This window comes from Equus asinus, unplaced genomic scaffold, assembly GCF_041296235.1.
Source record: "Equus asinus isolate D_3611 breed Donkey unplaced genomic scaffold, EquAss-T2T_v2 contig_193, whole genome shotgun sequence".
NCBI lineage: Eukaryota > Metazoa > Chordata > Mammalia > Perissodactyla > Equidae > Equus > Equus asinus.
In genome coordinates this window covers 254,689-539,646 of record NW_027224842.1, presented here as the reverse complement: position 1 = coordinate 539,646, position 284,958 = coordinate 254,689, and the positions used below count along the sequence as shown (strand labels likewise).

At 43.0% G+C, this 284,958-nt stretch overlaps 4 protein-coding genes, 1 long non-coding RNA gene and 1 pseudogene across 16 annotated transcripts; 2 read left to right on the top strand and 4 right to left on the bottom strand.

Moving 5' to 3' along the window:
* The first annotated feature begins 48,710 nt into the window (after nt 1-48,710).
* Nucleotides 48,711-55,790, top strand: LOC139043215 (uncharacterized). Of its 2 annotated transcripts, none has more exons than XR_011500271.1 (3): nt 48,711-48,941; nt 49,456-49,684; nt 49,984-55,790. It is a non-coding gene; the product is annotated as an uncharacterized lncRNA (long non-coding RNA). The 2 variants fall into 2 exon arrangements; XR_011500270.1 differs by having other exon boundaries at nt 48,713-48,941; nt 49,980-55,790.
* A 24,601-nt stretch (nt 55,791-80,391) lies between these two features.
* Nucleotides 80,392-82,146, top strand: LOC139043202 (ral guanine nucleotide dissociation stimulator-like). The gene is made up of 4 exons (XM_070503492.1): nt 80,392-80,714; nt 81,090-81,211; nt 81,417-81,508; nt 81,843-82,146. Exons 2-4 carry the CDS (start codon nt 81,102-81,104, stop codon nt 81,902-81,904), a joined length of 264 nt encoding a protein of 87 aa, XP_070359593.1. The 5' UTR covers nt 80,392-80,714; nt 81,090-81,101; the 3' UTR covers nt 81,905-82,146.
* A 15,026-nt stretch (nt 82,147-97,172) lies between these two features.
* Nucleotides 97,173-152,333, bottom strand: LOC123284050 (sodium/hydrogen exchanger 9B2). Of its 11 annotated transcripts, none has more exons than XR_011500259.1 (13): nt 151,589-151,713; nt 139,025-139,164; nt 138,176-138,356; nt 126,544-126,714; nt 121,553-121,695; nt 120,564-120,691; nt 118,692-118,867; nt 115,106-115,212; nt 112,881-113,030; nt 104,091-104,199; nt 103,388-103,511; nt 100,390-100,526; nt 97,173-97,503 (listed from the first exon to the last, which is right to left on the bottom strand). XR_011500259.1 is itself a non-coding variant. In XM_070503463.1 (13 exons), the coding sequence occupies exons 3-13, from the start codon at nt 139,112-139,114 to the stop codon at nt 97,282-97,284; spliced, it is 1,614 nt and encodes a 537-aa protein (XP_070359564.1). In that variant the 5' UTR covers nt 139,115-139,164; nt 149,199-149,353; nt 151,589-151,636; the 3' UTR covers nt 97,173-97,281. The 11 variants fall into 11 exon arrangements, 10 of the variants coding, with proteins under 10 accessions (XP_070359564.1, XP_070359566.1, XP_070359565.1 ...); XM_070503463.1 differs by lacking the exon at nt 103,388-103,511 and adding an exon at nt 149,199-149,353 and having other exon boundaries at nt 151,589-151,636; XM_070503465.1 differs by lacking the exons at nt 103,388-103,511; nt 151,589-151,713 and adding an exon at nt 152,215-152,333 and having other exon boundaries at nt 139,025-139,159.
* A 4,190-nt stretch (nt 152,334-156,523) lies between these two features.
* On the bottom strand, nt 156,524-182,555 carry LOC139043179 (dehydrogenase/reductase SDR family member 6-like; annotated as a pseudogene).
* Nucleotides 182,556-189,275: 6,720 nt separating this feature from the next.
* LOC139043178 (centromere-associated protein E-like) lies at nt 189,276-223,953 on the bottom strand. The gene is made up of 13 exons (XM_070503461.1): nt 223,491-223,953; nt 219,039-219,115; nt 214,508-214,615; nt 211,150-211,368; nt 209,033-209,230; nt 207,926-208,129; nt 205,839-206,057; nt 202,729-202,914; nt 196,151-196,263; nt 194,450-194,547; nt 192,651-192,834; nt 190,676-190,962; nt 189,276-189,631 (listed from the first exon to the last, which is right to left on the bottom strand). The coding sequence occupies exons 2-13, from the start codon at nt 219,039-219,041 to the stop codon at nt 189,537-189,539; spliced, it is 1,914 nt and encodes a 637-aa protein (XP_070359562.1). The 5' UTR covers nt 219,042-219,115; nt 223,491-223,953; the 3' UTR covers nt 189,276-189,536.
* Nucleotides 223,954-228,579: 4,626 nt separating this feature from the next.
* On the bottom strand, nt 228,580-284,099 carry LOC139043180 (serine/threonine-protein phosphatase 2A regulatory subunit B'' subunit beta-like). The gene is made up of 3 exons (XM_070503472.1): nt 283,460-284,099; nt 269,868-270,051; nt 228,580-229,426 (listed from the first exon to the last, which is right to left on the bottom strand). Exons 1-2 carry the CDS (start codon nt 283,805-283,807, stop codon nt 269,932-269,934), a joined length of 468 nt encoding a protein of 155 aa, XP_070359573.1. The 5' UTR covers nt 283,808-284,099; the 3' UTR covers nt 228,580-229,426; nt 269,868-269,931.
* Between the last annotated feature and the right edge of the window lie 859 nt (nt 284,100-284,958).

The window sequence follows — 284,958 nt, the reverse complement described above, 5'->3', positions numbered from 1 at the left end:
TGGGTGAGTTTATTCTGAGCTTAAATCTGAGGATTATAACCCAGGGCCTTTCTTCCCAAAGGAAGAAAGGGCACCAAAGAAGTGGGGTGCACAGAGTGGTTATATACCCCCAGAGAGGATGTTTCACATAGGATTGAAATGTCCCTTTTTCCGTAGTCGCGAGACTGCTCTGTCCGCACAGCGATTGATGGAAACAGCAGGTAGGTCTTCTGTCTCAGTGAACGCAGCAGGGTGGCAGTCTGTTGTCTCCAGCTGAGTGGTCACAGGTGAGCTGGGTGGTCAAAGGTGAGTGCAGCAATCAGTTCCTAGCCTAAGGAAAGATGCTTATCCCTAAGGAAATGCCAATGTGGGGGGAAGTTGCACCTTTATCTCGAGGGCCTTTGTTCTTGCCACAGGAAATGTCTAAGCAGATATGCAATGCGTGCTCAACAGCCACAGTCAGGCCCTTTTGGAAAAAACAAGGTCAGGCCGAATTAGGTTTATACCAAATGGCTTGCTCATATACTCCAATATATCCTATTGCTTGCCATTTTTATTTGTCAAACACAAGCTGGGAATGTAGTCTCGCTTTCTGGTTGGAAAGAGGAGAGTGGATTTTGGTGGACTGCCATCAGCCTCTGCAACACTCTGACTACCTTAGATTTTCTCTGTAACCTAGGTTGCTTTTCCCTTCCTCTCATACATCTGTATTCTATTTGACACTCATCCATACTCAATTTTAGCAAGTTTCTTTTTTTATGAAGATGTCATAGACTTATTGAAGCTGAAAGGAACCTTAGAAATATTCTCATACAATTTTCTCATTTTGTGGATGGGACAATGGTGAATTACAAGATAAATGATTTTCTAGTGTGGCATAGCTTATAAATGGTGGAGTTGGACTGACCCAAGCCAGTACAGTTTCCATCTGCCACTGAACTCCTGTGTAACCATGACTAAAAGGAAAGGGACACTATGTCTGTAATCATTGCAGATAATTGTTGCAAGATTAAAGACTTGTGCTTTTGAAATTAAACACTGTTTATCTATTAAACAAAAATTACTCCTGTTGAAGGGGATGGAATGATATAAATATACATTGCAATTAATTTTATATGAAATTCATAAAGTAAGTGAGCACAGGTAAGTATTTCAAATTCATGTATATTTGTAATACCAGGAGCTCTCTGACCCCTAAAATTTGCACCATAATCAAGAACTGCCAAACACTATGTGAGGCCATGCCTCCCTCTGGAAGGACCACGGTGCCCTCTGCAGCTTTAGCAGAAATGAATACAGTTTGGGGGAAAAAATAATGAGAACACCAACATGCAAGTATGTGCAATTAACATGCCTCAGAAATTCACTTTACCTTCTTGAATTGAATGAAGATATTTATGTAAAGATCATATTTTAAGCAAAGTATACTACAGCCTGTATAGCAGGTACCTATTTATATAAAAAGATATGCAATACAGAAAAAGATACATATAGGTCCATATCTACAGATTAATTTGAGGGTAACACTCTAGGAAATGGCACAGTTGCCTTTGGCGAGACAAACTGGCACTCAGGGATCAGATGTGGGAATATTTACTTTTCACTGTGCTTCTTCTTGTACTACTTAAATTTTTTATCATATGCATGTATTAATCTTTCAGGCAAGAAAAAAGTTAATCAACAAAAATTTTAATTACCACTTAGAGCAATAGCTTGCATCCAAATTTCAAGCCTCCCTCTCCAGAAGTTCCATAACTGAAGTTCTTTAATCTGTTCAAAACAAGACAACAGGCCCAAAATGGAGTCACTTATACTAAGCCCCACGTCATCAAACCAAGACTTAACTTAATTACAGGTTCAGCTTTCCCAGAGAAGGAATTTTACACCAGTCAACCAGGAATCACCCCACCAGCACTAGTTAGGTAATCTGCCTGATAGGCCCCTTCCATCCTCTAAAGGAAAGTGACTTTTCAATAACTAATTTGCTTGCCTAGTATAACTTCCTTGTCCCCACTCCCTTCAGCCTATAAAGTTTTTTCATCTTGTACAGCCCCTCGGGGCTCCTTTCTACGTGCTACATTGGATGCTGCCCAATTCAAATTGATTTTTGCTCAAATAAACTCTTAAAATTTTTAAGTATCCCTAAGTTTGTCTTTTAACAGTTCTGTACCTGTTGACAGTCCTGGTGTTAAATGAGGGAACTGAGGGAGACCCTGAAGGTGCCTGCCCCCGAGAAATGAGCAACCAGGTGGGTGTGTGTGGAGCCCCTTGAGCTCACTGCTTTCTCGCTGCCTCTGGAGGTGGTTGTTAAGTCCTTCTGGGATCCTAGCTCTGCAGCTCTTGCATTATGAGTTTTCAAACTTTATTTGAACATTTCTTTTTCCAGACTGGGTCTGGAAACTGACGGGAGTCAGATTGGGTCCGACTTACAAGCTGGGCGGTACAGGGGCGGGGGAGGGGGTGGCTGGCCCTGTTGTCCAGTGGTTGGGTTCACGCCTCCGCTTTGGCAGCCCAGGGTTTCTCGGTTCTGATCCTGGGCACGGCGGTGGCACTGCTGGTAGGGCCATGCTGAGGTGGCGTCCCACATGCCACAGCTGGAGGGACCTGCAGCTGAAGGTATACAAGTATGTACCGGGGGGCTTTGGGAAGAAAAAGGGAAAATAAAATCTAAAAAAAAAAAAACCTGGGCTGGGTCTGGGTCTGGACTGGACGTGACTTAAGCTGGACTGGGTCCAGTGTGAGGCCTTGAGTGGATAAAATTTTCTTTCAAGGATGGGCAAGTAAGTTAACCTTGCCAAAGACAGTCTTGAATTATAGTGGCCATGGTGGAGAACTTTTAACCTAGCTAAGATTATCCATTTAGAAGATGCCCTGGTGAAAAAGGGGTCTCAGCCAAACACAAAACACGAAGAGGGAAAATTATTTTTCCTCCTCTACTGTGTCTGGTACCAGGATGAGGCCTGCTGGGACACCCCACTCGCTCCAGAGCCTGCAGACAGGATCCAGGAAAACTGGTAGAAGCTGCCAAAGGGTGAGAATTCTTACCAAAGTCACCCTCCAGATCTCTATCTGTGGTGCCTGGTTGAGAGAGGAAGGTAAAATTTCACATTATTCCTTCTATTCCAAACTCAGATTGGCAGGACAAAACATTTGTAAGAATTAGATCTTGACTGAAAGTATGAATCTGCTTTCAGGTACCCATTGGTTGTTGATCCTTTCCCTCCTAGGGATAACTATTGCCTTATTGTTTGTCTCCTTTAGTGGCCAGAGAAATTGGCCTGGCAATCATCGGGTTGTGGACCCCTACAATAAGGCAAGACAGAAATGTAGGTTGCACTCCATCTGCAGCTAGATATGGCTGGATAGAAATATGGGTTGCACCCCATCTGCAGCTAGATATGGCTGGACAGAAATGTGGGTTGCACCCCATCTGCAGCTGGACATGGCTGGACAGAAATGTGGGTTGCACTCCACTTGCAGCTGGGATTCTACCCACTGTTGCCAGCTCTCAGGGGAATTATTTCTTTCTTGCTTTGATTATCTTGGAGAGTGGCTCTGGATCCTGAGAAGGTAGTATCTTTTTTTCCTCTTTGAGGACACCTCTTGTGTCCATGGAGTTGTTCAGTACTGCCAGGAATATTTACTATTTGCCCTGGCTGAAATCTGACAAGATATTCAAAAGGATTTTTTTAAGTATCTCTATGGTCAAAAGTTGGCCCAATAAGAAGCTGATATTTAGAGCCTGATAGAAAACAATTTTTTTAGGCCTTCTCCCCTAAGCTAGAATGAAACTATATACCCAGAGGGAAAGAAGAACATTCTGAAATCTTTGTGGAAGAATTTACTAAAATATTCCAAAGACACACAGCTCTAACTCTAGAACATAGGGATCTTTTGTTTTCCATCTTAGTTGATGATCTTCTCCCTGATATAAAGAAGCAAACTGAGGATAATGTGCTTGGTAGATGGGGTCCCTCCTTGATATTAATCTGGTTGCAATCCCATTCTCTGAGAAATTAAAAACAACCATACTTGTCTTACAAATTGAGTCTTTACAAGAACAGAAATGTGGATCTAGAAACAATTCAAAGCCCATCTCTCTTTTTTACCAATCCAAAACCTCCGATATTCATCTCAGAAGGCTTGCAGATATTCTAAAGGATCTGGGCTTCAGAAACAAAAGTCCTTCTAAGTGGAACTTGTATTCTTTCTCTGTGCCTTTTGAAATGTAAATATTCTACCTGGTCTTCTCTAGGAACCAAGGTCATTCATATCAGAAGAAAGAAAAAGAAAAGGCAATTTTGAAAACTAGGCTTATTGAAAATCTCTTCCACAAATAATAGTAAAAAGCTTTAGCCATCTGAGCAGTTAATTTACTCCCTCTGCCAGAAACACAACTTGGATGAAACTGATTTTTTTTATAAACTAGTGAGTCTTGCATTACCATACCTGTCTCTCAGCTAAAATTTTAAAATAAAAGCTAGGAGATCTTTGTTTGATCTGTTTGCGTGTTTATGTTTGTCTATGTATGTATGTTATAAATCTGTATTTTTTTCTACCTCCAGATGGTATTAATGAGGGTTTTAGGCTGGTTAATTTTAAAACTGAAGATGAGAAGCAGGCTCCCAGGAGCAGGAGAGGAGTTTGCTTGCCCTTTGTTGGGAAACATTTACATTTGTAAGGGAAACCTCCATCTGTAAAGATGCCTCCTCTCTGTGTCAGGAAGAAGGCAGGATGGCCTTATCTCTGGGAACTCTTAATGGGGAAGGCAAGGACTTAAGTTGGTTACTGTTTGGCAACCTCATGTAACTGATTTAGGGTGGTGGCTTCTGGCCTTTACTGAATCCGATTTGATTCTTATCTAAAAGTTGTGGGACCACCCAATGGCCAGACCCCACCTGCACTGATAACATTTTAACTTTTTCACATGTTCTTTCCTTTGTCTTGTAAAGAGATGGCTCACATACCTATGCCTTAAATTTAGCCTTACTCTCCACCCATGTTTGTAGCAGAAGTGGCAGCAGCAGCTCCTCTTGCCCATGGGTCCTGTCCCCACACAGCAGCTCTGACTGCCCATGGATCCTGTCCCCATGCTATTCCACACTATTCTCTAAATAAAAGAACACTACTGCCAGACCTTGAGAATCCAAGAAATCTTTCTTTCGACTCCTCGGCTCACCAACCCCGCATCGGTATTGCCAAAATTAATTTGTAAAGAGCTCTATTTAGTTGGCTTAAAGGCAAACAAGAGTTTATATAAATCAAGTGTACTCTCAAAAATATAGAAACTAACCCAAATGTTTTTCAATTTCATGTGATCTAGAATAATCTTCAGTAAATAAAAGCTAGTTTAAGTTTTTTGGTTTAATTAAAACAGGCATGTCTTGAGAGTTATCAGCATTAAATATAAAACTTTTATTCTACCTAGGTTTAGCAAAAGTCAAATAAGCTCATGTGCTCTCTGTTACAGAATTTGTCAGCAAGAAAGATAACTTAAGATGATGATTAGCTGTGTAATATCTTGTGAAGTTTTAATGACTAATCTAAGCATAATTTTTAGGAAGCAAATGAATTAAATAAATGTAATAAGATAAAAGTTTATAAGTGAACTTTTCAACAATAATTATTCTTTATAGTATATCTATTTAAAAATAGTGTCCAAAATCTTTTTTGGTAACTTGAAACCTTAAAGTTATACTGAAATATGTTAAATAATGGGTATTAATTGAACGTCTAGATCATTTCCAAATGAAATAAAATACTGAAACATTAATTACTGAACATAGGTTTATCCACTTTTGGCTTCCTTTTACAAAGTAACTAAAGATATTGTGGTCTATTAGCAAGGAATGTGTCACAATGTTTTGTGCCACATTGAAAAATTCATTGTGAGGAAGATAAACTTCCAGAAATTATGAAATGTGTTTACAAATTTGCCGACTCACAGAATGCTTGTGTAATAGTCCACAATTGCTTACTTCTAAGTTATCACTAGGAATAAAGGATTCTAAGGGCCAAGAATTCTAATAAATACATTTAATTAAAACTATTTAGAAATAACAAGAGTGGAAGAAAACAATGCATATGAAAAGTAGGTAAGGAAAGCAAAATGACTGATTGTTCCAGAACGAGAAAGAGGAAACAGCATAGGATAAAATCTGAATGGATATCAAAAGCTATAGGTTTGTAGAAAAAGGAATCTTGGGAAAGAAATTTTATGTGTTCGGCATGGATTTATTTAAGTTTTTTAACAATGAATTTTAATATCAAAAGTGCACTGGTGCAAAACTAGAATTTGGTTTCACTCTGTTAAGAGAACAAAGTTTTCTTAGACTATGGTCTGCCCTTGATAAGAGGTTGTGAAAGTTTTTGTTTTTTGGGTTTTTTTTGTTTGTTTGTTTTACCTTTTGGTTAAATCTAACTGGAAAGCTTGAAAGCAAAGATTTTGTGTCTTACCAAAATGATTTACTGTGCTTCACATTGTCTTTATTAGGTTTTTGATTACTTAAGAAAACCCAATCTTCTCAATATTAAAAAAGCTAAGTTTTGTTTACAACTATGTAACCTTCTGTATTAGACTTTAAATTTTTCTATTGTCACTTTGGTTAAATGGATAATGAAGTGTTATTTCATAATGGTTTGTGATCCCAAGTCAATGGTTCAAACTTTTAGATGTTTTGACAACTTCCCCAAATCAGACTCTAAGTGGAATCTTTTTGAATGCAACATAACTTTGAAATTTCTCAGATGGCCCCTGGAAAAATCTCAAAAGATTTGTCTTTCACTTTGTAAAAGAGAGATATTAAACTAATAGGCTTATTTGGTATGTTAAATTACAGCAGAAGAGGGGCTGGCCCCATGGCCGAGTGGTTAAGTTCGCGCACTCTGCTGCAGGCAGCCCAGTGTTTCGTTGGTTCGAATCCTGGGCGCGGACATGGCACTGCTCATCAGACCACGCTGAGGCAGTGTCCCACATGCCACAACTAGAAGAACCCACAACGAAGAATATACAACTATGTACCGGGGGGCTTTGGGGAGAAAAAGGAAATAATAAAATCTTTTAAAAAAAAAAATTACAGCAGAAGCATTGTCAAATAACAGATGATAAACACTCTTAGATTATATTCGTATGACACATGTTATTAATATGTGTTCTAGAAGCCATATGAAATTCCTAAAAATCTGATATGTCCTGGTATAATGTTATCAGTTGTAATTCCACTAATTGTCTTAAAATGTCGTAGGTCACAGACATAACAAAATTTCCTTGTCAATTCCATTATAATGAACTCTGATCAGATCTTTAACCATGGGGATTTTTAAGTCTTTTGTCATTTCCAAACAGATATTATTTTACTCTAATGCTTTTGCAAAAGGAAGATTCATGGAAAGGACCCTACCAAGTACTCTTGGACCATGACTCTGCTGCCAAATTACAAAGTGTCAAAACTTGGGTGCACATTTCACAACCGAAGAAAGCTCCACCTGACATCTGGTCCTGTGCAAATGCTGGAGACATCGAAATCAAACTAAGTAGGAAGAGCAGTGGCCAACATCGAGGTAGATGCTTCCTCCCAAGATGTCAGATCGAGAACGTCTCTTTCCAGTCCTCCTCCCCTCTCTGACCTTCCTTTTCCTAATTTTTACACCATGAATGTCTTTATTTTTGTTGTTGCGGTTGTTCACATTTTGTCTTGCTCTGGCCTGGAAAAATAATATCATTGTTCACACATCTCAGGCCACTGCAGAGGAGGGTACTCCCACCTCAACATGGCTGTTGGATTTGCCACAGTGGTGTTGACCCTGCCCTCACAAACTTCTCCCTGATTTCCAATGCCTCCATTTCTCGGGACAATCTGACTCCTTTCTCTATCATGCCAGACTCTCCAAACCTGGGGGTCCATTTCCCCGCTTCTGGTTAACAGCTCCAAACCCAGGGGACCTTGCTTCTAGGCTCTGTACAAAGAAAGGGACACAAGATAAAGGCAACCAGAATAAAACCACCCATGCAGTCTACAGTCCCTTAAGTTTTACTCACCTCCGTGGCTGTCAACTTTCCAGTCCTGAGCCACAGACAAAAATTGGAATTGCCAGGAGGCATCCATGATTTAAAAAGTTCACTTCCTTCAGCAGATCTCTACTCCCCTGGCTAGGAGTAATTGCAAATGAGGCTATGTTCAGGAAGCTCTCCTTAACTCTTGAAGATATTGCAATCCAGTCTAAATTAGATGATGCTTGATTCAAATCAATTTTTGCACAAATAAACTAAAAAATGTTAATGTGCCTCAGTTTATCTTTTAACAAATATCTTTGCCTTCCCTGACCACTCAATTTAAATTAAAGTATAGCTTCCTGAACTCTGTATTATCTCATTAGATACAGCATAGTATCTTCGCAATTTAGCTATGAAAAATTTGTCTATATTAGCCCACAGCTGATTAACCAAAACAAAACAAACGACACAGAAACAAACTCTTAGAAGCAGACAACAGATTAGTGATTATCAGAGGGGAAGGATGTGGGGGCAAAATGGGCAAAGGGGGTCAATTATATGGTGATGAATGGAAACTACACTTTTGGTGGTGAGCACGCTGTAGTATATACAGATGTGAAATTATTATGTTGTACACCTGAAACCTATACAATGTTATAAACCAATGTTATCGCAATAAAAAAGAATAAAAGTGGTGAGAGTGGGCATCCTTGTCTTGTTCCTTTTCTTAAAAGGATATCTTTCAGTTTTCACCATTGGGTATGATGTTAGCTGTGGGTTTGTCATATATGGTCTTTATTATGTTGAGGTACTTCCTTCTGTACCCATTTTATTCAGAATTTTTTTTTATCATAAATGGATGCTGAATCTTGTCAAATGTTTTCTCTGCATCTGTTGAGATGATCAAGGACTTTTATCCCTTAATTTATTAATGTGGTCTTTCATGTTGATTGATCTGCAGATTTTGAACCATCCCTGCATTCCTGGAATAAATCCCACTTGATTGAGCTGTATGATCCTTTTAATGTATTGTTGTATTCAGTTTGCTAATATTTTGGTAAGAATTTTTGCATGTATGTTCATCAGAGATACTGGCCTGTAATATTCTTTTTTGGTGGTGTCCCTGTCTGGTTTTGGTTTCAGGGTAATGTTGGCCTTTAAAATGAGTTAGGAAGCATTCCCTCCTCCTCAATTTTTTGGAAGAGTTTGAGAAGGATAAGCATTAAATCTTCCATGAATGTTTGGTAGAATTTATCAGTGAAGCCATCTGGTCCTGGACTTTTATTTTTTGTGAAGTTTTTCATTACCGTTTCAGTTTCCTTACTGGTGTTCTGTTTATTCAGATTTTCTATTTTTTTCATAGTTCAGTCACAGAAGGTTGTATGGTCTAAGAATTTATCCATTTCTTCTAGATTTTCTAATTTGTTGGTGTATAGCCGTTTGTAGTAGTCTCTTATGATCACTTCTATTTCTGTGGTATCAGTTACGGCTTCTCTTATTTCTGTTTTTATGTATTTGAGTCTTCTTTTCTTCTTAGTGAGTCTAGCTAAAAGTTTGTCAGTTTAGTTTATATTTTCAGAGAACCAACTCTTAATTTCACTGATTTTTTTAGTCTCTATTTCGTTTATTTCCCCTGTGATTGTTATTATTTCCTTCCTTCTGCTGATTTTGGACTTGACTTGTTCTTCTTTTTCTACTTCCTTTAGGTGTAAGGTTAGACTGTTTATTTGAGATTTTTCTTGTTTCTTGAGGTAGGTCCCTTTTTGCTGTAACCTACCCTCTTAGTACTGCTTTTGCTGCATCCCATAAATTTGGTATGTCTTATTTTCATTTTCACTTGTCTCTCTGTATTTTTTTATTTCTCCTTTGATTTCATCATTGACCTAATAGTTGTTCAGTAGGATGTTTGGTCTCCACATTTTTGTGATTTTTTTCAGTTTTCTTCTTGTAGTTGATTTCTAGTTTCATACTGTTGTGGTCAGAAAAACTGTGGCTTGGTATTATTTCAATCTTTTAAAATTTATTGAGACTTGTTTTGTCTCCCAACATATGTTTTATCCTTGAGAATTTTCCATGTGCACTTGAGAAGGATGCATATTCTGTTCCTTTTGGATGCAATGTTCTGTATATATTTATTAAGTCTATCTGGTCCAATGTGTCATTTAAGGCCAATGTTTCCTTGTTGACTCGCTACCTGGATGACCTATCCATTGATGCTAGTGGGGTATTAAAGAACCCTACTATTATATTGCTTTCAATTTCTCCCTTTAGTTCTGTCAATAGTTGTTTTATATATTTTGGTGCTCTCCCATTGAGTGCATAAATATTAATTAACGTTATATCTTCTTGAAGGAGTCTCCTTTATCACTATGTAATGTCCATCTTTGTCTCTTGTTACCTTTTTTAGCTTCAAGTCTATTTTGTCTGAAATAAGTATGGCTACACCTGCTTTCTTTTGGTTGCAATTTGCTTGGAGTATCTTCTTCCATTCCTTCATTTTGAGTTTATGCTTGTCTTTAGAGCTGAGATGGGTCTCCTGGAGGCAGCATATTGTTGGGTCTTGTTTTTTAATCCATCTAGCCACTCTTTGCCTTTTGATTGTGAATTCAATCTATTTACATTTAGGGTGATTATTGTTATATGAGGACTTACTACTGCTATTTTATCTTTTGTGTTCTGGTTGTTCTATATTTCCATTGTTTCTTTTCCCTTATGTTTCTGCTTGCCATTTTAGTTTGGTGGTTTTTTTGTGATGTGTTTCTCAGTTTCTCCTTTTGTTTGTATTTGTGTGTCTGCTCTAGATTTTTGTTTTGTGGTTACCATGAGGTTGTATACAATGTCTCAGAGATAAAATAGTCTTTTATCTGTTGATAACATCATATCTTGATTTGCCTATACAGGTTTTCCTCCTCCCCTTTTATGTTTTTGTTGTCTCAAATTATCTCTTTTTATGTTGTGAGTTCATTACCATATTGAAGTAGCTTTAGTTATTTTTAATGGTTTTTTCTCCTTTAACTTTTATGCTACAATTAAGTGTTTAACACCCTATTCTGTAATAGCTTTGAAATTACCTGGTTCTCTCTATTTATCACCTTACTCAAAGTTTTACCTTTGCCTTTTCATTTCTGGTAGTAAAGCTCCTTTCAACAGTTCTTGTAAGGCAGGTCTAGTGGTGGTGAACTCTTTCAGCTTTCATTTGTCTGGGAAAGTCTTTATTTCTTCTTTATACCTGAAGGATAATTTTTCTGGATAGAGTATTCTTAGCTGACAGTTTTTATCTTTCAATATTTTGAATATATTGTTCCACTCTTTCTTGGCCTGTAGAGTTTCTGCTGAGAAATCTGATAGCCTAATGGGGGTTCCTCTGTAGGTTACTGTCTTTTCCTTGGCTGTCTTTAAAATTCTTTCTTTGTCCCTGTCTTTTGATAGTTTTAATATAACATGTCTTGGAGACAGTCCTTTTGTGTTGAGATATTTAAGTGTTCTATTAGCTTCACATACTTATATATCCAGTTCTTTCCCTAGTTTTGGGAAGTTCTCAGCTATTACTTCTTTTTTTTTCCAAAGGTTTTACTTTTTTTCCTTTTTCTCTCCAAAGCCACGTGGTACATAGTTGTGTATTTCTAGTTGTAGGTCCTTCCAGCTGTGGCATGTGGGATGTCGCCCCAGCATGGCCCAATGAGTGGCATAATGTCCGTGCCCAGGATCCGAACCAGCGAAACCCCAGGTTGCTGAAGCAGAGTGCGTGAACACAACCACTCAGCCATGGGGCTGGCCCTTCAGCTATTATTTCTTTAAGTAGGCTTTCTGCTCCCTTCTCACTCTCTTCTCCTTCTGGGATACCCCTTATCCTTATGTTGCTTTTTCTAATAGAGTTGGATATTTCTCATAGAATTTCTTCACTTTTAAAAAATCTTAGTTCTCTCTCCTCTTCTACCTGCATCATTTCTAAGTTCTATTTTCAACGTCTCTAATTTTCCCTTCCACATGGTCTGCTCTATTTCCAGTGTTGTCTACTGTCTTTTTCATCTCATTTTTTGAGTTCTTCCACTCCAGAATTTCTGCTTGGTTCTTTTTTAGAATTTCAATCTCTTTGATGAAGTACTCCTTCTGTTTATTAATTTTATTTCTGAGTTCATTGAACTGTCTTTCTGAGTTTTCTTCTAGTTCATTGAGTTTCTTTATGACAGCTATTCAGAATTCTCTGTTGGTTAAATTACAATCTTCCATAACTTCAAGTTTGCTTTCTGGAGAATTGTCGTTTTCTTTTTGTAATAACATGTCACCATAATTTTTCATGGTGCTTGAGGAGTTTTTCCTCTGCTGGTGCATTTGTAATAGTGAGTATCTTGCTTATTCAGGTAATGCTTTGTTCACTTTGATTCTGAGCTGCTTCTGGTTGTATTTGAGAACTGGTACTTTCACCCTCCACTGCCTCTGTTAGCAGTGTCCTTGGTGCCCTTGTTGTGCTGCTTGTGCCTCCGATGTTGCTGGTGGCTTGCTGCTGCTGGTGTCTTAGCAGTAGCAGGCATCACCACCAAGGTCCCCAGGCTGGCGTGTCCCTCTGCTGCTTCCAGTGTTACCTGGTTTGTGGGTTCTCCCCTGCAATGGGGGCAGGGAGAGAATGAGGCAGGAGCTGGGGACATGGGCACTTCTGCCACATCTGAAGTTGTTGGGTCCAGAGGTGCTACTGCCACAGGTGAGGGGCCAGGGTTCAGGCACTGCTCTAGCTGGAAGGGACTGGAGTCACAGGCTCCACTGCCATTTCTACCTGGCTCTTTGCAGATTCATGTGCCACTGTGACTAGGGGGGCTGGAGTCACTCGTGCTGCCTCTACTGCTGTTCCTGGGTTTTCTAGGGGTGCTGGCACCACCACTACTGGGGGTTCTGGGTTTGCAGGCATCATCGCCACTTCAAGTGGGCTGGGGTCACAGGTGCCACCACCAAGGGTAGGTCTATTTTCTAACTCAGTCCTCCTCTCCAAAGGAAACTAGGTGTATTCTATGTATCTTTCCAGAAATTACATCAATACAAATTTATTGAGTGATTGAATAAGCAAAATTTTTAATTGAATGTTTACCATACCCCAAGAGTCTTTCTAAGTGCATGGAATAAGGAGTAAACAAAAACTATGTCTTTAACCTCATACAGGTGACACTCTAGTGGGGGGAGACAGATAATATATACACAAATAAATACATAGATATTATGTCTGAAAGTTATAATTTTTTAAAAGAAAAAGAAGAGTAAAAAAACAGAAGTGGCAGACAAGAGAGTTGCTATTTTGTACTGAGTTCTGAGAAGGTGACATCTGAGTGGATACCAGAATTAAATGGAAGAAAAAAATTATGGCTATCTCAGGTAAGGGCCTAACAGGCAGAGAATAGCCAGTGCAAATCCTTTAATTAAGAGGGAGCCTGTCGGGCCAGCCCTGATGGCCTAGTGGTTAAAGTTCAGCATGCTCCACTTCAGCAGCCTGGGTTCGGTTCCTAGGTGTGGAACCACACCAGTCATCTGTCAGTGGCCATGTTTGGCGGTGGCTCATATAAAAAAAGAGGAAGATTGGCAACAGATGTTAGTTCAGGGTGAATCTTCCTCAGCAAAAAGAGAAGGAGACTGACTAGTATTCAAGAAAGTGCCAAGAGACCTGATGTGGCTGGAGTGGAGAGAACAAAAGGGAGAGTGGAGGTAAGGCCAGGGGGTAACAAGGGGCAGGGTTATGGTGAGGCTCGGGCGACAGTGAGACTGTGGGTTTATTCTGAGAAAAATTGGGATGGGTGGTCCTGGGCATCTTGAGAGAGGATTAACATGACCTAACTTTCATTGTTAAAGGATCATTCAAACTGGTGTGGTGAGAATAGACTGGCAGTGGGGGTGGGCAAAGATGGAAACATGGAGGTGAGTTCAGAGAGAGATGATGCTGTTTGAGATCAGATGGATAGCAGAAGTTGTGATAACTGGTCATATTCTGGAATATTCTCAAGGTAGCCACAACAGAATTCTCAGGTGCTTTGAAGGTGAACTTGGAGAGAAAGAAGTTAAGCAACAGGACTCCATCGTTTGTGGCCTGGGTAACCAGAAGGTTGGACTTGCCATCAATTAAGATGTAGAGAACTGTGGATTGAGCAGGGGAAAACTGTGGATTTGAGGGGAAGATCATGAATTTAGTATCAGACATTTTTAGTTCGCAGTATCTATTAGGTATCCAAGAAGGGAGAAATTAAGACCTATTTGCTGATGTGACTGGTTTAATTGAACAGGGGAAATGATGATGCAAGAGAGAGAAGAGTATGCAGGAAGGGGTAGGATCCAGTGCACCGGTGGGGAGACTGTCAGAGTGGAAGACGGCTGTTCAACTTATTGCAAGCTAGAAGATGAGGGAAATGGGCACAGACAAGTGGGTGGGTAGACAGGCTGACAGGAGTCAGTGCAAAGTTTCTTCTGGCTGCTTCTACTTTCATAGTGAAATAGAAAGGAAAATCTTGTTGGAAGGAATTAGTGAATCCATTTTCACTCCCTTGCTTAAAATCTTCCATAGGCTTCCCTTCACCAATAGAATAACATACAAACATTTCATCATGGCCCACAAGGCCCCACAGGACCTGGCGCCATCTACCTCTCTCCACTGCCCAAAATGTTCCAGCTATGGGGGCCTTCTTCCTTCAGTGCCTCAGACACATGGCAAACTTACAAGCTTGGGTTCTTTGACTTACTTGTCCCTCTGTCTGGTAAGCCCTCTCTCCCACCTGCTAAGTTTGGCTAATTCTTATCATATAGGTCTCACCTCAAAGGTCCCCTCCCTCAGCCTTTCTTGAATACCCCATCTAAAGTGGCCTCTCTTCTCATCATGTTATTTTACTTACATGTTTATTCTGTATTGTCTGCTTCTTCCCACAAGAATGTGTTTCATAAGAAACTATCACCCTCACCCCACCTCCACCTTATCACTCTCTCTCTCCTCTGATCTGGCTTTTCCTCTTCTCACCACCACCTGATAGAGACAGAGATAGAGATAGGACTAGAGAGAGAGATTTGTGCACTATCCATCGCCCTCAGAGAATCATAGTTCTATGAGAGCAGGTGCTTTTCTATTCTATTGACCAGGTGCCTCCTGAGCCTAAAATCACATCTGGCACATAGTACGTGCCCATTAAATATTTCTTGATGAACATAATTGGAAAATTAAGTGAAAAAACATATGTAGAGCATATAACAGAGTGCCTGGCACATAGTAAATCTTCAGTAAACGTGAGTGGCTACAATGACAACATAGACAACCATGTCAACAACCATGAGCACAGTTGTGGAAGGCTGATCCTCCTCTGTGCTCTTGAACAGATTCCTTTCGGGTCATCAGAGACTTTCTTTCATTAACTGCACATCCCTTCCTCCTCTTCTCAGGCTGCTTCCTTTCAGCTAAGTATGTGCAAAGTTTTCCCACTATTTTTAAAAAACCAGTTAAAACACACTTTTTTTAACCTTATATTCTATTAGACATAGCCAAATATTTTCACAGTTTAGCAACTAAAATTGTAGTCCATACTAGCTCACAGTTTGCTAACCAAAACACTTCTTGAACAAGCAAACTCATTTATATTTATTGTTTTTTTCTATTAACTAGTTTCTTTAAGTTGAATGAAACTACTTAATATTTGCATAGTTAAAATATTAATCATTATAAAATAGTATACTCTAGTCCCTCCTTATCTGCAGGGGACACATTCCAATACCTCCAGTGGATGCCTGAAATCACGGATGGTACCAAACCCTAAATATACTATGATTTTTCCCATACATACATACCTATGATAAAGTTTAATTTACAAGTTAGGCACAGTAAGAAATTAACAACAATAATTAATAATAAAATAGAATAATGATAACAACATATTGTAATGAAAGTTACTATTGACCTTAGCAACCTCAGCATATGACTTTTTTTCTTATTAAGTAAAGAACTTTCACCTTTCCACTTAAAGGAAACAATTTATGGCTTCTCTTTGGCATTTCCAAATTGCCAGCATCATTACTCTTGCACTTTTTTGCTATTATTAAGCAAAATAAGGGTTACTTGAACACAAGCACTGCAATACTGACAGCTGATCTGATAACCAAGATTGCTAATGTGACTAGTGGGCAGGTGGTGGGTACAGTGTGGACCCGCTAGACAAAGGGATGGCTCATTTTCGGGGGGAGGGACAGAGCAGGATGGCGTGAGATTTCATCACAACACTCAGCATGGCATACAATTTAAGACTCATTAATTGTTTATTTCTGGAATTTTCCATTTAATATTTTCAGATCGTGAGAGACCTTAAGTAACTGAAATCACAGACAGCAAAACCACGGATAAGGGGAGACTGCTATACAATAAAAGATTGATCCATTATCGAACTCTCCAAAGTAACTAGGCATATTATGTGTATCTTTCCAGAAATCATGTACGCTTATCAAGACATATAAATGTCCTTTGAAAATATCAAATACGACCCTACCGTGCATACAATTCTGCACCTTGGGTTTCTTTCAGCTAATAAAACATCTGGGATGCTTTTCTAAAGTACACATAGGAGCTATATCACTCTTTTTACTGGCTACGTAGTGTTTCATTGCATTGATAAAATGTTGACAGATAAAAATGGCAAGCAATAGGATATATTGGAGTAAACGAGGAAGCCGTTTGGTATAAACCTAATTCGGCCTGACTTTGTTTTTTCCAAAAGGGCCTGACTGTGGCTGTTGAGCATGCATTGTATATCTGCTTGGAAGTCCCTTCACAGCTACATGGCTGCTGAGTTCAGCCAGTATATGATTTCGTGACAGGGGAGAGGCAGGCTTGGTGAAGGCCGTGAAGTGCAATGTGTGTAAAGGAGCGTACCAGGATGATCCTAAACAGCTACGGGTCAGAGCGTTTCTGCACACTGTGCTTTCCTTGAATGGATGTTATAGGTATTCACTCCCACCTCTGGTGAAATGTTTAAAAGCTCTCCTAGTAAAGTGTCCCTTCCAGCTCCTGGCAAGCTGAGCTCAGCAATAGTTTTCATTCATCACATGTCCTTGAGCCTGGGTGTAAACTGCTTGGCACTGAATTAAAAGTCACTTATCAAGAAAATCCTAAAGAGCCACAAGCAGGAGAGTTCCTTGACCATGTGACCTCATAGAATGAATATACAGATAATCTGTCTCAGCTGTAGTGAATGGTTTTAAACCTCTCCTTGGGAGTAGACTTTTCACAGCTACAGAAAGCTGAGTTCACCAGGAGCGTGCTTTCATGACAGAGGAGAGGGAGCCTGAGTGAAGCCCCTGTCCTTCCATGTGTGAGAAGGCACTTAACCAGGTGATCCAAAAAAGCTACAGGCCAGAGATTTTCTGAACAGTGTCCTTTCCTTGAATGGATATGATAGCTATTCTCTCCCAGCTGTAGTGAAACTTTTGGTAGCTCTCCTAGGAACATGTCAATCCCAGCTCCTGGCAAGCTGAGCTTCTCAACAGTTTTCCTTCACTACATACAAGTGACAGCCTGTGCGTAGACTGAACTGCAATGTGTTAGAAGTCACTTTTCAATAGATGTTAAGAAGCCACAAGCAGGAGATTTTCTCCACCATGTACCCTCATTGAATGAACAGACAGTTCATCTGTCCCAGGGGCAGTGAGTGCTTTTAAATCTCTCCTTGGAAGAAGTCCCCTCACAGCTACAGGCAACTGAGATCAGCAGGGAGATGCTTCCATGACATGGGAGAGCCTGAGTGAAAGCGGTGAACTGCACTGTGTGAGCCTTACCTAGGCGATCTGAAGCAGCTAGAAGCCATGGCGATTCTGCAGAGTGCACTTTCCTCTAATGGAGCTTATAGATATTCTCTCCCAGCTGTAGGGAAATGGTTAAAAACTCTCCTGGGAGCGCCAACCCCGCGGCCGAGTGGTTAAGTTCACGTGCTGTGCTACGGTGGCCCAGGGTTTTGTTGGTTCGGATCCTGGACGCAGACATGGCACTGCTAATCAGGCCACATTGAGGCGGCGTCCCATGTGCCACAACTAGAAGGACCCACAACTAAAACATACAGCTATTTACTGGGAGGATTTGGGGAGAAAAAGCAGAAGAAAAAGAAAAGATTGGCAACTGACAAATAAAAATGGCAAGCAATAGGATATATTGGAGTATATGAGCAAGCCATTTGGTATAAACCTAATTCGGCCTGACCTTGTTTTTTCCAAAAGGGCCTGACTGTGGCTGTTGAGCACGCATTGCATATCTGCTTAGACATTTCCTGTGGCAAGAACAAAGGCCCTTGAGATAAAGGTGCAACTTCCCCCCACATTGGCATTTCCTTAGGGATAAGCATCTTTCCTTAGGCTAGGAACTGATTGCTGCACTCACCTTGGACCACCCAGCTCACCTGTGACAACCCAGCTGCAGACAACAGACTGCCACCCTGCTGCGTTCACTGAGACAGCAGACCTACCTGCTGTTTCCATCAATCGCTGTGCGGACAGAGCAGTCTCACGACTACTGTAAAAGGGACATTTCAATCCTATGTGAAACATCCTCTCTGGGGGTATATAACCACTCTGGGCACCCCACTTCTTTGGTGCCCTTTCTTCCTTCGGGAAGAAAGGCCCCGGGCCATGGTCCTCAGATTTCAGCTCAGAATACACTGTGTCAAATTTTTACTTATAGATTGGTTATGGATTATTTTTGTCAACACAACAGCTGTTAGCTCAGGTGCCAATCTTTAAAAAGAAAAAACTCTCCTGGGAAATTTCACTTCCTGCTCCTGGCAGGCTGAGTTCAGCAATAGTCTTTCTTCCTCTCATAAAAATGAGAGCCTGTGTGTAAACTTGAACAGGAACTTATCAAAAGTCACTATGAGATCATCCTAAAGAACTATAAGCAGGAGTTTTTTCTCAGCACTGTACTGGATGTTACAGATAATGTGTCCCAGCTGTAGTGGCAATTTTAAAAGAAAATTTTAAATCTCTTCTAGAAACAAAACCTTTAACACCTACCAGGAATCAGAGTTCAGCAGGAACATTCTTCTCTTTTTTTTATTTTTTATTTATTTATTTATTTTATTGTGGTAACAGTGGTTTATAGCATCATACATATTTCAGGTGTACGTTGTTATATATTTTTATTTCTGTGTAGATTACATCATGTTCACCACCCAAAGAGTAATTACAATTCATCACCACACACATGTGTCTAATGACCCCACTTGCCTTTCTCCTTCCCCACTTTCCCTCTGGTAACCACCAATCCAATCTCTGTCTCTATGCTTTTGTCTGTCGTTTTTTAAAATCTTGTACTTATAAGTGAGATCACATGGTATTTGAATTTCTCCCTCTGATATTTCACTCAGCATAATGCCCTCAAGGTCCATCCATGTTGTCACAAATGGCCGGACTTCATCATTTCTTATGGCTGAGTAGTATTCCATTCTGTATATATACCACCTCTTCTTTATCCATTCGTCCCTTGATGGGCAACTAGGTTTCTTCCAAATCTTGTCTGTTGTGTATAATTCTGTGATGAACGTAGGGGTGTGTGTATCTTTATGCCTTTGTATTTTCAAGTTTTTGGATAAATATCCAGCAGTGGAATAGCTGGATCATATAGTAGATATAGTTTTAATTTTTTGAGGCATCTCCATACTGTTTTCCATAGTGGCTGCACCAGTTTGCACTCCCACCAGCAGTGTATGAGGGTCCCCTTCTCTCCATATCTTCTTCAACACTTGTTTCTTGTCTTGTTAATTATAGCCATTCTGACAGGAGTAAGGTGATATCTTGTAGTTTTGATTTGCATTTCCCTGATAGCTAATGATATTGAACATCTTTTCATGTGCCTGCTGCCCATCTGTATATTTTCTTTGGAGAAATGTCTGTTCAGATCTTTTGCCCAGTTTTTAATTGGGTTGATAGTTTTTTTGTTGTTCAGATGTACGAATTCTTTATATTTTTTGGATATTAACCCCTTATCAGATATATGGTTTGCAAATATCTTCTCCCAGTTGTTAGGTTGTCTTTTTGTTTGGTGATGGTCTTCTTTGCTTTGCAGAAGCTTTTTAGTTTGATGTGGTCCCATTTGTTCATTTTTTCTATTGTTTCCCTTGCCTGATCATGCATGATACTTGAAAATATGCTTCTAAGACCCATGTTGAAGAGCATACTGACTGCTTTTTTCCAGAATTTTAATATTTCCAGGTCTTATGTTCAAGTCTTTAGTCCATTTTGAGTTGATTTCTGTGTATGGTTTAAGATAGTGGTCTAGTTTCATTCTTTTGCATGTTTTCCCAACATCGTTTATTAGACTTTCCTTTCTCCATTGTAGGTTCTTGTCTCCCTTGTTGAAAATTAGCTGATATAATCCATAGATGTCTGGGTATATTTATGATCTCCTGATTCTGTTCCATTGATCTGTGTGTCTGTTTGTGCCAGTACCACGCTGTTTTGGTTACTAGAGCTTTGGAGTATACTTTGAAATCAGGGAGTGTGATATTTCCAGCTTCGTTCTTTTTTTTCTCAGGATTCCAATTGCTTTGGGGTCTTTTGTTGTTCCATATAACTTTTAGGATTCTTTGATCTATTTCTATGAAAAATGTTGCTGGAACTTTGATAGGGATTGTATTGAATCAGTAGATTGCTTTAGGAAGTATGGACATTTTAACTATATTAATTCTTCCAATTCAAGAGCATGGCATATCTTTCCGTTTCTTTGTGTCTTCTTCAACTTCTTTCAACAATGTTTTCTAGTTTTCAGTGTACAGATCATTCCCCTTTTTCTTAAATTTGTTCCTAGATATTTAATTCTTCTTGTCATAATTGTAAATGGGATTATATTCTTAATTTCTCTTTCTGCTACTTTATGGTTAGTGTATAGAATTGCAACCGATTTTTCTTTGTTGATTTTATATCCTGTAAATTATATTCATTTATTATTTCTGAAAGTTTTTTAGTGAGTGCTTTAGGGTTTTCTATATATAAAATCATGTCACCAACAAATAGTGACAGTTTTACTTCTTCCTTTCCAATGTGGATCCCTTTGATTTCTTTTTCTTGCCTGATTGCCTTAGGTAAGTCTTCCAATATGATGTTAAGTAAGAGGGTGAAAGTGGACATCCTTGTCTGGTTCCTGTTCTTAGAGGGATAGATTTCAGCTTTTCTCTATTGAGAATGATATTAGCTGTGGGCTGGTCATACATGGCCTTTATTATATTGAAGTAGTTTCCTTTTATACCCATTTTATTCAAAGTTTTTATCATAAATGGATGTTGTAACTTGTCAAATGCATTCTCTGCGTCTATTGAGATGATCACATGATTTTTATTCATTTTGTTAAGCGTGGTGTATCACATTGACTTGCACATGTTGAACCATCCCTGCATCCCTGGACTAAATCCCACTTGATCATGGTGTATGATCTTTTTAATGTATTGCTGTATTTGATTTGCTAGTATTTTGTTGAGGATTTTTGCATCGATGCTCATCAGTGATAGTGTCCTGTAATTTTCTTTTTTTGTGTTGTCCTTGTCTGGTTTTGGTATCAGGGTGATGTTGGCTTCTTAGAATGAGTTGAGAAGGTTCCCCTCCTCTTCAATTTTTGGAAGAGTTTGAGAAGGATAGGTATTAGTTCTTCTTTAAATGTTTGGTAGAATTCACCAGGAAAGCCATGGAGTCCTTGACCTTTATTTCCTGGGAGGTTTTTCTTTTCTTTTTTTTTTTTTTTGAGGCAGATCAGCCCTGAGCTAACTACTGCCAATTCTCCTCTTGTCGCTGAGGAAGACTGGCTCTGAGCTAACATCCATGCCCATCTTCCTCTACTTTATACATGGGACGCCTACCACAGCATGGCTTTTAGCTAAGTGGTGCCATGTCCGCACCTGGGATCTGAACTGGTGAGCCCTGGGCCGCTGAGAAGCGGAACGTGCACACTTAACCACTGCACCACCGGGCCGGCCCCATGGCAGGTTTTTGATTAATCTTTCAATCTCCTTACTAGTGATTTGTCTACTTAAATTCTCTGTTTCTTATCGATTCAGTTTTGGAGGGTTATATGATTCTAAGAATTTGTCCATTTCTTCTACTTTATCCGATTTATTGACATATAGGTTTTCATAGTATTCTCATAATCTTTTGTATTTCTCAGGTGTCCATTGAAATTTCTCCTCTAGATTTCTGATTTTATTTATTTGAGCCTTCTCTGTATTTTTCTTGGTGAGTCTAGCTAAGGTTTGTCAATTTTGTTTATCTTTTCAAAGAACCGGCTCCTGGTTTCATTGATATTTTTTAGTCTCCATTTCGTTTATTTCTGCTCTGATTTTTATTATTTCCTTCCTTCTACTGATTTAGGATATTTTTGTTCTTCTTTTCCAGATCCTTTAGGTGCACTGTTAGATTGCTTATTTTATATTTTTCTTGTTTGTTGAGTTTCACCTGTATTGCTATAAACTTCCCTTTTAGAACGAATTTTGCTGTATCCCACAGGTTTTTGCATGTTTTATTTTCATTTTCATTTGTCTCCACGTATTTTTTGATTTCTCCTTTGATTTCTTCATTGACTCAATCATTCATCAGTAGGATTTTGTTTAATCTCACCTATTTGTGACTTTTCTGGTTTTCTTCCTGTAGTTGATTTCTAGTTTCATACTGTTGTGGTTAGAAAAGATGCTTGGTATTATTTCAAGCTTCTTAAATTTACTGATATTTGTTCTGTGGCCCAGTATGTAATCAATCCTGGAGAATGCTCCATGTGGATGTGAAAAGAATGTGTAGTCTTCAGTTTTTGGATGGAATGTTCTGTTTATATCTACTAAGTCCATCTGGTTTAATGTGTGGTTTAAAGCCAGTGTTTCCTTATTGATCTTCTGTTTGGCTGATCTGTCCATTGGTGTAAGTGGAGTGTTAAAATCTCCTACTTTATTGTGTTACTGCCTATTTCTCCTTTTATGTCTGTTAATAATTGCTTTATATATTTAGGTGCTCCTATGTTGGGTGCATAGATATTTACAAGTGTTATATTTTCTTGTTGGATTGTTCCCTTTATCATTATGTAGTGTCCTTCCTTGTCTCTTGTTACAGTTTTTGTTTTAAAGTCTATTTTGTCTGATATAAGTATTGCTACCCCTGTTTTCTTTTCTTTGCCATTTTCATGGAATATCTTTTTCTATCCCTTCAGTTTCAGTTTGTGAATGTCTTTAGGTCTGAAGTGTGTCTCTGGTATGCGGCGTATATGTGGGTCTTACTTTTTTATCCAATTGTCCACCCTATGCCTTTTAATTGGAGCATTAGTCCACTGACACTTAAAATAGCTATTGATAGATATGTACTTACTGCCATTTTGTTACTTTTTTATGGGTGTTTTAGTGGTTCTTCTCTGTTCCTTTCTTCTTCTCTTACTCCCTTCCCTTGTGGTTCGATGACTTTCTTTAGTATTATGTTCGTTTCCCTTGTTTTAATTATGTGTGTATTTACTATAGTTTTCTGGTTTATGATTACCATGAGGTTCATACATAATAATCTATGTGTATAGAAATCTATATTGAGTTGATGGTCTGTTTAGTTTGACGTCTTTATAAAAGCTCTTCTCTTTTATTCCTCTCTGCCCACGTTTTATGTTTTTGATCATATCTAACCTCTCATTTTGTGTGCATGTATCCATTATCCTCCTATCATTGAAACAGGGAATTTTAGCACTTTTTTTCTTAGATTGGCATCTGAGCTAACAACTGTTGCCAATCTTCTTTTTCTTTTCTTCCCAAAGCCCGCCAGTACACAGCTGTATATTCTAGTTGTGAGTGCCTCTGGTTGTGCTATGTAGGCCACTGCCTCAGCGTGGCCTGATGCATGCTGCCATGTCTGCACCCAGGATTTGAACCAGCGAAACCCTGGGCCACTGAAGTGGAGCACAAGAACTTAACCACTCGGCCGCGGGGCAGCCCCAGCACCTTTTCTTTAGACCTTCATATTCTCTTCATAGGTGGTATCTTCTAACTTTATTTTTGCCATTATCAGTTATTTTATTGCCTCTTTTTTTCTTTTGATAATTTTCTAATTCCTATTGGTGGTCTTCTCTTTCCCACTTAAATAAGTCTCTTTATCATTTCTCCTGAAGCTGGTTTCTTGATGATAAACTCCTTTAATATTGCTTGTCTGGGAAACTATCTCTCCTTCCATTCTGAATGATAACCTTGACAGGTAGAGTATTCTTGGCTGTAGAGTTTTTCCTTTCAGCACTTTAAATAGATATATCATGCCACTCCCTTCCATCCTGTAAGGTTTCTGCTGAAAAGTCAGCTGATAACCTTATGGGGTTTCCTTTGTATGCCACTTGTTGCCTTCTTGTGGCTTTTAGGATTCTCTCTTTCTCTTCAGCTTTGGACATTTTAATTCTAATATGTCTTGGTGTGGGCCTCTTTGGGTGTATATTGTTTGTGGCTCTCTGTGCTCTTGTACTTGGGTGTCTGTTTCCTTCCTTAAGTTAGGAAAGTTTTCAGCTATTATTTCTTCAAATAGATTCTCTGCCCCTTTGTCTCTCTCTTCTCCTTCTGGGACACCTATAATATGAATGTCATCAGTGTTAGTGCACTTCATGTTGTCCCAGAGTTCCCTTAAACTGTTATCATTCTTTATAATCTTTTTTCTTTTATCTGATTAGCATGGGTGATTTCCTCTAGTCTTTCATCCAGCTTACTGATCTGTTTTTCTGTATCATCTACTCTGCTATTAAATCCTCTAGTGATTTTTCATTTCCAGTATTGTATTCTTCTTTTCTGATTTGTTATTTTTTATATTTTACAATTCTTTGTTGATATTCTCACTGTATTCATCTATTCTTCTCCCAAGATTAGTGAGCATCCTTATGACTTTTTACTTGAACTCTTTGTTAGATAGATTGTTTATTTCTTTTCCATTTAGTTCTTTTTCTGGGGTTTTGTCCTGTTTCCTTGCTTGGAATATACTCCTTTGCCTCCTCACTTTGTCTCTTTCTCTGTGTATTAGGTGGGTCCACTACGTGTCTTGATCTTGTAGAGGTGGCCTTATGTAGGAGGCATCTTTGGAGACCCAGCAGTGTGCTTCCCTCTTGTCACCAGTTCCGAATGTTCCAGGAGTGACCGCTGTGTGGGCTATGTGTGTCCTCCTGTTGTGTCAGGATTGCTCTTGCCGTAGGTGCCCAGGGAGTCTAGGTTGTGCCCCTGGCTGACTGGTTGTAGTGCTCTGCTGCGTGTGGCGGATATGGACACTTAAGTCTGTTTATTGGCTTTGGGGAGCCTCAGTAGAGTTGAACAAAAGGTCTAATAGCACATTTCTGTTGCAGGTTTTCCGTTAAGCGGGTGGGTCCAGAACAGAGCTGATCATGAGGCTCAGGGGCTTACAATTGCTGCAGGACTTTGGCTTGCAAAAATGTTGTCAGCTCTCTCAGGATTGCAGCTGTGTGGGGCTGGCACCAGGCATGGGGGTATCCAGTTGTTCCAGGCTTTGGAAGGATGGGCCAATCCCCTATGTGGCTGTTTGAGAAGCACAGGCCTTCTGCCTCTGATAAGCCCCATGGCCCACAGGTCCACATCCACCCTCAACACAGTCCTGGCCCTGTGGACACTTCCCAACTCCCTGGAACAGACCCAGTCATTCCACTTTAGAGCCACCCACACACTCCACCAGTGCCCCACACTCTCCACCCACTTCTCATGCATGCCCTTCCCCACAGAGGCAGGGCCACTTGCCTGCCTGCAGAGGATGCATTTACAGAGTCTATGCAGGCTTAAAAGTTGCTTGAGGGCTTGCTGTGGGTGAGGCCAGTCTCTAGGGTGGGCTGTCTGCCCTGCCTGAGCTGGATTTATTCTACACTCTAATGGGTGGGGCAGACTCTGAGCTAACAGGCCAGGGGAAGAACTCCAAGGGCATCTGCCAGCATCTGTGTCAGCACACCTGTACTAGGTCACGATAAAGGCTGCTGCCAATGTCTCAGTCCCTGAAGAGGTCTTACATCTCACTGAGATGCACCCAGAGCCTATCAGGTGAGTCTCTTTTTACCAAAGGACCTTGCACCTTTCTTTCTGGTAATTTTAGGTTGCTTTCCAAAACAGGGAAGTTTGTGTGTGGGCCTTTTGAGAGCTGGCTTTTTTCTGCTTTTGTCCAATAGCTTTCTAGGGATATTCCTCATTGTAGTTAATAGTCAGCAAAGCCAGGTATTATAACACTCATTTCAGTTGTACTGAGTCTGAAGGATGCTTATAGGGGCAGTGTTCCCCTGGTCAGGTACCCCACTCCTCTGGGGAAGACTGCACACCTTAGGGCTCCTCCCACCCAGTGTGAAGCTTTGCAGCTCACAAAGTTGGCTGTTTTCTCTCCAGACAGGAATTTCTGCCTCAGTCAGGAATGTCTCATGATGCGGGGCTTCCTTTTACCCAGTTTTCAGTTCTTTCTTAGGGGTAATTGCTTCAAACACAGTTGTAACTTCGTTGTGCTCATGGGAAGAGGTGAGTTCAGAGTCCACCTACAACACCATCTCGACACCACTCTCCTCAGGAACACTCTTTCAATAAATGTGAGAGAGAGCCTGAATGAAGGACTAAAACTGCAAAGATTGAAGAGGCAACTGTCAAGATGATTCTCAAGAGGGAGAAGCAAGAGTTTTCCCCACCACCGTACTCTACTCGATGGATGTTATAGATATTGCACAGCTAGAGTGAGAAGTCTTAAATCTCTTCTAGACACAAAACCTTTCACACTTACCAGGAAGCAGAGTTCAGGAGGAGCATTCTTCCAATACATGTGAGACAGAGCCTGAGTGAAGGGCCTGAACTGCAATGTGGGAAAAGACACTTGCTGATGATCCTAAAGAGCTAGAGTTGAGAGCTTTTCTGCACAGTGCACTTTCTTTCAATTGATATTATAGATATTCTCTTCAAATTGTAGAGAAATGTTTAAAAGCCCTTTTAGGAAAATATCAATATGACTCTGAGCAAGAAGAGCTCAGCAAGAATTTTCCTTCATCACACGTGAGAGCCTGTGTGTAGCCTGAATGGCAATGTATTAAAAGTCACTTATCAAGAAGATCCAAAAGATCTACAAGCAGGACCTTTTCCACACTGTATACCCTCTTTGAATGACGTTACAGATAACCTGTCCTGGCTGTAGTGAAGACTTTTCAATCTCCCCATGGAAGAAACCCTTTCACAATATGGGCAGCTGAGTTCAGCAGGAACATGTTTCATGCAATGGAAGAGAGAATCCGAGCGAAGGCTCAGGACTGCAGTGTGTGAGAAGGCACTTAGAAGGACGATCCTAACCAGCTACAAGCCAGAGATTTTCTGCACAGTGTACTTTCCTTGAATGGATGCTATAGATACTCTCTCACAGCTGTAATAAAATGTTAAAAAGCTCTCCTAGGAGAGGGTCACCTCCAGCTCCTGTCAAGGTGAGCTCAGCAATAGTTTTCCTTCATCACATGAGAGTGAGAGAATCTGTGTAGACTGAATGGCATGTATGAAAAGTCAATTATGAAGACCATACTAAAGAGCCACAAGCCAGAGATTTTCTACACAGTGTAACCTCATTGAATGAAAGTTACAGATAATCTGTCCCAGCTGAAGTGAAAGCTTTTAAATCTCTCCTTCAAAGCAGCCCCTTCACAGCTATGGGCATCTGAGTTCAGCAGGAAGATGCTTTCATGACCTGGGAGAGAGCCTGAGGGAAGGCGGTGAACTGCAATGTGTGCAAGAGCCCTTACTAGGACCATGCTAAACAGCTACAGACCAGAGATTTTCCGCACAGTGTACTTTCCTTGAATGGATTTTATAGATATTCTCTCCCAGCTGTAGTGAAAATTTAGGAGCTCTTCCAGGAAAATGTGACTACAAGCACCTGGCAAGCAGAGCTTAGCAATAGTTTCCCTTCATCACATGCGATCAGAGCCTGTGTGTAGACTGAACTGGAGCGTATTAAAAGTCACTTATCAAGAAGATACTAAAGAGGTAGAAGCAGGAGGTTTTCTGTGAACCCTCATTGAATATTTCTTACAGATAATCTGTCCCAGGTATAGTGAAAACTTATAAATCTCTTCCTGGAAGAAGTCCCTTCACAGCTATGGGCAACTGAGTTCAGTAATAAGGTGCTTTCATGACACAGGAGAGAGCCCGAGTGAAGGCGGTGAACTGCAAGCTGTGAAGAGGCACTTTCCAGGATGATCCTAAAGAGCTACAAGCCAGAGATTTTCTGCACAGTGTACTTTGCTTGAATGTGTGTTATAGATAATCTCTCCCAGCTGTAATAAAATCTTAAAGCTCTCCTGGGAAATGTCACATCCTGCTTCTGACAAGGTGGTTTCAGCAATAGTTTTCCTTCCTCACATGGGTATGAGAGCCTGTGACTAGACTGCTTGGCACTGAGTTAAAAGTCACTTATGAAGACAAAATGAAAGAGCCAAAAGTAGAACGTTTTCCAATGTGTGTGCTAGCACTGGGTGAATGTTACAGATGATCTGTCCCAGAGAAAGTGAAAGGTTTTCAGTCTCTCCTTGGAAGATGTCTCTTCACAGCTATGGGGAGCTGAGTACAGCAGGAACAGGCTTTCATGATGTCGTAGAGATCCTGAGTGAAGGCCATGAACTGCAATACGTGAGGCACTTACCTAGATGATCTGAAACAGCCAGAAGCCAGAGCTTTGCTGCACAATGTACTTTGCTTGAACGTGTTATAGTTATTTTCTCCCAGCTGTAGTGAAATGCTTAAGTGCTCTCCCGGGAAAATGTCACTTCCAGCTCCTTGCAAGCTGAGCTCAGCAATAGTTTTCCTTCATCACATGCGATCCGAGCCTGTGTGTAGACTGAATGGCTGTCTATTAAAAGTCACTTACAAAGATGATCTGGAAGAGCCACAACTTGAGAGGTCATGTTGGAGGTGTAGGGGGACTTTGAACTCTCCTCCTCCCACGAACAGAACCAAGATACAACTTGAACTGAAAAGTGGATAAAAAGAACCCCTGCTTCATGAGACTTTCCTGACTGAGCCAGAAGAGCCAGAATTTCCTGTCTGAGAGAAAAAAAGCCAACTTCCTGAGCTGCAGAGCTTCACAGCTAGCTAGGAGCAGTCCTAAGGTGTACAGCCTTCCCTGGAGGAGTGGGGGACCTGACGGGGATTGTTACCCCTAAAGCATCCTTTACATTTAGCATAACTGAAAATAGTGTCATAATATCTGATGTTGCTGGCTATTAACTACAACGGGGAATACCACTAGAAAAGTTACTGGACAGAAGAGGCAAAAAAGCCTGCTTTTAAAGGGCCCACACACAAACTTCCCTGTTTTGGGAAGCAACCTAAATTCAGAAAGAAAGGTGTAAAGTCCTTTGGTGAAAAGAGACTCACCTGATAGGCTCTGGGTGCATCTCTGTGAGACGTAAGACCTCTCCAGTGACGGGGACGTTGACAGTAGCCATTATTATGACCTAGTACAGGTGTGCTGACACAGATGTTCCAGATGCCAGTGGAGTTCTTCCCCTGGCCTGTTAGCCCAGAGTCTGCCCCACCCACTAGAGTGTAGAATAAATCCAGCTCAGGCAGGGCAGACAGCCCACCCTAGAGACTGGCCCCACCCAACCGCAAGCCCTAAAGGAACATTTTGGCCTGCATAGACTGTGTGCCTGGATCTTCTGCAGTCATGTGAGTTGGTCCACCTCTGCAGGGTAGGGTGGGCATGAGGAGTGGGTGAAGTGTGTGCGGCATTGGTTGAGTGTGTGTGGGCCTCTGCAGTGGGGAAACTGGATCTGCTCCAGGTGATCTGGATGTGTATATGTGCCAGCACTGTCTTGAAAGTGGGTGTGGACATGTGGGCTGTGGGACTTATCAAGATAGAAGACCTGTACTTCTCAAACAGCCACATAGCGGATTGGCACCGCCTTCCAAGGCCTGAAACAATTGGGTAGTCCTGTGCCTGGGGCCAGGCCCACTCAGCTGCAATCCTGACAGAGCTGACATCAGCGTTGCAAGCAAGAGGACTGCAGCAGTTTTAAACACCTGAGCCTCACAACTGGCCACACTGGGCATCTACCCACTTAACAGAAAACTGCAACAGGAGTGCGCTATTACATCTTGCATCCAACTGTGCTGGGGGCTCCTCAACCCTGGTAAACAGATTGAAGGGTCCATACCAGCCACATGCAGCTAAGCATTACAACCAGCTGGCCAGGGGGACAGGCTAGGCTCCCTGGGCACCTGCAGCAAAAGCAACTCTACCACCACAACAGAAATACACATGTAGCCTACAAGGTTCACACCTGGAACATTTGGAACTGGTGACAAGAGGGAAGCACACTGCTGGGCCTGAAAATGTGTCTCCTACATAAAGCCACTTCTCCAAGATCTTGAGACATAGCTGACCCACCTGATACTTAGCTATATATGCTAAGAAAGAGGCAAAATGAGGAAGCAAAGGAGTACATTCTGATCAAGGGAACAAGGCAAAACCCTAGAAAAAGTACTAAATGAAACAGAAATAAACAATCTACCTGACAAAGACTTTAAGCAAAAAGTCATAAGGATGCTCACTGATCTTGGGAGAAGAATGGATGAATACAGTGAGAATATCAACAAAGAATTGGAAAATATATAAAAAGAATGAATCAGAAATGAAGAATACAATACTGGAAGCAAAAAATTCAGTAGAGGAACTCAATAGTAGAGTAGGTGATACAGAAGAACGGATCAGCGAGCTGGACCAAAGAATAGAGGAAATCACCCAAGCTGAACAGATGACAGAAAAAAGAATAGAGGAAATCACCCAAGCTGAACAGATGACAGAAAAAAGAATAGAGGAAATCACCCAAGCTGAACAGATGACAGAAAAAAGAATAGAGGAAATCACCCAAGCTGAACAGATGACAGAAAGAACAATAGAGGAAATCACCCAAGCTGAACAGATGACAGAAAAAAAGAATTAAAAAGAACAAGAACGGTCTAAGGGACCTCTGGGACAACATCAAGTGCACTAACATCCATATTATAGGTGTCCCAGAAGGAGAAGAGAGAGACAAAGGGACAGAGAATCTATTTGAAGAAACGATAGCTGAATACTTTCCTAACCTAAGGAAGGAAACAGACATCCATGTATGGGAAGCACAGAGATCACCAAACAAGATAAACCCAAACAGGCCCACACGAAGACACATAATTAAAATGTCCAAAGTTAAAGAGACAGAGAGAATCCTAAAAGCCACAAGAGAAAGGCAACAAATGACATACAAAGGAAACTCCATAAGGTTATCAGCTGACTTTTCAGCAGAAAGCTTACAAGATAGAAAGGAACGGCATGATGTATTTTCTGCCCCCTCCCACTCACCATTTGATTGTTAAATTTGCTCTTTTCATCCTGGCTATGTAATGCCTAATACCCCTTTGTGACTTGTAGCTCTAATATAGTATTGAATTCTCTCATTTTAAAACTTGCTTCTCCCATCTCCTTTTATACAGAACAGAAACTGCTGTCCTGAAAGCATGAACTAAAGGGATTAGAATTATTCTGGAGGTCAGGTAAAATCTTCCCTGAAGACATGACCAGACAACACAGCTCTCCAGAGGAGATCACAGGGGATGTGATGGAGAGGGAGCAGAGGTGTGGGTGAGAGAGCAGGGTTGTCAAGGACCCTCCTTTATTTTGGGCACACACAACCAAAAGAACAAATGTCATTCACTCCAATGTGGAACAGTTCAGTTCCATGATGGAGAGAAATGAATAAGAGCTCCAGGGCCTGCTATGTGAGCTTACATTCTAGTTGAGGGAGGGAGACCATGACAAAGCAAGGGATCAATACACAAATAAGGATGGATCAGATAGCCGCTGTGCTGAGCTGTGAAGGGACAGCAATTGGTGACATGGTAACTTTAGACCTCTCTGAGGTGCCCTAACTGAAATCTTCATAGCAAGAATAATCAGTCAGGCCAAGATCAGGAAAAATGTCCCAAGGTAGAGAAAGAACTGAATCAATGGCACTAAGTCAGGATAGGGACATTGCGTGTGTATTAATCAGAGTTCTCTTGAGAAACAGAACCAGTAGGAAATATACATAGGAAGAGGATGTCAGAGATAGAGACTATAAGAAATTGGCTCACATATGTGTGACCAAGACAGGAGAAGACAGCCGGACAGAGAGAAGGACTTCCCGCTTGCTCAGCCTTGTTGTTCTGTTCTGATCTTCAATTGATTGGATGAGGCCCACTCACATTAGGGAGGGCAATCTACTCTTCTCAATACCAGTTCAGATGTTAATCTCATCCCAAAATATCCTCATAGTCACACCCAGAATAATGTTCACCCAAATGGGGCACCCTGTGGCCCAATCAAGTTGACGCATAAAGTTAACTGTTGCAACATGTTCCACAAGAGTGAATGAAGCTTATAAGGAATGGGGAAGATGCTACCAAATGAGGTCAGTGAGGAAGAAAAGAAAGATTCCCACCCCAATAGGCCTTGGAAGTGAGCACAAGTTTATAAGTGCTTTGAAATTCCACGGAGAGTTTTACACTAACATTTTCCATCTTTTTATCCCTGCGGCACAGTTGATAATATCTTCAAATCTGGCTTCCAGTTCACTAATTCTTTTGTATGTGCTTAGCCCACTAGCTGAGTTTATAATTTCAGTGATGTGTCAATTCTACAAGTTTCATTTGGTTCTTTTCAATTGTACCTTTTTGGTAATCTTTCATCTTGATGTCAATACAGTCTTTTGAAAATGAGACAGTAAATATATAGATTTTGTCATTTTCAATTTTCAATCTTGAGGATCTGCTTTGTTTTTCCTTTTGTTGTTCTCATCTTTTATTAACATATTGACTGGCTTTGGATTGTTTCCTTAAATGTTTTTTCAATAGAAAAAACTTGTTTTAAAGTACATTCCTGTGGAATAAATTTTATATGTTTTCTGTTAGACATCTTCAAATTTGGTACACGTAAACTAACATTTTTAGTCCACAAAGGTAGTGTTAATTCTAACCTAAAACTAGAGTGAGTTTGTTATATGGGAAGTGGGAGACAGTTGGGTTTTATTTTGTTCCTTTTGGTGAATAAAAATGGTAAAGGAAGAATTCCTTATCCTCCTTCTCTGGATCGAGATTTTTCTGGCTCATCGACTGGGTTCCTGACTTCATGCAAGAAAGGTCTGATCCTTTCTCCACATTGGTCTATTTCCTGCCTTGTGGACACAGCCTGTAAAATGCCTGCCTCTCACCCACAGAATAGGAGAAAATATTTGTAAATCACATATATGATAAGGAATTAATATCCAGAATATATAGAGAACTACTAAAACTCAACAGCAACAACAAAAGGTTAAAAATTGGCAGAAAACTTAAATAGGCTTTTCTCCAAAGAAGATATACAAATGGCCAATAAGCACATGAAAAGATGTTCAACAGTTACTAATCCTTAAGGGAATATAAATCAAAATCACAATGAGTTACTACTTCCTTAGGATGACTACTGTGCAAAAAACAGAAAACAAGTGTTGGCAAGGTTGTGGAGAAATTGGAACCCTTGCGCACTGCTGGTGGGTATACGAAAAGGTGCAGCTACTGTGGAAAACAATGTAGTGGTTCCTCAAAAAGTTAAACATAGAACTCTCATATGATCCGGCAACCCCACTTCTGGAGATCCATCCCATCTCTCTCTCTATCTATCTATCTACATATAAAGAATTGAAAGCAGGGACTCGAATAGAGTTTTGTACACCAATGTTCACAGCCCCATTATTCACAATAGCCAAAAGATTGAAACAACCCGTGTTCATTGATGGATGAATGGATAAATAAAATACTGTATATACTGTGAAACAGAATAAAGGAAACCTCATTTGAAATGATATTGGGAGGCCAGAAGGGGCAGCCCTCATGTGCTACCACTTGATATCAATTACAAGAAGAATCATCAGTTACAGACCCCAACAGGAAAAGATGTCCATTGCATTCCCAACAAGAAATTGACTACCCCAGCAACTCAGCCAATGAGTTGAGAAATCATCACTGTGAACTCTTGCTTTCCACCAATGGACTTTTGTTCAAATCAAACCCTCCCAAATCACTCCTCTTTCTCTATAAAATAGCATTCCTCTCCTTTGTGTGCTGGACTTGCCTATGGCTTTTGCTTGTCCTGAATTGTAATTCCTCTGCTATTCCTGAATAACCGCCTTTTTTATTTTCTTAAATCAACAGTACATAAAATGGAATATTATCCAGTCTTAAAAAGAAAGGAAATTCTGATACATGCTAAAACATGGATGAACCTTGAAGACATTATGTTAAGTGAAAGAAGCCAGACACAAAAGGACAAATACTGCTTGATTCCATTAATATGAGGTACCTAGAATAGTCAAATTCACAGAGACAGAAAGTAGAACAGTAGTTACCAGAGGCTGGGGGAGGAGGGAATGGAGAGTCAGTGTTTAATTGATACAGAGTTTCAGTTTGAGGGGTGAAAGTTCTAGAGATGGATGGTGGTGATGATTGCACAACAAGGTGAATGTATATAATGCCACTGAACTGTATACTTAAATATGGTGAATTTTATGTTATTTATATTTTACCACACACACAAAATGCCTGCCTCTCAGCTTCCATAGACCAGAATTGCTCCCAAGACCCAGAGTCAATTCTGAAATATATTTCTGGATTCACACTGTCTCCTAATTTCTGGCTTCTCTGGATTTTCTTTGCTTGTATCATCAGAGTAGTAAATTAATTTTTTTTCTGTATCATCACTTAGGAAAATACAATAGGAAATATCTCAGAAGAAATCTAGTCCCTCTTATTGCCAGAAACAAAAGTCCATTTGCATGAGTTTAAAAGGGTAGGTGAAATAGTTATACTGATGTTTTTAAACAATTGTGCCACCCGTTGAGGACAGTAGATGTACAAGAGTGGAAGCAGAGAGGTCAGAAGATGTCTTTGCAGTTTTTTAGGGAGATATGACAGTCCCTGGGACTAGCCTGGCAGTGTTGGCATTAGAGGGACGTGGTCATTTTGCAGATTTAGTAGGTGAGATATATTGAGTAGATGTGGTGGACGAGGGAGATAGAAGAACCATGGATACTATCTGTATTTTCATGGATTGTGGTACCATCTACTGAGATGAAAATTACCGGAGAGAAGTAAGTTGGGCATGGGAGGAATCTTGAGTTGTTTTTCTCAGATTACATTGGAAACACATATTTGACCTCCTTGGAGACGATGAAATGGTTAGTTGGATGGGTCTGCAGCTCCAAAGCTGGAGATGTGGATTTGGACATCATTAGCACATAGCTAATGCACACAGCCAACCGTCTGACTGGGTGAGGTGAGCTAGACCAAGTATGGAGACAGAGAAAGAAGGGGTCTAGGTCAGAGCCCTGAGTAACTCCAAAGCTTAGAGGAGCCAGAAAGTGCCACTAGTTTCTTTCCCAGATGCACTCCCAAGCACAAACACTGATCCTTCAGATCAGTTTTATAAGCACATGCATATCCTTAAAATTTTTTTGACTTTTGATTGCGTGATTAACATTTGTGTACAGAACTTACTCTGCAGCTTATTTTTTTTGACTCAATAGTATGTCTTGTAGATCTTAACACACATATTCTTGTACCAATACAATAATAATCTTAGAATATTTTTTCATAACTTGTATTGCAGGACCCTCTTATTTTTGTTCACTCCAAGAATTCTTTGTTCTCCTTGCTCTTTCACTCTTCCATATGTAGTTTAGTATTAGCTGGCGAAGAGTCAGGAAAAGTGCTTTTTTTGGGAATTGCATTCAACTAACATTAATTTAGAAACAATTCACACTCACAATAACATTCTCTTCCTAGTTACCTAGGAATAGTACTCATTTTATTTTGTACTATTTTATACACTTTTTTGTTGTTTCATAGTTTTTTCTCCCACAAATCTGACATGTTTCTCATTCAGCTTCTTCTTGGATCTTTTATATGATTGGTTCCTATTGATAGGGTTCAGGGCAGGCTGCTCCAAGATGTGCCACACCGGTATGTGGACTATTTCAAGCTGAATGTCCCTCTGTGCCAGGAAGAACCATTGCTGGTTGTCGTGTCCCATGTTGGAGGTAAAGTACCTAGTGGTTGGAAACTATTTAGGCCACATTTGAGTACCAAGGAAGGTTAGGAGGGGGAACTCTGAGGCATTTCTCATCTGAAGTCTATGTTTCTCCAAGGTCATAGGTATTGGAGTTCATCTCAAAGTGCTGAGATAACATCACCTTATTGGGCACGTAATTTTTACAGAGGTTTGACAGGCAAAGGGTACAGAACTTCACAACAGGTTTACAGAGCAAGATGAAGAGCAACACTATAAGCCTAGTTCTCAGGATAGTTCTAAACCAGAGCCCAAACAGGAAGGCAGTCAGCTGAACAGATCAAAGGACAATGGGCTAAGTGAAATTAATGGTAGCCAATGTGCTTTCTCTCTAATCTTATGTAATTGGGTTTCTACGTCCCCAGAGGCATTTATCCAAGTGAACAGGAGGTGTTCACCACAGCACAGACATCTTCTTGCTTAGCAAGTAGATAATCAAGGGCTATATGATTATCCAAAACTACCTCAGCCAATGAGTTAAGCAACCTTTGCTGAGCTGAAATTGCTTTGGCTGTGGAATCAGCCAGTTCTGCTAGTGTCAAGGAGAGATTTCTGGTCATTTTTTCTCTGGCACTCACTCTGATCCATGGGAAGAAAGCTCTGCCCACGGAGGCAAACCCAGAGTCATGTAGACCTCCTGGAAGTTCTCATTTAAAGGAACTATGGAGATTCAATGGGAGAGACCAATGAGAGCCCTCTGATTCATTATGCAGAGAGAACAGGACAGTGAATATGGCCAGGGCACACTGTCCTTGTATTCTCCAGCTGCTGTCAAAGCAACGAGTTGTCCAAGCATAAAGGCCTTTACTGAAACCTCCACAGATAACATAAATCAGGGAGTGTAAATAAGGTCCCAGCACAAATGATATCATCTACAGACTCATTCACCAACATAGAGGAATTAGCATTGTATAACCAAGGCTCAGATAGTATGTTGTTAGATACTGAAAGGTTGCCTAAATACATGGGCATGTTAAGATATATGCAAATGATTCAACTTACATTGATGGTCCCACAAAATTTTTCATACAAATATTCAAAACATCTTGTTTTCTCCTCCCAAGGATGGATTAAAGTAAAGCAAGGACAAGTTTAGGCGAGCATAGCATCCTGACTTGGCAAAATGGACCAGCAGAGCAATTTAGACAAACAGCAGCATCTGGAATCTCAGTGAAAATACTTATAGGGTGAACTAAGGGGTCATTACTGTCTTGAACAGACAGAGGTTTTTGATGGTAAACCCAAAAATCAGAGAAGTTTCCCTCTTTTGAAAGGGATTGGGAAACGTGAACAAGGGCATTGTCCTTCCAGGAAAGGGAAGGAGAAAATAAATAAGAAACAGCAGTGGGATGTGGGTATATACGAGTGGTCCGGTCATCTTGGGAAACCTGTCCGCCTCAGATGTCAGCTGCTTCTCTTCCTAGCCAATTTGATTCGGAGATCCCCAGGGTTTGTACAGGACCAGATGTCAGGTGGAGCCTTCTTCGGCTGTGAGATGTGCACCCAAGTCTCAAGTCCCTGAAGTTTGGCTGCCTTCTGGTGGTCAGGATGGCCTGGTATAGTCCCTTCTAAGAGTCTCAAGGGCAGTAAAATTGGGAACATCACTTTGGAGTGTTGTATCCAGACATTTAAGGAAACAGGAAGAATTTAGGATCCAATTTAGCTTACAGGTATAACAAAACCTTAAAGGCAATTAATAGGGCTAGCATTTAATATCTATACAGGTGAAAACAGAATTTTTTCCTCCACAATTAGCTTGGCTTTTATTAAAGGTAATCAAAGTAAAACTAATTTGTTTGTATTAAACTCCGCCTGATTATTTATATAAATGAAACAAGGATAGTGATTGACCATATAAGCTCTTTTTAAAGATTGCTTTTCTGGAACCTTGTAAGCAAGGTACTATGCTGATTTTTCAAGCAGTTTCTTAAAGCCATCAGTCAGGTCTGAGTCTATGTACATTTTTCTTAAATATAACCTTCTAGTCAAAGCTTTGGCTTGCGCAATGCAACCAATGTTTCTAATTGTGTTTTGTTACAAGGAGAACAGATCTTCACTGAGCCTGTGCAAATACATATATCATCACAAAAAGAATACTTAAAAGTCCCTAAATTCTGGAGGGATCAGGTAGAGAAAAAAAATGTTTCAACCTTGTTGCAAAGATACACTTTACCAAAATGTTGTAAGTTATAGATTGCTTAAAGTAGAGGAGAAAAAGGGGTCGTTTACATCTGGAAAACAAAACGTCAAAGCAATCAGTCTTCCACTCGAGTTCCAGAAATTTCCACCCAGTTCAGAGTTATGATTTTAAAGTTGTCAAAATCTGTGTTCCAGGGTACTTGTCAGTCTTTTTTCAAGAATCTCTTTGAAAATGGAACATATTTGTAGAAGCATCAGCGTAAAACAATAACTGACTGTGACTGACAAAAGACTTACAAAAAGGCAATGGGTAAATACAATTGACAAGGAAATTTGGGTATTTTTTGATGTACATTTTAGATAGTAACTAGAACTGCAGTTAATAACGTTATAATAGGACATATCAGATTTTTAGGAATTATATACAATTTCTACAACACATTAGTAACGTTCACCCATACAATAAACCTAAAAAGATTTATTATTGCTTATTTGGCCATGTTTCTCATGTAATTTGATATATCAAATAAGCCTAATTAGTGTAATATGTCTCTTTTTATAAGGAGAGGGAATAAATCTTTTGAGATGTCCGAGGTGCCACTCAGAAAATCCCAAAATTATATCCAGGTTGAAAAAAACTTCATTTAGAATTTGAATATTTTGGGAAGCTTGTCAAAATAGCAAAAGGTTTGGACGCTTGACCAAATAGGATCACACATCAGTATAAAATAATATTTAAGTATCTATTTGACCAAAGTAACAGAACAGGTTTCAAAGGCAAATAAAAAAGTCACGTGGTGATAAGCAAAACTCAACTTCAACCCTAAGAAGATTGAGTTTTCCTAAGAAAGTAGAGACCTAATTTTAAAAAGCACAAGAAATCATTTTGATAAAACATAAAATCTCTGTTTTGTAGGCATATTACTTAAAGGCAAAGAAGCTTTCCAAATCTGTTATCACGAGCAGACCAATAGCCCAAGAAAACCTTGTCCTTTCCATAGAAAAGAAGGCCAAGTTTTAATTTTGCATCACCTTATTTTAGTATTAAAGCTCATTTTAATAAATTCATTTTAATCTTACCCAGCCTGACCACACATTAAAATTCTTTTCACAAGATTCTTTTCCATAAACCTTCTACAGCTTTCTTTTTACATTTAGATTTTGTCCTATGATTCCCTCTTTCCCATTCCAAAATAACCAGCTTCTTTTTAAGACAAAATTACTTTCTTTTTGCTCAATAAAATGCATTTCCAATCCTTATACCTTCTTTTACCGAAAACACATGCTACTTCCCTTGCATACAGGGGTGTTTCCCTTTTTATTTCTTGTAGCTTTAGTTACATATATTAGAATTCTTAACCCTTAGAGTCCCCAATTCCTGGTAAAAATTAAGAAATAAGAAATTGTGAACTGTATTAGCATTTTGTGGCTTAGCAAACCTAAAATACCTTTTATAAATTTCTAGAAACATTGCCCTTTTTTCTGTGGAAAATTTCTCAGCATGGCATAGAACTTGTTCACTAATAGACTCAAATATCTTTAGTTTTCTGCCACAGGAAGCCAAAATGAGATAAACTTATCTTCGGTAATTAATGTTTTGGTATTTTGTTTAGTTTGGAAAATGATTTAGGGATTCGATGAGTAGCCATTATTTAGTTTAACTTAGTATAAACTTTGATCTCATTTACATTTATTTTAATTACTTGCTTTAGCAATCATGCTTGGAGTAGACATTAAACAGCCAACCATCATCTTGTTACTTTCTTGCTGACAAATTTTGTAGCAGACAGAGACAGCATGAGCCTACATGACTCGTGAACCCAGGCAGAGAGAAAAGTTGCACGTTTGCATTACACCCAACTAATGACTCTGAAGATATGCCTACTTTTTATTTACACCAACAACCTTCAGCCAGCTTTTATTTACTAAAGATTAATTCTAGATCACATAAACTTGAAAAGCATTTGAGTTAGTTTCTTTTATATTTCTGAGATTTAGGAATACTTAATTTATAAGTAGTTAATTTCAAGCCAATTAAATTGAGCTTTTTACAAGTCAATTCTAGTAACATCATTTGGAGGTAGAAAAATATCACATCTCTATAACATGCATACATAGACACATAGACAGACACAAAGAAAGATCTCATAGCTTTCATTTAAAGAACTTTAGACATGTCTCAAAAGAATAATCGGATCCAAGCTGTATTTCTGGCAGATGGACTAAGGTGAAGTTTAGCTGTTCAGAGACGGCTGAAGTCTCTTACTGAAGGTTTTTATTTGCATCATTTTAGAGCTACTTTTGGAGTCATTTTGTCTATCATCAAAAGTCTAGGGTAGTTGATATTTAAACTTTTCCTTCTAGTTTTTATTTGTTCCAGTTAACTTAGAAATAGCAATAAGGAGTTAAGCTTTTGAATCCTCAGAGGTCTGATTTTAAAGGGGCAGGTTTTTGCAGAGAGGAAGAGCGGAAGGTGGCATCTGGGGTGGAGCCTGAGACAAAGGAGTCTGGGAAGACAAGATGGTGCCTGAGACAGAGAAAGGGGGAAGGGAGCAGGAGGCTTAAGAAACCTTTTTGTTTTCCCTCAGCTTTTTAGTTGTTTTGGTGAATTTAGACAAGATGTCTAGTAGTGAGGCAATTTTAGAGCTTTGTGGGTATCCAGTGAAAATACACTTACCATTTGTTTTGCTTCATTTTAGAGCCATGGTCTTCCAATATGATTTTAAGAAAAGCTAGTTTGGGGAGATTGAAAGTTCTCCATGATGGCCATTGCAATTCTGAACTGCTTTTGGTCAGTTCATCCCACTTAGTTAAAAGTGCACATATAGAGGCCCACAGTTCTTAAACATAACCCGGCTGGCATCCCTGAAGGAGGATTTCCCTCAGAACATTTAGATGACTGGGATCCCATTTCCGAAATGTCCTCTGAAAACCCAAGAAAGTCTCTGGAGTCCTAGCCCTGAGCCCTGAAGGAATCTAAAGACAAAAGAGTTGCTGTATTCCCAACCCTGATTCCAAAAGGAACCTGAAAACCAAAGAAACCTCCAGGAAGTCAGCCAGCTTTGAGCAGTCCCACGAGTCCTTCTAGGAGGTGAAGTATCAAACCTGACTGTGATCTGGAGGACCCCACCCTTGGGCCCACAACACTGATGTTCATGCCAAATCCTAGACATGAATGATGCCAGCAGCTCTGTTCATCACTGCTCCAAGCTGGAAACCACACAATGTCCTTCAAAGAGCAAATGGCTAAACATAGGGTTGGGGGTTAGTTGAACAGTGGGTGGAAGTGGAGAGAGGTGTTGGGAGACACATACCAGAGGAGGACTGGGCAGGACCGGGCAATGGATTGTGTGTGATTTGGGGAGATACAGGATGAGGACACACTTCTGGAGTTTGGAAAGAGTGAGGTCACCAGGTGAACAGGGATACAGTCCACTCAGCGGGGAAGCCTGGGGCACGGCCCAGATGACGCTGAACAAACTTTTAGTGTCAGATCATTCTTGGAATGTAATGTTCAGGCAACATCCAAGCCAGAAGATCAACCAGGCAGTTGTATGTCTGATTCTGGGTGGAGATAAATCTGGGGTGCATAAGCACTAAGGTGGTAATGAATGCCTTCAGAATGGATTGGATCACCCAGAGGTTATTTAAAACAATGAAAGCATAGAGATAAAAGATTACGGCCCTGAGTTGAGCATGGGAGCACTTCAATTATTAAAACCCAGGCAGATGAGGCTCTGCTGGCAAACATTCCTGCGGAGGAGCATCCAGAGAGGTAGAAAGAGAAGGAGAAGATTCTGGCATCAGGAGCAGAAACCAGAGTGTCCTCAGAAACAAGGAGGAGCCCATCCCCACTTCTTTGCCCCTGTCCACCCCAGAGCCAGGCAGGTGCTGGTATCCCAGCCCCTCAGTCTCGCTGCTCCACCCTGACCTGGGGCCAACCAGGGTGGGTGGGACCCCAAGCCTCTAGGTCATTGGCCTCTTCCATATACCAGAGCCCCTGGAGATTCAGTGGGCTGTCCCAACCCTCCAAGACCTGGGGCTGGCAGTCCTGATCTCTGGGCCAGTGCAGTCCTGCTCTGCAGGAGACTCAGGCTGCTTTCCCAAGGGAAGGATATTCCTGTCACATGGCAGGGATAAGCCAAGGGGGCAGCATCCCTTTGCACCTGGACCCCATCTTACAAACTTTGAGTGCCCTCCACTCTGGAGAAACAAGATGACTGATGCTTCAGGCCCCACTGGCCTACTGATATCCACTGCTCTCATGGGAGGCATGAGCTCTCATTAGGTCCAGGGTTACCCAGCAGGCAGGGGAAAGACACACACAACACATACACTCACACACTCCCCAAGGGCCAGTTGGTCCTCCTGCTGGGGCCCAGCAGCGGTGGTAGTAAAAAAAATTTCAGGAGACCATCGCTGCCACTTCTTGGTCCCCTAAGCTGTCACCCCCAGCTGATTCAAGTTTGTTTGTTTGTTTGTTTGATGTTACCACAAATTGAGAGCTTGGAGCTTCCTAATCTGCCATTGCATTTTATTCTTTCTACTCCACTCCTTCTCCAGAGCACACAATCATAATTAAGAAAACAATATTATGCATATATTGCATTTGGCTTTCAAACTTGAACCAAGGTTAGTAAGAGAGGGAAATTGAGTTGTCTTTGTTAAGAGAATTTTATCTTTTTTTGGTACTATCAAAATGTTCAAGTATAGTCTATAAAAACCTTAATATGTTCAAAATTGAGAAACATACATAAGTGGTTCCTCATTGCTGTCTCTGGTCCTATCCTCTCCCCCCACCTCCAGGCTGCAACTATTTACTGGGGGGCTTTGGGGAGAAAAGAAAAAGAAAAAAAAAGAAGATTGGCAACAGATGTTAGCTCAGGTGCCAATCTTAAAAAAAAATATTGATTTAGTTGGTACTTTACAGATTACAAATGCTGTTATATATGTAAACTGTGAAATGAAGAGTTGGTCTTCTCACCACATCCTCACATGGTCTTTCCTCTGTACACTATAGCTTATAAAAACTTTAATATGTTCAAAATTGAGGGACATAAATAAGTGGTTCCTCATCGCTCTCTCTCGTCCTATCCTCTTCCCCCACCTCCAGGCTGCACAGCCTCCACTCCAGCTCTTGTGACACTGGACTCACCTGCTGAAACACCTACCTCCCCACTGGTCTAGGAGCTTCTGCCCTCACTCATCTCTATTGCCTGTGTTCACACATATGTAAGGCCACTGCAGCTACTAACATGGTAAGTGAGGGAATTATTTCTCCACTGAGCCACTGGATGAGAAGAAAATCTTTCCCATCTCTTCTGTGAAGACACAGCCTCAATGGAGACTAGAGCAAGTGAGTGTGAATGCTGGGAAGATTATTTCCACACCCATCCCTCACCTGCTGCACGCCTAACAGGGTGGTGAACATAATGGACACCAATATTTCCCAGGGTGTTTAGAGGATCCAGGCCCGAAGGAGAAACCCGACCACTTGGCAAAAGAGGGATCAATCCAGGAATGAGAGCAAGTCCCTTCTCACCTGTTGTGTCATTGTCAGGAGCTCAGCTGCCACCCGTCCTCCTCTGTGTCTCATCCAGGAACAGTTTGAAAACTAAGCAGATCAAGCTGATGAAAAAGAAGGAAGTCATGAGAATCCAGTCTTTAAAACAAAAGAGAGACCACATAGGTAGGGAGTATCGCTGGATACACCAGGCACGAACCCCTGAACATTCACCTGGGAGTGGCCCCCACCCAGCCCAACCCACAGGAATGCCCTGTGAGTGAAGACCAGCAGGGAGACCCTCTCCCCTCCCAGGGTCAAAAGTAAGAAGGCTTTGGTGACTTCGCACATAGGAAGATAGCAATATCCCCATTTTACAGATAACAAAATGAGCATCGGGGATGTTATGGGCTGGACTGTGTCCCCCTAACTCACATGTTGAAGTGCCAAGCCCCACTGTGTCTGTATTTAGAGACAGAGTCTTTAAAGAGCTAATGAACATTAAATGAGGTCCTCTGGGTGGGGCCCTAACCATAAGACTGGTGTCCTTGTAATAAGAGGAAGACACACAGAGGAAAGACCATGTGAGGACGTGGTGAGAAGGCAGCTGTCTGCAAGCCAAGGAGAGAGGTCTCTGGAGAAACCAACCCTGCTGACATCTTGATCAACTTTCAGCCTCCAGAATTGCGAGAAAATACATTTCTGTTATTTAAGCCCAGTTTGTAGTATTTGGTTAAGGCAGCCCTTGCCAAATAATAATAGTTTTAGACTTTAATTAGACCTCCTGTTCATAGTTGTTATTTAATTTTTAATTCCTAGGATTAAAACCATATCCTAGGAAACCCTCACAATTGTCACATGGGGATTCTTGTCTCCACAGCAGCACACCACTCTGGAATTTATGGGTTAATAATTCTTGGTTAGGTGCACTCGATTGCTTCTCCAACACCACCCCAGCCCTTTAGAGCCCCCACCCTCCCTGCTGTGCCCTGCCACCACTCTCTGGATGCACCTGCCTTCAGTCCCCTTGGCTCCTCCACATGTGGGATTCAGATAACATCAGAAATTCAGCCCTAGCTCTGCTTAACATGGCCTCGGACATGTGGCCAGGCTCCTGTGGTATCTCTTTTTTTTTTTTTTTTAGGAAGATTAGCCCTGAGCTAACATCTGCTGCCAATCCTCCTCTTTTTGCTGAGGAAGACTGGCCCTGAGCTAACATCCATGACCACCTTCATCTAGTTAATATGTGGGACACCTCCCACAGCATGGCTAGCCAAGCAGTGCCCTGTCCGCACCCGGGATCCAAACCAGCAAACCCTGGGCTGTCAAAGCAGAATGTGCGAACTTAACCTCTGCGCCACCGGGCCGGCCCCTGTAGTATCTTTTTAGTGGTGAGTGGAACGATCTAAGGACTCATGTCAGTGACTCTCATTACACAAGTCAGGCACTAACCCCTCTCACCCAGGGAAGAAGCAGGAGTGCACACATCACAAGTCTAGTCGTGTCCCACAGTCCCCACAGGGTGGACAGGCGGAGCAAACAGAGAGTGCAGGAGTTTAATTTGGGGGAATTGAGTTGACTCCTGCAGATATCTTAGTGAAATGCTAGCTAGAGTTCCGTCTTAGTCATTAGCATTGGCAGAAACATTCTTCACCTCACAATTTACGTATATACATATATATTTGTAAACTGTAAAGTACCACCTAAATCAATATTTTTTTAAAAGATTGGCACTGGAGCTAACATCTGTTGCCAATCTTCTTCTTCTCCCCAAAGCCCCCCAGTATGTAGTTGTATGTTCTAGTGGTGGGTGCCTTTGCTTGTGCTATGTGGGACGCCACCTCAGCATGGCTTGATGAGCAGTGCCATCTCCGTGTCCAGGATCCAAACCGGTGAAATCCTGGGTCACTGAAGTGGAGCACACAAACTTAACCACCTGGCCACGGGGCTGGCCCTAAATCAATATTAATCATTAACTACTGCAAGGTCAAATACTGATAATGTGTCAGGAACAAGGATGGCTTAAAACACTTTGACCCTGGAGGTCCCAAAAAGAGAAAACATTTCTCGTAGCTTTAATTGAAACCCTGCGATGGGGATTTACATGTATTTGCTTCTTTAACCTCTACCATAACCCTGCTAGTTATAGACAAGTTATTCATTTTATAAGTGACATGAGCTAGGTTCAGAAAGCTTGATTAAAATGACAAAATCATGAGGCTAGAAAATGACAGAGCCAGAACTTGAACTTAGCTCTGCCTGTCTCTGAATCTCAAATTCCTAAACCCGGTGGTCTTGAGGGGTGGCCCCCAGACTCTAGCTTTACCTGGATATGTCACCTCTCAGATCAGTGATCAGAGACACCTCTTCTTATCACAGTGCTTCCCAGTGCAGCCTATTTACACAGTCTTCCATGCCCAGGTTCTCCCACCGCAGGGGTCCTCAAGGGTGCTCAACCAACTTCCCCAAATCAGCCGCAACTTTCCTCTGCTTTACATGTCAGTTTCACCACGCAAAAAAGTCTCAGGCCCCTCTGACCTTTCAGCATGGCTGATGACCAAGCCTCAAGCCCACAGGATAATACTATCTCCCCATCCCACAGCTGCATCTGTCATAGCCCCCACTGGGTTTTATAACTGACATTTATCACTTGACCCAGGTGGCTGGGACAGCTGGCCTCCTTTGGACAAAGCAGGCAAGCTGCAGGGTGCTCCTCTCCTACTGCCCCGCATGTATGCACTCACGGAGAGGGCCAGGGGAGGGCCAGTATCAGCTCACAGTCACAGATTTCTCACAAGGTTAGTGCCTTAGGGAACAGGAGAGCATGGCTTTCCTGACTCCAGAGTTGAGGGCAGTACCTGCTGATGGAAGGGCATGCCTGATGAGTTCCCTGTCTGTTCCCTAGGGTGTCTGCCTTGTGTGGTCACACTCCTTTGGCAAGCTGTTCTCGGCCTTGTGACTTGACGAAGTCTTTCCCTCTCTGGGTGTCAAAAGATTCATTTGTGATGAGAGGCAGTGTCTGTCAGAAGAACAAATGAGGCCTGGAATGAACCATCAGGCAGAGGGACAGCTTGACTGACTCTGCGGTCTGTTGCAGGCAAAGAGGGTGAGAAAACCACCACTGCCAAACAATGCAAATGGGCCCTTGGAAAAGTAGAAGGGGATGTGAGGCACAGCTGAGGGAAATGGGGACCACTGCCTTCACTGGCAAATGATCACTGGAAGAGTGTGCCCCACACCATCAGAGCCCTGCTGACCCGATACTCAGCCATCGTGAGGGTCACTGCGAGGCCACAGGCACCAGTCACAAGGCGTGTGTAGTTGGAGTGATGGGCTTAAATAAAGGCAAGAGGGCTCCTAAAGGGGTGAGAGTCAGCAGGAACTTTGGGAAAGGTCAGGGACTTGGGGATGGTGTGAGTGGTCCATGACACTCTCCTCAGATTCCCAAGATGCCAGGTGTCTGGATTACAGCCACCTCCACACCCCACCAAAGCAGCCACTGCCACCCCCCCCACCCTTTCTCTCACCACTGCCAATAATATCTCAGCATAGGCCCAATAGAGCGGTGAAAGCTGGGTCCCCAGGTCACATCTGTGGCCTCTGAACCAGACCTGGTTTCATGGGGAAGGGGGGCATGAGGCAGGATGAAATCCACTGAGGCATGGGTGGTGAGGATCCCTGAGTCCCATTCCAGTGTATGGTCATGGCAACTGACAATCTCTGGACCACAAGACAGTCCTTCCAAGACCAGGCCAGAGGCAGCCCGTTCCCTGGTCCCAAAACCTGGGGTACCCAGCTCCTCCCAGGGCAACACAGGAAATGATGGAAGGCCTGTCTCACCACTCACATCCTTCTCCCCACCACTGCCGAGACAATCAACCTCCCTCAGGAGGAAGGACATGGTCGGCAAGGACCCGGATGAAGCTGGTGCTACCTCCCATGTCAGGCACATGACATGCACAGGAGCTTCCTCCCAAAACAGGGGCAATGACACCTTCCAGAAAACCTTCAGGATTCAGGGCCCTTTCCTCTGTCCTTGCCCCACTGACAGAGTCTTGGCCCAAATGAGTGGGACAGTCAGCCTCCTTTGGGTATATCAGGCAAGCCCTAGGGTGGTCTCCCTCCGCCCCTCCTCGGTAGACTCAGGGAGTGGGCCAGGAGAGGGCTTCTCTCAGCCCTTCTTGTCAGGTATCTCCCAAGGGGAGCACCCTAGGCAGCAGCAATGCAGGCTTTCCTCAGTCCAGAGTGGAGGGTGGGAACCGCTGATAGGAGAGCATGCCTGTGGGTTTCCCCTTCGTTCCCTGGGTGGCATGCCTGTGCTGCCACACTCCTTTGGCAAGCCTTTCTCAGCCTTCTGACTTGACACAGCCTTTCCAACTCCTGGGGAAGAAAGGTTCATTCGTGATGAGAGGCTGTGTTTTTTCCAGCAATAAGTGAGGATGGGGATGAACCAGCTGGCACAGGGAGAGTCTTGCTGCCCTTCTGGGTCAGATGTGAGCAAACAGGGCTGGAAAATCTCTTCCAAGGAGGCAGCAGTGACCTGAGCGGAACGGGGGAAGGGGATGTGAAACACAGCTGAAGGAAAGCAGGCAAGCCAGAGTGCGCCTCCCCCTGTGCCCTGTGGCTGTGCACTCAGGGAAAGAGCCAGGAGAAGGTATCTCTCCACCCTTATTCTAGGATTTCTGGCAAGGGTAGTGCCCCAGGCAGCAGGACATCAGGCTTGTCTGACTCCTGGAGCTGAGGGTGAGTCCTGCTGAGGGAAGAGCTTGCATGGAGGGCTCCTGGTTTGCTCCCTAGGTGGCCTGTCTGCCTTGCCACACTACTGAGCAAGGCATTCTGGGACTTCTGAATAGACAGGGCCTTTCCTCCTCCTGGAGTCAAAGGGTTCATTTGTGATGTGGGGCTGTGATTTTTCTACCAGTCACTGAGGCCTGGAATGAGCCAGCTGGCAGAGAGACAGCCTGGGTGTCCTCCCCTAGTCGTTGTTGGAAAACAGGGTCAGAAGGCCTCCCCCGTGAGAAGGCCAGCAGCCACCTGAGCCGAAGGTCAGAAGGGGAGGTGAGAAACAGGAGAAGGAAAGGTGGACCCTAGTTCACCTTTGAACATTTCTACCCCAGGAGGAGGGAAGACTGTGCCTAGTCTGTCAGAAGGCCTGGAGCTCCTTGCAAAGAAGAGCGGCACAGCAGACTGGCCACCTACGTAACGGATGGGGCATCCCCCCAGGTAAGTGCTTGCACTGGGAGGACCCACCCACATGCCACTCTGGGGCAGAGGGAGAGGAGAACCCTATAACTTGCCGACTTTCCCAAAGAGGGCCAGCCAACGCAGCCCCTCGAGCCAAGACGGTGTCCATGGGACTGCTAGGAAGGAAAGAGCCCTGGGTCCAGAAAGTTTTCGGTGAAGGGTCATCAGCTCTATCAGAGGTAGAAGCTGCTGGAATTCTGGTGTGCCCGACCTGGGAGCTGCTGCCCGCCGCACCCGGGTCCTTAGTGCCCTGCCTGGGCTCCCCAGGGAGGATGCCAGACTTAGTCTTGGCCTTGGCCTGAGGGATGCCTGCGGTGATGGGGGCGTTCCACAGTTGCCTGGGCTTCCCTGGGAGAGTCAGAGATCCCTGGGTGGTGGCCTTATGGAACGGGCCACCTCTGGCCAAGTCTAGGGGAGGGAGCCGCCTCAGGGTCGAGATGGGTGGTGGCCAGCATCATCCTCACCAGGAGCAGCCCTCGGGGATCTTTCGCAGGGATTGTGTCACGCCCCGCCTTCCCCGTCGGATGCTATCCTCCTGCACCCAGATCCAGGTTGGAGGCCACGGATGACGCCTGGAAACTGCCTTTCAGCACCCTGTCTGGCCTTCCCTGCGCCTTGTAGGGCAGCGGTGGGAGAAAAACCTGTAGGGACGGCTGGACGTTGGCTTCGTGGGCTGCCACGTGGGCATCCAGAATCTTGGGGACCTGAGGAGAGGAGGGCAGGTGCACCCATGGCCTCTCTACCTCCCCGACCTGACCTAGGGTTCTGACTGACTCTCACGACTGTGGGAGCCCTGCTCCCTGGCCTGAGGACCATTCCTCCCACTGTGCATGCACGGGTGGGAGGGAGGGGTGGGGGGAGGAATCCGGCCTCTGGCCTCACTGGGAGCCCCGCACTGGGTGGGGGGGATCTGGCGGGGTGGGGGCGCCCTCTGGCGGAGGCCCCGTGCAGCTGCCAGGGAGCTGGGGTTCCCACTTCCTTCAGGGCTTCTCATGACCCTTTCCCCTCTCTGCTCAGGTAGCTGCTTTCCTCCTTGGAAGAGGTTTTCTGGCCCTGTTTGCTCCCAACTGACCCAGAAGGGCAGCAAGACTCCCTGTGCCAGCTGGTTCATCCCCATCCTCACTTATTGCTGGAAAAAACACAGCCTCTCATCACAAATGAACCTTTCTTCCCCAGGAGTTGGGAAAGCTGTGTCAAGTCAGAAGGCTGAGAAAGGCTTGCCAAAGGAGTGTGGCAGCACAGGCATGCCACCCAGGGAACGAAGGGGAAACCCACAGGCATGCTCTCCTATCAGCGGTTCCCATCCTCCACTCTGGACTGAGGAAAGCCCGCATTCCTTCCGCCTAGGGTGCTCCCCTTGGGAGATACCTGACAAGAAGGGCTGAGAGAAGCCCTCTCCTGGCCCACTCCCTGAGTCCACCGAGGAGGGGCGGAGGGAGACCACCCTAGGGCTTGCCTGATATACCCAAAGGAGGCTGACTGTCCCACTCATTTGGGCCAAGACTCTGTCAGTGGGGCAAGGACAGAGAAAAGGGCCCTGAGTCCTGAAGGTTTTCTGGGAGGTGTCACTGGCCCTGCTGGGGGAGGAAGCCCCTGGGTGTGTCATGTGCCCGACATGGGAGGTAGTGCCTGCTTCATCTGGGTCCTTGCTAGCCATGCCCTGCGTCCCAAGGGAGGTTGATGGTCTCGGCAGTGGTGGGGAGAGGGATCTTCGTACCTCACAGAGACCTCCCCTAATCTAAGAGATGCCCTCTGAACTCAGAGAGACCTCTCCTGACCTCACAGAGCCCTCGCCTGACCTCAGAGACACCCCATCTGACCTCACCTGGATCTCCCCTGACCTCACAAAGAAACCCTCTCACCTCACAGAGACCTACCAAGACCTCACAGAGACCCCTTTCTGTCCTCAAAGGGCCCTCCTATGACCTCAAAGAGACCTACTCTGATGTCACATCCTCCGCTGAACTCATAGAGACCCCCTCTGACCTCACAGAGACATCCCCCTGACCTCACAGAGATGTCCAACATCACAGACACCCCATCTGATCTCATAGAGATGTCAAGTGACCTCAGAGACCACCTCTGACTACAGTGACCCCTTCTCTGACCTCAAAGAGAACCCTGGTGATGACACAGAAACATCCCCTGACATCATAGATTCCTCCCCTGAACTCAAAGACCTCCCTGACCCCAGAGACATCCCTGATCTCATAGGGACCTCCTGTGACCACACAGAGAACTCCTCTGAAATCACAAAGACTTCCTCTGACATCAAAGAGACGTTAGCTGACCTCAGAGACCTACTGTGACCTCACAGGGACCTCCCCTGACTTCACAGAGACCCCATTTGGCCTCACAGAGACCTCCTCTGTTCTCAAAGAGATGCCATCTGACCTCACAAACTCATCCTCTGGTTTCATAAAGACACACCCTGACCTCAAAGAGACCCCACAGAGACTTCCTCTGACATCACAGGGACCACCTTTGACATCACAAAGTCCTTCCTGACCTCACAGTGACCCCCTCTAACCAAACAGAGACCCCCCTGACCTCACAGAGACCTCCTTGATCTCACAGAGGTCTGCTCTGACCACACAGAGACCTCCCCTGACCTCACAGAGAGCCCTCTGACTTCACTGAGGCCTCCTCTGACCTTGCAGATAGCCCCTCTGACCATACACATACCTCCCTTGCCCTGATGATGACCCGCTCTGACACACGGAGACATCCCCTGATCTCACAGAGACCTCCATGACCTTGCTGAGACCCCATCTCACATCAAGAGACCTCCCTAACCTCACAGAGACCAACTGTGCCCTCACAAAGACCTCCCGTGACCTCACTGAGAAACCCTTTGACCTCACAGAGACCTCCCCACACCTCATAGAGACTCCCTCAGATGACACAGAGACCTCACATCACCTCACAGTGATGTCCTCTGGGCTAGCAGAGACCTCCTGCGAACTCAGATAGACCACTTTGACCTCAGAGAGAACTCCCCTGACCTAAAAGAGAACTCCCTGACCTAAAAGACCTCCCCTGACTGCACAGATACCTCCCCTGAGCTCACAGAGACCTCCCTGACCTCAGAGACCTCAGTGGCATCAGAGACCTCCACTGAACTCAGAGACATCAAGTGAGCACAAAGAGACCTCTCTGATCTCAAAGACACCTCCCTGACATCAAAGAGACCTGTGTGAGGTCACAGAGACATCCAGTGATGTCACAGAGACCACTCTGACCTCACAGAGACCTCATGTGACCTCACAGAGACCTCCAGTGACCTCAAAGAGACCATCTTTATCCTCAAAGAGACCTCTCCAACCTCACAGAGACATTCTCTGAACACACAGAGACCTCCCTGCCCTCTGAGACATTCTCTGATCTCACAGAAACCTCCCCTGACCTGGAATAGACCTCCCCTGTCTCACAGAGACCTTGCCTGACATCACAGATACCTCCCTGTCTTTGAGGACCGCTCCTGACCTCAGAAAGACACCCTCTGATCTCACAGAGACCTTCCCTGACCTATCGAGACCCACTTTTATCTCATAGAGACCTCCCCTGATGTCACATAGACATCCCCTGAACTCACAGAGGCCTGCCTGAACTCACAGAGATCTCCTTGATCTCAGAGACCTCCCATGACCTCACAGATACCCACTCTGACCTCACAGAGAGCTGATCTTGCCACACAGAACTTGGTCTGACTTCACAGAGACCTCCCCTGACATCACAACATGCTCTCTGACCTCACTGTGACAAGATCTAATCTCACAGAGACCTCTGATCTCACAGAGACCTCCTTGAAATCACAGAGGTCTCTCCTGACCTCACAGAGACCTCTCTGCCATCTGAGAAACACCCAGATCTCACAGAAATCTCCCCAGACATCAGATAGGCCTCCCTTCTCTCACAGAGACCTCGCCTACCATCAGAGACACATCTCTGTCCTCACAGACCTACCCTGACCTGAGAGACAGCCCCTCTGACCTCACAGAGATATCCCTTACTTCACAGAGACATCCTTGACTTCACAGAGACCTCTCCTACCTCACAGAGACTTTACTTGACTTCATAGACACACCATCTGGCCACAAAGAGACCTCCCCCTAACTCACAGAAAGCCCCTCTGACCTCATTGAGACCTCCCCTGGCCTCACAGATACACACTCTGATGTCACAGAGACCTCCCAAGACCTCACCGAGAACTCCCATGACCCCACAGAAACCACCTCTGACCCCACAGAGTACTCCCTGACCTCACAGAAGCCACAGCTGACATCAAGAGACCTCTCTGACCTCAGAGAGACAACCCTGACCTCAGAGAGACAACCCTGACCTCAGAGAGACATCCCCTTACATCACAGAGACCTACCCTGATCTCACAGAAACCTCCCCTTATATCATAGATATCTCCTCTGACCTCACAGAGAATTCCTCTGACAACACACAGACCTCTGCTGACCTCGGAGACCTCACATCCCCTCGCAGAAGCCTCCTTTGAACTCAGAGAACTCCCTTGATTTCAGAGATCTCCCTGACCTGACAGAGACCTCCCATGAAGACACAGAGAACTGTGGGGGACTGGAATTGGCCATCCCAAGATACGTCTCTTTAGCATGAGGATTATTTTGGGCTGGTTAATTTTAAAAACTGCAGACATGGGGGCTGGCCCGATGGCCAAGTGGTGAGTTTGCGCGCTCCTCTTCAGTGGCCCAGGGTTTTGCTAGTTTGAGTCCTGGGTGTGAACATGGCACCGCTCATCAAGCCATGCTGAGGCAGCATCCCACATGCCACAACTGGAAGGACCAACAACTAAGAATACACAGCTGTGTAGAGGGGCGCTTTGGGGAGAAAAAGGAAAAATAAAAAAAAATTTAAAAATCTTTCAAAAAACTGCAGACATGAGAGAAACTCTGAAAAGTAGAATTTACTTACCCTCTGTTAAGAGATATTTACATTTGTAAAGGAAATCTCCATCTGTAAAGATATCTCCCTTTCTGTACCAGGAAGAAGGGGGATGACCTTATCTCTAGAAACTCTTATCAATGCAGAAGGCAAGGACTTATATCTGTATATAACCTTACTCTTGTGTACTGTGCTTTTCTGATAATCTCCCATAACTGACTCCCTCCACCCCCAACATCCTCCTTTGTCTTTAGCTGAAGATGGTATTTAAGGTGATGGCTTCAGCCATTTTGGGGAGTTACTCAGTTTTTCTAGGTCTCTCCCATGTATACATGTTATAAAGCTTTAATTTTCTCCTGCTATTCTGTCTCATGTGAATTTAATTCATTGTACAGCCAGAAGGACCCAGAGTGGATGGAGGAAATGTCTTCCTCCCCTGCAGAACTCTGACCTCACAGAGATGACCCTGAACTCAGAGACCTGCATGGCCACCCAGAGACCTCCCCTGACATGAAAGACCACCCATGATCAAACAGAGACAACATCTGTCCTCACAGAGACTCCCTCTGACCTCACAGAGGCCTCCCCTGACCTAACAGAGAACTTCCCTGGCCACATGGCTCTCCCATGTGATCAGAGGCAACCCCTCTGACCTCACAGAGACCAAATCTGACCTCATAGAGACCTGCCCTGACCTCACAGAGACACCCACTTACCTCACAGAGACCCACCCCTGAACTCATGGGGAGTGCCCCTGACCTCACAGATACCTCCCCTGACCTCACATATACCCCCTCTGACCTCACAGAGTCCTCCCTTGAATTCACAGTGACCCTGTCAGAACTGACAGGGACCTGCCCTTATCACTGACTAGTTGTCCTGAGGAACTCAAGAGTGGGTTTACAAGAATTTAACTTTTTCCAAATTTTTTCCTTTTGTTATGTTAAGAAGATGCCATCACCAACCTCCTGGTGCCAGACCAGACCTTCCCACAAGAGCTACATGTATGACCTTTGCCTTATTTTTAATGCTAAGTTCTCTCCAGGAGGAGCGTAGGCCTTTTTACCATCACCTGCAGTGTGTGTGGAAGCATGCTTTCTATCTGAGTCTGTGCAAGAGGATACTCACCTCTCCCTTTTGAATATTCATTCCCCATCTGAAATAAATGTCCCTCCTTCCCTTTGTCTGGGGACACCATGACTCTGGAAATGATTCCTCATGGTCTCCTATTTGCTGCAAATATAGCTTACTTTGTGAGACAACTACTTCTGGTAGAGAGTCTGATGTAACTCACCAGGATGGAACGCGTTTTGCTTTCAGTAACAAATTGGCACCCAATATCGGGTTTGCCTCTTTGTGGTGCTCATGTTGCCAGCTTGATGTCTCCGCCCCCTCGGGAGACCCAGCAGCAGCTGCACTGAGCGCGTTGCTCTGTGGATCTTTCAATGGAGGTGAGTGGCGCCAACCGCACAGCATGGCTATAAGATTTATTTCTTTAAGTTGCCTCATAAAGTCTTCCTGTTAATGTCTGGCTTCAGGGTTTGAGTCCCATCTGGGGGTAGCCTGGCTCAGGGGAGTGAGAGTCCCCTCTGAATGGAAGGATTGCATGACCCAGCTACTCAGGATGGGACGATGCTTGGCTCTGGTGAAACAGGAGCAATCCCTGTTGACTAGTCTAGGGTTCCGGATCCCTCTGGAGAATGAATCTCCTCTGGAATGATGAGGTGGGGCTTTTAGGCTCCCACCCGAAGTCACTGAGTCTGTCTTTGTGTTATGTCTGTGATCGGAGAGGGGTCCCCTTAGATGCAGTCAAGCCCCCTCTGGAGTTGGTGAGTCTGTTTTTTTGTCATTGGTTTTTGTTGAGGATGCTCGACATCAATCTTGTTTGTCCACAGTCTGGCTTTTCTGGACTCCTAGGTCTCTTTCCTTGCCCTCCCTATCACTGACCCCTGGGTGAAACCCAGTATTCACCCAGTATTATTTTCCCTTTTCCGGCACTTGGTTCTGGCATGTCCGGCAGGTAGTTTCTGCGAATCAGGCACCTGGTTCTGGCGTATCCAACAGGTGGTTCTGGCGTGTCTGGCAGGTGGTTCCAGCATGCCTTGCAGGTGGTCCAGTCGTGTCTGGACCCTGGTTTTGGCATGTGCGACACATGTTTCTGGAGTATCCGTCCGGTGATTCCAGTGCATCCAGCAGGTGGTTCTCGCAAATCTGGCAGGTGGTTCTGGCGTGTCCAGCAGTTGGTTCTGGCGTGTCGGGCACCTGGTTCCAGTGTGTCTGGCAGGTGGTTCCGGACCATCCGGCAGCAGGTTGTACTGTGTCCCCTACCTGATTCCCACGTGTGTGGGGGGTGGTTCCGGTGTGTCTTAATGGTGGTTCCAGTGTGTCCGGTGGGTGATTCCAGCATGAGTCCTGGGTGGTTCTGGTGTATAAGGAGCTTGGTTCTGTCATATCCAGCAGGGAATCTTGGCTTGTCCGGCAGGTGGTTCCAGAGAGTCAAGCAGTTGGTTCCAGACTGTCGGGCAGGTGGTTCAGGTGTGTCCAGCAGGTAGTTCAGGCCTGTCTGGAAGGTGGTTCCGGCGTGTCTGACACCTGGTTCTGGCATATCTGACAGGTGGTTCCGCCGTACCCGGCGTGTGGTTCCGAAGTGTCTGTCAAGTGGTTCAGGCATATCCGGCAGGTGGTTCAATCTTGCCTGACACGTGGTTCAGTTTTGTCTGGCAGGTTGTTCTGGCATATCCGGTGGGTGCTACTGGCTTATCATTCAGATGGTTCCGGCGTGTCAGGCAGGGGGTTCCTGTGTGTCTGGCATGAGCTTCTGGGATGTCTGGAAGGTGGTTCTGACCTGTCCATTGGGTGCTTCCGGTGAGTCTGGCAGTTGGTTCCCGCATGTCTGGCGGGTGATTCCAGCATGTCTGGCAGGTAGCTACGGCATGTCTGGGACCTGATTTCATCGAGTCTAGTTGGTGGTTTCAGCATCTCCAGGTGATGGTTCTGGCATGTCCGGCATGTTGTTCTGAAGTTGGTTCTGGCGTATCCAGGACCCGGTTCCAGCATATCCACCAGGTGATTTCGGCGTGTCTCGCACATTGCTCCAACGTGGCAGGCGAGTGGTTCTAGCTTGTCCGGCTGGTCGTTCTGGCGTGTCCACCAGAGGGTTCCAGCGTGTCCTGAAGGTGGTTAAGGAGTGTCAGGCAGGTGGTTCATTCTCGTCCAGCAGGTGGTTCAGGCTTCTCCAACAGGTGTTTCAGTCATGTCCAGCACCTGGTTCAGGTGTGAGACACCTGTTTATGGTGTATCAGGCATGTGGCTCCATAGTGTCTGGCAGGTCTTCAGTCATGTCCGGCACCAGGTTTCGGCGTGTGCCACAACTGTTTCTGGCATATCCAGCAGGTGCTTCCAACGTGTCCGGCAGGTGGTTCACAAAAGTCTGGCAGGTGGTTCGGGCATGTCCAGCAGGTGGTACTGGCGTGTTGGACATCTGGTTTTAGTGTGCCTGGCATGGTGCTTCAGAATGTCAGACTACCCGCCGGACATGCTGGAACCACATTCTGGCCATGCCTGAACCACCTGCTGGACACCCTGAACCACCTGCCAGATACGCGTGAACCACTTGATGGAAACTCCAGAACCACATGCTGGGCACGCCGGAACCACTTGTCAAGTACACCAGAATCAGGTGCCGGACAAGCTGCAACCACCTGCTTGACTTGCCGGAACCACTGCTGGACATGCCAAAATCACCTGCCAGAAACGCTGGAAACAGGCAGCTTATATGCTGGAAAAACCCGCCAGACATGCATGAACCACCGGCCGGACACACTGGAACCACCACTCAGACACACCGGAACCACCTGCCAGACATGCCAGAACCAACTGCCGGACATGCCGGAAGCACCCACCAGACACGCCGGAACCACCTTCTGAACGTACCAGAACCACATGCCAGTCACACAGGAAACACCTGCCAGACACACCGGAACCATCTGAGGGAAGTGGCGGAGTCACCCACTGGACATGACAGAGCCACCTTCTGGACATGCCGGAACCACCTGCCAGACACTTCGGAACCACCTGTTGGATATGCCGCAACCAGGTACCAGATACTCTGAAACCACCTGCCGTATACGCCAGAGTCAGGTGCCAGACATGCCACAAACACCTGCCACGGAGGCCGGAACCACCAGCGTAACACGTCGGAACAACCTGCTGGACACGCCAAAATCACCTGCCGGATACACCAGAACCAGGTCCTGGGTACGCCAGAAGCAATTTCTGGAAAAGGCCAGAACAACCTGCTGGACACACCGGAATCACCCCTGGACATGCGGGAACCAATGGCCAGACATGCTGGAACCAACACCTGGACACTCTGAAAGTACCAACTGCACACGACGGAATCAGGTCCTGGACACATGGTAGCCACCTGACGGACACGCTGGAACCACATTCAGAGCATACCGGAACCACATGCCAGACATGCAGGAACCACCTGCCAGAAACCATGGAACCCACTGTCAGATACGCCGGAACCAGGCACCCAGTACGCTGAAGCCACCTGCCGAATATGCCAGAACCATGTGCCAGCCACGCTGGAACCATGTGATGGATACACCAGAAACAGGTACAGCAGAGGCCAGAACCAGGTGCCTGAAATGCCAGAACCACCTGCTTGACACACCTGAACCACCTGTCAGTCTTGTGAGAACCACTTGCCGGATACACCAGATGCAGGTGTCGCACATGCCAAAAACCAGGTTCCAGACACATCTGAACCACCTGCCAGTCTTGTGAGTACCACCTGCCAGATACACCAGACACAGGTGTCACACATGCCAAAACCAGGTGCTGACATGACGGAACCACCTGCAAAACATGCCAGAACCAGGTGCTGGACATGCTGGAACCACCTGCCGGACACGTCGAAATCCCCTGCCGGATACACCGGAACCACATGTCACATGTGCTGGAATCGCCTACCAGACATGCCGGGGCCACCTGTTGGATACGCCGGAACCAGGTGCCTGATTCACTGAAACTACCTGCCGGACGCGCCAGAATCAGCTGTCGGACACGCATGGAAAACACACAGGATATGTCGAAATCACCTGCATGATATCCCATAACAATGTGCCAGAAAATAAAGTACCTAGGATGTGTGAAATCCTATTGAGGCATATTCATATAATGCATTTATTATCATCTTTCTCGCTTTTTCTGTTTTATTGTTATTATCATTTTTTTTTGAGGAAGATTAGCCCTGACTAACATCTACCACCAATCCTCCTCTTTTTGCTGAGGAAGACTGGCCCTGAGCTAACATCCATGCCCATCTTCCTCTACTTTATATGTGGGACTCCTGCCACAAAATGGCTTGATGAGTGGTGCATAGGTCTGCACCCAGGATCTGAACCGGCAAACTCCAGGCTACTGAAGGAGAACATGCAAACCTAACCACTGTGCCACCAGGCTGGCCCCAAGCTTTCTGTTTTTTTAAAGCAATTTCAATTCTTGCATTTGTTTCACCAGCAGTGGTATCATCATCTTGGACAGTTTCCTCCAGAGTCACAGTATCTAAAATTTGGAGCATTTCTGTTGCTTGTTTGGATAAGTGATGTCAGAATGTCTAGTAAATCTTCCCTAGGAGAACTGTCTAAAAGACATCTCAATTTAGCAACTGCAGGGACATGTATATTCAACATTTCAATCAATAGTAGTTCATTTTTGTAGAACTCTTCTGATAATTCTCCTAGTTTCTCTTTAGTTTTACAGGTGTTGAAAAATTCCTCAAGGCAGCCCACCAGTTCCGCTTTAACGACAGGATATGACTTCTCTTTTAAATCTGTACCATCTGCAAACAGCACAGGTGTGTGGTCAACAAAAGTGGGTGGGAATTGGGCTGGGTATTGCCCACAATCTGAACCATCAGTGCAGCTGCCCCAATCCTGTGCAGTGGAGGCAGATCCTGAGTATTGCTGGCCATGTAGGTCATGCTGGGGATGAGACTTAGGATGGTGCTCTGCAGCCCTCGAGCAGGCAGCTCCACACCAGCTGCCAGTTGCAAGTCCAGTCCACACTGGGTGCACATGGGGGAGCTTGGAAGCAGGCAGCCATCTGGGTGAGCAGCAGCAGGAAGTGGCTGAAGAAAAATTATGGGAAGAGGAGGGGAAAAAATGTATAATAAATAAAGCTTGCCTTGTTATGCAGATAAATCTCTCAGTTAAAAAAATTCTCTAGGGGTTGGCCTGGTGGTTCACTGGTTAAGTGCGCACGTTCTGCTTCGGTGGCCTGGGGTTCGCCGGTTCTGATCCCAGGTGCAGACATGGCACTACTTGGCACGCCAGGCTGTGGCAGGTGTCCCACACATAAAGCAGAGGAAGATGGGCGTGGATGCTAGCTCAGGGCCAGTCTTCCTCAGCAAAAAGAGGAGGATTGGCAGCAGTTAGCTCAGGGCTAATCTTCCTAAAAAAAAAAAAAATTCTGTAGGGGCTGGCCTGGTGGCACACGGGTTAAATTCACACATTCTGCTTTGATGGCCTGGGGTTCACCAGTTCAGATCCCAGGTGTGGACCTACACAACACTTATTGAGCCATGCTGTGGCAGGCATCCCACGTATAAAGTAGAGGAGGATGGGCACGGATGTTAGCTCAGGGCCAATCTTTTTAAGCAAAAGAGGAGGGTTGGTGGGGAATGTTAGCTCAGGGCTAATCTTCCTCAAAAAAAAATTCTCTAAGAGTCATTCTCTTTCTGGTGCAGATGCTTTTACTAACGGAAATTTCCTTTAGAAACATAAATTTCCTTTCCAAAGAGGAAGTCTATCCTTCATTTAAAGCAGTCAAGGTGGAGATCAAGAGTTTTTCTTGCATCTGCTGGCTCTCGATTGCTTTTGGCTCCAAATAATTTGTATGTCAAAGTACCATACTTTGGGCATCTTCAGCATTCCTTCAAGAAGAAACAACTTGTTCTTGGAAGTCTCTGTCTCCTCCCCAACCCAGATGCACTCAAGCTGTTAGGGGCCAACAGCAAACAGGGTTCTGCCTCAAGAAGCTTTGGGGAAGCCTCTTCACCCTCAAAGGCCTGAGACACATGAGAGGGATAGATCACTGCAGGTTCTTCAGCCATTGAAAATAATATAAACAGTTCCATTCTCATAAATTTAACAACTTGAAAACAAGGAACAACTTACCAAAAATTTCAAACTAACAAAACTCAACCAAGATGATAGTATTTTCCTCAATCGGGCGCTGCTAGCCAAGCTTTTTGCCACAAAACTCAAGACTTGGATTCATGCGACACACCTGAAGAAAGCACAAACTCTGGGGGGAACTGCACATCATTTGGTGACTTAAAAATAAAGATTTCTCCAAATGGAAGCAGACAGTATCTGATGCGAAGATTTCCAAGGTGTCTGGACCAGGTCTGTTGGAAGTTTGTCTGCCAAACCTTTGAGGATGACATGACACTTCAGATCATCTCCAATGCCTATGATCTTGATAACATGCAAACTTCAGGTAAAAAGTGCCAGAGAGTTCTCCCTCCTCTCCCTCCGTGTTCCTCAAATGTGGCCACAATAGGTTTCCAATCTGTGTGTTTTTCCTCCAACCTGGGACATGACTCCCAGAGAAGCTCCTTCCTGGCCTCGAGGGACGAGAGGCTACTGAAAGTGGAAAAATCTGACTGCAGATCAACAGTGCTTTCAAAGAAAGATGGCAATCAAAATGGGGACATGTGAAAGTTAATAAATGGAAACGTAGTTGAAATAGTGTTGGAAGGCTAATAGAGGGAGTTCTCATGCCCTATGTCAAAGGCGCAGTGCAACAGGAAGAATAAAGACTTTCTCTTCCTGACCAGTCAGAAACTAACCCAAGGAGAGACTGTCACAACTCTGCCGATGAAAAGCCACTGCCCTCAAGACTGTGTCCAATAGCCCCCACAGTTTTCCCCACTCTGAGATAAAAGAGCTTCTCCTCTCTTCCTTGCTGGGTGCTCCTGCATGGCTTGCCATGGTTGCACACTCCAAATGGCTATTCTTTGCTAATCCCAGATAAACCAATTTTTGCCAGAGAAATAACTGGCTGTCTATTTGTTTAAGGGCAAGACTTGTTAATAGGAAAGAGATGTAGAGAAAACATTTGATACAATCCAACTCCTGTTTGTCATAAAATTTTCTAGCAAGTTTGAAATAGATGGAAACTACTTTAACTTGTTGAAGGTCATCTACAGAAAATGCACAGTTGACTTCATGCTTAACAGGGAAAGACTAAATGATTCTCCCCACAATAAGGAACACGGAAAGGAATACCACTTTCACTACTCTTATTCAACAAAATACTGAAGCTTCTGGCAATAACAGAAGTAAAGGAAATAAAAGCCATAGAGTTTAGAAAGGAAAAAATGTAACCATTCCTAGTTTCATTGTTGTCTGTGTAAAAAAACTCTGGGAATCTACAAAAAAAAAAAAATCAGAACTACTACATGAGTACAAAAAGTTCACCAAGTACAAAGTACAAGATCAACACACAAAAGACAATTTTATTTCTACAACTAATGAGGAACCTGCAGATGATAAACTTGAAAATGCTGTATTATTTAGAACCACTCCGAAGAACATGAAATATTCAGGCATAAATTCAAGAACATGTGTACAGGATCTGATGCTGAAAATTATAAAATACTGATTACAGTGATTAAAGAAGATGCAAATAAATTGAGAGCCTTACTATTGTCAAAGACAAATGCAGCAGAAATTAGTTAAAGTGGTGAAAGCAGATTTTATTCAGTAACAGCTGACAGAAGCTGAGCTGCGCTCAGATTTGTACGGAGGTGAATCTAGAATTTTAAAGACGGAATGAAGGAGCAGGGTTCAGGGGCTCAGTAGAGTCAAAGAAGTAAAAAAGTACAAAGGTTGGTCAGTGTAACTGTGATTAGACCCACTGTGTTCGTTACTTTGCAGTTATCAAAGTTAGGATTCTATCCTCACTCAGAAGTTGAGAGAAAGAGGCTCTATCTGTCTTAATGATTGTATTTCAAAGGAGTGGCTCTTAGGTCCTTTAGAGAATTGTGAGAGATACATATCTACAGTTGTAAGCCCTCTTTAGTAAATACTCTAAGAAGGGGGATCAGAGGCCTATAATTGGGTGTTGACTAAAATAAATAGCAAATTTTTCTGTCAGCTTTGAGCTCTCAGGAAGGCATTTTAATGGTTGGCTGGAGTCATTCCGGTTACACAGACTTATGCAGCTAGAAGCCACGCCAGAGTTTGGTTGAGTCTCCTCCTGGTGTGGGGGTTTGGAAGGAGTTGTTATGTGCTGAGAATTCTGCAGTCCTCACCATGTTACTGGATAGAATAATGAGGACAGGTCTCAATTATCCCCAAATTGATCTATAGGTCTAATATTATTCTAATAAAAATTCCACCACAGTTTGTAGACAGAGACACCTTTTTCTAAAATTTATATAGAAAGGCACATAGCTGAGAGTAGCTAAAACAATCATGACAGGAAGAATAATGCGGCAGTAAACACTTTAACAATATTTAGTATTGCCTTGTACATACTGTAATCACAGCATCATCATTTTCATTGTAGGACAGCTACATAAATCAATGGAACAGAGTAGAGAATCCAGAAATGGACCACAGAGTTATACCCTAGTGATCTCTGACACCAAGAGTGAACCTTAATGTAAATTATGGACTTTGAGTGATAATGATGTGCCTATGTATGTTCATCAATTGTGAAAAGTATACTACTCTGATGAGGGGTATTGACAACAGAAAGGTTATGCATATGTGGGGGCAGGGACTATATGAGAACACTGTGTATTTCATTAAATTTTGCTGTAAACGTAAAACTGCTCTAAAAAATAACATCCATTGATTTTTTAATAGGCAATGCAAGAATACCTTGTAGTGATTAAACTGGTCATTATTTTAGCTGTGATGGATACAGAAACTTGCACATCTGATAAAATTGTACAGAACTAAATACACAGGAACAAATTAGTACAAGTAAAACTGGAGAAATCTGAATAAGATAGTGGATTGCATCAATGCCAACAAGCTGGCTGTGGTATCGTCCTATAGTTTTGCAGAATGTTATCATTGTAAGGAACTCGGTAAAGTGTACACTGGAACTTTTGGAGTTATTCCTTACAGCAGTGTAGAATCTACAATGATCACACTATAAATTTCAATTAAAAATAGTTGGCAAATGGAAAGTCAGTCTATGTTTTAAGTTAGGAAGTTTCATTAAATGGTCAGTCCCATTACTTTATAAATTGAATACAATGCCAATAAAAATTTTAACGAGCTTTTCTGTTGAGTTAGATAAATGATCCTACATGGAAAAAATAAACGCATAAGCTAAGCTAGGAAAATATGGACCAGGAAGAACTCTGAGGGAGGAGCTGGTCTATCACACGTTAAAAATATTGCAGAGACTGTAATGCGACAGGAGAGGATTGTCGCATGCACAAGAAGAGGAGAGAAGGGAAAGGGAGGGGAGAGGGTGGCAGAGGTCAGGGGAGTGGGGGAGGGGTGGCCTGATTGGAATTTGTTGACACGGGGAAGCTGGAGCTCACTAAGTAGAAGGCAGGCATCCTATGTGATGGTTTAGGGAGCACATGTGGCTTTCTCTGGCGGTCCTGTGTTGAAAGCAGAACGAGAGTTTTGGAAACTGGCAGTTACTGACCAAGTGCTGACTGTTCTGTGCTGAATGCTGCAGGGGCTGTGATTTGGCTTCTTGGGATGTTTGCTTCCCACGTTGGGGGGTCAGAGTTATACTGTCATATATGATCTGTCCTTTGTCCATTTGTATATTCAGTCTCAAAAAAACAGTTGGTGCACAAATTCATCAGTTAGCTCGTCATTAAAAAATAGTCTCTTGGAAAGTTAAACCTTCGAAAGTTAAAAAGATGAAAATGGTAAAAAGATGAAAGATGCCAAATAAGTTTTATAGATAAATATGAAGAAATTGAATAAGAATCTCAAAATAAAATGTCCAGCAGTTAAGTGTATTTACTTGAGAATATATCATGCAAACTATGTTTCAGTAGAGTGTCATTTTTATTATCAGCATAGGAGAAAAGATGAGTTATGGAAGGGATTCTGCTCATGCTCAGTTATTTCCTTTACTTAACATTAAATCTTGAATAAAGTATAATGTCAAGCTGACTCATTTACTCCTTCATTTTAAAAGCTGAAGACTATTTCCTTGGTTTTTAAATAATGAGGTGTAAAGGAGGGGGTGAGGTGTTGAAAATAACTTCCACTGAGATTGACAGTAGCAATTGCTCTTGATTTTTTTGAGAGTCGTGGGGTCACCCATCAAAGCAGGAATGCTATTTATGTTCAGAAATTAAGAATCTGAATTTTATTAGAAATTTTGACTTTTATGCACCCTCAAAAAGTAAACTTAGGAATTTATTTGAATTTTTAGCTCTGTTGAGGTATGAGTAATAGACAAAAAATGCACACGTTTTCTATATGTGTATTGATTAGTTTGGACATATGCATACACCTGTCATATCATCCCCACAACCAAGTGCTGAACACATCCATGACCTCCAAAACTTTCCTTGTGATTTTTGTGTGTTTTTTTAAGCTTAGGAATTTCATGGATTTTAACCTAATGCTCAGATAAAAGAGGGAGAAGATGAGGTGTACGTTGTTTCATTGTGGTACCTTAAGACATAGACTTTCAACATACACATGACTTCTGAAAAGCAACATTTATTACTTTCACAATGAAATATTTTCTCCTATTTCCTTCAAATATATGGCCTTCTTATTCTACCCCCCACCCACTTCCTTTTTGAGTAGGGACTCAGGAGAAATTTCCAATGGTACTAACAAACAGGGTCCAAGGGGTGGCTGCCCCTCAGCCCTGCAGGCTTTTCCCTTGTGAGAAGCGACCACTTTGCACATGTGTGAGCCAGTGTGGAACAGGACAGAGTATGTCTGCAGACTGGTTCAGCCTGCTGAGCCCCTTTGCTGCTTCTAACCTATGGCCACGAAAAAGGCTAAATGGAGGGAAATTAAACTTTGATGTGTTGATGATTGAAAAGGAAAGTGCCTTGCTCTCTAAGGGATAAAGTCATTTGGAGGAAAATCAAATAACTATCATAGTTATTTTTTCCTATCTTATTTTTCCGCTGAAGCCACTAGATATTTCAATCTTTCTGACTTCCTAACAGAATCCAGTAGTACTTTCCTTTTCTAAGGCCAATGAACTGTTATGTAAGGGGCTTCTCTTGCTTTTTCCAAACCCTCCTGGGATTCTATTTATCTACTGTTCGTTTTTCACCCCCTGCTTTTCAGATTGCTTTGTTCACTGTCCTTGTCAAATAAATGTGGCTCATTAAAATAAGCAGCATTAATATGTATCTCTTTCACTGCATTTTATCTAATAAATATGCTGAAGATTTTCTGTATTCTGCATGTGAATCCTTTGTTGAATATTGGAACTGGGACAATCTCTTCGCATCCTGTGACTTGCAAATTCCCTCTTGTAATGTGTCTTATGATGAACCGAAAGCCTAAATTTTAGTGAATCCCAGTTTACCGATATTTCTTGTATGGAGAGTGTGTGTGTGTCTTCTTTGAGAATTTTTTTCTACCCTGTGGTCCCGAGGATGTTTTCTTATGTTGTCTTCTAGAAGTTTCATTATTTTACCTTTCCCCTTTAGGTCAAAGTGTCCAGGAATTGAGTTTTGTGTGTTGTGAGGGTAGGGCTCAAGGTTTCCTTTACATCCATATGCCCGTCTCTACGAGTAATAACAGGCAGCATTGGGACAGGTGGACACAAGCCTGGGAGTTAGGGGTCCTGTATTCTCAGCCTTACCCTCCCTTTAAAGCACCCTCTGAACGTGGGCAGGTGACTTTCCCAGTTCTCCCTCCTCTCAGACTCCTTCCTTCCTCTCTTCCTCCTATCCTTCATTCCTCCCTCCCTCGCTCCCTCCATTCTTTCCTTCCTTCCTTCCATCTATCCACCCGAGCATCTGTCCAGGTATCAATCTGTCCAACTGTCCTCCTGCCTGTTCGCCGGTTTGTCCTTCTTCTCTCCTTCCATCCTCTTTCCTCCCATGTCTCAACTTCTCTTCCTTGTCTTTGTTCTTCCTGCTTTCCCTGTGACCCTCCATTTGTCCGCTCTTCCTCTGTCCATCCAGGTATCCCCTCTATCTGTGCCTCTACCTGTCTCTTTGTTGCGTCTCTCTCTTCTTCAAGCACACTGTCTCTCTTGGGTTCATCTCACTCACAGGCTCGAACATCCCGCTACTCACACAATCCCTCCTTCTGTCACTCACATTTATGGCTCACCTGTGAATGGTTGTCCTGGGACAGCCACTGTTGGAGTGCAGATGAGCCTGTGGGGCTTCACCCACTGTGTGGGGTCTCTGTGTCTCCCAGACGACAGCCCTTTCCACAGCTCCTGAGCCGGGCAGCACGTTCCTGCCTACTTCCTCATTGCTTGAGCAACCAGAAGCCACCACAGGCCTAGGGGGGCCCCTCTTCCTTCCCCAGAGGAGCTCTCCAGCCCCACAACTCCACTGCCCAATTATTACTGGGCAGCTGGGAAGCCGAGGTGTGCAATTCTGCTTTGAGGGCAAGCATGCTGATCACAAGGATTATAGCAATATTTCAATCTGATGCAGCCCTCAGAGAGCCCCTGGTCTTGTGAAAGTAACAGAAAATTCTAATACAAGGTGGGATGTTTTGAGGAGAAGCACCTGGCATCCTTTGGGTTGGAAGAGCTCTCTGGAGGGAGTTTTGCCCAATTGGGGTCTTTAAGAAGGAGTAGGAGTTATATAGGGAAATAAGGTGTGGAGCGTGTTCCTGGCAGAGGAAATTGCATGAGCAATGGCCCTGTAGGCAAAAACAGCATAGTGTACGGGAGAAGTGACAGGAATTTTGTTTGCCTGAAGCACAAAGCCTAACTCAGAGTGAATGGATCAATAAGGCTGAAGAGTCAGCAGGAGCCAGATGTGCAAGGGCTTTGAGTGCCAGGTCAAGAAGTTTGAACTTAACCCTGAAGGCCTTAGGGAGCCACGGGTGATGCTAGAGCAGGAGTGTTCTAGTGAGATCTTCATTTCAGAAAAATGCTTCTAATGTTCAAGGCAGAGAACATCCTTTAGACAATGCATCCAGTGAGCATGTTAGGGTGTTGGTTCCGGTGAGAAAAGATAAGACCTACCTGGGACGTGAATGAACAGAAGGAATGCATTGAGGAGCAATCTGTAGGTGCAGTTGGTGTTACCGGCAGGGGAGGGAGGAGGAGCTGAGAGATATGCTGGCTTCAACTTGGATGAGCGCAGCATTGGGTGGTGGTTCCACTGGGAGCAAAGGCAACAGATGATACTGAGTTCAGGCTTCTGATCTGGTCTCAGCCCAGCTCTCAGTGATGGCCATCTCTCTCCCTCTCTTCTTGCAGCCAAGGGGCACGACCTGAAGGCCCTCACACTCAACTCCACCATCTCCAACATCCAGTATTTGACAGACATGAGCAAGAGCTCAGCCACATTGAACTCCACTGAGAGAGTCCTGCAGCACCTGATGAGACCCTGGTGCCAGCAGCTCCCGGCAGGATGAGTCCCAGCCAGCCGCACCCCACCTGCTGTCTCTCCTGCTCGTCCTTCTCCTGCCTCCTCCCCTGCTTGGATCCTTATTCAAGAAGAGCAGCCTGGGCCCCTTGTCTTGGGCTGTAGACTGATCTCCCTCAGGGAAGTCCCTTTTCTGAGCATTTGAGAGTCATGAACACTTTCGGTGACCACCCCAGTTTTCACTCTTCCCACTGACTGCCAATTTGCTCCTCCCTCCCTCTGGCCCCCATTATCAGAGGATTTGGGACATCTCTCTAGAGTCCCCACATTCCTCTCTCCCCGGGCCTGCGGAGGAAGGGGCAGCCTCCAGCATGGAAGCTGTCTGCACCTACCACCCTGACCCCATGGCTCATGATGGAGAGTGTGACAGAGACCCCATGTGACAGAGAGCAGCATTCCTGGGTGCGGAACCAGCTGATCCACCCTGTCACCCCGAGGGGCCTCTACTCCCTGCTCAGGGACAGCCTTTTTGTCGGTGGTGAGTGTTCGTGCTGAGCTGGATTGACAGTGATCGTTACTTATGCCTGTTCTGCTTTATTTCATCTCTAACACGTCAGCCCAGGTTCTGAGTGGGGGACACAGAAACCGCATATGTAAAAAGTTTCAACTTACAAACGGAGACTATGTAAATGGATTTGTTGATCCCAATAAAAAAAAAATGTGAACTATCTCACTATTAATTTTTATATAGATTGCCTGGACAAATGGTAATATCTTGGTTATAATGGGTTTAAATATCCCATTAAAAATTAGTTTCACTTGTTTATTTTTACTTTTTTAAATGTCAGTATTTAAAAAAAGTTTAAATTTCATTAGATAGAGTGTGAAATTCTACTGTTGGACAGCACTGTTCAAGACGTGAAAATAAAGCCCAGAGAAAGTGGTTAGGGACAACTTTTCCAAGGAAAGGAGTCAATCTGACCCACGTGGCAAGATGCAGACAACAGTCTCATACACACATACATACACACACACACACTTAGAAAGCAAGACCAACATCATCATAGAGTTGAACCACTACTTCTCAAGTGGCAAGAGCTTGCAGTCCTACATTGCTCTAAGTGGACGAACCTCAGGAAAGGAGCCAGGAGTCAAGAAAATTTACCAACCAGGAAGATCTAAAACCAGAGAGTAAAGGTCAGGATCTTTGGTGAAGTTCCCAGCAGTGGATTCTGTTAGAGACTCAATACATTAGCGAGAACTTTGCAAGAAGCGTTGTTACAGAACTCACCTATCCTTTCCTATGTAAAAGTACACAAGTTTCGTAAAGAATACTAGCTCCTGCCAATCAACGAAAAGATGGTAGAACACGAATATCGCCCTTGTAAATCACTCCTGGATTAGTGAGCCAGTCAGGGAACAGATGACAGTGCATTGCGCTGGACCTCATTAGGCTGATTCTGACTTCATGACCATCCTGTGGATTGTCTCATGCCAGGAACTCTAAAACATGCTGTCCCCACCACTCTTTTGCCACCAAGGTCCACCAACCAGACCTTGCTGACAAATGCCCTGGCTGGGCCCCTTCTGACCACACCTGGAGGACTCTCCACAAATCCTACTCCGTCACGGCGCTCTTCCACCTGCCACTGGCCAGGGAGGCATTTCCTCCAAGGCTGACACTCTGTGTGCCCAGCTCTGGGAATGACACGTCTCCCTCAAGTGAAGAAAAGGATCTGAGTTCAGAGCCTGTGGGCTGCAGCCATTAGGACAAGGCCTGGGGTTTGCTGTCAGACAGAAGAGAACCTGTGGTGGGTGTGGGTCCCAGGGTTCAAGAAGCCCCCGTGATTCCTGGATAGAATCCCAGAAGACGATGCAGGACGGAGGAGGGATGCTTGGGTGTGATTGTGCTTGGGAATGTCCATAGGGAGGCGGATTTGCCATTGGTAATGCCTTCAACAGGGTTGTTCATTCATCGATTCATCCTGTCTCAGGGAGTGCTGTCTACATCCTTCCAGCCCCTAGTCTCCCGTCTGGAGCAAACAGACAGCGTCAGAAGAACATTTACATTTCATTTGTAATGTATGCGTACAGGGCATGCAATGTGCTGGATGTTGCAAGTGTTTTGAAACATTAACTCCTTTAGCAGTCTCCATATCCTCACAAATTAGGTACGCTTATCCTTCTTGCCAACAACAGATGAAGAAACTGAGGCACCAATGAGGTAAGTACTTTGCCCTCTACCAATATCTAGGAAGTGATTGAGGTGGAATTTGAACATAAGTTGTGGCTCCATATTCTCTGCTCTTAACCATGTTCTTTGCTCCCTATGACTTCACACCATGAAGACGTTGGCTCAGTGTATCCATTTTCTTGTTACACCCGGTAGCCCCACTCTTTGATCTCTGTCTGAAAAAGATGCTATTCGCATCAAAACTGTTGCACATACACAACCAAAATGACTTCTCCCCATATCCCATGTCCTGGAAAATACATAGAGAACATTTCAAAACATTTCTTGCCCAGGCTGGGAGTGCTTCTGGGAAATCCCACTGTTCCTGTAAGAAGCCAAGGGCAGGCTGGGAGCTGTGTCTTAGCGGAAAGGTGAGATCAGGAGATACTATGGGGTTACAAAATGGATGGGGGACCTCAGCAGGAATTGACTTCAGGATCTGGTGGTGTTTCAAGCTGGGTGCTAATTTTCTGGCTTTGGGTGTAGGGGCTGGTGCCGCATTCCAGGGAGAGGCCAGTCTCCCTGTGTTCTTGGGGAAACCAGACCCTTGAAAGCAAGGGAATGAGAATTTCCTTTCACGATGGACTTGGGAGGGGAAACATTCAGCCCAGAAGAGACAGTCATGATCCTGAGGAAACCAGAAGAAGCTGCCTCCTCGTCCGCCAAGCAGAAAGCCCTCCTTCATGGACTCACTTTATCCAGATGAGACCAAGAAGGAGGACATCATGAGATGCCCTTGCAGGTGGGAGACCTGTGACAGTGGAGCCTGTGCCTGGGAGGCTCTGAAAGGCATCATAGGGGTGACATTTGCTGTCAGCAGGGTGCCAGATGAGAGGCACGCCTGCTTGTGTCTGGGAACAGTTTGTCAAGGAGAAGGCACCGCTGGCGCAGAGGCTCACAGGAAGAAGTGGGTCTGACCAGACAATGTCCGAAAGAGGGCAGTGTAGCTGGAAGGAGCCTGAGAAGAGAGAGGAGGGTAGATGGGGACAGGCAGGGCCAGAGGGCAGGAACTGGCAGACTGTGCTTTTCCCGTCGCTCTCTGATGACACTGCTCTAAGACATTGCACCTAGAAAATACAAATCCTTAACATCTCACAAATTCTGTGTGCCAGGAATGGGGCACAGCTTAGCTGGGTGCCTCCGCCTCAAGGTCTCTGTGAAGCAGGGGCTGCGGCTATATTGCGGCTCGACTTGTGGAGGGTTTGCTCCCAAGTTCACTCACATGCATGCTGACGGGGTTTGTTTGGACTGAAAGTCTGAGTTCCTGCCTGTCTGTTGGCCAATCATTCCCTCCGTTCTCTCCTATGGAACATCTTCATAGGACAACTGAAAACATGCACACTTGCTCCCCCAGTTCCAGAGATATAAGATGCAGAGAGAGAGAGAGATGGAAACAGAAGGAGGGAAAGACGGAGGGGACTAAAGCCAATGAGTAAGAAGGAAGGGCCAGGCTTTTTGTTCTTAACCCTGGGTTGCAGGCCATCCCATCACCTTGGCTGCATTCTATTCAGAAGGCAGCTCCTGACCACTTGTGGTTCCACAAGGACGTGCACAGCAGAAGACAGTGAGCACCAGGAGCCATAGTGGAGGCTGCCCACTACATAGGCCGACACGAGGCACTTGGGTCTGATTCTAAGTCAAACAGGAGACCTTGCAAGGTTTCATGCCAGTGAATGGAAGTATCTGAATTTCCCCTAATTTCCACCTCTTAAAGGTGCAGACCTGGAAATGAGGCCCAGAGGGGCAGTGACTTTCTCAAGGTCACAGAGCTGGAACCCAGTCCTGTTTTGAGGGGTACTCCACACTACATCCCACCCCTTCTTGTCATTCTTTCATCTCTAAGTGTGTGCATCAGACACATGCAAACCAGACCACAGGTGTTGTTGCTATTGTCTCTTCCACACCTGAGGACGTCCCGAGGGAGATATTTCTGGCCTCGTCCCCATTGTGCAGGTTGGGTGATTGAGGAGGCCCTGGGAGGCCCATTGGCATTTCCAGGACACAGAGCTTGTAGGAAAAAAGAGGTCGGAACTCAGCTGCATGTCCTCAAGCTGGAACCCTGGTTCCATCTCAAGGTCCTGTGTTGGGATCTGTGCTTGCTATTTGTGTACAGTTCTGGAGGTGACATGGGCAAGGAGGGTGAGCAGCCAAGATCCCAGAGAGGTTTTCGGTGGGTGTGATTGAAGAAGGCGCCCAGGTAAGGGAAACTTGAGGAAGTGACCTCACTTCCTTGGAGACAGACCCCAACAGAACTTAGCACACAGGTCTCCAGGCACCCACATTCTAGACATAGCATCCTATTGAGCCCACTTGAGTGGCGACACTGAAGACAAGAGGATGTTCTCCTGCTGTCTCCCGAGTTGTGGAGGCTCTGGCTTCAGGAAAGCCAAGAAAAAGAGCCTTTTCAGTCACTATAGACACTGGCTTGGCCCTCACCTGCACCGCCTCTGTCCAACTGGCAGGAGGAGCACTCAGGTAACACAGGGAAAGCCAACCGGGTTAGGCCACAACTGGATGCCACCCGCACAACAATTTGAGCCTCCTTGTGTGTCGGAGGGGAGTGAGAGATGGACGGCGGTGCTGAGCGGGGACCCACCCTGGGCAGGAGCCATTTGCTCGGTGTTGGAAGCCTGGCAGTGTGTCGTGTCCCCAGCCTAGGTGGTGGCTAGCAGGATGGGAGAGTGGGTGCTGGGAACCAAGCTCCTCTACCCATAGGTTAGTCCCGAGCCATCCAGGTGTCATCTCATTCCCTCCCTGGCTGGAGGTCTATGCAGATGCTGCTCGGTACCTGATCTGTGCTGGGGTTTCCTCCTGTGGCCAAGTCGAGGCATGCCCCTCAGACCTCCCGGCCCGGCTCTGGGGCACTGTCTTTGCAGAGCTGCACGCAGGAGGTGGTGGAAGAGCTGACGGATGGCTTCGGGTACTCCATCTCCCTGGACAGGGACCAGCTGCACCGCGCCACCATCAATAACCAGGGCTGCTCTGAGGTGAGAGTGGGCACAGAGGGTTCTTCCCACCCAGGCCCCTGAGATGACCAGGGCCGGCCCAGAATCCAACCTCAAACTGCCGTTCTCCTGGGACCCTAACAGGGCTGTCCCCCATGAGTGTCCCACAGTCCCATTCCCAAAGGAATCTGGACTTCCGCTCCTCCCCACCAGCTGCATAGGAGGGTAGGAGGGCACTCTTTGCATTTTCCTAGGAAGATTAAACGTTGATGTCGTTGTCACTTCCCAATAGGCCCTGAGTATCTTTGAATTTTGCCTTTTTTGGAAAATGAAACCTCGATAACAAGGGTCTCCAAACTCCCTTTAATGTAAAAGAAATAACCATCAGCGTGTTTGAAAGTCAAAGGGATTCTCAGAACGTGTCACTGCCCTGTACACTGTTTCCAGACCTGGGAGGGGTGAGGTGGCCACATAACATTTCCCTCCAGGTCAGGGTCTGATGAAGCCTCAGGCAGTTACAGGGGATGTCCCTCAGCCCTCACTTTGGGCGGTTCTCAGTTCTGAGCCACAGGACCTAGAGAAGCCACTTGGCATGCCTAAGCCTCTGTTCTCCTCTCTAGAGAGGGGTGTCTGTTGAGGATTCACTGGGCTGGTGCCCTGCACAGACGGAGGTCTGTTGTCCCTCAGCGAGCAAATGGCCTTGAGGGAGATCAATGTGGAATCCTTCGCAGGACCAAAGTCAGATTGTGCTTTGAGAGCCCAGAACTTTGCTGAGTTGGGACCCCTGTCTCTCCTGTCGCACACGTCTGGGAGGGGCTAGGAGTTCCTGGGTCAGCTGCAGACCCTGATAACGCTGGTGGTTGGCAGTGGTGACCCTGACTCTGTGTCCCTCCTCGTCCCACCCAGAGTGAAGATGAGTCCACTCTGTCTGTCACTGAGGCCTGCAGGATGCGTGCCCTCCGGGCAGGCATGATGCAGAGGCTCTCAGAGACTGTGCTGCCAGCCTTCCCCAGCAGAGTCCTCCGCAGTGTCATCACCTCCCTCTGCAGCTACTCAGGCTCCAGCACAGCCCACCAGGTGCTGGACCAGCTGTTTCCCAGGTGACTGCCCGCCTCCTCCTCAGCACAGTGGTGACTCTGCCCACTGCCAGCTGTGTGTCTTGCCTTGGGAATGTCACCGCATCTCTCTGAGCCTGAGTTGGCTCCTCTGAAAGGTGGGGTGGCAGAGGATGAACTTGCTAGGCTTCTCCCAGGGATGAATGGGATCAGCCCTCCAGGTGCTGCCCTGGTGCCCGGCTCTGCAGAGAGGGTGGTGGGCCATGCTGTGGTTGCTGGTGGTGATTATTTCTCTGTCCCCCACGGAAAGTAGTCTTCCTCTCCCTTCACTGGCTTGTGGCTTTTTGAGTTTGGAAAAGCACCTGGAGAGCACCCTGTCAAGGAGTTTGAGATGCCATCCAGCTGGTCCTGGTGCTTGTCTTTGGTGTAGCCACTTAGGGATCTCTAGGGCCACAGAGGGGCCACAGGCCCACTCAGACACCTGGGGTGGTTCTGGTTGGAGGTCATTCAACAATGTCTATGAAGGACCTACTCTGAGCAGGACTTCTGGACACACTAAGTGTCACTCAGTGACTGAAGCAGACAGCCTCCCTGGCCCTCCCCTCTAATCTGAGAGTCAGACAGTCACACTTGACATCATTCACAGGTCCCATCTACCCTCCATCCCGGGCGATGCCCTCATCCCCTTTGGGACACATGGAGGCAGCTTGGCCCATTGCGTGCGGGATGCTGGAGGACAGGACCACCTCCCAAAGTGAGTGGTCTTTGGGTCGAGAAGGAGGGCCTCCTGTCTCTAGCAAACAGGGTGTGGGGAGAGGATGGAGGCTGTGGCCAGGTCAGGCCTGGGAGAACCCTGCATCTCACCCATCTTTTGATCCCCATGGGAGGGCTGAGTTCTGGTGGCTTCCACTCTGGCATGACTGGACTCAAAGAGAGCTGTGCATGGGTCCCAGGCCCCTTGAGAATTGGAAGGGAGGCTGGGCTGCGTTGTCCCCAAGAGACCCACTCCCAGCAGAGTCCCAGCCCCTCCTGCCTCCCTTTCTCCACATCCACACCTTGTGAGCACCACCGCCAGGTCCATAGTAGGAGGTGTGTGAGCAAGCTGCTCCCAAATCTGCTGGAGTCTTCATTCCAGTGGCCCACATTCATGCAGGGCTTGGGTGGGCTCTGTCCAGACCCTTGGGGAGGAGAGTATCGGTGGGAACAAGAGACTCTCACAGACTCTGTGTTCAGCCTGCTGGATGAGCAGGCCTGCCACAGCCAGGACAGCCAGCCAGGGTTCAGGGCTGGGATGGGGCCCTCCTCTGGAGGGGGAGGGTCTGGCAAAGGGGCGCAGATGCTAACAAGAGTGCCTTGGGAGGACGGTGTTTAAGGAAAGGCCAGGCCACTGACTCTCTGGCCCATCTGCCTCCACGCAGTGCTATCTATTTCCTGCTGGGAACTTGGCTGGGCCAAGGGCAGGATTGCAGGGAGCCCCTGCGGTTTCCCTCTTGGACCCTGCAGCTGGCCACTCTGCACGTCAGCTTTGGTGGCTCCCACGTGGAGGGCCATGCCTACCTTCTGCCAGGCCACCTGGAGCATCTCAAGGCCATTGAGGCCGAACGGAAAGGTGAGGGGACTGGAGTCTGGGAAGACTGTCTGTGTTGAGGTTCATGGGCTAGCGTTCCCTTAGAGGCAGTAGAGCCCTTCCTATCTTTGGAAAGGCACAGAAACTGTCAGGTGTGTGGGTGCAACTTTCTCTTTATCCTGCTCCAGAGCCAGCTCCAAAGCTCCTGCCACTTCCAGAGCCAGAGCCAGTGCCAGCCCCCGGGCTGGAGCCAGCTGCACCTCCAGTCTCACCACGTGTGGTAGAGCTGGAGCCAGCAGCCCCTGAGTCGGCCACTCCAGGACCAGAGCAAGGGCCACCATTAGAGGCAGCCCCAGAGCCCAGCTGCCCCCGGGCCGTGACCACCGAGGACCAGCTGCGGGAGGAGAAGCTGAACATCTTGGACTTCCCTCCCCAGCTGGTGGCAGAGCAGCTGACGAGGATGGCTGCGGTGAGCAGAGGAGCTCACGGGGCGGGTGGCCCCTGCCTTCCCGGTGCCATGAGCCGCCCCACACCTGCCATTCCCTGCTCGGGATTCCGATGATCTGGGTCCAAATCCCTGCTCCCTCCCTTATCAACACTGTGACCTGGGCAGCTTTCTTTCTCCCCAAGCCTTCGCTGTCCCCTAGAGAACAGGGGACAGTAGAGATGGACACTCAGAGCACCTGCTGTACAGGGTGGCTGTGCCGGTGAATGAGGTGGGAGAGAGTGGAAGGTGGGCAGAGTCTGGCCCTTTGGTGGGGGATGGGCACTCACTGAAGTGCTGCCAGGTCCTTGGGTGGATCCCCCATCTGTGCAGGTGGCCCGGACAGCCTCAGCACTTAGCAGGAAGGTGATGTGTATTGACTCCAGTGGAGACAGTCAAACAAAGCCGGGGGTTGTCCCTGCCTCAGGGGGAATGTGCATGGGAATGGGGAGTGGGACTCGAGGGGCACTGGGATGGGTGGATGATGGCCCTTCTGGTGGGCATGTGTGGGCTGCCTTCTGGAGCTTGGAGGAAGTGAGACGGGGCTGGGAGCAAATGTCCCCTCCCTTCCCCACAGTACTGTGTCCGGGGTCATCCTGGACTGGGTGCATTCAGTGGACACAGACAAAACCCAGGGACTCCCACAAGCCTCAGGCCACATGCTCTGCTTCCTGAGCTCCAGTTCTGATCTCACCCTGCTGGGCCTATGGGGGACTGTGGACGCCAAGCTGGGGTGCGGCAGGACCGGGTGACACTCCGAATCTTCTGCAGGAGCTGTTCAAGACGTTGGTGCCCGCCCACTGCCTCGGCTCCATCTGGTCCAAGTGCGACAACAGGGAACGAGAGTACCTGGCACCCACTGTCCGTGACAGTGTGATGCACGACAACACCGTGGCCAATTGCATCCTCGTCACCTGCCTTGGGGACCCCAGCATGACAGCGCGGGACAGGGCCAGGGTGGTTGAGCTGTGGATCAGGGTGGCTGAGGTAAGCCTTGGCACGCTCTGTCTGGATGCGTGGGAATTGCCTCTTGTTTCTCAGCTCTCAGGATTGAAGTCTGGGGTCTTAGTCCCTGGACTGTCCCTTGACCCTCATGCCAGGGCCACGTTGACCTTGACTTGAGGTCCCAGTGGGGACAAGCTCACTTCCTCCCTTGTGTTGAGGTACAAATCCTTGTGCCTGGCAGTGTTACTCATCGGGTGGCAGGTGTGCCCTCCCTGGCTTCCCTGGGCATGTGTCTCCTCCAGGACAGGGGAAGTCCGTGAGGGGACAGAAACCAGAGGCAGCAGAGCTTCAGCTCCCCCTCACGGCTCCAACTCTTCGCTTCCCCAGGAGTGTCGAGGCCTCGGGAACTTCTGTTCCCTCCACACAATCCTTTCTGCCCCGCAGAGCCCTGCCATTGCCCATCTCCAAGACACCTGGGGACAAGTTTCCAGGTGGGTAGTGGGTGGTCTGCTCTCCAGCCAAGCACCATGAGGGTGAGGTGGCCCAGGCAGCCTGATTTGGGCCGGCATGTCCCCCAAAGTCAGCTGAGACCACCTGGGAGACAGCGAACGCCGGGCACAGGGACTGACCTGGGTGCTGGGTCTCTGAGTCTCTCAGCGCCCTTAAGCCAGCAGTTCCGTCCCAGGGATTCATTTCCTTCCAGACCAGATCATGGCTTGAGCCCAGGTGGAGATTCTCAGGTGTTTCCTTTGCAGCAACAGAAGCCTCTATGCAGCTGAAACCAACACTGTTCCAAAGAGATCTGTTTGGGACATCTGGGAATGGAGGCCCCAAGGGACAAGAGGAGAGGCCCCTCCGCAGTCCCATGGGGACCTTAGAGCTCAGAACACCCCAGTGAAATCCCTCATCCAGGCCCCAGGCAGTTTGGATCTGCTGGGTTCTCAAACAAATGGGATTTGCCTTCAAGCATCCCACAGTTTTTCTTGCTTGCTTGCTTTCTTTCTTTCCCCACCCCGCAGGGAGAGTTCTCGAACCTGGAAGAAGTGGGTCAGGAGAGAGAAACGCGTGAGCAGGGAGCTGCTAGTGCAGGTAACCTGGAGGCTGGAGATCTGGAAGGAGGCCAGAAGGAGAGGGGAGGGGAGCATCCTGAGGGGATCCTAGGAGGTGAGGCTATGGCAAGGCTTGGCCCAGGCTGGGGGTCAGAGAGCCCTGTGAGGGTGGGGCAGGCCGGGGCCACTCGGCCAGGTCCCCCAAGACACCCTGCCCTCCCCCTCCCTGTCTGTTCAGCTGGGGTCTGGACGCACCCCTGGAGTCCAGAGGTCGGGGCCTTGGTCAGATTTGGAGCCAGGGCTGGGGTGAAGGCAGCGGGGACAGGGCCTGTAGCTGGCACGGGGAGCAGCCTCTCCCAGTGGGTCCTTGAGCCAGTCACAGCCCCTCTGGGGGCCTCCATCTCCTCCTCTGGGAAGTGGAGGGAACTGATCAGTGGTGCAGGCCCCCCAGCGAGGTGCTACCATCCAAGGGAGGACAGGAACGCAAGGAGATTTGTGCCGGCTCCTCCTCGAGAGGTGAGGGGAGAGCAGTGATGACACGCAGATGACTCTGAGTCCTCAGGAGACTCCTGGAAGCAGGTGACGTTCTCCTCACACTTTTCAGCTGAGGAAAGAGGGCCAGGGAGGCCTGGGCAGGCCCAAGGTCACACAGGGCTGAGTCCTGGAGCTGGGACTGGTCTAGAATCAGAGCACCCTGGAGGTGGGAGCAGCAGAGGCAGCAGGGGACTGGAGCCGATGGCCAGGGTCTGAGATCAGGGGCCTTGGGGGACATGCGGAGGGGAGTATGGGCGCACTGACCCTGTCCTCGGCCCCGACAGGAGGCGACCTCCGTGTTAAAGACTGCAGAGAGGGCCCGCCAGGGAGCCCAGGAGAGGCAGCGGCAGCAGGTGAGGGTGACTGTGGGGGAGGGGCCTAGGAGTCAGAGGAGAGGGGGCTCCCCCTCCCAGCTGGAGACCTCCCTCAGGAGAGGGGCCTTCCTCCTCAGGCGAATCTGCTGTGGCTGCCAAGCATGACGGGCCTGCAGTGGCAGTGAGCAGGAGGAGGCCTGGAAGGGCTGGCAGCAGGGCAGATTTGGGGTGGGGAAGGGCAGGGGCCACTGCCCCTGGGAGGGGCCAACAGCCAGCCCTGGGACTTGACTGATGGAGTTTGGTGTTCCTGGCGGGGAGCGGGGGAGGGAATTGTGTGTGTTGGGGTGTCCCGAGGATCCTAGGCTGCTCTGTGTGGGAGCGTGGGGTGGGCAGGAGGCTGGGCTGAGGGGTTTCAGGGGAAGGTTCATGGGGGCACCTGAGAGCGGGAGCTCATCGCCATGCCCATCCCGATGGCGGCACAGGGTGTCGTCCCCTCCCTGGTGACGTTCTTCCATTCCCTGGAGCTGCTGGACGCTACGATGGAGGATTATGTGGAGGTGAGTGAGCCCGGAGGTGGGTCCGGGGGCTCAGGCTCCTGAGGGTGGGGAGGAGAGAGTCCTGTCCTGAGCCCTGAGCTCTCTGCGTTTGGCAAAGGTCCTCTCAGCAGGGCCTCCAGCCTCGTGTGGGAGTTGGGGTGTCAGGCCCATCTCCCCAGTGGGTGATGCAGGCTCTGCATAAGCCACCGTCCAGGTTCCCTGGGCTGATGAGGCTCAGAGCTGCCTGACTGTGTGGCCGCAGGAGGTGGTGTCTGAGCTGGACTCAGCGTCTCCCTCTGGCCCTGCCAGTGAGGGAAGAGAAGTCGGGCCCCTCCCAGTCAGGAAGCACATCAGACGCTGAGCTGTCCCTTCCTGCCTGAGGCCTGAGTCTCCCCACGTGTCATCAGAGAGGGTTGGGTCACAAGGTCTGTTGCCTCAGTTGCTCTGCGCCCCCTGCTCTGGAGCCCAGAGACTGGCCCAGGTCCAAGTCCGGGCTCTGGATGGGCCTGCCCACTGGCAGTAGTGCAACATTGCAAGAGGTGTGGACGGGGCCTAGTGCTGGCCCCAGGGGGCTGTTTCTGATGGACTGCGGCTGTCTGCTTTCCAGGGCAATGTGCTCAACTGTCGGAAATGGAATGAGGTAAGCGGCTGCGGCCTCCCGGTGGGGAGGGTGGGGGTTGGAAATCAGAGACCCCCCCCCGCAGTGGGCAGGACCCCCTCTGGCCCAATCCCCAGGGTGGAACATTTATTTGCCCACTTCGATATACAGAGCTAGGGATCCTATGGCATTGGCGGGTGGGGGAAGGGCTGGCATCAAAGACTCCTTCCTGGAGGAGGAGCTATTTTGGGCCAAGTGTGAGAGCAGGCAAGCCCTGACTGGAATCGCAGGGAGGGAGGGCTCCCAAGTGGGCAAAGGCCCCAGACTGGCCCCTTGCCCCCTTCCTCACCCCCTCCACGAGCCCTGCAGTGTCCCCCACTCAGGCCCTGTGGGCATCCTGTGCTTGCTCTGTCCTAGCAATTCAAACTGATGGACGAGATCGAGCTGCTCCAGGAGGCTGCAAATCTGTACACCGTGCAGCCCGACGAGCACTTTGGGGCCTGGTTCCAGGCCGTGGAGCCCCTGAGCAAGGAGGAGAGGTGAGTCGGGTCAGGAGTTGGGGGAAGGCAGGGCAGCCTCTCTCTGCTGACCAGCTCCAGAGCCCATGGCCGTTGCTCCATGGTCAGCCCCTGATCTGACTGCATGGCGACCCCTGGGGCCCTTCGACCCCAGCTGCTGGCAGGCTCCAGGACGCACATGTGATGTGTGGCTCCTGAGAGCTCCCAGCTCCGCTCTGTCCCGTAGCTACAGCCTGTCCTGCCAGCTGGAGCCCCGATACCACTGGGTCAGAAAGATTCGACTCTTCTTCAAAGGCAAGAAGAACCGCTCAGGCCAGAGTGAGTGTCCAGACCGGCAGTGGATGAAACCATGGGCTCAGGAAACATTCAGGCTGAGCGTGGGCCTGGGGAGGCAGACAGCTGGCCCTGGGTTCCAGCTCCACTGCTGAGCAGTCCCGTCCTGGGCGATTGCACTCACGTTTCTGGGACTGGTTTCCTCCTCTGTGAAGTGGGTGACGCTAAATATCAGCCCCTGTGTCAGGGACAGATGGGGTGCTGTTGGCTGACTGAGCACTGAGCACAGGGCTGGAGCACAGAGCGCAGTGGGGGCCGGGATGCGGTGTGCACTGTGGTTCCAGGGCAGGCCGCTCAGGAAATGCCTCTCTTTCTCCAGACACCAGACCCCCAACCAAGGGCCCAGTGGTGGTGGTCGATGACCCTCCTGAGACCAGCTGAGCTACAGCGGGGACACAGCGTTGATACTCAGGGTGCACAGGGCCACCTCCCCTGATTCTGATGAGGAGAACTTTGTGATCCGTTTCTTGGGGTCCCCTGTTGGCCACGAGGGAAGGCACCAACCCCTCTTCCCCCTCCCCCCTTTTGCCCAGCACCTATTTCCCTATTTGGCGGGGCCATATTTTGTTGTCAATGGTAAATGCTCCGTTTGAGTATTATATTAAATTGTTGCTTCCTTCTAATCCTGGGAGTGGAGGTGTGAGTCTTTCGCTCGCAGCGCTCATGGAAACCAGATCCAGAAACTCACATTCCTCCTCGAATTTAGAAATCTCCCAGAGTGAGCGGCTCAGTTTATGTGGAGAAGGGAGAAGTGCCAGTCCCCTCCCTGGCTACTGAAGGACGTGCCCAAGTGCCCCTCCCGCCGAGGACAGGATCATTGCAGTGTGGTTCACCCTGTCCAGGAGCAGAGAGGGCCCCTCCGACCTCTTGGGACTAAGCGGTTGGAGGCGTTTTCTCAGGCAGAGCCACAACCACTAAGCTGGGCGTGTCTGTCAAACTAGCACGTGCCTGTCCCTAGCACACGTCCTGCCCAGGACAGTGGCTGCCTTTCGACACTCTGCCGGAAGAGGGAACATTTTCCCGGTTTCTCTTGCACATAGATTAGGACCTTGTTTTCTGATTCAGTCTCCGCAATGGCTTCAGCTCTAAGTGGGGAAAATACCGTCAAAAGCTCAAAACGTGCACATAGAGAGGACGAGGCCAGAGGAAGGTCCTGTGGACATGGACCATGGGCAGGCAGGACTCTTCCTTCTCGGGCCCACTAGGGGCTCCCTGTTCACCTCTGACCTAGACTGGATCCCCCTGGGCTTCTGGTCCCTGACTCCGAATACCATTTCCTGCTTGTTGCCTATCCAAGGGGAAAGCTGTGGGATGCAGCTTTTAGGGCCTCAGCCAGGTCTCCCTCCAGAAACCTAGTGCTCCCAACAATCTGTTCCAGAAAATATAACCAGAGACAACACTTTCCAACTCATCTTATGAGCCCAGCAGTACCCTAAAAGCAAAACTAGAGTTTAAAAGTAGGGAAAACTTGAGAACAGCAAGTCTCAGAAATGAGCAATTACTGTCTTCTACAAATATTAGAAAACTGAAGCCAACAATGTAAAACAATCATACACCAGGACAAAGAGGAAATTTATTCAGGTATGCAAGGTTGTATCAGCATTCCAAAATCAAATCAATGTGCATCAATTCTGTGTTTGTGAGGCTGTATTCCTTTGAAGTCTTTGGAACTGTTGCTGTCTTTCAGACAAGTCTGAGTTTACATCAAAGGTCATCAACTAAAAACAACTACAGTATAAATCTTTTAACAAATGAATTTGAGAGTCATACCCACAAACAGAATATTCTTTATAAAGAGCATTCAAACTAGATCTATTTTTTCTTTTTTAAGATAATGACTAGCTGGCATTATTGTTCAATCAGAAAAATACAACTCTGGGCAAAACTACTATTCCAATTCAAATAGACTTTGCTACTGTTAAAATTCCTATAGTATTTGGTGTTTGTTCTCAATAATCAGATATTATCTTGAATTTATATTCTTTTCAAGTGCCTAGATCTTGTTTCCACAATAAAATGGCATTCCACGGTTCAGAGTATGCTTTATATTATTCTCTTTCCCTTAGCACCAAACACATTGGTTTTTCTCACCTATAGAACAGTTGCCAACAACTTACCCAGAATCTGTTTTCCACAACATGGCACAAACTATCTTGTCAGCTTTCTCTTGAGTTCTCTGGACCCTGCATTTCAGTCAATTAAACTGTTACATGTTCTCCCACGCATTATTTGTTTTCTTTTATTTGCTCGGAATACCTTCCCACCGCATCTCTTCTTTGTAAATGATATCTGTCTATCGCTTGAGGGTCACTCCAAGGAAAGCTTCCTGCAGGTGTACCACCAAACTGGCAGTCGTCTTCCCCTTTGGAATTCTTACATCATTTTGTCACTTGCTCTGTCTTCCTTCTCCCTCTGCTTGTCCCTTCTTGGTCTTCTTTACAGGCTTCTTTTCCTCTGTCCATTCCTCAATGCGCACTGAAATGTTAGACTTCCTCGGCATTCTGCCCTATGCCCTCTTCTCTTCTTGCTCTCCATACATTTCTTAAGCAATGTATTTCACTCCTGTGGCTCTAATGGTGACCAGTATGCTAATGAGCCTGGCCTAGAGAAGCTCTCTTGAGATTCTGACTAGCATATTTAACTATTCATTGGATATCTCTACCTGATTGTCTTTACAAGTATCTTAAGCTCAACATACGCACAACTGAATTCAAGACCTTTCCCCACCAAACCTATTCCTTCTTCAGAGAATTTCCTGTCTTAGAGATTGGAGCCACCATCTACCTAGTTGCTCAAACTAGAAACCGAGGAGTCATTCCTTCTATGCACTACCCCTCCTTGCTGACATCCACTGAGTTACTCGATCATGTTAAATCAGGCTCCTAAATATTTAAAAACTTTGTCCATCTCTCTCCATATAAATTGCCATTATTTCAGTCCAGGCCATAAGCACCTTTCCCCCAAAACACCATAAGGGCCTCCAGTCTTGGTCCTCCCCAGTGTAATTTCCACAATCCAGAGTAATCTTCTAAAATGTAGGGCAATTATGAGAACTTCCTGCTTAATATTCATCAATGGCTTCCCATAGAAGAAAAATGTCCAAATTCCTTAAACATAGCTTACAGAGCCCTCTGTAATAAGGGCTAACCTTGTCCCTGCCTATCTCTTCATTCTTCACTTAACATTCTAAACTTCAGGCATATGAAATTTCAGTTCTTCAAACTTGCCATGCATCACATCTCTGAGACTTTACATTCTGTATGCTGCCTTCTAACCCCACACCCCTGCTTTTTGCTCAGCAAACTCTATGTCAGTGTAAGAAGTCCTTCTTGTGGAAGCTCTCTTCACTTTGCATTCTTTTTTTTTTTTTCTTTTGGGGGGTGAGGAAGATTGGCCCTGAGCCAATATCTGTTGCCAATCTTCCTCTTTTTGCTTGAAGAAGATTGCCACTGAGCTAACATCTGTGCCAGTCTTCCTGTATTTTGTATCTGGGATGCTGCCACACCATGGTTTGATGAGCAGTGTATAGGTCCATGCCTGGGATCCGAACTTGTGAACCCCAGGCCACCAAAGGGGAGTGTGCAAACTTAAGCATTATGCCACCTGGCCGGCCCCCAGGATGCATCCTTATCATAGCATCTACCCCTTCTCACAGCATCCACCTTACTACTGTAATTGCTTGTTTAACTATTATCATTCTTTTATTTGACAAATATTCACTGAGAGTCCGCTATGTCACTGGTACTGCATTCTCCTCTGCATATAGAATTTAGTCAATTCAGGGTATTGTGTAAGCACATAAGGTATGTGGGAGACGGTCCAAGAAATGTCTCTTAATGACTTGCATTTCCATCTATTTCCCTACCAGTTTAAATTTCATAATCATTTCCGAGTTCTTTGAATTACCTAACACAGTGGATGGTAGATAAATATCTAATCTCATTAACTGTTGGATTTTAAACATATACAAACAATTTTTGCATTGTAAGAGGACTGCACCCAGCCATTACTTTCTACCTAGCAGAGTTTTTCTTTGATATCACTTTGGATATAATGGAGTGTAAACACTTAGGCAAATTTCTGCAGTGAAAAACGTGAGCCTCAGTATCAGAACAGTGTAATAATGCTGCCGCTTACTAGGCTGTGTCCATGGCCAAGAGCCTTAACCCCTCTGAGCCTCAGTTTCCTCATCTGAAAAAGTTAGTTACAAAGTCAAATGAGATATGAGAAAATAAAAGCATAGCACAAAATGTAAAGGGCTATCCAAATGCCATTATTACGATTGTTATTAGAGTGAACACAGATCAGGCCTCCCTGTCACTGGTCATCCCAGCTCTACAGGCAACGAGATTTCCAAATCTCATCCTTCACCTTCCCTTTATCATTTAAGAGGTAGGCTTCTGTACTTTAATAAACACATATTGATGGAAATGGTTAAAAAAAAAACACCCCACAACACCAGGAAAACCAAGCCAAAAAATTTAACAAGTAAATATTAAAGGGACAAGAGAGACAGAAGCACCAGCCTATGAAGTCTAGAATTTGGATATATGGACCAAAAAAAATCAGGCCACAATTACTTTTTTATTTTTATATTAACTAGAAGGGTAAGTGGCACAAAAGAGTAATGATCTGAATCACTTCTCAGTAAAATGGTAACCCACTGAGCTGCAAAGTCAGGAGATTGGGTTCAAGAACTAGTTTAGCTACGAACCTAACCACTAATCCCCAGGCAGTCTACCCACCCCACACTCTGGTCTTTCAGCTCCTGATCTCCTTGGCTCCTATCATCTTTTTTTCCACCCTATCTCAGCCACACACTCAGAAGGCCACAAATATCAAATGGCCACTCCATCGAGCCCAGCGATGCTACCATGCTCCTCTAGTATTACTATATACTGAATGTTTGTGTCTTCTCAAAATCCTTAGGCTGAAATCCTAACCCCCAACGTGATGGTGTTAGAAGGTGGGGCCTTTGGGAGGTGATCATGTGATGAGGGCAGAGCCCTCACGAATGGGATTAAGGCTCTTATTAAAAGAGACCCTGAGAGCTCCCTTGCCCCTTTTGGCCATCCATGGACCAGGAATTGGGCCCTCAGCAGACAGCAGATAGGCTGGCACCTTGATCTTGGACTTCCTAGCCTTTAGAACTGTGAGAAATAAATTTCTGTTGTTTAGGGGCCAGCCCCAGGGTTGAGTGGTTCGGTTCGTGTGCTCCACTTCAGTGGCCTGGGGTTTGCCAGTTTGGATCCTGGGTGTGGACCTATGATCAGGCCGTGCTGTGGCAGCATCCCACATAGAAGAACTAGAATGACCTATGACTAGCATATACAACTATGTCCTGGGGCTGTGGGGAGGAAAAAAGATAAAAGGAGGAAGACTGGCAACAGATGTTAGCTCAGGACCAATCTTCCTCACCAAAAAAGTATACTTAGAGAAAAAAAAATTCTTAAATTTCTGTTGTTTTATAAGCCTATGGTATTTTTATAACAGCGTCCCAGACTAAGACAAGTATGATTGCCTTCTGTCCTCCCAATGATTATTTTCTACTTTCCCTTTGCCCCTTAAACTGCCTACCCAAACATCCCTAGTCTCCTCTTACTGATCATGCTCATAATTCATTGAGAAAAAGTGAATCAATATCAGGCAGAAACTCTCTCACCTTCTAATCACTGAATCTACCCATCCACCTGCATCTCTACTTATACTCATTACCTTTCTTCCTATTACTGTAAATTTTATGTTCATATTTCTAAGCCAATACTTCATACAAGTTCTTTGGATCCTATTCCTTCTTGTTTCCTCAAAGACTTTACTCCTCTAATATACACATTCTCTGTTATACTATAATTTTTCCCCCTCTCTACTGGATCGTTCCCATCAGCCTTTTTATCCCCATCTTTAAGACCCTAATTTGACCCCACATATTCCTCTGTTACCTCCGTTTCTCAACTCTTCATAGTAAAGTATCTTGAGAAGTCTGTGCTATGTCCATTTCTTCACGTCACGTTTCGTCTTCATTGTGCTTGTCAGAGCACATCACCATATGTTGCCAAAATCCAATGGTCAGATCTCTTTATTTACGTGACTCTTCAGCATGTTTCAATACCATTGGCCATGCTTTGTTGTCTTGGCTTTTAAGTCATCATACTCTTCAGGTTTTCTTCACCAGATACTCCTTCTCCATCTCCTTTGGTTGCTTCTTTTCCTCGGCGTTACCTCTGATCATTGGAATACTCTACAAACACACTTTCTCTAGGTAGTTTTTCCTACATGCTGATGACTCTCAACTTTTATCTTTCGTCCCTTACACAGAACTCGACTCCCAAATTACTTTAGATTTCTAATAAGCACATCAAACTTAAGGTGAGCAAAACAAGAATATACCCCCCCACACACACACACACTATTTCTTCCCTAGTCTTTTCCATTTGGTAAAGGGCACAACCATCCACTCAAGCTCAAGATGAAAATCAGGAGCTCCCCTTATTTTTCTCACCTCTATATTTAAAACATCATCAAGTCTGTAGGCTCTGCCTCCAAATCTATCTCACAGTCATCTACTTCCTACCACTTTAGCCCAAGCTACTGTCCTTCCTTCCCTCCTGGATTACTGCAAGTGTCTTCTGCTACTAATCTGCTCCCCATCCCTATGACCCATTCACCACATGACAGGTGGAACAAACCTTTTCATAAAGTAATCAGATTACTCCCTTCCGAAACACTCTGTACTAGTTTCTCATCACACTTTACATACATTCCAAATGTATACCATGGGTATATTGCCATGGCTGATTCAGAGCACTACCTGATTTCGCCCCTCCCTATCTCTTCATGCTTATCCTGTACCGCTGTCTCTACATTCCAGCTACAGCGGTCTTTATGATGTTCCTTGAAAGAGTCAAGCTCTTTCATACCTTACGGCTTTTGCAATTGAAGTTCCCTTTACCTGAAATCCTCTGGCCCCAAATGTTTCTGTGGCTGGCTTTTTTTAAAGATTTTTTAATTTTTTCCTTTTTCTCCCCAAAGCCCCCCGGTACATAGTTGTGTATTCTTCGTTGTGGGTTCTTCTAGTTGTGGCATGTGGGACGCTGCCTCAGCGTGGTCTGATGAGCAGTGCCATGTCCACGCCCAGGATTCGAACTAACGAAACACTGGGCCGCCTGCTGCGGAGTGCGCGAACTTAACCACTCGGCCACGGGGCCAGCCCCTGTGGCTGGCTTTTTTATATCACTGAGGCCAGCACAAATGTCAGCTCCTCAGAGAGGCCTTCCCTAACCAATCAATCTAAAGTAACCCCTCCCCTAGTCTTTCTCACTTCACACGGTTTTACTTCTTCACTGCACTCACCATTATCAACACTTCCTTGTTCATATATTACCTGTTTATTTTCTATCTTTGTTCACCAGAATTTAACCTCCATGAGAACAGGAATCTTACCAGTCTTCCTTACCGTTGTATTCACAACGCTTGGCAAAGCAGTAGATTCCTTAAAAAGATGTGACATATGCCCATCTCTGAGCAAGTCACTCAACTTCTCTGACTCATATTTGTGGGGCTACTATTGCTAGACTTAGCTCTGGGTGTCGGGATTACAAAGGTGAATAAGGCATGGCTCCTTGAGAATCTTATCCATTTATCTCTTCAACAAATATATACTGAATGCATATTTTACTATGTTCCAGGTCCTGTTCAATGTCATTATGTAGTTCCCTCTTCAGTAAAATGGAGTTTTGTTAACTAACTCTATCTCACAGAGTGTATAAACAGGATGAGTATGAAAATTATGCACAAAAAGAGGACTGCTATCAAAATGTTACCTTATATATTACTATCCCTGCACCTGCCTCTTTCTTTTTGTCTGGTAATGGGCAGGAGCTTATGACAAGAGAGAATCAACTGACAGAAACACAAGTATAAATTCTGGTACTCATAGAAAGTAACAAATATGAATAGCATTTCATAGGTTTTCATAATGTGCCAAACGACTAAGACGTTTGGCGCATTAATGTTTTAGATGTGATAGTAATCTGTTAATTTTCTGCATTTGTATTGCACAAATAACAGTTCTATTTACCTCCCTGCGAAAAACCAGGGAGTAGGGTGTGGCCTCCCTCAGTGCCACCGGGCCAATCGCCCTCTCCATCACTGCGTCTGATCTGTCACAGACTACAGGGCACACTTGGAGGGCGTCAGGGGCCTGGCGTGGGCCTGCAGAGCTCTTGGGCGGCCTCCTAAATGATGCGCCTGACACACGGTGCATGTGCAACAGCTGTCCCATCCTCTAAACGCACTGAGCTACAGCGCGGTCCACTGTGAGAAAGCCAACACCGGGAGCGGGGCAGGGTGAAGGAGCACGGAGGAGCGCTCTCCCTGCATCAGCAGCCAATCCTGGGCCACGTCTCCAGTCACAGGCGCGCGTGAAGGCTCCTGTGCAGGTATTCACTATTTGTACAACAGGCTGCGCTGAATAAAATGGATTGTGCGGTCTGGACTGACAGACCCGCTTTTTTCTTACTTGTGAGTACCTGTAAGACGAGAGAGAGGAGGCAGCGAACAGGAGCAGCGATGCGAGGGACGCGAGGGCGTGAAGGACCGAGTCGGGGGAGAGGAGGGGTCCGCGGCTGTGCCCCGCGTCATGGGGAGAAGACGGGCGCTCCCTCGAATGGAGGGGGAGCGGCGTTCCCGCGGCCGCCGGAAGGGACCAGCGCGGGGGACGAGGCGCTGGTGCCCCGGGGCCTGGAAAGGGGCAGTGTCGAGAAAAATGGACCCTACCTACAATTCCTTTAGCATCCCCCGCCGCCCCAGGAGCGGCCCTGGCACCCAGCAACCGCCGCGGAGACCGCGCGCCGCTCTGGCAGAAGCAGCCAGGAGCGGACCTCTGCGAGGGTCACGGGGCCAGGCTGAAGGCCGCGGGCGCGGCGGGGGCGGCGGGGCGGGGCGGGGCGGGTGGCGGCGGCGGGGCGGGGGCGGGGCCTGAGCGGGCGGGCCGGCCGGCGGGGCAGGGGGCAGGGGTCGGGGGTCGGGGGTCGGGGGCGGGGCCTGAGGGTGCAGGCCGGTGGGGGCGGGGCGGGGCTGGCGGCGGCGGCGCCTTCCAGTGGCTTGGCGGCCGCCTCGGCTTGCGGAGGCGTGGGTTCCAGGATCACCTGGGACCGCCTGATGTGTTTTCAGTCTTTTCTGACTATTGACCTACTGGGTTATACAAGTCCAGGGACAGAGTTGACGTCACAGAGCCCGTTAGCCAAAAAACAGCGCCAGGGGCTGCACGTGCCAGAAGTAATTTATCAAAACTCAGATCGTATTTCCCCTTAAATCAGCTTAAGTATAGTGCAATCGTAAAAGGGCATAGTCTGTGGGGTCATGACCGTCAGGGTTCAAAGTTCAGCGCTGCCACTTTTTAGCTATGGGACCACCGGCAATTACATGATCTCTTTGAGCTTCGGTTTTCTCACTGTAAAGGATGTGGTGGTGAGAATAAATGAATTGATACCTGGCAAGTGTCTGGAATAGGGCTTGGTACAAAGTAAACACAATATCCTGTTATCAGTATAGAACCTTTGGCTTTTCCCCCCTCACAAAATAACCTTCATAGGAAACAAATGAAAGCAGAACTGCTCTGGTTGAAGGTGGGCCCAGAAGCCTTGATTTCTCAATCCCAAAGGTTGTCTATAAGGTTCCTCTAATGGAATCTCCAAGCTTCCTAAAATATAGACAAAAACAACTATTATGGGAGAATATCCAAACTTCTTAGAAGGACAAACTGCTCTTTTGTATCTAATTTTTCTTGTGATAATCCGAACTTTTCCTCCTGCAGACAGTACTCCTTTTTGCCTCTGTGTTTTTTCTAGTTTGTCTATCGGCAGTGTTCTCTTTCTCCTTTTCCTATTTATCACTTAAGGTCTGATTCAGATTACAACTCTTTCTTGGGTGACAATGAGAAATTCTCTTTTCATTGTAACCCCCTCCCACCTTCAGCATGGTGTAGACATCTCAGCAAAGATGGAAAGTTATTTTCCTCCTTGTTTTAGAAGAGTAGACAAAGTCTTTTGTGCTTATAGGGTTAAACGCTTTGTTCTCATGGTAGGGAAAGGGAAAGCAGGTAGATCCCCAAGGATACTGGGAGGAAGGACCTTTGAGAGAAGTCCGATGACCTCCAGGGCACGGCTCTGTGCCTCAGATGCAGTGGACTGCTGGAGGTGAAGTGCTTCCGGGTCCATCTAAAGAAGTGAAGGGCACATCAACAAATGGCGTTTTGGAATTCTCACCAGGTCAGAGGGCTCAGGCCAGATTTGAGTTAGTCAACTAACACTTGTGATGTTACTTGCTCCCAAAATGGCATGAAGCAATTCCCACCTGCTACGGAGAACTACAGAAATTATTCATATAGAAATACGTTCAGAAATGTTTAAAAAATAATGTCCTTCATTTATTTAAGGACAATGTGATGAACATCTAATAATGGATTAAACAACATCTAAAGAAACATCTGATATTTTTTCTCGTAAAAAATTAACAGCAACTTAAAAATAATTAAATTGTTTATATTAGCATCAATGCCACTGAAAGCAAAAAACTTCTGAGGAACAAGGAGAACCTTATTCATGACAGCAGTTTTCAATAAATTTAATATGATGAAAATAGTTTTTTTTTTTAAAGATTGGCACCTGAGCTAACAACTGTTGCCGATCTTTTTTTTTTTTTTTCCCCTGCTTTATCTCCCCAAATCCCCCCTGGTACATAGGTGTATATCTTAGTTGCAGGTCCTTCTAGTTGTGGAGTTTGAGACGCCGCCTCAATGTGGCCTGACGAGCAGTGCCATGTCTGCGCCCAGGATCCAAACCAGCGAAACCCTGGGCCACCGCAGCAGAGCACGCAAACTTAACCACTCAGCCACGGGGCCGGCCCCAAAAATAGTTTTTAAAATATCTTCTATATAAATGGTTCTGTACTTCTGAAAGCACTTCAATAAAAATAGAAATTTGGCTAATGATATATTTGGTATGAATTAAGTGCCAATCTTCTCTTCCAGTCTTACCTCTCACTAATTCTATCAACCTTAAGTGTCAATCATTTACTATATCCTAAGCTTTACTGTTTTTAAACTTTGCTAATATACTGGCCCTCCACCTACTTAATCCTTTCTTCACCTTACTCCCTAATATTAACCCACCAATGCAAACCATAGCCACCCTTGAAGGTCCAATTCAAGTGTCATCTCCTTTAAGAAGTTCCCCTCACTCAGACTCTGAATCCTTCCTTTGGATTACAGCTATTTGTACATATTTTATTTTCTTGTAAGGTTCTTGGAGGCAAGTATCATGTCTCATTCATATTTGTATTCCCCACAGGGTCAATCTCCCAACTAGAATACAAGTTCCACCAAACAGAGCCCTTGACTATCATGTTCATCACTGTATTCCCCAGCAACCATAATGCCTGGCACATAGTAGGCATGTTATGAGAATATTTCGAGTGAGTGAATGAATGGATTTTAAAACATAAGCTCCATGAAGGCAGGGATTTGTCTGTTTTATTCATTGCAAAGTGAATATTTGAATATTACCAGGTGAATAAATGATTTTTTTGGAAAGCTTAGCATTCATTATAGACAACAAAAATTCTTCAATCTATATATCTTCACGGAACTCAAATATAAAGTATTTATGTTACCTTTCACCCAACTAATTCAGTGGATGATATATCTTTCTGAAAATAAGACACCTCCCAAAACTGTAAGAGCAAAATTTAAAAGAATCATAAAATGGGTGTTTACATTAAGAGTAGTTTCAGTTTTCTTCTTTGCACTTTTCTGTGTTCTAAATTTTCTGCAATGGAAATATATTATTTTGTAATCAGAAAAAATAATATTATTTTTAAAGAATGTAATGGATGAGATCATTTGCAAATCTATGGCTGAGGAAATTTTGAGGACACTCAAATCTCATCAGGGTTATTTGGAGTTAATACTTAAAGAGCTGAAACTTAGTCTGCTTAAAAAAAAAAAGAGCTTCTCAGAGGGAAGATGGATGACACCAGCCCTAGGAGAAAAGGGCACTGAAGAACAAGAATTTATTCTGTTTATCTAGCACCATCCTTGGAACTCTGACACCCCTGCTGTGGACTGAATTGTGTCGCAGCAAATTCTAACCTCCAGTGTGATGGTATTTAGAGGTAGGGCCTTTGGGAGGTGACTAGGTTTAGACGAGTCTTGAGGGTGGGGCTCTCATGATGGGATTAGTGTCTTATAAGAAGAGACCAGAGAGGCTGCACACTCTGCCCCAAACCCCTCTATTTCCCCACCATGTGAGGACACAGGGAGAGGAGGCTATCGGCAAGCCAGGAAGAGAGCCCTCATCAGAGCTTAATCGTGCTGGCACCCTCCTGTTGGACTTCAAGTGTCTAGAACTGTGAGAAAGTCAACGTCTGCTGTTTAAGCCCCTCCGTCTATGGTGTTTTGCTGTAGTAGCCCGCGCTGACTGAGACAGATGAAGCAGTCTAAGATCTGAACTCTTAAGTGGCAAGGAGTTTTCTGATACTGGAAGAGGATCTCCTGATTTGGTCAACAAACATTTATTAAATGCCTACTGTGTTCCATGCCCTGTGCAAAGTGCTGAGGATTCAAAGATGACCAAGGCAAGGCTCCCACCCCTAAGGGGCTGATTTAATAGGAGACAAACCTGTAAAAAAAAAAAAAAAAACTGAAAAAAGGTTCTAAGTCCTCTGACAGAAGTGTGTGTAGGGTACATACAGCCTTCTTTCAGGCACCCAGAGGTTAAAGTAACCCTTTCTATCTGTGGTTGGGGTGGAGTAAATTAGCTTGGTGGGAGTCAACACTCTGTATCAAGTTAACTCTGAGTTCACCAACCAAGTCAAGAGCTGTGACTTAGGATGTGGTGATGAACCTGAGACTTCACACGGTGAGCCCTGCAGAGGCCAGTACTGGACAGAGTCACAGAGATTTAGACAGTGGCCATCCACCGAGGAGAGGGAGGAAAGAGCTTGCTGCCTGCTGTGCAAAATGGAACACGCTATCGGCAGGGGCTTAGTGGGCTCTTCAACTATTTCTTCACACTGAAGTTCCATTTCTGATACTTCTTTGGGGACTTGGATATTTATAATAACATTCTCATTTACTTATACTAACTGTACTTTGTATAAGTTAGTAAGTATTCAAAGCCTGGTACTTAAACTACTGGTGAAGGTGGGAACGAGCGCTAACTGCTGCGCCCTTCGGTCTCACGTGCCCTTTGCTGTCCAGGTCCTCATCGTCCCCCATGTCCCAGCCGAGGCCACCCCCTGGATTAGCTGGGGGCTCCTGCTGCGAGCTCCCTAGCACTCCTGTACTTCTTGCCTCACAGCACTTATCACACCATTCTTCAATCTCTTGTTTAATTGTCTCTCTCTTCTATCAGACTGTCAGATCCTTAAGGACACGAACAATATTAGTCTTAATAATGTGCCTGGGTCACCAAAGCCCTTTAGTAAGTATTTGTTGAATGGATCTAGTTTCAGAGTCTGTGAAAGTGGAGGACCAGATGAGCATTCGGTTTATGGTACCACCAAGGGGCACCTAACCAACGAAGTGCAGTTTGAAACATCTGTCTGAACTTCGGCATGAATTAACCCAGTCCAAACTGACAGCACAAACACTAAGGGAATATATTACCATGGAGTAACCAGTGTCAGGCTGACATAAAAATTAAGCCTGTTAAGGCTTCATATTGTGTTAGCTTAATAAGAATTAAGCTAGTTTTGGACAGGGGTGAAAGTCATGGTGGCAGTGGCTGGAATGGTAGTCTAATGACGAGAGGAGTGGACAGGCTATATGCAGATCAGCTTGGTGGGATCAGAAGATTCTAATTCATTCATTTAATACGTATTTAATATCTCCTTCAAGATTAGCTTCAACTTCAAGTTCTAGATTAAAGAGTTTAGATGGGAAGTGATAAGTAATAAACGCTTCAGGTATACAGCATGATAAAAGGTGTAAACTGTATTTAAACATGATTATTCTAGCAACTAGGCAGGAGTTGACCTAGACTAAAGAGAAACTTACAGGTGATACACAAAAGCCAAGATGGTCTGTTGAATAAGTGGGATAAAATACGACCTATGCAGATAAGCCTTTCTTCTAATATCATCTCTGTTGTCATGTCACAACGTCTGAAATTCCTGCCACAGAAGTCAGTTTTTTGGTCAAAGGTACTATCTTTAGAAAGCCCTTGTTAACATGCAAGAACATGCTACTAAGTGATGGTAACACCCAATACAATGGTACCTCTGACTCCCAAATCTGATCTTTCCATCTTCATAGGAATGTGAATGTTTATTGACAGACACTTCTCAGCTTCCTCATAGCTGGGTGTGGTTATCACCAATAGAAGGTAAGAGAAGAGATGTGTCTAACTTCCTCACAACTTTCTTAAAAATAAATTGCTTGCCTTGGACTTTCTTTTTTCCTTCTTCCTGAAGGCTAGAAAGGAGACATGGGAGAGATCTACTTCCAACCTGTGTCCTAAGCTAGGGCGTGGCGGAACATCAAGACAGAAGGACACAAATCGGGGCTGGCCTGGTGACGCAGCGGTTAAGTTCGCACATTCCACTTTGGCGGCCCCAGGGTTCGCTGGTTCGGATCCTGGGTGCGGACATGGCACCACTTGGCAAGCCATGCTGTGGCAGGCGTCCCACATATAAAGTAGAGGAAGATGGGCACAGATGTTAGCTCAGGGCCAGCCTTCCTCAGCAAAAAGAGTAGGATTGGCAGCAGATGTTAGCTAATCTTCCTCCGAAAAAAAAAAGGACACAAATCTCAGTAGACCTCATGAGCAGAGTAACCCTGTCAGCATCGACCAGGCAGCCAGTTTCATGAGAGGTAAATAAATTTCCATTTTCTTTTAAGTACTGTATTTCTTGTTTCTTCATTATAGCAGCTTAACTTACCCTGATTAATATGATATTCTTGAGAGTGGCATAGATTTGAAAATTGGCTCTCTGTCACCTAGAGAACAGGAAGAGCCTGAAGACGTGGGTCACAAGAAACAACTAAGAAAGGGCTAGACCAGGGCACGTCTTAGCGGGAGGCAAACTCAGAGGGGCCACTGAAGTGGGGGACTCTGTGGAGCCAGGCAGGAAGTTGAATGAGGGCTTTTGTCATCCAAATAGGTGCAAGAGGAAGAGCCAATGAAGATACTTTGTGTACATAAAAATTTTGGTGGGGCCAATCAGTTACAATACTTCACAGAAAGGTAGTAAGAGGGGCAGAAATGGAGAAGAGGCAGATTAACAGGGAAAGCGAGGGGAGAAACTGATGAGAGATTACAATGTATTTAAAAAGAAAAGAGGATCCAAAAACAACTCAAGGCATGAGAGGCTAGGTGGCCACGCATCATAAAACTGTGGCGGCAACAGTCACTCAGAGCGAGCTGTTGGCCAGCAGAACGCCACACCGAACTCGGTCTTTCCCCTGTTAATCTGATATCGTGGTAGTACATTAAAGAGTATTTCTCCCCACACAGATTAAGATAATGATGGAGTGTTTGAAGCAAAAAGAAGAAGATAGAGAAATCAGGCTAGAAATGTAGAACATTACCACCTACATGGAAAGGGTAATGGCTGAAAATGCTGTTTAAAGAAATAACCACACTTTAAGTTCTGTTACATTTTAAGCTTAAATATTATATATTTCAATATCTATCTTGATAAAAGCAGCCTCTGGTACAGCTTTCTAATCATATATTTAGCATTCTCTCTTTTCACCTCTAAACTTCTTCAGAGGGCTCTCCTCGAACTTCTCCATCATTATTTTGATGTGCAGCTTTCTGGAGAAGCCTGGGGCCCAGCAAACCAATGAGGAGACTTCCAATTGGGGCTGTGATGAGGATGGACAAAAATGCCACTGTCAACACATCCATTCCATATTCTTCTAATTGTTTCTCTCCATGTGACCTTGCTGTGTCCAAGGCCACGGATCCTATTGCAGCCTGTAAAAGTTTAATGGTAAAGTTGGACACAGGCATATAAGACAGGCACATAGAAAAAAGGTGAATTATTTTATCATTTGCAAAAACAAACTGCTTGTTCTTTTGTTCAACTAAGAAAGTTCTTTCTTTCAAAGTGTACTGCAATTGGTTTTGGTATTCTGAAAATTCTCCTGCCCTGGCATGGGGAAGGGATGGTGATTCATATGTACTTAGTTGCAGAAGGCAGGGTTACAAAAATATCAGGCAAATATATTTCAAAACACAAGGTAAATACAGCCTCATGATATAATTGACTATAAGACGATTCTGTATACTAAATTCCTTATGAGTAAAGAAAGTCACTGGTCATCTCACTCTTTTATCTTCAGGAATCTGGAATTAAAAAAGAACAAGATGAAAAAGTGCAGTGAGCCCTGTGGCCGAGTGGTTAAGTTTGCATATTCCACTTCAGCGGCTGAGAGTTTTGCTAGTTTGGGGGTGGACATGGTACCGCTCATCAGGCCATGCTGAGGCGGCGTCCCACATAGCGCAACCAGAGGCACTCACAACTAGAATGCACAACTGTGTACTGAGGGGCTTTGGGGAGAAGAAGAAGAAGAAAAAAGAAGATTGGCAGCAGATGTTAGCTCAGATACCAATCTTTTAAAAAAAGTGTAGTGATACTTACTGGAAGATGGCAAAGTTTTAAATGAAAAAACATAAGAATATGTATTGCTATAGAGCTAAACTAATTGTTAAACATAAAGAAACCTGAAAGTGGTAGGCACTGTCAAAACTTGAAGGTAATCTTATTAGGTATTTGGTGAACTCTTTGCCTTAGGTCTTGGTGAAATGTTTTATTTAAAATTTCTCTACTGGGAAGTATTATGAAAACCTTCATTTTCTTTTAGAGGCAAAATGCCATATTAGTGCACTTGGGAAAATAATATATTAATCAATCTGGTTATTCCCTTATTCCACAAAACACAACAATGTTGTCCTCTAGGACAATGAATCAGAAGAGAGAATGCTGGTGTGGATGAGACACAATGGCAGAGACTACTAATTGCCCACAAATATCTGAATGCCCCTTTTCCCTTCTAAACTAGAACTCCTGAGTGTTAGCTGGTCACATTGCTGTCCAAACCAAGACTTTTTTTCATCCTTCTTTGCAACTAGATGAAGCTATATATCTAAGTTCTGGCCACTGAGAGGTGAGCAGAAGTGATAAATGCTACTTTTGGATTGTTCCCTGAAGAGAAATGGACACTTGCACATCATTCTTTTTCCCCTTCCCCCTGATGAGAAATGGTGAACTGATGGAAGGCACATGCTGAGGACAGTGTCACCCTGCCAGCTCTGGAGTGTCCATGCTGGACTGCTGGTGGGAGAGAAGGAAAAATCTATCTCACTTAGTCCCTGTATGTGAGGGCTCTTTGTTATTTCAGGTTCCTTGTACCATAACTAATTCAACATTTCAAGAATTCTTGGCAAGAACTGCACTCATTACAATGTATATTTCTCTTTCAGTTCTCCGTTGTGTGTGTATGTTTTGAGGTTTGTAGGTATGCTGATTTAAAATATATTGTGATTTAAAATATATTTCTTACAGCAGGTCATGGACCAAAAAGTTTGAAGAACACTAATATGGAAAAAAACATACAAGAAAGTCTTGTTTCTTAGGCAGTGGCAAAAGAAGAAAAAAGAAAATTCCATACAATACTTGCTTCACAGTACATACATTATTCACCACATCCAAGATAATTTCTCCTTATTATAAATTTGCTTTGACAGCAGGAAAGTGCTGTCTTTCAAATTTTAACCTTTAGAAACAAATCTTTCAAACCAAAGCTACTAGAGTAATTATTTTGATAGTTACCTAATAAAGTTACCAGAAGTAGTGTAGAAGCTGGAGACACTGAGGGAGAAACTATTCCACTTATTGTACCATATAAACCTCACAGTATTCTTAGCCATTATGTCCCAGACATCTTTCAAAGTCTGATGAAAAAAAAACTTCTCTGGGATAATGCCCAAACCTATAGCCACACCAAATCTGGCATATAGTTACAGAGCATACACAACCCTCAAAGTTTCCTAAATTAAAAATATCTGATTTTCATCTCATGAAATAGAAATTTACATATTTAAATAATTGCAAAATAATCAAGGATGCAACAGTTAAATCTTGTTTGCTATAATTAGTCTGAAAATATACAATACAATCAGGGCTATTTGCAACAAATGATAATCTATACAGTTCTAATTTAATTAGCAATTATAGGTATTCTACCAAATGCATGGTCAATAATTTCAAGCACCTGTTAGTGCCTTGTTAGAGTGCACAAATTTTGGGTCATGTGATTGAGACAACTGACAGGAAGTACAGCTAGTTTGAAAAATTTAATATTAACTAATAATCTAGGAAATCAATAAAGCATTTTCTGAGTTGTTTCTCAATAAATCTTTCTCCATTATATATAAAGACCGAGGTTGAGCATAACTGATCATCAATCATATTGACAGTGAAGTATTTCCAAACACTAACATGGGCCGCGCTATTTCTGTTTCACTCTCTTCTTAGAAGACATCAAAACGAAAAATCTCTAGGTGATTCAGAAAGCTCTGACTGATGAAAATTCAAACTCTTCCCTCCCTCTACTACTGCTTTCTAGTAACATAGGGATTTATTGGATTTTCAGTTGTACCCTGGAGATCTAAAGAAATTTAAATGAGCCATCATATTAAAGGAATCAGCATACCAAAAATAAAACTTTTAGAGTAGATTAGTAAAAATTCTTTTCATAAATCAAACTTTAGTTACTTTTGTTCACCAAATTTGGACAAGCCCTCTTATTCAAAATTTTAAGGGATCATATTGAAATAGGAGTTAAGATCCATCATTACCTGGACTGTGGCCTTTGGAAGCCATGCAAATGAAATAAATATCTTTTCCTTTATGTTAAAACCAGCAAAACACACCATCAGAAATGTAGTCAAAATTCGTATCAGTACTGCAATACCCAGGGTGGCAACACAAAGGCCTGTAAGAAATACTCAATTTTTAGACATAACGAAATACTGGGGAAGAAATGGAATCTCCTGATTATTGATTCAAAATTCTATCAACAGAAATAATCTAAAAACATTAAAAAATTAAAAAGACAAAAATGATTAGGCATAATTTGTCAAAACATCAATATTAAGGATCAATCAGACCATTTGTTTAAAAGAAGGTATTTGCCCTAAATTAAAGCCAGAAATTAACTAAATATATTTGAATTTCCACAAAGGAGATTTGAATGTTATTTATCTTATGCTTTATAGCAAGAACCACACTTTTTCCCATGTGTTTATTTAACAAGAATTTATTAAACTATAACTACGCATAACAGAATTTGGACTAGGTTCTGATACCCAAACACGCATAACGTACAGACTTTGCCTCCATGAACTCCAAAGTCAGAGGAAGACAGAAACATAAAGAACCAAAAGGTGAGTGCAGTGTAAATATACCGGTAAGAGGGCGCAGAAGAGAAAAAACTTAATATTTTCATCAAAGTGGTTGAGAATTCTTTACAGACGATAAGACCAGAGGTGATATTCAAAATATTTATCAGCAAGTATGGAGGCAATCAGGCAGTCAGAAGAGAGCTGGCTGGGCACTGACCAGTCAGAATAGACACTGGCTTCTACACCTGTTTCCCCATACTGGTGTGTGCACTGACTGCCCATCACCCTGGCTGATGTGTACAGCTACTTCGTTCAGTCCTTCAGAATCCTTTGCTGATAAAGGTAAGTTCATTCTGATTTGCAAAATAAGAGATTGTGACTAGGGCAAGGCAAGCTACCGGACCTGAGAAAGGCAAAGCTAAGGTGAGTACTAGGTAATAGGGTGGTTTTTGAAAAAGTAACATTTGTTGAGTTCTTGCTCTGTGCTAGGTTCTGTATTAAGCTTTAAATGCATCTCTTTACTTAATCTTTACAACCTGTGGAGTAATTATTCTCACTTTACAGTTGAAAAAAAATGAAGATCAGAAAGGATAAATAACTTTCTCAAGTTCAAGAGGCTGGTAAAACACCAGACAGACATTGCTTGATGCTCTATTGTGAATCTGCAACATGGTTTCTTTATGAAAAGGTTCTGTGGCTCTTTATTGGAGGGTATTTTTCCCAGCGTGGTAGATTTTCAAAAGTATTTGTTGCCTTAAGTACAAGATACAAAAGGGACGATCCCATTCCCAGGAGGGAGCAGTCTGGGGAGGATGATGAGGAAGCCTTGGACACACTGAGCCTCAAGTTTTGTGGGATTTACAAGTGGTGATGTCCAAGCAGCAACTGGCTATGTTGAATTCGAGATAAAGATTTTGCAATTACATAGTTTATAATTGAAGCCACTGAGTGTAGCTGAGCTCAGAGAAATGATACCCAGCGTGAAGTGTAGAAATCTTTTGAAAGAACTTGGAGGAAGAGCAGCACTTAAGCCATATATAGTGTAAAGGAAGACTCAGAGGGCACTGGAAAATGTAAAAATTCAACGTAAAAAGTGTTGTAAAGAGGTCAATAGCGTCCAATGCTGCTGAGAGATCAAGTCAAGTCAAGACTAACACGTATTTCGTGTATCCAGCAATACGACCGTGGTGAGGGCGGGGCTGGTTGTGGAATGGGGCAGAAGCTGGGCTGAAATGTTCTGAGGGAGGGCATGAGAGTTGAAATGGAAAAGGGGGACACAGTTACCTCTTTAGAAAAGTTTGAAAAGAGGAAGAGAGAGAGAGAGTGGTAGGTGAGGGGGGAAGTGAAATGAAGAAGGGATATATATATATATGTATATATATTTATTCAAATTTTGACTGTGGTAAAATACACGTAAAATTTACCATCTTAACAATTTTTAAGTGTACAGTTCAGCAGCATTAAGTTAAACACTCACATTTTTGTGCAACCAATCTCCAGAACATTTTCATCTTGCAAAGCTGAAACTCTACACCCATTAAACAGCAAGTCCCCATTTCCCCGCCTAAACCCTGGCAGCCACCGCTCTCCTTTCTGTCCTTATGAATTTGACTCCTCTGGATGCCTCACAGGAGTGGGATCATGCGGGATTTGTCTTTCTGTAACTGGCTTATCTTACCCAGTGTAATGTCCTCAGGTTCATCTATGTTGTCACATGCGTCAGAATAGAAAGATACTATTTTAAGATAGGAGAGATTAAAATCTGTTTCAATTCTGCAGAAGAGAAAGCTGTGACAAGGATATCTGAAGATGTGTCAGAAAAAGGGGAGACTCTGTGTGAGATCTAGAAGGAGGTGGCAGGGATGGGATCCCTAGTATGGACGGAATAATACTGTGATGCAAGAAAAGAAGGAAATAATGAGTACAGGTCTTTCTTGATGTACGATGGGGTTACATCCTGATAAACCAATCATAAGTTGAAAGTCAACTTTAAGTCAAAATATTGTAAGTCAAAAATACACTTTGGGCTGGCCTGGTGGCATAGTGGTTAAGTTCGCACCTGCCGCTTCAGCAGCCCAGGGTTCCCAGGCTTGGATCCCAGGTGTGGACCTAGCACCGCTCTCAAGTCATGCCGTGGCGGTATCCCACATACAAATTAGAAGAAGACTGGCACAGGTGTTAGCTCAGCGACAATCTTCCTCAAGCAAAAAGAGGAAGATTGGCAACAGATGTTAGCTCAGGGCCAATCTTCCTCACCAAAAGAAAGAAAGAAAGAAAGAAAAAGAAAAAAATGCATTTAATACACCTAACCTACCAAATATCATACCTTAGCCTAGCCTACCTTAAATGTACTAGGAACACTTACATTAGCCTACAGTTAGGCAATCATCCAATACAAAGCCTATTTGATAATAAAATGTTCACTATCTTATGTAATTTCTTGAATACTTACTGAAACTGAGAAACAGAAAGGGTAGAAGTGTATGGGTCGTTTGCCCTCATGATCCTGTGGTGACTAGAGCTGCAGCTCACTGGCGGCTGCCCAGCATCTCGAGAAAGGATCATATGGCATATCGCTAGCCGGGGAAAAGATCAAAATTCAAAATTCGAAGTATGGTTTCTAATGACTGCATATCACTTTCATACCATGGTAAAGTCAAAAAATCCTAAGTCAAACCATCGTCAGTCGGGGACCATCTGTATACGTGTACAAATTAATTTTTGAGTATGGTACTAAAAGTCAACAGTTTTAATATGATGGCTTTTGAATGTATGAATGAATAAAAGAATGAATGAACAAACATTTCTATCCCATGGATACATATTATAGAACTGCCTAATTATCTTTAAAATTCTGGCCCTTGATCAGGACAAGCCTAGATGAACATTCTTATCGTTGGAAAAAAATTTTAAGGCCTGCATTTTCTTGATAGTAGTTAAGAGCGACACTTTTCTTTACAAGCAACAATATTTAAGGCATAAAATTTACTGTCTTAGATTGACAAACATTCTTTTCTAACCAACTGCTTAAAAGATCAGTATTAACTTTTTATATAATTGTGACAATGGGAACCACCAAATATAAACCTACTACAGATACTACAACTGAATATAAAAAGTTGATTTTAGCAAAAACACTACTTTGAAATTCTCACCCACAGTTTCTGGTCTGAGAGATGCAATAGATACCTCTGCTCCAATCAGTCCAAAGAGAAGGGGCTGGAAGATATCCCAGGCCACTGCAATAATCTTTTCAACCTCTGCCTAAAAGAAACACACATACACATACAGGGATTTTTATTATGTGAAGTTAGAAGATCTAAGAATTTTACTAATTTGAAATCTGAGTCAATTTGACCTGAGATAGGCTTTATCTATGTGGCATCTATAAATAAGAAGGTAGCTAGAATACAGCAAAAAATTGCATAAAGATACTTCTAACAGTTAAGGTATTACATAAGGTGCGTTGGTGTTGGTTTGCAAAAGGATGTTAACTATAAAGAATCTCATCAAGTCATCTCAGGAGGACTTCGACTTCTGAATACATGATGTGTGTGTCCATAATACTTAGTATTACTTTATAGTTAATTTTCACTCAACAATATGATTAAAAGATCTTGTAATATTTATACATATATCTAGAAATGCACCTTATTGCTGCATAATAATGTATGATATGGAAGTACCATAGTTTATTCAACCATTTCTTTATTAATAGACCTTTAAGTTGTTTCCAATTTTATTTTATTATAAAAGAATACTGTTTATGACTATCTCAAATCATGCACAAAAATAAAATTCCGGTATAGTGAAGTGCTGTGCCAGTTATTAACTTACTGCCCCTAGGCTCCAAATCCTCCTTTCAATTGTTGCTCTGCAGAAGATGGAGCCAGGGGCTGGCCCAGTGGCCGAGTAGTTAAGTTCGCGCGCTCTGCTTTGGCGGCCGCGGGTTTCGCCAGTTCGAATTCTGGATGTGGACGTGGCGCTGCTCAACAAGCCATGCTGGGGTGGCATCCCGCATGCCACAACTGGAAGGACCCACAACTAAAAACACACAACTATGTACCGGGGGGCTTGGGAAAAATAAAATCTCAAAAAAAAAAAAAAGAAGATGGAGCTGGACCCTTTTAAGTCTTTCCCCTTTGCTAGCTGGACCATATTAAATTTTGCCACTAGAGGGCGCCCAAGAGCTACTCCAAGAGGAAGGCGCTCGTCTGGTTCGGTGGCTCCTCCTAGCAGGATGCTTCCGCACCGGGTCCTGCAGCCCGGGTGGCTTCTCCAGAGCCAGGCTCCTAGGGTGTATGGCGGCCAGCAGCACTCAGCGGTCAGCAGCTGCCCCCAGCCTCCTCCTCGGGTGATTTCATAGCCAACTGCCCTGGGCAACATACCACCCCATACACCTTTAGAGGGTAGATTTCCAGCAACTTCTGCAGGCAGGGTACCATGGTGACTTCTCTGCCATCCAGTGAACCAAGGCTCTAACAAGGCTTGGATTCTCAGCCCTGGGTGCCGAAGTAGGTGGGGTGGGGTGGGGAGGTGGAAGCGGATGCTGCATCTCAGCCCTAGGGGTTTATAGCTGCTATTCCTATATTCTTTAGGGGCCTCTTTACATCTTACAAGACAATCCCTAGTATGGTTAATAATAAGCTTTCCCTATTCCAGTTACTATATGGTTTCTCATTCCTTCTAAGACCCTAATTGATATAAGTACTAACTTTATGACACACAATACAAAAACCCTTGGAAAAGATTGACATAATTGACTAGAATAAAACGAAAATATTTTGTGGCAAAAGAAACCATAAAAAAGGATAGGTGACAAACCAGGGGAAAATATCTGTACCATGTGTAACAGAATAAGGAGCAATATCCAATCAATAAGAAAAAGACATAGAACCTAATCGAAAAATGGGCAAGGCATACACACAAGTAATTTGTACCAGAAGAAACACAAGGGCCAAAAAACATGAGATACTAAAACTCAGTAATCAGAGAAACACAAATTAAAATGATATACCATATATTTTTTTTGGGGGGGAGCCATCATATTGGAAAAAAACACTAAAAAGTTTTAATAATGTCTAGTATTTATAAGACTGTAAGGAAACTCAGCAATTGGTAGGAGAGCAAATTGATAATGCTTTTTTTGTAGGGCAATTTAGCAGTGCCCTTAACAGTGTCTAAGAATTTACATTTAACAGATTTTTTCAATCAACTAATAAGAATCTATGTTTTTGAACGACATTTTAACATTTTTTTACCATTTTTACACATCTAAGGATCTATACTTTCATTTACGTACTCAGCAGTTTGACAAAGGAGGATTACCTCGTTTCCCTATTTTCTTAATTTTTGTTATTTCTGGTATGTTTATTAAGGTGAAGATTCTATTTCCTCTTAGTTTATAAATGTTTAAAGACACCGTATATGAGGGGTTGGTTGATTTATTTATATAGTTCTATTCCTATATCATTATAAAGTTATGTTTTCACATCGTAAGGAATCAGATCATGACTGAGGTTCAAATTCTGCCACACACCAACTGCAAGCCACTCGCCTCTCAGCACCTAATTTTCCTCATTTGTAAAATGAGAGGTTTACATTAGATAACGTCCAAGATCCTTTATCACTTAATGACAGTGAATCGTCTGCCAAACTAAGGTCCAGATGCCACCCTTCTACATATCTTTAAATTTTACTTTTTAATTTAGTTTTTAGAGTATATCATAGCTAAAGTTCAGACTTTAGCTGATATCCATAGTTGTAAAGAACAAAAATCAACTCTATTAATTTTAGGTTACTTAGCCTTCTGTTGCCATGACTAATGGCTTAACAGAAGTCCTCGAAAGTATTTCATGTACTGAGAACTCCAATGAAGGCAGAGGCATATTGAGTTTTCTCTATCAAATTGTTTTTATTTCTAAACTTGGACAAAGGCCACAATTTGGTTTTTTTTTTTTTTCTCGCTGAGGAAGATTCGCCCTGAGCCAACATCAGTTGCCAGTCTTCCTCTATTTTGTATGTGAGCTGCTGTCACAGCATGGCCACTGATAGACAAGTGGTGTACATCTGTGCCTGGGAACTGAACCCAGACCACCAAAGCGGAGCATGCTGAACTTAATCACTAGACCACCAGGGCTGGCCCCACGATTTGGTTTTTGATTGTAATACTGTAGACTAATTTAATATCAGACATGGCCCTATATATTGTAAAACTTAAAGATGAGAGAGGAGCCACAATGTACCTTCTTGTGGGTTTTTTTGTAACTTCAAAACTAAAATGAATCTGTTTATAAAGAAAATAGAGGGGCTGGCCCCGTGGTGTGGTAGTTAAGTTTGGCACACTCCACTTTGGTGGCCCAGGTTTGCAGGTTCAGATCCCAGGCGTGGACCTACACCATTCATCAGCCATGCTGTGGTGGTGACCCACATACAAAGTAGAGGAAGACTGGTGCAGATGTTAGCTCAGTGACAATCTTCCCCAAGCAAAAATAAAAAGAAGAAGATTGGCAATGGATATTAGCTCAGGGTGAATCTTCCTCAGGAAAAAAAAAAGAAAGAAAAAGGAGTCATCAAATAGGCTAAGTACAAAAGAAGACATGAGTTCAGAGGAATGAAGACTGTGGTGTCCACTGAAAGTTAAGGCCACTTTACCTATCTGTATGCACCATTAGTAAGAATCTTCAACAATGGAAATCACTTTCCTTTATGGACAAAAAGAGAAAGTTAAGAGAAACAGAAGTTTCATCATGAGTTAAATATCTACTTAAGCTGACACTTCTCTTCTTAGAGAGAAGATTTCAAGATTCAGAAGATTGAAAATATATCAAGAAAAACATCCTGTAGCTGTTAAAGTCATCAGAAGAAGCACTGCATTTGAAAACAGATGAAAAATATAGATGAAAAAGGCCTTAAAAAAGTGAGTGCATTTGAATACAATAATGGCAAGATTATAAGGAAAACCAAGCAGGAAAGTATGAGATAATGTCAGAAAACTACAGGCGCAAACAAAATTTTATAAAATATTGTAGCTTGTCAAAGCATAATTCAACAACAATATAGCTACAGCACTGAGTTTACAAGTGTTTTATTTCCATTTTCCCACATAATAGCCACAATAATTCTTTAGTGATTATTATTATTTTTTTCAGTGTACAGTTGAGGAAACTGAGTATTAGAGAAGGTAAGTGACTTGCTTGGGATTACACATCTAGACAGTAGAATCTCTGGGACTGGAATCCCAATTTCCATAGATTAAATTTTATGCTCTTTTTATTACATTGTGCTGCTCAGAGATAGTCATAAAAATTATTAGTGTGTTCTGACTAAGCACTTTGCCTTATATAGATTATTTCACTTAATCCTCCACTCTATGAAGTTGTTGCTATTATCATTCCCCACTTGAGAGATATGGAAATCGAAGACTGAGAAGTCAGATACTTTGTACATGGGCATACAGCTACTCAGGTGTAGGGCTGAGCTTAATCCAGGAAGTCTGAGTGCTCAGACCCTATGCTACACCATGGAACAAGGAGGAAAAGCAGTCCAAAACCTGGACTCATTGATTTGGTGCCTCCAGAAGTAGGGACTTGCCTGAGTACTAAATTAGAAAAGATATGGAGAGTGTCTGCCATATAAGTGATTCAATGAAGGTTTTTTTACCCTGTCTTTAGGAAATCATTTTCATATACTCAAACAGTGTGTTTTCATCCTGGCTCTGCCACTTATTAGCTTGGTGACCTTAGGCACTCTATCTACTATCTCTAGGCCTTGGTATCCTCATTTGTAAAATGGGTCTCATATCTACCTCTCAAGGTTATTGCAAAGAATAAATGAGATAACATAGGTAAGATTTCACTAGGAAAGGAATCTTTAAGAAAAAATAAACTGAGGAAAGGTCATAATAAGAGATTGATAGATCGGACCACGTGAAACTATAAGATATTTGTGTGTTAAAAATGAACAATAAAAAAAGGCACAAAGGGCTAATATCATATATATAATCAGTACATTCAACTTTAGGAGATAATGGACAAAAAACCTATCAAAGAAAAAGAAAAAATACAAATAGCTAAATATATGAAAAAGCATTCAATTTTATTGTTAAGCAAGGAGGCATAAAACAAAAAAAGATACCACTTTTGACTATCAGTAAGGATAAAAATTAAAAACAATAATATTCTAAGGCAGTGTTTCACAAAGTGTGGTCCCCAGGGAAGCAGCATCAGCATCACCTGGTAACTGATCAGAAGTACACATTCTCAGGCCCCACCGTAGTCTAACTAAATCAGAAATTCGGGGTGGGGTCCACAAGTCCAATTTAACAAGACTTCCAGGTGGTGCTAAAGTTGGATAAACATTATTCTAAGCTGATGACGATGTAATGATATAGGTACCTCACATATTACTGGTGGAAAAGTAAATGGATACAACTCTAGAAAGCAACCAGTTTGGTAATACGTGTCAAAAACCTAAAAATGTTCATGTTATTTGACCCAAAAAATTTAGCATTAAGAATCTGCCCTAAGGAAACGATATTGGATTTCAGCATAATTTAAAATAGCAGAGACTGGTTTTAAAAAGCTTATGGTGCATCCACGTGTGTGTGTGTGTGTGTGTGTGTGTGTGTGTAAAGAGACATACATAGGAGATTAACCAGAGGTAAATATGAAAAAAAAAGCTGTCAGTTCTCTCTCCGGGTTTTGGGATTACATTGATCTTCTATGTAATCAGCCAGGCTGCTGGCAATTCAGGCAAAGTTATGGCAAATGCAGAAAAACAGATGATTTGTTTGGTTTATAACGGTCTTTTCTACATGACTCACATCCTCGTTTTCTGAAGAATCGTGTAACTGGAACTGGCCGGGCCCCCTCCCTTGTCTTCTGCGCGAGTGGCTCACGTCCACTTGCGGTGGGCACCCGTCTTCCCCTCGACGTCTGTTGCTAAAACTACTCTTTTATGTTCTATTCCAAATGATATGGTTCCTTTTCACTGTTTATTTTTTATCCTATCATTTATTAATTTACAAACAATCTGAAATTGCAAAGTTTGGAAGTATAATGTTTTTAATACACTTGCTATATGTTATTCGAATAGATGTCGAAACATAAAAACGTGCCCTGCACAATGATGGTATATTCTGGTCACTTTGGAGTCGATAAACCTGAGTTAAATCCCAGTGCCACTTTCTAATTTTGTGACCTTGGACATGTTATTTAAGTCCTTCTGACTTACAGTCTCTATAAAATGTAAATGGTAATATTTTTTCAAAGGTTTTTTGATGAGAATAAATGAGAATATCCCCTCACTGGCTAGCACAGGGCCATACGGAGTGGCAATAAAAATTGATTAATTCTCTTCCCTCTTTTCACCCATGACAGTATAATATAATGAGTTGGTTGTAATTTTTGAAGACTTTTAAACAAGTGACAACAGAAAGCATTTACCTATAAAATTCAATTTGAAGAAACTTACTACAAGCATATTTGAGAATTTTCCTGTTGAATAAATGAAAGGAAATAAACCAAAATAGTTTACAGAGCTGTTGGCTTTAGGTGGAGAAATTACAAATCATTTTTTCTTTCCTTTTATCTGACTTTTAAAAAATTTTTCAAAGTTCTACAATAAGCATATACCGCTTTCATACTCAGAAATCAAATAAACTTTATTCTAAACAATATTCTCTTTGGTAATTTATTTTTTTAAATGCTAAAAAAGGTTACCATTCAAAAGTGAAGGGACAGTTTGTAAAATGCTAATGTCAGGCAAGCTCCCAGATGCTCGACAAGGGTCACAGTGCACACACAGTGGCATGCCTTCACGGAGTGAAGACTGCGAGCTCTGTCCCGGACAAGGGGGCCAGAGTGCTCCGAGAGCAGTGCGCTGGTCAGCAGCCCAGGCAGGATGGAAGGCACTCAGCAGTGAGCGCTCAGCGAGGAGCCAGGGAGCTGAGATCAGACCCGAGACTGAACAGCAATGTGTGATCACCTGCCTCGGCCTGCAAGGAAAGTGAAGCCACGGAAAAGCAAATTTTGACAAGAGCAAATGTTTACAAGAGATGAGGGATGATAAGAGGACCCAATTTATACTGGGAAGTTTATGTTTTAGCTTTCCTCTTGTCAGATGTTAAGTTACGTGAAATCACAAAGGAGAATTTAATAATACGGGTGCTGCTAAGGAAAAAAAAGTAGACCTGAAATAAGCCTTACAGCCAAGCCTCCCCAGGAGGACGCAGCAGCCCTGGGCCCATGCAGTGCCTGCAGCAGGGCTCTGCAGAGCCTTGCTCCTTGCCTGCAAAGCCCAATCCACTGCGGCCTGCTTTCCTGGGGCCTCAGTCCCTTATCTACACAAGGCTCCAGGCAGCCCCACCAATCCACCCTCCTCTACAGCAAAGGGATGCCCAACTGCACATGTCTTGCCTCCCGAGAGTGAAAGCCTCCAACGGAGTGCCATGTGCCCACAGTGAAGCCCTGCCTCTACAGACCTCTGCAGAGACCGCTCACCTGCAGGGCACTGCACACCCAACCTCAGGACTGATAATCAACATATATTTTTCATGTAGTATTATTTTAAGCTGAATTATTTTCAACAGTTGTCTTTGGTTTTCCCAAATGATATATGTGTATTTAGTTTAGGTCACCCACATCTAATTTCTTCATGAAGCAGAATAGTATATGATCCTCTCAAGTTCAAATCCATAAAAATGTACCTTGAAATTAAATAAATGGCAACCAGCTAATTTCCATAATACACATAAAGGAAATGAATAATTTTAATGATCTTGAAAGTCAGTAAGAAAAACAGACAATCATAAAAAATGGGCACAGGCTTTTGAATAAACTGGCTAGTAAATATATGACAAGATGATTAGCTCCACTTGTAAAGAAATACAAATCAGATCAATAATGAGAAACATTTTTCACCTCTCAGATTAGCAAAATATCTAAAGATTGAAAGTACACAGATCAGAAAAACAGATCCTTTCACAAACTGTTGGTGGGAATATAAATTGGTACTGCTGTTTAAGAGGGCAACTCAAGGGGCTGGCTGCATGGCTGAGTGGTTAAGTTCGTGCACTCTGCTTTGGCGGCCTGGGTTCACCAGTTTGGATCCTGGGCACAGACCTACTACACACCGCTTGTCAGGCCATGTTGTGGCGGCGTCCCACATAGAAGAACTAGAATGACCTACAACTAGGATATCCAACTACGTACTGGGGCTTTGGGGAGGAAAAAAAGAGGAAGATTGGCAATAGCTGTTAGCTCAGGGCCAATCTTCCTCACCAAAAAATTTTTAAAAAGCATACGTTAAAAAAAGGGCAAATTGATACTATCAAAAGTATCAATGTGCATACTCTTTCATAGAGAAATCCTATTTCTAGAAATTAATCCTATAGATACACTCAAAGATATGCTATATTTTGTTGATTTTAAGAAACACACTTTTTCATTTCTGAAATTAGGAAGTGATGTCATAGTTTAATTGGCAGCATTCTTTTTCTCTCTTGGTGGCATGTAAAATAATGGTGCTTCTTAGACTTGATAGTGTCTTAGTGGTATATGCAAGGATATTTTATTGATGCACTTTTTGTCTTGGCAGAAAATTAGAAACAATTTAAATGTCTGTTAAATTAAATTTAGGCAGGAAACTGGTTAAATAAAGTACAGTACAGCTATACAATGCAATACTCTGCAACCCTTACAAAGAATAAGGGAGGCATCATGGAAATATGACCATGATACATTTTAAGTAAAAACATCAAGTTATAGATTGGTATGTAACAGGAAAAAAGGAAGTGTATGTGTGCATTTGGGCATACGTTTGTATATGTACAGAAAATAGCTCTTATGATTAATTTTATTAACTTGATATTATGAAAGTATCTGGAAAAAAACTAATCTAATCAGAAAGTAGTCATGAGAAGAAGAACTTAAAATGAAATTCACCTTTTCACTGCTCCATCCCATGCCTGCAAGGAAAGCCATGAGCAACGTACACAGTCCTCCTGACCCAGGGAAACCAAGATACACACTGCTGAACACCGACAGCACAGACAGCCCCAAAACAAGGCACGCCCGCTTCCATACAAGTTTGTCCTTGAGGAGAAAAAACGTGGGTTAGCTCAATTATTTCATAGAACTGATTTTTAATTATTGATTTTTCCATATTCAGGACTTAGTAGAAAATAAAAATGTCTGTATCTGTGCACATAAATGCATGACATAACATTTACTTTCTTTTCCTTAACAAAAGTAGAGTTAGCATGTGTACAAACGCAGCTTCCCCGTTCAGGAACCTCAGTGAGCCTCCTCTGAAGTCATTGACGCAGAAGTCCGCAGGGCTGAACGGAGCAGCAGAAAAGAGTGTGTGGGCTTTGGAAGTGGACAAATTAGGGTTAAAATGCAAGCTCTTTCCCACCATTGGCTATGCAGTGGCCATATTACTTAGCCTCTCCAAGCTTTGTTTCCTCCTCCTTGAAAGCAGTTACATCATGGGGTTTTTGTGAAGCTTAAAGATATGATATCTCTATTATTTTTAGGTTCTCTATTTACTCTTTAATGTGATGCTCTCCAGTTCTTCTTTCTAAATCTTTGAATACCAAGAAACTCTAGGTGGCTGTAGACTGAGAGGAGTCTGTGGTGTTGATTTTTAAAATCTAAGCAATGTGCTCCTCTCTTTCGTTACTTGTCCCTGTTCAGCCTTTAAACTTCTTGATTGCTTTAGAAGGCAGCAGGTCCTTAGAAGGGTTCGACTGGAAGCGCACAGGCCCTGGCAGTGGATGAACTGAGTTCATACCCAGCTCTACGGCGTTCTAGCTACGTGACCTTGTTTAAGTCATCTCTCCCTGAGCCTCAGCAGTGAAATGGTCATATTAAAGGTATTCTCTTCATGGGTTATTGTGTGGATTACACTAGATCAGCGCTTCCCAACAGAACGATCAGTGATGCTGGAAATTTCTATGTCTGTACTGTCTCTGGAAATGTCCTGTGTCTGCTGGAGCTGCATGTAGATAGTCGCTGCCCTGATGAGCACAGCGGGACTTTACTCAACTCACCTGTCATTTTATACACAGTAAGCAACAAAATGTAAGCCATCATTTTTCTTTGTACTTTGTTGCATAATTAGAAAATCCTTGAATTTTCTTTTATGCATTCATAAAATCTTTTACAGACTATTTTACTTGGAGTTTTTTTGCAGCACAATAAAAATTCAAATCAACATACATTCTGATAATGCAAACATTAATTTTCTTAATTAAAGTTTTACTTCAGTTAAGATTTGAATTCCATTCAAAATGCTCTGAAATCTCAAAATAACACCAATTCTTTTAGAAAAGAAAAGATTTTTATATGTTTACCTATCAGAAGAGACTAAAGAGGGTAAAGGAAAACAAACAAGCCTTTGTTTCTCATTAAGAATCACTATGTACAGTAAAGAACTTCAATCTACTCGGTGAGAAAGAGACTATATTTTAATGAAATGTTAAGGTCTATCTATTTGATAGTATTAGAATCTAAGGTATTTTGACACTAAAACCGTGGGCCCAAAGAACCATTTTATATCTTGATTTAGTTGAGTATTATGAATAATAATAAAAATAAAAAATAAATTAATTAAAAAAATAAGACTTGCGGGGCTGGCTGGGTGGCGCAGTGGTTAAGCTCGCACGTTCCACTTCGGCGGCCCATGGTTGGCCAGTTCGGATCCCAGGTGCAACCTATGCACTGCTTGTCCAGCCATGCTGTGGCAGGCGTCCCACATATAAAGTAGAGGAAGATGGGTACGGATGTTAGCTCAGGGCCAGTGTTCCTCAGCAAAAAGAGGAGGATTGGCAGCAGATGTTAGCTCAGGGCTAATCTTTCCTCAAAAAAATGAAAATAAAAATAAGACTTGCATATCCTATTAGTTTGGAATTCATGTTATTTGTTTTACAGTGCAAGCTGAAGTGTACAGAATATAAATAGGAGAAGAAAATCCCAGGACTGCATTAACATCTTCAAGGTTTAGCTGTCTTCCTAAGCCTCACAGACAGCACTGACAGAGCAGCAAGCAGTTTTAAAATGGGGGTCATTTGCTAAATCACGTCCTTCACATGGCTCTGAGGGAGTGTTCCAGAATGTTTTCCCGTGACATTTTAGAGCACGACTTTCCCACAGATGGTTTCCTTTACCTGGTCACTGCTTGGGAAGTACTGAATAAAAAATCCAAGAAGAGCCCCAGCTGCCACACCAATTACTACCTCCAAAATGCCTCTGAGGACATTAAAAACCGTGGAACCTTAGACACACATAAAAAAAAATCTTCAGTCAGAACTCTAAATCCATAAATACAAAGACTTTACTTCAATCATCACACAAAGCATCTGATTACACAGAAGGAAAAGTTTACAGATATTTCCTGCTCTCCACAGTCTTAAATATATGTGACTTAAAGTGTCTAATAAAATGGGCCTATCTTATAAGAAAGGTATGCATTATTAGAGATAAACTTCAAAATAGGCATAAACTATGATTTGTGCACTTTTTTGTACATTTACTTCAAAAAACTTTACCTAAAGGGCCTAAGAAAATATGAAAGATAAAATTCATGATTCAGAGCTAATTGGTATGATATGCATAGGCTGGGTGAGTAGACTGATCTAGTTTTCAAACAGCCATTTAATAGCCTGATTTTTTTTTGTGTGAGGAAGGTTGACCCTGACCTAACATCCGTTGCCAATCTTCCTCTTTTTACTTGAGGAAGATTGTCGCCGAGCTAACATCTGTGCCAGTCTTCCTCTATTTTATGTGGGACACCGCCACAGCATGGCTTGAAGAGCAGCGCTATGTCCGTGCCTGGGATCTGAACCCACGAATCCTGGGCCACTAAGGCAGAGCACACGAACTTAAACCATTACCCCACAGGGCTGGCCCTACGAGCCTGATTTTAAAATAACAAATGTACACTGATTTTAGTAGGTTTGATATGTATAGAATACAGGAACTTAATTTGAGAATTAAAATCAAGAATCTTTTCTTACTATGATGAGTGTAAAGGACTCATTCCTTCTTGAATGTTTATTCTAAAAGCAAACTGAAAACAAATTATTTTTGAAATTGCTCTTAGAAGAATCTTTATTTCTTACTCAGCTTCTTTGAAATAATAGAGAGGTAAGTAGAACCAATATTTTCCCCCATATCATACAGAACTTAGGAAACTTTAATTAAAAAAACTTTGTGAACACATTGTGCAGAAAATTATATTAAAGTTGCTCAAAGGGGCCGGCCCAGTGGTGCAATGGTTAAGTTCACACATTACGCTTTGGCGGCTAGGGTTTGGCAGTTTGGATCCCGGGTGCAGACATGGCACCACTTGGCAAGCCATGCTGTGGTAGGCGTCCCACATATAAAGTAGAGGAAGATGGGCAAGGATGTTAGCTCAGGGCCAGCCTTCCTCAGCAAAAAAGGGGATTGGCAGCAGATGTTAGCTCAGGGCTAATCTTCCTCAAAAAAAAAAAAAAAAGTTGTTCAACACATAAAGCCCTTCTTCACACACTATTCTAAGAAAAAATGTACTAACTAGTTATTGTGGGTTTTTGTCATTGTGGTTTAGAGTACACAATATGTCACCCCAAATATGCCACTGGGGCATAAGGATTATTCTGAGATGAAGGCAATTGAGAAGAAGCAGATATAAGAAAAGCTCTCTGCCCTCTCACTATTTGCCCAAAAGCAGGACATACATTCATAAAGGTGTCCCCTCTCCTTTTTACCAGGAAGGACAGAAGTTAATCACTGAGACAACTTGGGACACTTATGGGCCCTTATCAGCCCCAAGACAGCACCAGAGGAATTCACATCACAAACTTTGCTAAAACAAGCCCTTATCTACCGTTAGGTCCCCATATGTTTCTTTTCCCACAATTTGCTGCCTCTAGAAGCTCAAAGCTCCTTTATCTTGTGCTTCTCCACATAATTATTGTTCTTTGCTAAAATGCTGAACAAGCCCAAATTCTGACCGCTCCTTTGACTTACTCATCTTTGAGGTCTTGTGTAAGCACAATGCACACGTTAATAAACTGTTTTTCTCTTGTTAGTCTGTCTCTTGTCAGTCTGATTACAGGGCCCCAGTCAACGAACCTGGTGTGGGAAACGGTTTTTCCTCCCCTACAGTTTCAATTATCTCTTGTATTTAAAAAAATGATTACCTCTGTAGTAGTTTTATTTAGCTAGGACAGCTCTCTATTAGGTAATAGTGTGACTGTCAAAAACATTTATCTGTGATAATAGTATACGTTGCAAGATATTACAGTAAATAATTTACTATAAATGTGTAGAAAGTAACTAACCACTTTCAGTCTCCCGTATAGTAAGATTGTTTAAAAGAAAAAAAGACTTCTTGGGCCCCACCTCTGAAAATTCTGATGCAGTAAGTCTGGCCGGGCCTGGGATCCACATTTTAAAGAGGCTCCAGGTAGCTCCTATCCAGATGGTCTAAGGACTGCATTTAGTAGGGCAGGGCAGAGGGTACAGAGTATTGTCAAGTAGGAAGGTTCTTCAGGCTAGCCCCACCCCCACCCCCACCCCTCAGATTATGAAAACCCCAGCAGCCGCTCCCCACGGCCCTCCCTACCCTGCTCCTGTGTGATTTTAATGCAAACTCTGTTGCTCTAAAGCTGTGGTTTCCATTCCCAAAGATTATGATTTAAGTGGCCTAAGGTAGGGCCCACATATGAGTATTTTTAAAAAGTTCCCAGGTAATTATAGTGTGCAGCTGAGGCTGAGAACTATTGTTTTAAAGGTGTATACCAGGAAGCAAGGAGAATGTACGATTGGACAGGTACAGTAGAGTTAAAATAGAGACAAGGGTGTAGATTCGACCTAATTGGTAATAGAGAATCCTTGCTGGTGCTTGAACAAGAAAGTAAGACTATCAAAACAATGCTTTGAGAAGATTAATTCACCAGTGATACACGGTGGGGACTAGACATAAGGCAACTTCAGGGTGTGGGAAGAGGTGAAGTACTAGGTAATTGGCATACGTCAAATATAGTCATAAAATGGGAGGATAACCATGGGGCAGAGAGACTGAGAACACAAGACTTTCTAAGGTGTGTTCCCACTAAATAATCTGAAGCTAAACTTAGCCCACAATTACATTTTGTCAATAATATGAAATTGCAAATCTTATCTTCCAGTCTTGGAAACAGATTAAAAAGTGAACTTAAATGTGTGCTGTCCCAAAGGATAATAAAGGTGTTGAATAACAGTAGGGAAAAAATGCCTTAAGTTCCTGTTTTATTACTACCTAAAACAAAATATGTCTGTATCAGACAGTTATTAAGTATTAATAAGATACACATTAAAATAATTATTTCCCCTAAAATGTTAAAGACGAGAGAACAGAAACTGTCCCTCCCACTTGGACTACTTTGTCCTTTGTGCTCACTGAAACACCTGCTCACCCTCTGTGCGCAGTCTCGAAGGCTGACCCTCCCGGGTGGCTGCATGCAGAAGCTGTTCTCCTTCTTTCGACTTTGCTCTTTTGAAGCCCCCTCACGCACCTACCACAGTACTTGAGCATTTTATATTTAGAGGGTAAAGGGAGTAAAGACAAGAAGCCACTGGTTTCTCCTTAGGTATAGAACTAACTCTTGGAGTTGCTTTTTCTGTTTTAATTTGCCTTAATCAATTATCAAGGAAATATGCCACACTCACAACATCATATCTATGTCGCTAGAGCATAAGAGAACAGCACACATGAACTGATCAGTTTACCTGTGGAAAAGGCCATGCCCAAGCACGTGTTGAAGCCAGTGGTGGCCAGAATGTCATCAAAGCTGCCAGCAGCCATGAGTAAGGTCGGGACACCTTTTTCAACACCATAGCCCCCTTCCTGCAAAAGGAGCATTGAAGGCACCACCACAGCTGGAGACACAGCACCTAAGACAAAACTAAGCAGGCAGCACTTTAAATATTTATGATAGCATCTTCTTCATTATTACTATTATTAGTGAAATTATAATAACCTCCACTCTTTCAGAGGTTACACTTTAGACAATTACAGTCTTTCAAAGGCAGTGAAGTCCCAAACAGAAACACACGCACAGCTACAAGTTCTACAGAACACTTCTTCTGAGCGTGGCCATGGACAACCTGCGTTGGGACTACGCAGCCTGTCTGAAATCTGTGTTTACGGCTGGTCTGGGAGACCTAATGGGGTGAGGCCCCAGGAATCTGCCTTCTATCTAAACAAAACATCCACGGCATGAGGTTTGAAAAACACGGCCATGGACTTTTTGGATTGGAATCCAGTGATGCGAGGCCTTCTATCAGGACCTGGCATGTAAAAATCAGACAACAGATTAGAAGAGGAAGGCCATAGTGACAGTAACAGTGACACTGATAACGGCAGCAGTAGGATAGCAGAAAGCATTTATGAAGCTCACTATGTACCTAACACCATTTTAAGCACTTCACATATATTAACTAATTTAATCCTCACAACCACCCTATGAGGTAGCTACAATCATTATCTTTGTTTTGCAAATGAGGAAATGGAGGCACAAAGAGATTAGGTAATTTGCCGAAGATCACATACTGGAAAGTCAGAGCCGAGATTTGAATCTAGGCAGTATAGCTCGAGAGTGTTAACCATGAGAAGTAAGTAGTTCTTACTTCTTGCCTACTTATCAGCACCAAATTATTATTATTTTCTTTAAAGATTGGCACCTGTGCTAACATCTGTTGCCAATCTTTTCTTTTTTCTCCCCAAAACCCCCCAGTACATAGTTGTAGACTGTAGTTGTGAGTGCCTCAGGCTGTGCTATATGGGACGCCAATGCCACCTCAACATGAGCCGTGGGGCTGGCCCCAACACCAAATTCTTACCAAGTACTTTCATATTTATTTACTTCTTATGGCTCTTAAATCTTAGAAGTAGGAACCGGGGGCTGTCCCAGTGGCATAGTGGTTAAGTTCATGTGCTCTGCTTCGGCGGCCCAGAGTTTGCTGGTTCAGATCCTGGTGTGGACCTATATACTGCTCATCAAGCCATGCTGTGGTGGCATCCCACATAGAAGAACTAGAAGGATTTACAACTAGGATATACAACTATATACTGGGCCTTTGGGGAGAAAAAAAAAGAAAAGAGGAAGCTTGGGAACAGATGTTAGCTCAGGGCCAATCTTCCTCACCAAAAAAAAAAGAAGAAGAAGAAGAAGAAGAAGAAAGAACTAACAGCAGGAGGAAAATACAGCAGAACAGATAATCATAAGAGCCTGGTGAAAGGAGGAGGAGGCCTGTGCTAGGTGTGGATCACCGTTGAGCATTCGTTATCCTTTGTATGGACTTTGAGGAGAGATCTGGCATCTCTCACTGGCATGGAATCAGGCATAATAAAAGTCTATTACTTCCTCAATAGTTTAAATTATTATAAAACTGTCAAAGTTAGCACCTACAAAGACATACACTATATTTTGAAGTTATAATGTTTATATGCTGGTATATTAATAGTCATAATATTATGCTGGAATATCTGTATTGTATTTTCTGATGTCCTTACGAAAATATTATGCATTCACTTATATAGCGTCAGAGAAAGTCCTAAATGTCCGTGTGTATTTTCATACGACAAAGAAAAATCATTACCCCAGTATAAATCCCCATTGCCACGGCAAACCCATTAGGAAGTGGGCAAGAAGAGCAGATGAGCATGCCTCCACAAGACAGGGACCCATGGCTAATCTTACACAGACACCCTTCAGCTTCCTCAGGGCCTGAAATATAAAAATAGACATACGAAATAACCCTCTAAAGACACACAGAGAGAATGACATTAAATGCTTTTTCTTCAGTGTTCAGACTGTCTGGATCATCCATCATGAATTTTCCAGGTAATGAGTTTTATTTAACAAACATTTCAGTGTTCTAAGTGTTTTAGAGTTGGCTTATTAGTCCTCATAGCAACCTATGACACAGGGGATAATATTATCATCATTGTTTAGATTTTCTCATCCAAAAAGGCACAAGTTAAAGCTGTTCTCCAAGATCATGAAATTAGTGAGTGGTGGAGCTTGGTTTGAGCTCGGCCAGGCTGCTTTCAGAGTCTGTGCTCATAACCTCCACACTAGCTGATCTAACCGTCTCGGTGTTGGCCATATGTATAATTTGTGGCCCCAGAATGAACCGGATGTAAAGGCAATCCTCAAGAACATTCATTCCTGCTTTCAAAAGCAAACACGAAAAAAGCACACTTTGAGACTCATTCTGTATGCTAGGCAGTTTTCTGAGCCAGCATAGTTAGTCCTAAACACTCGTATAGGGCTTTCCACACCAAAAATATGATGTCTTCTCTCTCACAACCCTTATTTATAACTACGGCCTGTATCTCTGTCAGAGAAAAGGGGAGCCTTTATTCTTGGTGCTGTCCCTAGATAGACAGTAACTCCACCTTTCTCCAAGAGAGAGTATGGGAACATCTTTTGGGGACAGTCCTGTATGAAATAAATTTCATTCTGTCGTTCTGAATGCTGTGCAAAGTGTCCACATCCATTTCCTAAAGCTCAGTCATTCTAAATACTTGCAATATTGGAAGAACAAAATTCCAAGTCAATAATTAGAAATTTATACTTCAATACCTGTGGATCAAGCCCAAGGCCAGCACGAACCAATATGACAGATAGTGCTATGCTTCTCAAAGCGGAAGACCACTTCTGCTTGATCTGTACGTTATCATTGATGACAGGGATATTTCTGATGAGAAACCCAGCAAGCAGCATGCCTGGGATGGAGAAATCAAACAAATCTTTAGTTTTCAAATACAGAAAATATTTTCAGTACTTTAGATGTAGAAGAGACTATCCCAGGATTATAATCCCAGGAACCACTTCTTTTATGCTTAGTCCTTAGATGAAATTATGTCAAACTTTTAATGAAAAAAAAAATTACAGGAGCTAAGAAAAGGCTTTAATATGCAGATAAAAATGAAAGATTAGAATAATTAATAATTCATTAATAATTGAACCTGAAAGAGAGAAACAGGATGTAGTATTTGGGTAGAAAGTATGATCAAATTCTGAATATAAAATGTTTTAATACAAGGCCCAATTCAGTCATCTCTTTGTATGCAAACAGCAGAAAGATTCTAAAATTATTTACCATGCCAGATTACTTGAAATATCAATACCTATATGGGCTCTATTTTACCTATTTTCAAACCAGATAATTTAATAAAAAACATATAACCTGCTTTGCAAAGGCTTAGAAGTGAGTTATCATGAAATAGACATTGTTCTGTCATGTCAGCTGGTGACTCTTCTTTCCTTCAGCCATTCAACATTTATCAAATGCCTTCGGTACTTTCGACACTATAGTAGGTATTAGAGATATTGCAATGAACAAAGGCTCAGTACTATCCCTCAACAAGCTTTCAGTCTATGGGGGCAACCTCAATTTTATGGAAGCATGAGGAGGCCTTATACAAGCTGAGACAAGGAAGGGTGAGTCAGCAGGGGCCAAAGAAGGGGAAGGGGAATGAAGAAGGGGCTGGAGAAGTTGAGAAGTTTCTGGGAGAAATAACAGTTTCTTCCAAGGTATGAAGGGAAAGTGTGACACATTCTGGGAACTGCAAGTAGTTGAGTGTGCCTGAGGAAGCCGGGTAGTTTGTCAGAGAATCCTGCCCTCCCTGATACCACATGCCCAGATAGGGGAAGGATTTCTCCTCAGAGACTGCAAGCCGTCCACACTCCGTTCTTCTCCAGCAGGACTCTTTTCTTACCACGTCCTTATATGGACCACACTTCAAAGGACTAAATAAATTTACTAACTTTGGGTTGTTTTATATGTAAGCTTATGAGAATAGAGATGAATTACAAGTATAGCTTTTTGTGACTTGTTCCAGACACCATTAGGCAAGGAAGCATCTCTTCCAGGCATTTCTCATTGCTGCCATTTAATCTAGAAGAAGTTATGAATTCTGCAGTCATGATCTTTCTAGAATTTTTGAAAGTAAGAACCAGCCTACAATAGCTGTTTTTAAAAGAATAATAATATATTTGCTCATGATAAAATTAAACCATGACAGACAATGTAAAGTGACCAGTACATGTCCTACCCCAAGTGCAACTTTCCAGCTTCATTCCCCAAAGGTTTCCACTGTCCAGAGTTTTCTGTGCCCTTCCAGAAAGTTTCTCTACCTATTAAAGCATGCTTCTCTGTGTGTGTGTACGTGTGCTCTTTTGCACTGGACACAAATGAGAGCATGTTTAAATACCATTGTATAATCTGTTTCTTTTCCACTTAACAATATATCGTGGACATATTCCCAATGATGCACATATATATTTGCCTTGTTTTTTTTAATAGTTGGAATAGTTTCTCGTTGTGTGGAAGTACCATAATTTTTGGACTAAGTAAGGGACTTGAAGGAACTTTCCAGACTTTTCATTACAAACAGTGCTGAAATGAGCACAGTATTTATTAACTGCATGCCAGACCCTTACTCTACCCTGGTAATGCAGAGGCGAGCTACACCAACATGGGCCTTGTCCACATAGAGCTTACATATTTGTAGGTTTGTGCAAGTATATCCATAGGATAATTCTTAGCAGTGGAAATGTTAGGCTCCAGGGTACAGTGTATATCATTTTTATAGATATTAATGAATTACCAGCCAAAAATGCTGCACTAACCTTACATTTCATTAATTTGTCAACAGTTCTTTACTGAAACTTAAAATGTGAATCTAAACCAGCCCTAAATTGATTATAGCATACAACTACCTGAAATCAAAAGGAATAATAGTCTAATAAGAACTCACAAATATGTAGGAGTTTCTTTTGGAGTTTTGGAGGGGATGAAGGAGCATTTTTCATTTCTGAGATGAATGTACAAACAATTTCCCTGAGACAGTTCTGTTTGCCGATGGCCTCCGTTGATGTGGCCACCTGACTGTGATTAGGAAGGCGCCCCCTCTGGCCTCTGAGCCCCTGGGGGGGGCCTTTCCCTTGGGTGTGGAGAAAAGAATACCTTCTTTGATAAGGAGTATTCTTCTTTCCTCCTTAATTTCTATTACGGAAATTTTTTAAAACATGCAAAAATTATCAATACATGGCCAATCTTATTTCATCTACTCTCAAGTTATTTTGAAGCAAATCATTATTGAAAAAAATTTCCAGCAACCCAGACCATCAGCAAAGGAAACAGTGTCCTAGGAAAGTTGTTTTCACATTCATTTTTGGAATAAAAAATGCTCCTTCATCCTCCATCTCTGGCAATTATTTCAATGAATTTTTAAAAATATGGAATAGGAGATCACCACACATGTCTGTCTTAACAAGTCTTCTTTATGGATTCAGATAATGTTTCAGTTTTAGATACTGGCCCTAATACGCTAAGAGCCAGTAAACTTCTGTCACAAGCGTACCACTATAGAAAGGGATGGTAAGACACATTACGTACGTGACTTTTAAGAATGATTTCAGTGACCTCAGGAGATTTCATGTAATCACAAAGCCCAAGGATTTATCATTTTGCAACATGTGTATTTTGCTTGTTGTAATAACAGGCATGGAGTGGAAAAGAGAAGGATGAGGTGTAAAGGGCCTTTTCATGGCGTCTAGAACAGTAGTCCTCAACTTAGGTTGCATATTAGAATCACCTGGGGAGCTTTTAAAAATTCTGATACCCAGGGCTACTCCATTCAATTAGTTCAGAATCTCTGGGGTGGGTCCCAGGCATCAGCTTTTTAAAAAATTTCCCAGATGATTCCTACGTGCAGCCAGGTTTGAAAACTTATGATTTTTCTGTGGAAAGTGTGGTCTTTGAGCTTATTAGAAAGGCAGAATCTCAGGCCTCACCCCAGACCTACTGAATTAGAGTCTGCATTTTAACAAGATCCAAGGTCATTCTCTGGATAATAAAGTGTGAGAAGCTCTGACTTAGATGCAGGGGTTAGTAAACATTTTCTGTAAAGGGCCATACAAGAAACACTGCAGGCTTTGTGGGCCACATGGTGTCTGTTATAAGTTCTCAGCCCTGCCACTGTAGTATAAAAGCAGCCACAGACAATATGTAAATGAATGAGCATGAGTGTGTTCCAATAAGATCTTATTTACAAGAAGAGATGGTTTGCCAACCCTTTATCATAGCACACAGGCATATTTAGAAACAGCCCCCCTTTTGTTTTTTGGTGAGGAAGATTTGCCTTGAGCTAACATCTGTGCCAAGCTTCCCCTATTTTGTATGTGGGACGCCACCACAGCATAGCTGACAAGGGTGTAGTCCACAGCCAGGACCGGAACCCACGAACCTGGGCCACTGAAGCAGAGTGCACGGAACTCAACCACTACACCACCGGGCTGGCCTAGAAACAACCCATTGTCATAATAATTCAATTAAAAACTTTAACAAAAAGCACCCATGATAAACAATATGAATTAAGTGAAATAACTTGAATTTTACCTAAATTGAAAAATATATTGAGAAACAGTGTAGAGTAAGATGTAAATAATTCTACTTCTTTTTACATTTAGTTTCAATTGCTCACCACAAATTCACAAGAAAATAATTTTGGTCTATGTTAACCAATCCTGAGGTCCTCACTAATAGAAAAAAATTTTTACTTAGGAAATGTGTGTGTGTGGGGGGGGTCTGGCCCTGTGGCTGAGTGGTTAAGTTCATGCACTCTGCTTTGGCAGCCCAGGGTCTCACTGGTTCGCATCCTGTGCACTGACCTAGCACCGCTCATCAGGCCATGCTGAGGTGGTGTCCCACATAGAGGAACTGGAAGAACCGACAACTGGAATATACAACTATGTACTGGGGGGCCTTGAGGAGAAGAAGAAATAAAAAAAAAAAGAAGATTGGCAACAGATGTTAGCCGAGGGCCAATCTTTTGAAATAAAAAAAGGAGATGTGTGCAAATATGCATGTGTAAAAGGTACATGGTTTTTAAATAAAACTTAATGATTTATAAATCTGTGAGAAAGGGACACAAAATGTCTTTTGTGGTATACTGAAAGTAGTACACTGAAATTTTGTAATATGGAATTTTTAAAAGAAACATTAAAGATATAATACCTAGTTTTAAGACTAATTTTTACGTGTCGTATCTGCACAGTTCTCATGGCCTCTGGAAGAATAGTTTTGTAATACATGTTGGAACTTCACTCGTTTGTCAATGATGTGAGTGACTGACAACATATTAAGCCCTGGGCTGCAGCATTTGCTGATTTCTGTATTACAGATACTTCTACCAGGGCTGATGTTAACCTACCAACCTGACGTCATTGAACGTGGAGCTGGGAACAGATGGGCAGTGACACACCGTGATATAGTATTTCCATAATCTCAAGAGGAGAGATAAGAGGAAAATGTAGTAAAATAATTAAGAAGTGATTGGTTTTGAGTATTGCTCTTGTGTTTAATGCAAGTTATTTAATTGTAAGTATATATAATTTAATTTTCAAATTGCTGTTTACCAACTGGCTCATAAAACTCATCACAATTTAACAATCAGCTTTAAGGGCCAGCACAGCAAATACAGAAATAGTTTATTCCTTTATTTCCCAAACTACTATTTTAAAAATATGATTTACTCTGAAGGACACAGGAAGTGTTTGGTACTTACCAAGAAGAGGAGGCAGTGGAGGCAACGTAGGTAACTTAATGAGCCCCAAAAGTTTCCCTCCAAAGATGGCACAATAGAACAGGATTATAATTCCAAATAGGTTTCCTCCAGGAAGACATTCACTGCCAGTAATTGACCACACTACAGCCCACAGAAGAACAAGGATGGTAACTGAAATAAACCAGGAAAACTTCTATCAATAAGTTGTCATATGTCGGTTTTGATATAATCTAAAAGTTTTTAAAAATAAATACTGAATACACATACAAATATTTACAACCATGTGTAAGTTTTGAAGAACACCAGTGATATGAACAACTGGGTAATTACCAACCATCTGAAGAAATAGGATACTACCAGTGCCTTGAAGGCACCTCTGTGTTCCTCTTAATCCCATCCCCCATCGCCTTCCACACTGCTACAACTACTACCTTGAACTTTTTTCTTTTTACCATTCCCTTATTATTCTTTTTAATTTTACTATAAATATATCAGTAGTTAATAAAAAGAGAAACAATCACTATCTTTAACCTCTTCACAGGAGCATGAGAATACTTGAACAACCACACTCCCCTATTTTAGCTCTGCCTTGAATTAAACATTAGCATTGTTTCTCTTCTATGTTGACGTTTGTTTAGAATTACTCAGATACTTACCTTTTTGGGGGGGCCATCATTCATTGTGGCACCTCAAACCTTTCCTCTGGGACAATCATCTGGTTACCTGAAGTATTTGCTTTAGTAGAGGCATTTCTGTTAGAATGCAAAATATGTTTCCCTGTTTCAAAAACCTTGTGTTCTACAAAATCAGACACTGAAAACAAAAAGACTTATGGGAAAAACAGAGTTGGAGCAGACGACCCAAAACTCAAAACTCAAAACTTGTGACCAAAGCACTAAAAAACAGTAACAATTCTAATACAGTATCAGCACAGTTAAATCTCTACTGACATCGCATCTAAAGTCAGTCTCTTCTTTGCAGACTTAAACCCTGGAACCACACTTCCTTTTTCCCGAGATGTAGAATCTTGAGGGCATTTGCTTTAAATAGAGAGCAGCTCCATCAAAATCTTATGCAGATTGTAGCTTATTCATCAAACAAAGGTTTGTTTGTTTTTAACTGAGGGAAAAGTGTTGGCAGCTTCTTCACCTGTACTGTCAGCTTCTTCATCCACGTGTGGTTTCATTAGATAGCTTAACATTGTGGGAAGTTTAAAAAGTCTTTGAAGCCCCTAAACCAGCAACTAACTGCCCAAAAAGAACGCACTTTCACAGAGATTTCAGCTTTTTAAAAGGTCCTCAAGTTGATAAGGCTTTATCTTTAATTGTAAGAAAACATCTATCTGATTTTTGTTTTCAATTCACTTTGTATTCACTTGCTATTGCTTGATGATGAAAAATACTAAGGTGACAGGAAAAATTATGTACAAAAATGCAAATTCCATCTGGCACTCACACAATTCCCTATTTACCATCGCATAAGAGCTAATTGATGGTACAGAAACTCTCTGTAGCAAAGCATGTTATGTTTCTCATAAGGCTCTGTTGGTAGTAAAGTCTTAGTTTTGTCTGAAATTATCTTCATTTTCATTCTTAAGACAGAGTTTTTCTGCATATACAATTCTAGGTTGAGAGTTACTTTCTCTCAGGTCCTTGAAAATATTACTCTTTGGCTTTCTGGCTTTCATTGCTGCTTTTACGTCTAATTTCTGCTTTTTTAGGGAATTCTTTTTCTTTGGCTGTTTTTAAGATTTTTTCCTTTTCTTTGGTTTTCTGCAATTTCAGTTTGATGTATTTAGGTATGACTTCCTTTCGGTTTGCTTGGGATTTAAGTTTTTCACTAATTCTGGAAAATTCTCAGTCTTCATTTCTTCAAATATTTCCTCTTCTCCATTCTCTATTCTCTTTTTCTGGAACTAAGATCAGACAGTCATACTCTTCTCCATGTTGCTATCCCTCATTTTCACATTTTCCATCTTTGTGTGAACTGCATTCTAGATAATCTCTTCAGATCTCTTACTAGTTCACCAATTCTCTTGTCACTTAACCCACTGCTTCATCTATCCACTGAGTTTTACATTTCAATTACTGTACTATATCTTTCATTTCTAGAAATTCGACTTGGTCGTTAGCAAAATGTTTGTTTATTTTTTAAAAATAGTTCCTTGTTTTGTACTTATATTTGCTATCTCCTCTTTAATTTCTTTACAGATACCAAAAATATTTTCTATTTTCTGATAATGCAAATTTTTGAAATCTCTGTTTCCTTGTGCATGTTGTGATCTTTTAAAATTTGTTGTGACAGTGACCTCTTCCTTGGAACTTTACCTTTGGGGATTGTTGGAGCCTTAGGTTGAATGTGAGTTTTCCTGGATCGGATCTGCATTTGCTTCTACCATGTGCTTAGAAGCTTCCAATCTGGGATCACTTTTAGATATATTTTCAGCTTGTGTTTTTTATGTGAATTTGGAGCACAGATCAGCATGGAGTTACACATTTTTAGTGGGACGCTCCTCTCCCCCAGCCAGCACCATAGTTGAGATAGGTGTGGGTGCAGGCCCCATCTGCAGCTGCCACGCTGGGCTCCAGCTTTGTGTGGGTGAGGGAGGATGAATGCTCCTGAGACTTCTGCCCACCTGGACCAGCTCCAGCGCAGCCCCCTATGCTCTCAGGGCCTCAGAATGACTCTCAAGCTCACAGGTGTTTTGCAGAAGCCTCCAGGGTGAAGGCCAGCTTGAGTGCATATTTATCTCCTCTGCTCAGTTTGGTTTTGGTGTCCAATGACTTCCTGTTTTCTTCACAGAAAAAAGGTACATTTAAAAAGACTTAAAATACTGTTTTCATCTTGGCATAAGTGAGAGAATTGTTCACTGAATCTTGTCTACCATACTGCTAGAGACTGAATCTAATGCCCCAGTTTTTACATCCTCACAGAATTCTTCCTGATTTTCTAGGCTTATGATGATGTTACAATGAAATAAATAACTTAAGGCCTTCAGTATTTTCCAGTTGGCTATAGGGGCTGAAATTTCTATACAGTATTGAAGGTATAATGGGAAAGTAGGAATTACCAGCTACTAAATTTTACTGTATCACAGCATGAACCTGATTTTATACTAAATTCAGCAAGGTAGTTTTCTACTTCAAGACCACTTTTAAAAAAAATCTCTAATTTTCCTTTCCTCTCCCATACTCAAAATTCAGTTCTAAATACACAGTAAATATATGTGTATAAGGTTTCTCTAAATCATCTTTAATTTAGTTAATAATTTACTTCTCATTTATGATTTTGGAAAATCATTTTTTCACATGTAAGATTGACTTCTTAAGACAAATACTTATGTATTCTGAATGGGCACAGGAAGGAGTATAGGAGAAAGCCCTCTTGTGAGCCTCAGGAACAGAAGTACAGAAAACAAGGGAAGAGGTGCTCACACACGTGAGTCCACTTCTCAGGCAGCTGATGGACAACGATTACAGAACTCAAAACAGTGAGTCTCCAGACCACATCGTTCATTTACACCTTTCCTATGTCAATCTGTATCAGTTTTCCTGTAAATGTTTTAACTAGAAATGTGCCATAATTTGAAGGGTAAAAGTTTAAAAAAATAATAAAAAGGACAGAAAAGGTATTAAATTATCTGTTGCCTTATGAACTAGTGTACATTTTGGAACCTGGTTTTCTCCATGTGTTTTAAATAAAGTTTGAGATTTTTTTCTCATGCTAGTTTAGAAAATTAACTAATTTCAGTAAAAACATATCCAGAGTCTAAAGTATAACATACCATTGTTCCAGTTGAGAATGGTAAAATGTCTTTCATTTTCATTTCGTGAGCTTCAGAGCGTACATACACACACAGGTACATTCACACACTTCTTTTTTGAACAAAAAACAGCATTACTGAATCTGAACATCCATTTATTAATCAAATTGATATCAGCTTAATGTTTGGCTGCCTCCAAAGACCAAATCCATTCCTAAAAGACAAATATACCCCAACTCTAACAATATCCAAAATTGTGCTGAGATAAATTCTCAAGGAAAAATCTTCCAAATATTTTTTTTTTTTAAATTGAGATTCATAATAGTTTGCATCATTGTGAAATTTCAGTTGTACATTATTTCTTGTCTGTCACCACATAAGTGCTTCCCTTCATCTCGTGCCCACCCTCCAGCCCCCTTCCCCTGGTAACCACTGAACTATTTTCTTTGTCCATGTGTTTGTTTATGTTCTGCATATAAGTGAAATCATATGGTGTTTGTCTTTCTTAGTCTGGCTTATTTCGCTTAGCAAATAATACCCTGCAGGTCCATCCATGTTGTTGCAAATGGGAAGATTTTGTCTTTTTATGGCTTAGTAGTATTCCATTGTATATATGTACCACATCTTCTTTATCCAGTCATTGGTCGTTGGGCACTTGGATTGTTTCCATGTTTGGCTATTGTGCATAGCGCTGCAATGAACACAGGGGTGCATATGTTACTTTGGATTGTTGATTTCAAGTTGTTTGGGTAGATACCCAGTAGTGGCATAGCTGGGTCACATGGTAGTTCTATTTTTAGTTTTTTGAGGAATCTCCATACTGTCTTGCATAGTGGCTGCACCAGTTTGCATTCCCGCCAGCAGTGGATGAGGGTTCCCTTTTCTCTACATCCTGTCCAACATTTGTTGTTTTTGGTCTTGGCAATTACAGCCATTCTGACTGGTGTAAGGAGATATCTCATTGTAGTTTTGATTTGTATTTCCCTAACAATTAGTGATGTTGAGCGTCTTTTCACGTGCCTGTTGGCCATCTGTATATCTACCTTTGAAAATGTCTGTTCATATCCTCTGCCCACTTTTTGATCGGGTTGTTTTTTTTTTTTGTTGAGGTGTGTGAGTTCTTTATGTACTTTGGATATCAACCCCTTGTTTGATAAATGATTTGCAAATATTTTCTCCTAGTTGGTGGGTTGTCTTTTCATTTTGTTGATGGTTTCCTTTGCTTTGTAGAAGCTTTTTAGTCTGATGTAGTCCCATTTGTTACCTTTTTCTTTTGTTCCCCTTACCCGAGTAGACACGGTATTCAAAAAGATGTGGCTAAGACCAAAGTCAAAGAGTGTACTGCCTGTTTTCTCTTGTAGGGGTTTTACGGTTTCAGTTCTTACATTCAAATCTTTAATCCATTTGGAGTTAATTTTTGTGTGTGGTGAAAGATAATGGTCTACTTTCATTCTCTTGCATGTAGCTGTCCAGTTTTCCCAACGCCATTTATTGAAGAGACTTTCCTTTCTCCATTCTTTGCTCCTTTGTCAAAGATTAACTGTCCATAGATGTGTGGTTTTATTTCTGGGCTTTCAATTTTGATCCATTGATCTGTTTGTTTTGGTGCCACTACCACGCTGTTTTGATTACTGTAGCTTTGTAGTATGTTTTAAAGTCAGGGTTGTGATACCTCCAGCTTTGTTCTTTTTTCTCAGGATTGCTTTGGCTATTTGGGGTCTTTTGTTGTTTCATATAAATTTTTGAATTCTTTGTTCTATTTTTGTGAAGAATGTCATTGGGATTCTGATTGGGATTGCACTGAATCTGTAGATTGCTTTAGGTAGTATGGACATTTTGACTATGTTTCTTCTTCCAACCCATGTGCATGGAAAATCTTTCCATTTCTTTACATCTTCCTCAATTTCTTTCAGTAATGACTTATAGTTTTCAGTGTACACATCTTTCACCTACTTGGTTAAGTTTATTTCTAGGTATTTTATTCTTTTTCTTGCAGCTGTAAATGGGATTGTATTCTTGATTTCTTTTCCTGCTAGTTCATTGTTAGCGTATAGGAATGCAACTGATTTTTTAAAATTGATTTTGTACCCTGCAACTTTGCTGTAGTTGTTGATTATTTCTAGGAGTTTTCTGGTGGATTCTTTAGGGTTTTCTATATATAGAATCACATCATCTACAAATAGTGAAAGTTTCACTTCTTCCTTTCCAATTTGGATTCCTTTTCTTTTTCTTGCCTAACTGCTCTGGCCAAAACCTCCAGTAATATGTGGAATAAGAGTGGTGAGAGTGGGCACCATTGTCTCGTTCCTGTTCTCAGAGGAATGTCTTTCAGTTTTTCCCCATTGAGTATGATGTTGGCTGTGGGTTTGTCATATATGGCCTTTATTATGTTGAGGTAATTTCCTTTAATACCCATTTTATTGAGAGTTTTTATCATAAATGGATGTTGGCTCTTGTGAAATGCTTTCTCTGCATCTATTGAGATGATCATGTGATTTTTATTCCTCATTTTGTTAATGTGGTGTATCACACTGATTGATTCATGGATGTTGAAGCATCCCTGCATCCCTGGAATGAATCCCACTTGATCATGGTGTATGATTCTTTTAATGTATTGCTGTATTCAGTTTGCCAATATTTTGTTGAGGATTTTTGCATCTAAGTTCATCAGTGATATTGGCATGTAGTTTTCCTTCTTCGTGTTGTCTTTGTCTGGTTTTGGTATCAGGGTAATGTTGGCCTCACAGAATGTGTTAGGAAATGTTCCCTCTTCTTCAATTTTTCAGAATAGTTTGAGGAGAATAGGTACTAAATCTTCTTTGAATGTTTGGTACAATTCTCCAGAGAAGCCATCTGGTCTTGGACTTTTGTTTTTTGGGAAGTTTATGATTACTCTTTCAAGCTCTGTACTTGTGATTGGTCTGTTCAGATTCTGTTTCTTATTGATTCAGTTTTGGGAGGTTATATGAGTATAGGAATCCATCCATTTCTTCTAGGTTATCAAATTTGTGGGCATACAGTTTTTCACAATAGTCTCTTATAATCCTTTGTATTTCTTCCGTATCTGTTGTAATTTCTCTTTCATTTCTAATTTTATTTATTTGAGCCTTCTCTCTTTTTTTCTTGTTGAGTCTGGCTAAGGTTCTGTCAATTTTGTTTATCTGCTCAAAGAACCAGCTGTTAGATTCATCAATCCTTTTTACTGCTTTTTTAGTCTATATTTCATTTATTTCTGCTTTGATGTTTATTATTTCCCTCCTTCTGCCGACTTTGGGCTTTATCTGTTCTTCTTTTTCTAGCTCTGTTAGCTGTATGTTAAGATTACTTATTTGAGATTTTTCTTGCTTGTTGAAGTGGGCCTGTGTTGCTATGAATTTCCCTCTCATGACTGCTTTTGCTGCATCCCATAAGAATTGGTATGTTGTATTTTCATTTTCATTTGTCTCCAGTTAATTTTTAATTTCCTCTTTGATTTCTTCAATGATCCAATGGTTGTTCAATAGCATGTCCACATATTTCCGACTTTCCCAGTTTTGTTCTTGTGGTTGATTTCTAGCTTCCTAGCATTGTGGTCAGAAAAGATGGTTGGGATGATTTCAATCTTCTTGAATTTATTGAGGCTGGCCTTGTTATCCAACATATGGTCTATCTTTGAGAATGTTCCATGGGCACTTGAGAAGAACGTATATTCTGCTGTTTTTGGATGGAATGCTCTATATATGTCCATTAACTCCATCTGGTCAAGTGTTTCATTTAAATCTGCAATTTCCTTGTTGAATTTCTGTCTGGATGATCTGTCCCTTGAAGTAAGTGTGGTGCTGCGGTCCCCTACTGTGATTGTGTTGCTCTTAATTTCTCCCTGTAGGTCTGTTAATAATCGCTTTATGTACTTTGGTGACCCTGTGCTAGGTGCATATATATTAATAAGTGTTATGTCCTCTCGATGGAATTTCCCTTTTATCGTTAAATACTGCCCCTCCTTGTCTCTCATTGTCTTTTTTAACTTGAACTCTGCCTTGTCTGATAAAAAGTATGGCAACCCCTGCTTTCTTTTGTTGGCCATTAGCTTGAAGTATTGTCTTCCATCCCTTCACTCTAAGCCTATGTTTGTCTTTGTAGCTGAGGTGCGTTTCCTGGAGGCAGCATATTGTTGGGTCTTGTTTTTTAATCCATCCAGCTACTCTATGTCTTTTGATTGGAGAGTTCAGTCTATTTACATTTAGAGAGATTATTGTTATATGAGGGCTTAATGCTGCCATTTTATCTCGTTTTCTAGTTGTTCTATGTTTCCACTGTTTCTCTTCCTTTGCATTTCTGACTGCCATTTCATTTTGTTGGTTTTCCAAGAGGGATTTCTCAGTTCTCTCTCTTTGTGAATTGTGGTTTTGCTCTGATTTTTTTGTTTAGTGGTTACCGTGAGGATTGTATCAAAGATATTGGAGATGAGACAGTCCATTTTCTCATAGCCTCTTATCGCCATTAACCTAAGCAAGTTCCTTCCATTTCCTCTCCCCTTCTGGGTAATTGCTGTTACACAATGCTCTGTTTTTAATTTCCTGAGTTTGTGGCTAAGTTGAAGTGTTTATCATTGCTTCTGATGCTTTCTTTCCCTTTCTCTTTTAAGTTGTAATTGAGTCTTTACCTTCCTATTCTGGTAGAGAGCTGCAGGTTTCTGATCATGTCTGTCTATTTACCTTCTTGCTCAGAGCTTTGTAGACCTTCACCTTTTTGTTGCCAGTGTGAGGGCATCTTTAATTATTTCTTGTAGGGGAGGTCTGGTGGCAGTGAACTCCCTCAGCTTTTGTTCATCCAGGAAAGCTTTCACTTCTCTATTGTATCTGAGGGAAAGTTTTGCTGGATAGAGTATTCTTGGCTGAAAGTTTTTGTCTTTCAGTATTTTGAATATATTATTCCATTCTCTCCTAGCCTGTGAGGTTTCTGCTGAGAAATCTGCTGAAAGCCTGATGGGGCTTCCTCTGTAGGTTATCTTCTTGTACCTTGCTGCTCCTAATATTCTTTGTTTATCCCAAACTTTTGCCGTTTTTACTATTATATGCCTTGGAGAGGGTCTTTTCACATTGATAAAGTTGCGCATACGATTAACTTCGTTTATCTGTAAATCTGAAACCATCCCCATGTTTGGGAAGTTCTCAGCAATTATTTCTTTGAATAAGCTCTCTGCTTCTTTCTCCCTCCCTTCTCCCTCTGGGATACCTATAATCCTTATGTTGCTTTTCCTAATTGAGTCAGATATTTCTTGAAGAATTCCTTCATTTTGAAAAAATCTTAGTTCTGTCTCCTCCTCCACCTGTAGAATTTTTACATTTTTATCCTCAAGAAGACTAATTCTTTCCTCCATAAGATCAATTCTATTTCTTAATGATTCTAGATTATTATTTGTGTTTTTCATATCCAGAATTTCTGCTTGATTTTTTTTATAGTTTTAATCTCTTTGGTGAAGAGATCCATTTTGTTGCTGGGCTCCTTGAACTGTCTTTCTGTGTTTTCTTGTAAATCGTTGAGTTTCCTTATGATGGCTATTTTGAATTCTCGGTCATTTAGCTTGTATATTTCTGTATCTTCCATGTTGGTTTCTGGAGAATTGTCATTTTCCTCCTGGTCTGAATTGTTGCTGCAGTTTCTCATGGTGTTTGATGAACTAATTTTTTGTTGTGGCATTTGTGGTATTCTTAGGATGCAGATTCCCCCTGTTACCGCTAGCAGGGAGCAGGTGTAGTGTTTCTGGCCGTACCCCATCTGCTGGAAGCTGTGGGGGTATTATGGGTGCTTGCCCCAGCCTGGGATGCATTCAGGCACTTGTGTGGACTGTCCTTGTCAGGCGGGGCTTCCTCACTAGGCTAGGGCCACTCTTTGGTGCCTCAGGGGCACTCTGAGCTCCCCCTCTCCACCGGAAAGTGATCACCAGTGGGCTCAAAGCTACCTCACCTATTCCCACAGCTGCCTGGGACATGTTCCCTCTTTGGGAGCACTCATGTGTGCCTGGAAGTGTTTGTCCCAGCACAAAAATCTGCTGAGGTCCCTTATGATCCACAGTCCGTGGTGCTACTGAGCTTGGTGGGCAGGGCTTCCAGGCAGAGACCTGAGCTATGGCTGCTCCTTGACAGCCCTGGGGCATGGTGGGCTCCCCCTCCCCGCCAGGAAAGTAAGTGCATGTGGGTTCAAAGCTGCCACACCTATTCCCACAGTTGCCTGGACTGGTTACCTCTTTGGGAGCACAGCTGCACTGTGAGCATTCATGCACACCTGCGAAGTATTTGCCCCAGCTTGTAAATCTGCTGAGGTCCCTGTTTACGATCTGCAGTCCGTGGGGCTGCTGAGCTTGGTGGTCAGGGCTTCCCTGCTGGGACCTGGGCTATGGCTGCTCCTTTACCGCACAGGGGTGTGGTGGGCTCCCTCTCTCCACTGGGAGATCAACCACGAGTGCAGGCTAAGGGTTACCGCCGCCTCCTCTTATGGTTGCCCTGCTGCGTGTTCCCACTTTCCAGGTGCTTGCACCAGGTTGGAGTGTTCGTGTTGCATGCACAGGGTTAGTGGGGAGAACAGGGTGTGCTCACCTGTCTCCATCACTTCCTGGGGGGCCAGTCCACCCACCCTCAGATTTATAGCTGCGTGTGTCTCTCAGGCATCCTGTTGTGCTGTGTGGGTTTCCTCTGTTGGTCAGTAAGTGTCCATTTAGTTATAACTCAAAAGGGAGAGCGAGGAAGGGACTAGTTCACTCAGCCATATTGCTGACGTCACTCCTACCAAATGTTTTAAGTAATAGCAGCTCTATGGGAATAAATTGAATTGCAAACGAGGATTCTTCCTTATAAAATGATGTGACATTTGGAAGTGTAGCTGTGTTGGCTTAAACCTTAGTTGCATTACTTAACAGTAATAACAACCAACATTTATGTAATGCTTTTCTGTTTACAACTGATTTCTCAATCACTTTTCTCATTGGAGGTCTAACATAATCCTGTGAGATTACTCTGACGCAGAAGAGGAAAAGGTCCTTGATCTCTGCTCTTTTCCTCTTTCTGACAGCTGGAATGGTGGTGACCACAGTGCTCTTGGAAGCCCTCCATGTTGAAGATGGTGGAGCTTTTCAGCCTGGGCCCCTAGTGACTGTGTGGAGTAAAGACACATACCATTGTGAATTGTTCACCCAGTAATTTTTTTTTTTCTTTTAAGAAGGGAAGCCCACCCGTTTCTACTCTCCCCTTTTTTTCTTTAAGATTTTATTTTTCCTTTTTCTCCCCAAAGCCTCCTGGTACATAGTTGTGTATTTTTAGTTGTAGGTCCTTCTAATTGTGGCATGTGGGACGCCGCTCAGTGTGGCTTGATGAGTGGTGCCATGTCTGCGCCCAGGATCTGAACTGGTGAAACCCTGGGCCACCAAAGTGGGGCTTGCCAACTTAACCTCTCGGCCATGGGGCCGACCCCTCTTTTTTTTTTAAATATGGTTTTAAGGTATCCTTTTTTTGGTGAGAAAGATTGGCCCTGAGCTACCATCTGTTGCCAATCTTCCTCTTTTTTCTTGTTTTTTTCCTCCTCAAAGCCCCAGTACGTAGTTGTATATCCTAGTTGAAGATCTTTCTAGTTCTGCTATGTGGGACGCTGCCTCAGCATGGCTGGATGAGGGGTGCTATGTCTACACCCACGATCCGAATGGTGAAACCCTGGGCTGCTGAAAGGGAGCATGTGAACTTAACCAGTACACCACCTGGCTGACCCCACCTAGTAGTTTTTATGTGTGAGAGAAATAAACTTCTTTTTGTCCTTTAAACCATATTATTTGAAATCTTTCATTATATGACAACTTCATCTTTTACCATCTTTCTGAATTCACCCGTACCATTTACATACCATTTGTTATCACTCTATCCAGTAAACCACGTGGAGGGCAAGCAAATGTTTGTCTCAGTCTTTGCAAATGAGTTGATTCAGTTGGTGTTTCCTGCAGCCTTTTTTCACTGCTACTCAATAGGCTACTTCCTTCTGTTGGTTCATTTCCCTCTGAACCTTTGAGGTTCATAACTGTCTCCTCCTGTGTTTAAAGCAATTAAAAAAATACTTAAAACTGTATATTTGCTGTCCATTTTTATACTCACTGAGCCACCACATCACGAATAAAATTTCCATTTTTAGAATTAAGGGTAACAGTTCATAGGGGAAATATACAGCTTCATTTCTAGCTAATCAGCTACTGCTTGGAACAAGAACTCTCTTAGGGGTGTTTACCACTGAGTCACTGTTGTAGCATTATAAATGCCTGAGTCACATACAATGTCATTACATTTGCAATACTGTTTAAAAATTAGCCTATTTAAGATATGATTCAAAGCAATAGTTGGTAAATATATCAAAGTGGTTCAGAAAAAAAAATAACTATCTGTGATGAAAAACAATTCACATTCATTCATCTACTTAAATTTAAGCAATAAAAACAGAGAGGGAAGAAACCAGAAGCATTCTAGGGTTTAGGCTGCAAACACAAAGCATTTCACAGGCTATTTCTGCAGTTTTATGTAGGGCTAGCTGCTAAAATGACTGGGAAAATTGGTAGTCACACCTACTGTACAAGCTTGGGGATTAAGAATGGGAGAATTGTTAACTGAGTGACAGAGAACGAAGAGGACACATTGCTATCATAGATTTGGAAGTCCCTTCCTTAAGGAAATGGTTGAGATGGTCTACACTTGATCACAGATTTACCTGGGTTTCTTGATCCGTAGAGGCTATGTTATTCATCTCTGTGGATGGTGCCAAATCTTCATGTTCAATTGTCTTATCTTCATTCTCCATGATTGATAATTAAGAGTAAGATGATAGAGGGAAAAGGAACAAGATCTGTTCTGAAGGAGAAACAATATAGATATAGAATAGCAATTTGGGATTTAAAAAAATGAATCAGACAGCAATTTGAGCCATTTAAAGGAATGAATTGTACTTATTTTTCCCCTTAGAACTCTGAATGGCTAAGATATTTTAGATTATTCTTAACTTTCAATTGCTAATCTTTTCTTTGATTACAATATATTATCCTATTGCTTATCTACCTTTTTATCTCTCTTAAAAAAGCCCTTGTTGACCATCATATGTTCATGATTTCTCTCCCATCCTGTTTTTTGAGTTATACTTTACACATTCCAGGCAATATTACTGTTAAATTGTCCTCTGTAATGGGCCAACTTGATGAAGCAGGAAAGCTCCAGGTAATTTTCCAATGTTGATAGAGGAAATGAGTCACCAAAGAGAAATCTATGGACTCCATCATTTTCAGAGAAACCAGAGTCACTAATTCCTGCCCGGCTCTTATTTCTGAATTAAAGTAAAAAAATACAACATTGATTGAGTAGCCACAATGTCTTAGACACTATAAGTGCTATGGTAGTCTCCTGCTGGTTATTATGGGTAACTCAAAGATTGCCAAAACACATTCTTTGTTTTCCATAGGCTTATGGTATGCCAGGAAACATAAACTTATACCAAGTAACTAAAAACTTGTAGGGCAGACCTACAAGGTTGGCTTCGTAAACACCCACTTCAACCTTTTCTCCCCTGGCTGCCCAGGCTATAGAGGCTGAAAAGCCACATAATCCAATTCTTAGCCATGTTTGCAGCTAGAGGTAGCCATGTGTCCCAGCTCTATGTAATGAGACATAAGTGGGAGTCCCTGGGAAGGGCTTTCATTCCCAAATAATAAGGGAAGGACTTTTGAGAATCATACTGTTTACTTTTCACCTCTAACATTTCCCTTTCTCCTTCCTTGGATGTAGATACACTACCTGGGGGACAGCAGCCCTCTTTCCACCAAGAGAATAAAAAGCCTTATACCAAAGAGAGTACAGAAGTGGAGTGGGTTCCCTGATGACATCCTTGAGTTGCTGCATCAGTCTTGGGCTGCCAAGCTTTGAGGTAATGGTTTAAACCACTATTAGTCAAGTTTTCTTTTTACTAGTAACCAAAGTTATTCCTAATGCAACATGTATGATGAATATTATAGTAGAGGTACAAACTACAAACCTAGGTAGGACCAAAGGAAAAATTATGTAAGATAAGGGAAAATCTAATTCAACACATATTTAAGTGCCTAATATGTGCCAGGCACTATGCTAGGCCATAAAGACAAAGATTAATTAGACAGGACTCCTGCCTCAAGGAATCATTTTCTGTTTAACAAAGTGCCAAGATGTTTGAATTTAAAATTTCAAAGAAAATTATATCCTTTCCACCACGACCACCATCACCACCACCATTTTTCTTCCTTACAAAACACAGTGTTAGCCAGAAAGGCATCTCAAAGAACCTTCAGCTTGATTTTTATTATGTATAATAAACATATGCATATATGATGACATATTATATATATGTATATATAATTTTTTGAATTAAAAAACTTATTCCAAAATTTAGACTCATAATGAGAAAGAACAGCATTTTGACAGGAAAATGTTGGGCTCAGAAAACCCTTGTCTTAAGGGCATAGAAGCATGAAAGCCAGTGGGGTGTGAGGGAAACTTTGCTGCTCCCACTTTGCATGTAGGAGGAGGCTGAGAGTAACGGGGGAGGAGGGTAGAGATTTGGAATATCACGTCCAAAACCATGGGGCTTGGCCTTTACCCTCTGTAGAGAATGACCCTTCATCTCAGAGTAAGTGACCAGGTCTGCTGGCTCTGGAGTTGGACAAACCTGGGTCTGAAGTTCAGCTCCATCATATACCAAATCGCTTAGCCTCTTTCTAACTAATTCCTTATCTACAAAATGGAGACAAGAGTAGTTCCAACCATGCACACGATAAGCATCCAACAGTGTTGGTTATAAGCCACTCATATTCCTTCTCTCTAATTATCATAAATCTCTAAGAATCCTTCTGCTTTTCCTATTAACCTTGAAGAATTTATTACTTAAGCCCATTGATTTTCTTTGACCATATTTTTTACTTCTTTCTGTCAAGGCCAGCTTCTTGATTAGGTGGATGTAACACTCACCACTGTCATTTCTTCACCTTTTTCTTTAGTAGAATTACATAGAAACTCTTGGGCAGCGCCACTAGAACTACCTCCACCAAATTCTCAAAATCAGCCAATTATGCTACTTACGAAGAGTATTTTTAAACAGCCAACAAGTACAACTGATTATTTCTAGTAGAGATAAACTATTGACTAAAATGAAGCCTTTGAGAATTTATTTTATTAATGTTATTCTGGTCCTTTTTAACATAAATGATCAAAACTTGGTGTGTTGCACAGTATATGATATTTGTGGAAATACATAGTTTTGTGTTTCAAAAAAATTTCCCTATTCTCCCCTAAACTCCACCATGAATGCTAAACTACTTATCTGCAATCAGAGCAGTATTACAAAGAGGAAAGGTAAAATAAAATGCCAGTCTTTTAGTAAGTCCAGTAAAGCAACTTACAGCTGCTCAGCTTTGTTTATTCTCTGCTGTTTTCATTTCCAAAAGAACACGTAAGCTATCGTCAGAAACCCACTTAAATTTAGAAAAATCACAAAAATGTAACTTTTACTTAAAGCAACCGTGTTCATGGCATTTACTGTTCATAGTCATTGGATCTTAAAATTACAATAGTATATCACCTATTAAGAAAGCAGTTTTGGCAAAGAAATCAGAAAATATGCAGAAATGACTTTTTTTTAAAGACTGGCACCTGAGCTACCAACTGTTGCCAATCTTTTTTTTTTTGTCTGCTTTTTAACTCCCCAGATTCCCCCCAGTATACAGTTGTATATTTTAGTTGTGGGTCCTTCTAGTTGCAGCATGTGGGACGCTGCCTCAGCATGGCCTGATGAGCGGTGCCATGTCTGCACCCAGGATCTGAACCAGCGAAACCCTGGGCCGCCGAAGCAGAGCGTGTGAACTTAACCACTCGGCCACAGGGCTGGCCCCCAGAAATGACTTTTGAAGGGCCAAAAGAAATGTGATGAAATCCATTAAAAAGTAGAAAGTTTATACCCCTTACTCAGAGAGAGGCTCTCCAGTCCTCATTCAGAGCCCATTAACTCTTATTTTGAAAACAACTCTAATGACTCTGCTCATCTGGTTTCCAAACCCTCAGAAGATAAGACGTTATAAATTAAAACAAACGAATGAAGAGATTGTAAAGAAGCAAACTGACAACAGCACGAGTGACAGCTGACAATGAAAGAGATGGAAAAGAGCAATCTAGGTGTACAAAACGTGGGGATAAATGTCTTTTCCACAGGAGTATTTACAGTTTTGTCCTGCCAAGTGTCTCTTCCCCTCCTTTTTTGGCAACAGCACACTAATTTTCTCTTGTGGAATCCACAGCTCCCCTAGTCTCCATCCATGGTTCATGTGAGGCTCACGTCATCCTCACCTCCCCAACCCCCTACTGCACCAATGTTCCAGAGAGGGGGACAGGCCTAGACAATGAGGAGCTCCTTCCCTGGTCACACTGACTGTTCTAGGCATGAGCAAGTGACTCATACCTGGCTAATGAGAGTCAGCTTTATGGTGTTTCCTGGAATCACTGGGAAAGAGCTTGCTTTCTTTTAGAGTTGCTAAGCCCAGACTTGCTGTTGACAATCTTTGTGACATATAAGAAAAGCCTTCCAAAGAATGATCATAGAGCAAAGCAGATTCTGAATATGCAAAGAGAGAGAGAGAGAGAGAGCTCCAGATTAATACTCATATTGTTGGTACACCTAGAAGCAGCTCCTTTCAGTTAGATGAGCCAATTAATTCCTCACCAGTTCGAGCTGGGTTCCTGTCACTTGCCACCAAATGCATCCTTCATAAGAACCTTCATACCTGAACTGCCCTGAAAGATCCCCAGTATTATAAGAGATGTTTAGAAAGGTGATTCTACATCTCCAAGAAAAAGAAAAGAAAAGAAAAGAAAATGATGTGGAGATATTTTCTGTTATTAAAGGCATTAAAATATATAATACAATTTAGAGATTTTCTTTAAAGAGAATGTTAAAATAAGCAAAAATCTGGTATTCAATAAAATAGGTGTCAGTTATCCAAAAAATAAATTTAAGTGAAATGCTCTTTTTTTAAACAATGTTGGTTAAATAAAATACTCTAGTTAATGGACCTTAATTATTTTTTCATTGTGTTCACGGAAGACTTTTGAAGTCCTCAGTCCCAGGGAAGTTTTAAGAGCTGTTAAGCATCTGAGATGCTGAGTATCTGGGATGGAAAAATGAAAAAGTGGGGAAATTCAGAGAAACTAGGTGGTTTCCAAGAAATTAAGAATCACAGGGTAATGGTATAAAAAAAGTTGGAAAGGTCTTTAGAAATATCCTAGTCTAATCTCTTTAACATTCAAATGAGAAAACTACTGCCTAGAGAAGCTAAGTAACTTTTTCAACTAATAGCCAATGTCAGCCAAGCCTCACAGTAAAACCGTGTAAAAACTTGTGAAATGAGTTGGTTCTTTAATCTGTATCATTGACTTCATGCATCTCTACCAAATCACTACATTATATTTTTACATTTTTGCTATAATATTTTATTTAAAATCCCACTCATATATACTCATAGTTAATTCTAAGTTTGAAAACACATTCCACAAGAAGTTTGAAAACATCTTCTACAAGCAAATACAAATATTTTTATTTTCTACCTTGTATTATGTTCAGCTTTACTCTTTCCCATTGTTAGAAATGTTAATAGAGTTTATTATGAATAAAAAATTGTACTAACCTAAATGGTTGTACAACATTGGTGACAAAATGAATGGAACAAGAACTTTTGTCCTATTCTCATGACAAATATTATTTACATATTCTCAATTAATAGTTAACTGGCTGACACCTTGCCACTTAACCATGTCTTAAGATTCTAAGAATTAAGGAGGTTTTCTTTTAAAAAAATCCAGTTAAGCTGAGAGGCTTTGAGAGATTTTTGTTTATCAGAAAATTACACTGAGAACTCGGAAGATATTTTAGATAAAAGCGCCTATACACAGAAACAAGTTTTTTTCTGCTTCTCCATCAAGGTAGTGCCTTATTCAGACTGATATCACAACCTGTACACTATATTAGGAAAAAAAACCTATCCTGTGTCAAATGGTGAAATTTTATAGATTTCATAAATTCAGTAAATAACATGAATTTAATCAAATTCTGTGACTCAAATACAGATTTCAATAGAAGAAGGAGGTTTGACCTGAGCCCAGGGACGTGGCTGCTAAGACCATCTGCCTGTCCACTTGCATGTAGGTCAGTAGGTCAGGTGTCACCTGCATACACACGCCAACGGCTGCTGACTCTCTAGCATTCTTAGTATACAGAATTTCCTACAGGACTGACCCAAACACTTAGAAACAATCTTGGCTCAATTTGAGCTTTGCTTTCCAGTATTATGGATATATGCCACCAAAATCATAGAGCTGTGGACCTGAACAGTTTCCTTAGTCTTTCCTCCAAACCTGAGAGAAAACTGCACATCAAGAAGATGAGCAGTTCTGTATATGAGTATGGATGTAAATAGAGAAAAAAGGTCTGTTAATAGTAGTTGCCTTTGGGGTGGAAAATGGAATTGAAGAGGTTGAAATTTCATTTTCATTCTCTATATTTCTGTACTGTTAGGATTTTTACAAGAAGACTTTCTTACGCAATTTAAAATACATTGAAAAAATTTATGCAATTCTTAAAGCTTTAGAGAAAAGGAATACAGCTTTCCTTGGTAACACTATTTTTCAGAGATAGAATCTCGTCATTTGACTTTAGGTAACTTAATCCCACCCGCTACAATTTAAGGTCATTTTTGTTTTTGTGGTTAAGAAAATGGAGAACTGCCTAGAATCTTCTACAGCAGTTTTCAAATATTTCTTAAGCCAAAAATCTTTCACCAAATGAAACCTTTTCCTGAAACCCAACAAATGGGACAGAGAAAAGGTGGAGCTGAAGGAGCCTATCACTTGCCCTGCTCCTTCTGGCAAGTGAAGCACAATTAAAACCCTTTTGTAAACACGCTTTCACATAGAGGAGATGTTTGTTAAATCAGCCTTCTCTTTTTCAGGTTATCTTATTAATCTAAATGTTTAAAGGTGCTTTCTGCGGGCTGGCCTGGTGGCACAGTGGTTAAGTTCACACGTTCCACTTCGGTGGCCTAAAGTTCCCCAGTTTGGATCCCAGGTGCGGACCGACATGCCACTTGTCAAGCCATGCTGTGGCAGGCGTCCCACATATAAAGTAGAGGAAGATGGGCATGGATGTTAGCTCAGGGCCAGCCTTCCTCAGCAAAAAGAGGAGGACTGGAGGCAGATGTTAGCTCAGGGCTGATCTTCCTTAAAAAAAAAAAAGTGCTTTCAGTAATATTTCAGAGGAAATAAAAGAACTATGATTTGCAAATGTCCAAAGGCTTACTGCTATCGACTGAATTACTGCTAAAAGATCATTACATGGATAAAGGCTGATTATTCCTGTTGTTTGTTGTCTGTGATATGGACTGTCCAACATTTACTGGGATGTTCTTATTGAGAATTTACATATATTGCTGGAGTACAATATGTGCTGTATTCGTACATTTGAAGGAGCATCTCCAGGACTGTTCATGAAGCCTTCTATAATGATTGCAATGATAAACATCACCTACCTTCGGGGTTTATCCATTCACGTGTTGAAAGGGGGGGTTCTCAGTCTCACGCAGTACTTCTATATAGAACATACAGAAACCTTCCAGTTCCTGGGTCCTGCTAACCAACTCTGATCTAAGGCTCATTTTCCAAAAGGAGCACTGCCCAGCCGTGACGAATTCAGATCAAGTGAAGAGTAGGGCTTAAAATGTCCTTGATAAATAAGTACTGAAACGACTGAGAATGTTTCCCTGAACAAGAACGACCTCATCTGAAAGTGTTAGCGTGCCAACCACATGGGACCAAGTTATCAGAGAAAAACAACTGCTCTGCTGTTTGGTTAACTGATACAGACACGTAAAGTAAAACACTGTATAATGAGATATGAATGAAAGGAAATTATCCCTAGGTAAGAAAGGACCCAGTACTTGCTTTTCTCCTTTGTAATCTCTCTCCTCACCTAGGAAAAAAGCATTTAATTGAAAGTTTAAAATATTATTTCTAGGCCTACTACAATCAGAATCTCCAGAGACTGAACCCCCCAAGTGTGGCAGACAGGACTTACTAACTACCTAAAACCACTGCTCAGGCATGCCGGTGGGGCCCTCCTCCACCCCAAGGGGTAAATCACGACTGGGCTAAATCAATCTCTCTAACACCATTCCTCTCTGCCGGCTGGTGGTTCAGAGCTGAGCGTAATTCACTCTGTCCAATGAAGTTTGTGAGCAAGGCTATTGGAGGCCACTGGGTAAGACTCCTAATAAAAAGACAGGGAAGCAAGAGAACCCTCTCCTCTTTGTGCCTTTAAATTGTGTGTGTGTGTGTGTGTGTGTGTGGAAATGGAGCTGTGGAGGGGCACTATGTTTCTTGGAACTCTAGCAGCCATCATTCACCCATGAAGAAAAAGGCAAGATTGGCTCATAGAAAGTGACCTAGAGCCTGATATCACTGGGGACCGAACAAACCCTGGACGCGCTTACCTTCAGACATCTTGTTGTGTGGGAAAAATTAAACCTGTATTTTTGAAAGTAATTTTGGCCAAATATCCTGTTACTTGCAGCCAAAAGCACCCTAACCAATCCAACAGGTGATTCTGACGCAGAGCCAGCTCTGAGAAGTTCTGATGAGGAGCAGTGATGAGGGACCTTTGGCTCACACATATCTATCTCCCTAGCTTCTTGACATGGTGCAAAATCTTCAGAGGACACACAACCAGAACACTGCCTTTGTATTGATATATCTCAACAAATAAACCGAAAATAACAATTTTAGTAGCTAAAGACCAATACCAAGGTTTTTAGGACCACCCTTTTAGTCAATAGAGATCATATACATTGTAAAGTTGTATATTTTCCCTCCCCATCCCTGAAGTTCATTTGTAATATTTGAATATCGAATTAAAAAAAATTGGGCTTATAAACATGTGATTGTTTTCTAAATTTCTACCCATGAAACAAACAAAACAGTAACACAACACCACTACCATCCCTGCCTGCACTTCCTTTTTGCTCTCTCTACTTGGTAAAATTCTATCAGTCATTCAACATTTAACTTACAAGTCACCTTCTCAATTAGTATTTCCTAACTCCACATAGACTAGCTCTGTCCCTCTTTCTTCTCTCTGAGGACTCACTCACTTATTTGACAAACATCTATTAAGCTCTTGCTATGTTCTAGTCCTTGTGCTGGGGATTCAAAAGTAAACAGTCTGACATAGTTCCTCTACTCAGAGGTTAAAACCTAATCAGAGAATGACAGATCATTCCTTAAGCAACCATAATAGAATGTAGTAAGTTTCAATTTGGGGCACATAAGACAGCAACCCCATCACTTCAAAATCAGTGACGTTCATCAGACTTTCACTGGATAAGATACCAAGATGACAGAGATGCAGTCTCTATTCTTTAAGGGAGGCACAGAGACTGATATGTGTTCATCAAACCAGTTTCCCCTGCTGCCTGCGCACACAGGTATTTGACATTTCCTAGCCTCTCTTGCAAGTCAGTGTGGCATGTTACTGAGCTCTGGCCACAGGACGTGGGCATGAACAATGTCTGCTACTTCTACTCTTCACTTGTAAGAAACCTCTCATGCAGTCTTCCACATACCCTCTCTTTTCCTGTCCATTGCCTGGAAACTAAGGACTCGACGGTCTTAGGGGATGGCACAGCCATAATATAAAAAGAGTGTGGGTTCCTGAATCACTGAGTAGAAGGCCACTAGCTGAACACCTGATTGAACTTTCCATGAGGGAGAAATAAGCTGCCTCTGTGTTGTTACTGAGATTTTGAGTTTATCTGTTATAGCAGCTAGTGTTACCTCAAGGTAATTTAATTGTGATGTGAGAAGTACAGTCACATAGTTAAACGGAGAAAGGAGGTATTGCCTACTTGGCTGGGGTCAAGCCTTGAAAGAGGACCCACTCTTGTGAAGAAAATAAAGACCAGTACAGGCAGAGAAACCACAGGATTAAAGGATGAGAGGTGAAAGAGAATGTGTCTGTAGGGAACTCTGTGTATATCTGCATCAACTACACCATAAACGGCAAGATGCGGAGTGGTTAGAGGACAATGGGATTAATCCTTACTGTAAATCCTGTGTCACTGCCTCCTAGTTGGGCCATTTGGGGCAAGTTACTTAACCAGTACAGATAAGTTTCTTCATCAGTAAAATGGTGAAAATGCCTATGTCACAGAAAATCTTAAAAAAGTACTAAGTACATCATGCAGTCCCAAAATAGTCCCCTCAATGCTTTCTCCTCCTTTTATAGGATTTTCCCTGAGAAGAAAGCATACATGTGCTGAAGGGACACTGGTAAATTCAAACCTTTCAGTCCTTCATGTAAACCACAGAAAAATAAAGGAATGGATTTCGAAAAAGGCAAAGAGCTTTTATGATATCAACAAGATATCTTTAATAACTTTATAAAGCTGTTAAAAACTCTTTAGAACTTATCATAATTGTGCTTTCTTTAACATGCAGGATACATGACTCTAAAAACACTGAGAACACCACCGCCTCACACAAGTGCATATACAGGCAGCTCCATTCCCCACATACTGTGTTCCTAGGCTTTGTGTGCAAAAGATGTAAACCCTTTCCCCTAGAGGAAACATCTGTTCTATCATTGGGGTCTGTGAGCAGCCTATCAATTATCAATAGGACTAGGAAACAGTTGGGCATGAACCAGATACTCAACAATTTCTTGTTACAGAATACATTCTGTAAATGTTTTAAATGAAGAAGGCGTTTACATTATATTTGTACAGCAAGAGATGTCAGAGATAATCTAGTCTATGCGTAACAAACTCAAATACCTTCAGGGATAAACTCAATGTGGGGTCTGCAGCACCCGGTGAGGGCACAGCCCAGCTGAAGGCATCAGATCACTGCAGGCCCCTGGGCCTCATCTCATGTCTTCACTTCCCATCAAAAGAAACTGAAGAGATTAGGTTTAGATGACTCTTGGAGGCTACAGAGCAAACATATTAATGAGTCAGCGCAGAAAATAGAAACCACTCCAGGTATTTTAAGCAGAAAGAGATTCTACAGGGAATTGAGTGAACTGTTGAAAGGGCTAGAGAGCAGGGTCTACGCTGGGCCTCCAGGAAGGACTTCTAGAACACTAGTAACTGAACCACTGGGGAATGTACTATTTTTGCCTCAATCAGGAGACCCCACAGGGACTACAGCGTTCAAGAACAACACTGTAGCTGAGACCCAGAGAGGCTGGGATCTGGAAGCTGCCTGGACAGAGAACACAGAAGATGTTTCCCACCTCCCTCAACCACCTCCGGACAGCCAGAGAGCTGGTGCTTCAACACGACAACGCTGACCTGGCTGTCCCTGCTGCTGTAAGGCCCTCCCAACACCCACAGTTCTGGAGACTGGACACTCGCATCTCCTGCACCGTCCTTGTCAACAGAAATTCGCCAAAAATAGCAGGGAGATGCCTCTGCCTCATCCCTGCCTTCGAAATCTCAGGCAAGTCATCTACTTGCCAGACGCTAATTTTACATCCAGAACTCTACCTGCGAGGGAGTCTAGGAAATACTTTAGCTTTCCAGTTTCGCCTGTACAAAGAGGCATACAAGAAGCAAGCAGGAATGGATGTGAGGGCCAAACTTCCACATCCAGGATAGCAACTTTTGGTGTAGGCCCCAGGGCTCAGACCTACATCATCGACCTTTTCCCACTTATTCTACAATGCCTTCTAGGGAAATCCTAAAAAAAGGAAAAAATTAAAAAATAAAAATACAGGCAAAATATGCTGGAAAATATATTATGCGATTCAGTCACTTTGCTCACATCATTAGCATACCATGAATCCACTACCTAATTTTTTGTTAGGTATATTCTGATCCATTGGATTTTGAGTTACTGAATGGCAGAAACTTTATTTAATTCATATTTGTATCTCCTGTCCCCATGCCTGCGTGGCCCAGAGAAGACACACGGGTACTTGCTGAATTGAAACGTTACATTCTTGACTTGGAGAGAAACAGTAAACTAGAATTTCACGAGAGCACTTTGTAGCAGCAATAACTTCAGGCGGAGGCCCCATTAGAGAGATGGAGTGGGGTTGAAAAGGGCTTTTAGTCTTTCAGTGGAAACAGAGGTTGACTTGTCTCAGTAGGGTATCTGCCTCTCTCTATCCACTCATGTTATCCATTTCTTGACCGGAGGCTAAAGGAAATGTGGCTTCCTGCTGTTAATCTTCTAGGGCAACAAGTACACCAGCTTCTAGGGTGAGATAACAGGCTGCTGCCTGGGAAGTACAGTCACTTGACATGTTGATAGTTCTGAGAAATGCGTTCTCGGGCAATTTTGTTGTGCAAGCATCAGAGTGTACTGAAGCGGAACAAAATGTGTGACCCCAAAATGTGTTCTTTCAACATGAACATTATTTTAGGATTATTTGTAAGAAAAAAAAGACTCAGAGGTTTTTCTTGTTACCTTCACTTTAAGCGCCTAAAAGTGATACAAAAACCTGTCTCAGGAAGCGAGCTATGTCACCTTGGTGTGACAAGAACGAGGCAGTAGAGCGGGAGGAGCCTAGAAAAGCCTGTTTGCTGGGCTCCCCTCTGTCTTCTGTTTCTGCGTGGCCAAACACTTGTTTTCCAAATGTTTGCTCCTTTTCTCCTACCTGTGAACTGCCTTCCTACCCTCTGAAGCCCCTGGCTCTCCCCACCCCCAACATCTTTTGTCTTCAGCTGAGGATGGCATTTAAGGCGAGGGCCTCGGCCATTTTGGCAAGTTACTTGTTTTCCTGGGTTTCTCTCGTGTACACACGCTATTAGGCTTTCCTTCTCCCGTTAGAGTCTCTCGTGGCGATCTGATCATAGAGCGGCCAGAAGAGCCAGAAGGCAGAGGAGCATCTCTCCGCGCCCCGCAGCGCTCACGCAGCCCCGGCGGCAGAGCCCGCACCGCCGGCTGCAGGGCCGCTGACGCCCCCGTGGGAGGCCCGGGCAGCACGGCCGCCCCCAACTCGACAGTGGTGCCGGCTCCAGCGGCGGCGTCTGGGCGCAGCGGCACCTCGGCCCACAGGAGCCACACCCTCCGGTTGTTTTAAGAACTAAAATAAACGAGAGAAACCCACGGCAGCAACAACTAACAAGTGAGCGCGCACACAGCCACGCACCCCAGGGCCGCGCCCGCCTCCGCGCCCCCGGCCCGCAAGCCCTGAGGCCCCGCCGGTTCCGCTTACCCTGGTGTCTCGGGGGCCCAGCTCGCGGCCCGCGGGGGGCCCGGCTGCGCCGCGGCTCAGGGACGGGCGGGCCCGCGGGGGACCCGGCTGCGCCGCGGCCCAGGGACGGCCGGGCGGGCGCCCGCACGCATCGCCCCAGGCGGCGCCCCGCCCTCTCGGCGCGGGAGACCCGGGCGGGCCCGCGGCCTCCACGGGTCCAGGGCTCGGCGGCGCGGCGCTGGCGGCCTTAGGCGCTGTGCGGGCGGGGAGCCGGCGGGAAGGGTCGGGCGAGGCCGCGCGGGGAGGGCGGGCCGGCAGCCCGCGGCGGGGAGCCCGGTTCCCGGGCCGGGCCGTCGCGCGCTCCGGGCGCACCGCGGCGCGTCTTCTCCGAGGCGCCGCGAGAACAGGACCCTTGCAGCGAGCGGCGTGGCGGGCGGCTCGTCCCCTCGGCCGCGTGTTGGCTCGAGCCTCCCGCTGGCCCGCGTGGATGCTGCGGTGCCGGCGGCAGCCCGCGTCCCTCCCCTCCCCTCCCCTCCCTTCCGCTTCGGGTCTGCCTTCCCTGATCGACCCCGCCACCCGAGTGTGAGCCTGGGCGCGCGCCCCTTCCGGGGCATTTCCATGTCCTTCAGAAATAAAGAATTTCTTGCCTGTTTTTTACTCCTTTAAGCAACTGCCAGTTTTAATCACCGCTGTTCAGGCGAGACAGACAGTGTCCAGGACCATCCCCAGCAGACAGGAGCCGCTCCTCCTCGTCTCTCAGGTGCTCCTTTGTGGACAGGATGGAGGAACCCAAGTCCCGTCCCATGACCTGGCTCAGGCCGTCTACAATGGTTATTTTCCTACACTGACTCTTCCTCCCTAAAGCTTGAAAGGCTTCTGGTGACATCCAGCTTCCTCTTACCACAGGAGTGAAATGTATTTTTCCTTTTCTTTCAGTCATATGCTCCTCATTGATCCATCAACCTGATTAATTAACCTTACTTTAGAGAACATGAACTTTTGGGCTCCAGTTTACTTTTATTGTTGACACTGTTTTATAGTTCACAGTTAGCTCTGAGAGAACTGACCCTGAGGGTCATGAGTTAATGTTAGAATCCACTGCAATTATTATAACAAAATGTTATCCTTTCATTGTCCATTAAAAATTTCCTTGTTAATATTAATTAACATTCTAAGAGAAAAGACTGCTCATTTATTATCTATATGTGCATCATACCATTTGGTCTTTTGAGGTAGCTACAAATAAAAAACAAACACAAAACGCTAAAACTAAAAGAACAAGAAAAAACTTCCTAGTACTCTCTCATACATGAATTTACTTGAACTTTTTCTTGGAACTTTTATTTTCTTTAGTTTTGTTTCCTGTTATATGATTCATTTATATTTATTTATCCAGAGACTATTTCTAAGTTTTATATCCTCCTGTCTGTTATCCTGGAATTTGGTGAAGAAATCTATACTTAATCTAAAAAATATCCCTCAAACTGATGATACTGCTGATGCAGATCAAGGCTGCCCGCTGGAGAGAAGCCCAAGGCGTCCTGGCCTACATACCGATCTACATCATCCTCCGGGAAGCACAGGACATCCTGACCTCATTGATCTGATTCTTACCCAAAGTTCTAGGACCACCCAATAACCAGACGCCACCTGCAAAGACACCATTTTAACATTTTTTTCATGATCTTTCCTTTGTCTTGTAAAGAAATAACTCACATACCTATGCCTTATAAATTTAGCCCTACCCTCAACCCATTGCAGCCCTTCACCGCCCCTGGGTCCTGTCCCCATGCTGCAGCTCTTCACCGCCCCTGGGTCCTGTCCCCATGCCTGCAGCTCTTCACTGTCCATGGGTCCTGTCCCCATGCTACTCCATGCTATTCTCTTAATAAAAGAGCACTTCTGCCAGACCTCGAGAGTCCAAGAAATCTTTCTTTTGACTCCTCGGCTCGCCAAGCCTGCATCACTGCGTTAGTTAACTATTATGTTTCTTAGGCTCATGTCAAATGTCATTGTTTATTTTAATAAAGATCTTTTAGTTAGACTAAGAAAATAGTACTTAATTCCAAGTGCTAACATCCATTAAGTATAAACACCTGATGATTATTTTTATTTTATATAACAGACCAACATATAGTTCTGAATAGTCTATAGTTCTTTTAACATAAGTTAGTGAAGCCAAACTCCTTCCTACCTTTGCTGTTCATTTATAACGGTGTAAAAATTTTAAATTAGTATCCACATACAGACCAATGCAGACCTGAACAAAAACATCTGAATATTGGGAAATAGAAATGAATACACTTTTCTTTTAAAAAACTTACTTTTTTCCTTCATATTTTAATTTTATATGCTTACAAATTGAGGCTTATTTTAAAAACTATTCTTTTGCAGTGATGTTATTAAGCTACAATGATTTCAAAAGAGATTAATATATTTAAAGAATCAAATTCTTGTGAACAATGACATCCTTAAAAAGGGCTTGTTTTCATTAATATTCCATTAATAGGAAAGAGATGATGAGTGAGTTTTCTTCATAGCCGGGTTTACAGTGTATAGGAAGGGCCTGCCTTCCCAGCAAGGAGATCCTGAATCACAAGCTCCAGCCTCCATCAATGATGACAGGATTACCTGTGATGTAGGCAGACTGTAGTGATAAACACAAGGAGACCCAATAATTAGCCAGGTTTAACACAGGTTGTGTTTCTTCAATTTTTGTATGACTGAGATAACTAAACAATTTACTCTCCTGGTAACAGGAAACTTCACTTAACAAACAGAATTTAGGAAAATTAGAATTAAGTTTCGGGTGATTTAAAACTTCTGAGTGTTCTTGTGATCCAGAGCTAAGTGGCCTCTAGCTGGTGTTTGAGCATGTATCACATTCTACGCAGGGGCTATTAGGTATTTGGTCTCAGAATCAGAAAATTAAGCAGTTTGGTGATATATACCCATTCTCCAAATTAGGATAAAGTCGAGGCTAAAATAGTACACTTTAATTTTGAGACTCAGAACTATTCTAAACTAGCTGAGTTTTATGCCACTAATAAACTTTTGAACATAATCAAGTGTGTCAGTCATAAAGTGGTGGTGTCAATTTACAAATAGAATTGTTTTAAAAGATGGTGTATATTTAGTTGGTCAACATACACAGGTAATTCCACGAACTGGAGCATGCTAAATGTGTTTTTAAAATTTATGTGAATACTAATAATTATCTATTGAACTACAAAAAAATATTCTATACTAACTTCAGACATCTAAATCTGTGTAAAACTAAAGGAGTTAAAAATATTACTGTTTTTTCCCCACAGAATTTTTCATTTTCTAAAGAATTCAAGGTGAAGTGATCCTTGTGGTAGAGGTTTAACAGTCTTTTAACTTAAACATGGATAATAAAGACTCAAATTTGTGTTCTTAGTTTTAGACTCATCTAAAGCCTGAGACAATGGAAGAGGCAAGAAGGAAAGACATCATAATAGAAGAACAGAAATTTTTTTTTTTAAGGAAGAGTAGCCCTATGCTAAGATCTACTGCCAATCGTCCTCTTTTTTTTTTTTTTTTTTGCTGAGGAAGACTGGCCCTGAGCTAACATCCATGCCCATCTTCTTCTACTTTATATGTGGGATGCCTGCCATAGCATGGCTTGACAAGCGGTGCATAGGTCCACACCTGGGATCCAAACCAGTGAACCCCTAGCCACCAAAGTGCAGACTGCAAACTTAACTGCTGCGCCACCAGACTGGCCCCAAGTTCAATATATGAAAACGGATCATATAAAGCAGATAAATCAGTTTATCAAGAAACAACCCCAATTCCCTCAAGTTTTTTTAAAAAGGCAAGTTCTCTGTTTTATATATGGACTCCTCTGGTCTCCTCTAAAAGGCCAATGGTCCTTTTGTTGCACATTTCAAGCCAGAACATTTCTAAATATTTGGTAACTTAAGTTCTGGCTAAACAAGGACAATTTAGCTTATCAGCAGTACCTCAAAATCAAGTGAGCTCTTCTGAAGATATAGATTCAGAGAAATCACAAAAGCCAATGTATGCTCCATTAATCAAATGCCTAGCAATTTCCCCAGCTATTAACAGCTGTTGTAATAGTTCTGACAAGTAGTAACTGCTCTGTCACTAAAACATTTCAACCCTTCTATCTGCCACATTCATCAACCACCTCATGTGCACCAAATCACTGTAAAGAGGAGCTAAGTGGCCAGTGACACACCTCTCTCCTGCCTGCTCCCTTTTCCTTCTTTCTGCTCACACGTTAGTTTCCAGGGCATGTAACATTTCAAGACATAACATAGGGGGATATTCTTGTGCTCTATTCCTTATAAATGTAGTTTCTGCCTTCACAGTTGTAAGCCATTTAAAAATATACAATAGCCATTAAGGAAGAAACTGGGGGGCTGGCCCGGTGGCGCAGTGGTTAAGTTCGCACATTCCGCTTCTCAGCGGCCCGGGATTCGCTGGTTTGAATCCTGGGTGTGGACATGGTACCGCTTGGCATGCCATGCTGTGGCAGGTGTCCCACATATATAAAGTAGAGGAAGATGGGCACGGATGTTAGCTCAGGGCCAGGCTTCCTCAGCAAAAAACAGAAGGACTGGCAGTAGTTAGCTCAGGGCTAATCTTCCTCAAAAAAAAAAAAGGAAGAAACTGGTTACTAAATAGATGCAAAGTGGAAAGAGACAGAATTAGGAATTTCCATATATGATGACAAACAGTAAAAATTCATAGGAAAAGAGTCAGTGGGATTCTTCTAAATAAGTTTCCAGTAAAACTAAGAACACCAGATGCCAATTCTGTGTCTCCTGGACACAATTATATCTGGTTAACTCTCTCCCCATTTCACCTGAAGCTCTCATGATTTTGGAGGTTCGTTTGATTTACACTTAATCAAGGCTTCCCCAACTGTAATTTTTGAAAGTAACTGTTTCTCATAAAATTGAGTGATTTAATTTTTTTCCATCCTCCATTTTATTTGCTACAAGATTTGGTGACATATAAACTTGAATGAGGAAGAGTTAGTGGCTCAGATCAAAGTGGTCTTTCTTTGAGCAAATTAAATCAGAACTTATCCCTACCTCGTAAATGCAGCAACTTAACGATCATATGCTGTAACTCTGTAAAATGACATTACTTGATGAGCAAAAATAGCGGGCCAATGTGATTGAGAATAATGACCTCCCTGGGAAGAATAGCGCTTACTTCATCAGAAGCCAGGTACACGCAGAGCAGGGCTATTTCTTCTGCGGTTGCAAATCTTCCCGTCCTCTGTCTCTTCAGGAAGTCGCTCCGTGCCTGTGACCAGACACCACACCAGACATCAGTGGTGTGAGCTAAAGTATGAACTCACTGGCAGCTCCTTCAGGAGGCAAACCAAGAGAGATCTACAGAGGCCACTGGCCTGCTGCCTCGATTATTCACGCATGATACATGAGAGTATCATTAATATTATTAACTGTGGGCCACGCAGGACTATGGTGACTCCTACGCTGCTCAAACTATTTGTGTTATACTAAAACCTACAGACACTGTGACAGATCAGGAAGTTAATCTTAAAGTAGAGGGTTTTTAAATTTTTCTGAAAATGTGGTGAAATATACATAATATAAAATTTATCATCTTAACCATTTTTAAGTGTACAGTTCAGTAGCATGAAGTGCATTCACACTGTTGTGCAACCAATCTCCAGAAGTCTCTTCATCTTGCAAAGCTGAAACTCTATGCCTACTAAACACTAACTCCCCAGGCCCCTCCCCCAGGCCCGGCTACTACCCTTCTACTTTCTGTCTCTATGCATTTGTCTACTCTGCGTAAGGAAGAGGGCATTTTTTTTAACTAAAAGATTTAAACACATTTAAAATAGGAGACATACCTCTTCAGGGTTTGGTCTGGCTTGTATTCTTTCTTGCAGAGATGGGGTATCAACGGTTCCTAAATCAAAGGGTGACATTCAGCTTGGTTACTTACTTAGACTGAAAAAGAAATTGGCAACTCGACTTTAAACTTCCTTTCCGTAGGATACAGGTACCAGAGAAATCCTGTCCATAACTTGGAACAGCAATTTCACCTCTTCTGCCTGCCCTTTTATTTCATAGGCTTATAACTTCTTTAACAGCATTTCCATGATTTTTAAAAGCACAGACTACAATTCACTATGACACTAGGCAGGGACTCTGAGTGAAACACCAGCATTTTAGTCGCATTACACTGACATGATACTTTATGGACTGTATGCAGTTTTACAGGTATTATCTCAGTAATCCTCACAACAACCCTGAGGGCTAGGTAATATCACACAATTCTTTACCAGTACAAGGACCCACATTGTCTCAATGATCTCAAAACCATTCTTTGCTGTCACGTTCACTCTGAATCCTCAGGGACAGCTCCATGCTTGTCACAGTCCTTGGTTCTAAATTTTCCTCATTATCTTGCCAGTTTTCATTGGCTTCAAATTCCTATTTTAACATTGTTTCATGTTTTTCATTGAAAAATATAATTTACAATATTTTACTTAAAAAAAGAAAAATAAGAATGACACTAAAATTTTTACAACCCCACTTAGTTCACCTTCCTACAGAGCAAGTTCCCCAGACTTTTTTTGTTAACGTATGTAACCTGTAAATTCTCAGGAAGCCTCTTTCTGACTGACAGTACTCCAGGAGGCCACACGGTCTTCCTACGGTCACGGAAAATGATCTGCAGTCATCCTTCAGGTCCATCTTTAGAGCGGGCTCCTCACAGCACTGCAGATTTGAGGTCTGCTCAGAAATAATTCCTTAAATTTATGACCATTTGCCATTTCTCTGGAGAGGCTGGGAAGCTTCAAAATTTGCACTTTCTGACACTTTTCTGTCTAAGAACCCTTTCTTTAGCTTCTTTCTCCTCTCACATTTTACTCGGAGGGGCGGCACTCTCCCCACTCTGGGATGAAATTGCCTTCGCTACATTGCCTGGTTCATTAGAAACATTTTATACCTTCCATGTCACTGCAGCCAATAGTGCTGATAAAATTTCTGAAACCACATAACAAAGACCCCCTTGTATCCAGTTTCAGACAACATTTTTTTTTTTTAAAGATTTTATTTTTTTCCTTATTCCTCCCCAAAGCCCCCCGGTACATAGTTGTATATTCTTCGTTGTGGGTCCTTCTAGTTGTGGTATGTGGGACGCTGCCTCAGCGTGGTCTGATGAGCAGTGCCATGTCCGTGCCCAGGATTCGAACCAACGAAACACTGGGCCGCCTGCAGCGGAGCTCGCGAACTTAACCACTCGGCCACGGGGCCAGCCCCTCAGACAACATTTTGCTTACTTCTCTCATCAACAGCCTCCTTAAAGTCCAAAATTTCACCAGCAGTGTGCTCAAGATGCCTTGAGCTTCTCTAACACTCTCCTCAAAATCCTTACAGCTTCTACAGCTTCCTCCCACTGAGGAAAATGAGCGTCACATCTTACATGTGGCCAGTATGAATGGCCATTAAATGAGAGCTGTGGATCAAGCCTATGCCTTCTGCTTCATTCCACTGTCACCTGACTCTGCTGTGTCCATGGCACAGGCTGACACACCATGCTACTGTCTACCCAAGTCGTGCTGACCAGCTGTGACTCTACAGCCATCAGCACCATCCCACACACACTCATTCCCCATCATGTTTCCTTCTGGGACTGGCTCAGTGAGTCACAGCTAGTTCCTTGTCCCAGAGAATTTGATAACATATTTTCCAATCTTCTGAAAAGGCTAGCTGCTAAAACAATCACATTTTCCAAATCATTTTGCCATTTATTCCACCGGGTAAATGGTACCAAGAACAGCTAGGCTCAGGTATCACCAGTTTGTATGTTAAAACCAAGTGAAACTGTCTCTTCTGTATCCTCCTGTTTCTTAGTGTTACCGATGTTTACCTTTTTAGTCCAAGAAAAATTATACACAACACCTCCATAAGGGGAATGCTGTAGCTTGAAAGTGACAAGAAATTTTCACATATTGAGGTATATGGGGTAGCTATTTTGGTTTAAAACTGATTTGGCTTGAACTAAAGACACCTGACTTATAGCCTATCAAACATCTGCCTTAACCATTAAAGAGGGCATTATGCATTATCTCAAAGTAAAAGAAGGCACTCTTTGAAGATAAGGATGCACACTTCCCCTCCTGTGCCCACCAGTATCAGAACTCTTTAAAGATAAGTTCCCCTTCCTGACATCAGGGTCATGTTGACCTGCTTGCTAATTTGCAACTGAGTATCTCTCTGAAACTTTGATGAATATGTATCCTGGGTGTGTTTTATGGATGTTCTGTGTTCTAAAAAGGTATAAAACTGTACTGAAAACCATGCCTCTCTGGAACGCTTTCTTCCTTTGTAGAGACTGCCTGATTCAAGTAAAACGCACCTTATCTTTCTTATCTATAAAATGGTTATTGGTTATTCTGTGTCAACAAAAGGTATATAGTCGTCTTCCCTCTTTAATAAATCAGTGGTTTTCAACCTGAGGGGAGACCAGGCTGGATTACATCAGAATCTCCTGTGGGGCTGTCCAGCCTATTCCCCGTCAACTCCCCCCCAGATCCTAGCATACCCTCCAGGTCGTGAAAGGTCCCACAGGGAACTGCAATGCTTCCCCTCCTCAATCCCCACACCAGCTGTGAACTACTGAGAAAAACCTGGATCCTGGATGTTCATTTCATTTCTTTCCAGAGAGGAAGTTAGTAATTCTTCTTAGGTAGCCTATATTCATTTTGGTCAGTGGAACCAGGTGAAAGGGCATATCTAATTAATAGACACACCTACAGATATTAAGAAAATGAGAAGTCATTCCTAAGAAATAGGTTATTGAATGCTTTAGTTTGGACACATTGAATGTCCTTGCTACTAATAAGTTCTGCTTTTCTCCTTTCTTTTATGAGCGGTCAGCACATTTGGGTGAAGAGCCAAACAGTAAATATTCTTGGTGTTAAGAACCATTTGTTTTCAACTCTGCTGTTGTAGGATGAAAGCAGTCATTGCCAATACAAGAAGCAAACTGGGTGTGGATGTGTTCCAATAAAACTATATTTACAAAATAGGCGGTGGGCTGGATTTGGCCTGCAGGCCATAGTTTGCTGACTCACTTTGTATAGCATCAAGGAAGGTATTAATCCCTCCTTTTTATCCCTGGGCCAACCCAGGTGATTTCCACGGCAGAGCCCCTGTGTTCTGGGAGGCTCCTCTTACTTTCTTCCGCTGTCCTGTGAGCATGGGCTACTTTTCATCTTCCCCCCGACACAGTCATCCCTGGTCTGCTTCCAAAACAGTAAGCCCTGGTGACTCATGTCTCTTAACCCAGTGGTTTAGAATTGCCGCCACGTGCATGAGCAGCATGTAAACTGTTTGCCTCAGTGGCTTATTCCTGATGACTTAGGATCTCTCTCCCAACTGACTGTTAGACTGTTACCTTAACAGGATGGGACTCTTTCCCTTTTGAACTTGTCCCAATGACAGGCCACAGTAACAGGTAGTAAACAAGCTTATGGAGATCTCTCTCACAGTGGCAAGTGGGATGTCACAAAGGACAATTTCATAGCCCTGTGGAGCCTAACTCACCTGGACACACACAGTTGCACCTGATCCCCTGCTGGATGAAGTCTGCAGCCACGGACTTTGTGAGGCCAATCACGGCTGCCTTGGTTGTGCTGTAGACACATCTGTTCACAACTCCTGAGGATGAAGAGAAGGTTCGACAAGTGAAGGAATGAAAAACACAGTCTCCTCTAGAAAGGGAACACAAATTAGTGTCCCCAGTAACCAGTGTCATGCTTCCTCTCACCCCACTGTTTTTTAAAAATTGATATCAGGTTTTCTCCCTTAATAGGGTGAGTTTCTGAATTTAGGAAAATAGTATCATTATCGGCACAACTCAACTGAGACTCAGGTGTTGAGATGCTGCACTTAAATGACAAGTGGTTTTAGTTTTTCATCATCAGCTGGGAGAAACCTTAGGCAGATTCCAAAAGAAAATTTGGAGTGACATCGGCATCATGGTGGAGTGAGCTGTTCCCTTTGTCTCTCCCTCTTCGAACTACAACTAAATGGTCATTCATTGATCAGCAGAAGATACCCACACAGCACCTCAGGATGCCTGAGAGACCTGCGCAGCTATACATTTGAAGGGGGATGGACTACCCCTGGAGAGGTGGTGGAGATAGGTGAGTACTCTTCTGGTCCCCCAGCAGACCTGTACACGCATGCAGCTGCTCTCCCAGCTGGAGGCCCATAGTACTGCTGCAGCCCCAAGGGTGGGAGCATGCCTCGGCGTGACCACAGGAACAGGTGATGGCAGCCCTGAGCCCCCACACGATCGCTTTCTCGTCTGGTGGGAGAGCCCAGAGCCACTGCAGTCCCAGGGAATGGCTAGGCTCAGACCCAGTGGGGAGGCCCTGCCCACAAAGCACTAATGGCTGGTGTGACCTAGGAGCAGATGGCAGTGGAGCTGTGCACCCAGGCAAACAAATTCCCAGCTGCCTTGAATGCCCATAGTACCACTGCAGCCCCAAGGGGTGGACTGCAACTCAGTGGGACTGTGGGAGCAGGCAGCAGCCCTGAGCTCCTGCATAATCGCTTTCTTGTCTGGTGGGAGAGCCCACAGGGCCTCTGCAGTCCCAACAAGTGGCCCAGGCTCGGACAAGCAGGGCTGACAGGGATCACGGTGGGCTCAGATTACACAGGTGCTGCCCCCTCTCCAGTGGTGGCAGGTGGAATGTATGACCAGATACTATCAGTATGCAAATGCACAAATCCACCCCATTGAATGGTATGAAGTATATTAATACTCCTGACCAGAAGGAAAAAGACAAATACTCAGAAAGCAATCCTGAAGGCACAGAAGTCTACAATCTAAATGACAGAGAATTCAAAATGGCCATCATAAAAAACTCAATAAGTTATGAGAACTCAGAAAGACCGTTCAATGAAATCAGGAACAAAATTAATGAACGGAGAGAATTCTTCACAAAAGAGATTGAAACTATAAAGAAAAAAACGATCAGAAATGTTGGAGATGAAAACACAATAAATGAGATAAAGAAAAATTTGGAGACCTTGAATGACAGAGCTGATATTACGGAGGATAAAATTAGCAATTTAGTGAACAGAAATACAGGTATTCCAGAGGGAGAAGAGAAGGAGAATGGAGCACAAAACTTGTTCAAAGAAATAATAGCTGAAAACTTCCCAACCCTGGGGAAAGAGCTGGAATTAGAAGTAAAAGAAGCTAAGAGAACTCCTAATTGCATCAATGTAAAAAGACTTTCTCCAAGGCATGGATTAGTAAAACTGGCAAAACTTAATGGCACGGAAAAAATACTAAGGACAGTAAAGCAGAAGAAAATCACCTACAAAGGAAACCCCACCAGGCTTTAATTGGATTTCTCAGCAGAAACCTTACAGGCTAGGAGAGACTGGAATGATATATTAAAAATTCTGAAAGACAAAAACTCTAAGCCAAGAATACTCTATCCAGCAAACATATCCTTCAGATATCATGGAGAAATAAAATCTTTCCCAGATAAACAAAAGCTCAGGGAGTTCATTGCCACAAGGCCCCCTACAAGATTTGATCAAGAAGGCCTTCATACCTGAAAAGAAGAAGAAAGGGTTTACACAGCCTTCAGCAAGGAGATAAACAGGCAGACAAAATCAGAAAACTGCAACTCTTTATCAGAACAGATTAGCATAACATTAAAGATGAAGGGAAGGAAAATATCAAGAATAAATATAGTCTCATCATTTTAACCACAAACTCACAACACAAAATGGAACAAGTTGTGACAACAATAATGCAGAAGGCGAAGGGGAAAGGGATGGAAACTGCTTAGTCAAAAGAGATAAGAGTCTATCAGAAATGGACTATCTCATCTATGAGATCTTGTACACAAAGTGCAGGTTAACCACTAAAAAAATCACAACTGAGACACAAATGATAAATAAGCAGAAAACTGAGAAAACCATCATAGAGAGCCACCAAACTGAATCATCCGTCTGAAATACACGGGATAAGAAAAAGGGAAATACAGAACAACTGGGAAACAAGTGATAAAATGGCAGCATTAAGCCCTCATATATCAGTAATCACTCTAAATGCAAATGGATTAAATTCCCCAATCAAAAGACATAGAATAGCTGGATGAATTAGAAAACAAGACCCAACAATATGCTGCCTCCAGGAAACACGTCTCAGTTCTAAAGACAAACAAGCTTAGAGTAAAAGGATGGAAGACAATACTCCAAACCAATGGCAAACAAAAGAAAGCAGGTGTTGCCATATTTACAGCAGACAAAGTAGACTTCAAGATAAAAAAGACAATGAGATGGGGCCAGCCTGGTAATGTAGTGGTTAAGTTCACGTGCTCTGATTTGGAGGCCTAGGGTTCATGGGTTCAGATCTTGGGCGTGGACCTACACATTGCCCATCAAGCCATGATGTGGTGGCATCCCATATACAAAAGAGGAAGACTGGCATGGACATTAGCTCAGGGCCAATCTTCCTCACCCAAAAAAAAAAAAAAGGCAATGGGAGACAAAGAAGGGCAGTATATAACAACAAAAGGGACACTCCACCAAAAGGATTTAACACATATGTGTATGTAACCCAGGAGCACCAAAGTACATAAAGCACCTATTAACTGACCTAAAAGGAGACATTAACAGCAACACAGTAATAGCAGGTGATGTTAACACCCCACTTTCATCAATGGATAGACCATCCAGAGAGAAGCTCAACAAGGAAATAGTGGAACTAAATGAATTACAGACCAGACAGACTTAATAGATATATATAGAACACTCCACCCAAAAGCCAGCAGAATACACATTCTTCTCAGGTGCACGTGGAACATTCTCAAAGAAGGACCACATGTTGGGAAATAAGGCAAGCCTCAATAAATTTAAGAAGATCGAAATCATATCAAGCATCTTTTCCAACCATAATACTATAAAACTAGAAATCAACTACAAGAAAAAAGCTGGGAAAGAGATAAACATGCAGAGACTAAACAACAACCTACTGAGCAACCAATGGATCATTGAAGAAATTAAAGGAGAAATCAAAAAACAACTGGAGACAAATAAAAATGAAAATACACGATACCAACTCACATGGAATGCAGCAAAAGTGGTCCTGAGAGGGAAATTCATGGCAGTATAGGCCCACCTTAACCAATAAGAAAAATCTCAAATAAGCAATCAAATTACGCCTAACAGAATTAGAAAAAGAAGAACAAAAAAGGCCCAAAGTCAGCAAAAGGAGGGAAATAATAAAAATTAGAGCAGAAATAAATGAATTGAAACCAAAAAAACAGTAGACAGGATCAATGAAACTAAGACCTAGTTCTTTGAGAAGAAAAACAAAATTGACAAACCCTTGGCCAGACTCACTAATTTAAAAAAAAGAGAGAAGGCTCAAATAAAATTAGAAGTGAAAGAGGAGAAATTACAATGGATACCACAGAAATACAAAGAATTATAAGAGAATACTATGAAAAACCATATGCCAACAAATTGGACAATCTGGAAGAAATGGATAAATTCTTAGACTCATACAACCTCCCAAACTGAACCAAGAAGAAACAGAGAATCTGAATATACCAATCACAAGTAAAGAGATTGAAACAGTAATCAAAAGTCTTCCAAAAAATAAAAGTCCAGGACCAGATGGCTTCTCTGGAGAATTCTACCAAACACTCAAAGAAGATTTAATACCTATCCTTCTCAAACTATTCCAAAAAATTGAAGATGATGAAATACTTCCTAACACATTTTATGAGGCCAATATCACCCTGATCCCAAAGCCAGACAAAGACAACACAAAGAAGGAAAATTACAGGCCAATATTGCTGATGAACATAGACGAAGAATCCTCAACAAAACATTGGTAAACCAAATACAGCATCACATTAAAAGGATAATACAACATGATCAAGTGGGATTTATTCCAGGGATGCAGGGATGGTTCAACACCTGCAAATCAATCAATATGATGCACATTAACAAAATGAGGAATAAAAACCACATGATCATCTCAAGAGATGCAGAGAAAGCATTTAACTAGAGCCAACATCCATTTATGATAAAAACTCTCAATAAAATGGGTAGTGAAGGAAAGTACCTCAACATAATAAAGGCCATATATGACAAACCCACAGCCAACATCATACTCAATGGGGAAAAACTGAAAGACATTCCTCTGAGAACAGGAACGAGACAATGGTGCCCACTCTCACCACTCTTATTCCACGTAGTCCTGGAGGTTTTGGCCAGAGCAATTAGGCAAGAGAAAGAAAGAAAAGGAATCCAAATTGGCAAGGAAGAAGTCAAACTCTTGCTGTTTTCAGATGATATGATTTTATATATATAAAACCCTAAAGAATCCATAGGAAAACTATTAGAAACAAGCAACAACTACAGCAAAGTTGCAGGGTACAAAGTCAGCTTACAAAAGTCAGTTGCATTTCTATACTCTAATAACAAACTAACAGAAAGAGAACTTAAGAATACAATCCCATATACAATCCCAACAAAAAGAATAAAATATCTAGGAATAAATTTAACCAAGGAGGTGAAAGACTTACACAATGAAAACTTTAAGACGTTAAATGAAAGAAATTGATGATGACATAAAGAAATGGAAAGATATTCCAGGCTCATGGACTGGAAGAATAAACATAGTTAAAACTTGCATACTACCTAAAGCAACCTACAGATTCAATGCAATCCCAATCAGAATCCCAATGATGTGGAAATAGAACAAAGAATCCTAAAATTTACATGGGGCAACAAAAGGCCCCGAATAGCCAAAACAATCTTGAGAAAAAAGAATGAAGCTGGACACATCACAATCCCTGACTTCAAAATATACTACAAAGCTGTAGTAATCAAAACAACATGGTACTGGTACAAGAACAAGCACACAGATCAATGGAACAGCACTGAAAGCCCAGAAATAAACCCACACATCTACGGACAGTTAATCTTCGACAAAGGAGGCAAGAACATACAATGGAGAACGGAAAGTCTCTTCAATAAATGGTGCTGGGAAAACTGGACAGAAATATGCAAAAGAATGAAGTTAGACCATTATCTTTTGCCACACACAAAAATTAACTCAAAACAGATTAAAGACTTGAAGCTAAGATGTGAAACCATAAAACTCCCAGAAGAAAATATAAGCAGTACACTCTTGGATATCAGTCTTAGCAGTATCTTTTCGAATACCATTTTTACTTGGACAAGGGAAACAAAAGAAAAAAATAAACAAATGGGACTTCATTGGACTAAAGAGCTTCTGCAAGGCAAAGGAAACCAGGAACAAAACAAAAAGACAACCCACCAACTGAGAGAAAATATTTGCAAATCATAAATCCAACAAGGTGTTAATTTCCAAAATAGACAAAGAACTCATACATCTCAACAACAAACAAGCTGATCCAAAAATGGGCAGAGGACACGAACAGACATTTTTCCAAAGAAGATATATAGATGGCCAACAGGCACATGAAAAGATGTTCAACATCACTAATTATTAGGGAAATGCAAATCAAAAATACAATGAGATATCACCTTTTACCTGTTAAAATGGCTATAATTACCAAGAGAAAAACCAAAAAATGTTGCAGAGGATGTGGAGAAAAGGGAAGCCTCATCCACTGCTGGTGGGAATGCAAACTGGTGTAGCCACCATGGAAAACAGTATGGAGATTCCTCAGAAAGTTAAAAATAGAAATAACCATACCACCCACCTATTCCACTACTGAGTATTTATCCAAAGATCATGAAAACATGAATGTGTAAAGATATATGCACCCCTATGTTCACTGCAGCATTATTCACAATAGCCAAGATGTGGAAGCAACCCAAGAGTCCACCGACTGATGAATGGATAAAGATGTGGTATATATACAACGGAATACTACTCAGCCATAAAAAAGACAAAATTGTCCCATTCACCACAACATGGATGGACCTGGAGGGTAATATGCTAAGCAAAATAGGCCAGATAGAGAAAGACAAACACCATATGATTTCACTCATATGTGGAAGAAAAACTAACACATGGACAAAGAAAACAGTTTAGTGGTTACCAGGGGGAAGGGGGTTAGGTTGTGGGCACAAGGGGTGAAGAGGCACCATTTATAAGGTGCACAGAGTTCATTGACCTCCCCACCTTCCAAGGATACTGGGCCTGGGCCCTACACAAAGGAATGTGTCTGGGCTCAGGGCCACTTCGGCCCTGACTCTAAGGCACAAGTTACAAAGAATGAGTCCTGTGTCATGTTCCTTGTCTGGGCTGGCCACCCTGACGGGCACCTGACAGGACTTTAGAAACATCCTATCCATGGGAACGAAAAAGATAGAAGCACCCCATCTGTGGGAACAAGAAGAAATAACTCAAAATATCCAAATGTCTAAAACCCTGAGTCAGAACCCAGAGAAACCTTAGGGTAAAAGGGAGTCACAGGCATAGAACAATTGGGAGTCTCACTGAGGAAAGGACACCTTGCCTCAGACCCGGACAATCGGCACTCCCACCCGCCGTACAAACTATTGGGACTTCCCCAGCTGATTGTGGTGTGGATGTTGTAAGTACCGATTTGTTGTTCTCCCTTATGCCCACTCCTTGTTCTGTTTCCCTTTATCCAAAACCTTTGATTGCTGAAACAACCAAATAGCCTTGGCGGTGCCTGTCATTCCTTGCCCTTTGCGGCTGCGGGCAACATATGGTGACTGAAAAATAATAATGCACAACTGAAACTTCACAGTGTTATAAACTATTATGACCTCAATAAAATAAAAAAGATAAAAAAAGAAAACTGGCGCAGTGGTTAAGTTTGCACGTTCTGCTTTGGCAGCCTGGGGTTCGCCGGTTTGGATCCCGGGTGCGGACACAGCACCGCTTATCAAGCCATGCTGTGGCAGGTGTCCCACATATAAAATAGAGGAAGATGGACATGGATGTTAGCTCAGGGCCAGCTTTCCTCAGCAAAAAGAGGAGGATTGGCGGCAGATGTTAGCTGAGGGCTAATCTTCCTCAAAAAAAAAAAAAAGAAAGAAAAGAAAAGAAAATTAGGGTAAAGCAAAGCAAAACAAAAGACCAAGAAGCTTAGGCATTTCTTTGCATTTCTCTCTCATGCAGGCTTAATGTATGTATCCTCGCAAAGAGAAGGAATGTTCTCTCAGCAGTGGCTATTTCTTTTTTTGTTTTTTTTTTGTAACAGAGCTTTGTATGAAGTGCTGTGACAATACGGGAAGTAACTCTGCCTGTGGGCTTGGGGGGGTGCTTCACAAAGACAGTTGATCTGGGCCCTAAACGAGAAGTCAAGTTGAAGGGCCAGGATTGCAGTGCAAGATGGAGATAAGGGCACAGTCTGGCACACATGGATTTTCAAGTTTAAAATGAAATAGCTGGGGCCAGCCTGGTGGCTCAGTGGTTAAGTGCGCGTGTTCCGCTTTAGTGGAACTATCACATGGTGGAAGACGTGTGTTTGCCTGAGCCTCTCCCCACTCCCCGTTTTGGACTGTGAACTCTCTGGGGGCAGGGGCACACAGTAGGTGTTCAATACATTTTTGATTAATCAAATGAATAAATGTTTCCTTCTCCCACTTTGATCTCCACTGCCATATCCATTAGAAGAACTAAACGGGAGAGCACAAAAAACAAACTTTCATTTAATGTCACTGGATCACATGTAAGGTGAAAGGACTGGTAGACAAGGAACTTAATACTAATTTTAAAAGAGCAGTTTTGAAGTTATGGGTAAGTTTTATCATATCTGCTATGCTTGTTTCCAAAACCCTTAGCTTGTGAAGATTATGAGTATGTTCATCACAACCCCCAGAGGAAAACAGACTTACCTTTGATGCTGGAAGCCACAGAGGACATGTTGATAATATTGCCAGATTTGTGAGCATCTGCCAAAATAAAACAAATAATAAAAAAAAAAAATGCCACTCTGCAGGCTAAAAATACTACCTCTTTAAAAGATCTGCATTTACTCTGGGTTTGCAGAACCATCTTATTAGCTGTTAACATGAAGTACTATTAAGCAGTCTTAACAACCTCCTCATCACTGCTGGGAACTGATGGCAGAGTACACTCTCACTGGCAAGAACATCTCCCGGGGGACTACCACCTTCCCTGTCACAAGAGTATCAGCAAGACCGAGGATGAACTCTAAGCCAGTGCAAATGAATGTTCATATTTACTGTGTTCCTGATGTTAGAAAACTCTTACTCCAGTGAACACATTATTTGATGAATACCTACAGTGGCTGGGTATTGTGTAGGTCCAGGAGATTCAAAGATAAGTGACACAGTCCCTGCCTATGGAGAGCTGCCAGTCTGACTGGGTGGCTGACATAATCAGCATCCAGAGACAGCATGGGCCTTCACAGAGAACAGGTGGTGGGTGGTAGGAAGGGGCCAATCCACTGTTGGACACTCAGAGGAGGGCTCCTAGGAGGAAATATGTGGGTCGATTTTTGAAAACTAGAGTATTAGTGTAACCGTGGGCCCTCCAGGACCAGTTCAACTGACCCCGTCTTACCAACAGAGTAATAAGAGTGGGTTTTCAGGAACTGAGAGTCCCCCCTTGTCCAGTTCAGGCCAGGTAAGACCACCATTCCATCAAGTGGACCTGCGCAAATGCCTGTTAAGTAATCTTTTTGACATCAAAGGGCTGAAAACTCCACCCTCAGATCATGCCAACATCACCATTCTGTGAATATGCGTCCTATGAAGAGCCATGGAGCTGACTGCACTTGCACAGATCATCACTCACCTCATTTCTCACCTCCAAGTATCCGTCTCCACCCTTCAGACCACCCTGCCCTTCATCCCATAAATTTTGCCCCAAGTCCTTGATCAGGGAGACAGATCTGAGAGAATACGCCTCCTGTCTCTTTGCAGATCAAGCTAGCAATAAAGCTTTTTTCTTTCCCCAAATCTGATGCTGTAATTAATTGTTTTTTTTCTACGTGCATTGGGTAGGAGAACCCCATTTTTGTGGAGTAACAGTCAGAAAAACAAAAGAGAAGCGTGTTTTAAGGAATGAGAACCATAGGTATAAAGGTTCTATTATGGAACTGGGGGGAAGGGATGGGTCTGGCTGGAAGGCAGGCCCTGGGAGGAAAGAGGCCTTAGAGGCCAACAGGGACTAAATTTAGGAATTTGGGATTTCCCCTGAAGATAAGGCAGGCCTTAGTGCAGAGGAGGAGCGGTATGTCTAGATCCGGGGATTACAGGTTCCTCTGGCAGCCTATGCTGGAGACGACTGGAAGCTGCAGTAGTGGTTCGGGAAAGGAGTGGTAAAAGCAGACACAGCAGGCAGAGCTCAGTCCATGGCCACATGCACTGATGGCAGCCTCCTGTCAAGGGCAGTGTTTCCTAAAAATACGTCCTGCAGGATTTCCCCACTCAATTGTGAACTTTGAGAGAGGAGGGTCTGGGGCTGTGTTGTCCTCCTAGACAAGGGGCACAGTAGGCGGTCAATACGTTTTGATGAATTAAGATCTCCTGAGGTGCTAGTTTAAAGTGCAGATTACTGGGCCCTGCCCCAGACCTAAAAGAATATATAATGAAACAGGCTGCTATGACTTAAAAAATGTTTTGTTTTCAATGAACTTACACTTTATTAATTATAACATATACGTATGTTTTCAAGATAATATTATGTACATGCAAGGGCATGGGTACTCATAAACGTTTTGGAGGAAGAAGCAAGAGGTTGAGAGAATGGGCCTAATGGGCACTAACTTTTCATGGAAGTCAGAGGCTGGGAGGATGACTATAGAGAACAAGGGGAGATGGTGGCCACGAGAGAGTGGGGAAGAGTTCAAATAACTGCCAGGAGGAAAAGGGAGAATATCAACTAGAGAACAGAGGAAGGAAAACCAGGATATACTCTATCATGAAAATCAAGTGAAGTTTCTAAAAGAGCAGAGTCTTGAGAGGCAGTGTAAAGGGTCTAGAGAAAAAAGTCACTTCCGTTGGGGTGAGTTTCTCCAGTAGCTTTCAGACAGAGGCAGGAATGGAGACGGTGAATGATCGAATGGATCAGGGATGAGGCTGCCAAGATTATACATCTCTTTATGGTCATCTTCCTACTTTCCGTTTTGATACTTAGCTACCAATCATACTAAAAGCAGAGAGTCTGAAACCAGCCTATGGCATGGTGCTGGAGACAGCGAAGGACACCGGGAGAGGCTGAGGTGACCCACCAAGTCAAGGAAGATGGAGGGGAGAATATATTTAACTCAACTTGTGTGTCTATAAAATAAAGAGAATCATAATGAAATGGGGTCCTCATAAAAAACACTAGGAAAATTAGTAGAGTAGAATGGTGTTGAAAACTAAGCCTTAAAATTATTCTTTCTTATCCATTTTAGCAAATAACCCATTTTACTTTATTGTTCCAGTTTTATTGAAATATAATTAACATACATAATCCATTTTTAATACATACAGCCCAACTTAATATATAAAAATGGGCTATTAAGTGAGTTCAGTCTCCAATCTTCTGAAATGCAATAATCTCTCAGGCAAACTAGAATTTCACGCCTAGAGATGCTACTGCTGCCCCAACACTGGTACCATACATTCGGCTGGGCCTGTCTGCTGATTCTCCAGCCCAAAGTCCTTGCCTCCCTCCATGCTGCCTTCCTACCCCCAGCTCAGAACCTGCTGTCCCGTGTGATGCTCCCTCTGCCTGCCAAGCAGCAGCCCTCTGTGGCCCATAAAGTGGAGTGTCTGTACATAGTAAGGCCACATAGGACTGATCTTCCAGAAGCTCAGGCAGGGCTACAAAGGTCTCTAAAGATCTCCTCTAGCTGTATCTAGTCAGTCCCACTCTGACTCAGCTCTTCTGTCCCCATCAACCAGAACTCAGCTCCTAAACTTGGCAGACCTTGGCTCCTTGGGTCTTCAGTGATTCCATGCCTGACCCCAACCTGGACTGATAACCTAGATTCACTTACTCATTCAACCAACATTTGCTAAGCACTTCCGTGTGCTAGGGACTCTTCTACAATACAGCAAAGGAGGAAAAATCCCCAAACATCCAAGCCCTCCCCAGATCCTTGCCGTAATGGATCTTCTTTTCTAGTGGACCTTGGATTCTGCACTGACCTCTTACAGAATCTTCAATTTGTCCTCTGCCTTTTGACCGATCTTTCAGTCTTGGAATGTCTATCCATGAACAGAAATTTCCTACAAGTGTTCCTATATTTTGACCACCTGACCTTGCAGATCTGCTTGGACTCCAAATCCTGGCTTCCTCTGGAAAGTTCTAACTGGGTATATGTGTGTCATGGTTAACGAACACAAGAGGATCCTAGACAATTACTGCTGGAAGGGATTGTGTAATCTATCACCCTCATTTTAAACAGAAGAAACATGGGGCTGGCCCTGCGGTTGAGTGGTTAAGTTTGCGTACTCCGCTTCGGTGGCCCAGGCTTTTGCTGGTTTGAATCCTGGGTGTGGACATGGCACTGCTCATCAAGTCACACTGAGGTGGCATCCCACATGCCACAACTAGAAGGACCCACAACTAAAAGTACACAACTATGTACCAGGGGGCTTTGAGGAGAAAAAGTAAAAATAAAATCTTAGGAAAAAAAAAGTAAATAAATAAATAGAAGAAACAGATGCTGAGAGAGCCTAAGTACCATCTCCTAGGGCACCTGGCGAATTAGGGGCAGAGCTCAGGCTGTGCCGAAGGTTTTTTGACACCAGAGTCTGACCTTGGGGTCAGGTTGGTTAGGGTCACCTTAACAAGTGGCACTGACTCCTTTTGATTCCCCATCCCACTGGTTAATATTTTGGGGGATTTTTTTCTTTTCGTTTTTTACAAACGAGTGTCATTGTTTCATATGGATTATTGTTAAGGTGCTTTAAATCACAGGCAAACTCACTAATTTGCAAGTTATTGTTCGATATTTTAAAAGTTAACACTTACAAGTGTAAATTTCAGCTCCACTGTGCCTCACACCTACGTTCCTCACTGATACTCGTGAAGCACTGCAGACACGAACAAGCTCATTTTACAAATGAGTCTCACACGTCTCACCAGCTGTGACGGACGCTCTCCCCTTTTACCACAGCCTCTGCTTCTCCCCAAATCCTGTGTTAAGGACCAGCCTTCAAAAAATGCATCCAAGTTCCAAATAACAGATTTTCATCACCTCCAGATAGGTAAAAAAGGCAATTTATATTTTTAAAAAATTTGCTAGTTCAACAATCTGTGGGCCCACCCAAAGATCCCTTCTAGGCACTAAACAAATAGATTAAAAACAAATTCCTTTGTTACTAAGTCAATTTCTCTAACTTTCCTTTTAGCATTCATCTGCATCCTTCTTGACGTTAGGTTGAATGTTCAGAGCAAAGTATCAGTCCTGCTGCGCCATTAAAAAGCTCTTCTCCTGTCCCGCACAGGGCAGCATTCAGTACTCCAGTCATCTCATCCAGCAGGGATGGATGGAAAGAATGGCTCTTCTGCATTTCACTAGGATTTAATTTACAACCTTGAACTGAGCTGGTTCTGTACACAGTCAACCCGTCCATTGTCTGAGCCCGTGCTGTCTGCTACTGCTGGCTTACAAGCTCATTTGAAGTCAACATTTTTCATATTTACACCTGTCTCCCCTAGAGCACCTGGTGTGGTGCTTTGTATCAAAAGGTACTTAAAGCTTATTTGTATAACAAAATGAAAAACATTGATGAGCTGTGTGAAGGCTGGAGAATTCAAGGGTGGCAGACTCAGGAGGAATACTCTCTCTTCAGCACATGCTGTCTCTCACCTCTCTGGAACTTCAGTGGCTCAGCTAAAGACAGGAGAGTAAGGAGGGTACTCAAGGTACAGAAAAGCAGTGGGGTACATCCATCCTGAGAGCGTGTGCCTAATCTTAGCTCTAACCACTTGCTAGTTATGTGATTTGGGCAAGTTACTTAACCTCCTAGTTTCTTTCTCTGTACAGTGAATGGGACAAAGTAGTACCTACCTCATCGGATTGTTCTGGTCCCACAGGCCTCCTGCTGTCCCTCTCCCTGGAAGCTTCTCCCCAAACACCTGAATGGTTAGCTCCGTTGCTCCATTCAGCCTCTATGAAAATCTCACCTTATCAGTGAGGCCCTCTGGGACCTCTCTAATAACTGAGCTTTTTTTCTCTTCATAGTACTTATAACTACCTCACATGTTATATGTTTATTTGATTACATATTATCCTGTCTCACCTCTCCAAAATGGAAGTTCCCTGACAGAAGGGACTTTGTTTAGTTCTCTGATTTGTCTTCTGCACCTAGAATGGAGCCTGGCATGTAGAAAGTGCTTAATAAATATTCTTTGAATGGATGAACTGGAAGGTCAGACGAATTAATTTATACTAAATGCCTTGGTATTTATGTTCACTACATGTTAGTCATTACGTTAACTACCATTACTCTTCAGCACATGTGAGGATTCTTTCTGGATGCCCAGGATGGAGACCTGGAGACTAACGTGGTGGTCATCCTGGTGGTGGTCACCTTACTTTAGGAAGAAAGGCCTTGATCATCAGGTACATGCTGCGGACGTTAAGATTCATTGAGAAGTCCCAGTCTTTCTCCTCACAGTCCAGGATGGTTCCATGATGAACAAAACTGGAAGAGTAATTAAACAATGGGGAAAAATTATCATTAAAAACGATTTCTATTCCACTTCCTTTTCATTTTTATTTTCATTTATTGACTTAGACCATTGTCCCTTCCCTAACCAAGACTTTTAACAATTCAAACATAGTATCACTTGGTACATTAGGTAAGTAAGTGTCTCAACAACTTAAGGTAAAAAATTCATTATTTGAAAACAAGATCCTTCTTTTAAAAGAAGGCGGCAAGTGTCTGGAGCCCCCAAACATAAGAAGCTCTATACCAAATGCACAGGAAATATCAACGCCATTACAAACAACCGAGGACACTTGCCCCAGTGGACTCTGATTTCAAGAGCAGCAGTGCCCTCAGGTGGCAAGAACTTATCATTCTCAAGGGAAATCAAAGTTGCAGGGAAAACAAGTATCTCACCATCTCAGGGCAGCAAAGTAATATCGCTACTGTACAGTTCTGACATACTGAGTAAACAAAGCAGAACAAAAGAAAACCCTCAAAATAGCCTTTGCTATTTTCCAAGTCACATTTCCTCAAGGAAGCTTTATAACAATGGGGTCCTAATTGATTTCACTGTCCCCTGGACCAAAATTATGTAATTACTTATAAAATATTGTCAGTTGTGATTCCCATGTACCACTGTACTTCCAGTTCAATCAAATGACAGCAAGAACCACATGCTATATTTCTATATCCCTTACTTTGCTGAAAATTTAATAGATGCTCAAAAAATAATTTTGCTAGTTGATTTTTTCATGGTTCTGAATATATTCTTCTATGAAAGATGAGCAGATTATTTATAAAATAGATAATCATAAATTGTTGCTTTAATTTCCATACATTGTAACACATGATAAACTATGAATAGACAGACTTTTTTCATACTGAAACATGATTAGGAAGAATCATAAAAATACATAAGAAGGCTCTAGGATTTTTCTATCAATGCCACAGTATAAACGTTAACACCACACAAGAAAAGTGGAACATCAGACTCTATCTACTTAGTCCTGCGTAAGCCTCAACTGTCCTCATCTCTACTGTCATGCCTGAAAAGGGAGAGTGAGCACAAGCACTAGCTGCTCCACATGGGGCTGCTCCAGCTCCAGTCTCTCATCCTTCAAGCATGGTTCAGCAAGTTTGGTACTACTCTATCAAGTTCAATTAAGCCATTCTCTTTGTGCTGTATATAAAGCAACAGAGTGAAACTTCTTTTGCTGGGATTAATTGTCCTAATAAGAAATGCTGCGCTTGGGAGGTAGAAAGAACTTGCCAGAATGTTGTGCCAACAAATGGGGAACATTCGCATTTCAATAAACTGAGTACTCAGTTTTTGGCAGATATACTTTGCCTTAAAGACACTCCTGGAAAACAGTTTTTGATTTTATTTTATAAGTCTTAGTGGAACATCAGTGACAAGTCCACTGGTGTGAGCCTGTCCCCAGCCTTAGGTAGATCAACAGCGTTGGATTGGTAGCAGTTGTCTTGAGTATCCTTAAGTGCCTTTAGGCCCCAAGCACATGTCAACTTCTATGGCTGTTTTACTTGCTGAATCTTACTTGTAACAAAAATTCTGTCCAAAATCCAGCTTTATTTTCTAAGGAATATATTAGGGTTCACAAAGAATAATTTGGCCATATTATCAAATTTCTTTTAATAAAAGACATAGAAAACTTTCTGTGAGGAGAATGAAATTAAAAAGTTATGAATTACCCAGCAACATTAAAGAGAATGTCAACTCTCTCAATTTCATTGGCAAACTCATCAATTTGGCTTTTTTTTTGTGACATCCAGGACTCGAGTCTGAATACCTGAAACATAAAACAAGGGAAATTATTTACTTATACCCATAAAAAATGTTTAGTCTTGTAGATGTAGCTGCTTTGAAGTACAAAGATTACAGTATCTGTCCATTTTGCCTTCATAGGATTGTTGACCATTGGTAGGGTCTTAAGAATCTTAAGAATCTCATTAATAAAAATCTTAAAATCCTCCCCATCCTGAACTCCCAATAACACACCTCTCTTTCCCTCCCTTTCTCTTCACTCTCTAAATTGAATACTAAAGGCCTTTTCTGAGAAAAGACTTTACAGTGAAGTATGATCTATATTAGATGCTTCTCAGTGAGCCAGCAGTAATAACAGAGCGCAGGCTTGCTCTTTCCCCAGAGGTGAGTCACTGCCCCAGGAACACTGAATCCTATCTGAGTGAGGGGTAGGGAAGGGCAGGGCAGTGAGACAGGAGACTGCTTCCATTTGTGCACTTTACCTTCATGTCAATTCCATTATTTATTGGAAACAACTTTGTCAGTCAAGGGTATAATCACTTATTTCTGCACTAAATTGCAAGGAGAAGAAATGAGGGGCCAGGAGAAGGGATGAAACACTTGAAAGCTAGACATGAGAGATCCAGCATTGGATCTCAGAGACACACTGTAATAGTTACTAAAAAACCCCAAACATTCTCTAATAAAAGAAAGTCACTATTTTAATGTTTTTAAAAAAAATATGGTTTATTATTCTTTTATAGATATAGAAAGAAAAGATTATAAACATAGAAAAGGAGAGAAAGGGGAGAAAGTTTTGGGAGGACTTTCTTCCCTTAGTACTTTTTCAGTACAACAGCGTTTTTCTGACTTGGAGTTAAAATTCCCTATTATTAAAATTAAATAATTTTCCAATAATAAATAAACAATCCAATAATTAAAATAGCATAGTCTAATTCCGTTCATGAATTCAATGTGCTAATTTGCATTTGATTATATAACCTGTTCTATTTTGCTGGAAGAATTAACTTTCAAATGAGCTGTCTGTTCTGATTTCTTTCAGAGGAACTCTAGTTGAAGTCCTTTGATGCTGGAGTTGAGTTCAGTGTGGTGCAGTAAGGGGTGATACACAGCGAAATAATTTGCATAATCTCTTAGGGTTTCTGATCATATGTGACTTTAGGGCTGAGCTGTCTCCAATATGGTAGCCACCAGGCACATGTGGCTACTAAGCACTTGAAATGCAGCTAGTCAGAACTGAAATGCGCTGTAAGTGTACAACACACGTGAATTTAAAAGATTTAGTATGAAAAAAGAATGTAAAATATTCCATAAATTTTTTTATATTGAGTATGTTAAAATGGTATTTTAGATATATTTAGTTAAATAAAATACATTACTAAAATTAATTTTCATCTGTTTCTTTTTACTTTTTAAATGTAGCCACAGGAAATTTAAATCACACACGTGGTTCACATCATTTTCCTACTGGACAGCACTGTGCTGAGTAGGGCACAGAAGTGAAAGTTGTCATTAAAAGTTAACGCAACAACTGTTAAATTTCACATACAACTTTGTAATTAGGTACTGAATCCTTCAACATGCTGGATAAAAAAAATTTTAAGTATACAACTTTTATATATTTAAGTATACAGATTTTTGTCTGTAGGTTCACAGAATATAGATTTGATATCAAAGAATCAGGCTCTAAGAAGAAGGCCGGTGGAGCTGACCAGCCAAGTAATTTTCTTTCAGCAGACGAGTACTGTTTTTTATAATACCTTATGGACTCTGAATCCCAAGTTCAAGCTGCTGAGTTGCTTACCCGGGTACTTTTCCAGTTCTTGAAGTTTGGACTCATTGATATCTGTGGCTATGACTTGGGCACCTTCTCTTGCAAAAGCCTGGAAGACAACACACAAATGAATCCTTTGTTTACTTGGTTAAGCTGCTCTCATGAATAGAAAATCCTTTAGCCTTTTCTCCCTTTATCTTATTTTCATTGTTTTCCTTATTCATGGGTGGAATTTCAAACTATCTAGTCTCGCTTCGCCCTTCCCTTTGTTATTTTTATCATTAATTAGTACAACATGACATACATTGTGCTTGTCATCTGACTTTGTCCCTTTTAGTAACATCAAATACAATAGTGTTTTTAAAAAACTAGGATTCTGTTATTAACACCTCTCAAAATACTACTATTCTGTGATTTGACAGCCTTTATTCCATTTCTGAGCAGGTGACTAAACCCAAAATAATGAGAAAAATGGGTTATTTCAACACTTTTCCTCCTAAGAGTATACTAGTGTATTTACAAATATCAAACTAATCCTACCGTTACAGTTAAGCTGCATTATTAGCTCAAGTGAGGACTATAATGTGCAAGAAGCTGCTATAAATTACAAGGTAAAGGTAACCTGATAGTCTTAGAACTCTGGAGTCCTATGTCTGAACTGAGGTGATTTCAGAGGGCTATGTACTCCTTTAGGCCCGCTGTAACAAATTTATTACAGTGCAGAGAAACTGAGGCAAAGAAATAAGTTCTCAGCGTCAAAAGTTATGAGACGTCACATAATAAATATGTGAGGTAAGCCTTGCTTCATCTGCCTGGGATCAAGAGTAGCAACTTTTATTTTTGTAACTTAAGACAACAGAAGCACAAAAGCCAATAAAAAAAAGAAGTAGAGCAGAATTAAACAGCCATGGGATCTGTCCACGTGATTCAACACCTCCAAAGGCAGGAAGCAAACAGAGATAGTAACTTACTATGGCAGTGGCCCGGCCGATCCCCTGAGCAGCAGCTGTCAGGACGATGACCTTCCCATCAAGTCGACCCATAACGGAACCTGCGGTTTAATCTACAGACACGTGTATTTAATGGCATGCACTGTAGACATGGTCCTATGCAGTAACATCTAGAATGAATGGTTCAATGTACTCCTTTAAGAACCTGAAGATGGCACCTCAGCACAAATATTCCCACCATGAGAATTCTCCAAGAGCGCCCACTCTAGATACCTAGCTTTGTACATCAAAACCATTTGGCACAGCCCACTCAACTGATACTCAGTAAGAGACAGACATTGGACTTGACCCACCTTTCGGTTTTTTGAGAACCCAATGCTGATCCAGAAGGGGTGGAGTCCTCCCCTCCCCATCCTGCCCGCTGTGCCCGCACGCACTGCTATGCCACTGGGCATGTCCTTCCTGCTTTCTGTCCTGTAAACTTCCGTTGGGTTTGCACCATCAATCATTTCTAGTTTGTTTATTTATATTCTTATTTTTGCAGGGGAAGATTCGCCCTAAGCTAACATTGAACCAGGAGGCTGAAGTGGAGTGCACCAAACTTTAACCACTAAGCCATCAGGGCTGGCTCTCATCTGTGGTTTTTCCTTGTCCCTTGGAAAGATTTCACCATCGGCCTCAGAAAGTCACTGAACAAAAGAACCGGAAAATCAAATCATGTCCAATACCCCCATTTTACAGATGAGGAAACTGATGTGGCCTGGTCCAGGTGAGAGAGACAGACGAAACGCAGGCCTCCCCATAACGCTGCCGATCCTCTTCTCAAGCTTAAGCCGGCGGGAGTTAACGCTTTAACAGCCACAGTCAGTCACTTCTGACAGGCAGGACTGAGACACTGTGACCTGGGGAAAGGTGGCGTGCATCAGGTCTGATCAGTGCCGACTGCAGGGCGCGCGGAACGGCTAGTGCTGAGGTCGGGGTGGCGAGGAGTCAAACGATGATCAAATGAGGTGGTCTTCAAGGAGCCAGGCTCTCTCCCCCATCCTGCTGTTCTCAACGTGTGCCTCTGACCTCGCGCCAAGTCACAACATGGCTGCTATGTCCCAAGGCACCATATCCGCATCCGCGTCAAAAAACACCAAGGGAAGGAGCAAAAGCCAAAGGTCTTTCTACCCAAGAAGGAAGGCCTGCTCAGAACCCCGGCCCACGTTTCACCCGCCAGCCCTAGCAGCCGCGGGGGCCGGCGTGTGGGGGCGCCGTCTTCCCCCCTCAGGATGGGAAAGGCAGGGAAGCGAGCTGGGAGGGCGTTGAGCGAACGCACTCAAGCAGCACGCGCGCACACACACCGCGCCCGAGAAGGCGCAGGCGGCTTCTCCAGCCTGGGCCCCGAAGCCCTTTCCTCCCGAGCCCCACTCCGTCCTCCTCAGCCACGCGCGGCTCCGCCCGCCGGGGGCGCTCACGCGGGCAGGCGTCAGGCAAGCGGGGGCGGGAGGGCCGGGGGCGGGGGGGGGGCGTCAGGAAGGCGTGGGCGGACGCGCCGGGGGGGGGTGTCAGGCAGGCGGGGGCGGGCGCGCTGGGGGAGGCGGGGCGCGGGGCGAAGGCCCGAGGTGCGGCCGGGTCCCGCGCGCTCCTTCCCGCGTCCCAGCCGGCGTCGCACCCGGGCCTCCCACCGGCCATCCCAGCGGGCCTCGTGTCGCCCGGACGCCTGCCGTCCAGCCCTCGGCCGCCCGGGGCCCGCGGCGTCCACGCGCGGACAGGCGGCGGGCGTTCCAGGGGGTGCCCCGCCGTCCCCGCCCCTGCCCGGGCGCTCGCTCCCTCTGCTCCCAGCGCTGCCCCGAGCTGCCGGCGCCCGACTCCGGGACCAGCTCGCCGCTGCCCGAGGCGCTCCGACCGCGGCCGCCCTCGCCAGCCACCAAGAAGCCCAGCCACTCTGAGGCAACGAAATTTTCACTGGTTTTCCCCCTTCTTACACGAGAGGTTCATACTCACTTTAAACTTGGGGAGAGTTGAGATATTTTCAGTATGTACTTTAGGAATGAGAGACTCCAGGAACCTTTACCCACCCCCAGTCCTGAGCGTGCGGATCAAACGCTGTGACTTGAGACCGTGCGCCCCGCGGCTCTGGGCGCCGGGCTCCGGGCGGCCTCCCCGCCTTTCTGGGCCCGGAGTTTGGAGCCGAAGGTTTACTGTTAGGTCAACTGCACTGCCACGCTAAAACAGAGTTTTTGGGAAAATGAGTTGCAAACATAGACTGAAATGGTAAAATCCAATATGAAAAGCAAACTTGATGGCTTTCTTACTGTAAACACTGGAATCAAAGTGTTAATTTTTCATTATCAGAGACAGAGCATTTTCAGGAATTCTGTCTTCGTGAGCCCGGAAGAAAAATGTTCACTTAAAACACTGAAAAATCCTCTCTTCTTTGGTTATTTTGAAAAACTTAAGATACCAGACTTCCAAATGCATCCTTATCCTGATCTAACTGCTAAGATTTCCTGAAATAAGTAACGTGCAGAGCAAAGCAACATCTAAAAATTAAACATCTCCTTTTCCCAGTCCATTTAAAGTTTCATTGAAAAAATACCAGGAAATCTTACTTTAGAGTAGCAGCAGGTGGATGGCGTCCTCCAGGTCACTGCGCGAGCGGCAAACGGAGACCGACCTTCGTGCAGACAAGTCAGGCGCTTAATGATGAATGCTGGGATGTGTAGTTCAGGTTTCTTCCGAGTTTGCTGGTTCTGTTTCCTTGAGTTTTTAAGGATTCGCACATTGGTATACTCAATGTGTGTACGTGCTGCCGTCTAGTGGAGCTCAGGTCGAACTGCTAACTCCGAGTAAATGGTGAAAAGCGGAAAAAGCCCCCGCAGCATGCTCAGGACTGGAAACCACTCCCTTGGCTTTGACCCCTCTCAGTCCCTGTCGTTTGTGTCTACTACGTGCCGTTCTGCGGTGTTCAAGATGGAATGAGGCAGAAGTCGCATGTGGAAGACGGCAGAGCCGCGAAACAGAAGGAGCCCAGGTCACTGAAGATACTAGAGCCTTCTCTCCTGGCCCTTGACATGATTGCTGAGAGGGCAGCACACGTTCTCTCGCGTTGAAGGTATGGTTGTGGTTCTCTTGTGACGCGCCGTCTCTTCTAACACTAATACACGCTTAGTGGCGGAATGCAGGCGTCCTGACTGCACTGGCGGTGGCGTCAGGGAGCAGGTTGAGCCTCAGTGGGAGTGTGGAGGCTTCAAGGAAAGAACATGCTGGGTAAGAGCAAAAAGCCAAGTCTGGCTGAAGAGAACAGATACACAAGAAGGAAAAGAAAGGACTGGGTCACGTGAGCCCTCTACACTAGGCTTCGTAACTCCAACTTTCTCAGGCAGGTAACTGAGCAGAGTGAGTGTGTAGGTTGTTTGTGCACGTGCTGTTTAAGTGGCTTCACTCAGCACCCACCCAACTCACTTTCACCTGCCTCCTACACTGTAAGGGTGATAAATAAATGACAAGCAGTAGGCTATATTGGAGGATATGAGGAAGCCATTTGGTTTGAAACTAATTTGACCTGACCTTGTTTTTCCAGAAAGGTCTGTTGAGCATGCATTGTACATCTGCTTTAAACGCTTACAATGTCCCAAAGATAAGAACAATGCCCTTAAAGATAAGGAGGTAGCTTCCCCCCACATCGGCATTTCCTTTAATATGCATCTCTCCCTAAACTAAGGATTAATTATGGACCTGCTGTGCTCACTGTGTGACCACCCACCTTGTGACCACTGACCTCTGACCTGCTGGGCCAGCAAAGCATCTCGCGATAATTGTAAAAGGGATATTCCTGCCATATATGATGGATGCTCTTTGTTCCAAGACTGTGTATAACCACTCGGTACACCCCACTTCTTTGGTGCCCTTCCTTCCTTGGGGGAGGAAGGCCCCAGGCTAGTCCTCAGACCTGACTCATAATAAATTCACCCCAATTTTGATTTGTAGATTGATGTGGATTATTTGTGTCAAGGGGCTGAAAACAAAACTCTCAAATTGCCAGCTTCCTTTGCTGCTAGGGTTGGCCAATGAAATGTGGGCTGGAGTTTCTGAGGAGGCCTTTCTTCTTGGATAGAAAGGCCTTTGGCTTTTGCTCCTTCCTTTTTTTGGGGGGGGGCGGTCCTGGAACGTGGATATGATGCCTTGGGACCTAGCAGCCATTTTGTGACTTGGTCTGAGGTCAGAGGCACACACTAAGGACAATAGGGAAGAAAAGGAACCTAGTTCCTTGAAGACAGGCTTAAGACAAAATCCCTAAACTAACTCCTCTGGACTTCTTATGTGAGAAAAATAAACTTTAGTCACTTTTCAGGTTTTTCGTTCTTGGAGCTAAGTGTATCCGTAACAGTCACAGTGGTTAAGAACAGACTGTGGAGTCAGAAAGATGCAGGTAAGTCCCACATCTTTCCCTCACCAGCTAAGTGAATAAGTTACACAGCTGACCAAACCTGTTTCACGTCTGTAAAATGAAGGTAGGCATAGCACCTACCTCAGGGATGTTGTGAGGAGGAAGGACTTGGCATGTACAATATTTGTTACATTTGTACTTAAAAATGTGAATGATTATTAGAAATCCAATTATAATGGATGGTAAAAATTACCCTTAAAGATTTTTTAAAACCCTGCCCTAGTTTCTGCTTGTGTTCACATAAGGTCTTTGGTAAAACTGTCTCTCATTGCCCCACTGTAGCTTCTAACACTGGGTCTAATGACTGTAATCACACGCAGCTGTGCTCCTTGTGTTCCTAACAACATCTTTCCTTTCTTTTTTTTTATGCTTTTTTTTTGGTGAGGAAGACTGGCCCTGAGTTAACATGTTACCAATCTTCCTCTTTTTTTTTTTCTCCCCAAAGCTCCAGTACATAGGTGTATAGCTTAGTTGTAGGTCATTCTAGCTCTTCTATGTGAGACACTGCTACAGCATGGCTTGATGAGCGGTGGTAGGTCCACGCTCAGGATCTGAACCAGTGAACCCCACGCCACCAAAGCAGAACATGCGAACTTAACCACTTGGCCATGGGGCCAGCGCCAATACCTTTCCTTTGACTTTTGAGGATTTTGGAATAGACTTTTTATGAATATGAGAGTTCCCTAATCAAGGCCAACTCAGGTACCTCTTTCTCGATGCAGCTGTCTTCAGCCTCCCTTTATTCACAGATCTTCAACAATTATGCTTACTCTACGGCCGCCTAAGTCACATGGTATTGCAGATATTTGCTTACCCCTCTGTATAGTCAGTGGACTAAATTTGTTTAAGGTTAGGGACCATATCTTTTTCACCCTTACATTGTGATCAGCTCATATTAAAAGTATGAGTTATTTGTTTTCCAGCTACAACATGAGTCCCACAAAGGCAGTGCCTTTCGGTGCCTAGACCAGTGATCAGCACACAGTAGAAGGTAGTTAAATATTTGAGTATGAATGGCAGGCTCTCAATAAGTTTCCTGAACATGATTCTGCTAGGCTCTCAAGAAAATGTTTCCTATGAACAATACTGTATTTTGTCTTCTCTGGTCCTGACTTGACTTTTCAGATTTTAGTGTTGTCTGACCATCTTATTGCTTTTTAACATTCTCGCAAGTTTCCATTGCTAACTTTCATCATTGTTCCTTCACAATCTTTCATCATGACACTGAAACTCAGGTCATAAGAGTTAAGCAACATTCTGAGGGAGACATCAGCAAGACGGAGGAATACAAAGTCCCGGCTCTTTTTCCCTGACAGAGACACTGTCGTAACAGCAATACATGGACCAAAGTATCTTTGTGAGAACTTCAGAAGCCAGGTAAGAAGTTGCAGTCCCCTGGGTAAGGGCAAAGCTAACAACTTCCACCCTGAAACTAGGCAGAAGAGCCCTTTCATTTTCCCTGCGACCACCTCTCCCCCAAGCCAGCACAGCTCACCCCTGCTTACAGCTCCTCCATCGTGAGGAGCAGGGGAAAGAAAAGAGAGGAAAATTCAGTCACAGTTCCGTCTTTTTGGAGAGCTGCCTGAAGGACTGGTTTCTGTCTCACTTGACCCGAACTGCTGATGGAACTGGCATGGTCTGGCACCAGACAGAGCCTAGCGTGGCTCAGCACCATCAGGAGTAGGTGCCCAACTCGAAGCTTCATCCTCGGGAGGGAGGGAGGGAGGAGAGCAGAGCGTGTGTCTTATGTGCCAGCGTTTTGGAGGGCTGCCATTGGGACTGGTTTCTATCTCACCTGATTTGGGGTGCTGATGGGAGCTGACGTAATTTGGATGCCTGGGGGCCAATGAGAACAAAGGAGAGTGGGGTGGCTTCCTGCTGCAGCACCAAAGAAGCTGCAGTACTACAGACAGATATTAGAGGGAGCAAGAGATTATGAGCTCCTGAAAAAGAAACTGGCAAACCTCTCTAATTGGCAAATCACATACACAAGCCTAGAGAGTCACACCTGCCCAAAAGCTTTCAGAGGGCCCACAGTCTATAACTGGGCTGACTGATGAAGGTCTTCCCCTGTATGAAGCAGCCCACAAAGACTGGAAGAGGTGGCTATTTTTCAAATGCATAAAAGTCAGCAAAAAAATCAAAAGGCACACAAAGAAACAGAGAAACATGATGCAATCAAAGAAACAAACTAAATCTCCAGAAACCCACTCCAAAGAAATGGTGACCTATGAGCAAATACCTGACAAACACTTGAAAATAATAGTTTTAAGGAAGCTCAATGATCTACAAGAGAACACCAATAGACAGCTAAATGAAATCAGGAAAATGATGCACAAACAAAATGAGAATATTAAAGAGATGGAAACTATAAAAAAGGACCAAACAGAAATTCTGGAGCTGAAGAATACAAATAACTAAAATGAAAAATTCACAGAGGGGTTCAATAGCAGACTTGATCAAGCAGAAGAATCAATAAGTTGAAACCAGGTCATATGAAATTACTCAGAGAAGAAAAAAGAAAAAAGAATAAAGAAAAGTGAAGAGAGCCTAAGGTACTTATGGGACATCAGCAAGTGGACCAATATATGCATCATGGAACTTCCAGAAGGAAAGAGAAAGGGACAAAAGATTTATTTGAGGAAATAATGGCCAAAAACTTCCCAAATCTGAGGAATGAAAGATATCCAAATTCAAGAGTTAAGCAACATTCTACTAGACTGGATATCTGAAGACTGATCTTATATATATATATAATTTCTATTGAGTTCATAAGAGTTGACATCATTGTGAAATTTCAGTTGTACATTGTTTCTTGTCTGTCACCACGTAAGTGTTCTCCTTCACCCCCTATGCCCACCCCTCACCCCCCTTCCCCTGGTAACCACTGAACTGTTTTCTTTGTCCATGTGTTTGTTTATATTGCACATGTGAGTGAAATCATCTGGTGTTTGTCTTTTTCAGTCTTACTTCCCTTAGCATAATTCCCTCCAGGTCCTTCCATGTTGTTGCAAATGGGATGGATCCGTCTTCTTTTAATGGCTGAGTAGTATTCCATTGTATATATACCACATCATCTTTATCCAATCATTGGTCAATGGGCACTTGGGTTGCTTCCAGGTCTTGGCTATTGTGGATAGTGCTGCTATCAACACAGGGGTGCATATGTTCTTTGGATTATTGATTGCAAGTTGTTTAGGTAGATACCCAGTAATGGAATAACTGGATATGGTATTTCTATTTTTAGTTTTCTGAGGAACCTCCATCTTGTTTTCCATAGTGGCTATACCAGTTTGCAGTCCCACCAGCAGTGTATGAGGGTTCCCTTTTCTCCACACCCTCTCCAACTTTTGTTATTTTTAGTCTTAGTGATTATAGCCATTTAAACAGGTGTAAGGTGGTATCTTAGTGTAGTTTTGATTTGCATTTCCCTGATGATTAGTGATGTTGAACATCTTTTCATGTGTTTCTTGGCCATCTGTATATCTTCTTTGGAAAAATGTTCATATCCCCTGCTCATTTTTTGATTGTGCTGTCTTTTTGTTGTTCAGTTGTGTGAATTCCTTATATATTATGGAGATTAACTCCTTGTCAGATATATGATTTGCAAATATTTTCTCCCACTTGGTGGGCTGTCTTTTTGTTTTGATCCTAGTTTCTTTTGCCTTGCAGAAGCTCTTTAGTCTGATGAAGTCCCACTTATTTTTTTCTTCTGTTTCCCTTGTCTGAGAAGACCTGGTATTCAAAAAGATCCTTTTAAGTTTGATGTCAGTGAGTCTACTACCTATATTTTCTTCTAGGAGTTTTATGGTTTCAGGACTTATCTTCAAGTCTTTGATCCATTTTATTTTTGTGTATGGCATGAGATAATGGTCTACTTTCATTCTTTTGCATGTGGCTGTCCAGTTTTCCCAACACCATTTGTTGAAAATACTTTCCTTTCTCCATTGTATGTTCCCAGCTCCTTTGTCAAAGATTAGCTGTCCATAGATGTGTGGTTTTCCTTCTGGGCTTTCAGTTCTGTTCCACTGATCTGTGTGTCTGTTTTTGTACCAGTACCATGTCATTTTGATCACTATGGCTTTGTAGTACACTTTGAAGTCAGGGATGGTGGTACCTCCAGCTTTGTTCTTTTTTCTCAGGATTGCTTTAGCAATTTGGCGTCTTTGGTTGCCCCATATGAATTTTAGGATTCTCTGTTCTGTTTCCATGAAGAATGTCATTGGGATTCTGATTGGGATTGCATTACATCTGTAGATTGCTTTGGGTAGTATGGACATTTTAACCGTGTTTATTCTTCCAATCCATGTGCGTGGAATCTCTTTCCATCTCTTTATGTCATCATCTATTTTTAAGACTGATTATATTTTTAATGGCCTTAAAGTCGTTTTATTACCCAGGTGAACATACCTACTACTTTGCAATACTCTTATTCAGTGGAGGAGTGAACATCGTAGAGAATCAACCTGCAGCTCTGTAATCATGTCTGGTTTGGGTGCAGAGGAGAAACCAAACTCCCAAGGGACAGGCCTGAGGGACAGCGTTATAGGAAGGCACAGTTTCACTTCACCCTAGTGAACCTGTGACAGTGTGTTAAGGTAAGGGAAATAACCAATTCATAGACTTTAACAGTGATGGCTATGATACAATTAATAATCTCTCCCTTTGAATAAGTCTTCTTACCAAAGAGCCAAGAATGCCTTGAAATCACTAACTCTGTTCTAAACCTTATGCAACTTGCTGTTTTATATGGTTTTTCAAAGTCATATGATATAAAAGTACTATCAGATACTCTCTAAAACCACAGTTCTTAACCTCTTATAGAGTAACAGACCTCTCAGAGAGTATGTTATAAGAAAGTAGGGACCCTAGTATCCTAGAAAACTGAATCCACACACAAAAGATAAAATTTCAGAGGTTTTACAGATTGTGTGAAGCCCATCCATAGATGCTTTATGTGTTGCGGGGAGCCCAGGTTTAGGAATTTTGTTAATTAAATGATGCTTTAATTTATGTATTATCTAAGTCACATGTGGATTACGAGATTAATGAAAATGTATACATTTTATGTATACACGGAAAGACTGGAAATTTCCTTCAATAACTTTATTCTTCACAAAATATATAAATAAATAAAACAATTCAACTTCTAAAGTATTACCACATTCAGGAAGAAGGCAGTCTATCACCATTCTAAATGACTGGAATGCCTCAATTTCTAATGGCAAAGTGCAAACTGAATTGAAATTAAGTTGGACTGTGACATCATTGCCAGGGATAGAAAAATAAAGTAACAAATACAGTCATTTCTAAATAAGGAACACTAGGCCCCTAGAAAAGTGACAGCAGAGTTTACTGAGTCTTGCACTCGGGCACAGCTTGTCCTGAGGAGGCGTGCCAAGGGCCTGGCTGAGGATCCACACTCTCTGCTCCAGCAGTTTGTTCTTCTGAGAAAAAAATGGAAAGCAAAAGTCATCTTATTAAAAAACACGTTTGGTTGCAACACAACATACAGCTTATATACAGTTTACCTTACAGCTGAGGTAATGTTTTCAAATTGATAACCCATTATGTTCTCCTGCTGTTCTTTAACATCTTTCAACGGCTTCCTCTAGCATGCTCCCAGGATGAAGTAAAAATTCCTCTCCACAACCCACAAAGTCCTGCGCATCTGGCTCTTCTCTCTCTGGCTTCACCGACTTCACCCAGAGGAACCTGTGTGCACTGCGCTCTGGCCACACGTGGTTTTCCAACCCTTCCCCTGGTTACGGTCTCTCCCAGCTGGGCCGACCCTGTTCCCTCTGCCTGAATCGCCTTCCCCTCCCCTCTTTCTTAAGCTAACTCACCTTAACCTGTTAGATCTCAGTCCCCTTCTTCAAGGAAGACTTCCTTATGTTCCTAAAACAACCTATTAAAAACTCATAGGCTTTTGAACTCTAGAACTGTACCTTTTTTGACTACTTGATCACCGTCTATACCCACTAGACTGTGAACTCCAGGAAGGCAGGGGCCATATCTGGTTTGGTTATCAATGTACCATCAGGGTGCAATATGTGACACATAGGTGGAGACCAAAAATTTCTGTTCATTGAATGAATATGTAAATGATATAAGTCTATGATCTGGCTTGTGTAAAATGAATATAATGCTACTGGAAATACTGGCCCATTGAATTGATAAGAAGGTCTTTTGCAGTAAAAGTAGTTATGTTTGTAGGATGGTGTCTCTCTGTGTCCTCGAGAGCTGCTTGTCTATCTGAGGGAAAAGTTGAAGGTTCAGGAGGCAGAATAAGACTTCCCTCGGGGTAAAAAGTGATTTCACTTCAGTGCTGTGCTTTGGAGAAACTTCTCACAGAGACAGCAAATGACATCTCTGCAGTGCAGCTTCTCCATGACATCTTCTCTTGTCTAAACTTGCCCTTTGGGGCCACAGGTGACAAATGAGTTCCAACCGTTATCCCCGATCCCCAAGTAACCAGTATATTTACCCACCTGGGCGGAGGCCTAGACTTGAGTTATCAAAATAGCGAACTGGGTGAGGTGCTGGGAAAGACTTTGATCGGCCATCAAAAAACCAAGATTTCGGTGAGTCCTTTGGCACAGGATCTTGTAAATTCCGTTCCTTGCATTGAGAAGGCGTATGCTGTCTCTCTTGAGAAGCTGGTCCGGTCGCTTTAGGAGACTTTGGAGAATTCTCACAAGTCACTTCTTTGTGAGCTTCTCTTTTAAGAGTTCTCTCCTTCCACATTTTGACCTCATTGGAAAGATGATGATTATTGCTTAAATGTGGGGAAAAATAAAAGAGACTGTAAGACTGCTCAATTCCAGAAATATATTCATATTTACATAAAATTTTTTTTCTTAATTGTGGTAAAATATATGTGACATATAATTTACCATTTTATCATATTTACATTTTAATTTCAACCTAATGCTTCCTAAGTTTGGATTATTTCCACAGTTCAGAAAATGAAATGAGGTCAATATAAATTGAAAAATTGTACTAAATCTCCGTGATCACAGAATCTTGAAAAGTATGATATTAGGTTTCAAATGAATCAGTGATGTCGTCCAGCATGGTTTATCTACTGATACTCTGTGGCAATAATTTGATAAGTTAGTCTTCTGGATGGATGAATCTTTAATGTACCTTTGTTATTTTAAAAGATATATTACACTGTGCTTTTCTGGATTACTTATAGTGTTGCTTCCCACAGGAAATGCTGCCTGCATTTATTCACTCCTTCAGAGAAGCCTGGGAAGCAATCCTAGGCCCTGCTCTCCTTTCTTTGATCAGTCAGCCAAGTGTGTTGATACAACCTCACACTTTTGGGTTCCCCCCCATTCTGCTCTAGCAGCTAGAGACGCCGTATGAGCTCATTAGGCCCCAGCTTAAAATCCTCCAGTGGTGGTAATCCTCCCGTTACATTTAGGAGACCACCCCAGCTGCCTCAGAATGACCTGCAATGTGTAATCTGGACCAGTGGCCTCTGGCATCGCATCTTGCACTTACTCTGCCTCATTCTGTATGCTCTGGCCACACTGCATGTCTTTCTGTTCCACTTTCCTCTTTGACTCAAAGCCTGTGCACATGCTGTTCCCTCAGCCTAGAAGGCTTAGCCATCTCTACTGTCATCAAGCCTAACTGCTACTCATTTTCAGATCTACTCTTACATATTAGTTTCTTGATCACCGCCCCTCCCCACATCTAGATAAGGTCTGATCCCTCTGTTGGACCCTTTCATAATGTCCTGTTTGCTTTTTTTGTTGTTTAATAGCCTCACACAGAACAGTAGCTATTTGCATATTTATTTAATGCCTATTTTTCTTCTATTGCATCATTAGTAAAGATTAGCACAAGATTCTAATCTTTGGTAGAAGCCAATTAATTAAATTTTTTACAACTGTTTATAAAGGTTAATGGGCTACAATAATGGACCTCAGGGATTCTCCTTTGAGTAAAGCCTCACTGACTTGGGCATATTTGTGGCATATTTAAGCTCCCCTCAAAGATCTTGGTTTACTTTTTGGTTCTTGGCTTAGTTAAAAACAGGCTTAGCTAAAATCAGTTGATGGGCCAGCCCTGTGGCCTAGTGGTTAAGTTCCGGGCACTCCACTTTGGCAGCCTGGGTTTGGTTCTCGAGTGTGGACCCACATCACTCTGTTAGTGGCCATGCTGTGCTGGCAGCCCACATACTAAAAATAGAGGAAGATTGGCATGTTAGCTCAGGGCGAATCTTCCTCAGGAAAAAAAAAAGGTCAGTTGATGGATAGCAAACCTCTGGAATGGTGCTACCATATTCTCATTCCTTTTAAAAAAGACACATTACATGAGCTCTAAAAATTACTTCCCCTATATGTGTGAGGGGTTGCCCACTGCAAAAAATATATATGCATGTGTAGGCATCATCCTCTCCCACACGTACCACCATAAGCATAATTCCTGTATCAGGTAAGCAGATCTTACCTTAACAGTTCATTCCATTGCTTTGTTAACTGTTCATTTTGCTGCTTTAACTTAGAAATTTCCTTTTCTAGCCGTATATATTCACTTTTCAAAATAAGAGCTCTTGTGCTTTGTACAATGCCGCTGCCACCCCCACAGGTTAAGGGTTTCCTTGAAGGCTGAGAATCAGTATGTTCTGATATCACTGTGGGAGGCAAACACACAGGCAGGTGATAATTTTAATTATCTCCAAAGTTCACAATAAAGGAAACATTAGTAAGTTCAATAAATCACTATAAAAAACAAAACATCTCAGCACCATCTCCCTGAACGTCATCCTTGACTTCCTCCTCTTCCCTCACCTCCTATGCCAATTCCATCATGGATTCTAAGTATCTGCGGAACCCCTGCTTCTCTCCACCCACTACCTCCACCACCACCACCTGCTCGGATCACTCACGGTGACGGCAGCAGTCGGAGCTGCCCTTCACTGTCTACTCTCGACGCCAGTGGGGTCCCCTGGAGGGCTGCTTCCACCACACAGCGTGTGTGGGGTCCACCCCAAGGCAGTCAATGTGCTCCCAATACTCAACACGTATTTGTTAACTAAATAAACCTTAGACTGCTATTAAAGAATATACTATTCAGTATTTTACACCATATGTGTACAAGTAATGTAAAGAACTGTTTTGTAAATTTTAGGTAAAATTGCATAAAAGTGTGAGGTGCTTAGAAAGTGGAATGATCCACTGGGTCACTGACTGTTTACAAGGGAGGGGCAAGATGAGTGTGGGGAAGACACTCAATGTCCATTTCCTTTTGAATTATTCTGAATTCAGGTATAACACGTACCTGAAAGTCACAAATTAGAAGGAATCATCCTGACCCTTCTCTAACAACAAAAGTTCTATTTTTACCCCTTGAAGTTTTCCAGGTAGGAGCTGCAATTATCCTGCAATGGACACTAGGGCAGTTCAAACTAAACAAGCACCAGACAATGCGTGGACAATAATACACACAAACATCATCTTGCATTTGCCTGACATTTAGAATTTTCAGTGTGCTTTCACACACAACTTTTAGCCTGATCCTTACAAGTCTATATCCAATCTAGAAGGTCAGGCGTTCTCCTCATGATTTCACAGGCTGCTAAGTGAGGGCAGTCAGCTTAGAGAACTGTTCGTGACGTTATTTCGATGCTGGACCCACTACACAAAGCTGCCCCAAGTACTGTTCAGCATTCTCTCTTTTCAAATGAAACATAAGAGACAGAAATATGGGAAAAGATACAGTTTGAGGAATGTATATGCAGAAATTTGATGATTAGATTTGAAAACTGTATCTAAGATAAGTTTCAAAGAGTTTGCCAGTAAGCATCAAGTCTGTATTTTCAGTACCAACAACAAGTAGGATAATATTTACTGTATACTGACTATGTTTTTACAGTGCACATGGTTAAAATCTATTAAGATATGCTTGTGTTTTATTGGGAAGGGTACGTCTACCTTGACAGGTAAGTCATTCTTGTATACTACTGAAGGTATCTTCACTGATATGTAAAGATCTGATAGCGCACAGGTTACATTCATAGTTTTTAAGAATCTATAATGGATAAATAGTTGAGATTACAGGAAACTTAAGGAGGTATCACAGGATAAATATGATCTCAATGAATTCATTTTAAAAATAGTTCTTTATAAATTAGTGATTAACAGGTTTATTCTTGACTGTCATATATATAGTAGCAGTCTTCAAAATGTGTAAGTATACTGAGAAGTAAGATGGAAAAAGATCTGGAAATATCAGCATTTTCTACTTACTTGAAGTATCTTGGGCCTGCTGATTTCGTCTAAGATTTTCTCTCAATAGCCTTATAACTTCTTTTTGATGTTCTACAGTGGCTTTTGTACAAGTAATTCTATTAAGAATAACAACAGAAATATGTAAAAGGCCAGCAACTAATTTTTAATGGAAGAATAAACAGAACTGCTGTCAAGAATTTTCTGATAAGATACATCACATTGATATGATATGCATAAGCAGCAGTAGGTAAGCCCTCACGATACCCCCTGGTATCATGCACTTTATAGCCATAAATAACACCATCAAATTGGAAGTGTTCTGTTTGGCTGCAGGGGCAATTTTTTTTTAACATTGAGAAACCAATTCTTTTAAAATTTCTGAAAGCCCAATAGGTATCATTAACTGGATATTGAGCAAAATTACATTCAGGGGCACCATAAAACAAATAATTGGGTTGTTATCATGAGGTCCTAGAAACCTCTTGAAGGTACAACAATTACCAAAGCGTAAAACCAAAAGCACCTTCCTGTATACACTGTAAGGAAAGCACACTCGACTGCAGCTCTGATCTGAGGTGACACAGTCAGAGGTCACAGTCTGCTCATTGCACCCAGGAGAAAAAGACATTCTGTTAATTATTTGCTTGAGTGTTAATTGGCAATGCTAAATTATGAGACTTTCTGCCTTTCTTAGAGACTGAAAGTATCTGCTGATTCTATTCTATATAAAATTGCTTTGCATTTATTTAAAAAAATTTTTTTCTTTTGAGGAAGATTAGCCCTGAGCTAACATCTGCCACCAATCCTCTTTTTGCTGAGGAGGACTGGCCCTGAGCTAACATCGGTGCCCATCTTCCTCTACTTTATATGTGGGATGCCTACCACAGCATGGCTTGACAGGTGATGTGTAGGTCCACACCTAGGATGGTGAACCCTGGGCCACCGAAGTGGAATGTGCAAACTTAACCACCGTGCCGCTGGGCTGGCCACTAAAATTGCCTTTTTAATGATGCTCCACTAAAACCAACAGTCCTATCAATAGAAGGCTGGTTAGAATGCATGAAGATTCAGAGTGCGACTTTTTGGGCAAAATTAGATATCATCATTAAACATTTATTAAACATTTACAGGAAGAATAAAAAGTGTGAGGAGTCAGAGGTGACATATTAATAAGTGGCAACATTATATTTCTAATTCAGTTTCCTTGACTCTCTGTTTAATGTTCTTTTCATTATGCTATACCACAAAGAACTTTAGGCATGCTATTGTATATGGTACTATACATAAATAAATCAATAAAAAGGGAATATGCTCTTGGGCACTAAGTACTACAATTTAAAAGGAAATAAAACCTTACACAAAAATACAATAGGAAGAACAAATGAAATTAAGAGAACCAACAGAAACCTTAGACAAACTGCTAAAAACACACACACGTTCTTAATATTCACTTTCAAACAAAAAAGGCCATTTTTAAGCTGTTCCTATATGATTGAACAAGAAGTATCCAAAGACATAGTATGTCAGTAATTGATCAGAATTGTGCTTGTTTTCAAAACCTTTGCATACATAATGAGAATTTAATAACTTTAAAATCTGTAGATGTTTGTATTTATTTTATAAAAAGCAATAACAATATCTTAATATATTTTAAATTTATACAGTTTAGAAAGGAAATTTAAGCTACTAAAGTCATATTCAATTAAGACAAAGACATACTCCTTTTCAAACTCCTTGGCATTTCTCATCTTCTCTAGGTCTATTTTCACCAGCTTTGTTTTGAGCTCTTCAATTTCTTCTTTATAGGGCTTAGCTCCTAAAGCAACTTTGTCCTAAAGGTTTTAGAGAAAAGAGAAATAAAGTAATTTTAGAGCAGTTTCAAAGACTTGTTAACTACCTAATATAGTAGGAACATTTTAAAACAGCAAACTCCAAACATATGAAAAGGAGGAAAGGCACAAATTTTAACCCTAAAATGAGTAACAAATAGATATTTGATGTGAAGTACATGTGAAGCTATTGGAAGCTAATGTGTAATTAGAAAACCTATGACTTCTATTTCTTAAAACAAATATTTTTCCCAATTAAAAAACAATATACTTAAACAAAATGAAACAGAAAGGTTGAAACGAATGAAATGGGTAGATAAAGGTAAATCAGGAAAATAAGACGAGATGAACAGTAATATAAATATCAAAGTAGAACTGAATTCAAGGCACAAAATATTATATAACATTATTGGGGATATTCTGTACTCAAGGTTGGTTCAATCTAGCCATACATCTACTTCGACTCAGAAAAAAAATCAGTCATATATACATACAAACATATACAAAAATCTTTTTTAATAAATAGGTTTAACTTTTTAGAGCAATTTTAGGTTTATAGACAAATTGAGCAGAGTACATAGAGTCCCGGTAATACCCGTGTCCTCCCCTAGTTTCTCCTATTATTAACATCTTAGTGTGGTATGATTGTTACAAATGATGAGCCAATATCGATACATTATTAACTGACGTTCACAGTTTACATTAGAGTCTATTGTTTGCATTGTATAGTCCATGGGTTTTGACAAATGTATGACACGTGTTCATCATCACTGTATCATGCAGAATAGTTTCACTGCCCTAAAAATCTCCTGTGCTCCACTTATCCATCCCTCCACCCTCCCCCAGAACCCTTAGTAATCATTGATCTTTTCCTGTTCGCCTAGTTTTGCCTCTTCCAGAATGTCATACAGTATGCAGTGTTTTTAGATGGGCTTTTTAAAATTAGCAATGTGCATTTAAGGTTCCTCCATGTCTTTTGTGGCTTGATGGCTCATTTCTTATTATTGCTGAATAAATCATTCATTTCTTTTATTGCTGTTACCACAGCCATACTATGGATTACTATTATATATTGAATACAAAAATAAACCCATCTAAATAGGGACCCAGAGAGCTCTTCATTCCTCTAGGCGTTACCCCCAGTGCCTATAAAAACATTTGCACACACACGTAGTTAGCAAAGACTAAAAAGATGCAAGCTTCCAAAGCTGAGATGCTCAGCTTAAGAGGGTTGCTGACTAGGTCAGATAAGCCCATTCTGGGAGGAGCCCAGTATTTGCTCAGTCATGGCACCAGTAAAATACCCTGGCTTTCTGGACCAGATGCTGATATCAGGGACTCCTTGAGCATATGACTGGCTGGAGTGGTGTCAGTTTTGTAAGAAACTGCCAAACTCTCTTCTAAAGTGGCTACTGTACCACTTGCATTCCCACCAGCAGTGAGCAAGAGCTCCTGGCCCCACTCCTTGCCAGCATTTAGTGTAGTCAGTGTTCCGGATTTTGGCCATTATATTTTGAGATACAGTGGATGTACAGTGGTATCTCATTGTTTTTTAATTTGCAATTTTCTAATGACATATGATGTGGAGCATCTTTTCATATGCTTATTTGCCATGTGTGTATCTTCTCTGGTGAAGTGTCTGTTCAGATCCATTGCCTATTTTTAAATCAGGCTGTTTGCTTTCTAATTATTGAGTTTTAAGAGTTCTTTGTATATTTTGGATAACAGTTCTTGAAAGATATGTGTTTTGCAAAGATTTTCTTCCAGTCTGTGGCTTGTCTTTCATAGGGCAAACATTTTTAATTTAAATGAAGTCCAGTTTATCAATTTTTTTCCTTCATAGATTATGCTTTTGGTGTTGTATGTAAAAAAATGTCAATGCCAAACCCAAGGTCACCTCGATTTTCTCCTACGTTATCTTCTAGGCATTTTCTAGTTTTGTGTTTTAGATTTAGGTTACAATCAATTGAGTTAATTTTTGTGAAAGGTGTCCAGTTGTTCAGCACCGCTAGTTGATAAGACTATCCTTTTCCATTGAATTGCCTTTGCTCTTTTGTCAAAGATGAACTGACTATATTTGTGTGTATATATTTCTGGGCTCTCTATTTTGTTCCATTGATCTATTCGTATACATTTTGATTTAAAAGTTCAAAGAACTCTAAAAATATTTATTCATTTATGACACCTAAAAGAAAATTTCAATATATTCTAAAAATGGAGAAATTGCAGTAATTTTTTTGCCACAATATAATGAAATAAATTAGTCATATATAACAGTTTTAAAACAATTCTTGAGTAAAAGAAATTGAAATTGGAAATACTCTCTTAGAAATGAAAGACAGTGAGAATTCCTTATTTCAAACACACGACGTGTGCCCAAGCTGCACTCAGAAGCGCTGACAGCCTTAAACATCCTCTAGCCGCCTGAGGAGTCTGAGCGCCTGTGTTCTCAGTGAACAGCACCTGCTCATCCTATTTTAGATGGAGTCTGCTGAGAAACTTTCTTTGCTCTACCAGAAAAAGAATTCCTTTGAGATTCTGATTTGAATTACATTAACTTTAGAAATTAATTTGGGAAAAACTGATGGTTGTACAGTATTTAGGTTACAACCTAGGAAATGGCATATTTCTTATTTTAAACCACATGCTCTCCTATATTTCCTTTTAGAGTTTTGTTGTTCTTTTCATATATGTTGCCTCATTTTTTGTTAAGGTTAGTCACTTGAGCATTTTATATTTTGTGCCAGTTATAAATAAGATCTTTTTTTCCCACTGTGCAGGATGTCCCTAAAGTACTAGCACAGTTTGAATTTTTAACAAATTTACTGCTACTTGATATAAATAATTTGTAAAGATACAACAGAGGAAATGTATCAAGATTTAAACAAAACTGTTAATGAGTCATTTGTTCAAATTACTTTCTTCTATATTCACTTAATAAACCCTACATTATATTGGACAGCTATATCCAGGTGAATTAAAATAGTGGTGAATAGGTTAAAAGTTAATATCTTTGCATTTTACTATGCCAAATCTCGAGTTAAATATACTGTTGCATTTTATAGAATATTTATATAAAATACAGAAACAGATTTTAAAAATTCAAACTGTATAAAGATTTTATGGATACCCTATACTTTGCTTTCTTTCCTCATGGATGCTGTACAATGGCATACTCTATTATATTATCTAAATGGTTACTTTTAGTATGCAGGAAAGATATTCCTCTCTCCATAGACACCTGTACCAATCTATACTGAGTGTGGAGAAATTTGTCGCTTACTCCCTCTTTCTTGAAACACTAGCTTCACTTATATGAAGAAACTGGAACCACTCTGTTGCCCAGACCCCCTTTTCTTTTTCACTCACTGGCTGCTCCATCTCAGTATCATTTGGTTACTCCACATCTCCTCTCCATTATGCTTATGCCCTCGTCCAGTCTCATGATTTTTATATGCTGATGATTCCCCAAACTTAAACCTCTCGCCTATATCTTGCTCAGACTCAGATATTCAATTGCCTAAGTCATATCTCAACTTGGGTGTCCCCAGTGGGCATTTCCAATTCAGCATGTCCAAAACTGAACTTTCCTGGTTTCAAACTTCCTCTTCTGGCAATCTTTCCCATTTCCGTATGTAGCAACTCTATCTTCTTGGCTGCTCAGGCCAAAAACTTTGGAATCATCTCTGACTCCAAGAAATACGAGAGGTACGTGTTTGGCTTTCTCTTTGATAAATTGAATCTAAATATTTTGCAAAAAAAAAAGAAATATGAGAGGAAGAGACATGTGCCACTTCTGGGCCAGAGCCTTTATGAGTACAGATTTTAAGACAATTTTTAGCTTCTCCATCTTGTCCCTTTTCTGTGAGCCTGAGCACGGACAGCTTACAACTGGGCTTTAACCATGCAGATGAAAACAGCACCAAGGAAGTGCTGGAGAAACAAGATGGGAGAAACGGGGGCCTCTGAATGACCATGTGGAAAGGAGCCACTTGCCAAGCTGGAACCCACACTTTTACGTGTGAAATAAGCTTCTGTTTTGTTTGAGCCATTGCATTTTGTGGTTCCCTTTGTTGTAGGAGCTGGCACGTCACTAACAAACACGCCTTCCTGGATTCTATTTTCAAAGGGCAGCCTTTAAAAATTTAAGTCAGACTATATCATTTTGCCAAAATCCTCTGATGACTTCCCATCTCATCCAGAATAAAACCCAAAGTGCTTACAAATAGCTTTCAAGATGCTTTATGATTTGGCTCTCTGCTACTTCTCACCTATTTCCCCTTCTATCCTTGCCCACGCTGCTCAGGAGACGCTGGCTTTCTTGCTGTTTCCTTGGATATCTCAACTACTTCTGTGTTGCGGCCTTCGCATTTGCTACTTCTTTTGCCTAGAAGGCCCTTCCCTACCAGACAGCTCACACCATCACTTCGTCATCTTAATTGTGCGGCTCTCCTCAACTCCCCTTACAAAATCACACTCCTACTCACACCCACTCTCACCCTGCACCTATATACCTCTGTCTGGCTTAATATTTTTCCATTGCACTTCTCACTGTTTAACAAACATATATACTTGTTTATTTTCTGACTTCATGAAGCAGAATGTAAGCCTCTTCAAGGAGGCTTTATTTTTTTTCCATTGCAGTACACATGGCATCTAGAACAATGACCAACACATAGTAGGTATTCAACAAATACTTGTTGAATGAATAAAAATGTGATCATTTAGTTATTTGAAGTATTAAAAAATTACTCTCAAAGATTTTAAAGCTTTACAGTTGATTTTCTTGGTTTTTAGCTATACTAACAATTTCTAAAAACAAAATTAAGATTATTTTCTCTTGCCTCTCTGTTTCATGTCTCATTGAAAGAACCAGAATTTTTAGAACAATGTTAAATAATGAAAAGAGTAGGCATTCTTGGCTTGTTTCTAATTTTGGAATCAAGAGAAGAGACACTGGAGCAGGAACAGTGAACAAAATGCCTATTAGGATCCGACCCAAGTAGCAGAAGAGTGAGAAGTAGCTGTGGCTCAGACGAGGAAGGAAGGCTGTGATGAAGGAGGGTGCGACTTGTGTAACGGCATTCAAGCTCAAAAACATTTCAACTCTGCTCTTTCTAGAGAAAACAGGTTAGATTAAGCCCATAGGCTACCAGGTGGGACTCAATAACAGGGGATTAAGTAGAAAAAAATATAATTTTAAAATGTACTTATCTAACAGAGTATTAAATATTTAGATAAGAAGCATATTTTTTTGAAAAATAAAAAGAAAGTCTCAACAAGAAAAAAACCAACAACTCAATTAAAAAGTGGGCAAAAGATCTGAACAGAGATTTCTGCAAAGAAGATATATGGGTGGCCAACAGGCTCATGAAAAGATGTTCAACATCATTAGCTATCAGGGAAATGCAAATCAAAACTACAAGGAGATATCACCTCACTCTGGTCAGAATGGCTATAATTAACAAGACAGGAAACAACAAGTGTTGGAGAGGATGTGGAGAGAAAGGAACCCTCAAACATTGCTGGTGGGAGTGCAAAGTGGTGAAGCCACTATGGAAAACAGTATGGAGACGCCTCAGAAAATTAAGAATAGATCTACCATATGATCCAGCTATCCCACTGCTGGGTATTTATCCAAAGAACTTGAAAACACAAAGGCATAAAAGATATATGCACCCCTATGTTCATCACATCATTATTCACAATAGCCAAGGCTTGTAAACAACCTAGGTGCCCATCAAGGGACGAATGGAAGATGTGGTATATATACACAATGGAATACTACTCAGCCATAAGAAATGATGAAATCTGGCCATTTGTGACAACATAGATGGACCTTGAGGGTATTATGCTAAGTGAAATAAGTCAGAGGGAGAAAGTCAAATACCATATGATCTCACTCATAAGTAGAAGATAAAAATGACAAACAAACACAGAGCAAGAGAGACTGGATTGGTGGTTACCAGAAGGGAAGGGAGGAGGGGGAAGGGCAAAAGGGGTGATTAGACACACGTGTGGTGATGGATAATTGGTCTTTGTGGGGTGAACATGATGTAATCTACACAGAATTCGAAATATATTATGATGTACACCTGAAAGTTATATAATGTTATAATCCAATGTTACTGCAATAATAAAAAATTAAAAAAAAAACATATTTATGAAAAAATGTTGCAATATACTACTAGAGATATACAAACATACATCCTCTACATTTTTGGCATTCAGAAATTAAAGTGAAAATAAAAAATTTCCTTACTTTGAAAAGTAAAAAAATTAAAAAAAATTAAAAAAATAAGATATATTTTAAACTGTCAAGAATATTTATGTTTTTTAAAAATAATTTTTACAGGAAGATGAAAACAATCATTATTTGGCATGAAAATAAACGTATGCATTTATTTATATTTATTATGCATAATTTATAAAATTATGCCTTTATTTATAAAATGAGTTTTAAGTTACCTGAAGTACTTGGATCATTTCTTTTGTTTTTTCAAGGCATTTATTTGATTCATTAACTTGTGATTGAAGTTTTGCTATTATATCATTAGTCATCTCAAGCTCTTTCTGCATCTTTATAATCTTGTCTTCCTTTTGCATGGCAGTTTCTTTAGCTTCACGTAGTGAAGTTTCCAGCTCTTGAATCTTCTATTAAAAAAAACACACATATATAAGGTGTGCCTTGAAGACAGAATCACAGTTTATATGAAACAAAGATCATATATAGGTATTAATCTTTCAGATTGCATCAACATAGGATAGATGGAGACTCCAAATGTCACTCAATTTATACATGTATTATTTTTTTCATTTAGAAGCTGATCATTTAGGACTAAAAGAGGCCCAGATTTTATATAAGGTTAGTACTTATTTTATTTACTAGTTAGCATGGTGCTAAGCATATTAAATAGGCACTTACATTTTAAATTAACACTACTTACAGAAAGTATATTTGTTAATTGACACTTTAGAGGAATACATGTAACATATCTTTCCCTTTATTTTTATTACCTAGTTTTTATGCTGAAAAATACAAGTATGTGGAAAAATCCAAAGGCATATAATTAAGATTAAGTTCCCCCATCTCAGAACCCCCACTGACTCTAAAGCGACGACTACTAAACTCTTTCAAGTGTATCCTTCTAGAAATTTTCTATATGTATCTACGCATGTGAATATACAGTTTACAAAAACAGTAAGTCACACACACAATAGTGTGTAAGAAGAAAGTTCACACAGAATAGCGTGAAAGAAGAAAGAGCCAAAGCAGGACTGCATTCGAACATGAAGAAGACAGATATGACTACAGAAGAACTATACAACTTTAATGTAGACCATGAAGACACTGAAATTGTTAAAGGTTTTGTTTCCCTTGGTTCAGTCATCAGTTTAAATGGAGACCGCAGCCAAGAAATCAAGAGAAGACTGTGACTCAGAAGGGCAGCGATGGAAGAATCAGGAAAGATCATCAACAGTAAGGGAGTATCATTAGAGACCAAGGCCAAGATTATCGACACCCTCGCATTCCCAATTACTATGTGTGGGTGCGAAAGCTGGACAGTGAAGAAGGCTGACAGGAAAAAATGGACTCATTTGAGATATGGTGTTGGAGGAGAGCTCTACAGATACCCTGGACTGCCAGAAAAATGAACAAGTGGGTCCAAGAGCAAATTAAGCCTGACCTATCTCTGGAGGCAAAAATTGTAAAACTGAGACTATCCTACCTTGGGGACATGATGAAAAGTAAAAGGCAGCAGGAAAAGAGGAAGACGAAATACGAGATGGCGTAATTCCAGAAAGGAAGCCATAGGCGTGAGTCTACAGGAGCTGAGTAGGGCTCTTGAGGACAGGATATTGGACATCACTCATTCATAGAGTTGCCAGGAATCAGAGCTGACTCTACAGCACATAACAACAATAAATATATACTTCTGGTTTTTTGTGGGTTTTTATTGCTGAGGAAGATGAGCCCTGAGCTAACTTCCTCTTTTTTTGCTTGAGGAAGATTAGCCCTGAGCTAATATCTATGTCAATCTTCCTCCATTTTATATGTGGATTGCTGCCACATCATGGCTGCCAATGAGTGGTGTAGGTCCGTGCCTGGGATCTGAACCATGAACTGGGCCGCCGAAGTAGAGCATGCAAACTTAACCACTATGCCATGGGGCTGGCCTCCTGCTTTTTAAAAAATTAAAAATTTTATTTTCACTTGATAATATATTTTCCAGATCTTTTCATTATCAACACATAGATCTCTCGCATTTTTGTTTTCATGGGTAAATATATCCTATTTCATGGAGGTACTATAAACTAGTTAACCTGTCACCTACTAATGAACATTTAGGTTATTTCCAGTTTTTTATAAGTACAAAAATATCTTAATTTGTTCATAATATAAGACTGTTCACATATACACACATGCAGGTTTTCCTGGAAAACGTTTCTTTTTGGTCCACCTGGAATTTACTTTTGTTTAATGAATGAGGTAGGAGTCCAGACTTATTCTTCTAAGATGGCTAGTTGGTTGTTCTGATTCAAACATTAAGCAGACTATCTTTCCCCCCTGAGTTGACTGCTCCTACTGTCATGCACTGAATTCTCCTACTTGTTTGGGTGGACTGCCCAACTCTCTGCCTGCCCCACTGCTCTACCTCCACATCACTGACCTGCTCTGTGCTACTCTGATTTGGCCTAATTATCAAACTAATAACATACGATTTATTATCTGATGGGGTATTTCCTGGGGTCATTGAAAATGGGATTTCCTTGTGCTTGTTTATCTTATTGCTTTGGAAGATGGGTTTCATATTTCCACTATTTTTACCTCTACAGCTGACTGAGGTCTGTAGTGATCAGCAAATCAATAAACTCTATATTAGTGATCTTCTAGTTTCCACTAGTAATAATTATTAAACTGGCAGTTGATGTTTTATTATAAATATTTATTTTGGTAAAAATGCTAAGTTGTAATTCACTCGGGTTCCCCACTAAGACGTGTGTGCTAACAAAATAAAACAGCGTGTTTGCTGTACAGATTCCCAAGTAAGGGCAGTTAATACAGTTATTGGATTATTCAAATAATGTACTGATTCTTGGGCACAGGTTAATCTGTATAAGAAATTTATTATACTTTTAGCCTCTTCCATTTTCGTTTTGATCACATTAACCAATATTAAAGACACTGATGATAATTAGAGAAAAGCTAAATTGCTCTTTCTCTCTAAACTAGTTTGGTACTATAGACATAGATTATAATTTAATAGAAAGTCACATGATTTAGAAAACTTATAATGTATGGTAATAACACCTTAAGTGGTATACATACCTATTAATCAAATTAAGGCATGAGTTACTTCTATTTTATAATTCAAAGGTAAGATCTTATGTAACATGTAGCTTTATAATTAGTTGAGTGAGCGCCCCAATAGAACTATATTTAAAAAACAAGTCCATCATGCATGTTCCCTAATACCTTCAATACTGTGATTTTGCTCTGAAATGTTACATATGATACATCTTTAACTCTACAATGAAGCTGCAAATTGAAAAACATCTTATAAGAAATCTCATACCTCTGTGGTTAGTTGTGTAGCTCTTGATGTGACATGAAGATTCTTATCGCCTTGTGTAGTAGGATTAACAAGGGCACCAGATGTTCGAGAGATCTTCAAAGTTTGATAGTTTTTCAACAGTTTTTCATTTTTCTCTTTCACTGATTTCAGGTCATGTTCCCATTCTTTGGTGATGGTCACATTTCTTTCCTCAAACTCTGTTGATTCATTCATTATAGCCTATTGAGTAGTAAAGACAACACTATAGCTTCTAAAATGAATTACGTATTAAAAAAACCACTATGGAAAATACTAGAGTTCTAGGACAAGGCATATGTTGAAATTCATTATTCAGAACATTCTAGAATAGTACTTTAAAAGAATGTGAACATTCTTTGTGGCTTGCACCAGTTCCTGACATTTCAGAAGATGCTGGATATTGATTATGAGAATAAAAGAAGAATAAGGACTAGAGAGGATTCATATTGATCTGCAAGATGATAATCTCATTCTATTAGATCAGCACTGACATATGAAGAGGAATCTGAAGAACTGGTCAGGTTAAAATCATTATGTATGTTATGACATATATAATGTCATATATAAACATTAACTGACATCTAATAGCAGAGCATACCCAGTAAACTTAATAACAATCTATTTTCCTCTTTCATTTCAAACCTCAGTGTTTATAAGGAAAAAAATTTACTGACTTTTCGTAATCTGAAAATCTTCTATTTCCGTGCAGGGAGTAACAGCCAATCCATACCCTCGTTACATCAAAGGCTGATTCACTCTGAAATTGCTTCTATCATCTTTTTACTTCCTATTCCTATGGGATGTACTTTTTGCTCTCATCATGAATGCCTTCTTGGCCTTACCTGTATCTTTCTTTGTGGCTTTATGGTAGTTCTGTGAGATGCGGATCCTAAATTAGTTGTGTTCTTGCTGGCACCCTGGACTCTCCTTGGTTCTGGACTACTGACCCCACACCACACCAAGTTATCAATTGCTATGCTCAGATGGTGGAAGAAGCCACATATCCATGCTGATCCACAGAGCAGAAATCTCTACTTTCTAACCACAAGTGAGCCCTCAATATTATGAGAAAAACACTGAATTATATGGAAATTATCTTATCCCAAACACTGGTTTTATGCTTTTCTTCATTGATTGTGGACCATTTTTTTTTATTTTAAAAGCTCATTTACTGTTTTGCTAGCTTGGGGTATTCGACAAATGGGATTCACTATCCACAGGAAAACCTTTTTTAAAAATGTTATCTACATTTCAATGTGATTTAAGTATAGTTTCCAGATGAAATTAAAGTGTCAGGAAAGAACTACCCAAACAAATGAAATATAAAACCAATCTTAGGAGCTATAATATTAATCTAGCTCCCTTTGCTCCAACTGCCTATATAACAAGCAACTTTCTGATTAATGACAATTTTACCAGGTGTATGAGGTAGAGATTACTTCAGAAAGCCGAATGAATCTTCTCATCAGTGGAAAGTAAAACAAATTAATAAAACTGATCTCAAGCAATCTTGGTTCATATGAATCTGTCCACAAGGGCTGGTCACCTTGGGAACAATGATACAAACCACATGTTTGAACCTCACAGTTGAAGGATCAGCACGTATGATAGCAACAGCACCGAGGTGAGAAGCACAAGGCCTCACTAATTAGTGGACTAGAGCTGTCTTTGGCTTGACCACAGGTGCTGCCCACAGCCCTGAAACAGGCTAGCATCTCACCTTGTTTGAGGATACTTGGGGGAAAAGGCTCGGGTCCTACGGAAGCGAGAAAGGACAGAGGAAAATGGCAAGATTTGAGGTTTCACCAGTGGAAATGGATTGTTATACTGCAACATTTTATTATCTTCTTTACAAGTTGATATATTTAATTACCTTAAGGAAGCAAAATGTGTTAGAGGAAGAACACATTTACAGTCACTCTTTTTCAAATAAAAAAATAAAGAAGCATATACAAATAAATGAAAGAAAATATACTTAAAATTAAGTTGCTCTAAGTCTTTTTAAGAATGAGGCAGAAAAATTAAAGCAAACAAAAAAAAAGAATGAGCACAAAAAAAGTACTACTTACAATTATCTTTTTATTATAAAAGATATTCACTTCACAAATCCTATCATTTTCTTTCTGGATGCCATTTTTAAGCTTTTCTATATCAAAATGAGTATTCAACCACTCTTCCAAAAACTGGGTCATTTCTTTCCTATTACTCAGTACTTGTTGAAATTCCATCTTTACGCTGTGGAAGTCACATTCCGAAAAATCTTTGAGAATTTCCTGTGTGAAAAATAAGCATTGAATCTCCTGAATCTTAGGAAAGTTTTTATCTAAATATCAGACAAATATCATAAAAAGGGGAAAATAACCTTACTGAACTTTCACTTCTAATATTTTGAAGTAAACATAATTCTAATTTATCCTCATTATATTAGAAATATAATTCTAATTTAAATAATAAAATTTTGGCAGTATAGGCTATGTAACAGAGGCACATCTACAAATTCTGCCTTTTGGCATTTTTAAAACCTGTTCGAAACTATGAATCTGTGACAGTGTCTGAAGTGCTTCTGGATGCAGCTTTTCTGTGCATACAGCAGGCCTTGCATGCATACTGGGAACTGCAGGGGCCTCACACTGCTGGGTGAGAGCAGGACACTCCATGTGGGGTTGCTACAATACAAATGTCTGTGACTCCCAGTCACAGATCTAGGAAGTTTTAGAAGGCATTTGGAAACTTATTCTGGCCTTCCAAGAAATCCTACTTGCTGATATTAAGTCTACTTTTCTATATCTGTGTAGTTCTGAAAGGAGGCTAGTCTATGACTTGGCACTCTTTACATCTGGCCAGCTGTCATCCTGCAACCTATTTTTTTTCTCCCCAAAGCCCCAGTAGTACATAGTTGTATATCCTAGTTCTAGGTCCTTCTGGTTCTTCTCTGTGGGACACTGCCACAGCATGGCCTGACGAGCAGTGCCAGGTCCACGCCTAGGATCTGAATCAGCGAACCCCAGGCTGCCAAAGCAGAGCACAGGAACCCACTTGCTACGCCACCAGGCTGGCCCCTCTGCAAGCTGTTTTTAATTTCATAAATGAAAATGACTCTAAGCACATGAAGAGGTACCTTTCTATTTGATAAAAAGACTTAAAATCTAATTAAATCCATTTTAAATAAATCATACCTCAATATGTAGATCCATTTTCTGGCTCAACTGGAGGTCCCCTAATTCTCTGGATGGTACATCATCATCTTGTTGAAGATGCTGCATTTTACTTAGCAGTTCATTTTGCTTTTCCACTTCATCAATAAAAACCATTTCAAGTTTACTGATGGATTCATGTTGTTCTTCCTTTATCTTTGTAACATGGCTTAACACATACTTGCAGGAAAACATGAAACAAATTGGGAAATGAAACTTTTATCACGTTTAGAGGAAGTTCTAAACTCTCAAGACTAAGAGGTGGGGCGGCTTGTCTTGTTTGTCTCTATCCTCTGAGGAGTGAGGAAGAAGGGAAGAACCTCTCTCTATTCCCAAGTTTCTACTCTCAGCGTCTTCGGAGAGTGACTTCCAGACCTCTAGTTTCTTATTTCTGACTTCCTTCTGGAGCTACCTCAGGGATGTCCTACAGTTACCTCAGATTCAATATGTTTACAATGTAACATGATGCCTTTCCCTATAAACCCACCTTTTTCTATTGCCTCCTTTTGGTTAATTATATCACGCAGTTTTCCCAGTGAGATTCATTTCAACATCCTCTCCTGCCTATGTCAGCTGGGTGGCCAACGTGAGTGTGCCCTGCCTCAGGACTTACCTGTCAAGTGTGGCTTAAAGGGGACAAGAATTTGAATGCCCTGGTTCTATGGACCTCATGAATAAGTTCTGGATATCTGATTGTTAGGCTTTTGAAGACTATTAGAGCCTGAGGGGCAATCTACCTAGGTAGGGAAGATACCGCTTCCTACTTCCTCAACTTCCACCATTCCTTAACAATTTACAATCTGGCCTCTTTCCTAACCACTCAACTAAAACTGCTCTGACAAAGGTCACCAGTAAGCTCTATTGTCAACAATTGAGGGGATCTCTTCATTCATGTTCTGGCTGTCTGAAGCATCTGCCACTCTTGACCACTTCATCTTGGACACACTCTCCTCCACTGACTTGACCAATGGCACTTTTGCTCAGTTCTCTCTTATCTCTCTGACTTTTCCAACCTCAAACTCATGTGTTGCTCTCTTTTCTGCTACTGCCTCTTGAGAACTGATCTTTTCCAGAGTTCTCTTTTATCTTCACTCTATTATGCTTCTGGGTGGCCTCATTCACACCTGTTGTACTATCTATCACCAAATGCTGATGGATCCCACATCTTTATCTGTGGTCCTGATTTTTCTCCTGACAAACCTCAGATTCACAACTAAAAGCCTACTTGGTTTCTCTTCCTGGATGTTCCATTATAGGTATTTCTATCTCAAAACATCTCAAATTAAACACCAGATCTCTCCTCCTGCCTCACCTGCCTTCTCCCTTTCGTTTTTTCTTTCTATCAGTTAATGGCACCACTATCCACAAACCCGGCTAAGCCCAAATCCTGGGGCTCAGTCTGAACTTCCCTCCCCTCCCTCCACTGTCAAGCACATGGACCTACTATTGTAAACTGCCAAATATTTCTTTAACTTCTTTCATCCTTTCCATCCCTATGAATCCTTCCCCCATAGTACTGTCACCCATCACATCTCATCAGGACAATTGTAACTGCCTCTTGTCTCTTCTCTCTGCCACCAGGCTTATCATCCCCTGCAGACTCATTTCTTCTTTGTCTGTAGTGAAGTCTCTACAATGGCAACCCGATCACATTACTGCCACCACTTAAAATAACTGTCCAGTGACCCCTCCTCATCTCTAAAATGAACTCTAAGCTTTACTGCTTGAGCCCAGCTTCCAGTCCAGTCTTGTCTTCAACTTGTTCTCCAGGACATTGTCCACTACTGCACTTCTCACCTGTTCAAATGTCTGCCTCACCCACTGGACTAGGAGAGATTTAGCGGTTGCTCATCTCTGTCTCCCCAGCACCCTGACACATTGTTAAGGCCAAAGGCAGAGCTCAGGTTTTGTTGAATGAGCAGGTCCTAGATGCACTGAGGATCCTGCACATGCTATTCTCAGACCCATGCCATCTTTAATTCAGTAGCAAATGTACTAATTAGCAAATACACCAACTCCCAAAGCAGGACTTAAATATACTGGTTTGTAACTGAAATTAATGGCAATATTTACAAAGATATTACTAAAACAGGTGGTACCTTGAGTTTCTTCATGACTCTGTGGAACTCCATGGAACATCTGTGGTTGGCAGTGAGAAGTTTCTGAATCTGTCTGGTTTGTGGATGTGGAAGTGAGAGGTTTGCTTTTACTCTAATTGAAAGCTCTCTTTGGGTTTCAATTTCCCTCTCCAAGTCAAGGCAGAGTCCATTTAAGCACTCATAATGACTATCCATCTCTGTGTATCTCTTCAGAAGCTCCTAAAGGCAGTGAGAATTCATTCAATTTAATAATTCATTCTACTTTAACAATAAGTAGTCCTAGCTCTGGAATTGTAACAAAATTTATGCTTTAACACTTTCTATAGGGCAGAAATAAATTGAGACTTTTGTGTATAAAAAACAAAGAGAAAATGTTATTGTCGATTTTGGATTATAGAAATAATTATAATCATTGTGGAAATTTAAGAAGTTTAAACTGTAGGGGAGGAAGATATTTCCTCTACACGCTCTAGGTCCTTCTGGCTGGACAGCGAATTAAATTCACATGAGACAGAATAACAGGAGAAAATTAAACAAAGCTTTATAACATGTATACATGGGAGAGACCCAGGAAAACTGAGCAACTCACCAAAATGGCAGAAGCTCTCACCTTAAATATCATCTTCAGCTAAAGACAAAGGAGGATGTTGTGGGTAGGGGGAGTCAGTATGGGAGGTTACCAGACAAGTACAGTAAACAAGAGTAAGGTTATTATGCAGATTTAAGTCCTTGCCTTCCGCATTGATAAGAGTTTCTAGAGGTAAGGTCATCCCCCTTCTTCCTGGTACAGAGAGGGAGACATCTTTACAGATGGAGATTTCCCTTACAAATGGAAATGTCTCTTACAAAGGGTAACTTCTACTTTTCAGAGTTTCTCTCATGTCTGCAGTTTTTGAAAGTAACCAGCCCAAAATAATCTTCATGCCAAAGAGATATATCTTGGGGTGGCCAATTCTAATCCTCTATAAAACAGCTATAACAAAGAAAACCAGAAACAACCATTGTTATCATTTTGATACATTTTCTTTTAGTCTTCTAAACATCCATGATTTGAATGAACATTTACAAAGTTGGAAGAGAAATTTGCATGAATTCAATCTAGTATGTATTGTAGGTCAAGGCTGAATGCTAGCTTCTGTTGACAATAGGTGGTGTGAGTGAGCAGATAAAACTGATGAGGATCAAGGATGCCTCAGGGAGAAAAGCCCAAGGCTTCCTGGCCTACATACCAATCTATATCATCCTCACAGAAGCATGGGACATCCTGACCTCATTCAATCTGATTCTTACCCAAAGTTATAAGACCACCTGATAACCAGACTCCACCTGCACTGATACTTTTTTTACCTAATTTTTCCTTTGTCTTGTAAAGAAGCAACTCACATACTTATGCCTTATAAATTTAGCCCTACCCTCAACCCATGTTTGCAGCTCTTCACTGCCCATAGGTCCTGTCCCCATGCTACTCCATGCTACTTCCTGAATAAAAGAGCACTACTGCCAGACCTTGAGAGTCCAAGAAATGTTTCTTTCGACTCCTCAGCTCACTGAGCCAGCATCAAAACGAGTGACAACAAATCACATGACCTACGTTCTATTATCTGCCTAGAATCTGAGATTTCTCACCTTTTATCAGAGTTAGAGTTCAGGTTCTAGCCCTGTCACTTCCTGACTGGGGAAATCCTTGAGCCATTCTCCCAACTACAAAATGAAGACTACAATAATTTCCACAAAGTTTTCTAGGGAATTAAGTAAAATGTTAGATAATATCTAAATATAACCTATAAAATACATACAGACACTATAAATTAAAGGAAATAAAATTACATTTGTAGAAATGCTTCTATACCCAAGTTTTAAACTTAGACTTGGTTTCAAATCCTAATTTTACCAATTTACCAGCTGTGTGACCTTGGGCAATGACTAAACTTCCTCCTGGGCCTCAATTTCTTTGTTTATAAATGGAACAATAAACTCTGTCTCATGAGGTAAAGCACCCAGTCTAGTGCCTTGTGTATGGCAGACACCCATTAGGCCCAGGCCCAGCAGCTCAACTTTCTAGAGACCAGACAGGTGACAAGCTGGTCAGGGCACAGGTGGAAGAACACTTTACATTCAATCGGGTATTAACATATTTAGTTCAGGGTGCTAAACAATAGAGTAAGGGGCTTCTGACAATAATGAGCTCTCCTTTTAATAATTTAAGGAAAACCTAGATAGATGTTCATTAATCTGGGATGTTGGAGAGGGGATTCTTGCCTTTGGTCTTAGGAGGAATCACCTTATGGTTGGAGCAGCACTGTCTAGTCATTCATTTGTACTTTTAATAAATACATATTGAAGGCTGACTTCTGTCAGGACTGTGCTAAGTGATGCAGCCATAAACAACACACAGAAGTCTTTAGGGATCTTGTGTTCTAATAGGGGTGACAGTAAATCCTGTTGGCTTTACCCTCACTACATGTTCAGAATCCACACACTTCTCACTGCTTCCACTACTACCTCTCTGGGCCAAGCCATCACCATCTTCGCATGATTACTGAAATTAGTCTTTCAAATAGTCTTCCTGCTATCACTTAATTTTCAACACAACAATCAGAGCTATCCCTTTAAAATGTAAGTCAGACCATGTCTCTCTTGTGGTCAAAACTCTCCAGTGGATCCACATCTCGTTCAGAGTAAAACCCAAAGTCTTTTAAAAGCCCCACAGCCTGCTTCCTCCTGTTAACTCTGACCTCGTTTCTCATTAGCTTTCCCCCTTGTTGATGTTGCTGGAGCCCACTAGGCAGCTTCTGCTCAGGAGCTCTGTCCTTGCTGTTCTCCCTGCCTGTTCTGCTCTCCACCAGATACCTGTATGTCTCAACCATTGACTCCTTTCAGGTATCTGCTGAAATACCACCTTTCCAGTGAAGCCTCAAAATCATAAACCCTACTGTTTTTTTTCAAAGATTGGCACCTGAGCTAACATCTGTTGCCAATCTTTTTTCTTCTTCTCCCCAAAGCCTCCCCAGTACATAATTGTATATTCTAGTTGTGAGTACCTCTGGTTGTGCTATGTGGGATGCTGCCTCAGCGTGGCCTGACAAGCGGTGCCATGTCTGTGCCCAGGATCTGAACTGGGGAAACCCTGGGCTGCCGAAGCGGGAGCAGAAACTTAACCACTTGGCCCCAGGGCCGGCCCCAAACCCCACTGTTTTGTTTGTGTATGTATGCATGTATGCACACACATATCTGTACTAGATTATGAAGTTTAGAAGAATACTGAGCATTATCTATTCATTCCATAGAGGTGCCTGTGACTCCTCAGGCCTTTGGAAGGGCCCCAATATTTATTTGTAATTTGAACAGGGGCACTTACTTTTATCCTAAAGCACTTTTCTCTCAGGCTTTCTGTAAGGTGCTGTTTTCCATCACATAGCAACATTTTTTCATATTTTAATACCTCTTTGATGTTCTGTTGGTCCTGCTTGGATGGAAAGAAATAAACAAGGCTTCAGCTATAACTCCATTCATATATAATGTCTAATCATTTACTTTTTCAATTACACATTGTACATTATTTCAATAATGGAATCAAATATTATACTTGTAACACAAAAAAATGTAAAAAATGGTCAGAAAATGAATAATAGTATCATGAAGTCTTTTAGTGAGTAACCTCAACTCATTGGGGAAAAAAGTGGGAGAACCACATATTTTTTGGAGACAGAATCTGTTCCTGTAACCTTCATAGCTGCAAATTAGGTTTTAGATTTATCTCTGGTTCCTACTCTTCCAGATCTCTGCAGTAGAATAATTATTGCCAACTAAACATGCTAGCACGACTGTCTGTACTGTCCATGGTGCTCCAAGCTCCATTCATATATTCTTCCCAGCACCTTGGACCAGAAAATTCATACCCTGCCTACATTTTGTATTTCTGACTACAAGTACAAAACAAAACATTTTCTCCCATTTGTTTATCTTATTTACTGCAGTACCCAGAAGACTAATTGTTCAATGATTATTGGTTGAATGAATTAAATCTCTTTATAAATTTAGTTAGGGTCCACATAAATATGATTCCCAAGTGTCTGATGTTTCTATTGAGATTGCAAATGATACTGTTTTCCACTTTATTCTTTCTTCACTATTGAAATATGAGAATGAAAAAGATTTTTATAGATTTCATAAACTTTCTTATTGATCTGAAGTTTACATTACTTTTTAGAGGATTCAGTTCAATTTCTTTTCCAATATCCATTTATGATAAAAACTCTCAATAAAATGGGTATAGAGGGAAAGTACCTCAACATTACAAAGGCCATATATGACCAACCCACCGCCAACATCACACACAATGGTCAAAAAGTGAAAGCCATTCCTCTGAGAACAGGAACAAGACAAGGGTGCCCACTCTTGCCACTCTTCTTCAACATAGTACTGGGAATTTTAGCCAAACAAGTAAGGCAAGAAAAAGAAATAATAGGTATCCAAAAAGGAAAGGAAGAATTAAAACTGTCACTATTTGTGGTTGACATGATTCTATATACAGAAAACTGTAAAGAATCCAACAAAAAACTATTAGAAATAATCAACGAATACAGTAAAGCTGCAGAGTACAAAATCAACATTCAAAAATCATTTGCATTTCACTCCATAACGGGGGCCTGCAGTTTGCCAGTTGGGATCCTGGGCGTGGACCTACACACCGCTCATCAGGCCATGCTGTGGTGGCATCCCAAATAGAAGAACTAGAACTATTTACAACTAGGATATACAACTATGTACTGGGGCTTTGGGGAGAAAATAAAAGAGGAAGATTGGCAAAATACGTTATCTCAAGGCCAGTCTTCCTCACACACACAAAATCAGTTGCATTCCTATACACTAGTAATGGACCACCAGAAAGAGAAGTCAAGACTATAATCCCATTTACAACTGCAACAAAAAAGAATAAAATACTTGGAATAAATTTAACCAAGGAGGTGAATGCCATATACTCCAAAAACTATGACATTAATGAAACAACTCAAAGAAGACAAAGAAATGGAAAGATATTCCATTCCCACGCATTGGAAGAATAAACACAGTTAAAATGTCCATATTACCTAAATCAATCTACAGATTGATCTACAGATCAACCTACAGACTTAATGCAAACCCGAATGGAATACCAATGACATTCTTCATGAAAAGAGAAAAAAGAATCTTAAAATTTATATGGAAAAACAAATGACACTGAATAGCCAAAGCAATTCTGAGGGGGGAAAAAAGAAACAATATTTGGATGTATCATGCTCCCTGAACTCAAAATATACTACAAAGCTGTAGTAGTCAAAACAGCATGGTACTGGCATAAAAAACCCAGATATACAGATCAATGGAACAGAATTGAAAGCCCAGAAGTAAAACCACACATCAAGGGACAGCTAATCTTCAACAAAGGAGGCAAGAACACACAATGAAGAAAGGAAAATCTCTTCAATTAATAGTGTTGGGAAAATTGGACAGCCACATGCAAAAGAATGAATGTAGACCATTGTCTCACATGATACACAAAAATTAACTCTAAATTGATTAAAGACTTGAACGTAAGACCTGAAACCATAAAACTCTTAGAAGAACATATAGGCAGTACAGATTTGACGTAGGTCTTAGTAGTATCTTTCTGAATACCATGTCTCTACAGGCAAGGGAATCAAAAGACAAAATAAAGAAATGGGATTACATCAGACTAAAGAGCTTCTGCAATGCAAAGGAAACCATCAGCAAAACGAAAAGACAACCTACCAATGGGAAGAAAACATTTGCAAATCATACATCTGACAAGGCGTTACTTTCCAAAATATATAAAGAGCTCATACAACTCATTAACAAGAAAAAAGAATAATCCAATAAAAAAATGGGCAGAGGATACGAACAGACATTTTTCAAAGACGATATCCAGATGGCCAACAGGCACACGAAAAGATGTTCGACATCACTAATCATCAGGGAAATGCAAATCAAAACGACAATGAGATATCACCTCAGACCAGTCAAATGGCTATAATTACCAAGACAAAAAATAACAAACGTTGGAGAGGATGTGGAGTAAAGGGAATGCTCATAAACTGGTGGTGGGAATGCAAACCGGTGTGACCACTATGGAAAACAGTATGCAAATTTCTCAAAAACTTAAAAACGGAAATACTGTATGATCCAGCCATTCTGCTACTGGGTATTTATCAAAAGAACATGAAATCACTAATTCAAAAAGATATATGCACCCGTATGCTCACCACAGCATTATTCACAATAGGCAAGATGTGGAAGCAACCTAGGTGCCCATCAAGAGACAAATGGATAACAAGGTGTTGTATATATATACAATGGAATACTAATCACCCATAAAAACAGACAAACTCCTCCCATGTGAGACAACATGGATGGATCTTGAGCAAAATAAGTCAGACAGAGAAAGAAATACTGTATGATTTCACTCCTATGTGGAATATAAGCAAACACATAAATGAGAATAGATTAGTGGTTACCAGAGGAAAAAGGGATGAGGGAGGATGAAATGGTAAAGCCACATATGTATGGTGATGGATAAAAACTGAATTATTGGTGATGAACACAATGCAGTCTAAAGAGAAACTGAAATATAATGATAGACACTTGAAATGTATACAAGGTTGAAAGCCAATATGACCCAATAAAATAATTATATATATATAAATACATATATATATACATATATATATATTTAAATACAGACACTGACCACTAAAAATAGGCACATATAGAAAAAGCAAGTTAAAATGGAATTTTAAATAAATATTATTAACCCCAAAGAAGAAAAAAAGAGAAAGGGGAACAAAAGCCAAACGGAAAAAAAGAAAACATATAGTAAAACGGATGACCTAAATCTAACTGTCAATAATTACATTAAATGTAAAAGGATAAAATTCTCCAATTGAAACTTAGAGTTTGTCATAACAGATAGAAAAACAGCATTTAAAAAGAAACAAAAGAATATCTTAAATACTCAAATTCTTTGTTAAATTCTATCATATGTAGTTTCATTATTTTGACAAATATTTTGAATGGCTGCATAGCACTCTAACTTATGGTATAATAGAATTAATCATGTTTAGATGATTATGATTTTATACATTAAGTTGGACAACATATCTAAGGTCTTTTCTGCTCTTGCTCTCTGTTAATTTAAGACATGATTTTACTCTCTCTTATGGCCACTAGCAATCCGACTTAGTACTTCTGTGGTTCATGAGTTAGAGGATACTAATGTAGGATGATCCAGAATTATATCAAAGTCATTAAAATTCATCGCATCCTAGTCAGCAATAAAATAGTCATATTTATCATTCAGGAATCCCTTACCAAGGACCATGATCCATATATTTTCAAGTCTTAAATCATATTGCTATTCAATTCCAAAAACCTCACAGAGCATTGGATCTCAGCCTCCAGAGATCGTTCATTGCTGGGCTTTATCACGTGTATCTAGAAAACTCACGTCTGTGAGAATGTCAGAGTCTTTCCCTGCTTGGCCAAATGGGATCTCCATCTCTCATGCAACTACAGTCCTGACACGGGAAGCTCAAATCATTTCTTGACAGGACTTAATTTCTTCATTCCTCCATTATAGCTCTTAATATTACTAAGTTGAACATATAGGAGAGAATAATCTGGTCAGTGAATACATAAACACTGGCTAGAAGAGACTCGGCCACATAAGGAGGACTAGGTTATTTGGAACCATTGTTCAGTTCACTGGAATGGGAGGAACTGGGAAGCACATAATAACATGGGGTTCTTTTGGGTAGGAAGCTTCAGAACAATTAATGAAAACATTTACGTCCCACTATTTCAATGAGAAGGAAACACTAACTTACACATACCATGGTTGTGCACCTGCCAAAACGGATCAGTCCTCCTTGGGATTCCTCTACTGGGAAAGAACAAAGAGAATCCAGAGCTGGGAAAGGAAAAAGAGACCATGAGAGCAAGCATAATTTAGGGTTACCATGAGAGGAAGTAACATTTGGCTCCTCCATTCCATTTTGCATAATACCTCTAACTGTACAAACATAACAATATGAAAAAATTAGAAGGACTGTAGATAAACCCAAACTCTTCCCCTAATGCCCAGGAAACCCAAACACTTCAGCAGACAGTTTTCTGGCCAGACCTCCACTTTGGGGAAGCTGCTCTGCACCTGAGACTAGGCTGCTCAGCCCAGCCCTGAACAGGTCCTCCTCCCTCCATTCACACCTTCCAGGACTGAAAAGGAGCCACGCCATCCAGGCACACCTAACCTCATGGCCTTGGGGTCAGGTGAGGTTGAAGAGGTTAGAAAAGACATAGAACTGGTCAGGAAATATTCAGTATTCCAATTCCAGAAAAACTGACTGTGATTAAACACATTACAACATATCCACGTAATAAACGTGAAGTCAGGAAAAATATCGTGAACATGGAAAGCATTCCGGAAACACTGTCAGTAGAAAAATCAGGTTATAAAACTATAGGTACAATATGATACCATTTGAAGAACATATGTGTATCTCAATATCAAACGACTGAAAAATCATCAGACTTCAATAGACAGAAAAAATCTAGAAAGTTTTACATTTACATGTTGACAGTGCTTATCTTTTGCCCCTGATGGGGGATTTTGTTTGTTGAGTATATCTTAACTTGCTGATTGAATGTTCATTTGTTAAAATATCTATGCATGTGAAGATTTGTTGTGTGTTAAGTGGAAGCTGTTTTCCAAAATGTGGACAGTTCATTCTTCTAAACAGAGTTTAGTTGGTCTTGGGGAAATGTACTAAATTTGGGTTGTTTTATTAAATGGTTTTTGTTTCCTTCAGTTACCAGTGACACAATCTCCTCTCAGGTTTCTAGGCATGCTCATTGCTGGATTACTGTCTAGACAGATGGCTGAAGTCCCTGAGTATAGCTAATATGTATTGTTGCTGGTCTCGGGGCTACATCCTTTTGCAAGTTCTCTTCATGGAACCCGTTCCCATCCTGTTAGCCACGTCCTCCAGAAAGCTGCTCAATTATCTTATCCCATCAGTCTCACTCAGCAACCATCATCATCAGAATAAAAAATGTAAAGTAGGAGTTACCATGTGACCCAGCACTTCTGCCCTTAGGTATATACTGAAGAGAATGGAAATATGCATTCACACAAAAACTAGTACACAAATGTTCACATTTGTCACAGCCAAAAAGTGGAAGCAATACAAATGTCCATCAACAGATGGATGAAGAAAATGCCATTTATGGATATAAGGGAATATTACGCAGCCAGAAAAATAAGGCTATTTTGATACCGACTCCTCATGGATGACCTTGAGGACACTGCACTAAGTAAAATGAGCTAGTCACAAAAGTATAAATTTTGCACGATTGCTCTACTATGAGGGTCCTAGAGAAGTCAAATTCATAGACACAGAAAGGAGAACAGTGGTTGCCAGGACTGGGAGGAGAGGGGAATGGGGAGTTAGTGTTTAATGGGACAGAGTTTCAGTCGAAGATGAAAAAGTCCTGGAAGTGGGTGGTGCTGATGGTTGTACAACAGTGTGAATGTACTTACTGTCACAGAACTGTACACTGAAAAGTGGTTAAAATAGCAAATGTAATGCCGTGTATACTTTCCAAAATAAAGTAAAAGAATGATGTGCTTATCTACCACATGGACGAACTTTGAAAACCTCAGGCTAAGTGAAAGGAGCTAGACATAAAAGGACACATACTGCATGATTCCATGTAGACTGAATTTCAAGACTCAGCAAATCCATGGAGACAGACGACGTGTTAGTGGTTTCCAGAGTATGGGAGGACGAGGGATAGGAAGTGACAGCTGACAAGGACAGGGTTTCTTACTAAGGTGATCAAATATTTTGGAATTAGATAGTGGTACTGATTTGTACAACCTTGTGAATATAGTAAAAAGTTTTCTTTTGAGTACATTTTTACAAGGTGAATTTGGGGCTGGCCCAGTGGCGTAGTGGTCAAGTTCAGCACATTTTGCTTTGGTGGCCCGGGTTCACAGGTTTGGGTCCCAGGCATGGACCTACACCACTCATCATGCCATGCTGTGGTGGCACCCCACATACACAACAGAGGAAGACGGGCACAGATGTTAGCTCGGGGCCACTCTTCCTCAAGCAAAAAGAGGAAGATTAGCCACAGGTGTTAGCACAGGGCCAAACTACCTCACCAAAAAAAAAAAAAGGGGGGGGAATTTTATGATCATGTATATATCTCAACTGAAAAAGTAAGGTAAAAATTTACAACATAAATTCCTTACCATCATGGTGCTCTCATAGGTCATCATAGTTTGATCGCAACCCGACAGTGGTGGCTGCAGTCAGAATGACATCACTGCCTTATCAAACACCAAGTCACATTATCTGAATCTCCCTAGTGGCCTTCAATGCATCTATTCCTATTCAGGGTTTACTTTACCTACCAGAAGGAACATAAGAGTATCAACAGTGTCATTTGAGTCTTTTTATCACCCCAAATACTAAGATGGCATGGTCTGGCATATGATAAGCATTTACTAAAAATCTGATTATTTTACCCCAAATTCTAGTTCTAGACATTTCTTAAGAAAATATTGAGATAAAGAAATGCATGTACGAGTATCTTCAATACAGAGTTTTTGACAGCCAAAAACTAGAAACACAAAAATCTAACAGGGAACAGGTTAACTAATTTGGTTCTGCTGTGTGATGGCATGTACAGGATTATTAATCAGGATGATACTGGTCCCAGTGTAAAGTACACACTCATAACCGGGGAATGGTATCCAGTTGAAACTTAAGACATAGATTCTGTTCTCAGATTTTCTAAATGTAACTGCTCTTAGAGTTCATGACATTTTAGTGTCTTGGGTTTTTCATCAGTAAAGGCAAGAGTACGAAGATCACTTACTTAGCATGAATATGTTGGAGAAATATGATCTACATTAAAACTTAGTAATATGTTGTAATCCCATATAAATATAAATATGTTAGCTATTTTTATTGAAGAACATTGCATGTCCCCTAATTGGGTATTATAAAAGAAACGATTCTCCTTCCTAGAGTAAAATTGTGCTTATCAGCCCTGCTCTGATAATGCTCACAAAAATAATGGGCAAAATTAGATCTTTTGCTTGAGAATGCATTTTTAATTCATACATCAAGAGTTTCTAGAAAAGAGGAGGAGGAAATTTCCCTCCCGCCGAAATGCAGCAGAAACAAAGAGACATTTGTGAATCACAACCTGCGCAAAGAAGCTGATGTGATCAAGCGTCTCATAAAGTGAGAACATCAGTAAGACTCTCAATGCCCTGAAGCAGCAACAAAAGGCATGTGGGTAAATAAAACGATTCCTTATTTTCTTGTATTTCAATCAGTATTTGGAAATCTTTTTGGGAAGACAATTAAAAATCAGATATTATTGCAAAGTTTTGTTAAATTTTTCTTATATCAATAATTTAAAATCAGTGAATTTATGAAAGAAAGAAACAACTATCCTCAATGTTGATTTTTGCATGAAAACAATTCTTTCCCCTCCCCAAGGTTCTTCTTTGGGGGATGGCAGGACTGAGGAGGAAGTCACCAGGCACCAGGCTGTTCTTGGGGCACAGAATGACTCCCTTACACGACACTCTCCAGGTCCACACCCGCCCTGCTCATACACATAAACAGATGGAAAAGACGACAGAGCCTGGACTACGGGTATAGGTTTACAGCACGTTCCTGGGGTCCGAGCTCTGGGAACCCCGAGGCTCTGAGACAGTAGCTGCCCCTCAGAGCTCCCAAGTAGAGAACTTTCCAGGCTTTCCCAAACTAACCTCGGTGCCCCCTGGCTGGAAATCTTCCTTTAGGGCTCAATATCCTACTTTCCTCTTGCAGCCAAGTGGCTGTGAGGAGAGAAGAGGAGGAAGCGCCAGGGAGCCCAGAGCCACCAGACAGTGACGCCACAAAGCCACAGCCATCACACCCGCACAGATGAAGGACACGCAACCAAATCCCCGTCACCCCAGCACAGCCACTCACCTGTCACAGCCTCGCAGCCACACCCACGGCACGGAGGCGCATCCCACCGCTCACTCGCGTCTCTCACACACACCCCGCCACACGCTGCCCGTCTGTCCCCACAGACACACACCGTCCTCTGCCGTTCATGCCCGAGAGTCCCCTGAGGACTGGCGTCCTTACTACGGGCCTCCACCCTGTGAGCGCTCCCGCTGCCACCCCACCTGGTTCACGTCGGGCTCCGAATTGACTCGCTTCACAGGATTCCCGCATCCTGTGCTAACACATCCACAAACGAGCTCCACTCACCTTGCAAAGAGGGAGAAGCGCGCGAAAACGGAATGGAAGCCGAAGATCTGGCGTGACCGCTGCCCTCTGGCAAGTGTCGCTCCAACCTGAACCTCTCTGGGCGCGGCGGCTCGTCAGACAGGCCGCCGAAGCGCGGAAGTCCCGGTGGAACTGCAGCGGCGAGAACCGCCCGGAGCCCGGCCCCGGAGCGCGCGATGCGAGGGCACGTGCACGGGCAAACGCCGCTGCGCCCAGGAGGCCGAGCAGGGCAGCCCGGCGCTGGTTCTGAGCCTCTGGCCTGTGCACGCAGAGTCGCACTGGAGTGTCGGGGGGCGGCCCCTGGGGCGCGAGCGCACGGCGGGTGTGAGCTCTGAGGGCGGGGCCCCGGGCGAGTCCCCTCAGGCGGCTGCAGCCTGGCGACAGCATATGCGGAACCTAACTCCTGATACCGCCGGGGGCGGGCTGGTTTATTCAGAAAGCCTGTTAGCTGCGTTTAAACGGTGTGTAGGAGTGAAGTAACACATGTTTACTTAATTCTCTAGGCTAAGCTATAATAATAAAAATGGAATGAATATTTAATTGTAAAGGTGCTGTGGTGAATATTTTGTATATACTTTGCAATATTGATTTAGGGACAGATTTTCCAAGCATACCCAAAGAGAGGAATCTTAGTAAAATTCTAAGAGTTCACTGGATAATTATTGTAATCATCCTAATCACTTGAATGCAAATCAATTAATAAAAGTAAATCCTAGACAAAGATTTGATAGATTTATTTTAACAAATATAATGAGACTGCATTACAGCCCGCTGAATTAGAATCTCTGGAAAGCTTTTGTTTATGTCTGTGGAGGATTTTGACACAGCCAATGCATGGACTAAGATTTGAGAGTCAGTGCCTAATAACAAGTATAATAATGCAAATAATAACTAATGTATACTTAATCCATGCCATGAGCCATGCACCAGGCCAAGCACTTCAGATTATCTCCTTTAACATTCATAACAACCCAATGGTGTAGGTACTGTTACTATTCCTGTTTTATATGTGAGGGAATGGACGTTTAGAGGGGTCAAGTTACCTGCTTAAGGTCACATGGTAGGACTTGAGCTCATGAAACAGACAAACAGCTTTTCAGCCTCTAGCTGTAACCATCAATTATATACAGAGGGCCAAGGAACATGTTAAATGGCACCATGGGGATTCAATCAGAAAACTCCAGAATGTGGGAAATTCCATGACATAAATGACTTGGGTTTTTTTTGACAATCAAAATGGATGAAACAGAGAGGGAAGAGAGACTTGTAGATCAGCACTGTCCTATAACACTTTGTGCAATCGTGGAAATGTTCCGTATCTGCACTATCCATGCGACTATTTGGCACTTGAAATGTGGCTGTTGCAATGGAGGAACTGAATTTTTAATTTTATTTAATTTGAATTAATTTGTGTTTAAATTTAAATGGATACATGTGGCTAGTAGCTGCCATGTTGAACAGTGCAGTTATAGATCAGACTAAAGAGACAGGTCAGTCAAATGCTATGTGTAGACCTTATTTAAATCCTGAGTCAAACAAAATAATTCTAAAAAGATTTTATGAGACAACTGGGAAATGGCCACTGACTAGGTATGTGTTAAAATTTTTAAGTAGCATAATGGCTTTATAGTTAGGCTTTTAAAAAAGAGACTTTACCTTTTAGAGATACACACTAAAATATGTAAGCATGGGGATGATATGACATCTGGAACTTGCTGTATAAGATTCCTTTGGGGGCAAGAGAGAGTACTGGTTGGAGTATAGATGAACATCACTGACCGTGAATGGATGATTGTTGAAGCTGGGTGATGGGCACATGAGGGTACAACTGTCTTCTCTCAACCTTAGAATAGGTTTGAAATTTTCAACAATTAAAAATGTAAAAAGATATTTGCGTAGTGCTTTTCCATGTATTATCTCATTTAATCATCAGAACTTAGGAAGCAACTGGAACGACTGTTTACAGATGGAGAATCCGAGGCTCAGAGAGATTAGGTAACGTGCCTGAGGTCACACAGCTAGTTGAAGGCCTAGACTCAAATCCAAGCAATCTACCTCCAAATGTTGTGATTCCATCTCCTCATACTCTGTGTGACAACCTGTGTCATTGTCACGGGTTGCTTAACGGTGAATGAAGCAGGAAGGGTGAGGGAAACAGAGTAAACACCATGGCTCTCATTCAGAATGATGGCTCTGCAGCACGTGCTCCTCTAATTAGGAAGAGATGACCGTCAGCCACCAGCTGCATGAGCTGATTAGTGAGCACAGAGAGAGAATGCTGCTGAACAGGATTAATTTGTAAGTTCCAGCTGTGAAAGAGGCTTTATTAACCTTTTTCTATATACCACCAATGATGATAATAAAAGCCATTTAAGACATTAAGTCCATTGATTGCAATTGCTCTTCTCAGGACTCAAAGGTTATATTATGCTCCTTTTCCTTCAAAATATAGTCAATATGTGCCGAGGAAAATTTTCTCAGGGTAGTATCTGAAACAAAAGACAAGTAACTTGTATTTGATCTTGTTAATGCATCTATTCTCAAATTAAATGATTTTGGTCTTTAATTTCTTATACCTTCCTCAAAGGCCTTGGTTCCTATCGGCATATGATGACACGTTAACGTTTCCTACATAAAAGATTTCACAGCAGAGGCACAGCTCGGCCAATGCTTTTAGGCAATATTTTCACTCCTTGACAATTATGATACAGTGAAGTATCTTTCTTAAGCTAATAAATTAACCACTTAGTATCTGTGGGAACTACAAACAAGAGAGATGAATATACTAATTATTACCCTTCGTATCCGGACCTTTGTCTAGGCTTCACTGCTTACTGGTTGTAGCCTATGATAGTAGTCACTCAGCACTTGAGTGAAGAGTCACATGTAGCTTCATCTCTAAAAATATTTGCAAATATTTGCCTGGATCTGTTGGAATGTAATAAAAGGGACAAAAAAATAATGGCCTAATAATGACAGGATGCAGGAAAAAGGGTTATGAATTGAATCTTGAAGCAATTAAACTGTGTCCCGTAGAATTTTATTCCTGGGCTGAGAGTAACGGCCTTGAAGCACTGAGCCTTCTTGCTCAGAACAATTGCCTGCTTCCCAAGCAGCTGCTCTGAATCCAACATCTCCATCATCTCAAGCAGCCGTCACTCCCTCCTCAGGTCTGAGCTGACCCATCTCACCTGAGAGCTGGTGTTGCAGGAAGGCACGAGGCAGGAATTGGAGTCAGAAGGCAAATGGCAAGCGCAGATTTATGGAATGGTGAGTTCCAATAATTAAGTAACCAAAATGTCATACAGAAATGAGATGTGCCACACAAATTGTAACCATGAGTGCCTTAGAGTTTGCTTAGGAGAGAATAGGATTACGAAGACTTTACCCTAATGGTCTAAGAAGGCTTTGAAAACTACGGATGTCTTTCCACGTGCTTTGAGTCAAGACTTGTTTTCTTCACGTTATTAAAAAATCCACCTCTAGCCAAAAGGGTTTAAAGACATTACCGCCTTCTAAAGATCATGAAAATTGAAAATCAAAATGACTTTGCTTATGTAGGATCCAAACTTTTCTGAAGTATTTGAGTTCTCTTCAAAGGAAATTTCACACATAATTTGGAGGAATGCACGTGTTGAGGTAAAGATTCTTTTAGGGACATTTAGATGGTGAAAGAAAGTAAGCCCTACCCTCACCCCCACAGATAGTGCAATAAACCATTATTAGATCTTATACTGTTATTAAATAATATGTTTTACAAAAAAGATTGAACACATAAAATAAGAACATACCTCTGATTGTTCCAGAAGTAAAAATATCATCATTTTGTGTCAAAAAGCTCTTCCTGATTGACCACACCTGCTATGTTCCTTGTTCACTGTGTAGTTTATTGCTTATTTCTACAGGCCGGCTCTGCAGATGTCACGTCTGGTTATGCGACAGGTTTGGAGTTTTAGTTTATTTTTGGCTGGGATGGCGTGACAAAGTTTAATGTCTTGCATAAGCTTAACATTTCAAAAATTTTTAGCCTGAACTTTGTTACATCTAGGACTTTCCTGAAACTTTGACCTGATAATGAGGAGAAAGTGAACATTATTCAAAAGATGTAGGACAAGGAAGATAGGGAGAAAGGAGCATCAGTACTGAACCCTCCAGATCAATCTTCGCCCTCGACCTGATACAGTTATCAATGCTGCATTAGACAACCCGGCTCTGGGCAGTGAGCAGAAGCCTTTCAACGAAGACGTCTGGCTACTACATACAGTGTTTAGCATGGTTTCCCAATTGAAGGTTTCTGAATTTAATTTAACCTCACCGTTAGCCTCCCTTAATATCTGGCAGGCAAAGTGTTGCACAGTCTGGATAGAATCCTGCTGCAGGATTACCAGATTTCTGGACTATTAGTACTATTCTCTTTTAATGTCATCGTTGTGAAACAAAATGAACAACCTGAAAACTATATTTGCAAGTTAAGCTGCAGTAACCATTTACTGCCAAAACTAAACGTGACCAAAAACCTCTAAACATGACAAAACACACGCACACCACCCTACACCACACACACACACACACACACACACACACACACACACACACGGGCCAGGAGCCATAAGGCAATAGTTTGATAAATTATACTACTATCAAAATCATACAACTCCCAAACACAGAGGATACACACAAGAGACAGAAAGGATGTGGGTAAGAGGAATCCTCACTTACTACTAGGGAAAAGTATGAACTCTAGGAGACAACCACGCTGAAGAACACTTTACAATAGCCAGTAAGGAGGGTGCAGGACTCACAAACCAACAGCCTCCCTTGTAGACAGACACACTAGGGAAATCCTTGGACACGTGCACAAGGAGATATGTCAATGCAGCATTGTTTTTACTAAAGGAAAAAGGAATAATCTAAATGTTTATTAATTTTAAAATAGAAAAATATATTCATAAAAGGGACTACTATTCGGTAGTTAAAAGGAATAATCTCAATCTATATGCATCCACATGGATAAATTTTGAAGTCATAGTGAATAACCATGCTGAATTGCAGAATGATATGCACAGTCTGGTGCAATTTATAGAAACTTTATAATTTTAAAAAATTATATATATACATTTTTTAAAGAAACAGATCTGTGAAAAAGTATAAAACCATGGGAGTGTATTGTTTAAGGTGTTGTCAAAATCACAGGTGACTCCCTTGTTTAGGCCAAGCCCAATTTGGGTTCTTTTAAAAATAAGCAATGAGGTAGAAGTTTCAGAATATCCAAAGACTAGAGAGTATTCAGAAGTTTCTTTTACCGTCCTTTAATTCTTTCTGCAAAAACGTTCAGACATGAGCACATTGGTTCCATCAGCCTCCTCAGGAAATGTCTTCATTTTTCATGTGCCCGAGCAGATAGGAACGCCCCAGGCCCCCTGCCTGCAACCTTTCATAGAGGCAGACGTTAGAGCTTTGACCCCAGCTAAAATCTGCTCCAAAGTGGGCAGAAAGAGGTATTATGGCCCTTTTCAAATGAACCTCTCCTAGGGTCAAAATAAATTATTGTATAATATATAATATATCCAATCACAACTCAACGACCTCCTTTGAGGCAAGTTTGACGGGCAGATTCTTCTCTGTTCTTTATTAGCAACATCAGTCAGAAGGTGGCACAGTTTGTGAACAGCTTCTCACGGGAACTTTGCGAGCCTCACTGTTGCAACGATGTGAACCTGGTCTCTCTTGGAAAGATGCTTGCAGATCCCGGGAAGGCTTACTTGAGAACAACTGTCCACAGACAATTCATTATTGCTGTCTTTTTTTCTTCTAAAAGACACAGGAAAATATTTAAACCTTTGGTGCATGTGAGGGGGTTTTCAGGTGTACAAAGGGTCTCCACAAATGATGCACGTCACCTTCGAGGTGGTGGTCACCTGTGGGGAGACGTGGAGAAGAACGGCATCAGTGAGAGTGGAAGAGAAGCTTCAGCTGTACCTGTAACATTTTATTCTTTAAAAAACAAAGGTGAAGCAAATATTGCAAAATCACGGTAACATTTTAAAACTGGATGGTGGACATATAGGTGCTATTATATAATTCTCTCCTGCTTTCTGTACACTTGAAATGTTATACTTAAAAAAATGATAAAGAAACAAAGCAATGCTGAAGGGTGAACAACAAACTTGGAAAAATATATTCAGAACATGTATGGGTGTGGGCCCTGTGGCCGAGAGGTTAAGTTCATGTGCTCATCTTTGGCAGCCTGGGGTTTGCTGGTTCGGATCCTGGGTGTGGACCTACACACTGCCCACCAGGCCATGCTGCGGTAGCATCCCACATAGAAGAACTAGAATGACTTGGAACTAGGATATACAATTACGAACTGGGGCTTTGGGGAGAAAAAAAATACAGGAAAATTGGTAACAGGTGTTAGCTTAGGGCCACTCTTGCTCACCAAAAAAAAAGGAAAAGCATACTTAAAAAAAAAGGAACATGTATGAGAAAAGGGTCTATTTTCCTGATATGTAAAGACAAATCAATAAGGACAAGATAAATGACCCAAGAGAAAAATCTGTGGAGGATATGAATGGGGAATTTATAGAAAAATAGCTAATGAATTTATAAAATATATAGCCTAAATATATATGAATCTCTCTCCATGTGTGTCTATGTGTGTGTATACACTCATCAAACAAATGCAAATTGAGAAAACAATACTGCTTTTCACTATCATATTGGCAAAATTTCTTATATTTGGCAAAACACAGTGTTACTAATGGTGGAGAAGAAACATTCTCATGTGTTTTTGAGAAGACTGTATTGGTATAATCATTCTGGAAGGCAACATTTTTTACATTCCCTTTGAAAGACCAATTCCATTTCTAGGGTTTTTTCCCTTTGGATATAATTGCATGAATGCACACAGATATATGTATAAAGGTATTGTTTATCATAGTAAAAAATTGAAGAGAAAATAAATTTTCACCAGTGGAAGACAGATCAAATTGATGATGATACATCCAATTGCCGAATAGTCTGTATCAACAAATGAAGATCTCCACAATACAACATAAGTTTAGAATGAGCAAGTGGTGGAACCATGTATACAATACAATTCGATTTGCATGAAAGGCATGCGTTATACATACGTGTGCACCCAAATGTCTGAACGCAGCATCACAGTGATTACCTCCGGGGCATGAAACTGGAGGTTGGGAACAGGCAAGAAACCTTTTCTTTCCTCTTAGACTTTTATTGCATCAGTTAGGACTCTATGCTGCAAATGACGGAAAACGGAAACTCAACCTGCTCTAAGAAGTGGGTGGATTTGTTGGCTTAATGTAACTGAAAAATCTGGGGGGAGTTTCAGTTCATCTTGAATCACGGCTCTGCAATGTCACCAGGATGCTTTTCCTGGGTCATGACTTCATCTTTTGCGTATGTGAATGGTGTCCTCTAGGGGTGTGTACCTGATGGCCCTGATCATCTGGATAGCTCCCCTATCCATTACCAAAGGCAGGGGGGAATGCTTCCCTTTTCCAGAAGCCTCTACTTACTGGCTCTCAAGGGTTCATCAGTTCTAATTGGATTGTATACCAATCTTTGAATCAAACATCATCAATCGTGGCAACGGGCTTGTGGATCAATTCCAGGCAAACAAATTAACATAAAATGGAGTCTGGATGGTTTCCCAAAAGAAAGAGGGATGCTGGGCAGCAAAGAGCAAATATCCACTATTGCTAGATAATGTTTTCCCAAGGGCATGTAATTATCTGTCTGTCTATCTATCTATCTATCTATCTTTCTATCTATCTATCTATCTATTTTATAGTCCACTAGGGCCTAGACTCTGAGCTCCACAGGAAGGGACTATGTTTGTGTCACTCATTATCTGTCCTTTGGGTCTAAGACGGGTTCCTGGAACATGATAGGTGGTCAGATAATATTTGTAGAATAAAAACAAAATGAAACAACCTACATTGCAACCTGACTCCTAATCACTGTCTACAGATTAAGAAAACTTAGTCACAGAATGAGCATCCTCAAGGCTATCTTTCACAATATTTTCATCCCAAGTGATCAGAAGAGAGGCTGATGTAGTGAGAGAGACATAATTTTTAGGAGAAACACTGATGGCTCTTTTAAACATTTGCTGATACTGCTTTTTGTTGATAGAAATTATTTGATACATTGTGTGAATTCATTACTCCTGAACTATTGCAATAATGGATGAACTCAGCTAATTCACTTACTCTATTGTTCAAATAGCTTAGGGTCAGGCTAATTTAAGACTTTTCTTCTTCTTTCTCTTCCCTTTCCTTGGCCCTCCTTTGAGTACTCCCCTCACCGGGCCACCGAGAACTGCTTCTGCCTGTGCAGCTTGCCACATATTTACGGTTGCCAGATAAAATACAGGATGCTCAGTAATGTGTGAATTTCAGATAAACAGCGCATTATTTTTCAGTACGTGTATGTCCCAGATATTGCATGGGACCAGATATTACATGGGGTATGCTTATCTAAAAGATTATTCATTGTTTATCAGAGTTCACATGTAACTGAGCATCCAGTGTTTTTATTTGCTGTAATTTCTTATTTTTATTTGCTAAATCTGGCAACTCTACACATAATGCCGGCTACCTGCAACTACTTTCAGTTTCCCAAAGGGTAAACCCCTGGGCTTTCTGGACCATGAAATAGCTGATTATTGGATTTTTACTTGTTAGTATGGCTCTTTTATACTTAAAGAGCAATCCTAAAGTAAACCCGTGTGTAACCACCCCCCAGGTGAAGAAACATAGCAGAACGATGCCAGTACCTTAGCGCCATCTGTGGTTCTTTCCTATATCAGCATCCTCCTCCCTCCCTTGAGGGGTAACGACTGGCTTTTTTCATCATTCTCTGGCATCTCTTTAGGTTTGCCACCTGTATAAGCATGCATAACGATATAGCTCCTTTTGACTACCTTTGATAGTTTCTTTGTGACTTGTTTCTTTCACCCAACCTTGCACTTGTGAGGTTTATCCATGTTTATGAGTGCCGCTGTGCTTCCTTACTTGTCATTGCTGCACAGTGTTCCAAAATGTGATCATACCCATGATTATCCATCCATTGTACTGTTGTGCGGTTGATGGTACAGTTTTAACTTAAGTTGAAAATTTTAGAATGTTTTAAATTTATTGCAGGAAACTAAAATAACTACCATAAAATAGTTTCATACCGTTTAGGGAAATTTCTAATACTTAGTACTCCTCTGAAAATTTCTGTTGCTATATTCAATAATTGGGCAAAGTTTAGAGGCTTATATAAATTGGTTCTCATTTATATTCACAAATTGTTTTTTATTGTGGAATAATAGACATATAGTAAAATGCACAAATCTTAAATGTATATCTTGATGAATTTTTACATATGTATATACCTGTGTAACCATCACCCAGATCAAGATCTAGAACGTTTCCAGCATCCTTTTACTATGACTGTCTTGCAGCTCTTTTATTTCCTGTTGCTACCTACAAGATAGCTGTCTGTCTAAATTTTTGGACATGCCCAATACAAGTCTGTATGATGATGGGTTTTGGGCTTTCAGGTGCACCACATGGTGAGTCTGCACAATGCTAAGTGGTTCCTTTAGAGAAGGGCTCAAGCCATTCGATTTCCAAAAGGAAAAGTGATAATACAGATGCTGATGGGGCTAACAAAGTAGATGAACTAATGTTTCTATTAAATAAAAAAATATTTATCTTCCAAAAGGAGGATTTAAGATCAGGCAGATAGTAACATCACATGTCTTTATAGTTAAATTGAACATATAACTCTCTGCTTGTGTATTTATCATATAAAGAAAAAACTGACTTATTGCAAATATTATAACCCACTAGCTGTAAAATGCCTTGAACCTGGTGATGTGTAGAAAGTATAAGGATAAAGTTACATGCAAGCAATTTATTCAAAACTTTGAACTTATTGATATATTTTTTATTACTATAATGTATTCTGTATACTACTCTGTATTCTGACCACAAATTGCTGTGATTCCCCTCAGAATTATGCCACTCTCTAATGGCTACATAACAGCAATGTCTCTTAAAATATACCCAGTGGCACAGTGGTTAAGTTTGCACCCTCCACTTCAGCGGCCCAGGGTTCACCTGTTCGGATCCCGGGTCCAGACAAGGCACCACTTGGCAAGCCATGCTGCGGGAGGCATCCCACATATAAAGTAGAGGAAGATGGGCATGAATGTTAGCTTAGGGCCAGTCTTCCTCAGCAAAAAGAGGGGGATTGGCTCAGGGCTAATCTGCCTAAAAAAAAAATATATATATATATACACTCTGAAATTTATTTATTTATTTATATTTTAATTGCAGTAACATTGGATTATAACATTATATAGCTTTTGGATGTACATCATAATATATTTCGAATTCTGTGTAGATTACATCCTGTTCACCACCCCAAAATTAATTATAGTCCATCCCCTCACATGTCAGCCTAATCACCCCTTTTGCCCTCCCCTCCTTTCCCTATGGCAACCACCAATCCAATCTCCATTGCTATGTGTTTGTTTGTCATTGCTTTTATCTTCTACTTATGAGTGAGGTCATACGGTATTTGACTTTCTCGCTCTGACTAATTTCACTCAGCAGAATACCCTCAAGGACCATCCATGTTGTCAGAAATGGCCATGTTTCATCATTTCTTATGGCTGAGTAGTATTCCATTGTGTATAAATACCACATCTTGTTTATCCATTCATCCCTTGATGGGCACCTAGGTTGCTCCCAAGTCTTGGCTATTGTGTATAATGCTGCAATGAACATAGGGGTGCATGCATCTTTATGCTTTTGTATTTTCAAGTTCTTTGGATAAATACCCTGCAGCAGAATAGCTGGATCATATGGTAGATCTATTCTTAATTTTCTGAGGATACTCCATACTGCTTTCCATAGTGGCTGCACCAGTTTGCACTCCCACCAGCAGTGTACAAGGGTTCCCTTCTCTCCACATACTCTCCAACATTTGTTGTTTCCTGTCTTGTTAATTATAGCCATTCTGACCAGAGGGAGGTGATACCTCATTGTAATTTTGATTTGCATGTCCCTGATAACTAATGATGTTGAGAACATTTTCATATGCCTGTTTGCCATCTGTGTATCTTCTTTAGAGAAATCTCTGTTCAGATCTTTTGCCCATTTTTTAATTGGATTGTTGGTTTTCTTGTTGAGCTGTATGAGTTCTTTGTATATTTTGGATACCAGCCCCTTATCTGGTATATGGTTTGCAAATATCTTCTCAATAAAGGAATACAGTCAAGTCGCAGGAAACAAAATCAATGTACAAAAATTAGTTGCGTTTGTACATACTAACAATGAAGCAGAAGAAAGAGAAATTAAGAATGCAATCCCACTTACAATTGCAATCAAAAGAATAAAATACCTAGGAATAAACTTAACCAAAGAGGTGAAAGATCTGTACACCGAAAACTATAAAACATTGATGAAAGAACCCAAAGAAGACACATAGAAATGGAAAGATATTCCATGCTCTTGGATTTGAAGAATCAACATCATTAAAATGTCCATACTCCTTAAAGCAATCTGTAGATTCAATGCAATCCCTATCAAAGTTCCAACAAACTTTTTCAAAGAAATAGAACAAAGAATCCTAAAATTTACATGGAACAACAAAAGACCCTGAATAGCCAAAGAACACCTGAGAAAAAAGAACAAAGCTGGAGGTATCACACTTCCTGATTTCAAAATATACTACAAAGCTACAGTAACCAAAACAGCATGGTACTGGCACAAAAACAGACACACACATCAAGGGAACAGAATCGAGAGCCCAGAAATAAGCCCACACATTTATGGACAGCTAATATTCGACAAGGGAGCCAAGAGCATACCATGGAGAAAAGAGAGTCTCTTCAATAAATGGTGTTGGGAAAACTGGACAGCCACATGCAAAAGAATGAAAGATCATTCCCTTACACCATGCGCAAAAATCAACTCAAAATGGATTAAAGGCTTGAATGTAAGACCTGAAACCATGAAACTCCTGGAAGAAAACATAGGCAGTACGATCTTTGACGTCGGTCCTAGCAGCATATTTTCAAGTCACACGTCTGTCCGGGCAAGGGAAACTAAAGAAAAAATGAACAAGTGGGACTACATCAGACTAAAAAGCTTCTGCACAGCAAAGGAAACCATGTGAAATTTCTGAATGCTCACTAGAGATACGTTGTTCAGACAGATCTCTCCAGTATTTTACATTTTCAGCATGGGAAGGAAAGAGAACTCAAGCACTGAGAGTTTTAGTGAATCTTAAGGAAAAGTATTCACGTGTTAAATGAAATGATTTTGTGTGCACATGCAATACATGTTGAAGAGGAAGAGAGGGAAGAAGAAAGTGGATGGGCACTGAACAATGTTTTATTTCTATAAATGTGGAGCTTACAATTGAGAATCTCTTGCAGGAAAGATTCCAGGTCAAGATGTACGCTGTGACACATGATTAATCCCCACTCTCTCATCTCCCACTGAAATTCCAACACAGACACTTTTCAAAATCACAGAACTATATCTGTAGAAAACGATTACAGTCTCGTCAGTTTGCCAGAAATTTTGAGGACTACCTGGAAAATAGAAAGCAAATGGGTTGAAATTTCCTGTAAAAATCAAAAGAGAAGAAATTGCATCTCAGGACACCAAAGCCAAGCCAGGTTCTTTCTAGGAAGCCTCAGATAAGCTCTAGGCTCAGCATCAGCGGATTCAAAGGGAGGAGCTGGCTGTGGAGCAACCATCAGTGGAGTTCCCTCAAGATGCTTCCTCGTGAGAGTATTTGGGCCTGAGAGAAAAACCAAAGCCAGACTTGTAGTAATGTCAGAATTTAGACCCAAAAAAGCATTAAAACAAGATACTTTATAATATTAAAGGGGGAATTTGCAATGAAGGTATAAAATCTCTGCACCAAATAACATAGCATCAATATCGATCAAGCAACAACTGTAGGAGATGCAAGGAGAAATAGAAACCCACTAGAGATGGAGCCTTCAGTTCACCTCTCTCGATCTATTTTAGAGCAAGTAGACAAAAGTAAGAAAATAGAAGAAAGTGCAGTAATGTCTTCAAAGGTCTAGGGAAAGACTTTTTGAATTTAGCCTTATTGTTAATTAAGCATCAGGATAAAATGAAGACATCTGGAAATTAAAAAGTTACCATTCAGTGTCCCCACGAGAAAACAATTACTTGAAGTTCTTCAGGCCAAAAATGGGAAACCAAGACATCAGATTGTACATAATGGTGGCAACTAAGTACAACCAGAAAAAATAAAAGAAAAATTTAAGCAGCAAACTTTTAATGTCGTAGCCTTCAGTTTCCTTCTAAATTAGTTCAATCGCAATGTTTGGTTTGCGGTGAATAATACTTATGTAATCTTAATATTGTACATGCCGTGTATTGGTTTTCACTTTTGGGTGTCAAACAATGTCAAAAGCACAGAAGATTTAATAATTATATTACAGAACAGCAAGTAAATCTCATAAATCTTGGCAATTTAAAGATTACGTGGCAGGGTATCTCAGCCAACAAATTCAAGTGTATAAGAAATATCACTTTATTTTCTACATTTCAGTTTAATTTCCACCTCTGGGAAATATTCTCTTTCTCCCTCTACCTCTCTCATAAGACCTGCTTGATGGGAAATGTAACCACAGACATTCCTGGGCTTTCTCTGCCCTCCTGGGGTCCCACCAAGGTATGCAGTTGCCAAATATTCAGAGAGAAGGGCGCCCCCCAGGCTTCAGTGATCTGCACACCCGGGTAACCGGGAGCCTCCATGAATGACTCTTTGCAGCGCAGCAGATCTCTGCTCCTTTGGGGCTCCACGCGCGGCATGGGAGTCTCAGCTGAGGTTGGAACCCTGTGCTAGGGTCCTGCTTTCCCCAAATAGCTGACACCACTACCTTTTCTGAGGTTTGCCCCTCCTAGGGCTCCACCATGGAGCAGTGTTTGTTTCCCACGTAGCTTCACAGCACCGCTCCGGCCCTCGCGGACCTCCGACGGGGGAGCCTCTCCTGCCCCTGCTCCTCCAGGGCCCCTGCGTCCTCCTGAACGTCGTGTGCTCCTCGCTGAGCTCAGGTGTGTGGACAAGTAAAACAGGCAAACATTTGACTGGCTAACTCTGCCCTCCTCCCTGCCCTGTGCCTCTCCTGAGGCAATAAAATTCACAGCATGTTACTGCTTGAATGGAAAAATGGAAAAGGGGAAACATGAATTAAGATCACACAGTATTTTTCAGACAATATTAACATAACTGAGAACAATAGGGAGGTAACTAGAGAGAAGAGGAGTAGAAGGGTAGTGTTCTTGCCTTTCATTGTGGATACTGAATCCATAGTAAATTTGATAAATCAAGAATTAAACATTTATATATGCTATTTAGAGTAAATAAGGCAATGACTAGAAAATAAAAATATAAACAATATAATCCAGAGGTGGAAGGGGAGTTAAATCATGATAAATTCTTAGTCCCTCAGAGTGGAATATCAATAGATTCTGTATAAACTTGATAAAACTTGAAGAAATATGATATAAAACTAAACTAAAAACTATTAACAGAGGTGATTTCTGGGAAATGAGTTAGGGCCTAGGGAGAAGAGGAGAAAACTGGGAAGAGGAGGGAGACTTTGTTATTTTCATTTTAAGCTTTTTTATTTTAATTTTTTTAATGATGCAATCCTTTTCTAACAAAAATTAGGTTAGTTAAAAATAAATGACTATTTTAACACACTGCCTCATCAACATTTATAAGACATACTTAATAAAGAATTCACACATTAAAATGTGCCTATGGGCACTAGGCCTTTACTTTAAAAATTCACTATTAAATTCCTTCCCATATTAGGAAGAGCTGCTAAAAAATCCACACCGAAAAACAAACCCCCTTAGCTTTATATAGATAAACAAATAATTTAGCCAAAAAGAAATACTTGAGAAACGACTAGAAGGAAACACTAACAAAAATTAGCAAGAGTGACAAGGCAATGGTAATGAGCACGCCGTCTTTCAAAAGAAGAAATCATTCAAAATATTTCTTTATCAGAGTCGCAAAAAAAATCATGTCCTCTGGTACAGTAAAACCACTTTAAAGATATATTCCAGCACCCTGCTAAATTCCATCAAAGTTCCTGTATGTAATCTCTATCAGTGCACACTACACTATATATTTACTCCTGAGATCTAAACTTCATGTAAAACTACACATCATCCTGAATAAGAGAGAGTGCAAGATGGCACAGGCAAGCACACAGACTCAGTGCCCTCTTCACAGTCTACTTTCCTTCAGAAGGTGGGCAAGTTCCTTTACCTCCAGCTCTTGTTTTTCTCCTCTGCCAATATGGAACTTCCAAATCGAGGTCTTATGAGGCTTTCCACATATGCCAAGAAGGAACCCAGCTACCAGGCAAAGAAGTCCAAGAGAGACCAAATGGAGAATCTGCTGGGGAAGGAAAGCCTAACCAAAGGGAGAGAATGGCCCCACTTGATAGTCAGCAACTGGGTCCACAAAGATGAGCGAGACGGCCGTGGATTCTCTCACTCTAGTGGGAGAATGAGAAGAGAGAATTAGAAAGGGGATCAATACCCATCCCAGTCAGTGCCTGGCCCTTTGAGCCAACCCAGCTGAGAACACAGACATGAAACACAGATGACTTGTTCCACTGAGGTCTGCCCAAATTCCTGACCCACTGAATCAAGAGCAAATAAAATGGTGGTTGTTTTATGCTGCACATTTTGGGGTAATCTGCTACAAAGGAATAAGTAACGCATATAGTCCCCTTTGTGTATTCTCATTCATGATACTGTTTGTGTCTTCTTTTTTGGATCAATCTTGCTAGAGTTTTATCTATTTTAATTTTTTCAAAGAATGAAGTTTTAACTTTGTCGATTTTCTTATTGTATCTTTACTTTCTATTTCACTGGTTTGTGTACTTTCTTTTACTATCTTTCTATTTTCTTTGACTTTACTCAGTTATTATTTTTCTAATTTCTTAAGAGGGACACATATTAATTTTAAGATTTTCTTCTTTTCTAATATAAGCATTTAAAATTTCTTTCAAAATTCCTTTCAAAGCACCTAATCCCACTAGTCTTGATTTGCTTCTTCATTATCTTTTGGTTTTAGACATTTACATTTTCCATCATAAGTTTCATCTTAAACCCAGAAGTTACTACACAGGGATTTTAAATTTATTTTTCGCTTTTAATTTCTAACTTTCTTGAGTCTATGCAGTTTGTTGAAGTTTTCTTCATGGCCTAGTGTGTGATCATTTGTAACTCCTCCATACGTGCTCAAGGAAAATATGTGTTCTCTGATTATTGAATGTCCATTCGGTCAAGTTGGTTAATGCTTTTGTTGAGATCTTCTTTATATCGTTGCTGAATTGTGTCTGTTTGGTCAATCAGTGCTGAGAGAGGTGTGTTGAATCACTCACGATAACGGCGGATTCATCATTTTTTCTCTGTAGTTCTGTAGATTTTTGCTTCATCAATAGTGAGCCTATTTTATTAGCTCCATACATGTTTAAAATTGCTCTAGCTTGGCGAATAGAATGTTTTATCATTGCACCATGACCCTCTCTGTTCCTAACAATGTGCCAGCTTTCTTTTGGAAAACTGCTTGGCAATTTCTTATAAAGTTAAGCATACCCAGAATGACCCAGAAATACCACATCTATATTTCCCCAAGAGAAATAAAACATGCCCACAAAAAAGACTTGTACAAGAATGTTTATAGCAACTGTTGACCTTAAACAGACAGTCAGTTATTTCTCCAGCAAAAATGGGTTTATGGGGGACCAGGAAAGAATTGCAGTTCAAAGTCTGAAACCATCTCGAGCCAGGTGCAAGTCGCTAGCAGCATGGAGGAGAAACTCTATTCTGGGAGGAAGAGCAAGTTGGGACGGCCATTGTAAACATGGAGTCCAGAGGTATAGCAGCGTTTCACTAGCTGAGTTGTGATAGTCTCTCATTGGCTGAGCTTCTTGGTCAAGAAGAAGTCTGTCTTCTTCCTGTTGGGCTCTGCTAGAAGGTAGGGTGTGAGAGCTCCGCCTTTGGGCCCCAAGACTCCAATTTAATGAAGTTTCTATTTATTAATTTCCACACAACTTTATTCATAATCGCTAAAAACGGAAACAATCCAGATGTCCAGCAATGGGTGAATGGGTAGACAAAGTATTCGATGGAATACTTTTCAGCAATAAAATCCAACTCCTGATCACGCAACAGTAGGGATGGATCTGGAAAGCATGGTTAGAGAAAGAAGGCCCACCTGGGAGAGGACCTACCCCCTTTATGTGTGTGGTGATGGAAATCAGAGCAGAGGTTGGCTGCCTAACAGTGGGCGCCTGGAAAGGGGATGAGGGAACTCTCAGTGATGGAAATACTCTGTATCCCGATTGGGTGGTGCTTACACAGCTGTTTACGTTTAGCAAAACTCATCAAATCACACACTAAAAGATCAATCCTTTCCACGGTATTTAAATTTTACCTCAATAAAAAGCGGATGGGAAAAAAAAAGCCTGGCGATGTTGGAAAGTAACGCTAAGCGATGTAAGGAGAAATCTGCGGTAGTAAACCCTTTTTAAAAAATATTAAGTGAAGAAAACGTTCCAATAAGCTGTGCTGTATTTGTGTGACTAAATAAGGACGTTAAAAAGCCCTGCAAACAGTGAATCCCTTCTGCTCCGAGGAGCGCTTTCATTTTTCCTCGGATGCTGGGGCCCTGGAGCTCCGGTCGGATTAGGGACCCTAACGCCTCACCTGCGCCCCGGCCCCGCCCCTCAGGCATAATCCCGTCGTACCCGCCCATCCTTTGAACCGTGCGTTCACCTTTCAATCAGTTCGAATAGCACAGGGAGAGAACCAATCGCAAGCCTCGTGGGAGAGAAGGGGCGGGCCCCTTTCCCGCAGGGGTTGCTCAAAGGCCCTCCAATCAGAGGCTGGGTGTGGGAAGTTCGGATTCTGGGCGGCTCAGGTGTAGGCGGCACTGCTCCGAGGCGGCGGCGGCGGCTCTCCAGACAGGGAGCGTTCCTTTCCTTTTGGTTTGACTGAGGTTTCACGCGACAGGCTGCCTGAGGAAGGTGAGTGCTGGGAGCTGGAGGAAGGGCGCTGGCTCGCCTCCTCCTAGAAGGTCTGGAAGGGTCTGAGGTGGGCAGTGGCGAGCTGGACGCCGCTTGGGGGAGGCTCCTCTAGGACCACTTACCTGTCCTTCCCGCAGCCGATGGCTCCGTCCTCCAGAAGAGTAAGTATTTGTTGCCATAATCTATGCAGCAGTCAGCGTTTCACCACTGGGCCGTGATTGGCCTCTGGGGCGGGACGATGCTTAGCATCCTTGGCCCCGACCTTCAATTCCAGTAGCTGCTCCCAGAGCCAGCGACAACTAAACCCGCCCTGGTTGGGAACCTCTAGGCAAGCAAGACGAAGGCATTCTAGACTTTCAAGCTGGAAGAAACTCCACTCAGCCAAGAGGGGAACTTAGATGTCCTGTATGTGAAGAGCCAGGCTGCGGGGCTTGAGATCCCAGCTCCAGCGCCTGTTGGCAGTTCTCTCCCTCACCTGTGTAACAGCGATGACACTAACCACCTGTGCTGGTTTAGGTGACAATTAAACACGCCTTTACTATTAACTCGAGCTTTTGCACACACCCTGTCTCTCTTTGTGGAGCATAGTCCTATGCAGTATTTTAAAATAACTAATGGTTTATTGTTTAACATTTAGCACATTAATACTTGCAGGAGGTGGCAAGTCAAATAGTAGAGGAGCATGCTTACTGAAAAGTAGAGTCCTTTGTCACTTCCCCTGGGCTCTTACAGGAGAATGTTATTAGCATCCAGGTCAGAAGAATTCTCATTTTTTATATACTCTGTTGATTGCTTAAAATCATGTAACATTTTAATGGGTTGCATTTCTTGTGCAGATTTTTCTTTTATCTGGAGTTTTCTAGTGGACTGTCTCAGTTATTCTTGTTGTTGAAGAGTATAGTGTGCTTAGAACTTTTCTATCTTCCTATTGCAGACCTTCCCCTTTTTCTTTCTTTTTTTTTTCTTTTGAGCCAGCAACACTTGTGGAGAATCAGTCATCTTTCTCCCATTGGGCTTGGTTCTTTTCTATACCAGCTGCATAGGTGACTCCCTTAGACTTTCCACTTTCCTTTATTCTTTTCCTCATTTGAATGAAGGATTTCCTGGAACACATGGCATCCTGTTTCTTGTCCTTCTCCCTTGTTTTGCTTGAACACGTTCTCAAGAATCTTTCTAAGAAAAGAGTATGGGCCAGGTAAACAATATGATTTTTCACATGGCCGAAAATAATTTCATTATGCCCTCAAATGGCAAACTATGGTTATCCTTCTGTATCACCATGGTAGTTCTTCTAAAATCCCATCTTTTGCTCAATCTTGTATATCCAACTGCCTGCTTATCATCCCTGTCTGTCTAATAGGCATCTCGTGTGTTTGTTTTGTTTTGTTTTTTGGCTTGAGAAAAAATGCCAGGCTGCCTGCCTTCATCACAGGGAAAGGTTAGGAAACGATTCTGTATACTGTCCTTCACTTACTTTCCCTATTCTCTCCTTTCCTTCACTCTTGTCACTTTGTAATGCTGTGCGGTGAGCCTAGAGCCTCTTGTTTGTGTTATGGCCCACAGCTTCCTGGGCTTCACTTCATCTGTCAAGCAAGGCCCTATGTAGAAGCCCAAAATAGATCGTACTATCTTTTGATAACTTTCTTCCCACTCTGCAGTGTCGTATATTTATTCCATTTTGTACTGAAAATTTTTTATTTCAGAATTCTCTGAGGTGGGGCAGGAGGTGAACTGGAATCTTAATTTTTTAAATAATATGAAAATCTATATAAGTTGTCTACCTTTCTTTTCCCTGGCAGGATGGCTGCATCACATTTTGCCAGTCAACTGAGAAAGGATTTAAGTATTGAGATGATTAGAACTAAAATTGCTGAGGAGAGTTTTCTCTCTCAGAAAGCAGACAGATATGATAAATATGAACGAAAAAGACACTCTGGTTTGACGGATGTCAACCTTCCAACCTTGGAAGGTAGAAATCTTGAATTAGAGGAGACATCTCAAGAGCCTATTCCAGAAGAGATGAGTGTGAGGCAAAGTAAGTAAAGAGCTATTGTAATTTTAACTGCTTTGAAGAGGGGAAAAAGTTGGTTTAATACCTGAGGTTAAAAAATCCTTGACCAGGGGCCAGCTGGGTGGTGTGGTGGTTAGGTTCACATACTCTGCTTCTGCGGCCCGAGGTTTGTGGGTTCGGATCCTGGGCGTGGACCTACATACTGCTCCTCAAGCCTGTGGCAGCATCCAGCAAACAAAATAGAGGAAGCTTTGGCAACAGATGTTACCTCAGGGACAATCTTCCACATCAAAAAAAAAAAAAAAAACTTACCAGAAGAATGGAGTTTTGAAATACCATTCTAAATAACTTGATATTTTCTATGACTAAATACTTCCTATTTAAGGTAAAGGCTGTGAAAGTTCCATTCGCTTGTGGAGTGTTGTAAGTTCTGACTTCTGGAGTTTGAATAAGATAAGTGTTGACAAGATTAATTGATAAGGGACATTAAAATAGAAGTTTTGTAGCTAAATCAGGTCTCAAGTTGTTTAAATGTTCACTGCTTCAATTTTGTCATTTTCCAGGACCAGTGAAATATGCAGCCCAAGGGCCTTCTTTACAGGGAGACCAGCTTTACTCTGAGTGACATGAGAAGCCATTATTGGATTAGTGTGTTTATAATCTGCTTTATGTTTTAAAGCATCACTTACGGATGGTAGGGTGACCAGCATGGCCTCCAGAAGACCAGCTGGGAGATAACTGCAATAATTTAGCTCATGGTTGACCACAGTGGGAACGGCAACCCTGGGTGGTTTCATTCTGGTTACATTTTGAAGTTTGAACCAATAGGATTTCCTAATAGAGTGGATGTAGGTTGATAAAGAAAAGTCAGGATGGTTCTAAGGGTTTTGGCCTGAGCAACTAAAAAAATGGAGTGGCCATTTACTAAGTTGTAAAATACTGAGAGAAGAACTTGCCATCTATAGATGGCAAGTCAGGGTGCTGTCTAGTATGGTCTGATGATGTGAAATATAAAGCTGGGCTGTTTTAGTGAAGAGGAAGAAATAATTGAGAAACAGCAATGAGGGACCACCCCCCACCCCGGCCCGCTTCAGGCCCAGTGATATGACCTTTGTGGGAGAAGAAAACAGTCAACCACTTGAGAGGACAACTAGGGGAGCGTTGTCTTCAGGGGAGAGCCAGGTTACGGTTAGATCAAGAGATGAAGGGAAGAGGAACTTCAGGGAAGTTGAGGATATAGGGGTTTCATCGATGATTAACCACTTCATCATCTGAGCTTTCGCATCTTCTGTTCTCTGCCTGGATTATTTCTTTTAAACAACTTTATTGAGGTAGAATTTGCATACCATAAAATTCACCCATTTAAGTAAATGCCTTTTGTTTAGTAAATTTACTGAGTTGTGCAGTCATCTCCCTGGATTATTTTAAACCCTCACCCAGTGGGCAAACGCACTCTCATTCTTCAGAAACCTTCTCGGGTATTCTCTCTTCTGACAAGCCTTTCCTGACCTCCCCAGACAGGTTTATACTGATTCTCGATTGTGCATTCTCGTAGTCTTCATTCCATGCTAAACCAAATTGAAACTGTGCTCATCTCCCCCACGATACTGTGAGCCCTTCAGGGGCAGAAATTCTCTTATTCTTACTTCCTAAAAATGTCTGGTACATAGTAGCCACTCACATTTTTCAAACAAGTTTAAATAAACATGAAAATACATAGTAGAAACCTGAGTTGAGAATCACAGGTGGGAGATAAGGAATCTGACAGGTCAAGGTGTCATCCAGGGATGCCTCTGAAGCTTGACTGAGGCTGGAGGAGCTGTTTCCAAGATGACTCACTCACATGACTGGCAAGTCGATGCTGGCTTTTGGCAGGAGGCCTTAGTTCTTCGTCATGTGGTGTCTCCATAGGGCTGCCTGAATCTCCTTAAGGCTCCACATGGCCACTGACTTCCACAGCGCAAGTGATCTGAGAGAGAGCAGGGCCAAGCTGCACTGTCTTTAATGATACAGTCTTGGAAGCCACACTCCATCATTGCCACACTTTTCTTGGTGACACAGCTCAGCCCTATTCTGTGTGGAGGGGACAACACAAGGGCATGACTACCAGGAGGTGAGAATTGTTGGAGGTCAGCTTGGAGGTGGGTGATCATAGAAGTTAATTAATTTAAAAGTGAAGTAATGGATGCCTAGGGGATGGCAAGCAGTTAATTTGTGAACAAGAGAAGGCAAAAGGGAGAGAAATTTTGAAAGAACAGGGGTTGAAATGACTTGTGTGGTTAGCGTGCTAAGGAATCAATACGAAGTTACTGAAAGTATTGCTTAGCAGCTGTTGAAGTTAGATAATGGTATTTTAGACATTTGGATAACTTTTTATTTGAATGTTTTATATGCTATTTTCCCCCCTGCTTAGGATCAGCAAAGTCTCTTCTAAGTGATCAACGAAGACAAATGTTCCAGAAATACCTAGAGGAAAAGCGACTGAAAAAATTGAGAAACCTTCAGCGATGACCATTTATAGTGGGTGTTTATAGACATGATAAGACTATTTTTCTTTCATGAATACCAGCACACCAACCAAAAAAGGTAAATTTAGTATCATAACTTGATATTCAGGAATAGTTCTTAACCAGACTTTTCTTTAAGAGATTATACTTGATCTTAGCCAAGAGGCCAAGAAGCGATTATTTGAGAGTTTAAATGACTAAAACAACCCTTTCCCTGTAGTCCCTTTACTCACTTAGCTAGTTGGCAGGAGCTGGGAGTGACATCCTAATAGTTCAGAAGATGGAGATGAGGTCTCTTGGTGCAGCCATAGGTAGGTTGACACGGGATAAAACTAGCAAAGCAGTCAGAGCCAGGCTGGACGGGCAAGGCCGGGCGAAGGATCTGGCGTCCACCCTGTCGGATGCGGAGAGTCAAGAGAGGCTTATACATGAGCTTGTACCATGATCAGATTAATAATTCAGGAAGATTACCCTAGGCTGGAAGATCGTAGTCTGGAAGGGGAAGAACTTATAGGTAGGAAGACTGTAGTGAGACTGTCGTGATGGAATAGATGAGACAGGATAAGGGGACTGGGGCAGTGGGCTTAAAGGAAGAAACAGGTGTGAGACATCTCAGGAGATAAATTTGACGGGGACCAAGCAGATGGTGAGGGGTGAAGGAAATTGAAGAGTCGGAGATAAGATGATTCTGAAGATAAATTAGTTTGAGCAACCATATAAATTGTGCTGCTGCTAAAAGAGGGGTGGAAGGCAGGAAAAGGAACATGCCTAAGTGGGTGCATATTGATAATGCTTTTCCTGCTTTTTCTGCAGCTCATTTGGGCCATCTGGATAACAGGCAGTTGGGAATAAAAATTTGAAAATCAGGACGGAGATCCATGCTGAGTGGTGGATTTAGGATATGATATTGGGAGTATGGATGGGGGTTTAAGCTGTAGGGCTAAATGAGACCACTCCAGTAAAGATATACACATTGTGAAAGAGTGAGGACTAGAGAGCACCTTCAAGTGGGCAGAAGTCAGGTACCAGTGATAGGTCAGATTGGCAGGAGAGCTAAAACAGGACAGAAGCTGGAGGAGGGGTGATCTAAAGAAGAGAATGATCCATGAGTTAAGGGGGATGAAGTTTGAACACAGGCAGCTGGATTTGTAAATTAGGTAGTCACTGGTGATTTGCTCTTTTCAAGGTCGTCTCTTGTTGGCTGTGTATTCATTCCTGATTTAAATAAGAATTGAATAATATAAAAGCTCAAGATATCGCCTGTTTTTGTTTGCTTCAGGAATGTCATTGATTTGAGAGACCTTTGATTACTCTGCATGTGACCTTAGGATAAGGTGGAAGTGACCAAAATTAGTAGAATGTAGCTCAAGGTGGAAAGATACAGAAAAATATGGTGTGTATGTGTTCGAGGAGGGCGAGATTGTTTCTGTTTGGAGGAACATCAGAGAAGACCTCTTGGAAGGGGCTGAATTTAATCTGGCTTCTCAAGAGTATGTAAGGCACCAGTCATTGGTCTAAACTGTAAACAGCTATTTACAAAGTGTTATATGTAGGGGGAAAAAGACACACATTGTTGTGTTAAATAATACGATTCACCAGTAGTTTTTTATTCTACTTAGACAATAGCCATCGCTGAATATTGTTTACTTTGTGCCTCGTTTCTTCAGCACTAGATCTTCCCTGAGATTTGGAGAAGCAAGTGGCTTCTAATCTACAGAAGAAGTCTGATTGTGCTTCTTCAGGAATTTTAGAGTTGATAAATAACTTATCACTTTTAATCAATCCTTCTCTTGCTGGATTTCTTCCTTGCTTTGTGATCAGGTCTCCATTTTCTTATGGACAGAGGACAAGTGCACAATCATTGGATTTGAAGGCAAACTGTCAAAGCTAAGAAAGTAAGCTGTGCAGTATCTTTTCATAAACAGGAGAGAAGAGATCTTAATACTCTAGTTTCTTCATTGACCCCTTCCAAATATTTCCAGTTCATCATATTAACAAGGATTCTAATACCTGGAAAATATAGTATGAAATTTCTCCTTTGTGCTCACTGAGAAATATGAGTAAGTTTTGAGGCTTTTAAGCATAATTTAAATCAAACCAGAACCAGAAAAGAGAGTAATTTAAGTTAGCAAGTATCTTTTTGCCATAAATGATTAAGGGTTGGATGACTAAGGGTAAAATTTAACTTTAAAATGGAGACTTTATTTTGTAATGAGACATGGAAGTAAATTATGGCAGTTCATTTTTTTTAACTTTGTCTGCTTTTGATTGTTTTAATGCTGTTCCATCTTGTATGGATTGCCAGGTCAAAGGCCAAAGCCCAAATGGAGCTGACTAGGGTGAAGTTGATAGTAGATAATTGTTACTAAAATGATGAATCGTGCTCCTTTTCTCAGAGTAAGTAAATTCATTTTAAATCTATTATCAGCTTCAATCAGAGTGATTATTTTACTAGAGTTAACAGTACCAAACTCCCTGTTATTGGCATGGTGACATAGAGCAGTTTTGGCTAGATGCTAAGGAAGTACTCACTTGAAATATTCATTGCCAAACATCCCTTATGAGATCTATACCAACTCTGTGTGTCACTCTGTTTGTTTACTGGGCTCTATTATGCATCCATGTCACTATAAAATGCAGATAGGGATATAAAGCACGTAGGGTGGGGGATAAACTTACGGGTCTTCAGAACACCATTATGGACAAAGTTAATAGGACGATTACTAAAATAAAGTGAAGTGGGCAAGGAGGTAAATAGCATGTCTCTTTATCAGGTGAGAAGGCTCCGTTTCACGTATTCAATAAATTGAGTCACTGCCATGTTCCTCTAGGCTCTAGGATATAGTAATGAATAAAGCAACATTCCCTGTTTTCATGGAGCTTACATGTGAGATAGGCAATGAAAAGAAAAATATATAGTATGTGATGGTCCTAAGTATTATGCGGGAAATAAAAAAAAAAAAAAGAAGGCAGATGGGGAGTATTGAAGCTGGTACAGGGTGAGCTTCCGATGGGGCCTCACTGAGACGGTGGCGCTTTGAATGCAGTCTCCAAGGAAGTTGCAGAATGCACTGTGGGAAGAGTTTTCTATCCAGGAGAAGATTTTTCCAGACAAAATTCAAAAGTTTTGAAGCGAAAACATGCTGGTATGTTTAAGGACTCTCAGAAGATTATAGTCAGCTATTTAGAATAGCTTAGGCTATTAGCATTTTCAAAATTCTAGGATTCTACAAAAAGTTTGTAAGGAAATCTATATAATGGAAAACTTTTTTCATCTCATCTTATTTGGGGTGGTGGATTTTTTGCTGGGTCATTTACAATAGATTTCAGATGAGGGGTCAAAATACCGATTGAAAATGTGGTAATTTGATTCATCAAGCAATTAAATCACATACCACCTAATCTTTTCAATAGATCATTAATAGGAGTGATGTTCGAGCAACACGATCTGGTCAAAGACAAACTTCTGAAAAGAAAGTGTCCAACGAGAAAAAGGTAGCTTATTATTGTAAGCTCTGACGTTGCCGCAACAATGCTTTAGTAATTACCGAAAGCATTTAATTTCATGGTTCCCGCAGCAGGGCAGCCTGCAATGCCCACGTGCGTGAGAACCACTCGGTCGATGACTCAAAGAGCGAAGCAGACCTCGGGGGCAGGCACCGCCAGTGCAGCCTCTGCGGGAGCAGCCTTGGCTGTGCCGGCCACGCGAGCGGCACGTGGTGAGAACTGTTCCTTCATCAGTGGCTGAAGTAGAATGCTCTGGTCCCTGAGGTTTTTCGTGTTCAGTTTTTAAAGTCATCGTGTACTTCTTTGAGTAGGCGAGGAGGAAACGGGAGATTCCAGGTCCCCAAGACAGGTTCAGTGCCCCACCATCCAGTTAGCACACAGTGGGCGCTCAAGCGGTGAAGCGTGTGCATCGGTGGGCAGCGCCACAAAGTGAAGATTAATGGCCCCAGTAAATTACAGCCCATTTGTTTGGTGGAATACAGTGTAGCGTTTAAGAACGATCCTGTGAAAGACACTTCATGACATGGTCCAGGATGTATTAAGTGGGCAAAGAAAACAGGTCCAATTCTGAACAGTGTGATCACAATTCTAAAATATGTATGTGAATATGTGAACATAGGAAAAAAACTGGAAAAGCATACCCTGAATTGTCAGCAGTGATGATTTCTGAGTAAGGTCATCTTGAGTGATTTTTATTTATTTATTTTTTGAGGAAGATTAGCCCTGAGCTAACATCTGCCGCTAATCCTCCTCTTTCTTGCTGAGGAAGAGTGGCTCGGAGCTAACATCCGTGCCCATCTTCCTCTGCTTTATATGTGGGACACCCACCACAGCATGGTTTCGACAGGCAGTGGGTGGGTCCGCACCCGGGATCTGAGCACCTGGGCTGCCAAAGCAGAAGCGTGAACTTACCTGCTGCGCAGCGGGGCCAGCCCCTCTGGGGTGATGTTTTTTGCATTGTTTTTGTGCTTTGCTTTTCCTGATTTTCTATAATAAATATGCATTTGATAGTCAGAGGCAAAAGGTAAAATACTTTAGCACCTTTGGTTTTGTAAACAGATATCCTATACTTGGCAGGAAGTTTTATCTGTATTTATCGTATTTAAATAGGGTATTTTAAATAGGATATTTTAAAATGACTTTTAATCACAAAATCCATTAAGGCATAGATTCATATTGTTGCCTTTTTTTCTTTCCCAAATTACCTAGTACTTTTTAATTTTTTTCGAGGAAGATTGGCCTTGAGCTAACATCTGTGCCCATCTTCCTCTAGTTTATATGTGGGACAGCTGCCACAGCATGGCTTGATAAGCAGTGCATAGGTCCATGCCCAGGATCTGAACCAGCAAACCCCGGGCCACCAAAGTGGAGTGTATGAACTCAGCTGCTATGCCACTGGACCGGCTCCTTACCTAGCATTTTTAATGCAGAATTTTCTATCTAGTCAAAATGGATCTGTTATGTCATTTTTATTTTAGATAATATAACAGAAAGAAAAGTACCAGATCAAGGAAGGCCTGCCAAAAAGATCGAAGAAGAACCAGGCAAGGTAGAGTATAAGTATCTGTTTATTTCTAGACATTTGGAAAATCTCATTTTTATTTTCATGAAGCTGAAATTAAGCTTACAAAACTGCTTCAAGAGGTTAACCTCCACGTGTGTGAAAACCTCTTGAAGCACAAGGAAGCGTCAAGAGGGTTGACTGTTATGGTTTGTGAGGTGTCTCATCTTTAAAACCTTATAGGTAGAGAATGTGTAGTTTGGTTAACAGAAGAGAGAAAATAAAAACACAGCTGACGGAAACCTTCATGTGAGCATCGGCTAGGAGATGGGTGCAGTGGGTGAAATGCGTTGACTCTGGATTCAGCTAGGCCTGAGTTTGCCTATTGTCTCGCTTCCAATTGGCTATATAATCTTGGGGAAGCTATGAGTTTGTTCTCCCAGCTGTAACATGTAATATCTACACAGAGTAGTTTCAAGAATGAAATCACCTGACGTTTCTGACAGCATCTAGCATAGTGCCTGGTAGAGTCTTCAAAAAGAGCCACCATTTCGAGGACCCAATCCCTTAATTTATAATCCATGCTATAATTCCTTAGCCTTAAAAAAAAAAAACAAAGTTATGCCAAAGTGTAAGAAACCTGGCTAGGTTCTTACCAAAAATCAGACATAGATCCTCCAAGGAAGGCAGTACAGGGTGATCTTCACAGGCGAGCAGCTGGACCTCACAGCTCCTCCCTCAAGGTTGGTTTTCTCCTTAAGGATTATCGCTAGTGTCTACCTTTGCAGCCACACAGGCCTCAAGCACAGTGTTACCCTTAAACTCTAGTCCGGGTAGAAATACGTATCTCATTAAAACTCAGAAACGTAGAAACCTCTAAAAATTATGTTGAAATGAGTGGATTAAATTGGCAAAGGTGGTTGAAAGGTACAAACTTCCAGTTATAAAATAAGTAAGTAGAGAATGTAATGTACTGCATGGTGACTACAGTTAATAATATTGTATATTTGAAAGTTGCTAAGAGTAGATCTTAAAAGTTCTCATCACAAGAAAACAAAATTTGTAACTGTGCATGGTGATGGATGTTAACTAGACTAACTGGGGTGATCATTGCACAATATACAAATATTGAATCATGTTGTATACCTGAAACTAATGTAATGTTGTATGCCAATTATATTACAGTAAAAAAAACTACCAAATAACAAATTGACTTGAAAAAGAAAATACGCTTCACATTTTATATGGTTAATCTTACTGTGCCACATTGAAAAATAGTTTTGCTCATATGATAAACTTATTTATAATAATCCAAAGTTATTAAAGATTTTGTCCTTGACAATACTGGTAATCCAATAAACATTGGATTTCTGATTCTCAAACCTTTGTAATTATCAACATAATTTAAGTAAAAAGATACGTATTTGTTAGGTGAGAGAATTTTTCCACCTTAGTTTTCATATATTTTAATTTTTGGTAATACCTAAAACCTATTATATAGTTTTTTTAATATGGATTGGTTCTCCCTCTTTCTGGACCATAGCAATGGTTTATGTAGCTGGTCTTCTGACTCCATGTAAACATTTAATTGTATTTGTTTTTGTTTCTTAAATTATGTACGTGGGACATATCTCTTAACTTTCACATTTTCGGGCCTAAAAAATTGGTGGAATATATCCCAAGAAGAGAGACTCTCACTCTATTCTGTTTATTCACATCCAGGTCATGTCTTTTAAAGTTGATAGCGAAGTAAATACTTTGGAATCACAAACCAGTGTGACAAACGGAAGGGATCCAGATGGAGTCTTATCCAAAGTGGAAAAGTTACCTGAGACAAATCCTGCAGAAGTGAAAGGGAGGCCATCCTTCGCACCAGTAGATTTTCTGTTTCGGCCACCAGATGGTCTGAAGAGCTATGACGTAACACCTAGACTCCAACAAGCACCGCTACTTTGACAGCCAGTGACAGAATGAGATGTTATGAATGAATTCCTTGCTGACATGGAGAACGAATGCCTTTCTTAAATTTGGCCTGTGCTTTTTAAGTTATTTAGTTAGTAAACTATGTTCACTATAAATCATGAAAATTTGACCTTTCCAAAAAATTTTTCAGAAGGATACAATAATGTATTTGTCAGATTTGATATTTTGTGTGCATTATTATTTTCACGATTCAATTTGCTTTTTTTTGCTTTTAAGAAGTGACTTAATTGCAACACTTAGAAATAAATTTTTAGAAAGAAGAAATTGCTATACTGCAGCTCAGACATGGTTTGGATTTTTTTGTTTGTGTTTTTTTTACTGAGTACTACTTTATAAAAGCTATCTCAAAAGACAAAATGATTAACTTGTAAAGTGGGGAGAAAAAATCAGTTTGAATCTTTACAAGAAATGGCAAGGTTGCTTTCCAAAGGCTGGCTGGCGGCAGATTGACCGAGAACTGCTCTGCGGCATCTGAGACTCCTAAGTGTGTATGTCCGGTTGAGAGGGCTTTGCATCTGTGGATCTCATCACAGGGGGCAGAGACGGGCCTTCCCGCTGGAGGTGTTTACGGTTTTTCCCTCTAGATTAGACATGTTTTAAAAAACAGAAACATATTTCTATTTTATCCCATGTTTTTAAAAAACAACATAATTTTGAAATCCTTCAGTGAGATGTATGGGTTCATGTTTTACGAAGTGTATTTTTGCTCTTGCTTAGTGATGAGGCTCCAGAAGTAACAAAAGAAATGTTGGCACACAAAAGTGAAACTTCAGTACATCAAGATTCCGACGAATTACGCCGTCCTTTGAGTTCTCTGACAGTTGGGAGCACAGGTATGGTATTTTCATGAATTTTTTACTTGTTTCTCTGGGTTATGGTTTATCAGAGATCGTTTAGAGTCTTTTCCACCATGTGTCTCACCATGTAGCTCAGGGTGTGATCTCAGGGTCAGAAGAGACGGAAAAGCATGGGGAGGGCTATCTGGAAACAGAGCTGGAATGAGGACTGCAGACTGAGAGGGGGACCGAAATGTAAATTTCAAGAGATGAAGAACATTGAGAGACACTGTAAAAGGAGATCTGATGAATGAAATCTTTGAGGCAGAAATAAAATTTTATTTAAATTTTAAATTTATTTACAATTTTAAATTTCAATGTTGAAAAAATTGAAGGATTTAAGAAATTTGTCTTGTGGGGGATGTCGTTATAGGAGTTGCTGCTTTGAAATGTATATGTAATGTTTTCTTTAATCTATAGATCGTGTCTTAAATAAAAATGAAACTACTACTGAAAATTTACATGGCTTTCCAATAAAAGAAGTCCCATCACTTGAAATAAAGGAGGATCAGACATCTCAGCAGCGACATGTGCTGCATTTCAGGTCTGTGCGTTTGTTCCCAGTGTAAGCATTTTGTATTAATGTCTAGACATTTAAAACCAAAATTAAACTATTTTAACCTTAATATAATACGTAGATGAATTAGGAGGAAACTGACCTTGAGTGATTTTTATTTATCTTTTAAATTAAAAATCTTTTTCAATGGCTAGTATATTCATGTGGTTGCTAACTTAAAAGATAGAAAGAGGTACAAGTGAGAAGCCTTTTTTCCAACTCTGCTCCCAACCCTACAGTTCGAACCTTCCACAGAGGCAAGTGTTATTCATTTCTTGTGAATTCTTCCAGAGATACATAATGCATATGTAGATAAACTTTTTTTAAATGTAAACAGTAGCATACTATTCTGTTTTCATTTAATGTTAAATGTAGGAGATATTCCATTTTAGTCCTTTAAGAACTTTCTCATGCTGTTTTTGTGTGTGTTTTAATGGCCGCATGGTATCCAATTGTATGGCTACACCACGATTTACTTAGTAGGTCCCTGTTGCTGGTTGTTTCCATTGAGTTCAGTCTGGTAGTATTACTGTCAAGCCTGCAAAAAACAAGCCTGGATGCTTTTCAATCCTCTCCTGTGCAAATAAATAAAGACCTCAATTTACATTCCCTCAGCAAAATATGGGAGTTCCTATTTTATCATACCTTTTTTTTCAAACAAAGAAACTAAGTTAATGTTTATTTTACAAAAGAAGGATAGAGGGAGATGATGGTAGGCTCCTTGGCCCACTAAATCATAAGATAGGATTATGTTTCTCCAACTATGAAGACTGAAAATTAGAGTTCCTGTTTGGGAACCTAAAAGCCATGTCACCTAAATGCCTTGGACACAGATCAGAGGACTGCATCTGGAGAAAGGCCCCAACGCTCCACATCACACAGGAAATGATGACATACTATGTTCTTGAGTGAATGTAGCAAGGAGATTCTCACATCTTTTCCAATACAGTACTAACCACTTTTTTGGGCTTTGACAATCAAATAGAGGAGAAATATTATCTTCCTATACTTTTAATACTCATTTGTTCTATTATGAATGAGTATATTTCAGAGCCACTTCAGCTGTTTGTAGAACGTAAGGTTTTATGATTGTAAGGGATTTTAGAGATGAGCTAGTCCACCGTGTTGTTGGACTGAGACATTGAGATAATAAGCAATTTACCCAACTAAATAATGTCGGATCTAAGACAAGTCTCCTTTCTCATTAATTAAGTTTTCATTAGATATAAACAGCTAATTTTTTCTTCTAAGAAAAAAAACTATCCTCAGTTTCTCCTGCTAAGATGCTTTTTATAAAGAGACAGATTCAATTTATCTTGGGCCGGGGTTTCTCAACTTGCACTACTGACATTTCAGATTGGATAATTCTTGTTGTGGGGCCGTCCTCTGCATCGCAGGATGTTGTGTAACGTCCCAGACCAGTAGCACTCCTCTGGTTTGTGACAAAGGTGCTCTAGACACTGCCAGATGTCCCCTGGGGGGCAAAATTGACCAGTGTTGAGAACTACCGCCCTTGGACAAGCAAAGCCTACTAATTAGAATCTGTGAGGCCCTGACACTGTAATTCCAGTCTTACAGGGTTTAGCTTCAACTTACTCTGGGCAGTTGGGTTGGTCTCAGTTCCATGGGCAATACCAGAAGTAAAGACAGAACTCAGGCATGTCTGGTTCTTTCTGTTTCATCTCTGATAAATGAGAACGGAAAGAACTAGAAATATTAGCTTGGAAAGTTGCTCTTGGCATTAACCATCCACGTAAGTTTTAGGTGTAGAAAGATGGACATGTATAGGATATCAACTTGTATTTATGGATTTTAATATATCACAGTTCATAAAATAAGCATCAGCTCTGGAAAATCGCTATTGTATAAGTGTCATATTGCTAATACTTAGATATTAGTATGAGAAACATTTGTAAAGCTGAAACATGTCATAATTTTAGAAAGATTCTCTGATATGAAAGAGAGGAATTAATATTGACCGACTGCCTTGAGTGGGAAAGGAAGCTTGAAGTATAGATTCCAAACAAAGGGGAGGGAACATTTATGTTTTTTGTCTTAGCTTTGTTTATTTTATTTTATTTATGTATTTATTCTTTTTAGGAAGATCGGCCCTGAGCTAACATCTGTTGCCAGTCTTCCTCCTTTTTTTCCCTCTCCCCAAAGCCCTGACATAATAGCTGTATATCCTAGTTGTAGGTCATTCTAGTTCTTCTGCGTGGGATGCCAGCACAGCATGGCCTGATGAGCGGTGTGTAGGTCTGGGCCCAGGATCTGAACCAGTGAACCCTGGGCTGCTGAAGGTGAGTGCATGGACCCAACCACTTGGCCACCAGGGTGGCTCTGCATTGTTTATTTTAATATGTCTACATTTATCTGAAACAAAAATCTAGTGTTGCCGAACTTTATAGTTTTGTTAATCAAAATAGCAAGACTTTTCATTTCTCAACATACGTTCACTAGTATCTCTGTGCTAAAATGGTAGATGACTTATAAGGTGTAAGTAATTAGAATGTTAGCAATCATTCCTGGGAGTTAAACGTTTGCCTATTTATTGTTAGATTTTTTATGACTTTTTGAGTGACATCTATATCTAGTATTGTTTAATTATGCAAAATATTTTCTGAATGAAAATGACCTAAATAAATATGGAACAAATTTTCTGATATTTCCTTAATCTTATTTGGAGAAGCTTTTTAGAAAAAATCATTTGTGTGCTGTGTGAAGTCCTTAGATGCTGATGTACAGTGAGTTGTTTGAGGTTGAATTCTTGTAAAATACAAGGTGAGCAGAATGCTGTTTACTATGTAGCAACATATATGAGAATGAATATTGCTACGTTTTAGTGGGAACAGAAGCAGACAGTTAATGCTCAGTATTTGTATGACAAAGTTTTGTAGTCGATGTTTTTTTGTTTTGCTTTAAGGTAAGAGTTTGATTCTGGAAGCCCCAGGATATTTGGGGTGAGGTCGTCTTATCAGCTGGCTGACTTGCAATCAAGGTCCTGTTTTGTTCTCTAGCTTTTAAAAATCTCATCTTTTCCTTAGCAGAAGATCTTATTCCCCTCGCAGTTGGTCAAAAAAGACTCCTTAAGGCAGAAATATTCAAACGGTTTGAAGAACTGGTGGACAATTTGGAATACAAATGAGGCAAAAAGGATACCACCTGTGCAGACCTGGATGGGTTCTGGAACATGGCCAGCCTTCAGGTATGTGGCCAGGATTTGGAATGGCTTAACTTTCGAGTCGCATGTTTTTGGAAGTGAGGTAACAGTAGTAAAATGGGAGTAGTAGAGGCTGCTTAGGTATCTGTAATATTAAAGGAGATATTAGCCCCTTTACAAACTGTAAAGCACTGTCTAAATTTTATGGCTGCTGTCCCCTCCTCCTGCATACTGTCAGGGTAATTTCTATATGGGTTGGAAATTGAGATTCTATTCAGCTGTTGCCTAGTCTGTGATGATTCCATGTGTGCGAAAATGAGGACGAGTCTTCAGTAGCTGGGTCCATCGAGCAGTTATTGTCCCTGCTGTGTGTCAGGCGTTGTATGAGGAGCTGACAAATAGGCACATTCTCTACCCCAGAGGAGTTTATAGTTTTATCAGAGTCAGACATAGCCCTCATACCAATCTGGTGTAGAAAGCGCTGATAGAGGCCGTTACTAGGAAAATCAGTGAAGGTAGGGAGATGACAATTTCTAGCTTTTTGAGCTTATTTTAGAAATAAGCATATAAAATACTAATTCAAGAACCAGTGGCCAAGAACCATGAGACATTTGCAGACAGCCCGAAACCTGGAAGAAGGGGCCGCAGCAGCACAGGAAGGAAGCTGTCTGGATGAGGCCATGGGCTGATCCAGGAGAAAGAACTTTAAAAGCAAGTGTTAATATGCTCAAAGAGACCAGGCATTTTTTCTGCCAAATGAGAACAGCTATGCAAAAAAGAACATTCAGAGAACGACAACAAGAGCTCTTTGAAGTTAAAAACTATATGAGCAGAAATGTAAGATTCACTAGAAAGATGGAATATGAAGCTGAGATCTCCCATAAATTAGAGCAAAAAGAGAGAGATAAAAGAGGAGAGACTAGATAAGAATATTAAGGGGACCAGTCTAGGAAGTATAATATCCAAATAACAGGGATTCCAGAAAAAGAGAACAGAAAAAATAGTGGAGAGGAAATGATCAATGAAATAGTTTGACATTTTCCTGGAACTGGAGGACCTGAATTCCAGATTGAAGGAGCCCATTGAGTGCCTAGCACTGTATGTCAGTGTAGACACACACCAATGCACAATGAAATATAATTGTACAACTCTTGGGATGAGGAGAAACATCTAGAAACTTCCAGAGAGCAAAAACAAGTTTCATACAAAAGGTCAAAAATCAGAATATCCCTAGATTTCTCAACAGCGACATCGAAAGCTGGGAGAACAAGGCCCTCGAACTTCTCGGGGAAAATAACACTCAGCCTGGTGTTGTATACCCAGCCAGTCACGCTTGAGGGTGGAAAGGCATGTTTCAGACACACACAGTCTGAAATTTTACCTCCCAGGCACCCTTTCTCAGGAAACTGAGAACGGCCCTCACAAAAATGAGGGAGTAAGCCAAGAAAGGGGAAGGAGCTGGGACAGATCCCCAAAAAGTCTAAGGGAATTGTGGCTGAGGTGAGTAAAGAGGGTGAGCAGCAGGCTTAGGAAGCAGCTGTTCAGACTGGAGCAGGAGGCTGGGGCTCGGCGAGATACTGTCTCTGAGGCTGAACGGAACAGAATACCCGAGTGGTTTGCTTTTCTAGTTGTATTAAGAGGGAATTTATACATACTGTGCAGACTTTAGAGGCAAATTGATGATAGATACATTAAAAAACTAAGCAAACAAAAAGCAAAGCAATGATGAAGTCTAGAGAAAAATGTGAAGAAACACAATATTCTGGTAATTATATGGCGCAGAAGTGAATAGTGTTTATGGAGTCACTTTATGACCAGTTGACATAATAATGAGTTGGTTCACTAGCATCCTTCAATGGTGACCAATTAATTTTGTCTTTCTTAGTATCATAATTATTTTATGGATTTAAAAGTATTTGTGTTGGCATCTTTTACAGTCATTATCTTTAGTGATGCTCATTTCCCAGTTTTGGCCAGTGGGAGCCTCTTCAAGTTGGCTCCTGGGGCTTTTATTTATTTTAAAGAGCTATACTGAGGATAAACAATCTACATATGATAAAATCTGCCCATTCTAAGTGTAAAAGTCAATGATGTTTAGTAAATTTACAGAGTTGTGCAACCGTCGCTGCAATCCAAACTTAGAACGTTTTCCTCACCACAGAAAGATGCCTCTTGCCTGTTTTCAGTCAGTTCCCATTGCCACTCCCAGTCCCAAGCAACCACGAGTCTCCTTACTGTCTCTGTAGATTTGCTTTTTCTGAACGTTTCATTCTAAGAATCACCCAATATGTGGTCTTTTGTATGTGGCTTCTTTCCCTCGGCGTGGTGTCTCTGGGGTTCCTCCATGTTGCAGCACATGCCTGTACTTTGTTCCTTTCATGGCTGAGTAGCGGTTCATGGAGACATCAGTCTGTATCGTCCAGTTGATGGACATTTCCACTATTTGACGATTACGAATAATCTATGAATATTCACTTACAAATCTTCATGTGGGCATGTTTTCTTTCACTTGGGTAGATATGGCTGGATCATGTGGTAAATTTCTGTTTAACTATTTAAGAAACTGCCAAACTGCTTTCCAAATTGATTACACCCTTTCACGTGCCCGCCAGCAGTGTGTGAGAGCTCCTGTTGCTCCGCATCCTCACCAGTGCTTGCTCCTGTCTCTCTTAGTATCGGCCATCCTGTGGGGTGTGAACTGTCATATTGTAGATTTGATTTGCATTTCCCTAATGAGTAATGATGATCAGCATCTTTTCATGTGCTTATTATTAGACATTTGTATGTCGTCTTCGGTGAAATATCTATTCAAATCTTTTTGCCCATTTTTAATTGGGTCTGTCTTTTTATTATTGAGTTGTAAGTGTTCTTTGTATATTCTGGATACAAGTCCTTTATCAGAAATATTTGCAAATATTTCCTCCCAGTTTGTGGCTTGTTCTTTAATTTTCTTAATGGTATCTTTTGGAACACAGCTGTTTTTAATTTTGATGAAGTTCAGTTTATCAATTTTTTTAATGTTGTGATTTTGGCATTATTTCCAAGAACTCTTTTTGCCTAACCATAGGTCACAAAGATTTTATCTTATGTTTACTTCTAAAAGCTTTATCTCTTTCACTTAGGTCTGTGAACAATTGGAGTTCATTTTTTAAAAAAATTAAGTTGTGATTAATTATTTTTTGCTAGGAAAGATTTGCCCTGAGCAAATCTGTTGCCAGTCTTCCTCTCTTTTTTTTCCTCCCCAAAGCCCTGGTACATAATTGTGTATTCTAGTTGTAAGTCCTACTAGTTCTTCTGTGTGAGCTGCCACCACAGCATGGCTACTGCTAGACAAGTCATGTGGTTCCACACCCAGGAACTGAACTTGGGCTGTCAAAGCACAGCATACTGAACTTTGACCACTAGGTTATCAGGGCTGGCTCTGGAGTTCATTTTTGTGTATGGTGTAGGAAAGAGCCCAAATTCATATTTTTTCTTGCAGATATCCACTTTTCTCAGTCCTGTTTGTTGGAAAAAACTATCTTTTCCTCACTGAATTGCATTGGCACTTTTGTTGAAAATCAATTGGTCATAAGTGTAATCCTGAGTCTTTTTGACATTTAAATTTTTTTGAGAAAGGGAGATTGAGAGTACCTATTTGTATAAATGCAAATAGAGTACCTATTTGTATAAATGCAAATAGAGTACCTATTTGTATAAACGGAGACTCAAAGCATATTTACCCAACTGTTGACAGTGGTTACCACTTTGAGGAGATTGGAAATACCAGAAGGATGGGATCATACATTCCCATCCTGCTAGTATGTATATTATTTGAATCCTTTAAAATGAGATTGTGCCAGGGTCAGCCCAGTGGTATAGTGGTTAAATTTGGCACACTCCACTTCATTGCCCCAGGGTTTGCGGGTTCTGATCCCAGGCATGGACCTACACCACTCATCAAGCCATGTTGTGGTGGTGACCCACGTACAAAATAGAGGAAGACTGGCACAGATGTTAGCTCAGGGCCAGTCTTCCTCAAGCGAAAAAAGAAGAGGATTGGTAACAGATGTTAGGGCCGATCTTCCTCACCAAAACAATAAAAATGAAAATAAAATGAGATTATGTCAAGAGAAAGAGAAGGCAAGCTACAGACTAGGGGAAACTTTTGCAAAAGACCTATCTGATAAAGGACTGTTTTCTAAAATATACAAAGAACTCTTAAAACTCAACAATGATAAAACAAGCAACCTGATTTAAAAATGGACAAAAGAACTGAACAGACAGACACTTGATCAAAGAAGACAGATGGATGGCAAGTAAGTGTATGAAAAGATAAGATGCTCAACATCATATGCCCTTAGAGAATTGCCAGTTAAAAGTAAAATGAGACACTAGTACACACTTATTAGAATGGCAAAGATCCAAACCGCTGACAGCACCGGATGTTGGTGAGGATGTGGAGCAACAGGAGCACTCATTCATAGCTGGTGGGGGTGCAAAATGGTGCAGCCACTTTGGAAGACAGTTTGGCAGTTTCTTACAAAACTAAACAGAGTCTTACCATACGATGCTGCAGTCACGCTCCTTGGTGTTTGCCCAAATGAGCTGAAAACCTGTGTCCAGACAAACATGTGCACAGATGTTTATAGCAGCATTGTTCATAATTGCCAAGACTTGGAAGCAATGGATATGCTCCTCAGTAGGAGAAGGGATAAATAAACTGTAAAAAAAAAACAAAAAAACAAAAAAAAAACGGAGAGATTGTGTTCACACTGTATAATTTAGGATATCTCTCCTACCATTTTAGTCATCAAAATAGTTTGGGAGTTATTCACATATGACATCCTTTATGTAGATTTTTAACATAAAATAACAATGAACAATTTTACCATAAGAATTCATTTGAATACAAAATTGACAATGACAGTCTAATTTTATGTCACCAGTCCAAGTCGTTGTCAATTTGTTTGAAGCTTTTATGCATTAATTTGTAAATTTAATATGGTTAGCATTAATCTGATAAACTTGTGCTTCATTTATTAACAGATACAGGATCTACGCCAGAAATTCAACAATCTGACCATACTTGAGGAGTGTGGATGGGAGAAAGCCAGCAATACGAGCAAAGATGTGTTTCAGGTAAATTTGTGGATTTCTAATATAGACTTTTACTTTAATGAATTTAAGCTTTAGAAACATTTAGCTTCAGGTTTTTCATTTCACAAAACGTGTCATCTATTACAATGTCCTGATTGTCTTGAAAGAGTGAGGAAAGGTCAACACAAAATTCAGGATGGTTATTTCTGGCGGGGGAGGTGGGGCTGAGATTGGATTTGGTCCTCCTGAGAGCTTCTGAGTTGCTAAGTAACGGTATGTACCAGTGTGTTTTATTCTTTAAACTGTACCTATACATTGTTTTGCAGTAATAATAGCAGTAGTACATAATTTATATAATGTGCCAACTATGCTTCCCAGGCCCTCACACACATTGACTCAGTTAATCCTCACAACAGTCCTGTGAGGTGGGTGCCGTTATCCCCGGGTGGGGAATCTGAGGCCAGGAAGACTCGAGCACGTGCCCAGGGTGGAGCTGGGTTTCTCATTCCAGAACCCATGTTCTTAACCCACAGGTTATGCCATCTCTGCTTTCTATACTCTTGTGCGTGATATATTTCAAAATGAAAGAACTTTTTAAGTAGAAAAGAGGAACAATGACTCTTAGACTCTCTCTCTTCTTCCCAAATTTTATCATGTAAAATTTCCTATTTTCTCTGTAAAATTGGCTTTGTTGACATGATAGATTCCATTCTTATCTATTAGTACTAATTTTTTTCCCAAAATATTTTAACTCCAAGCTTTTGGTTCAGAATTGCTACTTCTCAAGCCAGCTTGGAGCCCTGCCACTTTTTCTTTTAGATTTTAGAAAAATGCCTCTGGTTGTAAAATCAGGTTTCTAAACTGGTACTTTATTATGCTGTGTAATCCAAATAAAAACTCTGTTTTGAATTCTGTCTTAGGAGTTTAAGATGTTAGAGTATTAAAGGATTATTGTAGGATTGTTTTACTAATGAAGTCTCCTTATTTTACTAATGAAGTAATGTCTTAGTAAGACGTTAGTAATGTCTTACTAATGACAAAGGCCCTGAGGACAGTGACGAGATTGATTGAATGAATTTCAAGTCTGTTAAACAGGAAGGATGCTGGGACATTTGGACCTGCCGTGCGATTTCTTATCGGGTGTTTAGTCCTGGGGACATAACACCATCAGTGACGCAGATAACGGCTGTGTCAAGACAGCATTATGTCGGAGCCTTGTAATTCTGCCCCTTACCACCAGTGTTTCTCTCCTACATTATTTTATAGGCCACCGTTAAGACTACTGAACAGTTAAAATCAAACTAATCTTTTATCTGTACTTTGGAACCATTCCCCCAGATCTCTTAGTCATTGACCTCTCATCCCATCACTTAGCCTTGTTCTCTCTTTTCCATCAGTTTTTAGACATGTTGAAGGGTCCTATCTTTGTTTACATTAAACGACAACCACAACTAACTCCTTGAGGGCAGGAACTTTGTCCTTTACCTTTGACCCCCAGCATGTTTAGCACATACTAGGAACTTGATAAGCATAAGATGGATGTGTGAAATATTTTAGGCATGCTTTATTCATTTTTCTTATAAGATGGTAATGAGTTGCTTTAGTAAATGTCATAATTTCTCTTTGTAGGAAAAAGTTGTCTCGGGTATAGCGAGTGAACCAAAACATGATGATGCTGGGATCGCAGATGGGGGTCGCCTCGCTGCTGTGAAGAAGGCAATGAGAGAGAGGATGCAGCCGGGAGAGCGTGCTGAGGCCGTGGGCTCTGCGGTGCCAAAGGAAGTTGATCATAAAGCGTTTGACACTGGATCTTTTAGAATTGAAAGTCCCGTTAAATCATTCTCAGGTTAGTTTTTCTGTTGAGACTACTTAAGAAACGTACTTGGGTTGGATGGGAGCTTGTACAGGAGGTGAAAAAGTTTTCACAGGAAGCAATATAAGCTGTCTGTGATTTCTGGAAAATAGACCACATCCTCACCACCAAACACTTGCAGATTTTGTTTGATGGATGGGATTAGATTACCTGAAGTGACATATCTCCTAAAGTTGCTTTTCTGTGTTTTCTAAGTGACTTCACTTCCATTATTAGCCCCTAACCCCAAGGTCCTGGGAGGAAGGTCCCAGGTCCCAAGAGGGAAGGGCGATGAGCATGAGGAGTGAGGTGATTTCCTTCAGGTTGGTGCCAGGCTGGATGAGAATTTCAGCAGGAAAGGAAGCTTAGGCACCAAACCATCACACTTCTCTGGCTGTTCTTAAAAAATGACGCTTAGGGAAGGTGGGTTTGGTTTTATTTTCATTTGTATCAAAACTTTTGCCCAGATCTTTTTGAAACACAACAGGCCAATCCACAGACAGAAAGGGGACTCATGGTTGCCAGGGGCTGGGCGTGGGGAATGGGGAGTGACTGCTACAGAACCCGGGATTCCCTTGTAGGGGGATGTGAATGTTCGGGAACCAGACAGTGGTAATGGTTGTGCAACACTGTCTATGAAATAAAGGCCCCTGAATTGTACATCTTAAAATGGTTAAAATGCTGGTGGAACTTTATGTGAATTTTACCACCATAAAAAGAATGAAAGTATCTGCAGTATGATTTAGTTTATGTACAATTCTAGAAATCCCTAATCAATAGTGACCACAGGGAGCCTGGGGCTGGGGGCGGGAGGGATGAGAATGAAGCAGAGTTTAGGGGCCAGTGGAGACGCTCATCATGCTGACTGTGCTGACGGCTTGACAGGCCCACTGGAACTCACCAAACTGTCCACAGCAGACACCCACTGCTTCTCGCCCAGCAACCGTGCCCGGAGAAAGCCGCCAAAGAAGTAGAAAAGCTACACAGGTTTCAGCTCGTGGGGTCACTTTCATGCTCCCACACGAACATGCAAAGCGAGGGCCACCTCGCCAATGGGGAGTGATCGCCACCCATAATGTTCAGAGAGAACACACCCAAGCATAGAACAGCGTGCTACTTCTCATCCAAGAAAGGGAAGAAATTAAATATGTGTGTACATACACAGATGTATATTTGTAGGTATTTGCTCATATTAAAAAATAAAGGATAAGCCAAATTTATGAAAACTGTTACTTATGGGGGAGGAAGAGAGCAGAGTTGAACAGACAGGGGTAGACTCTGGACTTATGGGAATATATCTGGTTTGTGAGTTTTGACCTTGGAACCATGTACGTTTTTACATACTTATAAAACAAAATTTAAAAACATACTTTAAAAAGGCGATCTCTAACAGAAGAGAAGGGGACACTTCCGATCTTCCTCTTGGACCAGTGTTACCCTAATACCAAAACCAGACACAGGAATCACAGGAAAACTGCCAGCCAGTATCTCTTCTGGATACGGACACAAAAACCATCCACAGAATACCAGCCAGTGAAATCCAGCCACGCAGAAAAAGGACCACACACGATGGCCAAGTGGGATTTGCTCCAGAACGCAAGGTTGGTTTAACATTGGAAAAACCAACTCACGTAATGCACCTCATCCATAGAATAAAGAACCAAACCACACGGGCCTCTCAACAGACACAGGAAAAGCATCCGACCAAGCTAACATCTTTTCTTGATAAAAACGCTGACCAAACCAGGAATGGAAAGGAAGGTCCCCAACCCGATAAAGGGTATCTGTGAAAACCCACGCTCACAGCATGCTTAGCGGTGAAGGACTGGATGCTTTTCCCAAGGGCAGGATCAAGAACCTCCACTCTCGGACATCAACACCACACCACGCTACAGGTTCTTCCCAGAGCAGTCGGGCGCGACGAGGAAATAACAGATCCACACCGGGAAGGAAGAAGCGAAACTATTTCTAGCCGCAGGTAACATGATCATGTACACACAAAATCCTAAGGAATACGCTAAAACACTATTAGAACGAATAAATGAGTTCAGAGGACTGCAGGATACAAGATCAGTACACAGGAATTAATTGCATTTTTATACACTTGCAATGAACAAGCTGAAAATAAAATTCAGAGAAGCATTCCAGTTATAATAGCATCAAAAAGAATAAAATGCTTCAGAACAAATTTAACAGAAGATGTGCAAAACTTATACTTGAAAACTACAAAACATCTTCGAAAGAAACTAAGACCTAAATGAGTGGAAGACGTCCTATGTACACGGATGAGAAGACAGTAGTAAGACGGCCATACTCCCCACACCGATCTACAGAGTCAACGCGAGCCCAGCAGAACCCCAGCTGGCGTCTCTGCAGAAACTGACAAGCTGACCCTAAAATCCATAAGGAGTTGCAAGGGTCCACGGAGAGCCAAAACAAGCTTGAGAAGGGACTCACACGTCCCATTTCAAAACCGACTACAAAGCAGCAGTAATCAAGACAGGGTGGAACTGGCATAAAGACACAAGGACAGGTCAAGGGCTAGAATCAGAATCCAGTACTAAACCCTCATATTTATGGGGAACTGATTTTCAACAAGGGGGCCAGGGCCGCTGGACGGGGAAAGAATGGTCTCTTCAGCCTTGGTGCTGAGACAACTGGATTTCCAGACGTAAAAAATGGAGTTTGACCGCTGCATCACTATATTCAAAAATTAACTCAAAATGGATCAAAGACCTAGACGTAAAGGCCGAAACTAGAAACTCTCAGGAAAAAACAAAAGCAAATCTTCATGACCTTGCATCTGGCAATGATTTCTTGGATATGACGGCAAAAGTACGGGCAACAAATGAAAAAACAGATAAAGTGAACTTTATCAAACAAACAAAAACTTTTTGGCATCATGGAAGACTATCAAAAACTGAAAAAAGGGGTCAGCCTGGTGGTACAGTAGTTAAGTTTGCACACTCTGCTTCAGTGGCCCAGTGTTGGTGGGTTCAGATCCTGGGCACAGACTTACACACCGCTCAACAAGCCATGCTGTTGCAGCAGCCCACATCCAAAATAGAGGAAGACTGGCACAGATGTTAGCTCAGGTCCAGTCTTCCTCAGCAAAAAAGAAAAGGTTAAAAAAGACTCAGGTCAATTCTCAGTTTTTCAGGTGCTGAGTACATATAATTAAAAAAAAAAAACAACTCAGAGAATGGGAAAAAATGCACACCAAGTATTGGATAAGGGACTTGAATCTAGAATATATGAAGAACTCTTACAATTGGACAATAAAGTGACAATCCAGTTAAAGAACGGGCACAGGATCTAAACAAACATTTCTACAAAGAAGATGCACAAATAGCCAATAAGCAGATGAAAAGCTGCTCAACATGACAGTCTTCAGGGAAATGCGAGTCAAAACCACCAGGAGACACTTCGTGCCCCCTAGGACACGCTGTCTACAATCAGCAAGACACAAGTGCTGGCGAGGGTGTGAGAGATCGGAACCCTCCTACGCTGCCGGTGGGAATGCAAAATGGGGCAGCTGCTTTGGGAAATGGTCTTGTGGCTCCTCAAAGCGTTAAACATGGTGTCGCCATGTGTCCCAGCAATTCCACTCCTAGGTGTGTATATCTGAGAGAACCCTACACCTGCACACCAAGACTCGCACACGCGTGTTCCAGCAGCCCTGTGCACCACAGCCCAAAGGTGGGCCAACCCAGACGTCCATCAGTTGATGAATGGATAAATGCACAACGGGACGCTGAAAGGACGTGCCACTGACACACGCCCCAATACAGACGAACCTTGAAAACACAGGCTCACTTGTATTTTTGCTTTATTTTGCAATAAAGCACTTCCTTTATTGCTCCTCGCTTTACCGCGCTTTGCTTTATTGCGTTTTTCACCAGATGCTCCACCAGCAAAGAGAAGATGACTTGCTGAAGGCTCAGGTGCTGGTTAGCATTTTTTAGCAATATGGTATTTTTTAATTAGGGTATGCACTTTTCTTTAGTCATAATGCTATCACCCACTTAGACTACAGCATAGCATAAACCTAACTTTTATCTGCACTCGGAAACCAAACAATTCGTGTGACTTGCTTTATGGTGACATTCACTTTGTTGTGGGGGCCTGGAGCCGAGCCCCCAGTGTCGCCCGGGTCTGGCTGTGTGCTGAGGGAAAGAAGGCAGACACAAAAAGCCACACATGGTATGGATCTGTTTACATAAGATGTCCAGGATACTCGAACCTACAGAGACAGGAAGTGGATTAGTTGGGGGTGGGGGAGGGGGGATGACAGCTAAAGGGTACAGGGTTTCTTTTAGGGGGTGACAAAAATGTCCTCCAGTTGACTACGATGATGGCTGCACAACTCCGGGCATACACTGCATTGTGCTGAGTTGTACGTTTTAAATGGGTGAACTGTGGTCCGAGAGTTATATCTCAATAAAGCAGTTCCAACAAGAAAAGAGGACAAGCCCTAAAAACTGCAAGCAAAAGGAAGCACGTGAACCATTCAGCAGGTGGAACAGAACCTGCTCACAACACACATGGACGGAGGGTCAGCATCCAGAATAGGAAGAGACATTCCAGAGGGGAGGGTGGGGATGAAGAAAGAGAGAGAAAGCACCCCGGAAGCACAGGGGCAAAGGGGAAGCACAAGCACCCCAATGCGGCCTGAAGGCGGAGCTCAGGAGCACAGCCCAAGGCAGCCCGATCCATGGGGGAGCGGGACGCGTCAACGCCAGCACCCAGGAGGGGCCGTGCCAGCCGCCGGCTACACGGGAGCCTTCCCACGCGGCTGAGGCGATGTGGGAAACCACGATTGTGCTCGTCTACATGTGTCTACACATGTCAACATGGATGGCCTGGAGACATGCCACCGAATTTCAAAACCAAATGGTGAGACAATGCACGGGGGATCATGTGTTAGGCTAAGTTCAAAATCGACATGTTGCTGCGCATGGACTGTGGGTCCACTAGCACCCACCCTACACAGGGAGAGACAGGGGGCAGGAGGGCGCAGAGGAAGGGCCAGGCTGGACCTCAGGGGATCAGTTGCTTAAAAAATGCAAAGGTGAACGCTGCTCCATCTGGGAGGGCAACAACGCACAGGCATGTCTGTCTTCAATATTTGGCACAACCGTTAATACAGAGTCTCCACTGTGTTTCAGATCCTGAAAACAGAACACAAGCACCAACCCGTGAACGTGGTGCTGCCCAGAGGCAGCACGCAGGGCACCCACCTTGGCCACCTTGCCCATGTCCTCCATGGTGGCTCTCTCGTGCGGAAACTGGGCGAAGGTCCGCTCAATCTTGGCGATGACGGCATCGACGTTCACTGTCCCCTGCGGACGGCCTCGGGGGGAAGTAGAAGGTGGGGATGCTCTGGCTGCTGGCTGGTGGCAGGGGCTCCTCCTTTGTCTGGACCTGAGAAATGAGACAGGTGGTGAGGACTTGGGAACAGGAAACATCGTCCTCACATGAACCCGTAACAGACAGGGGCGGCACCGTTCTCAAAGTGAGCGCACGGGGCCACGGAACCCCAATGTGCACAGAACGCCAGACAATCCTGGGGGCCAACTCCAGCCATGAGGCCACCCGCATCCGAAAGGTCACACACCACAAGAGAGCGTCACATACCACTGATCCACACTGCTGAGCCTCCCCCAGCCCTGCCTCAGTGTGACCCCGCAACAGTGACAGCTGACGGCCCAGGCTGCCAGGGAGGCTGGCACAGGTCCTTGTGGGGAGCCTGCCCCGCAGTCCTCCTGGGGTCAGGGTCCTCCAGGCGGGCCGTCAATGGCGCTCGCTCACAGCCAGGACAGGTGTGGCCTCTCTTTGGGGCCCACACCTGCAGTCGCTGGTTCCCACGTGTGCCTCCCGGAGAATGGGACGTACGTCTGTCACCTGACCTGGGATGGCCCTCCGGGAAAGGATCTGGCCCTGCAGCCTCTTTCTCGCCAGAAGGCAGAACGGCAGCTGAGCCACCCCAAGTGAAGCCAGCACCTTCAGCAGCAACTACTTCGGAGAAGTTTGACCTCCTGACATGCTTTCCAAGACACAGTGGTGTCGGGACGTGCCCTCGGGGATTCAGGGAGCTGACCTGCTGTGGGGCTGTCGTTACAGGCGGAAGGGGGGACTCTGTATATAAAACACGGTTGTTTAAAATGCCCCCAAGCAGAAAGAGCTGTTCAGTGGACCCGGTTAAGGAATGACTGCCGAAAGTTGGCCCCAGGCCGGGTCTGCAGCACCGAGGGGGGAGAGGCTCTGAATCTCCTCTGAGGCCGAGCCCATGAGGCTCGCTGTTCCCACTACGGTGGGCACGGTCGCCCAGCAGGACTCAGCAGCATCTCCCTGCTGACTCAGGAGAGGCCTTCTGGGGCCAGAAACAGCTCCTGGGAGCCGGGTCGTAGACGGCCGCCGAGGACCAGGCACCCGGTCGGCCTCGACGGGCAGTGACGGGGAGGCACAGTCTGGCCCATGGACGCATCTCCGGTCTACACCCTACATTCTCTAGGGCTGGGGACACGAGGCCACAGTCTCAGGAGGCAGGAACAGCCCAGCGTCCTACTGGGGAAGGACTGGACTGAGCAGCAAAAACCCAATGCCTGAGGCCACGGGGGCTGATGGGGCCGGGAGTGGGCAGATGGTCAGGAGAGTGCACTGTGAGGGTCCCCAACTCAACAAGGTCTGGGGAACCCAATGCACACGGGACACCACGGGACCACATAGGACCTGCAGACCCTGAGCGTGCAGGAGACACACACACAACACAGCAGGCCGAGGAAACACCACAGAGGGTTCAGGGCCGGCCCAGTGACCGGGCACATCGTGGTTCTTACCCAGAGGAATGGCACCGCCAGCAGGCCCGAACGTCCAGGTGGGGGGTCCCCTCCATGCACCACGGGGCACTCACATGTCAGCCACCCTCCCCAAGGCCGAGTGACAGAGCACAGCTCATGCAGCCACCGCCTCATGCCACAGGGACCAGGGGCTGGAACACCAGACACCAACAGCACTACCAATTTGCCACCAGGATACACAGTCAACACGGCTCCCCACTGAAACCTGCGGGTGTCCTACACATCTCGTCCTGCAACGGGGGCCTCTTCACCACCCAGCTGCAGCCTCTGGGACCGGCTAGTGTCCTCCTCAGTCCATCAGTCCATCTCAGGGACGGCCCATGTTCTCTCAGTCACGTCTCGGGATGGCCCCACGTCCCCCTCACTCATGTCTTGGGATGGCCCCCCACGTCCCCTCAGTCACGTCTCAGGATGGCCCCACGTCCCCCTCAGTCACGTCTCGGGACGGCCCTGCATCCCCTCAGTCACGTCTCAGAACGGCCCTGCATCCCCTCACTCACGTCCCGGGACGGTCCCTCGTCCCCCTCACTCACGTCTCGGGAGGGGCCCATGTCCCCCTCAGTCATGTCTCAGGGTGGCCCCGCATCCCCTCAGTCACGTCTCAGCATGGCCCCATGTCCCCTTCAGTCACATCTCGGGACGGCCTCGCGTCCCCTCAGTCATGTCCCGGGACGCCCTGTGTCACCTGTCTGTTTTCCCTCCAGCACTAGGAGGAGGAGTCACTTGTAAACGCTTTCTGTCCTGCCCCACTGACGTGACCCACAGACGACAGCAACACGTCCAGAGGTGTTGCTGTCCTGAGTCTGCTGTACTGGGGGGCTATGGGGAGAGCCTGCAGACGCACGACAATGAGCCCTGTGATCACAACAGGGCAAATAAAACAGTCAGGGGTTTGACGCAGGGTCACCTCAGTGCTGAGAGCCGAGAGGCAGATGTGGACGGCACGGTGATCAGAAAGGAGAGGCTGCAAAGGGCGGCCCTGAGGTTCCGGCACCTATTGCAGGCCGGCTGTGCTGAGCGAGGTGGATCTGCCATGGACGGTGGGAAGCACGAGGACCACACTGTGGACTAAGCCTCAGAGCAGAGCAAAGGCTGGACGATGACCTCGGGCCCACCCTTCACGAGACTCGGCCCGAGTCAGCACCCAGGGACACAGGCTGATCCCCCTCCTCCCAGCCCGGGATGTCCTGTTCCACGGGGATTGGGTTACAGTGTCAGAATCACTGAGTCCTGATGTGACAGCCCTGCACAGCAGCACTGAGCCAAAACCACACCCACCGTGGCCCAGGGACAGGCGGGAGGGGAAGCCACACCCAGAGCTGCCTCCTTGGAAGGAGAGGGTTCGGTTCAACAGATCTGCTGGGGGTGCCCACGATTCGCTTTGAGGAAGATAACTTTTCCCCTCGATTTCTGGAACAAAGACTGAGGGCCATTTTTCATTTTTTTAATTTTTTGTGAGGAAGACTGTTACTGAGCTAACATCTGTCCCAATCGTCTACTACTTCATATGAAGGAGGCCGCCTCAGCGTGACTTGACGAGCGGTGCTAGGTCTGCGCCTGGGATCCGAACCCGCGAACCCCAGGCCACCGAAGCGGAGCCTGTAAACTTAACTGCTGTGCCCCCGGGGCAGGCCCCTGAGTGCCTGTTTCCTTGCCTTGTGGCGGTGGTTCCGTTTTCCCGTCTTTCTCTTTTCTTCTCTCCCGCGAGGCGGAATGAATTGCGAGCCCAATGCCCTGAGCTGTCGGCCACAGTCGCTGCCCTTGTACCTTTGTGCAATACGGTGTTGGTGTTTCCTGAGCACCGACCACATCTTCCCATGAGCCATCTCACTCAACTGCCGCGTTCAGGACAATCTGTGACTGACGTGCCACCAGCATCCTGTATTCACGGTGGGAAAACTGAGGCACAAGGAGTCTGGCGCTCCAGGCAGAGGGCAGGGCACCTACACTGTGGGGTGGCTGCCCCTGGGCTGGTTCTGGAGCCGTTGTCAACCATGTGCCTTCTCCCCAGTCCATGGCTGGGCTGACACAGACCCCTGGGCTGCTAAGTCACAGGGACGTCGTTCGCTGCTGGTCAGCGCTAGGAGGCCGCGCACCTGGTCACCTGGGAAAGGACAAGGAAGAGGGATGACAGCGCTGCTACGCCTCCATGCAGACACACTGCTCGGCCTCTCGCCTACGACCAGGTGTGATTCCTGAAAACGAGGTTGCTGTCACCGTGTCAGCCGGCTTCTGCCAGACCCGTTACACAGTTAATACTCAGGCCGGTCCTGAGAAATGGACTTTGACAAAATGGACAGAACGTGACAAAGAACTTAAATCAAATCTTCCTGCGGCTGTCAGTGCACAGCAATCCACCACGAGGCTCACCCTCGCCCCCCTGGCTGGCCCGAGCGTCCCCATGGGTGCCCTCCTCCCCCTGGATGGCCACAGGCACACTCCAGCTGGCGACGGCGTGATGCTGACTCCACCACACGAAGCCCTGAAAGCAGCGGGGTGGGCTCACTGGGGCGTCCTGGACATGTGGTGTCAGGCCCTGTGTCGCTCACGCCCACTATCTGTGCCCCCCTCCTGTGGAGACATAGGGACATTTCCTGCCCAAGGGCTGCCAAGCGACAGCTCTGGAACCTCGCTGGACACTCACGAGGAAGTCTGTCTTCATCTGCACAAGTCACGCGTGGCGACCAGACCTCCTCATGAATCCGCAGTCTACGCAGATGCGAATCCAGGCTGGGATCCGCGAGCAAGGCTTTGCCCTGGGGTCCTGGCGGCTCTGCCTGGGGAAGTAACGTGGCCTTTGTGCCCTGGTGACCTCGCGGTGACCCGGCCGCCACCACACGTGAGGGGAGGGCGGGAGGCCAGCATGCCCCTTTGTGGAGCAGCAGCAGCAGCAGCGAGTGCTCGTGGCTCCTGTCCTAGGCGTGAGGATACATGCGAGCACCTCCTGAGGGGGCTTTGGGGGCCTGGTGTCCCTGGTGCTGGTGTCTGCACACACCACAGTCCTAAAGGTGGGCGGTCCCCACCACGGGCTAGGCGCCTGTCCTGCGTTGTTTAAAGGTGAGCGAGTGCAAGAAGCTTACAAAGGCCCCAATCTGAATGGGAGCACAGGGAGGCAGCCGGCACGGCCTCAGCACCGCAAGAGTGTGGCTCGTCCACGTGCTCCTGCGGGAGGAGCTCCGGGGGCCACCACCATCTCCGACACCGCATTCCCTCCTGCCCCGTCAGCAGAGGGCGCTGTCAAACTGAGGTTCCGCCGTCTGGGGGAACTAAGACACCACACAGGCATCATGCTCCACCCCCACCATACTCTGAACCAGGTGGAGCATCTCCTCATTTGTCTAAAAGGCAAGGACACCATCTTCCCTGCCCCTTCTCTACTCCACGCTGTGCCGTCATTTCTGTTCCTCCTCTGACCATTCCCAGGGCGGCACGTGTCTTCGGCTTTGTGAGTTTTGTCCTCCGTCCCCAGGCCCCACGTCTTTTTATTTACTTTGTGACGTCTGTCACCACACGGGAGTTTTTAGATCACGTTTGTAGTCGGCTTCATTCTCTCGTTGGTCTAACAGATGGTCCAAGGCAGCACTGGGAGCTACTTTATGACATCTGAGCACGTGCCCTGTGCTCACGAACTCAGAACGACCGGCACCACGGGGACAACGTCTGAGGTCTGTACAGTGGCCCATCGACCCTCCCATGGCCCTGCTGGGCGGGGAGGCCTCGGACAACAGGAGAGGCCAGAGGTATAGAGAAGGACATGGGGGGCCAGTTCCAAGGAGGATGGACACCGGGCCCCCGTGATGCAGGCTCGGCCGCAGTCCGAGAGGGAGAAGCTGATGGGCCACCCGGGCAGAGGGGCCAGCCTGGGCCAAGGGCACGGGGAGCCCCAGGTCCTGTGTGGGCCTCGCAAGGGGCAGAAACCACGCGTCAGGAGCAAGTTCACCAAACCTCTGTGGGTGGAGACGCGCCAACGTGTCTTCCGAAGCTGCAAAGACTGAGCACTCTAGGAGGCAGTATTCACACTGCAGGGGATGAACCACATCTGACGGTTTCTACCCGCTTCCTGAGCACATGGCGCAGAGATTCCCACGACAGCGATGGCACCGGCTCAGTCACCTGTTCCTCCTTCTCCATCCCCCACCGTCTGCTGGTCCGCTTGTCTCCAGGGGCAGGAACAGGAAGGGGATGGGGCCCAACAGCCAAATGGGCCTCCCAGTCAGGACTGGCGGGGAAGGGCCTGCTGGTCGCGATGGAGACACACACACAGACGCACACACACGCATGAGGCCTCCACGCCCAGGGCTGCCACGCGAGGGCCTGTCTCTGCCTCAGCTCGTGTGTCTGTTCCTGGGGGTGGACACACAGCTCGCTGATCTCCAGGAACCCCTCGCCTCGTGCGGCAGCCCGGGTCCTTCTGACCCTGGAACACAGCAGAGCTCCTGTCTTCCTCTGCTCCGGGCCCTGAGGCCTGGCCCCGAGGACACACGCATAGCTCCATGAGACATGACCTTCTGGACAGCGGCACAGGACGAGCAGAGTGGGACACGAGCGAGCTTACTGCCTGGGGAGCTTGACCATGGTGGAGGGAGGACGCCCACATGGGCTGCGCAGTGAGAGACGGCCCCTGTGGTCAGAGCCATGCGGACGGGGGGAATTTGGGGGGAATTTGGCAGATGGAGGGAGGGAGGAAGGGAGACAGCTACAAACTTAGGGGCAAAGACACAACCACAGGTCTTTGGTGCTCTTGACAGCGCCCTGCAGACACCCCGCATGGCCACACTGGCTGCTGCCAGCAGGAGGGCTTCCCTTGAGGGTGCCACACGTCCCTTCCACCAACACGCTGGTACAGGAGGACGGTCCCCTGGGTCAGGAGTTTGAGAACCACTGCACCACAGCTCCCTGGGGCACAGCGGGTGTGTGGAGGCGCTAATGACTGCCCCTGTCACTGCCCACCTCAGGGCCTTTGTGCCTACTGTTCCCAGGCGCCCCACAAACACTGCCTTACCTCATCTAAGACCATGATCAGATCCCACCTGCCACTAGCATGTCATCAATAGACAACACAACACCCCCCGCCTGAGCCCACTCCCACCTGCCGTCCCCTCACACCAACCATCACCCCAGGTCACAAGGTCATCCCTGACACACCACACATCCCACCCCACCTGCCGCCCCCTCATAGTAACCGTTACCCCAGGTCACAAGGTCATCCCTGACAGGACAAACATCCCACCCTACCTGCTGCCCCTTCACAGGAGCCATCACCCCAGGTCACAAGGTCATCCTACACACCACACATCCCACCTCACCTGCAGCCCCCTCATAGGAACAATCACCCCAGGTCACGAGGTCATCCCTGACAGAACACACATCCCACCCCACCTGCCGCCCCTTCACAGGAACCTCACCCCAGGTCACAAGGTCATCCCTGACAGAACACACATCCCACCCCACCTGCCGCCCCCTCATAGTAACCGTTACCCCAGGTCACGAGGTCATCCCTGACAGAACACTCATCCCACCCCACCTGCTGCCCCCTCACAGGAACCATCATCCCAGGTTACAAGGTCATCCCTGACAGAACACACATCCCACCCCATCTGCTGCCCCCTCACAGGAACCATCACCCCGGGTCACAAGGTCATCCCTGACAGAACACACATCCCACCCCATCTGCTGCCCCCTCACAGAATACATCACCGCAGGTCACAAGGTCATCCCTGACAGAACACACATCCCACCCCACCTGCCGCCCCTTCACAGGTACTGTCATCCCAGTCAGGCTCTGTAGGCTTTTCTGTCATCCCAACTAGAAGGTGCAGCTACCCTCCAGTGCCTGGCACAGAGCAGGCCCCCAGCAATATGCAGTGATGGAACGCACATCCCAAAGAGCTCCCCTGAAAGGAAAACACCTTTCGCTGTGTTCGGAAAGCTGCTACCTCAGAGAACTTGGCCACATGACTCTGTTTCCCTCTGTCCACAGTGAGTCTCTCCCAGCCTGGAACCTTCCATGTCTCTCACACTCATGGGGAAGCAAGCGTCTCCCACCAACTCACTCCCTGAGGCACAGCGCAACACTGGATGACCCAGTTCTGGTGCTGGACTTGCAGGATCGACTCAGGGAGAAGTAAATGCTAACATGTGTGCTCTTTCTGCGGCCCTGTCAAGACCCAGGTACCCGGACCAGCCCTTCTGAGGAAGGCAGCTGGAAATGCTGGGGAGAGCACTTGACAAACATCTTCCTGAGTGCCTCACGGACTGGCAAGAGAGGAAGGACTCTCAGGGCACGGACGCTGGGAAGGGGCACCCAGCGAGGCCAGGAGAGGCTGGACAGGCGCTGCCTTCAGGGAGTGCACTCAAGGGGGTGAAGTGACCGTCACCTCACAGTGTTGCAGAGCTCGGGGACAGGAGGCAACATCCAGCATCCTCGACGGAGGCTGCCCCCTGAGCGGGATCCTGGGGGCTGCCCCTGCAGTGAGAAGAATGAAGTGGAAATAAATCCCCACCAACCTCTGACCCCAGGAAGGAAAGGACAATCATAGGCCTGAAAGCTGGTGCTGCATCAAGGGGCTGTGGGCAGGGGTGGTGGCGAAGCTCCCTAGAGCTCACAGCAGACTCCCAGTCAAGTGTGCAAACCAAATGTACATCCTGTGCCTGGTCCCCAAACCCTCCAGCCGACGACATCAGGCTGCCACAGATCAGCAGTGCCCGGAAGCAGCAAGATGTGCTGAGGTGAACCATCCTCAACTCGGGACTCAGAAAACGCCCCAAGTTCCAAGGAAAGTGAGGCGTTCATGATCAAAATGCACAAACACACATGAAAGGAAGGCACCATGGGGGAGAGCCGGCAAGCAGGGAGCAGCTGGGCTGGCGAAGACTCCGGACTCTGACGTTGTTGAGAATGAGAGCCGACACGCTTCATATATCAAGACAGGGAGAGGCTTGAAGATGCAAGAGTGAGGAGACTTAAGACAGCCCCAAATAAAACGTCCAGAAGAACAGGAAACACACTTGCTTTCTGGGTTGGAGAGCAGAGCAGCACAGCTGGGAGGGACTCGTGCCCCGGGAGGGAGGAGACGCAGGTGCTGAGCCTGCAGCTGCAGAGCTGGAGACACATCCTGAGACCCGAGGCCCAAGGAACCCCAAGCAGGAGTCCTTGGAGCGACCCACACTGCACACCGGACGACGAGACTGGACAACATCCAAGACAGCGGCAGATCCTCAGAACCTGCCACAAGGAGACGGAACGGAACAGAAAAGGGGACCGTCTCCAAAGGAGCGACCCAGGAGCCCTGCAGCCAGCTTCTCGACAGAAATGCAGGGGCCAGAGCTGGAGGAGAGCGGCTGCCCTTTCGCCCAAACGCCACCTCCCGGGAGGTGTCTGCCACACAAAACCAACATGGAGACAGTTTGAGACCAAAACGGAAGAAAAGCAAAAGCGAGCCGGCCACTGTCAGCAGACGCTGGTCCAGGATGTGCGGGGGACCGTGCGTCAGGCAGAAGCCAAGTGCTCCTGACGCAGGTCGGAGATGCAGGAAAGGGGCGTATGGGGGGCAAATCTCAACACGCTGACTGTGTGAATCATCATAAGGCGGCGATTTTATTTCTTTTTAAAAACCCTCCGAAGGCAACAACAGCAGTATAAAATGAATGGGGTCATGGAATGGAAGTGTCTGAGAGTTTTGTTTTTTTTTGTTGAAGAAGATTAGCCCTGAGCATCTGCCGATCCTCCTCTTTTTGCTGAGGAAGACTGGGCCTGAGCTAACATCCGTGCCCATCTTCCTCTACTTTATATGTGGGACGCCTACCACAGCATGGCTTGCCAAGTGGTGCCATGTCTGCACCTGGGATCCGAACTGGTGAACCCCGGGCCGCTGAAGCAGAACATGCTCACTTAACTGCTGCGCCACTGGGCCAGCCCCCATCTGAGTGTTTTGAGCTGGAAGGCAAAGGTATTAATTTTTCACCTGGAAAAATCCAGTAGTGGCCATTTCTAGGATGAGCAGTCAGCTAGGAGCAAGGGAATACTCCAAAGTAGGAGAGGAAAAGAGAAAGAGGAGGCAAGAATGGACAGGACGAAAATAAACCAAGATGGACGAACAGTCATAACACGTGGAAACAGACAAACGGCACAGTTAAAAGATGAAGATCAGAAGGAAAAAGAGAATCGTGTCTATTCACAAGAGACACACATAAGACGTAAGGGTGCAGAGGGTGAACATCTTCTCAAAAGACGGAAAAGGGTAGAGGGGCCGTGGGGTGGCTGGACTGATGTGCACACAAGAGGTGGAGGTGTGGACAGTACTAGAGAGAGACAGGGACCGCGTCAGGGCAGGCGACCAGGGGAAACGACATGCCTCAGAGCTGGCCAATGCCGGCCCCAGGAGCCCCACACGGACACGGCAGACGCTGCAGGGAAAAGCAGAGGTCCAGCCCCCAGGGAGGCCGGGCCCAGCTCCCCGGAGCGATGACGGAGCTGACGGGACAACGAGAAACAAACAGCCTGCTGCAGACACGGGAGATTTACAAGTTTAATCTCCGGGACAGAAATAGATGCGGCCCCAGCACAGCTGCAGCTCTCACATTCTTTTCCAACACACAGGACGCCGTTGGGGGCTGGCCACCTCCTGGGCCGCAAAACAGGTCTCAGCAGGTCCTGCAGGGACCGTGGGGCGCATTCCCCGACCTCCAGGGGACGCGGCCAGATGACTGGAATGAACAAAAGTGGCAAAAACACACACGTGTGTGTGTGAAAGGAGAGTCCTAAAGTACGGCTCAGGCCTCTTAAAAAATGACAACCAGCCGACCAAGGGGCATTCGGGTCCCCAAGCCTCTTGCCTGGGCTCCCACCCGCCCCGCCCCACGCAGGCCCCCTGCAGCCCCGATCAAGGGGCACGGCCTCACGGAGAGCTACTTCTGTAGAGGGCCCCAGCCGCCTGCTCCCTGACTCGACCCCACTCCTGGGACCTCAGACTCGCCCATGGGCCTCCCAGAACACACAGTGGGGCGGAGCGGTGCCCCCACGACCAAAATCCAAGCCCTGGGATAAAGCAAAGGCATCTCTTCTCCCGCAGAAGGGTGTGGGGGAGCCCAGCAGAAATCCGTCCAGCTGTGTCTCTGGGGTCACACCTCCCAACACCAGCCTCGGACGGTCAGGTCCCAGAGGGGTCAGACGGCACATGCTGGGACATCAGATGGGTCCCTCCGACTCCAACGGGCCAGGACAGGGCACAGGTGGCAGAATGAGAGCAGGCCAGGCAGGGACGCTGGGCCGGAGCGGCCAAGCCCAGCAGCGTCCTGGGCGGCCCCGTCTGAGACCGGATGCAGCAGCAAGGCCGGGACGGGGCCCTGGACGGGGCCAGGGAGCTCAGGGGGACAGCCTGTGGATTCCAGGTGAGCCCAGGCCCCAAAGATGCTGCACCCAACAGGAGGCCCCTGTGGGCCGCGAGCTTTCTCCTCGGCTCCCGTGGACCCTCCACCCCAGCTGGCAGGAGGTGCGCCAACTAAACGCGTGAACGACACTCCACGCTGACAGATGGGAGCCAGAGGTCAAAGTTTAACACAGGGGAGCCAAAGACAACAACGGGGGAGCCAGGCCCTGCACACGGGTTCGTGCGAAGGATCTCCCTCCAGCACAGGAGGGGCCGGGCTCACTGTGGAGGCTGCTGGGCCAGCCGCGTTCACAGGAGGGAGCAGAGCTGTGTTCCCAACACTGACACAGACGGGGGAGCCCGGCTGAGCGGGGTCCCCGGCCTGGACACTGTCAGCCTGGCTCTGCACCTGCCCCACAGGACGGGCTCCCAAGGGGGCGTGTGTGCGGCTCTGGAGTGGCCTGTGAGGGGAACCTGCATCCACAGCCGAGTGGACAGAGGGGCCGCTTCCAGCTGCCAGGGTCCTGGGAATGTGGATCAAAGGGGGTATTCATGACCCTTCCTGCAGGGTACTGTGACCCCACCCAGACTAGGACCCCAGACTGTGGCCCACTTGCCATCTGGGACAGGCAGAGCTGGGAGGCCACGCTGTCACCCCAGGGAGGGGAGGTCAGCTCAGAGTCCAGGACTGTCCCCAGGGGGTGGCCACACTGGGGTCTGGAATGACGCTCAGCGGGGTCTGTGTGCCCTGAAGGACCCTGCAGGGAGGCTGGACAGCGTGTCCGGGCCCACAGCAAGGTGACAGAGTGGAGGAGCAGAGGCGCCCGTCAACTGTGCCTGAGCCTGTTTGTGGAGAGTGGGTGATGGGACCCCCGGGGTACAGGACGCTCAGGACCCCTTCCAGCGGGGTGAGCCGAGCATGTCCTGGGCCTGAGAGAGCCTGCAGTGACCACCGGGAGTTGGCGCTGCTCGGCGCCCAGAAGGCCCGAGAATCCCTGGGCAGGGTGGGCGGGTGGACATGGGAGGCGGGAGCAGGGATGGCTCCACTGTGGACGGCACAGCCGTGCCCCAGGGTCCTCTGCTCCGGGCCAGGGGGGCCCACTGAGCGGGTGGCGTGGCCGTCAGGCTGAAGCACCACCTCCCTCCCTCCACCCCCAGCCTCTCCCTCTACCCCCAGCCTCTCCCAAAGATGTTGGCTGACCCCCCCAAGGCTGTGTCCCGAATCCGCCCTCCAACATCTTGGGATGAAAGGAGCCAGGAGAACTCTCCTTCTGCTCCTCCCACAACCCCCATGAGAAAGACCCACTGGTCCACCGCCTGCAGCCCAGGGAGCACTCACGTTACGCAATGCACATCGTCACGGCTGAGAAGCAAGGTTGAGACATGTTTTCTGTGACAAGAAACAACTTCCCATGAAATGAATTCATAAAGTTTGATTCCCAAAAAGTGATTTTCATTTGATAAGCAGCAGCCCTAAAGCAATGCAGACTTTCCTGCATGGGCTCTGTGGGGAGCCGGGCCCCCAGGCACGACCATCCTGGGCGAGGCTGGAGGGATTTCCGGGTCTCCCACACAGCCCAGTGGACCATCAGGAGAAACCCTAACTGCCCCACATCTGTTTTCCTATCGTCAAAGCAGGACCCGCGTGGGGCAGATTCCACTCCTGGGTCTCCAAATGCAGGCACTTTCCTTAAAATCTAGGGACAGACTCACACCTTCCCCAGCTGCAGACAAAACTTCAGAAGTTGGAAGACACAAGACAGGAAAAATTCCCAAGCTGTGTAAAAGCTGAGATATGATCCCAGAAAAACTCCCATTAAAATATCAGCAGAAGGCAGGTCTTTTTTTCCCCCAGATGGCCCGGTCTGATTGGATGTCATTTTTTTTGGCCACAACAGGACGTTAAGTCCTGGCCTAGAGAAAAAGTGCGGGTGTCTAACTGCAAGAGGTGAGGCGTTCAGGAGCAGGAGCCCCGGCCCCAAGCCCTGTGGCCCTGCCCCCAGCACCGGCCCAGAGCTGAGGCGAGGACAAGATATGCCACGGAGACCCCTCGAGTCACAGACAGACTCTGGGGATCACGGGCTGTCTGATGCTTCCAAACGACTGGGTCCCTCAAACTAACTCGTAACACGTCCAAGGTGTAGACACAGCAGGTCTTACTCCTCCGAGCACACACAACCATGGAGAGGGTGTCTACACGCCAACTACTCACTATCAGCACCGAGCCATCCACTTGCCCGGCCCATGTGTGCAGATCCCCACAGCCCAGTAAACACCATGTGGCCGAGAAGGCCAGGCGTCCCACAGGGCCGTGTCATCATGGAGATGGCCGTGACCATGGGCCAGGCTTCCCACCGGGACCACAGGGTCAGGTCCCCACCCGAGCCAGAACCTGTCCACGCGCTGGGGGCTTGCATCCTGGCCACACCGCGGCACCTGCCGCCAAAACTCCAGCAACGGGCGAGCTCTTAGGAGCTCTCCCAGCGACTTCACGCGGGACCCACGCTCCCTGCACGGGTGGGTGCGAGCAGCCCCCGCCCCCCCCACACCAGGGAGGGACTCGGGAGGGACCCGGGTGGGCCGGGGGGGTGACATGCGGCAGACCTGGACCTGCTGGAAGGCCTTGAGCCTCTTCTTGAAGCGGGAGGGCAGCACGAAGTCGCAGCCGCGGGCCAGTGAGGCCAGCTCCTGCCTCAGGCTGGGGTCCTGGCACAGCGACGGCTCGTGGAGCCGCATGTCGGCTCGCGTGGGCCGCCAGGGCCCGGGCCAGGCACCTCGCTCTGGCTCTTGCTCTCGGGGCTGGGCCTGGCTGGGGCCGCTGGGCTCGGGGCGGCAGCTGCGCCCGGCAGGACGGTTGGGGTGGCTGGGCTCAGCGCACTCCGTGCGTCGCTGGCCAGGCGCTGTGGGGGCCGGCCCAGGCGGCGCGCGTTCCACAGGCTGAGGAGGGCACATGGCTGGAGGAGGGGTGGCAGGCCACCCCTCCCGCGGGCGGGCGGGCCGGCGGCTGTGCAGGTGGGAGGGGACAGCTGGCGCGCCCTGACGGAGCAGCTCTCTGCGAGGCTGCTGAGGGTGCGGGAGGCCTTGCAGGGGGCGGTGTCTGCAGGGACCCCGGCTGTGGCTCAGTGTGGACGCACAGGGCACAAACAGGTCAGCAAGGACAGCCGATCTGGGGCAGATCTGGGGCCGCCTGCCAGCGCTCGCACAGCGGGGAGGTGGCGCTCTCCCCAGAAGCAAAGCCTGCCTGCCCGCCCACGACTAAAGGGGACCTGCCACAGGCTCCTCGCGGAGGAGCGGGTTCTACGCTGAGGCCCCAGCCTGGGACCCAGATGCAGCCAAGCAGCTGTTCCCTCCCTGAAAACGCACTGGGAACAAAGGGGTCTGCCCGCCCCAGCTTCCCCTGCTCGTTAGAGGCTGAGAAAACATACTGAAGCTGCAGAGGACACCGGAAAGTTTTCTCTTCAAAAATCGGGTGAGGGGGTGAGTATTCTGGCTTCTGTAGTCTTGGTGCCGGTTCCACACGACAAAACGTAGAATGTCAGGACAGGGCAGAAAGTACCACAACATACAAGGTAACAATATGGAACGACAGTGTGGAACGTCACGACAAAGTACCAAGTAACCAGAACGTCCAAAATAACGACAGTGCACAAAGTACCAACAGGGCAGAACGTAACCACAACGCAGGATGTAGCGCTAACGCACACCATAAGGTAGGAGCCAGTCACATAAACGTCAACAGGGCAGCAGACAGCAGGTGCACTGAGGATGCGGCCAGCGGACACACGGACACCCGGCACCTCCGCCCGCTCCCGCAGGAAGGACCAAGGCTGCAGTGGGGGCCGAGTCGCCTGGGCCCACGCAACTCAACAACAAAACATCAAACAACCCAATCAAAAAATGGGCTGGAGACATGAACAGACATTTCTCCAAAGAAGATATACTGATGGCCAATAGGCACAGGAACAGATGCTTATCATCGCTGATCATCAGGGAAATGCAAATCAAAACTACACTAACATATCACCTTACACCCGTTAGAATGACAAAAATATCTAAAACTAATACTAACAAATGTTGGAGAGGTTGTGGAGAAAAAGGAACCC

Bases quoted from the DNA above. Each gene is read 5' to 3' on its own strand.
- LOC139043202 (XM_070503492.1), top strand. From the start codon at position 81,102: ATGGACGAGATCGAGCTGCTCCAGGAGGCTGCAAATCTGTACACCGTG. The intron at 81,212-81,416 runs GTGAGTCGGGTC...TCTGTCCCGTAG, and splicing joins CCCCTGAGCAAGGAGGAGAG to CTACAGCCTGTCCTGCCAGC. The intron at 81,509-81,842 runs GTGAGTGTCCAG...CTCTTTCTCCAG, and splicing joins GAAGAACCGCTCAGGCCAGA to ACACCAGACCCCCAACCAAG.
- LOC123284050 (XM_070503465.1), bottom strand. From the start codon at position 139,114: ATGGAGAATGAAGATAAGACAATTGAACATGAAGATTTGGCACCATCC. The intron at 120,692-121,552 runs GTATTGAAGTAT...TTTATATTTCAG, and splicing joins GCCTTGGGCTTGATCCACAG to GCCCTGAGGAAGCTGAAGGG. The intron at 97,504-100,389 runs GTAATGATGGAT...AAACTTTTACAG, and splicing joins TTCCAAAGGCCACAGTCCAG to GCTGCAATAGGATCCGTGGC.
- LOC139043178 (XM_070503461.1), bottom strand. The intron at 202,915-205,838 runs GTATGAGATTTC...TTTTTTTAATAG, and splicing joins CTACACAACTAACCACAGAG to AAGATTCAAGAGCTGGAAAC. The intron at 189,632-190,675 runs GTGGGTAAATAT...TTTTTTTCTCAG, and splicing joins AAGTCTAGGCCTCCGCCCAG to AAGAACAAACTGCTGGAGCA.
- LOC139043180 (XM_070503472.1), bottom strand. From the start codon at position 283,807: ATGTGCCCTCCTCAGCCTGTGGAACGCGCGCCGCCTGGGCCGGCCCCC. The intron at 270,052-283,459 runs GTCTGCCGCATG...CTCATTTCTCAG, and splicing joins AGGCCTTCCAGCAGGTCCAG to GTCCAGACAAAGGAGGAGCC.